The following is a 276180-nucleotide window of genomic DNA, read 5'->3' as shown; positions in this document are numbered from 1 at the left end:
ATGGAGCAGGAGGGAGACTCGGCAGACACGGACCTGGACGAGAGCAGATGGAGATGGAGAGCGGAGTCCAGCTGATCTGTCAAGTGACAGATGGCCTTCACACTGCCCAGGAAGGGTGGCAGGGCAGTGCTGGCAGCCAGCAACTCCAGCCATTCTTCCCTTTTTCTCCTTAATTTGTCTCAGAGGGCTCCTGTATTCCCCTCACCTCAGCTGCACAGAGGTTGTGGTGCTTGTGGAGGGTGAGGGACCACAGGGCTCTTGAATATCCCCTCTCCATCTCCAGGACACGGCAAGACACTCCTGACACAAGAACACAAACTCAGAGAGATGAAACAAGCCCAGAAAATAAATCTATTTTCAACTATATTTTCCTTTTTTTTTTTCTCTTTTCAGCCTTTTTGGGATCTTGCTCACCTTCTCTGGGACAGGAGAATAAGGGAAAATCATGAAAGTTCCCACAAAGTATTTGTCCATGTAAAGGAAGGTGGGAAACAACACAAAAAAAAAAAAAAAAAAAAATTAAGAAAGCAGAAAAGCTTTTTCCCTTCTCTATACACAGTTCAGGAGCACTAGGGAAAAATGAACATTTTTCCTCCCATTCTGTTCCACTGAAAGAGAAGTCCAAGTGCCTCTCAGTGCCACATGCTTGCAATTACATACACAGAAAGTTAAGAAGCAAAACCAAGTGATACTTGGAAAAAACAAATATCCATCAGCTGTGAGCTGGGAGCTGGCCTGAACCAGCCTAAAACCTTCCCTGGCCAGGAGCTGTCTCTGGCAGGGGCCATCCAGGCTCTGTGGCCACCAGGCCCTCACCGGAGCCACTGCTGCCCTCAAATCAATCAGGTTTTGCTGTGAGACAGCTCTGTTTCCAGAAGCTCAGTAATTAAGAGCCTATTTTTAGAGAAATGAGCCACCACATTAATCAATAAGGAGCAGCCAGCTCCTCTAAGGGTGAAGGAGGTTGGAGCTGTCCTGCTCCAGCCTCAGGAGCTTGTCCCCAGTCCCACGATGTGTGACTGACCCCCAGTGCTGCAGGGAGCTCTGCCCCTTGTCCCCACCTCGCTGGGATCCCACAGGCCACCTGGGACCTCTGGCTCCATTGGCCTTCCCAGGGGATGCTCCTGGCAGGAAAAGGCAAAAAATACAGGGGCTCCTCAGGAACATCACCTGGGAGGAGCTTGGGAGGATGCCTCTGGCCAGCTGGATCAGGAGCAGCTGATTCAGTTCTCAGCAGCAGCTCCTGGGGGACAGGAGGGGCACAGCCATCCTCACCACACACTCTTGCTGTCCCTGCCAGGGCTGGCTCCTTCTGCCTCCCACCACCTCCTGCACACCCCTGCTCTGCCCAGGAAGAAGAGCCAAGCATCCCCTTTCTCGGAATGTTTCCCCAGCACGAGGTGTTCAAATCATTTACAAAGGGCTAAAGCAGAGCTGGCTCCCTTCCAGGCACTCTGGCATCCAGGCTCTGTAAACAGCTCACCCGCCAAGGGAGTCAGCTGGGAAAAAAGGCTTTTCATGTCCATTCCCCAGGCCCCGCTTCCACAGAAACCTTCCAGCGTGACCCTTTCTCAGCTGTAAGAGCAGCAAAATTGTTTCAGGTCTTCACTGGCGTTCCTTTTCCCCCCACAAGCACACTTGTGGACATCTCACATGATTCCCTTCTGCCAGTGGATGGAAAAAGAGAAGGACTCTGTGCAGAGGAACGATTAACTGATGTGGTAAGTCTGATGTGTCTTTCCCTGCCTTGGATATTTTCTAGGGTCCCTTTCAGAGGCAATTTTTTTTAATAGCATTGACCTTTATGGAGACAAGAATTCACCTGGGTATTTTCTCATGGCTGCTGAGCTGCACCCAGGAGCTCACAGGAAAAATCAAGAAGACATTTATTTCTTAGGCTGCAAGTGATTCACCAAAAATCATTGGGATGCAAGTGGAAAATGCCAGGGATCAGAACACAGCCCAGCTTTCAAAATCCCAACCATGCTGAGAGAGCAAGGTGTGGGCTGGCCAGGAGATCAGTTGCAAGAGGAGCTACCCAGCGTCTCTTTCTTCTGCAGGGTCTGTGGCAGCTCTCAGCTGGTCTCTCCAGGGCCCCCAACCCAAAGGAATGCCCCAGGAACTGGAGCTGCCACCCTGTGACTCCCCAGGTGACCAGCAAGTTCCCAAACTCCTACTCTGCTCTCATGGAGGCAGGACACCAAGTGCTGCAGCCTCATCTGCCTGTGCCACACTTGGATAGCGACCGCCCCTAATCCTGCTGGAGCAGCTGAACCTCCTGCAGCCTCTGCAGCACCAAGTGCAAGGGGAAGGATGCAGTTCCCTGGTTCCCCAGCTGTGAGAAGGCAGGCTGGATCCTCCATCCTGCTGCCAGAGTGTGGTCCATACTGTGGCACAAGTCAGATTCACGCCCAGGAGGGTGACACTGAGGCTGACAGGGTGCTTGGGCAGAGTCAGAGGCACCAACTCTATCCAAACACACCCACAGGAGCTGGGAGCTCCTGTGCACCCCACAGGGGTTCATCCCCTCAGAATGGGCAGTAGTTGATCTGGAGTTCTCCCTGAAGAGTTGCACAGAGGGAGATGAAGCCTCTTGTGAAGAAAAATAACCCCCTACAAGATGAGAACCCACATGTGGCTGCAATTTGGGAAGCACTGTCCTAAAGTCCACCTTCTCCTGGGTTTTGCTAGTGAATCCACATCAGACTCTGACCCACCCAGCTCCTGCCACCCCAGCACCTGCTGCTCCAAGGGACACCTGTGGCAGAGCCAGATGCCAGGTGAGGACCCACCCTGCTCCCACAGGCTGCAGGTGTCCCTCCTGCATGCTGGTCTGCACTGGGAGTGATTCAGTAGCGCAGGTGCTGGGCACAAGTCAGGCATATGGTCAGTGAGAAACACCCGACAGAGGAGGACCTGAGTCAGCACTCTCCAAGGAAACCTCAGAGGAGCAGTGCTGGAAGCACAGAGTGCCATGGCAGCAGGGCTGGAGGGCTCACAGAGCTGAGGGACAGTGAGGACAGAGCCCCAGCCCCAAGGATGGGGCAGGCTTGCCCCTAGCCTGGCACTGGGCTGGAGGAAGAGGAGGGTGAGGAAGGCTGGTCCCACACCTGGGGAGCAGAGCCAGCAACTTCCAGGATCTGTGTCCTGACCCACTTCTACCACAAGGCAGGAGGAGCAATCATCCCACTGTTCTCCTTCCCAGATGCTGGGAGCGGCTGCTGTTACTCCTTGCCATCTGTGATGTTTGTGGTGTCAGAGGAGCCTCTGCTGAGGGCTGGCCCATGAAATATGCACGGCGTGGCCTCTCCTTCTAAATTGCATCTCCTCCTGTGCCAAGTTCCCTCCTCACCTATTTGTCTCACATTCAAATGTTTCTTCACATTTTACAGCTCCTCAAGCCATCCATAACAGCTTCTCCTGGATTTACTCCCATTGCTGCTGCAGGCGAGAGTGCCCGAGGAAGGACTTGGCCCTGTGTCATCCAGCCATGCTCCCCACGTGGGACAGAGCAGCATAGCTGTGTCTGTGATGTGTGTTCCAGCCATGGGCTGCACTGAGCTTCCCATGCCAGCTGCAGCCACCATGAGCAGGGACCAGCCCCTCCGTGCCAGCAGCACCTGCCTGGGCATGGTGAGGCCAGGGACAGTGGCCTCGAGGGCACAATGTCACAGCCGATGGAGATTGGGACCTGGGGGGTCAGTGCTCTGCAAGGCCACAGTGACCCACGAGGGCTGGGTATGGTCCCCACGGCAGCCTGGAGCATCCCTTGTTGGTCTCCCTCCACTGGCAGGGCTACCAGGGATTTTCTCTGCCTCAGGCGCCACCATGCTGAGAGAAAGCTCATCAGATTTCACTTCCATCAAAAGTGGCTTTTTAACATTTCATCCCTGAGTTTGGGTCTGAAACTAAAGTTTCTTCAGAAACTCAGACCTGTGTGACCGGGGTCACAGGGGTTTGCAGGTGAAGAGAGAGACGAGAATGTTGGTTCTATGATCAGAAGGCTTGATTTATTATTTTATGACATATATATAACATTATGACTATACTAAAAGAATAGAAAGAAAAGTTCTCAGAAGGCTAGCTAAGAATAGAAAAGAAAAGAATGATAACAAAGATCTGTGTCTCTGCAGAGAGCGAGAGCAGCTTTGCCATGAGTGGTCAGTAAATCTAAACATCTACATGAGACCACTCACGGATCCACCTGTTGCATTCCACAGCAGCAGATAATCATTGTTTACATTTGTTGCCGAAACTTCTCAGCTCCAGCAGGAAAAATCCTAAGAAAGGATTTTAATGAAAAGATGTCTGTAACAGACCTGGTTTTGCACCCCGCTGGATGCTGCAGCTCTGCTGGCACAGCAGGCAGCACTTGGAAGCTTTCCCTGCTAAGACCAGGCAAGTGTTTCCCAGGGGTGACTGGTGCCATTAGAGCCTTTGAAGGGAATGTTCTCTGTGGCAATTGGCTGAGAAACAAGGTTTGAACTGCATTCCAAGAGTTCATATGTGCAGTCTCATCACGGCGAGGAACTTTGGGTGAATTGTTATTATCTCTAAATGGCACAAAAGAGTTAACACAGGGAATGTTTTGAAGGAAGTGGATGCTTTTCCAGAGCTTTGTACCTAGCCCCGTCAGGGGCAATGCCACTGCCTGGCTGGCTCTGTGGAAGGACAAAATGTTCCCAAAGAAAACTTTACAAATGAGCTCAGGGAATCCCCGTGGTTTCACTGCCGGTTACAGCAATGTCAGTGTTGGGGAGGGCAGAAAAAAAAACAATTGCAGGAACTAATTTTCCCATCTCCTGCCTGCGCTGAGCATTCCCAGCACAAGATGTCACTGAGGAGCTGGATTTGGACAGCTCTTCATTAGTCCGGACTCATCCTCCGGGAGCCACTGGAAACGGGGCTGGAGAAGAGGGCATGGAGAAGGAACATGGTCACGGGGAGAGGACACGGGCACAGAGAAGGGATGAGAGCACAGAGAAGGGACATGGGCACAGAGAAAGTACGCAGCTGTGCTGCAGCTGTGAAACAATCCTGCGAAAAGGAAGGGAGGTGCCCGATTTCCCGGGCCAAGTCTCGGGCGCGTTCCTGGTCGCGGGGTGTCAGGGATGTGCTCGGTAATCTCCGGAGCTCAGCACTGGGTGTGCCGGGGAGGAACAGCTCAGGCTGCCATGAGCAGGACAGGCACTCGCCTCTGCCTGGGCAGATCACGAGGTGCTGCCAGCCCTCTCTGGTGCTCCGCGGAGCAGGCGAAGCCCAACATCCCCAGCCCATGACGAGGGAGCCAAGTCTGCTGCCTCAAGCAACCCAAGCACCCATGGACCCCACCAAAATGTTCACACACACACATCAGGAGGAGAGGATCAAGTACAGGGGCTTGAAACTTCTCTCCCATAACAGGGCCCGCAGATCTGAAATCCCTTCTCCAAGTGTTTCCAGCTCCACAGGCTGGACGTACCACAGCCTGCCCCAGGGATGGCTACAAGGGAGCAAGCGCCCTTTGATGCATCCTTTGGCCCTCCCTGGGGCTGCCTGAGCAGTCAGTAGCCCCTTGGCCCTGCAGGATTGGCCCCAGTGCTTCCCACAGGTCCCCTTCAGGGCTCCCTTGGGACCTTCATCATTTTCCCCACGGCTCCTCCAAGGGCATAAGGTCCCCTTTGCCCCGCTCCCAGCACTGCTCCGAGCGCAGAGCTCCCTTCAGGCCCGCCCAGGGCTCCCCTCGAGCCTCTCCAGGCCCTTCCTGGGGCTTTCGGGGAGGGAGGTGCCCCCGGGACCGGCTGCTTCAGGGGGATGGGAACGGGGAAAGCACCGGGCAGGGGGCGGCGGGAGCGGGGTGCGCTGGGCACGGTGGCTCCAGTCTGGTGCTGGCCCCGGCGACCGTGCCAGTCCCAGCTCCTATGCCCGACCCGGTACCTATCGCAGTATTGCTCTGGCTCGCAGTTCCGCTCCCAGTGCCAATCTCGGTGCCGGTGCTGGTCCCGGTTCCTGTCCAGGTCCGAGTCCTGCTGCCGCTTCCGGTTTCGGTTTCAGTGCCGGTCTCGGTACCGTTACCGGTCCCGGGACCAGTTCCGCTACCGGTCCCTGTCCTCGTGTCGGTGCCAGTCCCGGGACTGGTTTCGCTACCGGTCGCCGTCCTCGTGTCGGTGCCGGTCCCGGGATCAGTGCCAGCCCCAGCGCCGATCCCGATCCCAGTTCCCATCCCCTTGGCGGTGCTGATGCCCGTCTCGGTGTCAGTGCCATTCCCATTCCCAGTCCCGCTGCCGGGCCCGGTGCCGATCCCCGAATCAGTCGCAGTCCCGGTCGCCGCCCCGGGTGCTCGTGCGGGTGCCGGTGCCGGGGCGCGGGGCCGGTTCCGGTGGCAGCAGAGCGCGGCCAACGGCGGGGCGGAGCGGGGCCGCGGTGCCGGGGCCCCGGGGGCGGTCCCGCTCGGGCCGTACTTAAGGCGGCGGCGGGCGGCGGCCCCGCCGTGCCCATGGCTCTCCCCAGCGCCGCGCGGGTGCTCCGCGCCGCCGTTCGCCGCTGCGATCCCCCGAGCCGCCCTCGCTCCGCGCCCGCCGCCGCCGCCCCCCGCGGCCTCTCCCCGGCGGCGGCGGGCGCGGGACCCCGGCCGGGGCCGCCCCCTCCCCCGCGGGGCGCGGAGCGGGGCCCGTCGCCGCCCGCCGTGGATTTCGGGGACTCGCGCGAGGCGTTCCGCAGCAAGAGCAACGCGGAGCTGCTGCGGGGGCTGCTGGTGCTGGGGCTGTGCGCCGTGGAGCCGCTGGTGCAGCACAACCGGCAGGTGGGTGCAGGAAGGGGTCTGCCTTGGGGGGCCGTTCCGGGACGGGGCTCGTCCCCGTTCGGGGGTCACCGGCTCTGCACCGGCGGGGTTCTCGCTCAGGGGCGCCCGCTCCGGGAGGTGTCCGCCTCCTCTGGAGGGGGTTCTTGCTCGGGAAGCTCCATTTTGGCACTGCGAGTCCCAGGATGGGCAGTGCCCCTTCCGGACGTGTCGGTGCGGGATGGGGGTTCTGTTGCTCCAGGGGTGGCTCCCAATGGGGGGGATCTTTCTCTCCGGGAGAGTGCCTGTTTTGCAGGATGTTGGTGCGTGCCAGGGATACTCGCACTCCGGGGGATGCCGGTCCTGGGCTGGGGACTCTCACCCTAGGGGTGCCCCATTTCGGGACGTGTCATTCCCCTTCCGGAGGGACCCTCGGTCTGAATGCGCGGGTGTTGGAGAGCTCCAGGACCCGGGCCAGCAGGTGCCCGTTTTGGGTCGTGGGGACTTTTCCTACGGGAGTGCCCGTGCGGGTCGGGTGCTGAGGCGCCGCTGTCCCGCAGCTGCTGCAGTTGTGCCAGCGAGTGCTGGGGCAGACGCTGTTCGAGCGGCTGATGAAGATGACGTTCTACGGGCAGTTCGTGGCCGGGGAGGACCAGGAGGCCATCAAGCCGCTGCTCCGGCGGAACCAGGCCTTCGGCGTGGGCGCCGTGCTGGATTACAGCGTGGAGGAGGACCTGGGCGACGGGCGGTGAGTGCGGCGCTGGGGCGCGCCCTGGCCGCGCTGCCATTGGCTGCGTCTGCCCAGCCCCCCGCTCCCATTGGCTGCGGAGCCGTGCGTCACGGCTCGCCCCCCGTGGCACCGCCCACTCAGCACAGGGATGGCAGTGCCCAGACCACGGGGGGACAGTGCCCAGAACACGGGGTGGCAGTGCCCAGAACACGGGGTGGCAGTGCCCCGCACCCAGGGATGGCAGTGCCCAGAACACGGGGTGGCAGTGCCCAGAACGCGGGGGGACAGTGCCCCACACACAGGGATGGCAGTGCCCAGAACACGGGGTGGCAGTGCCCAGAACGCGGGGGGACAGTGCCCAGAACGCGGGGGGACAGTGCCCAGAACACGGGGTGGCAGTGCCCCGCACACAGGGATGGCAGTGCCCAGAACGCGGGGGGACAGTGCCCAGAACACGGGGGGACAGTGCCCCGCACACAGGGAGGACAGTGCCCAGAACGCGGGAGGACAGTGCCCAGAACACGGGGGGACAGTGCCCAGAACACGGGGGGACAGTGCCCCGCACACAGGGATGGCAGTGCCCCGCACACAGGGATGGCAGTGCCCAGAACGCGGGAGGACCGTGCCCAGAACACAGGGTGGCAGTGCCCCACACACAGGGATGGCGGTGCCCAGAACACGGAGTGGCAGTGCCCGGCACACAGGGATGGCGGTGCCCAGAACACGGGGATGGCAGTGCCCAGAACGCGGGGGGTCAGTGCCCAGAACGCGGGGGGACAATGCCCCACACACAGGGATGGCAGTACCCAGAACACAGAGATGACAGTGCCCCACACACAGGGATGGCGATGCCCAGAACGCGGGGATGGCATTGCCCCGCACACAGGATGGCAGTGCCCAGAACGCGGGGGGACAGTGCCCCGCACACAGGGATGGCAGTGCCCTGCACACAGGGATGGCAGTGCCCTGCACACAGGGATGGCAGTGCCCAGAACGCGGGGATGGCAGTGCCCCGCACACAGGGATGGCAGTGCCCAGAACGCGGGGATGGCAGTGCCCCGCACACGGCGGGGGCTGTGTCCTGCAGACTGGGGTGCTGAGCCCCCACTGGGGGGGTTCCCCTGCCCCTCTGCACATACCGGGTGCTGCCCCCCCTGTCTGCTGCACCCCCTCTGTCGCCATCCATTCCCTTGCACACAGCGGGGCGCACCCGTCTCCGGCGGTGCTGTACACCGCGAGCCCTCCTGCACCCCTGAGGCGGTTCCCACCTCTATTTCCATCTCCTATGGGATGCTAACACCCCCTCCCCACCCTCTCCTATTCCATCTTCCCTCTGCCAGCCAGGTCCTATTTTCCCTAGCCCGCTGGGGCGCTGTGTCCGCCCCACACCCCTCTGCACACACACAAACACACAGCGCTGCTGGCACGCCTGAAGTCCCCCTTCCCCCTCCATCGGGATGCTGCCCCCCATTCCTGCCCCCGCCATTCCTCACCATACAATTGTTGCCTCACACATTTTGGTGGACGCGATGACCTTGGAGCTCTTTTGCAATGTTAACAATTCCATGATTTCATGATTTCCACCCTCCACCATTTCCATCCCTCTCAAGCTGGGGTGCTGCCCCCCTTCCTGCACTGACCCCCGGTCCCGGGCAGCCTTCGCTGCCTCCCGCCCTTTGGCGAGAGCTGGCAGCAGCCCAAAGCCGCCGGTAACTTTCCATGATTCGGGCTGCAGCTCCGGTCAGCTGCGCTCTCCGGATCGATGGGCCGCTGGCACGGCCGCGGGGGTGGGCGGTGTCCCCCACCCACAGCAAGGGTGGCCCTTCCGAGGACAGCGCTGAGGATGCGCCGTGCCCCGAGCTGGGGACACGCTCCGGCTGTCGTACGCTTGTCGTGTGGTGTCAAAAGCACAGCGGGAACGGCTTTCAGGATGATTTGCGAGCAGGACGTGAGTCAGGCAGGTGCTGCCGCTGGGCGCCTTATCTCCGCTCCACACCCGGGAGCTGCTTATCGGGGATCCCCGTGTGCGTGCCGGGTGCCGCTGCCCCTCGCTGCCGTTCCTCCCCTGGAGCGAAGGGTCTGTGGGTCCCTGATGGGAGCAGGCACTGGTGAGAGCTGTGCCGGGGCAGGCAGGACTGCAGCCTCCCAGAGTGGGCTGGAAACTTGGGGTTTTTTCTAGAAAAGCTTCAAAACACCCTGCTGCTGCCAGGCAGGAGGGTGGCTGTTTTGAAGGCATGTGACTGTTTTTGAAGGTTAGGTGTTTCTCCCCTGGACACACAACCGTGGTCTGGGCAGTGTTCAGCGTTCCCGTGGGGCTGGGCCAGCAGCACTGGTGCTGCCAGGCTGTCCCTGCTGCCCTCCATGCCTGACTGTGCCTCAGCCAAGGCCTTTCCTGTGGGACACCATGGAAGACTTTCAGGCAAACTGTGCCTGCAGCTGTATCCCTCCTGCTGATGGGTGCCAGTGCTTTGTGAGCTGGCTGGGCTGGGCTGCTCCCCCCCACTGCAGATTTGGGGTTTGCACGTGTGGTACTTCTGGCTAGGTGAGTTGTGTGGGCCGTTCATGTTCAAGAGACTTCCCAAGGCATCCCTGCCCAAGACCCAGAGGGATTTGCCTGGATATCAGGAAAAGGGTCATCACCCAGAGCATGGTCGGGCACTGAACAGGATCTCCAGGGAGTGGTCATGGTCCCAAGGCTGCCACTCGAGGACTGTTTGGACAAGCACGGGGTGAGATTGTTGTCCTCTGCAGAGCTAGGAGTGGAACTTGATGTCCTCATTTGTCCCTTCCACCTCAGGATGTTCTATAATTCTCTGAACAGGGACCAAGCCCAGGATGGAATTGGATGTGTCATGTTGAGTGGTGTCCCTTGCCAGCCATCACTCTGGCTCCTCCCGGGCTCTGTTTGGGGTAAAATCCCAAATTCTCAGTGCTTCTGCCAGGGCTGGTGCTGAGTTGGGCTGCGCGTGGCTGAGAAGGGTGGGCAGCCCTGCGTTCATGGCTGCTGGACCCTGGAGCTGTGTCCTTCCCCTTGGTGAATGCTTTGGGATTGTGCTGCTGCCAGCCAGGAAGCAGAGTTACCAACCACAGCAGTCAGTGGGTGTTTTGGCCTCTTGGTGCCATCTCCCGTTGTTCTTCTGGAGCAAGCCTGACATAATGGCAGGGAAATGCCCTTTCCAGCCCAGGAATGGGCTGTGGCACCTCTTCCCCAGCCCTTCCAGCTGGGAACAGCAATGACACGTGGGCAAGAACCGGCTTATCCTGCCTGCTGCAGGCCCCTGCCTGCCCTGCTCAGGCTGGCATCCAGGGCTCTGCCAGCTTGTCCCAGGAGCCTCAGCCACGTGCTGGAGGCTGCTGCCAGGTCATGGTGACACAGCTGTAAATCAGTGTTCTGCAGGCAGCAGAGGTCTGGGGGCTCCAGCATGGCTACAGCCCTGGGTAGGGGGGAGAGGCAGCACTGGGCAGGGGCTTCTGGTACCTGTGGGGTGAAGCTGCAGCCCCCCCATAGTGAAGGTGGCTGTAGGCTCCTGGCAGCCCTGGGGCCATTGCTGGCACACGGCCATCCCAGGACTGCACTGTGGGTTGGGGTTGTGCTGACACAGGGGAGGGACAGTCCTGCCCCTGGCATTGTCAGATGCTCTTCAGGCTCTGCCACGCAGAGTGTGGATTCGACTTCCTCTAAAATTCCTTGTGTGGATATCTGACACCTGCCCCAGTGTGGGATCACTGTCCCCAGCCTGGGCAATGCTGCTCCCAGAGCTGCTGCCTCCCCTTCTCCTCCTGTTCCCCGTGCTCACTCCCAGAGGCCACCCCTGCCCTGTGCTTCGTCAGCATGTTCCCTGGGATCATGGGGCAGCTTCTGTTTAGCTTCAAGCTCTCCAAGGCCTGTGGTGGTCCTGGTCTGCTGTGTACTGACAACTCCTGCATGGAGCAGGTTGAAGGTCTATTCTGCCAAGAGCTTTGCTTTATTCCTACCTGTGGGATTTTAAGCACCACCCATAGCTCCAAAATGGACTTCATGTAACCATGAGTCTTTTCCTTGGATGTAGTAATTCAAGGACAGCTTCTCCCCGATCCCTCATCCCCTTTGCCAGACCCATTTGTTTGTAATGAGCAAAGCAAACATGTTGTGCTGCTGGCATCCTCCGGGTAACCTGTGGGGCCAGAGGGATTATTTCCAACAGTGGGACCTTTGTGCTGCTCCTGAGCTGCTCTACTTAACCTGGTCCAAAACTTCCTGAAAGCCCCATCTGCTGTGTCAGCTGGATTTCCCTTCCCAGCCATCCAGCAAGTCCTCACAACCTGCTTTAGGCAAGTGTGAGATCCCAGGCCCCAAACTCAACCTTGAGGCTGTTCCTGTCTGGATACAGCCTGCCAGGAGCATCCAGACAGTGCCTGGAGATGGGACCTGCTCTGGGAGACTTATTGTGGGTTTGTAGAAGGGATGGTCAGGTATAAGCTGGGTTCAGTGGCACTTGTGGGTGAGGGAATGGCTTTGTTGGCCAAGATTAATATTACAAAGTGAGCTGATATCCAGGACAAAGTTATTTCTTCAGCTGGAAGCATCTTCCTTTATTTTGCTTGATGCAGAAGAACAAAGCAAGCACCGTGGCCCTGCTTTGAATGCCCCCCTAGAGGATGAAGGAGCAGCTGGTGCAGTCATGCAGCAGAAATGCTGCTGGGAAGGGTGTGTTTATCTTCAGGAACACAAAACAATCCAACTCCAAGGGCGCTGTTTGCTGTTTGAGCTGTGTGCCTGCACTCCAGCCACTTGTCCCCAGTCCCTTGGATGTGGTGCCCGGGGTGTGCTCAGAGCTGTCCCCTGTGCACAGGACCCCTGTGTGCCCTCATGTCACAGCAGTGTTCAGCTGAAGCTGTCCCCTGTGCCATGCCACCAGCTCCAAAGGGAGCTTCCACCTAGCAAGGGCTCTGCTGACAAATCCCATTGCTGAGTGTATGATCTCTCCTCCTTCCTTTCCTCCACCCTCTGTACTCAGGGACAGCAAGCTGCTTTCCCTGCCCTCAGGTGAGTGAAATCAGGGAGCAGAGCCTGCTAGAAATGGTGCCTTGTGCTTCCTATGAGCTCCAGCTGCTCCTGCCCTGGCTCATGCTGGGCTTTGTGGCACTTTGAGTGGTGTGGGGCTGGTGCTGGCTCCAGGGGCCAGAGGGAATGGCTTGTTCCTGGTTGTTATGCTTCCAGCAGCCCCTAATCCCTGTCACAGGATTTTCATATGGGAGAGCGTGCCCTGGGACCCTGCCATGTGCCTCTGTGCTCTCTTGCCCAGCCTGCTGGCTCCAGATAGGTGGCTTTGCTTCTTCCCTCCTTCCCTCCAACTGTGCTTCTTTGCCATGGGGCACAGCCAGCTTGGGGACAGGGATGCCAAGGCAGAGGCCTCCTGCAGGGGATGGTTCTGCTGCCACCCAGGGCTGCTCTCCAGGAGCTGGCCCTGTTCCAGGTCATACCCTGGCTCTGCACCTGGGTTTAGAGTGTCAGCAAAAAGGCTTAGCTACTCAAGCTCAGGAAGGATGTCGTGACTTGGCCATCATCCCCCAGGCTGTCAGAGCCTTGTTATCTCCATGGCAGAGAGTTTGGGCTTGAAATGACATCCGAGGTCAGCTGGAGTTGGAAACGAGGTGTTGTTTGTGAGTTGTTGGCTGAAGCAATGGCACAGAGGAGTGTGGGGCAGCAGGCACCCTCGGCTTGGTATGCTCAGGGTCTGGAGGAGCTCTGTGCTCTGTGGTCTGGCTGCTGGTGCCATCAAGGTGGGAAGGCAGTGGGTTGAGGTTTGGTGTCACCACAGCAAGGACCACGAGCAGGTTGGAGATGGAGCATGCCAGTCCCACCAGACTGACTTATCTTTGCCATGGTGTGGGCTTTTGGAGAGCAGCTCTGAACCTGGGACAGGCCATCCTCACTGTGCTGCCTCAGGGCTCCCAGGTCTTCCCTGGATGGATGGTAAAGCCCCGTTCCCTTCCACACGTGGGTTTTGGGCCTCTGAAGTGCCAGCTGGATCCCATCGGTGATGGGATGGCAAGGGAACAGCAGGGCCAGCAGCAGGATGGCAGCACAGGAGCCTCAGAGCTGTCCTGTCCATCAGCATAGGGCTTCAGGGGGTTGCTGAACTGGCCCTCATCTTTCCTGTTTCTCTTCTTAGCTCCCGCACCTCTGCAGCCGACAAGGAGACGGGAGGTGAGTGACGGGAGATGGCCTGGAGGTCCGGGCATGAGAGGCCTGGTGTTGTGGGGGAAGGACCCAGGTACCATGGCCTCAAAAAATGAGCTGGATGAAGAATAACATGATTCCTGGCCCAGTCGTGCCCTTCAGCAAAGACTCGGCCTCTGCTCAGGCACAGAGCAAGCAGGGCCAAGTCAGTGCTGGGGGCCCTTCTGAGGTCCAAGCCAGAGCCTCTCTCTCTTCACCCACACCAGGAGCTCCTGGGGAGGCTGTAGGAGCTTGATGGGGCATGGCCCATCTCCCTCCTCTCCCACCCCAGGAGCAGAAAAAAGGGAGAAGCAATACCGAGTGCATCTGGGATTTGGGGATCACCGTGGTGGAATCACTGGGGCCCACTCCTATTTCTACGCAGATGAGGCCAAGTGTGACCAGCACATGGAGACTTTCCTCCGCTGCATTGATGCCTCAAGTGCGTGCTCCGCATGTCCTGGACAGCCCCACTGTGCTGGGGACTGCAGGGATCTCTCAGTCCCACCCCCACCACATCTCCCTGCCCAAGGGCTGGCGTTCCGGTTGACGCTGTTGTTGTGGTTCCATCCAGGGGGCTCCTCAGAGGACGGATTCTGTGCCATCAAGATGACAGCGCTGGCCAGACCCCAGTTCCTGGTGAGTGCCAGAGCTGTGGCAGAGTGTGCTGGGGCAGAGCCAGGGTCACAGATGATGCTTCTGCTGGGGCAGGTGCCAGGTGGCATCTCTAGTAAAAGCAGTGAGGAGTGGGCACCAGCAGCCTGTCCCCTGAGAGCCCAAGATCCCTGGAGACCCTGACTCAACTTTTGGGGAGACACAAAGATGTGTCATAGGTGACATAAAGGTGGATATGTGGGGTCTGTGCTGCCCTGCTCTGGGGCCAGCATCTGCCTCGGGCTGGGTATGATCTTGCAAAGTCCTGGCAGGACAGGAGGCTCCAGCCTGGGTGTCTCACCTGGAGCCCTGTCCCCGCAGGTGAGTTTCTCAGAGGTGCTGGTGAAGTGGCGGAGGTTCTTCCACCAAATGGCTGCAGAGGAGGGCCAGGCTGGGCGGGCAGTGCTGGACACAAAGCTGCAGGTGGAGAAGCTGCAGGTGAGGTGGGGGAGGCCTGTGGGAGGAGGCTGTGCTGTAGGGATGCCCTGCTGGAGGTGGCCATGGACACGGAGGTGCCAGAGCAGCCCTGAGCTGTGACACCTCAAGCAGACAGACCCCTGATGCTTCTTTTGGTGGCAGGAGGCACTGGCCAACCTCGGCATTGCAAGCAAGGCAGAGATCCAGCAGTGGTTCACAGGCGAGAACGTGGGCACCAGTGGGTAAGCTGCCTGGGAGCTGGGGGTGCTGCAGCACAGGGACACTGGGGGACTTTGTCCCTGTCCCTGGGCCAGCAGCAAGGGGAGGTCTCCAAAGGCCTGCTGTGGCTCAGCATAGCAATAGAACATAGGGGGAGTTTGGGTGGAGGTGACAAGACAGGACAGGGTGACACATGTGTCCTTCCTGCTGGTGAGGGTTGGGAGCTGATAGAGAGCCCGCTACCTTTGCAAGACACCAGCAAGGACCTGGCTCTCTGTCCCCAGCACTGTGGACCTGCTGGACTGGAACCGCCTGTTGGACAGCCGCACCAAGCTCTCCAAGCCTCTGCTCATCCCCAACAGGAAGGTGGGTGCCCACCTTTGCTACCCCCAGAGCGATCCCACAGGGGCTTTGTGGCAGCAGGGCGAGGGTCTCCTGCTCTTTGCAGTTGGGGCTGGTGGCTGCACAGCTCAGCCATGCTGTGATCACAGTGTGCAGCCACCAGGCTGGCAGGGTGGGCACCCGGTCACGCCCTGCTGGGGCTGGGGCACTGCGGTGGGGCAGCAGCCAGTCCAAGGGACAGGCTCCCTCCAGGGGTGTTTGTGTCCCCCACGGGCAGAGCTGGGCGCAGGCAGGGTGCCACAAATCTGTTCTTGTTTCAGACTGGGCAGCCGGAGCCTCTGCTGTCGCGCTTTGGTGAGGAGGAGGAGCAGCAGCTGAAGAGGGTGCTGCAACGCATGGACGTCCTCGCAAGGGTGAGGGGGCCTTGGGGCTGGGGGAGTCACAGAGGGGGACACATGGAGGAGCAGGCAGCCCTATGAACCAGCCTGCATGTCCTTCACCCCAGAGTGCCATGGAGCAGGGCGTGAGGCTGATGGTGGACGCGGAGCAGAGCTACTTCCAGCCGGCCATCAGCCGCCTGGCGGTGGAGACGCAGCGCCGCTTCAACAGGAGCCAGCCCGTCATCTACAACACCCACCAGTGCTACCTGAGGGTGAGGCCCGCGGGTCCCGGGCGCTGCTCCCGAAACCGTGGCAGTGCAGTGGCACAGCTGCTGAGGCAGTCAGGGGTGGCACTGCAGTAATGACCTTGTGCCATCTCTTCCACTGGCTCGCAGGAGGCTTACAACAACGTGACAGGGGACATGGAGCTGTCCCACCGCGAGGGCTGGCACTTCGGCACCAAGCTGGTGCGTGGTGCCTACATGGAGCAGGAGAGGGAGAGGGCGGCTCAGATGGGCTACGAGGATCCCATCAACCCAACCTATGAGAAGACCAATGAGATGTACCACAGGTAGGGGACAGCCCCAGCCACACTGCTGCCTGTTGCCCCAGTGGAAGAGGCCTCACCAGAGGCCCATCTTGCCTTACAGGTGCCTGGACTATGTCCTGGAGAAGATCAAGCAAAGGTGGAAAGCCAGCGTGATGGTGGCGACTCACAATGAGGACACCGTGAAGTTCACCCTGCACAGGTGGGTGCTGGTGAGGCAGGGACAAGGGGCTCGAGGCATGTGGGAGCCCAGCAGAGATGCAGAGAGATGTGCTGTGGTGTGTCAGGTCCCCCCGGAGCTCACCTGGGGGGATCCTGGCTCCCACGTGGTGCTCAGGGCTTTAGATGGGACTTGGAGCTGAGATACAGCACAGTGGCCCCAGTGGCTGCAGAATTGGTCCCATCACCAATTCAGAGGCTCTCGTAAAAACAAATCCGTCAAGCTCCACATCCCAGCATCCACTGGGATGTGGTCAGTGCCACCCTGTCCCACTTGGAGATGATCCCCAGCCTTCTGGTGGGACACGGTGCCCTGGTGAGCTCTGCTGGGTCTGCTCTCCCCCTATGCTGAGGCTTGTTTTGCAGGATGAAGGAGCTGGGGATCCATCCCTCGGACAAGAAGGTGTGCTTTGGGCAGCTGCTGGGCATGTGTGACCAGATCACCTTCCCCCTGGGTGAGTGATGGGAGTGGGGGGCTTGGCAGAGGTGCTCCAGCCCCACTGAGACCCCTAAAGAGCTGCTGGGAGGGAGGAAGGGAGGAAGGCCTGTCATAGAGCACTGGCTGAGCACAGTGTGTTGCCATGGGGAATGCTGTGACCCCTGGGTGGGGGTTTGGGGAAGATGTAGATGAGGATATGAGTGAAGAGTGACATCTCTCTCCGGAGGTCCATGACCTCTAGTGGCTGTGCAGGGACATTCCCATTTTGGAGTCTGAGCAGAGCCTGGGGTCTCAGGGTAGGGCAGAGACTGGTCCTGGCAGACAGAAGCCCTCTCCTGTACCTCCTCGGCCTGGGGGTGTCCCTTGGCTCCATGGGAGGTGCACACCGAGTCCTGGGCTCCCTGCTAACAGGATGGCACCAGCCTCGTGTGACCCTGTCCTCAGCCACCAGCCCAGGAGCAGAGCAGCACTGCCAGGGGCCTGGGCAGGAGGACACACAGGGGTCCAGGTACCCAGCCCAGGTCAGGGACTGATCCCCCTGCCCACACCAATGTCCAGAACAGAGTCCCAAGGCCAGCAGAGCAGCTGGAGGCAAACTGGGCAGTTGTCCAGCACAGATGCTGCTCTGTCCTGGAGTTCTCTTGGAAGCAGGGCTTGGCCGCCCATCTGCAGCCTCGTCCGGTCATGCTGGAAGAATGTGTTAACTTGATGTTTCTGGTTGAACGCTCCTTGAGCTGGCCCAGCCCCGGCTGCCGACATTCCCAGGGCTCCTGGTGACCTCGGCCCGCTCCCTCTGGCGCTTTCCCAAGCTCCCGGTGCTGAGCCGGGAGGGGTGCGCGGCTGCTGGGAGCCCCTCCAGTGCCACCACGGCCTCCTGCACGGCCTCCAGGCCGGGGGAGGGCAGGCAGGCAAGGGCAGGTGGCTTTCTTTTTTCCCCCCACCTTTTTTTATTTTCCCCTTTGTTTTTATTTCACCCTTTATATCCTCGCCCTTTTTCTTTGACCTTTTTTCCCCTTCTTCTCCCCCTTTTTTCTCCCCCTTCCTGTCCCTTCCTCCCCTTTTCCCCCTTGCCCCCTTTTTCCCCATTTCAAGTATCTTCCTCTTCTTTTCCTCATTCTTTACCTTTTTTTTCCTTTTTGCACATATTTTTTGTCTCTCTGGGCGATTCCCTGAGCCGCAGCCTCTCCCCTCAGGGCAGGCTGGTTTCCCGGTGTACAAGTACGTGCCGTTCGGGCCGGTGAAGGAGGTGCTGCCCTACCTGTCCCGCCGGGCGCAGGAGAACCGGGGCATCATGCAGCGGGCGAACCGCGAGCGGGACCTGCTCTGGAAAGAGGTCAAGCGGCGCCTCCTCTCAGGAAACCCCTTCAGCCCCTGAGCCCAGCCCGGGGCTCCTGCACCTTGGCCCTGAAGCACCGTCACCATCCCCAGCCCGGCTCTGCTGCAGCTCCCCCAGCCCCTTTGCCCAGGAGAGAAGTGTCCTTGTTGCTGTTGAACCACTCGCGCCTTCGGTGGCCTCCGGGATTGCCCCCGCTGGCGCTGCCCCAGGGATGTCCCTGTGCCATCCCACGGCCTCTGGAGCTGTCCCTGGGGGGGCTCTCCTGCCAGCCCACCCTGTGCCTTGATGAACACTGTCCCGATGTTTTTTCCCTGGCAGGATTGCACAGGGTGATTTATCCACTTGCCTTGTGCCCATGGGCTCAGGTCCAGGTGGGCTGGGTGACTTTGGGACAAGCTGGCCTCAGCCAGAAGCTCCTCCAGCCTTTGCCAGGGTTGGAGCTTAGCCTCCACCAGACCTCTGAAGGGGCAGGACCAGCCCCTGTTGCCCGTCCCTGCTACCTGCCTGCTCACTGGCTTTGCACTGACCAGGGCTGGGCAGGTCCAGGCTCTCCTCCAGCCCACTGGGATAACCTGCCTGGGGTTGTCCATCCTCAGGCACACGTCCAGGGGAGCAGGAAGGGTGAGGGGAGTGGGCTGGCCCCATCCCTGAACCGTTCCTGCCCGCAGCCCCTGGTTCTAATGCTGGACCATGGCAGTGGGAGCACCAGGAGTTGGACCACAGCTCGTCTCTGCTGTACACTGGATTTGTAGAGAATGGAAATGATTAAATCACAACTGTTCCTGCTGCCATCTCTTTCTCTCTGCTCGTGGGCAGCCACATGTGCCCAGGCACTGCTGTGGTCTCAAGGGAGGGTTAATGCTGCATGCTTTGGCCTGAGCCAGAGCCTGGGGAAAGGAGAGAGATGAAACTTCTTGGGACAGGGACTGGAGAAGCTTGGGAGCCCCGGGCCATCCCCATACCTGCAGAAGAGAGGGTGGCAGCATGGGAGAGACCTGCTTTTGGGGGACATGCACCCTGCAGGATTTCATGCCTCAAATTAGGAGCAGTTTTTCTCGGGCTCTGCAGGACCACAGGCATCTCTGGGATTCCCTGCATGGAGCTGTGGCAGTGTCTCCTTTATTTGGGGGTCAGCTTCTATACTTGGTGAGCCATCCACGCTAAAGTGGTGATGTTTTGACTTTCCAGAGCTGGTCATCTCCTGCCTTTTCTCTAGTTGAGACTCTTCTGCCTTAAAAAATAAACCTGGAGGGGAGCAGGGAGCTTTGCCTGGAGCAGGAGACCAGAACAGCACTGGTGCAGGCAGCAGCTGGGCTCCTGGAACTTAAAGGAAGCTGGGAGATGTTCTAGATGTTCTGGGCTGCCTTCCAGCCCACACAAGCAGGATGCTGTGACAGTGGCACAGAGTGCCCTGGTGCCCCAGGGGCTGAGCTCTGATGCTGCAGCTGCACCCAGGCCTGGCTGATGCAAAGACCCACAGGCATGTGTTGGAGGGCAGGTGAAGTCCCTCTTGGTCCTCTTTTTTGCAGATAATCCCCTCCCCAGCCCTGTTCCAGGACAGGACAGCTCTGCAGCCTGGGGCAGTGGTGTTGTGTGTGCCTGTTTGTGGGGGCTGTGTAGGGCTGCAACTGCTGCCTCCTGAACACCCAAGGCACAGAATGCCCTTGAAACCCCCAAATCCCCATATCCCCACCACCTTTCACAGAATGTCCTCAGCTGGAAGGGACCCACAAGGATCCAGTTCCTGCCCCTGCCAGACCCAGGGACCCGGCAAGCTCAACTTCTGTCCCTGCCCAGACCCCCAACAACCCCACCCTGTCCATCCCTGGCAGTGCTGCCCAAAGGCTCCTGGAGCTCTGGCAGCCTCGGGGCCGTGCCCATTCCCTGGGCAGCCTGGGCAGTGCCAGCACCCTGTGGGAGAAGAGCCTTTCCCTGATATCCCACCCAACTGTCCCCTGGCACAGCTGTATCCATGCTCAGCCAGAAAATAGCAACAGCCACTTTTATTTCTGGGTGCACTGACCCAACCAACACTCCCATATCCCAGGCGTTCCCCACCCTGCTCAGTTCTGGCTTTTGTTGCTCCTGTTTTCTGCTTGTCCTGGAGGAAGAGGAAGCATGGAAAGGTGCTCTGTGTGTGTGTGTGTGTGTGTAGGACCCTGTGCTGCTGCAGCAGTGGAGAGTTGGAAGGGAAAAGAGCCAAATCCTTGCAGAAAGGCTGAAATCCTGACAGCCTGGGCACAGTGAGGATGGTGACAATACCCCACATTGTAGGTCCCACCTTGCCCTGCTGTGCAGTCCTGCCCATCCAAGCAGCCATGGGGATTTTTGAACCACTGACAGAACAGCATCTTTTTGCTTAGCTTTGTGTTCAGAAATATTATAGTGCTGGGGTTTCTTTCTTCTGGGATGTTTTCCAAAACACAGAAAGACAGGAGACAGGCACCTGGCAGGGTTAGAAATGGGAACTGCAAATAATGGTGTGATGGAAAGCATGGGCCAAGCTCTGTATGGACAGCAGCCTGGCCAGGAGCAGTGGGAGACAAGGGAGGGGTGGGTGCTACCTGTGGGATATGCCGTGCCCAGGCCCTAGCAGCACCAGCCAACCCAGGGCACTGTGAAACCTCCCCTTGCCTCTTGCCCACAGCATCCTCAGCTTCTCCAGCCTCTTATGCCAGCTGGCAGCATCTTCTGAGGGAACAGCTTATCTCCCTGGCTGCGGCCCAGCCCCTGCCCTGCCCTGGGTTACACGGGTAGAAATGGAGCAGCCAAGCTGCATTGCCTGCTGGCCAAGAGAAATACAAGTTAAGTTTATGGAAGCCAAAAAAACATACAAAAGCTGACATATCCTCACACAAAGCACCAGCACAGCAAAGGTGAGAGGCAGTGTGATCTTGCCCTGACTCATTGTGACTGGGACAGCAGAGCACAAGGCCTGCTCAGCACAGTGCAGGGGGATGAAGCTGTGGAAACAGCCTGAGTGAGGCTACAGCTCCAGGTGGACACAAATGCCATGGGGGGCACCACCACCACACCCAGATTTCTGCCTAACTTTGGAGCTGAACCTCCTCATCCCCCTTTCCTCAGCAGAAAGGGATGCCAAGCTCAGCCTGAGTCATCCTAAGGAAGAAGCAATTTGTGCCCCCTATGGTCTTCTCACTCCAGCAGCTGTGAGCAGGGTGGGGCAGGGGGGACAGGGATGTGGAGGCAGGGGGAGATGGGCAAGGGATGCTACTCCCTGGTGCTATTGCCAAGCAGGTGGGATGTGCCAGGGCAAATAGGAGGGGAGAGAGGGGCTGCTACTCTATGGTCACATTCTCACTGGTAGGACCACCAGAGACTTTCCATTGGGAGTCACCTGTCTGAGCAGGAGAGAAGCCTTCACGTGCAGCAGTATTGCCAATACTGAAGATGGAGAGAAGCCACCAAGTGCCTTTGCTCTCTGCTTGATGCAAAGATCCCAAGGTGCTCAGAACTCCCTGATCCTCTCCAGAAGGATGCTGCCCAGCTCTCGCCTACAGGGATGGAGGCTCCCCATCCCCAGGAGGGTGTGTGGTGCTCAGAGGCAGCTCTTTGAGAGATGCACTGTCTGTACACTCCCCCAGCTCTATGCAAGCCATCAGTATTGAGGGGACACATGCAGTTGTCCAGCTGCATTTGCACTACCTTAAGGGAGATGTCCAGAATATCCCCATCCACATTTCCCCCATGCTGTTATCAGGTATCCTGGGAGCTCAAAGGACCTTGAGCTCTCTTGCAAGTGACCATTGAGCTGAAAACCCAGCTGGCACAGGCTGGTGGCCAAGGCAGCCCTGGCCCATTGAGCGCTGCTGCACTGTCAGGCTGAGGAGGTTCATTGACTGCCCCACCCGGGTAGAAATGTGGCACTCGTGCCGGTGCCCAGGGTGTCCCCCCTGATTCCCAGCTGTGTCCTTACAGTGGGTTAACCAACAGCTGCTCTGCAGCCTTTCTGTCGCTGTACACGGTCCTTGGCTCCGCTGCTGCAGGCACCATTTCGCTCCCATGGGTCCTGCATGGCTCCCAACAGACTGGTCCGGGCTGCCAGACACACGGAGATGGCAGAGCGCTGGCATCTGTGCAGGACTGCTGGACACTGGGGCTGTCACACACCTGGGGCTACCAGACCTTTGGGGAAGCCAGATCCTGTGTCTGTCTCCAGCATCCGGAGCTGCTGGATCCCTGGGTCAGGGGGATGCTGAGGGGCGTTCAGGCTCCTGAAGGCTGCCAAACTGCCAGGACAGGCTGACCCTGGGGTCTTGGGGCACCCAGGACTGTTGGGCCCCTGGAGCTACTGGAACCACAGGTCAGACAGATCTCAGGGCTGTTGTGCATCTCGGGCAGCCAGATTCCAGATACCCGGGACTGCCGGACCCCCGGGACAATCAAAACCCGGAGCTCTGGGACACCCACGGCTGTCGAACCCCTGGAGCTGCTGGATCCCGGGAGACCCAGACCCCGGAGACCACCAGACTGTGGAGACTCCCGGGGCTCTGCGGCTTCCAAACCGCCGTGACAGCCGAGCCCCGGTGCTGCCGGTTCGCGGGCCGTCCCCACCCCGAGCCACGGCACCGCCGGGACTCCCGGGAGCTGCAGGACCCCCGGGCCGCGCTGGAAGCCGGGACTCCGCATCCTCCCCGGTTCCAGCGGCGCTGCCCACCCGGCGGAGCCTCTCGGGGCCATCGGGGCGGCGCTGCCCGGGGCCGGGGCGGCGGCGGCGGCGGCCCCCGGAGCCTGGCCCGCCGTCAGGGGAACCAATGCGGAATTTCCTGGCTGGCGGCGGAGCCCCTCCCGCCGCCGCAGAGAGGGGCGCGGGGGAGGCGGCGGCGGAGCGATCGCAGCGCGGCTTCCGCCCGCCGAGCGGCAGCGGGGACCGGCGGCGAGCGGGGGGCAGCGCCCGGCCCTGGCGGGGCTGTGCCGGCTGCGGCTGGGCCCCGGCGCTCCGCCGCTGATGGCGGCCCGCGGGCTGCGGCCGCCCCGCCGCGCCCGGGCCGGGGCCGCGCTGCTGCCGCTGCTGCTGCTGTCGGTGCTGGGGCGCGGAGCCGCCCAGGAGCTGAGCCCCCGCGGCAGGAACGTCTGCAGGGCCGCCGGGTAGGAGCGGGGCCGGGCAGGTGTGCGGGGCGGGACGGGACCCCGGCACCGGGGCCGCGGGACGGGACGGGACGGGCTCGCCGGTCCATCCCCCATCCCGGGCAGCCGCGGCGCTGGGCGCCTTCCAAGACAAAGTCCGTCCTGTGCGCGGCTGAGGCGGGGGGAGCCGGCAGCGGGGAGAGCGTGGGGAGCTGAGCCCGAGCGGGGCGGAGACGTGGGGGCTGCTCCTGATCCCCGGGGGCTGCGGGGAACCGGTCCGGGATGCCCCCGGAGCCAGTCCTGGATGCCCGGGGCCGGTTCTGTTGTAGGGAGCTGGGTTTGGGTGTCTCTGGGGATGGAGTCGTGAGAGGGACAGAGGGCAATCCTGCATCCCTGGGGCAGGGTCTGCGCTGGGGAGCCCGTCCCGGGTGTCTCCGGGGATCGGGTTGCGCTGCTGACCCTGGGCTGGTGGGATGCAGGATGCTCCGGGTATCATGGTGAAGCTGTCCCAGGCTGCTGGGGATTGTGGAGTTGGCAGCCCCAAGACCCTCGTGTTTGGCTTCAGAAAGTGGCTGCTGGCACTCTCTAGCTGTCCCGGGGTCATATTCTGCCTGCCGGGCTGGGGCAGGGTCTCGGCAGATGGCACTGGCTTCTCCCGGCTCCCAGTGTCCCACAGGTCCCTTTGCAGGGCAGCATCACCTCAGCTGGGCTGCTCTGCAGCACTCAGGCTCGGTCTGCCCAGGCTGCCGGGCCGGGCTGGCCCCAGTGAGAGGGGAGAGAGCCCCCAGTCCCTGCCTCCCGCCTGGGAGAGCTGGATCCCCCGTGCTTGATGGGGGGCCCGGGCCATAAATGCACCTTTACATCTCGCCTGTGAGGTCAGACCAGTCCACTAGGAAAACATGTGCTTCAAGTAAGAGGGGCCGCATAATGGCTCCATTCAGCAGGGCCACAGGGCGCTGGTGCCCCCTCCTCAGATTACAGCCGGAGTTTCCTAAGGAGGCATTTCACGAGGCAGAGCAGGCGCAGCTCCCGCCGGTGCTGCTCCTGGGCAGCAGGGAGCCGTCCCTCCTCAGGGAGTGATCTGCACAGCAAAGCGCCACTGCCTCTGGGGTGGCACAGGGAGCTCCAGCGGTGTCCCCACCTTGCTCCTTGTACGCTGCCTCACGTGCTGGGCGTGAGGGGCCTGGCTTCTCCCCACGCACAAGGACCCCTCATCCCCAGGGATGGAGGCGGGGCAGGTGTGGAACCAGCACCATGGGCTCAGCCTCACTCACTGTGCCCCCCGTGGGTGCCATGGCTGTGAAAGAGGCACTGGATGTTGAGTGGGACAGGTTGGTTGTGTCCATCCATCCTCTGGCGGGACTGGGGCCTGCAGGCAGCCTGGGGGCTGGGGTGATGGGACAGAGACAGTCCCTAGGAAGCTCAGATGAAGTTTGCATCATTTTCTATCCCTCACCCTTCTGCAAACCCTTCGTCCCTCTCCACCCACTCACTCAGCACCCCCATCATTGCTGTGTACAGTGGACATGGAGGACTATCCACACATTGCCATCCAAACCCACCCCAGCGGCCCCAAGGCCCTGATGCTGCAGATCCTGAGGCCAGGGGCACTGGGACTGGTGGTGGCTTTGGGAGGAGGTCCCAGTGTCCTCCACCCAAGGCTGTTGGAGCTTGTTGGGCCCTTACCTCTGCAAAGCCCCTCCAGACATGCTGTGGAGATGCCACCGTGGGTTTCAGAGGGCTCAGGATTGTGTGACTTCTTGGGACCTGGATCCCAAGTAGAAATTCAAGGAATAATTTAGGGCAGAAGAAAAGGGCCTATCTGGGGCTCTTTTGTGTTCTAAATTCAACTTATCCTTAAATTTGAAGTTCTTTTATAACTGGTTTCCCATTGGTATGAGCAAAGGTGCCAGTGGTGACAGCCTGGACACTGCTTTGACCCTGTCCTGCTCTCTTGCTAACATTCTCTTCTCCTTTGGTCTTTAATTTTATTTCTCTGCCCAAAGGGTTTCTATTTATGCTCACGATCCTATTCCTGCCTGCCCTGGGTATCTGTCTGTCTGTCTGCACCCTGAGGCTGGTGTCAGGGAGCTGCAGCTGGCATCAGCTGGGGAGTGCCAGTGCCTGGGACCCAGTTATCCCAGGCACACTGTGTGCCAGCTGGGTGGCACAGAGGAAGACGAGCACTGGGGTGATGCTTGGAAGGAGCAGCAGGGCGGGGATGGAGAAGCAGTGGGCATGGGGAGGGTGGCAGTGGTTCTCTGAGCACCAGGATTGTGCTGGGTGTCTGCAGGGCTCCTTTGCAGCTCCATCCATGGGTTGAGCTGGGTGGTCTCACATGGGACCACATGCAGCAGCTCCCAGCTGAGCCCCAGAGTCCTGTTCCTGCTTCCAGGGATGTGAGCCTGCTCCTCATTGTTCAGGGCAGGCTGTGCTGCTCTGATTGAGGAGCCACCCCTCCTGCCTCAGAGGCCTCTCTGTAGGATACTAATCCACAAGAAAAATATTCTGCCTTTGTGAAAAGCCTGGGATCATTAGCTGAGATCCCAGTGGTGCTCAGCATGAGCAGGACATGGCTATGGGGCAGGGGCACCCTGGCATGGAGGGCTTGTCCCTGCAGGTGACAGCTCCAGCTCTGCACGCAGCCCATTCCTCTTCCTCCACATCAGCTGAGGTCTCAAGCCCTAGCCACAGCTCAGAGGCAGCTTTTCATTGTTTTTTTTTCCTCAGCATTTGTAGTGCTTTGAAGGAAAAAAAGTATTTGCAGAATGGATGTTTGCAGTGCCATGTCCGTGTGGGTCAGGAACGAGCTTTTAAACACAACTCTCAGTTTTCCAGTGGTCAGGGGGCATGTGGAAGAAGCCCTTTGTCAAGGAGCTGAGGCCAGGAAACACCTTTCAGTCCCACACCCTGATGAGCATTGGTGACCTGTGGCCAGCACTGCCCCTCTGTGGGTGCCTGTGCTGGGACCAGTCCGTGTACCCCGCTGGGAGCAATGGCTTTCCAGTGCCACGTCCTGGAACCTCTCCTTGCCACAGGACCAAGTTTATTTGTTGTCAAAGCTGCTGATAAATGAGATGGGTGCTGAGCAGGGTGTGGGAGGCCATCAGCAGGCTCAGGCAAGGAGAGATAAGCTATCAGGGAACAGATAAGCCCAAATCCTGTGAGGCGGTGGGCTGGCTCCCAGCTGGGGTGGTTGTGGTGCCGCTCACCTCCTCCAGCTCATGGCAGAAGTTTTCCCCTCCTGCCACCATGTCCCAGTAACTCCCAGCTCCCCACCATCAACTCATCGCAAAGGATATTTTTTGGCACGTTTCAGGTGATGCCCATTTTGGTGGCCAGGCTGAGCTGTTGGAGGCAGGTTTCCAAGGTGGAAGGGTTTCCTCTGGTAAACCTGTGATGATTTCATTCTAAAGCCACCAAACTGAATTTCTAAAGGGTGGACTGGTGAAAGCAAGTCCAGGTGCAACAGTGAGGCTTTGGCCATGCCATGGGAGGGCAAGAGCACCACGGGCCCTTCTCCACCTCTGCCTGAGTATCCCAGCACAGCTGGCAAAGATTTTTGGGAAGCCTTTTGCAGAGAAGGACCTTGACTCCGGCCTGCCCAGTCCTCAGGGAAGCGATTTGATGGTTGGCCCCCTTTGCTATTAACCCCATGCATTAACCCTTTGTGTGCTCGGTGGGAGCAGAGTCCCCCCTCGAGCCCGAGGGTCCCTGGGGGGGTGTTTGTGCCGCTGCCATTGCAGCATCCCGGTGCTGCTTCCACAGGCTGCAGAGATGGAGCTATTTCGGGCGCCGGCTGCAAGGCATTTTTTCCAGGCCTTGAATCATTTTTGTGGTTCTTTTCCGCCTCCTTTCCAGCTTTTTGCCGCCGGCCCCGCCGCGGGGTCCCGGTGGGTGCTGCGGGCGGGCGCGGGGCCGAGGCGCCGCTGGCAGCCCCGGGATGGGATGGGATGGGATGGGATGGGATGGGATGGGATGGGATGGGATGGGATGGGATGGGACGGGACGGGCGCTCTGGCAGCCAGACGGGTCCTGTGACCGCGCTGCGCTCGGCCGAGCGCTGCCTCGCTGTCTCCTCCTCTTCTGCATTTGTTACATATAAAGAGGAAAAGGGGAAAAAAAAAAGGAAAAGAAAAAGCCAGATGCATTCCAGGCCGCAGCGCCAGCCCAGCCCGGGTGAAGTTTCCCTTGACGGCGGCAGCGGCCGGGGCTGTTTGCGACCCTCCGGCATCGCTGCCTCCCTGTGGGTCACCCCAGGGACGAGTGGGTGGCTCCAGGGATGGACAGAGATTTCTGTGGGCTCATGGGGGGGGAGTGCACTCCCCACCCCCAACTGCAGCATCATGAGCCCCCAAACATTTGCCCGGGGGGGTTCTTTGACGAAGTGTGGGTGAGATGTCCCCGCGTGTCCCTTCCCAGCAGAGAGCTGAGCATCCCTGGCCGAGCCTCTGGGTGGGTCTGAGCCCCCATCCTGGTCAAGCTTGTGCCAAAAATGCCCTGCCTGATGATGCTGTGCCTGGCAGTCCCTGGAGGTGATGGCACTCCAGGACTCTCAAGAGCTCAGGGACACATTCCAGCTGCCTGCAGTTGGCCTCCCCTGCTTCTGCACAGGGACACTCCCTGGGAGCTGGCTGCGTTCCAGCCATTCCAGCCAGGTGCTTCCAACCTGCCTTTGGGATTCCATCCCCAGGCCACAAAGCACTGGCCTGAAATTCAAGTCAACTTTTCCCCTGGGACATTTAGAGCCTTCCCTTTTTTCTTTTTTTTTTTCTTTTTTTTCTTTTTTGGGGGGAGGGGGGGTAGGGCCTTTGGATTTTTTTTTATTGTGGAGGTTGCACCCATGACTTTTGCTTTTTCATCACTCATTAATGGGAAAACTGGTCCTTTTCATACTCCTAGCATCACCTTAGTGGCTGGTGGGGCATCCGTGGGATCCCCCAGCAGATCCATTAACTCTCTGTGTGCTGGAGGAGAAGCCAAGAGCTCTTCTTCCTCTTTGGAGGTGCAGAAAATCCCAGCAGGATCGCTTACCATCATGGCTTCAGTGCTCCTGGTGGGTTTTTGGGAAGGGCCAGGACTTTCTGAGGGTTGTAACTATTTGTGATGCTTTTTTCTATCCCTGCAGCTCCTCAGTTCTCGTGTGCTGCCAGGGATGGAGGCAACAAGGGAGCGAGTGTTTAATAGGTAAACACTAGCATTTTGCTTCACTGGGCTCTGCCCATCCTTCACTGAGCCCTCCTGGCCTCACCACGACTGTCAGGAGCCACCTTGACGTGTCCTGTGGCTGGGACTCCCTGTCCTGTCTCCCTGCAGTGCCCCAGGCCAACCCCGTGTGGATGGAATGGGTGCTCAGCCCCAGTGTCAGGGCTCAGAGCTGGGGGGGTTTCTTTCCTCACCAGCCAGCTCTGGGTCTGAGGACTTGGGGGTGCTGCTCGGGGTCCTAAGGGACAGTGAAGTGTCCCCCAGGGTGAAGGTGCAGCTGCAGGGATGGGGCTGAGATTCCTCACAGATGCTGCAGCAGCGTGGGGACCTGAGCCAGAGCCAGCGTGGAGGCGAAGCTGCCCACACCAGGCACGTGGTCTCTGGTGGCCTCACTGGGAAGAGGCTGCTGGGGCTGCCAAACACCCCTGAGCTTGGGCTGGGGCCCTAAAAGGTGTCAGAGCTTTTTACTGGGAGCCACAGTGAGCCCAGCATGGATGCTCAGCATGGAACCCTGGGAGCATCATTCCCTGCATTGCCACCACAGTGGAGGCAGCTGCTCTGGGGCTCCCCCACAGGCTCAGCACACCCCAGGGGAACTGGAGGTTGCACTTTGCAGCTGGGACCAAAGCACTCATAACCAACTAACCCACTGTGCATGAGCCCTGTAACCACTCACTGCATGCGTGGGGAGCAGGATGTGCCTGCTTGGAGGGGAGAAGGACAGGATCTGGAAGGACAGTGGGGGGAGGATTGTGCCACAGTGAGCTGTTCTCATCTCCTGCCCCCAAACCTGCTCTAACCTTTAGACTCACTGCTCCTAACCTGTGTAATCTGTCTATTTTAGGGATTTCTATAATATCCATCACCGTAGGTCTAACAGCTCCCAGGTAAGGTGGCTGGGATGGGTGGTTGTGTCTCCCTGTCCCAGTGCCTAAGGAAGCCTGTCCAGGGCGGTGTGGGATCTGCCTGCACCACATCCTGTGCTTGGCTGGCTCCAGGCATCGGTCTCAGCATGATCCCCTGGGCAGGAGAGCGGCTGGTGGCCTTTGGGGGCAAGTGGCCACATGGGAGAGGCAGTGCTGGGATGACAGTGCCCACAACCCCTCTACTCTGTGTCCCCTTCTCCCCTCCAGCAATGCAGAGCTGAGCTGGGGCAGCACCATTGGATGCAGCCTCTGGCAGGGACGTGGCTTGGCTGGGTGGCAGGAGGCTGGTGGCTAGGATGGGTGGCATCCTCTCTTGGTGGCAGAGGTGGAGCTGAGCTGGGTGACAGGAGGCTGGTGGCATTTTTCTGCAAAGGGGCCCATCCAGCCCAGGCAGCTGCTTGCCAGGATGGCACAGTGCTGCAGCTCAGCAGCACTCAGAGGGTCACTGCACAGCCCTTCTTCTGCTCTGGGGGGGCCTGGGGGCCTTTAGGGCACAAGCACTGGCACTCATGGCTGCCGTCTGTCCATCTGTACAGCCGTGTGCGAGGGGAACTTCACCTGCAAGGAGAACGAGGTGTGCGTCAGGCCCGGCGAGTGCCGCTGCCGCCACGGCTACTTTGGTGCCAACTGCGACACCAGTGAGTACCGGCGGGCGCCTCTGTGTCCTCAGGGGGTTCACCAGGGTGGACCTGGCTCATCCTGGGGTGACTTTCCAGAGCAGATCGTCAGGGATGGAACTGTGAATGCTCCAGCTCTGCCCTGGCTGTGTTTCCCAGGGCATTGTCCTCTTGCCGGGGTCTCCCCTTAGATCCGGTGCGCTGCGGGGAGGAGAGGGAGGACTGTGGTCAAGAGGTGCTGGGGGGACTGAAGGGCTCCACTGGTGCCTGGCATGGGTTTGTCCCAGTGGGCAGTGCTGAGGCTGATGGCTCTCCCCACAGAGTGCCCCCGGCAGTTCTGGGGTCCCGACTGCAAGGAGATGTGCACCTGCCATCCCAATGGGCAGTGCGAGGACGTGACGGGCCAGTGCACCTGCAACCTCAACCGCTGGGGCCCCAAGTGCGAGAACATCTGCCTCTGCAAGCACGGCAAGTGCGACCAGAGGACGGGCAAATGCACCTGCGAGCCCAACTGGTGGGGCCCGCAGTGCTCCAGCTCCTGCTACTGCAGCCACAACTCCCAGTGTGACCAGCAGACAGGCAACTGCCTGTGCCAGCCGGGCTGGTGGGGCCGTGGCTGCAACAACCAGTGCTCCTGCAACAACTCGCCCTGCGAGCAGTTCACGGGGCGCTGCCAGTGCCGGGACAGGACCTTCGGGCCCCGCTGCGACCGCTACTGCCAGTGCTACAAGGGCAAGTGCAACCAGGTGGACGGGACCTGCACCTGCGAGCCGGGCTACCGGGGCAAGTACTGCCGCGAGCCGTGTCCGGCCGGCTTCTACGGCCAGGGCTGCAGGAGGCGGTGAGTGGCCATCGCTGCTGGCTCTGATCCGGCGCCGCTGGGAGGTGGCAGCAGGAGGATTTGGGTGTGCTGGGTGATGGGTTCCCCTCGTTGCAGGTGCGGGCAGTGCAAGAGCCTGCAGCCGTGCACCGTGGCCGATGGGCGCTGCCTGACGTGCGAGGCGGGCTGGAATGGCACCAAGTGTGACCAGCCCTGCTCACCCGGCTTCTACGGAGAGGGCTGCGAGAAGCTCTGTCCCCCCTGCAAGGATGGCCACACCTGCAATCACATCAATGGCAAATGCTCCCACTGCAATCCAGGCTGGATCGGAGACCGGTGAGTGCAGCTGGGTGCAGCACTGGGTTCTGGGAGAGCAGTGCCTGACTTCCCTGATTCTCCCAGGGAACGGGGCCGCTGAAGGGTTTTGCAGCCCTGGAACCGATCCTGGGCACGGTAGTTTGCAGAAGAGAGTAGTTTGCCAGCCTGAGAGCTGAGCCCCACTGACCCATCCAGGGTCCGAGGGGCATAGGCAGGGGTCCCGCAGACTCCCTCCAGTTCCATGGCCGTGTCAGTGGGCTCAGTCCATCCCTGTACCCCTCTCCTGGCTTCAGAAACCACAAGCCACCACGGTGATGTACAGCCCTGTCTCTGTGCATGTGGAGGGATGCTGGAGGTCCCCAAGTGCTCCAGCCTCTTGCCCTCATCCCTCCCAGGTGTGAAACCAAGTGCCGGAACGGGACATATGGGGAGAACTGCGCCTTCGTCTGCAGCGACTGCGTCAATGGCCAGTGCCACTTCGAGACTGGGCAGTGCCTCTGCCACCCCGGCTCCCATGGCACATAGTAAGTGAGGCACTGGTGAGCTTGCCCGGGGGCACCTCATGGCACAGGTGATGCTCGGGCACCCCCTGCCCCCTTGTGCCCTGTGCTGTTGCCAGCTGAGAGGTTTCCTGCAGCAGAAGCGCTCTCGGGCGATGATTGGTGAGCAGAGGGGGAAGGACAAGTCACAGAGCAGCAAGGGGTGTTGTGCTATAGAAAAGGCCTGCTTGGCAAAAACAAATCAACAAAAAGTGGTGGTTTGTTGGGGTTTTTCAAGTCAAGGGTGGAATTTCTATCCAAAAACAGAGAGAAAACCACATCACAGAATTACAAGCAGCCTGACAAGGGATGGCATTCCTGGGGGGCTCCCACTCAAAGCTCTACCCCTGGGTTCCCCAGGCCTTCTCCTTCCCCAGCTCCAGGGGCACAAGGGCCATTGAGGGTCTACTCATCCTCGGGTAGTTTTTCTCAGCATGGGACTGAAATGTTGTGTGAAAAGATGAGGAAAGCATTTTCCACCCAGCTGGGACATGCAGACAGCTCCCCCAGGTCCTGCTGCGTGGTGCTCAGGTTTGCCCAGCAATTAACAGAGGGTGACAGCGAGACTGGGGATTTAGAGCTGGCATCTTGCCCATGCTGGCATTTCACTCAAGGCATAAAAACAGAGAGCATTTGCATTTTGGGGGGTGGTGTGGTGGGGCTTTGCCAGCTGCCTGTGGTTCTGGAACAGTTGCTGGACACTGGCACAGGTTTAGGATGCCCAGCCTGGGCATCATGGCCACCTTTGGTAGCAAAGGCAGAGGTGAGAGGGTCTCAGGGGTATTAGAAATAAGATCCCAATATTACTGGGGGGGTGTGGTGATGCTTTCAGCACAATGCCAGAGGGCAGAGTGAGGATTAACCTGTTCTGAGACCCTGGCACAGCACTGGGAAGATGGGGATGGGGGATGCTCAGGATGCAGCCTTGGTGCTGGAACCCTGAGCTGAGCTGTGCCAAGTGGTGCAGTCAGGAAGGCTCAGGAATGTTCTGGGTGCTCAGGCAAATCCCTGCCACTATATCCAAACCAGTGTTTTTGTCAGCAGGGTACAATTTTGCTAAAAAGGGCATTTCTGCAATGAAGGCACAAGCAACCTCCTTGCCGTACAGCATGTCCTCTCAGCTCTGTGTCAGGAGCACGCTAAAGGAGCAGCTGCTAAAATATTTTTGTGTTCACAAAGTACTTTATCTTCTCTGTCTTTCCCAGAAGTATCAGGACTCTCCTGGAAAAAAATCACCCTCCTCTGCTCTCCCAAAATCCCAGCCTGGGGCCGAGCTGTGGGGCCAAGTGGTGGGGTGAGAGGTTTGGCCTTGCTGAGGGGCTATCCCTGCTTCTGTTCTGCTGCTTTAGCTGCCCTGTGCAGCACAGCAGACACAGGAGCTCAGCACCCATCCTGGCAGGCACATGACAGGCACACAGCAGGCACCAGGCTTGGCCAAGGTGGCACTTTGCAAGTTGTTGGAGTGTGAAATGGGCTGAGCAGCCTCGGGGCATGGTGCCCAGGGCTGGGGGCAGCTGTGTCCCCAGGGGAGTGGGTTTGGGCTGGGGCCCACTGGCTCCATCCAGCTGCAGCCCCTCCAGCTGGGGTGCAGCTGGCAGAGGATTTGGTGCCCAGCAACACTGCCAACATGTCCCAGCTCCAGCTGGGTCCTGCTCTGCGGTGCTTGGCCCATGGCTGGGGAGACAGGTTGGGATGGATCTGCTGACACCATGTTTTCCATGCTCAAGCCCTTGAGACTTGTGGATTGGTGTCCATTTATGCTTGTCCCCCTCATCTCCATCAGGAAGTCATTTTACCAGCAGTGGAGATTTGGCACCAGGCATAACCAAACTGGAAGGGTCTTAGGGCTGCTCTGTTGTTTTTCCTTCTTCGAGGCAAAAAAATGTCAATCTGGGCACTTTCCCAGTTTGTGGCCACTGTGGCTTTGCCTGGCTTGGTGGAGGGTGGGGTTTGGAGTGGCCACATCACCACTGAGCTGAGCTGGAATGCCTGTGAGTGACATCAGGGTGTCTTTAGATGTGACTGCTGGGTTGATGACCTTTCCTAATTACTGTGTCTGATGGTGAAGTGACGTGCAGAGAGCAGTAAGAGTGTCTGAGATCAGCTGGGCCAAATCCCTTGAGCGATGGGGCAAAGCCATTGCATGGGTGATGGGCTCCTGGTCCCTGTGGGTTAAGGGTTCCCCAGGGTGTGGAGAAGCTGTGTCGGAGCAGGCTGGAGGCTGCTCCCTGGGACAGGGAGGGTTTGGGAGAAGCTGGCAGCCAAGGGCTCCCGCTGTTGTGCCCGGGCTGGGGGATGCACTGCTCTCATCCAGCCCTTCCCTCCAGCTGTAACCTGACGTGCCCTCCCGGACGCTACGGAGCCAACTGTGCTGAGGTCTGCAGCTGCCACGACGGTGCCTGCGACCCCCTGACGGGCGCCTGCCACATGGGTGAGTGCCAGCGCTGGGGCTGGGCTGTGCCATGGGCTGGGCTGTGCCACATGGGTGAGTGCCAGCGCTGGGGCTGGGCTGTGCCATGGGCTGGGCTCTGCCATGGGCTGGGCTGTGCCATGGGCTGGGCTGTGCCACATGGGTGAGTGCCAGCGCTGGGGCTGGGCTGTGCCATGGGCTGGGCTGTGCCATGGGCTGGGCTCTGCCACATGGGTGAGTGCCAGCACTGGGGCTGGGCTGTGCCATGGGCTGGGCTGTGCCATGGCCTGGGCTCTGCCACATGGGTGAGTGCCAGCACTGGGGCTGGGCTGTGCCACGGGCTGGGCTGTGCCATGGCCTGGGCTCTGCCACATGGGTGAGTGCCAGGCACTGGGGCTGGGCTGTGCCACGGGCTGGGCTGTGCCATGGCCTGGGCTCTGCCACATGGGTGAGTGCCAGCCCTGGGGCTGGGCTGTGCCACGGGCTGGGCTCTGCCATGGGCTGGGCTCTGCCACATGGGTGAGTGCCAGCCCTGGGGCTGGGCTGTGCCATGGCCTGGGCTCTGCCACATGGGTGAGTGCCAGCACTGGGGCTGGGCTGTGCCATGGGCTGGGCTGTGCCATGGCCTGGGCTCTGCCACATGGGTGAGTGCCAGCACTGGGGCTGGGCTGTGCCACGGGCTGGGCTGTGCCATGGCCTGGGCTCTGCCACATGGGTGAGTGCCAGGCACTGGGGCTGGGCTGTGCCACGGGCTGGGCTGTGCCATGGCCTGGGCTCTGCCACATGGGTGAGTGCCAGCCCTGGGGCTGGGCTGTGCCACGGGCTGGGCTCTGCCATGGGCTGGGCTCTGCCACATGGGTGAGTGCCAGCCCTGGGGCTGGGCTGTGCCATGGCCTGGGCTCTGCCACATGGGTGAGTGCCAGCACTGGGGCTGGGCTGTGCCATGGGCTGGGCTGTGCCATGGCCTGGGCTCTGCCACATGGGTGAGTGCCAGGCACTGGGGCTGGGCTGTGCCACGGGCTGGGCTCTGCCACATGGGTGAGTGCCAGGCACTGGGGCTGGGCTGTGCCACGGGCTGGGCTCTGCCATGGGCTGGGCTGTGCCATGGGCTGGGCTGTGCCACATGGGTGAGTGCCAGCACTGGGGCTGGGCTCTGCCATGGGCTGGGCTGTGCCATGGGCTGGCCCCGAGCTGAGCCACGGGTCTGCCTTGCAGAGGCCAACCAGAGGATGGGGGTGATTGGGGCTGGGGCCCTCCTGGCGCTGCTGCTCATCCTGCTGCTCTCCCTGCTCTGCTGCTGCTGCGTGTGCCGCAAGAAGGACGAGGCCAGCGGGTGAGTGCTGGGGACAGGAGGGACCTCAGCAGGCTGGGAATGCGGAACATCAGTGGGTTCTGGGATTGACAGGGGGATGCAGAGACTGTGCTGGGACAGTGGTTGTGCAGGGAAACTGAGGCAGAACTGTGCTGCTCACATGACACCATGTGGGTACAGGGTCTGAGCAGTCCTGCTGCATCATCAGGCTGATGGAGGGACTCAGGGTGAGCCCTTCCAGGGGAGCACCTTCCTGCTCTTTGTTTCTCTCTCGTGGGCCATCATTTCACGGACACCTGCCCAGTCCCCTCCAGTCACTAGGGTCCTGAGCTGATCTGCAAAGGGGGCCCTGAAACACAGCAAGGGCTACACGACACGGCCAAAACCTTCAGAACAAATCCCTGGGCAAAGGGATGAGGCCTAGGGGACAAGGGGATGCTGACTGTCCCACATGGGGATGGATGATCAGAGCTGGGAGGATGGGTTCCTGCAGCAGGGTTGGGATGCTGACGGCATTTTAGAAGCACCAGGTTAACATCCTACCATAATAATAGGAGTGGGGACAGACCCAAGGCAGGGGGAAAGGTTTGTGCTGCTCAGCAAGAGATGAGAGGACTGTTGGAGCTCCTCCAGATGTAGAGAACACCCCCTTGTGCCACCAGCCACTGCACAGGAATTTTCCAGAAGCTTCCCCTTGCAGCCCTGCAAGCTCAATGCCAGCCAGGCACAGCTGGTTTGGAGAGCCTGCAGGCTGCAAATAATGATCCTGCAGATAAAGCACAAACCCATCAGGTGAGGAATGGCCCAGGGAGAGGGGAAATGGCGCCAGAGTGCCCAGACCTCAGTGTCCCCAGATACTGGGTGACCCGTGGAGCTGTCCCAGCATGGTCCCTTGCAGGTTCCCTTGAGTCAACTCACAAAGTCACTCCCGTGGCTGTGGAAAATTGCTTGAAAACGTGGCCCCAAGAGGCTTCAAAACCATAGAGCAAATAAAGAGAAGCCACATGTTTGGCTTTGGGTTGGGATGATTTTTTTTTTAAGGTTTGGGGTCTTGACCAGACATTGCGGGTATCTTGGGGCTGCACTGCCAATGGCCGTGGTTGGATCCAACCTTCCCACCATTCCCTGGCGCTGCTCGACACCCTGGTGTGATGCAAGCTGGTTCCTGGGGCTGGCAGCAGCCTCTGTGGGTCCTCAACTCCTTCAGCCTGGGCACACCCCTGCTTTTCATCCACCCCATTACAACCCCTGTGCAGTTGCAGCATCCCTGAGCTGCTGCCTGTCTCTGTTGCCCATGAAGGCTGTCCCCACCCCAGGAGGGGAGCTGTGGGAGCTCAGCACATCACTCCGGATGTCCAGAGTTACTGAGACAACCCTTGGGGGGCTCGGAGATCCTGGAATGTTGCCAGGAGTGCTTGGTGGTTGGATTTTGACCCTGCACGGGATGTGCCACCTGTTTGAGGACAAGAGAATCACTTGGGGATGAATGGTGTAAGAATTAAGTATTCACAGGGTGAAAATACAGATTTTAGGATTTTGGTACAGGGGGATTATGGAGACAAGATGGAGGGATCAGGGCGTGTCTTGTCTTTCTTCTTTCTTCTTCTTGTCATCCATTTTCTGTGGTGATGTTGGCACTTTGGGATTGGTCCTTGGTGAAGGTGCACTTGCTAATACAGGTGAAAGGTATTGGGAAATAAAGGTAAATATGATGTACGTAGTTTTTAGTATAAAAAGAGACGACTGCCCAGTGGGAGGTCAGAGTGCCCTTGGCTGCCTTGCTGGTCAGACCTCTGTTGGGCAGAAGGAAAATTCTATAGATAAGAAATAAAAACAATCTGAAGACTGAAAATCTGAAGAGTCTGGACTCCTCCTTTGGAGCGCGGGCCGTCCCAGAGCCATCCTACACGTGTCTGGGCAGAGACAAAAGCCAGAGCAGTCAGGGAGCAGCGCCTCTGACAGTGCCATTGCCTTTTCTGCAGCTCCAGCCAGGACCCAGCAGCAGCCAAGAAGCCTCCAAGGCGTTTGTGTGGGCGGTTCAGCCGGATCGGGATGAAGCTCCCACGCATCCCCCTGCGCCGCCAGAAGCTGCCCAAGGTCATGGGTAAGGCCCTGGGTTTGGGGAAGGTGCAGAGAGCCAGGTTTTACTCCTGTCAGGGCAGCGCGTGTGGCTCAGAGCAGGGTGGTGAGCATGGCAGGGCAGTGGCAGGGACACATGGATCCCTGGGAGCATTTCAGTGCTGGGTGTGAGCTCGCAGGAGCTCAGCCCTTTCTGTCTGCAGCTTCTGGATGTCCAAGCACATTTTGCTTTGTGAGGACGCAAAGGCTGTACCTGGTTCTAGAGCTCTGCTGAGTAGTTTTGGGTTTATTCTTCCAAGGTTCTCCTGCAGAGGAATGGTCCCTGTCATGCAGCAGGATGCCTTGTTAATGCTTTTGATCCTGAAGTAAGCCCAGGAGCCAGAGGAACTGGGCAGATGCCCTCCCTCCTGCCATGTGCAGCAGAGTTGAGGATGGAGGGGCAGAGATTTGAGTTGAGCTTCACACTCTGCCCAGGCACAGAGCTGGCTTGCAGGGAGCTGCTCATACCTGGCAAAGCCCCTGGCCTGGCACTGTCAGGGCTGTTGGGGACCCCCTGCATCCCAGCAGCTGGGGAATGCTGTCCCTTGCACTCTGAACTCTCCTTGCAACTCTTCCTACCATGGGGAGCCGGGGATCTGCTGCAACCCCATTAACTAAACAGTGTGTGAAGGCAGCAATCCCTGCCCTGTGCTGGGTTGGTTTCAACCCCAGCCCCTTCCTGAGCCCAGCCCCTCCCTGGGGCCACGTCCCGGCACCAGTGGCTCAGTCTGAGGCTAAATCCCTCATCCCAGGCAGGACACAGAGGTGACCCCATCCCAGCACACCAGGCACTACTCAGCACCCCAGCTGGGGGGACAACCCACAGCAAAGCCCTACCTGGAGCAGGGTGTGCCAGGGCCCAAGAAACATTCCTGCTGCAAGGATAACAGAGGGTCACAGAGGCTGTGTTTGTGCAAGGGGCCAGGGAAGGGCTTGGGGAGGACAGAGGGTGCCTGTGTGCAGTGAGGGTGAGGGGGGCTGCCTGCAGCGGCTGGCAGCAGTCCAGCTGCTCTGTGTACACGGGGCAGCAGCAGCCCAAGGAAAGGCTGAGGGTGCTCAGGATGGTCTCAGGTCCCAGAGGGCTGGGGCTGTTCCTGGAGTCTGTTCACGGAGCTGAGAGTTGGCATCTCCCTGAAGGGAAAGGCTTTGCTCAGGGCTTGCCTTGTGTTATGTGGCACAGTGGGGTCCATGAGGGCTCCAGCAGGTCCCACAGGCTCTGGGGACCCCGGGGTGACAGTGCTCTGTTGGGTTGCCTGTAGCAGCTGCCCCCCTGATGCCCAGTGACCTCCCTGATGCCCAGTGGCCAGGCTGCCACATCATGGCCACACCTGGTGCTGTGGAAGCCACAACAGCCAGTGGCCACCTGCCGAGGACATTGGTTCCCCATGCTGGTCCTGCCCCAGCAGGGGGGTCCCAGCGTTACTGAAGGACCTCATCCCAAGGGTCAGTGCTGGAGGAGCTCAGGACCTTGTGGGGATGTCACAGTGAAACTGGTGCAGGCAGTGGTCACTCTGGATCTGCCCACAGTGCTGGCCATGTGTTTGCTGACACCAGGTGGGTTTTCTCTTCTGGGCTCAAACACCAGTGAGCACAAGCCTACTCATGGTAGAACATTCCCAGGTGGGACTGCAGGTCTTGAAGCCCCACTAGAGCTCATTGGGTGCCTGGAATCTCAGGATCCTCCCTCAAAACTGCTCCCCAGCCTTGGCACCAGTTTTGGATCCACAGCATCTCCCCAGGGATTACCCCTGAGCTGGCAGCCTGTAGGGCCACCCTGGGCTGGCACCAGCAGCCTTAGGGCCAGCTTTTGGGTACCCCTGTGTGTGGGATTTGCTCAGGTCACCCTGAAGGTGCCAGGGCTAACCTGAGCCCAGCACCCCACCACGTGTCCTCCCCAAGCAGCAAAGCTCAGCCAGCCCCAAGGGTGATGCTGATCATGGGGACCTTGGGATGAGCGGGAGGGGATGGCCAGGAGGACTCTGGGATCCCTCTCTCAGGGTTGTTCTCTGCCTTATCCCAGTCTTGAGACCAGCTGGCCACTGTGCAGGCAGGGCTGGGGTTGTTTCCTGATGCTGTGGCTCCGGGAGATTTTGGGGAGCAGTGACAGGTAGAGATATGTGGGAAGCATCCACATTTCCCTCAGCCCCAACAGCCAGGGAAGAAAAATCCCTGGCAACCATGCTGGAGAGCCCAAGCCTCCCAAAGCTTCCAGGTGCACTACATATCCTTATTTCATAATCTGGCTGTGCCGTGGGTCTCCCTGCAGTCCTGGAGTCGCCTCGTGGCTGTGAGTCCCAGCCCCGGCACGCCTCCTCTCAGGAAGCATCTCCCTTCATCCGCTTCCAGACGGCTGCTTTTAATTTTCTCTTTTTGGTTTTTATTACAAGGAAAGCCATGTTGGAGCTGCCGCCTCCCCCTCTCTGGGCCATTTGCTCTTTAAATATCTCTGCTTGGGTTTTTGTTTCTCCTTGCTCTAAGAAGCCCAGCTGTGCATGGGTGAGCGTGTAGCGCTGCTGTCATTTACACAGCCCCGCATGTCTGAAGCCACATTCCCTAGTAAAGGATGAACATTCCAGTGGGCATCCCAATTACTCTAGAAGTTATTTTATTGTAAATCAGGGATGTGCTGCAGGGTTCAAACAGTCCAGGCAGGCCGTTGCAGCATGACTGGGATGCAATTGGGATGTTCAAAGGTTAAAAATACCTCGCAATAGCCATGTACAGCTGGGAGCCTCTCTGTGCACGGGGTTTTCATGGAATCACAGACTATCCTGAGCTGGGAGGGACCCACGGGGATCATCAGTGCAGCTCCTGGCCCTACACAGACGCCAGCAGTCCCACCCTGTGCCTGAGAGCATTGTCCAAACAGTGCTGGAGCTCTGGCAGCCTTGGGGCTGTGCCCATTCCCTGGGGAGCCTGGGCAGTGCCAGCGCCCTCTGGGACCACCCTTTTGCAACCCTTCATCCAAAGCAAGCCTCTGCTCTGCTTTGGAGGCGGCTTGTCACTGCCCCAGGGGACAAAAGCCAGTGGAAGGCGATGGGGACAAGTGCATCTCCTGCTGCATGGCTCTCTGGGAGGATCGGTCCCTCCTCCCAGCTGGGTGCTGCCTCAGTTCTGTGGGTACCTGAGGAGGCTGCTGAAGCTGTGGGCACCTGGGGAAGCACCTCAGGATGTGTTGGGACATGAGCTTATGCAGAAAAAAACCTTAAAAATATATCAAGCTGAAATAAAGTCACTGCAGCCCAGACAACTCCTAACTGCTCAACTTCTCTGTTTTGTTTTATTAACACAGTTTTTCCTCTGGTGGTTTCTCTCTCCCACTTTGCTTCTCTGTGGGTGGCCCCTTGGCAGAGGGGCAGTGCCAGGGCGTGAAGGGAGGGATGCTCCTACTCAGCTTCAGGAGGGAAGAAGCTGGCAAAGGGATTGAAAAATGGCAGAATAGGGAAAATGCACATCCCTCTGCTGCAGGCTTCCTTTGATCATCCTGAATCCATCCTGAATCCAAAGCACATGAAAAAGGAAAATGCAGACAGTGATGCTGAAGTGGGAATTAGTGGAATTAAAGCCAGCAGCTAATTTTCTCCCTGGGAAGGGGACGGTCACAGTGCCAGGACCCTCTTTGCAGGGTGGCTGTGCTGGGTTGCACAGCTCATGGGTGACCACCAAGACACTCACCAAGTCCTCATGGGACCCAGGGTTTGGGTGGCTTGTCCCTCACCATGTGAATCCTCAATTTGGGCAGCTGGAGACAGAGACAGGTGCAAGTGTGAGGCTTGAACAGACTCTGCTGCCCACAGCACAAGCACGGGGGATACTGGGCACCACCACTGCTGCTTGATGGTTTTTGTGGACACTTGGCTGAGGGACCTGGTGGGACTGTGCAGCAAAAGGTGTCCCCATGCCTTGGAGGCTGTCCCTGTCCCTGTCCCTGCAGGAAGCTGGGCAGTGGGGAGGCTGTGCAGCTTCCACCCTCCTGGCTGGCAGAAGGGACTGGGGGGTTTGGCAGAACTGACACTGACAGCAGTTCCTTGCCCTCGCAGTGGCCCACCATGACCTGGAAAACACCCTGAACTGCAGCTTCATCGAGCCACCCTCAGTGGTGGAGCAGCCTTCCCCATCGTGGTCGTCCCGCGGCTCCTTCTCCTCCTTTGACACCACGGACGAGGGGCCTGTGTACTGTGTGCCCCATGAAGGTGAGCAGGGTGCATGCCCAGGGGACTCCGGGGACAGCACCAGGGGCGTGCTCTGTGGAGAGCTGTCCCTCTTGCATGGTGGGGCCGTGTCACCCTGGCTCCTGGTGCCCCAGGAAGGAGTGCAGGTTCCAGTCATGCCTCCCATGTGGTTTCAGAGCTCCCTCCTCCAGCATTTGCTGCTCCGGGGTTAAGAGCCGGGAGATCTCTGACTGGGAGCCTGACTGGTGGGACACTGTCCTGCGGGAGCATCCCAATCCTTCCCCCCGCAGGCACATCCCACCTGACGCTGCTGTGCTGTCTTCCCGCAGAGAGCATGGGCGACAGCAGGGACAGAGGGACACCCGCCGGCCCCGGAGACAAGCTGGTAGCCCCAATCAGCGGGGAGGAAGCAGGAGAATACACGTTCCTGAAGGAGACGGGCTCTGTCAGAGCCTTCCCGACCGACAGCAGCGAGACCCCCCTGCTCAAGTCCTCGGACAGCGAGCGCTCCTCCTGCGGCTCGGGCTCGGCCGGCGCCGCGCTCTACGCCAGGGTCGCCCGGCTCTCCAAGCAGTCCAGGGAGGAAGAGGATGCCAGCGCGGAGCCCCGCAGCCCCGGGAAGCCGCCGTCCCCGGAAAGGACCAAGCCCCGTCCTCCAGACCCGGCCACAAAGCCCAAAATCTCCTGGATCCACGGCAGGTACGGCTCTGGCCAGTCCAACTCGCTGCCGGCGCCCAGCCAGTCCCCAGGGCAAGTGGCCGCCCGCTCCGGCAGCCCCGAGCAAGGCCAGGGCTTGGCCAAGAGGAAGAGGAGTCCGAGCGAGACGTCGGCCCATGTGCAGGGCAGAGCGGAGGAGAAGGGCGGTGCCCGGAGCAAGGAGAAAGCGCAGAAGCAACCGAAGGAGCCCGGCGTTCCCGAGGGCAAATCCAGCCTCTACGGGGAGCCGCAGTCACCCTCCAAACCCAGGCAGAGGAGCAAAGCCGGCTCCGAGCCGATGGAGAGCATCAACGGGGCGGTGCAGAACGCCTTCCGAAAGATGGGCGCCTTCCAGCCCGAGCGGCGCGCCGGGGACGCCAGGGATGCTCCTTGCAGCCCCGGCACCAGCAAACCCCGCTCCGAGCCGCTGCATCCCCAGCTGGCCTCCGAGCTGGCCGCCCAGCTGAAGGAAAAGACTCAGAGCCTCAACAAGGGGGACGGAGGCGTCCGGGCGAACGGGGTCGGTGCCCAGCGGGAGAAGCCCACCCCTCCGCAGAAAGCCAAGCGCTCGGCGGCCGCCGGCGGCCAGAAGACCAGCAAACCCTTGCTGCCCACCTCTCCCCATCTGCAAAAACTGATCCCTGCGGCCGCCGAGACGGCAGCCGGGGAGCCCAAGTGGATGGAGAAGCCAAGTGCCGGCAGCGGCCAGGATCAGACTCTCCCCACTGAGCAGACAGCCAAGAAAACCCCCATTAAGAAGCCTCCCAGGAAGAAGAGCCGGGAAGCGAGCCTGGAGCCGCCCAGGGCAGCTGCTGTGCCTGCTCAGGCAGTGCAGTGACCGGGAACCGCACGCCGGGCAGAAGGACATTAGCCAGCACAAGCAGCGAACGTGGGAGCCTGGACTGGGCTGGGGGCACTGGAAGAGCCTTGACCCTCCTTTTATCCCCCTCCACCTCACTCATCTCCCTTTTTGCCTTAGTGCCCCCTGCCCCAGGACCCGGTCCCTTACTCTGTGCCCCGCTCCTGCTCTCTGCCCAGGAGCCGCCAGCCCGGGGGGGCTCCGTGTCTGCCGTATCCCCCCCCCTCCCCTTTTTTTGTAGCAGTATTATCGACCGCATAAGCAGCGCTTGTTGTACTAGACGTGCCCACGGTATATTCTGCAGTAACCGAGCCGCTCGCTTCCCGCGCTCCGCCCCGGTCTCTCGGGCTGGCGGAGCACGGGAGAGGGAGGGAGCTGCTGCTTAGTGCCCCGGGCAGTGCCAGAGATGCGCCCCACGGCCATCGCTGGCAGCAGCTCCCCTGCCCCGGCGCCCTCCAGGCACAGCTCTCCACTGCCGGTGCCCGCCGCAGTGGGGTCGAGCTGGTTTCGACCGATGCCACCCTCCCTCCCTCCCTCCCCTCCGCCGCGGCGCTGCTCCTGGCCAGGAGGAAGCACTATTTATGGATGGAGGTGGACGCCCTTGGGGTTCCTGCATCCCATCCAATGGAATTGGAGGGATTCGTTTGGTATGAGAGAGCCTGGCACCTCTGCAGAGCGCTTTCCTAATAAAAATGTATTTCTTCCGTAGCTGGGTGCCATCTGTCCCTGCCCCAGCCTTCCCGTGGGCAGGCAACATGCCTAGCATTGCTTGGGTGCTCCCTGGTCCTGAGTGGGATGCAGGGGGGAGATGGATGACCTTGCAGCAGCACAGGCAGGTGGTAACAAGCAGCAGACAAATGGGAGGCAGGTCCCCGCTGGGGCTGCTGCTACACATGCACATCTGCCATCAGAGATGAGCCCTGAGGACAAGATGAGGAGCTTCCCTTCCCCCAGTATCCAGTGTTATCCCAGTGGCTTGCTGGTCCCGTGGTCAGACACTGCTCAGTGCAGCCTGGCTCAGGCCCTGAGGTTCAAGAGAGCAGAGAGCCCACCCCTGGGTGCTCAGGGTGCTGGGACACAAATGTGGGGGACATGGGAGTAACCCCCTGCCCAGGGTCTGCTAGCTCTGTCAGCATTTGGGGTCTTCACACAGCCCCAGGCAGGATGATGCCAGAGGACAAGGCTGGGTCAAGCCCAGGGGCAAGCCCAGAAGCTGAGGCTTCTCCCACACAGCTTCTGTCCAAGATTCCTAAGCAGGACTCTCTCTGACACTAGAACTGGGGCTGTCAGCTTCCAGGGCAGCTGGGGGCATTGGTGCCCACCACGGAGCCGTCCTGTTCCCACAGTGGAGGTTGATGTCCCAGAAAACCACCAGACCAAAAGGTCAACCACAGCAATCTCAGAGGTGATGGAGGCAGCTGGTGAGCACCAGAATGGGATGAGACCCCATGGAACCAGGACTGCCACCAGCCCAGTAGAGCCCTCAGGAGGGGATGGGGCTCTGGCCCACACCTGGGCATGGCTCAGCATTGTGTAGCTGGAGCCAGCAGAGTACCTGACATGTCTGGAGAAACATCATCACGTAACACAAAGCTGAAGAATGACATCACAGCGTTGTTTCACAGGCTTCTGGTCACCTTTCAAAGTTCCTTCACTTTTCCCCTTTCCTTCAGGTTTTATTTGGGAAGATGAAGGACAGAGGCTGAAACTAGTCCTGGGACATCACACAGTGCAGAAAAAGGAGTGGATGAATGAGCTCAATGTCGCCAGATACAAAACAGAGAAAATCAATAGAAAAATTGAGACACTGAATCCATGAGACCTGGGATGGCACCCAAGCCCCTCCTTCCACCACAGAGGCTGTGGCTGAACAAAGTGAAGAGGCTTCCAAGACACTCAGATTGATAACTACTCATAGGTCAGTAAAAGAAAAGTAAAGGAGTTGAATGCAGGCAATAAAAGTGCACTCTCCTGGAGAGGAATTTTATTCCAAGATTGAACCTGAATCTTCCAAGCTTCAGCTGGTGACTGTTTACCCCATTGCATCATTCAGCACCACCAAGAAGGGTTCAACTTTATCATGAAGCTATGTTAGAGGAAATTTAGGCTGATTAACAGGGACTAACACCCCCAGGCTCCCCAAGGAATGGTCCTGGCCCCAAAGCTGCCAGAGCTCCAGGAGCATTTGGACAGTGCTGCCAGGGATGGACAGGGTGGGATTGTTGGGGGACTGGGCAGGGACAGGGGCTGCACTGGATGGTCTTGGGGGTTCCTTCAGCTCAGGATATTCTGTGATTCTCTGACCTTAGCCACTGACTGTTCTCAGAATCCTTCCCCCAGCCCAGCCCTGCCCCCTCCTCCTGGTGCAATGTGTGCCAGCCCCACGAGCATGTTGATATTCCTTGTCCAGGCCTCTCCAGTTTCTTCACATCCCTCTTGAACAAAGAGACCACATCTGGACACTTCCTTCAGACATCTGCCTGTGCCCTCCCCAACAGCTCCCACTATGGGCTTTGCCTTGCTCTGAGGAAAAACAATAAGCTGATGTCCACCCTGAGGTGCTCTGTTGCTTCCAGGGTTTTTTCAACAGGGTCCTTCCAGCTCAGACAGTTCAGAATCTTCCCGTAATGTCCTGTGATGCCATCCATGGGAAGGACATGGATGAGGCATTGCCACAGCTCGGTATCAGGAAGGGATAATGAATCTCTTTTCCAGGTTCCAGGCATCCTGCAGGCTTTCTTCCCACCACTGCATGTTGGATACCTCTGACTGACAGCTCCTCATGACAGACACCAGTGAGGAGGTCTTGTTCAGGGGTTTACAAATCAGCAGAGGCTGAAAACCATCAAACAATTTTCCTGCAGCTGTAAGTTCCACCAGGAAATGATCCATACTTGCTGTTCTGAGCTGCTTTTTGGGGCTATTTTGGGCAGGCAGAAAACTTTGACCTCAAGGAAAAGCCAGCTGAACCCAGTCATAATGTGGAGAAATCAGGTATTCTGCTTCCCCAGAGACAGAGCAGGATCCACCTTCCCTGACAGACAGGTAGGGCTTTTGGTGACAATGTGGTGGCCATGGCTGAGGAGAAGTTGTGGCAGTGGCTGTGATGGAGCCACCAGCGCCCCATTCCACCAGCATATCATCCATGGGATCAGAGGAGCACAGTGATACTTTCGGCTTATCCTCTCCTCCACCAACACTGCAACACTGATCTGCCTCCCATTTCCTCCTGACTTCCCAAAGCAGAGAAGGAGCTGTTGGGTTGGACAACAGCACATGTTTTTGGCTTGGCCAGCGAGCAGCAATAAAAGCCAGCCTGCTGCCAACAATTCATTTCCTGTTTCAGGCCCTACCAAAAATAAACCCAGAAGGGAAACTCCAATGAGAACGAAGCACACAGGAGACAACCCAGAGCTCTCAAAACTATATAGGAAATTTCTCTCTCAGTGTTCACTAGGAAGGGGGATGGCAGTGTCAGAGGGAATTTCATGCTGGATGGGGGAACGTGAAGGGGTTTGGGCAGCTCTATCAGAATTATAGGAATATCAATATATATGCAGCTGACACTTCCTGTGGCTATGCTATAGGTGGGGAAATGGCCATTTCCTTCTCTGCCTCACAAAGTGGATGCAGGGTCGTGACTGCCTTCCCCAGGACACTTGGCTGCAGGGATGGCCACAGTGGTGATGCTGCAATGTCCCCAGGCTGTGTGGGTGATGTCCTCATGCAGCCACCACCCAGCTGGCACTGGGCTCTCTGCTGCCAGGCTGCATGGGTCACCCCAGGGGACCTCAAAGAGTCACAGTCACTGCAGCACTGCCAGAATCACTTCCCACTCCTCAGCACAGCCATCGGCAGCCTCATCAACATCTCTTGGGGATAGTTGGTGTTTGAGGAGGGCTCTGGTGGTGTTTCAGTGGCAAGAAATAGAAGCCTTTTGCGGGCCATCAGCTGCTGCTGTTGTGCTGTCCTGGTACCCACCAGCTCCTGACCCAAGTAGCACCAAACCTACAGAGCCAAGGACGGGCCCTGTGCTCCTGCAGGATGGCAGCATCAGCATCAGCATCCAGGAGGAAGGAGAAACCTGTGCCCCAGGGGTCTCTGTGAGCATGGCTGGTGGCTCTGGGACCCTGCAGCACCAGCCCTGGCATGGCACAGACACCTTGATCCAGCTCCTGCAGCTTTGCCTTGGGATGGTGGAGCCTCTGGGTGGGTATGTGCAGCCTTTTCCCTCATGGCAAAATGGGGCAGGGGGGTGGGGAGTGCTTTGTCTCTGCACCCCATGCCCAAGATGCCACAAAACACAGGACATGGATAGAAATACATACTCCAGGAGTATATGCACTCACATAAAAATATGTTTATATATTATAAGCATCATTTTTAAGTCAATATATTTTCTATATTTTTTTTATTCCTGGAATGTATAGGAGTGTATATTATATATAATTTTTAAATATATATAAAAATAACATAATATAAAAAAGGTACTTGTATGCACTCCTATACACTCCAGGAGTAAATGTTTTTCTATTTCTATATTTATTTTTGTATATAGACACCTACACTCTCCTAGATACTCCCACAGCACATGGTACATACACTTACACATTTATAACATAGATTTACATACTTCTGTAGTTTTATGCATATGGTAATATATATCTATACACACACAAACACAGTATGTATATATACACAAAAACTTATGTACTTACCTGTTTTGCAAAGCTCCAGGAGCTGAAGGTGCGGACATTGAGGTGAGACTAAGCCTGCCCACAGCACCCAGGTGCCAGCCCCATCCCCGCTGGCATCATGGCAGCGCCACCCAGGCATCTCTCAACACCGTGCCCACAGACCAGGTTTTGTAATGCTGAATCCAACAAGGGCTCTCCTGGGTCCTTCCCTGAGGACCTGGCCTTCAGGGGGCTCCAGCACGGACTTGCAGGGCAGCAGGGCAGCAGGATGTCTGGCAGGGACTTCCCCTCCCAGCGCCATCCGAGCAGCAGCTCCAGGCTCTTCGAGCAGGACCTCTCTGAAGCCATTTTGTCCCCACCGATGGGCACTCAGGGCTGGTCACCTCTGCCCTGTCCTGCACTGCCATGCATTGCATGGGCTTCCAAGTGGGGACGCTCCTTCAGCTCATGGAGAGCTTAGGGGCCCTGCAGCCCTGCCCATTCATCCTGAGGACCTGAGGATGGGGTTCCCATCAAGGTGTGTGCTCAGGTGTGCACAGGAGGTGTGCCCTGCGCAGCCCTGCTGTCCATCCTGAGGATGGGGTTCCCATCAAGGTGTGTGCTCAGGTGTGTACAGGAGGTGTGTCCTGTGCAGCCCTGCTGTCCATCCTGAGGATGGGGTTCCCATCAAGGTGTGTGCTCAGGTGTGTACAGGAGGTGTGTCCTGTGCAGCCCTGCTGTCCATCCTGAGGATGGGGTTCCCATCAAGGTGTGTGCTCAGGTGTGCGCAGGAGGTGTGCCCTGTGCAGCCCTGCCCATCCATCCTGAGGATGGGGTTCCCATCATGGTGAGCACTCAGGTGTGCACAGGAGGTGTGCCCTGTGCAGCCCTGCCCATCCATCCTGAGGATGGTGTTCCCATCAAGGTGTGTGCTCAGGTGTGCACAGGAGGTGTGCCCTGTGCAGCCCTGCTGTCCATCCTGAGGATGGGGTTCCCATCAAGGTGCGCACTCAGGTGTGCGCAGGGAGGGGCTGCACCGGACCCCACTGCAGGCATCGGGGGGATTGTGCTGCACCTCCTGGCCGCACTCTCTGCAAACCCACCTCGGCTCCATTTTAGGCTCTCCCTCACCCATGGACCAGTGGAAGTGTTTCCACGTGATCCAGGACCCCAGTTAATCCCTGGCCGCAATGAGCTGCACAGAGCAAAGGAGCTTCTAACACACAGAGCCATCGCTGGGCAAATCCAAGAGCCTGAGCCTTTATTTCAGCCTCTGCAAGCATCATTTGGGAAAAATCCACATTTTTGCAGGGAAAGCATGAGGGCACTCTATCCAAGTGTTTTGAGCGGGAGAGGAGGAATAATCAGGCAGAAGTCAGGCAGAGGCTCCAGGTACCTGATTCATCCCCAGCCTGTGCTCGCGGCCATCGCTGCTGCCCGTGTTTAGTCTGGGTGGGAGCACAAATCACTGCTCAATGTCATCGCTCTGCCCGGATCTGGATTTCATTAGGAGCCACATGATCGGCCCTGGCTGCTGCTGGGGGCTGGCTGCGCTCCCCCCGAGGAGCTGCACAGGATGCAGGGCGGGGGTCGGGCCGTGGGGCTGAATGGGCTCCTTGTCTGCAGCAGAGAAGCCACAGCCACCTCGCTGGGACGGGTGTTTTGTCCCCCTGAGGGGCTTGGAGACCCCCAAAATATCCTGAGGGGAAGGGAGTGCAGCCTGCAGCTGTCCCTGCTCAGCTGGTGACCGTAGGGGCACAGCAAGGGGGACCCTAGGACCCACGAACTGGGGTCCCTGCCCAAAGTCAGGCTGCAGGCTCAGAAGGACACAGGGCCAACTGGGCAGCCCCAGCCAAGGGATAGAAGGGGCTGGCTCCAGGCTGCTGTAAGCCCTACATACAGTCATATCCTTTACATCTCTTGCATCCCGTGGATACTTTACATCCCACTGCAACTCTTACATCCCGTTGCACTCTCTGAATCCCTTGCAGCTTGCTTGCATGCATTATTGATAGCCTGCTGCAGCCCTTTAAGCATCCTGTACATCCCTTATACCCCTTGCATCCTTTCTGAATTTCTTATGTCCCGCTGCATCCTTTGTGTCCCCTGCAGCCTGCTGTGTCACTTGCATCCTGTACATGCTTTGCACACACCCCTTGCAGCCCATGGCCCCTGCACACAACTCCCAGCCAAGTCCACACACTTCAGTCTCACCCGAGGTCATCCTTGCTTATGAAGCCCTGTGCAGTGACCTGGGAGCTCCTGCCCCAGCCAGCTGGGAGCCTCCCCGGCCGGCCCAGGGGGAGCAGCTCCTGCCCCTTGCCAGGCTCCCCAGGCAGGGTGCTGTCCATGGGGTGATACAGACCTGTCACCTCACCTCAAACAGACCTGACACACTTCTCTCTGCAGGTGGCAAAGACATGAGATGCTCCTGAGCTTCTGAGCCACAACCCACATGAATTTGCCCTGACTGAACATCCATGTCCCATCCCAGGAATGATGTGCGCTCAGGACACGTGGCTGCCAGCATCTCCTCTGAGTCCCTGTGGAGCTTGGCCCAGACAGCCAACGCCTGGACGTGTTTTCTGCCATGTTTCCAGTGATGCACGCTGCCCTCCCAGCCCGGGAGCCCTGGGTGTCCCAGCTGCAGCAGCAGCCAGCGGGCAGGAGAGCGTGCAGGCTTCACCCGGCACCTCCGCGAGCCAGCGACCACCTCGATCCAGGTCTTATTTTAGCTGCAGCTCAGGGGTGAAATTCCCGTGCAGATATTCAGCTCCAGAGGCCAGAGCAGGGGAAACACTTTTACTCTGAAGTGTTTAAATTGGAATAAATCCGGTGAGCCTGAGGCTGAGGCTCTGGCAGTCACAGCCATGCCCTCCCCTTGCCCAGGAGATGAGGTGAGGGCCCACAAAAGGTTAAAGTGGCCTGAAAAAGGAGGGGGCAAGGCTGGGGACAGGTGGCAAAGCCAGGGTGGTGGCTGACCGTGCAGCCAGTGCAGGATGGAGTCTGAGGGCTGCTGCTGGAGTCCCTACCCCAGAGGGCTGCTGCAGCTCTTAGAGGGTCCAAAGAGGAGTTGGAGGAGACTTGAGGAAACCATCCAAGCCAAGCTGGCTGAGAGACAGATCCAGCCTTGAGGAGAGCAGCCCCCCAGACCTGGCCTGCGGGGGGTTGCTGCTTCAGGAAAAGCCTGGCTCCAGCCCTGGCCCGGGCTCCAGCCAGGCACTAACTGCAGGCCCCGTGCCTTGGGCTGTGCTCCTGCCATGGCCAGGCCAGCTCGGGCCACACTCGTGCCATGGCAGCAGAGCCACTGCTGGGGTGCTCGCCAGCTCCCAGCCCAAGGACCAGCTATGCTGACCTGTCCCTGACTCCACAGGAAAGGCAGTAAAGCCATGTTTGGGGCAGAATTTGCAGAGCATTGGCCTCTTTCAGTGAAGCTGGCTGTCCGGTGACACCACGCTCACCGAAGGCTGGGGAGGCCACTCCCAGCTCTGGAGTGGTGACTCAGAGCCATGGTGATGTGGCTGCTCTCCCAGGGACTCCAGGCTAGGACAGACATCTCCTGCAGGAAGGTGTGTGCTCAGGGTGCTCGGGGATTATTCCCCATGGCAATATACCCCCATACACCAGGTTCCACAGACACTCCACTCCTGTTGTATTTCTTGTCCCCCTGCTTCCCCCCCAGCCTCCTCTGCACCACCAGCATGAGGAAAGCCCCACAGCTGGTTTAGGGGCTCAAGAAGCAGCAGGACAAGATCAGCCACAGATTCCTCTGCGCCAAGGCAAGGAACATCTCATTTTCCCAGTACAGAGGTCCTGTGGCCATGAGTACACAATTGTGGCCTCATCCTGCCCAGCAGGGAGAGTCCCACTGGGCTCTTCCCCAGCCACTCTCTCACTCCATGGTGGGGGTGACAGGGTGAGCAAGGACAGACGAGCTTTCTCAGGTCTGCCTGTACCTTCATAGTTCAATCCAGGCTTAGTTAAGGCTCTTCCTGGTCATCACAACCCACCTGCAGGTTGTTTCTGCTCTCAAGCCCCTGGGTCCAGCGGCCGTGTCTTCGTCCTTGGTGCTGGCATGTTCTAGGGAGCTCAGGAAGCACCCGTGTTTCCTCCACCCATGCTGTGTCACCTGAGCTGCTTGTGGCACCACTGCAAACACTGTTAGCTGGTCGGGGACTACGCAACCTCAGCCTGAACGCACCCCCCAAGACCCTCCTGCACATCCCAACCTATCTTGATGTACTCCCTGCCTGGACATACATGGCATGGGACACCCCAGGTCACTGTGGTCTCCAGCCCCAGTCCCCATGTGTGCCACCCACCCACCTCTCCTACATTCCCAGAGCCAGCCTAGGGATGCAGATTGTCCCCAATGGCTGACCCAGCTGCAGTCCAGCTCACTGAGCTCCTTCCTCCAACCCAAACTCCACGTCCCTCTGTCCCCATGGCACTTGTGCAGGTCCCAGCAGAGGACCCTGTCCCAGCTCCATCCCCACAGAGATCCCTGCATCCCCATCAGCATCCTGGCCCAGCAATGACGCCGGTGCAAAGCTCCAGGTACCTCATGGAGCACACACCAGCTCAGATCCCCCCCCACCGGGAGCCCCAGGATGGCTGCGTTTGTGTCGCCAGCCCCGCAGGCTGCAGCAGCAGCGCCCGGAGCTGCCGGGCTAATGAGAAATGCATGGGAGCCACATCTGGTAGCGATTGAGGCGGGAGCAGCGCTGGGAACGGAGGAAGCACAGATTTCCTGCTGCACAAAGGAAGGGAGAGGAATGTCCGCGGCAGAGCAGAGGCCCTGGCCGCCCCTGCCTTCCCCCTCACGGGGGTGCACAGGCACCGATGGTGCCGCTCTCTTGCTGGCACCGCTGAGTGTCCGTGGGCATGTGCCCTGCTCTTCCCCCGGCCAAGCCTCTCTCAGCTCCCCCCTTCCACCCACAGGGATGTGCAGGGATGCACCCACGGCTGCTGCCCACAGCCACGGGCACGGGCACACACTGCCAGGGCTCCTGCACGGCCTCCGGCCTGCTGCTGCTCAGAGTCCCCACAGCCACACAATCCCACGGGCACGGTCTGCCAGGGCTCCTGCACGGCCTCCGGCCTGCTGCTGCTCAGGGTCCCCACAACCACACAATCCCACAGGCACGCACTGCCGGAGCTCCTGCACGGCCTCCGGCCTGCTGCTGCTCAGGTCCCCACAGCCACAAGCATGCACTGCCGGAGCTCTGCACGGCCTACAGCCTGCTGCTGCTCAGGTCCCCACAGCCATGGGCATGCACTGCCAGGGCTCCTGCACGGCCTACAGCCTGCTGCTGCTCAGGGTCCCCACAGCCACACAATCCCACTGGCACACACTGCCAGAGCTCTGCACGGCCTACAGCCTGCTGCTGCTCACGTCCCCACAGCCACGAGCATGGGCATGCACTGCCAGAGCTCCTGCATGGCCTAAGGCCTGCTGCTGCTCAGGGTCCCCACAGCCACAGCCATGGGCATGCACTGCCAGAGCTCTGCACGGCCCCCAGCCTGCTGCTGCTCAGAATTGTCACAGACATCTTTTCATTAAAACCCTTTCGTTAGGATTTTTCCTGCTGAAGCTGAGAAGTTTCAGCAACAAAGTGTAAACAATGGTTATCTGCTGCTGTGGAATGCAGCAGGTGGATCCGTGATTGGTCTCGGGTGGATGTTTGGATTTACTGACCACTCACGGCAGGGCTGGGTCTCACCCTCTGCTGAGACACAGATCTTTGTTATTCATTCCTTTTCTATTCTTAGCTTAGCTAGCCTTCTGAGAACTTTCCTTCTACTCTTTGTAGTATAGTCATAATGTAATATATATCATAAACTAATAAATCAAGCCTTCTGAACATGAGGTCAACATTCTCGTCTCTCTCTTCATCCTGCAACCCTTGCAAGCCCTGTGACACAGGGTCCCCGCAGCCACACACCTCCGGGCTTGAAAGCTCCCGAAACAGCCTCGGGCAGGGAGCAGGAGCCAGTGAAGCCATGAGAGCAGCAAAGTAAAGGCAGAGGCTGCCTTTACTGTGCCATGCCCATGAGGCTGTGACACTGCAGGGGACAAGGCAGGTGGGTTTTACATCCTCACCAGTGCAGGCAGACATGCCAGGGCAGGCAGCTGGTCTGGTCGTGTGTCAGGGGAAACCATCCCTGAGCATCACTGGCTGTCAATGGGATTTTGGGTTGTGCTGCTGGGGGTATTCCCCAGGACAGCAAAACTCTGTGACAGCAGGTGACACGCAGAAGGGGATATTTAGCAAAAGCTGCCATCAAATCTTCACGGAGGAGTATGGCAAAGTGGTTGGCATGCTTTCATCCTGATCCAGGCTCTCGCCCCAGTCCAAGCTGGGCAGCACAGATCTCAGCTCTGTTTAAAGGACCCATTACCCAGCAGCTCAGCAGAGGCTGCAGCAATCAGCCTCTCGCTGCTCCAGCACAGCAAAACCTCCTAGTGGCTCCTGGGGAAATCATTCCATGGAGGTGCTTCTACCAGGCTGGGGAAGGACAGGCAGGGGCAGGCTGGACAGATGGACACAGCATGGTGAACTCCATAAGGTCTAAGTAGCCCAGGCATAGAGATCTGCAGTCAGCCACCCAAAGCCTCTCCAGCTCTTGGGATTTAGGGATCCTTGAATGGAAATTTAAGGCATTGAACTGGGGGAAAGAAAGTAATTTCCATTCAGGGATGTTTTCAGGATACTCCATTTTGCTGGAGATGCTTTGTGTTCTCCCTGCTATTTCCAGTCCCCCTGAGCAGCAGTGCAGCATCTGTAGGCTTTGAAGTCCTATTAAATCCAGTATTTTTAAGGCATTCTTAACCCATTTCAATGAATCTTTCCTCTTACTAATTGAACACAGGAACCTTTTCCTGTGCTCTGCTGCCATGAATGCACAGCTCATCCTTCTTCACCCCTCATGTCCCACACCCCAGCGTGCAGGGGAAGGACCCATCACCACCCCAGCATGCACACTCCATGTGATTTCAGGGACTGGAAGGGATCTGGGCAGCCGTGCAGCCTCATCCTTGCAAAGGCATCCCCAGACATTGCCCAGCATGACCCTGGCACAGTGTCCATAGGGAATGTTCCTCACTTCATAGGTTGGAATTACTTCACAGAGTGCAATCCCACCAGTGCTGGGGATGCACCACATTTTTGGCCCTGGTTGAAGCCACCTTGTCACCCACTTTTGACTCATCCACTCCAAAGAGGACAAATTACGTCTGAAACGCTCCCGATAAAATAATTTAAAACATCTGTAGTTGCTTCCAAGCTGGAGCAGGGGGATAGTCCGAGATTCCTGCCCGTGCATCCCATGGGATGGGCTGGGGTGGAACCGCCTGGAAATCTCCGGCCGGGGCCCGGGGTGGGTCCCGAGGCTGCCAGGAGCGGCAAGGACGGGGATGAGCGGGAATCGCGACAGGGAGCGGCAAGAAAGAGGATGAGCGGGAATCGCGACAGGGAACAGGGGGCGGGGCAATGGGCGTGGCCATAGGGAGGGACTGGCCCGGGATTGGCTGTTTCTGGGGGCGGGGCTTGTGACGGCCGGAGGGGCGAGGCTTGAGCGTCGCGGGGGCGGGGCGGGGCGATGGAGACGTGGGGCGACTCTGCGCATGCGCAAATTGCGGCAGGAGGCAGGGGTCGCGCGGCGCTGCGCAGCCGCAGATCGCAGATCGCAGGAGGGCCGTGAGGGAGCGCGTGCGGGGGAGGGAGCCGGCGGGGCGATGGCGCGGCCCGGCGGGTTCGAGGCGGCCGAACAGCAGCAGCAGCAGCAGGAGGTGCTGTCCCGGCAGCAGGAGCGGCACTACCGGCTGCTGGCCGAGCTGCAGGCGCTTGTCAAGGCGCTGCCCAGGTGAGCGGAGCCCGAGGGGGGCCAGGGGCCGCTGCCGGTGCCGGCGCTGACCCGGTGTGTGCCCGCAGTGCTTGCCAGCAGCGCCTCTCATACACGACGTTGTCCGAGCTGGCGCTGGCGCTGCTGGACGGGACCGTGTTCGAGATCGTGCAGGGGCTGCTGGAGATCCAGCACCTCACCGAGAAGAACCTGTACAGCCAGCGGCGGCAGCTGCACAGCGAGCACCGCGGTACCGGGGCCGCCGTGGGGGGAGTTCCGGGGCACTGGAGAGGGCAGCGCTGGGGCGAGGGCCACAAGGGCGGCCGTGCTGGAGCACTGGAGGGGACAGAGCGGGTGGACAGCTCAGGAGAAATGGGGGTGGCACTCCAGGGAAGTGATGGGGACCCTGCGGGAGGAGACGGGCCTGGGGCATCTCTGGGGTGGGGAGGGGCTTCGGAGGATACTGGCGGTGGGGGGACACCAGGGAGACAGGGTGAGGGGGCAGTGGGGGCTTGGGGATGGCACTGGGGGGGAGGGGTGTGACAGTAAGGGGGCAGGTTATGGGACAGTGGAGGACACTGCGGGTGACACTAGAGGGCACTGGGGGACTGTGATGGGGACATTGGAGGTGATGCTGAGAGGGACAGCTTGGGGGGGTTTTGGGGTGGTTTGTGGCGCCCTGGGGGTGGGTTGTGAGGGCATAAGGGAGCTACAGGGAATGACATTGCACGTTGTGGGGAGGGCACTGGAGGGAGGGAGGGAGGTAGGGGGGGCACTGGGGGCACCTGGCAGCTGTGTGCCCTCCTGAGCCCCCCGTGCCATTGGCAGGGCTGAAGCAGGAGCTGTTCCATCGGCACAAGGAGGCCCAGCAGTGCTGCAGGCCCCACAACCTGCCACTGCTCCGTGCAGCCCAGCAGCGTGAGATGGAGGTGAGAGGGGCTGGGCTGGAGGTGGGGGTGGCAGGAGTGCAGAGCTGTGTCCCTTCCCAGGACTCCCACAGCCCCGTTACTGCAGGAGCTCTGCAGCATCTCCAGAGGGTTTGCCTGTTCCTATCCTGCAGCCTCAGGAGACACCAGCTGTCCTGGCTGGCCTGGAAACTAGCACAGACCTGGTTTCCCCACCTCAGTCTGGAGGCCTGCTCCTCTTGCTCTACCTTTTGTCCCCTCAAGGTAGGGGCGCAGGCTCTTGCCATCCCCGGTGTGATCTGAGCATTGTGGAAGCTCGGGAGCCTGCTCCAAAGGCAATGTTCTCCACAGCACTTTAATGATCCATCATTATCTGATGGCCTGAAGCCTGTATAGGATAGGTGTACCTATCCTATGGGAGTACCACTGATAAGGAGGAAACACCTCCAGTTTCATAATTACAGTAAGAGTTTCTAAGAGCATCCCAAGGCATTTCAAAAAGATTCAGTCCCAGAGGACTTTTCTGTCACCTCTTCGTGATGGATAGAGGCAGTTTTGCAATGTAAGAAAATGGCAAGTAGCTGGTTATGTTAGTCAGTGGGGTTGAAATGTGGGGGTAAGCTACTTTGGTCCACATGAGGTGAATGAGAACAGTTTCCTGCCTTGGCCCAGGGCAGCACCATGTCAGTGCTTGCTGTTGTTGGATTCTTCGGTGTTCCCACATTCCTCATTTCCTGTCAAGGTAACTAAAGCCAGGCTGGACCTCTGGTACCTGTCCTTGTTGCTTCTGTCTCTGAGTAACTTAGACTTCCAGCAGTAATCTCTACTGCCTGTTTTCAACACTTCCAGTATTTCATTAAATTGCCCAAGACTTCTCCTTGTCTTACATGCTGTGCAACTTCCTCCTACCTGCCCTCTACCCTTCTTCTGTTTTCCTCTCCCAGGTGTTAATAGAGTCACTTCTTCCTGTCTTTATCCTCTGACAATTCTGCTGTAGAGCATTTTGAGAACAGACTGATCACCTCTGTTGTATCTGATGTGTGTGTAATTGGAGGTGCCCTCTGTGGTTAAAGGTTTCCATGCCCAGTTCCCATGGGATAACTTGGGATTGGTCTCACAGGACAGGTAATACAGGGTGTATGTTTTAGATGTTTGGCTCCTCAGTGGAACCCATGGCATTTAGAAAAGCTTAGCCCATCATGCAGGGTCCATGGCCGGCAGGGCTGAAGCAAAACTTGTGTGCCTCAGATTTGTCCAAGATGTGACACTTTTCTCTAACCCAGAATTAGATGCCAACACTAAGCAATGTGAGGCACTTAAATCTGGGTGTTTTGTTCAAGTCCAAATAAAGTCAGTTCTCCAGCACAGTAAGTGAAGGAGGCAATGGCCCACTGAGGTGGGTGGCAGGAGGGAAAATCTGGGGAATGAGGCATTTTAATCTGTTGTGTCTCCCACAAAGGGATTGAACCCCTGGACTGAAGAAAGTGTGAGGACAGAGCTTGCTTAGGTTTGTTCCTCAGCATCCTTTGGTGAAGGAGCAGTCATCACTGTGCCTTGGCTTCTGTTGGAGCTGGAGTTGTCTTGAGTTTCTTCCCATTTATTGCCATGAGATCCTGCCCTAAATGTTTTCTCTGGAGCAGCTTTTGTGTAGTCACCTTCTAGGGGATCCAAGTTCTGCATCTGTGAAGGTTTCTCACTGTGATATGCTAATTGTGGGCTCTGCATCCAGGAGATGTTCCAAGAGGTAGCTCCTGCCCCATGTGAGTGATAGCTGCTCTTTGTTAGGTCACACCTTGGTGCAGACACACCTCAGCCCTTCCCCACACTGTTCATGGCCGAGAGTTCTGTCACACAAATTCTGAATTTTCACCAGGAATTGTGGGAGGGTGGAGGTGTTCATCTCCCCTCCAAGGCCATTTTAACCAGCAGCCAGCCACTGGGGTTTGTGACTTCTGCCTTTCTGTGCAGTGGGAATAGTTTTAGCACATGGATGTTTCCAGCTGAACATGTGCCTGAGTTCTCTGTTACAAAGGGGCAGCATTGCATGAATGAAATGATGAAAACTTGTGGCTTTTCACAGAATCACACAAAAAGCTGAGTCAGAAGAAACCTACAAGGACCATCCAGCCCAGCCCCTGTCCCTGCCCAGACCCCCAACAACCCCACCCTGTCCATCCCTGGCAGTGCTGCCCAAAGGCTCCTGGAGCTCTGGCAGCCTCGGGGCCGTGCCCATTCCCTGGGCAGCCTGGGCAGTGCCAGCACCCTCTGGGGGAAGAACCTTGCCCTGATATCCAGCCTGACCCTCCCTGACACAACTTCAAGTCATTCCCGCAGGTCCTGTCACTGGTCACCACAGAGAACTGGTTAGCTTCTGCCCCTCTTCTTTGCCTTTCAAGGAAGTTTTAATTTTCAGTGAGTCTCCCCTCAGTCTCCTCCAGCTGAACAGACCATCTGCTCCTCATATGGTTTCCCCTCAAAGCCCTTCACCGTGTTTGTTGCCTTCCTTTGGATGCTCTCTAATGATTTATTTATTTATTTCCTGCTTCTTGCAGGAAAAGCACAGAATGATGGAATGGTTTGGTTTAGGAGGGACCTTCAAGTTCATCCAGTCCCACATCCTGCCATGGGTGGGGACACCTGGCACTATCCCAGGTTGCTCCAAGCCCCATCCAACCTAGCCATGGACACTGCCAGGGATGGGGCAGCCACAGCTTCTCTGGACAACTTTTGTCATTGTGTCACCATCCTCACACGGAAGAATTCCTCTTAACATCTAGTCTAATTCTGCCCTCTCCATTTGAAGCCATTCCCCCTTGTGTCTCTCCACCCCTTGTCCCAAGTCCCTCTCCATCTCTCTTGGAGCCTCTTTAGGCACTGGAAGGGGCTCAGGGTCACACAGAGGCTTCAGCCCTTGGAGCATCTCCTTGCCCTCCTCTGGACTTGCTCTAGCAGCTCCATGTCCTTGCTGTGCTGGGCCCCCAGAGCTGGAGGCAGCTCTGTAGGGGGGCTCTCACCTGAGCAGAGCAGCAGAATCTGTCCCTTCACTCTGCTGCCCACCCTACAGAAATGAGCCTGTCATTGTTTTTTGATGGGGTTTGATGATTCCTGGTGTTCCCTGTGGCTTGCAAAGGAAGTCTGCTGTTCAGTGCAGCCTGGTGAGGTTGTATCACCTCTGCACACGTGGGACTCTTTACTTGATCTATTCTCTGCTTGTCCCCTGCAGTCCTGCTCTCTGCTTCCACTCCTGATTTCCAGCATGCCTTTGTTTGCTGGGCTCCATTCTTCTCTGGAGGCATCACAGAATGACTCTGCTGGAGCTTGGGCAGATGTTGGTGAGACAGCAGTGGCCATGTCCTCCTGGTTGGAGCTATTCTGGCAAAGTTCTTCTTTAATAATGTTTCCAGTCTGTCAAAATAGAGCCCAGCATTCAGATCCTTTCAGAAATAAATAGGATCTGTATGGGGTTCACAGCTCCAGCACCATATTAGTGTCCAGGGAGCCATCTTGATGAGCTTCAGTGGCCTAGGTTACTCCTCCAAGGATTCCTTCAGCCTCACCTGAGAGGGACACATAGTTCTTGGGCTGAGCTCAGCCATAGGTCAGGTGGTGACTCATCAGAGAAAGTGATTCAGATACTGTGGTGTTTCCTCATGGTCTTTCCTGGCCTCCAGACACTCAGAGAGCAGGCTGTTCCCATGACTTCCCCGCATTTTCTGGAGTGGCACCTTTGCAGGTGGAGGTGTTAAGACCTGGGGCTCTGCTGGTTTCCCATTGCTGTCCTTGGACTCATCAGGAGAGATTCAGGGCCTGGTTGCTCTTGAATTCCAAGTAAAAATTTCAGAGATGAGAAAGAGATGAGAGGAACGCAGATGTTCCATTTTCCCATTGACTTTAATGTTTTTCAGGCTATGGAGCAACAGATCCGAGAGGAGCAGCGAATGATGGATGAGAAGATTGTCTTGGAATTGGACCAGAAAGTAATCGACCAGCAGAGCACCCTGGAGAAGGCCGGGGTGTCGGGCTTCTACATCACCACCAACCCCCAGGTGGGTGTTTGAGCACAGCAGGGGAGCTGTTCTGACCAGAGCTGGGAGGGACAGGACAAGGGGGAATGGCTTCCCATAGCCAGAGGGCAGGCTTAGGTGGGATATTAGGGAGAATTTTTTTTCTGGAAGACTGGTAAGGCACAGGGTGCCCAGAGCAGCTGTGGCTGCCCCTGGATCCCTGGCAGTGTCCAAAGCCAGGCTGGATGGGGCTTGGAGCAGCCTGGGATGGTGGAAGGTGTGCCTGCCCATGGTAGGGGGTGGAAATGGAGGACCTTTAAAAATCTCTTCCAACCTCAACCATTCCGTGATTGTTTAACAGTGCTCTTGGGTTGGTATATTTAATTTTTTTTTAAAAATCTCGCTGTAGATAAATTGGGGATGGGTGTGTCAAACAGAACAATCTGTCCTTTGCCTCCCTACTGGTTGGTGGTGTGTGCTGGACAGAACTTGTACTCAGTTCACAACTAAAGAGCAGAAACCCAGGTACCATTTGGCAGCATTCCCAACATCCTGCAGTACTTTTTTCCATTGTGGGGGACCAAAACACTGTGCCAACAGCCTGAAATCCTGTGAATCTCAAATGGGTCTGAAAAGCACTAAAAGAATTCATTTACTGCATTTATATTCAGCTTAGCTATGAAAACTGACTTCAAGACTGTTTATTAGGCACCTTGTTCATTCTTGCGTGTGACTTGCTGGAGCTGATGATCTCAGGCTGTGATAAAGAATTGTTCCCAGTTTCCCCAGGGCATTTGCTCTCAAATTATCTGAGGAGTCACCTGGGTTTGTGCACATTGTCCTTATTTATTTATTCCTTTATGTCCTTTGTTCCTGCTGCCACAGGAACAAAGAACCTCAAAATTCCCAAGTCTTGTTGTAAAGCCATACAAGTTTGCAGGGAACACAGAGACAGGCTGTTCTTAACTCTGTTTTTTCAGCTGATTAAATGTCACTTTGATAAAAACCTACTGCTGAGAAAACACAGCTTAAATGAAGCCAAACAGGCATTTTCTAACACCCACCCGCATGATTCCTAGTTGTGGAGCCTTGAACAAGCCTCTTATTTTTTCAGTGTTGCTATTCCCTGGTTGTATAATGCAGAGAGCCTGTTCTCTCCCTCCTGCCCTTCCCTTCATGTTGTTTGTGTAAGCAATAAGCCTTATTAGGGTTCCTCTTTGCTGCGTTTGTGTATGTTCACCTTTGGGATAGATGCCAAGACCAATCCGGATCTTGGCTTGTGCCTGTGAGGGCCACCAAGAAATCCCTGCTGGAATCTGTTCACACGGTTCCCATCAGCTGATGTGTTTCCCCCCCAGTCTGTATGAAATGCTTCCTTGTGCAGGGGATATATTCTTACAAAAATAGGTTTTTATTTCCATAGCTCCGTGTCTGCAGGGCTGAGTCACAGACCTACACTCGCAAATTATTGGCTCCACCATGTTGTCTCTGAGCTAGATGTAATTAAAGAACAAGCAGGTGGCAAAGGAACTGTGAGCTGATGTTGATGTCTCCAATAGATTGTGGTCCTGGAAAAGGGAGTTTTCCAGAAACAGGGAATGAAATGCTTGCAGGGAATTTGATGCACCAGCACAGCCCTGTGTTGTGCCTGCCTTGGATCCCACTCAGAGGGTTCCCAAAGCAATCCCTCCTCTTCCTGCCCTTCTATGCTGGGAAGGGGTCAGGAGGTTGGAGATGCTGGGGCGTGTGGGAAGGGGCCTGAAGAACCTTTACTGGGGCTGCTGGCCCTCCTCAGCCTGGCAGCCCTCATAGCCCCTAGCACATTGATCATGTGTGCCTCTCTGGAGAGCCTCTCTGGATCCTTAAGGAATCCTCAAGTGCTGGCATTCTTAAGACAGCCACAGTTTGCAGCAAGTCTGGTAAGATGTCACTGCTCCATGTTTTAGAGAAACACCTGAACAAGATGAAGCATTTGGTTTTTAGCTGCCTGCTTGATTTTTTTGTAATTCCCTAAGAACAAGAAGCTCTTGGGGACATGGGACAGGCCAGTCCTTCCTGCTTCCTGCAGCAGGGAGTGGAATCATCTCTTTGCACAAACATTTTTCTCCCTTTGCAGGAGCTGACTCTACAGATGAATTTGCTGGAGCTGATTCGGAAGCTGCAGCAGAAGGAAGCTGAGGCTGAGAAGACTTTTTCCTGAAAGAGCAAATCTACTGTTCACCTCCCAGAGTTTTTCCTCTGACTTCCCTCTAAACAGACTGTCCATGCATTTGCTTTGTTTTGTGTCAGGAAGAGGCTACAGGAGTAGAAGAAATTGCTGAGACACTTAGATTAGAGCTGGGGTAGGCAGAGCCCAGCACAGGGGATGGTTTGGAGCCTGGGGATGGCTCTCAGGTCCTCAGAGCAGTGTCAGCTGCATCTGGCTCAGCTGGGACAAGATGGAGCATGGTCACCTGCCAGGAATGTCCTCAGTGATGCTGAGGCCATCACTGAGCCAAGGCTGGGCTGAGCACTGAGCACACAGAGCCCCACTGTGTGAGGGTGACCCTGTGTTTAGGTGATATAACTGGGGAGGGGGGAACAATTCCAAGGATGCTTCTGTGTGTTGTTATGGCAGAAACAACCTCTTAGTCGGGCAGACCCTTCCCAGAGTCTCCTCCAGGCTGGTACCAGCATCATCTGTATTAAAGGAGGATTTCAGGCCTCAGCCCAGAGTTACAGGACTGGTGTTTGCAGTGTTCCCATTGACTCAGAAAGCAGAGCTTTTGCTTTCTTCTTTTAAACCAGTTTCCAAATTAAGAAAAATAAAACACTTTTCTTTTGGGGCTGCAGCTTTCTCAATGCCAGTGGTTGTGTTTGTCCTGTCCTCAGTTGGGCTTGTGATGGGTTTGATGGAAGCTGGGGAGGAACCTGGAGTGTTTCTGAGATCTTTCAGGGTGTTGGAAGAGCTTGTGGGTGGCCTTATGGTGGGGAAAGCTGGTGCTAGAGGAGACCAACACAAGATCAGAGCTACAAGGACCAAGGAGGCTTTTGGAAATTCAGGGCTGGGGCTCTCTCCCATTTCCATCACGTGTGGTGTTCCCTCCCCATGGAGATGATGCTGCTGTGATTCAGAGCTGGAGACAAGATCTACTGCTTGTGTGGAGTCTTCACCTCCTGGATGAAAGTGCCCATCTGGAAAGCAGGCTGGTTTGGGACCTGCACCCTGCAAAGTCCCCACAGAGCTCCTGGAACTGTGTTGCCGCTGGAGCCTTAGATGGGAGCTCTGTGCCACACTGCTGAGCAGTGGTGAGGGGCAAGGTGGGCAGCATTCCCCTCTGGAGACACCTTCATCCTCCTGGGAAGACACTGGTGCAGGCTGGCTGAAGTCATCCTCTGTGGTCAGGTTTGTGACCCGAGCAATTGGCAAGGAAATTGCTCCCTGAGGTGAGGCTGGGGAAGGCAGGGGTGAACAGTGGGTTCTGTCGCAGGAAAGGATGCCCAGCTGCTGGGGGTGTCACGTTGCCTCCCAGAAGCTTCCCTGTCCTCTACACACCTCTCTGGAATGGCTGGAGCAGCAGCAGAGTGAGGGTGTGCTTAGAGGAGCTGGGATCGAGGTTCCTGCCCTGTGGGGTGAGGGCTGGACTCCACCTGGGTGCAGAGCCCCTGGGACCCAGGGCTGCTGCTGTCTGCAGGGAGAGCGGGTGCCAGGGGCTGTTCTGGCACTGCCATGGCAACAGCAGCTCTCGGGCTTCCTGCTTCTGCCATCTGTTTGCAGATGGCTCTGCCAGACAGCTGATTGCATCCAAGCTGAAATTTTCCATGCCTGTGCTCAGGTTGGGTTTCAGAAAGGTCAGGGTGGAGAGCTGCAGGGAGTTACACATGGGTAGCTGGTGGGAAAGGTTATCCTGAGGGAGCAAAGCCCCTGGGATGTGATCAGATCAGCAGGATTTCAGGAGAGGAACACTTGCTCAGCCCCTGAAGCTGAACAATACAACATGGAGGATACTGATATTTTTCCAAGCAAGTGTCATTGTGTCACCAGAGGGGGACACCATCCCACAGCATTGCTGTGCCCCAGCCACTGCAATTGTGGTGCTGCCAGTAACACAGGGCAGCCCTGGTGAGAGCAACCCGAGGGGGCTGGAAATTCTGTTGGGCTTTGGCTGGCGCAGCTCCTTGGTTCAGTGACCTGTGCAGCTCCCAAACTCTCAACTGGTGTTCCAGGATCATGTGTTTGGCTTCAGGCATCCACAGACCTGGACCAAAGGTGCCTGCCCAGAGCTCCGTGTATGCCAGAAATTACATGGAGAGGGGATGCAACCCAAGGATCAAGTTCCATGTTCAGGTGCAAGGTGACTGACATGAGAGCTACGGCTCCATGGCAGCCCCATGTTCACCCAGGAGGTGGAAGGTGAGTAATGGGTGGCAGGAAGGGACAAATCCTGTTTATTCTTTCCGTTTCCTATATTTTGGGCTGTTGAGGAGAAGAGCAAGGTCCCCTCCACATAGGAGGTCAATCCAGTGTGATAAAGGTGAGTGTGTTCAGGTGGGAGCCCTCAAGAGTTGCACTGTGGGCTCTGAGTTGTGGGTGCAACTTGAGGGTGACATTTGGGGTGCTGACTGGTGGGTCCATGAAAATGTCAGTTTAAGTGCCCGGGAGCCATCAGAAAACTAGATGAAACATGAGAAGGGGATCAGAGAAGAAAGTTAAAAACATGTTGCTGCTGTGAAGCACCTAAATAAATTCCTTCACCCTGACAAAGGCACGGTAGGGATGGCACAAGCTCTGCAAAGGCCCTGGGGACACCAGGGATCTGGAACACCTTCCAGCTGAGCTGGACTCCTCTGTCTTTGACAAAGGGCACAAGAGGGGGCAGGGTGGAGATAAAAGTATGGGTGACATGGAGAGGGACTTCACTCTAGAAACACAAGAGCAGTAGCATTGCAGGGCACCTGGAACAGGCAGGTTTGGGTGGGATGAGTGACTGCCTGGGAAACTCCTGCCCCAGGGGGCTGCAGAGGCAGAAGGTTTCTGGAGGTTCAAGAGGAGGTGAAGCACTTCTGGAAAAGAAACACCTTTTGACTTAGAGATGGATAGAGGTGATTCCCCTTCACTGCCCTGCAGAGCCAGGTGGAAACACCACAGGCTTTTGCTCAGGATTTGTGCTCCTGGCCGGGCAGGAGGACTGTGAGCTGGAGGGGCCTGTTCAGGAGCTCCTCCTCCCACAGCTTTCTCCACACCTCAGTTTCTTCATGACAAACACCTGAGCAGAGAGGATGTGCCTGCCCTTCAGGTAGCTGCTGCAGAGCAGAGTGAGTAGAGGCAGAGGAGCAGGATCTCAGCCTCTCGCTCCATCCAGAACTGCATCCAGGGGATGGGATTTGGGATAACTGCTCCATTACAGAATCACAGAGTAGTTTGGGTTAGAAGAGACCTTGGATTAGAAGCTCATGAGCAGGAACACCTTCTACTATCCCAGGTTGCTTCAAGCCCTGTCCAGCCTGGCCTTGGGCACTTCCAGGGATCCAGGGACAACCACAGCTGCCCTGGGCACCCTGTGCCAGGGCCTGCCCACCCTCATAGCCAAGAATTCCTTCCTAATAACCCAGGTAATCCTGCCATTTGTCAGTAGGAAGCCATTCCCCCTTGTCACTCCAGGTCCTTGTCCCAAGTCCCTCTCCAGCTCTCTTGAAACCCCTTTAGGCATCCAGGCTGAACACCCTCAGCTCTCCCAGCCTGCCTCCGGAGCAGCCCAGGCTGCAGCCTCTGGAACGTCTGCATGACCACCGTGCATCCCGTTTCTGTGCGGCTCCAGCCGGGGGGTGCCCATCCTGGGCTGGTGGAGACCCCCCCCGTGTCTGCCCCTTCCAGGGCTGGAGCCGCCCCGGTACCGCAGGCTCCGCTCCCCGCTCCGGGAGGAGCCCCGGGCCCGCCCTGCCGCCGCCCTTCCGCCGGGCCCCGGGAGGCGGAGCCGGCGGCGGCGGCGGCGCGGAGCAGGTGAGGCCGGGGCCGGGGCCGGTGCGGGGCCCCCGCCGCCCTCGCAGGTGAGCGACAGCCCCTGGGACCGGGAGCCGGGCTGGGATCGGCGCTGTGCGGAGCGTCCTGGGGGAGCGCGGCCGGGGTCGGGGTCGGGGCTCGGCGCCGCCCGGAGCCGGCATCGTGGCGGGGCTGAACAGGGGCGAGACTGTCGCCTCTCGCCGCCCGGGATTAATCCGGAACCCCTACACACCCTCCTCGGTCTGGGGGTCCCCACCCTTGGCCGCCCCGAACTCCGTGGATGCTCCGTGTCCAGTGGGCACCGAGCTCCGCATCCTCCCAGCTGCGCCTGTTGCGTTCCTTGGGATTGGGGACCCCGGTACTGCCAACGCCTCCGGTCGCGGGGACCTGGATGTGCTGGGCTGGGAGTCTCAGCCAGCACGGATTGTGCACGTTGTCCTCACGGGCCATCATCGGTCCTGTAATTCCACCTTATCGTGGGCTTTCCGCGACCTTTTGGCCTCCGAGATGTGGACCCTGCCGTGGGGCTGCACCAGCCCTCCGTGCAGGACATGTTTTTTTACGTAGGTGTAGGGCTTCTGACACAGGAAGGAGGGCAACTGGGAGGGGAGAGTGTCCCCAGAGTCACCAATCACATGGAGCAGCTGGGAAGCAGCACCTGAATGTCCCTAGTGCTGTGTCCTCCCACTGTCATGATGGCAGTGCCAGTGTGCCTTGTCCCTGGCACTGGATGGTTCTTGGTCTCCCTGGAGACTCCGATGGGAGCTGCTCTGGACTTCTGCTGCAGCCTCTGGGGAAGCAGCAGGATTCTGGGAGCAGGGAGATGCTGCATGCCCCCGTGGTGGGCTTCTGGCACAGCAGGGCGAAGTTCAAGTAGATGTTGGATAAGGTGCAGAGGAGGCAGCAGGGAAGCCTTCATCAGGGCCAGAGCAAACTGGTTTGGGCTTTAATGGGGAGATGCTGCCCTGTGAGTGCTGTGGTTTGCCTGCCACCTGGCACACTGGCACATGTCCCTGTCCTGTGCCACGCCTGGAGGAGGACACATCTCTCTGCTGAGCTCTCTGCTGGCTGAGGAGCCAGGGATGCCTGGAATGTGCCCTGGTGGCTTTTCCACCCTGTCCCCAGCACTCGATACCTCACTACCAAGGGAACGTTCACCTCTCCCTCCCCCTCTAGCAGGTCGCCAGGCAGGATCTCACTGCTGAGGAGCCCTCACTCTGCTGAGGGCAGGGCCCACTGCCTCCACGATGGCGAGATGGCTGCCCCGCTCCACCGACCTGACCCGCTTCTGCCAGAAGCTCAACCGGGTGAAGACCCTGGAGGATGACATGATGGAGACATCCTTTAACAGATGCCTTTCCACCATTGACTTGACGCTGCTGGGCATCGGGGGCATGGTGGGCTCTGGGCTGTATGTCCTCACGGGCACCGTGGCCAAGGAGATCGCCGGCCCCGCCGTCATCGTCTCCTTCATCATCGCCGGCTTTGCCTCACTCCTGGCTGCTCTCTGCTACGCTGAGTTTGGAGCCCGTGTGCCCAAGACAGGCTCTGCCTACATGTTCACCTACGTGTCCGTGGGTGAAATCTGGGCTTTCCTTATTGGCTGGAATGTGCTGCTGGAGTACATGATCGGGGGGGCCGCAGTGGCCAGGGCCTGGAGTGGCTATCTGGACTCCATCTTTAACCACAAGATCAAGAACTTCACTGAGACCCATGTGGGTGCCTGGCAGGTGCCATTCCTGGCCCACTATCCAGACTTCCTGGCAGCTGCCATCCTGCTGGTAGCTACTGCCTTCATCTCCTTTGGGGCCAAAGTGTCCTCCTGGCTCAACCACGTCTTCTCAGCCATCAGCATGGGCGTCATCCTCTTCATCCTCATTATGGGCTTTGTCCTCGCACAGCCCAAGAACTGGAGCACCCAGGAGGGTGGCTTTGCCCCATATGGGCTGTCGGGCATCATGGCTGGCACAGCCACCTGCTTCTATGCCTTTGTGGGCTTTGACGTCATCGCAGCCTCCAGCGAGGAGGCCAGGAACCCGCAGAGGGCTGTCCCCAGGGCCATCGCTTTCTCCTTGGGGCTGGCCACCGGTGCCTATATCCTGGTGTCAGTTGTGCTGACGCTGATGGTGCCCTGGCACACGCTGGACCCTGACTCTGCCCTGGCTGATGCGTTCTACAGGAGGGGCTACGCCTGGGCAGGGTTTCTGGTGGCTGCTGGCTCCATCTGTGGTGAGTACAGGCAGTGGTGGGAGGGAGCTGCCCACCCTCCTGCCTTGGGGGCTGGGAACAATCTCCAGTTTGGGTTTGGGTCTGATGGGGTCTTCCTTCTTCTACTCATCCCTCAGCAATGAACACAGTTCTGTTGAGCAACCTCTTCTCCCTGCCACGCATCGTCTACGCCATGGCCGAGGACGGGCTCTTCTTTCAGGTCTTCTCCCGAGTGCACCCCCGCACACAGGTGCCCGTGGTGGGCATCGTGGTCTTTGGGCTGCTTATGGCCCTGCTGGCCCTTGTCTTTGACCTGGAGGCCCTGGTGCAGTTCCTGTCCATCGGCACTCTGCTGGCCTACACCTTCGTGGCCGCCAGCATCATCGTGCTGCGCTTCCAGCAGCACAAGGAGGATGTCCCCGCCGCGGGGGCCGGCGGCCAGCCCAGCACTGAGCCCCACCAGGGCCCGGCCGCGGGCGAGCTGAAGGAGTACGAGTCCTTCTCCGACAAGCTGCACCTGGTGGACAGGGACAAGGGCAAAGAGCAGCGGGAGCCAGGGCAGCTGAAGGCAGCTTTTGAGCCCTACCTGGAGTTCCTCAGCGACTTCTACCCAGGTGAGGTGGTCACGGTGGCTGTGGTGACCTTGATGGTGTCTGCCATCTGCCTCTGCTCCATCTTAGTGTTTGGCAACACCCACCTCCACCTGCCCACCTGGAGCTACTCCCTGCTGCTGGTCCTCTTCAGTCTGGGCTTCCTGCTCAGCCTCCTCCTCATCTGGGCACACGAGCAGCAGCACAGCACCCAGACCTTCCAGGTATGCCCGGGGCCCAGGCAGGAAATCCCTCTGCAGGGTGAGGGGAGGTGGGAGCAGCTCTGATGGACCCGCAGGGCTCCCAGGCACAGCGCTTTGTTGAAAGCATTACAACTGCTGAAGGAGGTGGAGAGAAGAGAGGAAGAGGATGTTTGTGGACACCCTGTGTGGGGAGTGTTGCTGCCTCTGCTGTTACTCTGTGTGGCCACTGGTCTCCAGGAGAGGACATCCCCAGCAGTTGTGTCCATCCCATGGGATGGATCCCACGGCTTGCTCCTGTCCACCCTGGGCTCCCTTCTCTTCATCCTCACAATTCCTCTGCTCCTCTCCTACCTCAGCTCCTTACTTTGTCTGCCCTTCAGCTATGTGATGGAACCCATTTTCAGCCTCCAAACCACTTCTATGCCTCTTGTGCTCCCCCTCTCCTGTTTTCAGCCCACCTGAGCCCTGATGTAGTCAGTGCAGCTTCACAACACCAGTGGTGATACCACTTCCCTGCCATGCCCCTGCCCTGGCTCCTCTAGCAAGGACCATGTTGGCTCAGGATCACTCCTGGAGCTTGTTTGGTCCTCATGATGATGCCTGTGCCCACCCTGCCAGCCTGGCTCCATTGTTCCTTTTCCTTAAAAAAGCGCCACTTCTAGAAATCCCAAGGTGACAGTCCCTTTGTCCCACACATTTGCCAATGCTGTGTTTTGTCCCTATAATTTTAAAGACTGAGAATGTGGTCCTGCAGGTGTCACCCCCGCCAACTCCTTTTCTCCTGCAGATCCCCCTGGTGCCCCTGTCCCCAGCACTGAGCATCATCCTCAACATCTACCTGATGCTGAAGCTCAGTTACATGACGTGGCTCCGCTTCGCCGTCTGGCTGCTCTTGGGTGAGTGCTCCCATGGCTGCTCCAGGGAGGGGGAACAGGGTTTGTCTTGGCACTCTCCAGCTCCTTTGGCAGTTCCCCGCCCCCATTTATGGGTCTGTAAAGCGTATCCCGCCCCTTTCTGCCTCCAGTTCCCCTTTGGAGACACAAGGCGAGGTCTCCCATCATCTCCTGAGCCTCTCTGTTTCCCAGATTGTTACAGCTTGTTCCTGTTAAAAGTTCAGATCCTCCTTAAAGCCCTGGGCCAGAACCACCCCCTGCTCCTGAGGCAGCTCCCTGGGGCTCAGGAAGTCCTTCCCTTTCCCAGGGACTGAGGGTGCTCCCCTTTCCCGTTGCTCATAACCTTGGGCAGGACACTTTTCCTCCTGCATGCAGCTCAGTTAAGCCCCCGTGGTGCTTTATCTTCTCGCTCTGCTGGGTTACTGGCCACATCCGTGCCACATTCCGCTGTGATGCCAGCAGCCGGGCAGTGCTGGAGCCCCTGCTGTCCCTGTCCCCGCTGCAGGCTTGCTCGTCTACTTTGGCTACGGCATCTGGCACAGCAAGGAGAACCTGCGGGAGCCGCGGGCCCAGCGCGTCAGCGCGCGCTACGTGGTGTTCCCGGGGGGCAGCCTGGAGGAGCGGGTGCAGGCGGTGCAGCCCGGCTGCCAGCCTGCCGCCGGGCTGCCGGACAGCGACACCGACGACGGCAAGAGATGACAGCCCTGCCCGCGGGGGCACCTGGAGACGGGAGCGGCGCAATCTCCTCCCGCAGTCAGGCGAGAGCCCCACGCCCCCGCTCCCGGTCCCTCTGACAGCAGAGCCACTGCGGCTGCCCGGGCCGTGGGGCTTCACCTGGAGAGGATGAGGATGCTCACCCTTCCCCACACGCTTCTGACAGGTTGTGGAGGGGCTGGCTGCCTCCCTCCCCATGCCCTGCACTTGAGAGCTGGGTCTCAGCCCAGTGCCTGGCCTGCTCATGAGGATCTGTGTCCTTGTTCACCTCTCCCCGAGCACCCCCTGGCACTGTGCAGTACATCTCCTGTCTGCCAGCACATCTGTGCAGCTGGGCATGCAGAGGTTCCCCAGGGACCAGGACAGGCAGCCCAGCGCTGCCCATGCTGACCCTCATCTGAGTGCAGCCCCCCTCCTCCTGCACAGTCCCCTTGGGAAGGAGGCAGGGGCCAATCCTGCATCCCCACAGGCACCCCTGCCATCCCTCTGCCCAGGGCTGCTCTCCTCAAAGCTGGGGCTGAGGGAGCTGAGGGGCAGCTGGAGACAGGACATGGAGAAGGGATATGGCCAGAGTGGGTGTCTGGGAAGGCACCCCGGGAAAGCCAGTGGAGGCTGGCACAGCAAAACCCAGCTGCATCTTCCCAGCTGCTGGAATTGACTGTCTGAGGGGTGGGCTGGGGGCCATGCCCACAGGAAGATAATGCTATGGCCAGGCCCTTGCCCCAGTCCTGAGCAGGATATGGGTGCTCAGGACCCCAGGTATATTGCCCTGTCCCTGGAGGTCCCCAGTGGCATCCCTGGGCTGGTCTGCCTGGAGCCAGCTCCCTACTTCTGCACCTCAGCAGCACCACCTGCCCCACCACGGGGACTCAACCCCCCGTGCTGCCCCTTCCAGGCTCTCTAGGGCCTGGAACAGGCTCAGCAGGTGCTTTTTCGATATTGCCCCCTCCCCAGCAATCATCCCCATGCTTTGGGGTCACCCCAGCTGCAAGGATGCCATGGGGGTCCCCAGCAGCCCTGCTGCAGCCACCCCTGGCTGTTTTGCCCATGAGCCCATGGTCAGTCAAGTGTGAGGCTGCCAACTTGACAGGCCTTGCAGCATGGACACCCTGCCCCATCCTCATCCTCTGCATGCTGCGAGGAGCCGGGGACTGTGGGCAAGCTGTTCCACCACTTCTTGCAGGCCAGTCCCTGGGGGACCCTAGAGAGGCTGTGGGGACCCTCAGTAGGCCATGCTGGCTCTGGTGAGCCCCTCTGTCTGCCAGCCCTGCTCTGTGTCCCACCTCGTCCCTGCGCTGCCGCCACCGGTGCTGTGGCCCCGCTTGGCACCTCTGTGTCGTGGCTTGTGAGCAACAGGCTGATTTGGTCACCTCATAAACACTGTTTCCTGCCATGGCTCTGACTGGTTGTGGTCTCTGTGTCCCCAGGACTCAAGGTGGGAAGCACTCCCCAGCTGATGCTCAGGAAAGCCCCCCCAGAAAGCAGGGACAGGGAGGGTGCCCACTGTCCCCTGCTGCCACTGGGGTTCCAGTCATGAGGACAGGCTCCAGCCAGACCCACAGAAACCACGACCCCACGGGGCTGGGGTGGGCTGGGGCTTGATCCTTACAGTTCACAAATACCCTGACACTGACCCAGGTAGGACCGAACCCCACTGTGAGCACTGAGGACAGTGCTGAGTCAGCACCAGGGCAGGGTTACTAAAGCTGCCCAAGGATGTGAGGACTGGTGCAATTCATAGGAATTATTTATAACCCACCGTCACCCCCATCCCACACTGGTGTTCTCTAGGGAAATGTCCTTCCTGAGATAACAGAGTCCTCCTTCATTAAAAAGCAGGTGTTCAACAGGCACCCAGGGAGGCACAGGCTGAACCCTCCTTAGTGACTCAGCTTTAATCCCCGCAATAAAGCCATTGTCAGCAGGACAAAGGCGAGTAAAAAGATCCACAGGGACACAGAAGGAAAAGGGAGCCCAGTGCAGAGCTGGGGAAGGGCAGGAAAGTCCTCACAGAGAGGGATGGGCTGAGGGTGACTTTTATGTTCCCCTGTGGAGGAAAGTCAATGGCAGTCACATCTCTCAGCTCTCCTAGCAGGGGTCTCAATCAGCCTCTTAAGCTGCAAAAGACCAAAGAGTTATTGAATGAGCCTTGTAACCATTGATATTCATTCTGTTTAAATCTATTAATTTCTAAAAATGCACAGAAATCCCCGTTAGGCTGTGGCACACAAAGCACAGGGTCCTCCCCAGCAGAGCAGGAGGTGCCAGGGATGCAGCCAGCAGGGTATTAAAGGATTGGAGTGTAATTCTCTGGCACCTGGAAAGCTGGTGGGGCCTCCCAAGCACACTTGGGGTTTTTTTTTGTAATAGGATTACAAAATTGGTTGTTTCATGTGTCATACACTATCCTACAGTGGTAGCATGCTCTGCACAGAACATGTATTAATTAATTTTTAATTGAATACTCATTAATGTACATAGAAGGGAGATGGCAGCAGCCATTCTACAGGAATTTGTTCCTGAAAATTTTATTAGCAGAGAAAAAAATCCAAACTGATCAGCAAAGAAGGCTTTAAGCAACAGGCTTTAAAATGGCAGCCTGTTGTAAGAGAAAACACTGGCTGCCCAATCCATACTCTCGATTCCAAACAGATGTAAAATGAAACCATTCCCATGTGCAACTCCCAGAACTCTGTTTCATGGAACTCCAGGAGCAGCTACTTGCTGCTTCCCTGTGGCTGACCATACACCTGTTTTCCAGAGCAGTATCCTTCTCCAAATTAGTTTAAAAGTAGAAATAAAGTCCTCTGTTTTCTGGAAGCCATGGCAATGATGTGGTCAGGCTGCAGGAAATCAATCTCTTTCCAGAGCTGCAGGGAGCTATGTGGGTCAGTGCTGGAGTGGCTGGTGCTGGGGCTCTGGGAACTGGGAAGGGCTTTATGGGCCATGGGGCAGGAGCAGCTCTGGCACACGTGCTCTGAGCTGGATTAAGAGGGTTAATGTGAGTCTGGATGATAATCCCCACAGAGAGCATGGGAGTGGACAGGCAGCAGGCAGGGCTGGCTGAGCCTCTCCAGTGATGCTGCTAGACTGGGAGAATAGCTGGCAGGGCAGTGCTGGTTTGTTGTGCCCTGGGAGGACAGTTCCCATAAGGCAGCTGCAGCAGGACAAGGAGAAATACAAATCCAGAGGGGAATAAAATGGGATTTGTACTAGAGAGAAAATCAGTGTTGGGGCTGCCACCTACCCCCTTTAAATGGCAGTGAGTAACCGAGCCTGTGGACTTTAGCCCCAGCTGCATCTCAGGGGTGCTCCAGGGATGGACACACGGACTGAGCCAGTGATGATTTTGGAGGCTTCAGAATCACTGCTGCAGCCCATGCAGCCCCGGGGATGGGACCACTAGAAGCTGCAGAGATCTCTGGGCTGTGGGAGCTCTTGCAGAGATCGCTGGGTTATGGAACCCACATAGATTGCTGGGCTCTTGCTTGGGAAAGCACAGGGGAGCAGGAGTTGCAGGTGCACAGTTTAATAACTGGAATGAGCAGCTGCTTGCAAAGTTGAGCCTTGTCCATGCTGGAGGGAAGAAAAGGGGGAGCCCCAAGCACTGGAAGGGGGTGGTGGGTTGCACCAGGAGAGAGCATCTCCACATCCTAATTAAATTACTTCCCAGCCTCATGTTTCTAAATTATCCCTCCCCCCCCCCGCCCCCCCAGCTCTGAAAGCAGCACAGATGAGCTGCAGGGCTCGGGGAGGCTGGCTGTAAGTAATCCTCTCATTATCCTGCCCTGCTCCCCTCCTCCTCCTGCAGACACAGCCCGAGGATGAGGTAAGCATCACGCAGCATTCCAGGCTGCCAGCAGCGGTGTATCAGCAGGGGAATGGCAGGTGGCAGGGTGGTCTTGTTGTCCCCTTGTCCCTGCACGATGTGCTGGTGGCCAGGCAGAGAGGTGCCCAGGTCATTCCAGAGTGTTTGTGCTGTCTCAGCAGCCCTGCAGCCACAGCTCTTCCTTGTCTCAGCCCTTTCCAAGGAGCTGTGCAAGCGAGGGCACAAACGCCGCGGGCCCATCCCTGGGGCACAGCCTCCATCCAACATCAGATGCATCCGCTGCCTCTGCTTTGGGGGCAAGGCAGGAAACGGCCATTTCCCCACATGTAACACACCACACACACACACAACTGCAGCTGCTGCCCTCGGTCATCTTGGCGGGTTTTCCAACCTTACAGATTCTATAAAAGGAGAATAAATCTTCCCCGCATACACAGGAGGCATGGAATGAAGCAGTGGACTGAAACTGCCATGAGGAAGATTTAGGCAGGAGACCAGAAACGTTTCCTGAGGCAATGACAGCTTGGCCTGAGGTTGTGAAACATCTGTCAGATGCTGGCAGGAAGGAGCTGCAGCGAGTGGCTCCTCTGGAGCCAGGATGGCTGATTTCTCAGTACCTCACGCCTCTCTTGCTAGGCTGGAAGCATTCTAGGGCAGCCAATCCTTGCTGGAACAAGAGCCAATGCACCTCTGGGCATGGCAGCACACTCAATATCCTAAAGGAGATGAAAGGGCTCAAGAAAAATACTTGGAAAACACAAAAACCCCTTTTCTGTGTGGCAGGAGCAGCTGGAGCCATGCCTCCAAAGTTAGTAAGTGCTACAGCAAGAACTTTGGGATCACCTCTGTAACTTACACTAGAGAAGTTCCACATGGAACCAGGCAATGAGCTTCCCTGGAGCAGTAATGCTCATTTTCCAGAAACAGGCAGCTGGAGCAGTCCCAGAGCACTGCAGCAAAACAAGCTGGCAGATCCTTCTGAAAGGTGACAGGGATAGTCAAGGCTTCAAAAGGCCACTGAGCAAAGTGAGAGCTACTCAAGAATTCTGGAAAAATACCACTAGTGGCAATCAGTGTGGATTTGTGTAACCTCTGTGCTCTGACTCAGAGAGGACCTGGAAAGAGGCAGCAGTGCCGGTGCGCTGTAACACCTTCACGAGGCATCCAACTGCTATCTGGCACTTTTGCAAAGAAAACAAAAAGGAACAATATGGAATTGACACTTGGACCAAAAAAAAAAAAAAAAAAGGCTCAGTACTAGAATCATTGAATCCCTTGTGAACAGGGATTCAACAAGTCTTCTGGTGAATTATTCCAAGATTGGTTTCCAAGATAGAGAGAACACAACTGAATTTGAGGGAAGAGGAACAGTGATTCCAGCAGGGGAGATCAGCAGATAAATTTGGAGTAACTGGTATTTCAGTCTAACAGAACTACAGTTCTCAAAGTCCCTACATGTTAATTCCTCACAACCCTTGGCAGCAGCTGCCAAAGCACAGCAAATTCCCACACAATCCCCAGCTCCAGCTCCCTCTTCTCCCGGCAGCCCTCTGAAAGGCAAACCCCCCCGGGAAGGAGGCAGGCCTGTGCTGGTGTCCCTCAGGACAGCGGGAGGCCTGAGGTCCCGTCCCCGTGACGCTGCCCAGTGTAACACTGCTGGCTCACCTGGTGTGTTTCGGTTCCCAAGTGGTTTGCTGATAGGTTTGTTGAGCCTAAATCCACACAGTTCTGACTCCAGTGACAAATTAATGAGTCAAAACATGGGCAAGTGGATCTTCTGCAGCTGGTGAATAAGGACAGACTTGGAGTGTACTGTTTCATAGGATTTTAATCTGCATCTCTTGTTTGGAGAATGCAGGGAGGGCTAGGGGCAAAGGACATAACAGAAGCAATAAATGGTAAAAAATATTTTAAAATATAAGTACTTACACTGATTTAAACCAAGCCCTAAAAAACTTCTGTGTTCAATACACAAAGTTTTCATCTGGAGACTGAGACAGTGTCAGGATGGTTCTGATGTTTTTAGAGACAGTGCAAATTTAAAGACTGCAGCTTGTATTTATAAATTATATTTGCAAATGGTTTGGACAGACAGTTCTGAGACAAAAGCACAGGCTTGATTTATTAGATACATAACTATAAAATGATTTGTACATTTATAGGACAGACCCTGCTAGGTAAATACTATAATTATTTTCAAATAAAGAAGATAAACTTTATAGAATCACAGAATGTTTTAAGTTGAAAAAAACCTCTAAGACCATTAACCCAGCACTGCCAACTCACCACTAACCACCAACATGTGGTCTCTTTCAGCCTCAGAGGCTGGAAGAACTGCTTCTTATTTTGGTGAGTAAAATTTTTCAAGAATAACAACAACATATAGACTACAAAACAATATCTGTATTGATTTATGAATCAGAAATTAAAACCATTCAAAATATTCATTATAGTAATTTTGACTCTAAAAAGGAAAAATCTAGAAACAGAGAAATGAAAACATCTGTGACATGTCCATAGATACTGGATGATTTTCCCCTCTTAATTCCAAGGTCCATGTGCTCCCAGGTCATGAATGACTCCTGAACAGGCACAGGCACAAGGCCAACAGCACATCAGCTTCAGGTGAGCTTTCACAGTTTAACAACAGGAGGGAAAATAATTCCCTGCTCCAAGCCTTTGGCCACAGCAGCTGCCCTTGGCTATGGAAATGGTTCCAGCTGATTCTAAGTTTAATCCAATGTTTTCTGCTACAGCCTTTCCAAAAATCTCCCCTAAGAAAAAATACATGAAACTAAACAGCTTAAGAGTTAAAAGGAAGCTTGGGTTGGTTCATGTACTTCTCTGCAACTGTCTGTATTACCTCTAGGGGATTGAAACATCTTTTTCTACTTCATTTACCACGAGCCCAAAGCAGAAGCTGCCAGACAGTGAAGCATCTCCATTCTTTGACCTCATGTTGCCAAGACAGCAAAGAGGGCCTGGAAGTCCAATCACTGTGACAAAGGCAGGGGCTGGTGCTCACAGGGCAGCTGGGACTGCCCTGCTCCTTCTCCTGCCGGTGGAGCCTGCCAGGGAGCTCCTGGTCCTGGAACCCCTCCCAGAGATGCTGGAAATCCAAATAGGTTTGCTCAGCAAGTGTTCTGTGGGTTTCCAATGGGGCAGGAAGAAAATAAGGGTGTGGGCAAGGACAAATGAAAAGGAAAACATGTCCATGCCCGAGGCCAAGCCAGCTGAGCAGAACTGTTGGACTGTAAAATGACCAGGAGGTGAGGAGGACAGGGGTGGTGACAAGCAGCCACTGCAGCCTTCAAAGGTAAAGGCAAGGAAAGCAAGCAGGAACTTGGAATGAAGGAGGTGGAAGGCTGGGCTGTTCCTGGTGCCCAGAAGTGGGGAGGATTGAGGTTGTTTTCTCTCCTGTGAGCCAAAGAAGGCCACTGAAGACACGAAGGATGTTCAAGGAGGAGGCTGTAGTGGGTGAGATGTGTGAGGACTGAGGATTGTAAAGCAGTGGATGGAGTGGACATTGAATTTTGCACGAAAGACACCCAGGGAAAACATGGATCTGGCACACAGCATTTCAGAAATATTTACAGTTAAACAGAAGCATGGCCATGACCTTGTGATTATACAAAAGATACTACAAAATCAAATTATTTTCTCCATCCACAGACAGTAGAGACAGGAAAATTAACTGTAAGGGACCTCAGAGAACTATTCCAGACAAAATAAACTTAACAAAAAAGTTTATCATGAGAAAAAAAGGTTTATCATCAAAAATGAGTAGGAAAGACTGTACTCTTTTATGGTCCAAACTACACATTTCTAAGATGCTGTGCCTGCTGAAAGCAACTTCAGGTGGGACTACCTGTCATGAATGTACAGAAGGTTTATAATTTCTTCCTAAAAATATTAATTTAAAATTGTGGAGTACTCCAGGGGAGATGACATAAAGAAAAATTCTTTCTGAGATATACTGATCCATTTACACATCCCATCCCACCTACATCCAGGGAAGGAGACGATTCTGGTTCCTGAGCACTTCAAAGCAGTCAGATGGCAAATCCCCTCTGCTGGCCACCATCCATCTCGTGTCGTCAGCCCGGGGCTCTGGTAGGTCCCCAAACCTCCAGCAGGGCAGACTGGAATGGGTCCTTGACGTATCCTTGATGTAAAGCTTGGGCTGCTCCACCATTCAGAGGAATGACATCATTTTCATCAGCTGGAAAGAAAAATTGTCCCTCCCTTGGTCGGGAACTGATCTGTACTGGTTTAGCACAGGCTGGGAGAGCTGGGGGTGCTCACCTGGAGAGGAGAAGGCTCCAGGGAGAGCTCAGAGCCCCTGGCAGGGCCTGAAGGGGCCCCAGGAGAGCTGGAGAGGGACTGGGGACAAGGGATGGAGGGACAGGACACAGGGAATGGCTCCCAGTGCCAGAGGGCAGGGATGGATGGGATATTGGGAATTGGGAATTGTTCCCTGGCAGGGCGGGCAGGCCCTGGCACAGGGTGCCCAGAGCAGCTGGGGCTGCCCCTGGATCCCTGGCAGTGCCCAAGGCCAGGTTGGACATTGGGACACCCTGGGACAGTGGGAGGTGTCCCTGCCATGGCAGTGGTGGCACTGGGTGGGCTTTAGGGCCTCTTCCAGCCCAACCCATTCTGGGATGCTCGTTGTGGGGAGACCCCGCGGCTGGAGGCGGCGGAGGCTCGCCCGGCTGTCTGGCAGGCCCCGCGGCCGCTGTGTCCCTGTCACGGCCGCTGTGTCCCTGTCGCGGCCGCCGTGCCCCGGCCCCGTCCCGGTGTGAGGGCGGCAGGCCCGGCCCAGGGGCTCCCCCGACTGTCCCCGCCGCCATGGCAACGGGGAGGGGCGGGGCTGCGGAAGGGGAGGGGCGAGGCTGCGGGAGGGGCGGGGCTGCGGGAGGGGCGGGGCTGCGGGAGGGGCGAGGCTGCGGGAGGGGCGAGGCTGCGGGGGGGGGGGGCGGGGCTGCGGGGGGGGGGGGCGGGGCTGCGGGAGGGGCGGGGCGGGGCTGCAGTGACTGAGGCCGCTGGCCCCGGGGCTGCCTTTCCGTCCTGGTGCCGCTATCCTCACCGTGCCTGCCTCTGCCCTCAGAGCCGCTATCCTCACCGTGCTCCCCTCTGCCCTCAGTGCCGCTATCCTCACCGTGCTCCCCTCTGCCCTCAGTGCCGCTATCCTCACCGTGCTCCCCTCTGCCCTCAGAGCCGCTATCCTCACCGTGCTCCCCTCTGCCCTCAGAGCCGCTATCCTCACCGTGCCCCCTCTGCCTTTAGTGCCGCTTTCCTCACCGTGCCGCCCTCAGTGCCGCTATCCTCACCGTGCCCCCTCTGCCCTTACTGCCGCTATCCTCATCGTGCCGCCCTCAGTGCCGCTATCCTTACCGTGCCCGCCCTCAGCGCCGCTTTCCTCACCGTGCCGCCCTCAGCGCCGCTATCCTCACCGTGCCGCCCTCAGTGCCCGCTATCCTCACCGTGCCCGCCTTTTCCCCCGGTGCCACCATGCCGGGCCCACCCTGCGGGTCCCTGCTCGACTACAAGACTGCCAAGTTCTCTCTGACACGGAACCGGCGGGTGGGGCTCTTGCACCGGCTGCTGCAGCTGAGCGCGCTCGGCTATCTGCTGGGGTAGGGACCGTGCCCTCGGGCTGGCCGCTCCCCGCTGGGGCAGGGACCTGCTCCCAAGCCCTCAGAGCCCCCCGCACATCCGCAGGTGGGTGCTGCTGCTGCGGAAGGGGTACCAGGAGCGCGACACAGCCCCGCGTGTCGCCGTGGTCACCAAGGTGAAGGGGGCGGCGGTCGCCGAGGCCGCGGGCCGGCGGCTCTGGGACGCTGCAGATCTCACCTGGCCCCCGCAGGTACGGCCGGGCCCCGGGGGGGACAGGGAGGTCACACATACGGTCAGTCATCTCGACAAGGGGATGCCGCGGATACCACAGGTCTCCCAAAGTCCTGGCAAGTCCATTAGTGCCTGTTCTGCTCATGGTGTCGCAGGGCGTCCCCTTGGACCCACCCCGGTGTCAGCCTCCCTTTGACAGCACCTTCTTGCTTCCCAGGGAGAAAATGTGCTTTTCCTGGTGACCCATTTCATCGCCACAGTCCAGCAAGCCCAAGGCACCTGCCCCGAGGTGAGTGAATGGACCTGCCCCAGCCTGGCCCCACGGGGCTGAGATGGAGCCAGTGATTCTGCTGCTCAGCAGAACCCAGTGGAAGACCAGATAAAAGGGAAAATGGATTTATATTCCCACAAAACCCAATTCCCCTCATACTCGGTCATAGCGCTCCCCAGCACATCTGCACTTGCTCTGTCATACCTTCATTAGCCAAGATGTGCATGCACATGCTCTACCAGAACTGTTTCTGTTGGCCAGGACAGGGGACATGGGCCTCTCCAGCTCTGAACTCTTTGTGTGCTGGCACTGTATGACTATTCCAGGCTTTCTGCTGTCCTTGAACAAGAGGATGCCTTGACACACAATCCATGGATACCTGTGTCATGTTTCCTTGATAGCTCCCTGCTGCAGTACTAGTGTCCATCTTAGTGTCCTATTTTTAGGAGGAACAGAGCACGAGGTCTAGATGGTTTTCCAGCTATCCCACACTTAATTGATTATGTTCTCTGGTAGAATTCTTCCCTTTAAGGCTGGAGTCAGGCCAGCTCCTCTGCTGAGCTCTCCCAGGCTGAACCCAGCTCAGCAGATGGGAGCAAATGTCCTTTAAGCTGAACCACTGCTGGCACTTTGTACCCAAGTCAAGCACCAATTGTCCTAATGGTCCTTTCAGCTCCTGCTGTGGCCAAATGCTGCAGAGGAGGAGAAACACTGGGTTTGGGTTGGGGAAAATGGCACCAATGATCCATCTTTAAGATGCTGAGAAATCCTAGGGTCCCAACAGGGAGGAAGACAACTGCTGTAGGGCATTTCGGGGTTCTCCCAGGCAGCCACAGGCACCTCTAGGTGCTGGGTTTGCAGTGTGCAAGCCGAGGACACACAGAGCTGAGGATTTCATTCCATTCCAGAGCTGGGGTGTGTGTGGGTGCCTGTCCCAGCCTACACCCCGTGCTAGTCTCCAAGAGCCCCTCAGTTCCTTCCTGGCACTGGGACTGTAGATGACATTCATATTTGGAAAGCTTTGAATATTTAGCAGTGGCAGCTTTTGGCTTTGCAGGGAGTTTGAGTTGCCTTAATATTCTTGATGACCAGAGTATTTGGTGCTGGCAGATGAATTTGCCTATGGCCAGAGGCAGCATTGAATATGAGCTGAGCTGTTTCAGCAGCTGTACATGCACTGAAGTCTTTGCATCCTTTTATCCCTTTATGTTCCTTTTCAGACTACCAAGTTCCCTCCTTCCCATGCCTTCTCTTCCTCCCATTCCCTAAACACCTGGTGCAATCCCCAGATGTTCTCCTGCCTCCCATAATGATTCCAGATCCCTAGCAGACCCTACCCAGCCCAAAGATACTGCTCCTCTAAGATCATGTTGGTGGGTTTTACACCTGAATGAATGGCTGTGCTGGGGCAGCCCAGGGAAGGCCTGAACAGACCCCCACTTCTGAGCACATAACAGAGGATTTCCCCCCAGCATTTGGGCCTCTGTGCCCTCAGAGCTTGGGGAGTGGGTTTTTGATGAGCTGGTGACTCCTGTTATGGCCTGGGCTAGATGGGGGAGGTGTTAATGGCGTTTCCCCAGCTATGATCATCTTTCTGTGTTTGAATAAGAGGTTTTTACTGCTCCTGACAATCAGGTAGGTCCAGAGTAAGGGTGAAGGTCTCTTGAAAAACTTGTGTCATGCTAGGTTTAGGGTCTACTAAGCTCTTCCCCAGGGAATTCATCATGGTACTTTACAGGTGCTTAACGGGCTCAGTCATTAGGGCCCTCCTGAATCCCTCTGTGCTGGTTCCCAGTTCCATCTGGAAGGTCTGAGGTAGCTCCTGAGGCTTCCTCTGCCACTGAGCAGCAGGACACAAGTACTCTGGAGAGGAGAGACTGATTGCCCTTTGGACATGCCTCTCTTCTGACTGGCTAGAGGCTGGTGGATGTTCCTGTCTGTCTGGGGAGCACTTGGAGAAGCAGGAGCAGCAGTGCAGCAATGCAGGGGAGTGACAGCATGGCCTCAGGCAGCTGCACAGCACAGTGACAGCACCTCTCTCTGTCCCTCCCAGAGTCCCTCTGTCCTCGACGGGATGTGCACAGAAGATGCAGATTGTCCCATGGGAAACCCTGTGGTTCATGGCAATGGTACTGTGTGTTTTGCTAAAGAAATAAAATCCTAGAATGGTTTGGGTTAAAAAGGAACTTAAAGCTCATCCTGTTCCACCCCCTTCCACACCTCCCACTGTCCCAGGCTGCTCCCAGCCCCAGTGTCCAGCCTGGCCTTGGGCACTGCCAGGGATCCAGGGGCAGCCCCAGCTGCCAGGGAACTGTGCCAGGGCCTGCCCACCCTGCCAGGGAACAATTTCTCCCCAATATCCCAACTGAACCTGCCTCTGCCACTGGGACACCCTTCCCTGTGTCCTGTCTCTCCAGGCTCTTGTCCCAAGTCCCCCTCCAGCTCTCTTGAAGGCCCTTTAGGCACTGGAGGGGGCTCTGATATCTCTTCAAAGTCTTCTCCAGGTGATCAACCCCAACTCTCTCAGCCTGTCTTATATTGTCTTGTTTCTAGGGATAAAAACTGGGAAATGTTTGATGTTCAATGCCACCCATTCTACCTGTGAGATCTATGGCTGGTGTCCTGTGGAGAATAGCACCCTGCCCAGGTAATCACACACGAGGAGACAGCAGATATTGGGAGCTTTGGCTCTCTCCCTCTGTGTTACCAGGAGTCTGACCACATATGCCCAAGGACAACCAGGCTCTGAGAGACCTCTGACATTGACTTTCTGGTCAGTTAAACTCAGAGGGCGTCACCCAAGAGCATTTTTTGCACCTGTCCATTGTAGCCAAAATCTTGGGGTTGCAGGAGAGACTGCAGAGCTTGGGAAATAGGGCCTTGGCCACTGTGCAAGACTTGACTTTGTTGGTGGTTGTTTTCTAGGAAACCTCTTCTGGCTGAGGCAGAGAATTTCACTCTTTTTATAAAAAATACTGTCCACTTCACCAAATTTAACTTCTCCAAGTAAGTATAGTACTTCCCATCTGGGCTGAGCATGCAGCCTGGTCCAGCCTTGGCACTGAGCCTGTGATGGGGCTGAGGAGCTGAAGCAGTTGGGGAACCAGTGGCACCCAGGGCAGGTGGTGCTGGGGCAGTCAGGGCAGGACAGGTGTTGAGGTGCACACAGGTCACTTCAGCTGTCCTGGGTGTGCAGCTCTAAGAGCAGTGGGATGGGGACACCTCAGAGAGATGGTGTCCATCTGCCCATGTAGAGCACTGCAGAGAGCTGGACAAGGCCAGCCATTCCCAAGCTCTCATTTGGAAGTGAAACTAATAGTTTTTTCTTTTAGTCCTTGCAAAGTGGTTTCACAGAAGGCAAGTAAAGGGCTGCACTGGCCCCACAGTTCCAGGCACGCAGGCTGTGCTGCCTTACCATGGCAGGAGATATGGCATGAACTGTCCCTCTGTTACCATAGCAGAGACCAGAGCTGGGTGCTGGGAAGAAACAAAGGAGCACAAAGAGGTGGAAGGGAAGGCCATGGCACATGCTATAGAGGATAACTCCATGTGAGATTCCTCTGGGCTGGTTTGTCTCCACCCTCTTCCATCTGAGGCTTTAGGCGAGGCATTGACTGTCCCCCCCGCCGATGCAGGAGCACTGGCAGGCCCAATGCAATGGGAGGGTCCCCTTTGCAGTCCCACAGCTGGGCTCCATGACCTCCCACAGCCCTGCCTCCCCTCTCTCCTGTCTTAGGTGCAACACTTTACAAACCAGTGACCCCACCTATTTCAAGAGCTGCACATATGATCCAGTCTTCAACCCCTCCTGCCCTGTGTTCCGTGTCCGTGACATGGTGGAGGCAGCTGGACAGAACTTTGGAGACCTTGCACTGCTGGTACTTGTTTTTTATACAACTATGGAAGGCAATTCAAAATTCCCCAAGGATGCGAGCATGAAGCAGAGGACTGACCTGTAATGCTAAGGGAATATGTGATCTGGGAATGTCTGAACAGTTAATGACTCATCTAATCTGATTCCATGCTTCTCCTGGAATAAAATGTGTTTTGCAGGGGGGGAGCATCAGAGTTCTTATCGAGTGGAACTGCGACCTGGACCACCCCGCTATCCAGTGCCAACCACAGTATTCCTTCAGCCTGCAGGACATGAGGTACAATTTCAGGTGAGGATGCTGGGACAGTGGCCACACAGGCCTGTGGGATCAGCAAACAACATGGCAGTTGTTTGAGATTTCAGTTCTGATGGATGCTGAAAGGAGCAGCAGGGACAGGCAGTGTGCCTCGGTCAGTTCACAGATGACACTGAGCTGGGTGGGAGTGTGGATCTACTGGAAGGCAGGAAGCCCTGCAGAGGGAATGGACAGGCTGTATCCATGTGCTGAGGCCAGTGGTGTGAGGTTCAACAAGGTCAAATGCCAGATTATGCCATGGAATGTTCTAGGCTGGGACAGAGTGGCTGGAAAAGTGCAGGCAGAAAAGGACCTGAAGATGAATGTGAACCCAGGTGTGCCCAGGTGGGCAGGAAGGCGAAGGGCACCTGATCTGTGCTGGCACTGCTGGGGCACCTCCAGGGCTGGGGCAGCTCTGGGACCCTCCTGACAGGAGAGACCTGGAGGGGCTGGAGCGTGTGCAGGGCAGGGAACGGAGCTGGGAAGGGGCTGGAGCCCCAGGAGAGGCTGAGGGAGCTGGGCAGGGGCTCAGCCTGGAGCAAAGGAGGCTCAGGGGGCCCTTGTGGCTCTGCACAGCTCCTGACAGGAGGGGACAGCCGGGGGGTCGGGCTGTGCTCCCAGGCCCAACAAGGAGCCTTATTGGAGGGAACAGCCTGAAGTTGCACTAAGGGAGTGTTTAGATTGCATGAGGGATTCAAAAGCTCTGTAGATGTGGCACCTGGGGACATGGGTTAGTGCTGGGTTAATTGTTTGGACTTAATGATCTTAGACACCTTTAAGGCATTGGGAAATGGCTGCTCAATACAGGGTTGCTGTGGCAATTCCCAGGCTTTGTAGCTCTTGTGTTTGGAGCGCAGCAGGGCATTACCCGCCTGAGGGCAGGGACCTGTGACTGTCCCCACCTGGGCTGGGCACACTGAGAGCTGCGTGCTCCCAGTGACCCAAACTGGATGCTGAGGGGATGCCGATGGCCCACTGTTGGTGCCAGTGAGTCATCACTGCACGTGTGTGCCCAGTCCCCAGCCTGGAGGACACGCAGGAACCCAGAGGCCCAGCAATCCTTTGGCACTGGCACCCCCTTCCCTCCGTGCCTTTCTGAGCCATCCCACTGTCTCCCACAGAACTGCCTCCTACTACTGGGGCTCACAGCGGCAGCTCCACCGGAACCTGCTGAAGCTCTATGGGATCCGCTTTGACCTCTCCGTGCATGGCCAGGTACCGGCAGCTCCCCACCGCAGGGCTGACTCCTCACACCACGGCTCCCACCCTGCCCCCGTGGTTTCTGCTGCCCTCACTTCTCCCCACCTGGGTGAACTCTTCACTTCTTCCCAGAGTTCTCTAAGCAAGCAGGAGAAAACAGTCTCTCCTGTTTGAAGAAAAACCTTTTGGTAATGCCCTGAGAGGGGGAGTTCCCTCTCTGAGGGTCTGACATGGGGGCCATGGAGTGTTCAGTAGGCAAGGTGAGCTGGGCTTCAGGGTGTCCCTCTGACAGTCTTATGGTGGGAGCACCCTGACAAAGATCAACGTGAACTCTTCTGAACCTGGACAATTAATCCCTTCTTGATTAAAAGTACCCTCGGGGGGAAAAGGTGTGATGTAATTGAGGCTGGATATGCCCCAGCCATATGCACTGAGAGCCCGGAAACGCCCTGTGCCCTGCACTCGTCCTCAGCACTGTGGGCAGGAGGTAAAGGGGGATTCTGCTTCTCTGCCCTGCTCAAGTGCAGTGCTGCACCTGCTCTGGTGTCCCCAACAAAAGGATTTGGAGCTGCTGGAGTGAGCCCAGAGGAGGCCATGGAGCTGCTCCAGGGCTGGAGCCCCTCTGCTTTGCAGCCAGGCTGGGAGAGCTGGGTGTGCTCACCTGGAGAGGAGAAGGCTCCAGAGAGAGCTCAGAGCTCCTTGCAGGGCCTGAAGGGGCTCCAGGAGGGCTGGAGAGGGACTGGGGACAAGGGATGGAGGGACAGGACACAGGGAATGGCTTCTCAGGGTTAGTTGGGATATTGCGAAGAAATCCTTCCCTGTGAGGGTGATGATGCCCTGGCACAGGTTGCCCACAGAAGCTGTGGCTGCCCCTGGATCCCTGGAAATGTCCAAGGCCAGGTAGGATGGGGCTTGGAGTACCCTGGGGTAGTGGAAGGTGTCCCTGCCCATGGCAGGGGGTGGAATGAGATGAGCTTTAAGGTCTCTTCCAACCCAAACTATTCCATGTTTCCAAGATTGTTGATGCTACTCTGTGCAGCATCACTCACAAACTCAGTGCTTAGCTTTCCAAAGAGGGAGCTGTGCTGAGAGCACTTCCCACACTGAGAGATGTCCACAGCTGGTCTTTCATGTTCAGCAGTGCCCTTTGTACCTGAAGAAGGTGAAGCACACAGTGCAGGACAGGGTGTACCACTTCTAGGCTGAGAGAGCAGGTCCAGGAGCTGTGAAGCAGGAGAGAACAGCCAGAAGAGAAACCACCAGACTCATTTGTGAAGGGAGGGATACATCACATCAGGGTTGTGTTTGCTGGGATGTGGTTCCATAGGTGGCAGCTGCAGCAAAGGGAAGTTCCTGCTGTGCCTGCAGGAGCAGGTGGGGTCACAGTAACCTCTGCTGCTTCCAGGTCATCAGGCACCTCAGTCCCTTCTTTGACAACCAAAGGGGGTTGGAGTCAGTACAGCTGCATTTCCTACAAATCAGCACGGGGAAATATCCCTGGATCCTTCCAGCACCTCCTGACTTTGAGCATGCTGCCCTGCAAGGCTCAGCCCACAAGCTTCTCACCCCTCTGACCACTCTTCACCCTGTCTCTTGCCCCTGCACTGTTTCTCACCAGGCTGGGAAGTTCAGCATTGTTCCTACTGCCGTGAGCTGTGGCACCAGCATCGCCTTCTTTGGTGCTGTGAGTACCCCAGATACACTCTTCTCCTTTGGTCCATGCCTTGGGAATTGCCACTTCTCAGTTGTTTCCCTGCCTGCCTGCCTGGCACAAGGCTTCCTTAGTGGCAGCCAGCACAGAGGGGAGATGGTCTGGCAGGGTGTCAGCTCAGGTCTCCCTGTGACCATCAGTAATGACACCACTGCATTGGGATGCTGAGTGCTAGCAGAGTCACGTCTCATGGTGGTCAGGTTTATGTGTGGATCCTGGGACACAGCATCACTGGGATGCTGCTGGCAGGAGAGAGCAGCTCCTCTCTGCTTCTCCTCTGACTGAAGGGATGCAGCCTCCTGTCACTATGGTGAGGCAGCCCCTTGTGGAGCCCTTCTGTGGCTCTTCCCTTTCAGCAGAGTAACAGGGAGGTCCCCCACCTGTGCCCCTTTCCCCCCTGACACGCTCATCCCAGTCCATATGTGACTGTGAAGGTGCTGGAACAGCCCTCCCTGCCCATCCATTGCAGCCTGGGGATCCTGTCTGACCTCCTGTGCAGCTCCTGGGAGCAGGCTGGGTCAGAGAGGGGCCAGTGGAGCTGGCTGGAGGCAGGCCTGGCTCACTGCCCCAGCAAATGCCCTCAGCTGGCTGCAGGGCTCAGGGGGAGCCAGGATGGAAGGCCAGGCATTGCTGTGGGAAGGTTCCCATCTTCAATGTTTGTCTGTCTCCAGGCTACAATGGTCTGTGACCTGGTTCTGCTCTACCTTGATGCAAAGGCTGACCTTTATTGGAAGGAGAAGTTTGAAGAGGTAAGGAGAGGGCCACATGGGAGAGAGGAGGTTTTGAAGTGACTCATTTTGGATTTAATGATTTTCTGCCCTTTGGTTAAAACTCAGTTCCCAAGATCAGGGGAAAACCTGGTGGAGCAGCTCTTAGTTTTCAACTTTTGGTCTTGGTTGCTAGTCTGAACTGGGAGAGGGATCCAGCTGGTGCTGGGAGTCAGGGAAAGTTGCACCATGACCTCAGCTACTGTCAAACCATCCATCAGTGGGCCACCATGGAGACCTTACCTGGAAAACTGACCCAGCTCTGTGCTTTTCACCCTCTTCCAAAGGGAATCTTATGGGACCCCGTGCAGAGAGGTGCCAGCTCCTCAGAGTACATCCTGATCTGTGGTTCATTGACAGGTTCATGTGCTAAGCATGATTACATTGTGGGAATTCACTGCCCTGGTGAATCAGGGAGTCACAGGGAGGCCCCTACAGACCAGAAGAGCTGGCAGCCCTGCCTCAGGTCATTTCCAGCTTTGTCTGGCCAAGTCTTTAGAGCCTCTGAGGGCTGAGATCCCCCATCTCCTGGTGAACTGTCCTGAAGCTGCTCCATCCAATGAGGGGGAAACTTTCCTAATGCCTGATCTGGAATCCAGAGTGGGGTGTGTGGTGAATCTGGTTGCATGGAACCAAGCAGAGTAGCCAAGGGCCACCTGGGCTGCCTCCATGCCTGCTGTATACTGATGTCCCTGTTCATTTTGCAGGCAAGACCCCCTAAAGGTGAGCCTAAGGCCACAGCTTAGGGACGTCGGGAACGCTCCACCACGAACGCCCTTCCCTGCAGAGCCACCTGCAGGTAGATCCGATGGGGACACGGCTGCGGCCCTGGTGGAGGAGGGCAGTGCTGGCCCAGGTGGGCACTGCTGGGGTTGGGGTCTGCCTTCCCTGCAGAAGCACTGGCAGCAGCAGCAGCAGCTCTTGGCTCCTGGAGCACCAAGCCATGCCAGGGGCCGCTCCCAGCGCTGACAGCCGGGGCTGGGCCACAGCTGCCCACGGAGCTCCTCCAGAGGGTGCTGGGGAGCAGCTGCTCCTGCTCGGCACACGAGGCTTAAAGCATTTTGCATTTCTACATGTTCCAGTGATAATGGGCCTTGATTTCCCTTGAAAAACAGGGATGCAATGGAATAAAGCTGTTCTGGAAGTGGGAAGAGGTTTTGCTCTGTCTCTAGCCCCGAGGGACTGAAGGTTGTGGAGTGCTGCTCCTGCACCTCGTGGCACCCTTCCAGCTGGGATGGCTTGGTGTAGGCCACCTGGATCCTCAGAAGCTCCCTGGGAAGCTCAGGGAGGGTTTAGGAGGCACGTTTTAAGTTCCAGCCCTGGGCTGGTACTTCCTAGGGGGGTGCAGTGGCTCCTGCACCCTGATTGCTGCCTCCTATCAGGGCTGATGCTCAGCAAGGACAGGCACAGCCCTGGGGTGAGCCGGAACATTTCAGAGGTGCTGACCCCTGCCTCCGCTTTTCCCAGGCCGTGTTAGCTAGTGCAAGGCAGGGATGAGCTGGGCTGTGCCTGGGTGCTGTTCTGGGGCCTCCACAAAGCTCAGAAACAGTGTCTGTGGGTTTGAGCACTGTTTAATGCTCCTTGCCAGGACCAGCTGTGTGGGGTGGGGGGGTCATGCAGCATCAGCCCATCCCGGCTGCCTGTCCCCCTGTGCCCCCAGGCTCCAGCCGGGCCCTGCCACCCTCCTGGAACTGCCGCAGGTAGAACTGCGCCGCCAGCTGCTTGGTCATAGTCCTCAGCACCAGGAAGGCAGCCACGATCTCGAGGAGGAGGAAGGCCAGGAAAAAGCTGTGCAGGGGCACCTCCAGCGGTAGGTGGATGACCTGCCTGTCTGACAGCAGGAAGAGCAGGAGGGGCAGCTGGATCAGGAAGGAGAGGAGCAGGAACCCAGCCAGCTCAGGCACCTGCAGGATCAGAACCTGCTGAGATAGGGCAAGGAGGCAGTGGTGGCCCGGGGGACCCTCTCTGCCCCTGGAGGCTCCTGCCTTAGCCTCTGCTGGCCTTGGAACCCGGGGACCAGGGATGTCCCTGCTCCATTGAGCTGTGGTCAGATGCTGTCAAACCCCCCCGTGGAGGGACAGAGCAGGAGGGCAAATGGGTCCCCTTCATTCCCTCTCTCCAGGTCATGCCTTTACCCACGATTCTCTTCTAGGACAGCTCCAGGTAGACCTCCAGAGAAAGGACAGTGATGGGCACATGGCTCCTAAGCGAGGGGATATCCAGCTCCCCCAGCTGGGCTGGGCCAGGGCAGGCAGTGCTTACCTTCTCCTGGAGGTTCCCCAGGTAGCCCAGGTAGAGGCGGGAGCCCTCAGCCAGTGAGAGGATGAGGAAGGCTGTGACCAGCAGGAACTGATAGTGCCACGGCAGCAGGTGGTACTGTTATGGGGGCACAGCCTTGTCCAAGTCCAGCTGTCCGTGCCCAGCTTCCCTTTCACGTGCACCCTTCCCTGCTCTCCATGCCCAGCTCCCTGTGCCCTCCTCCCCATACCCAGCTCTCCATGCTCTGCCAGCTCTCACCATGCTGGTGCCCAGCTCTGCCTACTCTTCCCCCCCATATTGACCATTCCTGCCTGGAAAGTTCATGATTTCTATCTCTAGCAGAGATGACCAATCTTTTCTCCTGGGGGTCAGGGCATTTTGGGGATCCATTAATTCTGAAGAGGCTCCTCTGTCTCCTGCCCCCTTTGTCCCCCACCCATGCCTAGGGAGACATGGCAGGAGCAGCTCCCCCCATCCCTGCGTGCCCCATGGGATGGTACCTTCAGGTGCAGCATAATCCCCTCAGCCAGGCACCAGACTGGGAAGTAGTAGACATTGAAGTAGAGCATCACCTGGAGGGGCAGGCTGGACAGCACCTTGTGAGCTAGGCAGGACAGGCAGGGATGGGCAGGCTGCTCACCAGCCCCGGGGTCCCCCTGCCCAGAGGGACCCCCCTCACAGCTTGAGGGGAGCAACAGACCCTGGCTCCCACAAGCAGCTGATTGCAGCAAATGTTCTTAGTTTTGCTCCCCTCCCTGGTGGGTGGGTTCAGGGACCCTTTGGGGCTTTGGTGTGTGCAGAGCAGGGCCATGGGGATGGACAGACAGCCCCTGTTCCCAAGCCCCCCCTGCAGAGCCCCGTGCCCGTACCTGGCTGGGAGCTGGGGGCAGTGCCGCTGTCCCACGTCTTGTTGTTGATGAAGAGGGAGCCACTGAAGGCCACCAGGCCCCGGCGCAGGCTGGGGGGCAGCGGGGTGGGCACAGCCATGGGCTGTGAGCCCTGTGAGCAGCCGAGCCCTGCTCAGCCCAGCCCGGCTCAGCCCGGATTAGCCAGGAGGGAATCAGTGAGGTGACAGGCCAGGCTAATGCGCAGGGCCACGCGGCCATTGGCTCCCTGGGGACAGGGCAGCTGATCTGGAAGGGGGATCTGGGAAAGAATTCCCACCTTGGAACACCAAGCCCGTGCAGGAATCACAAGGTGGAGTTGCCAGGAAATCACAAGTCACAGAGCATCTCCCCTCAGCAGCATCTCCAGGGGGTGACAGCAGCTTGTACCTGTCACTGTGACTTGCAGCAACCGCACCCTCTCGCAGCAAGGCTCTATCAACACAAATATTGCTCAAAGAGCCCTGACAGATGAGGATGCCTCATGAGAGGATGGTACTCTTCACCTGAAATGCTTCTTCAAGGCCTCCAAGTTCATGGAGCAGTTACCCATCACTGTGAGTTCCTCAAGCCCCATCCAGGCTCAGGGGTGCTGGAGGGAAGTGGGGGATGATGTATTAGGGGGTGGCTGAGCCAGAAGTGAATGAGAGGAAAAGGTTCTTCAGGAACTTCAAGTTTGAAATCACAAAATTATTAAGGTGGGAAAACCCCTCTAAGATCATCACGTCAAATTATTATCCCAGCACTGCCAGGGTCACCACTAAACCATGTCCCCAGGTGCTACATCTACACATTTTCTTGAACACTTCCAGGGATGAGGACTCCACTGCTGCCCTGGGAAGCCTGTATAAAAGCTGGACAAACCTTTCCATGAAAAAATATTCTCCAATATCCAACCTGAGCCTGCCCTGGCCCAGCCTGAGGCCGTTCCCTCTGCTCCTGTCCCTGTTCCCTGGAGCACAGCCCGACCCCCCCGGCTGTCCCCTCCTGTCAGGAGCTGTGCAGAGCCACAAGGGCCCCCTGAGCCTCCTTTGCTCCAGGCTGAGCCCCTGCCCAGCCCCCTCAGCCTCTCCTGGGGCTCCAGCCCCTTCCCCAGCACTGTTGCCTTCTCTGGACACACTCTATAAGTGTCAGTCAGTTCTACCCAACAGATCTGGTCTCACCTCATGATCTTCAGCCTCCAACTCACCCCATAAGGTGCATCAGAGAAGCTGCTTCAAATAGTGGGAGCAAGTGCTATAAATGAGGTCCTTAAAGGGCCAGGAACTGTCAAGGAACACAAGAAACCAAAGAAAGAGATGATTCTTTTCCTGGATAAAGCTAAAGTGAAATTGCAGAGCTCACTGCCATATTCTGCCAAAACCAAACTATCGGGGACTGAAAGCATGGTTAGACCAGCATCTGACTAGCTGAAGTTGTAGGATCACAGAATGGTTTGGCTTGGAAGAGACCTGAAAGCTCATCTCATCCCACCCCTGCCATGGGCAGGGACACCTCCCACTGTCCCACGCTGCTCCAAGCCCCAGTGTCCAGCCTGGCCTTGGGCACTGCCAGGGATCCAGGGGCAGCCACAGCTGCTCTGGGCACCCTGTGCCAGGGCCTGCCCACCCTGCCAGGGAACAATTCCCAAGTCCCAATATCCCATCCATCCCTGCCCTCTGGCACTGGCAGCCATTCCCTGTGTCCTGTCCCTCCATCCCTTGTCCCCAGTCCCTCTCCAGCTCTCCTGGAGCCCCTTCAGGCCCTGCAAGGGGCTCTGAGCTCTTCCTGGAGCCTCCTCCTCTCCAGGTGAGCACCCCCAGCTCTCCTGGCTGGGCTCCAGCCTTCAGAGGATCTCTGTGGCCTCCTCTGAACTTGTTCCAGCAGCTCCAGGTCCTTCCTGTGCTGGGACCCTAGAGCTGGATGCATTTCTCCAGATGGGGTCTCACCTGCACGGGGCAGAGGCAAAGCCCTAGCTGTCCCCCAGGCCCTGCCAGCACACAAGTGAGACATGGGCAGGGTGACAGGCACGGCCCCAGAATCTGAGGAGCAGAAGCTGGTGGAGAGCTCAGGATCTGGGGGCATCGGGTCTGTGTGGGCAGGCAAGGTGAGCAACTGAGATTATACCTGGGCAGTCTGGTGGAGGTAATGACACGGGGCATGTGCCCCAGCTGGGCTCTCATTCGTCATGGGAACAGGCAGTTTATTAAGAAGAGATGGAAACTTTCTGTCCTGGCATTAGAGATTGCAAGACAGGCCTGGAAAGGTGGCAGAGAACACAACCCAGGCTTGCCCAGCTCCAGGACAGACTCACCACCAGGCAGCATTTGCCAAGGCACTGGATAAGGAGTCCCAGGTTCAACACCACCCCACACCTGTGCAGAGGAGCAATCCCCATCTGAGCCAGCCCTGTCCATGACCTGACACACGTCCCAAGGAAAGCTACAGTGGTGACTGGGATTTCTTGAGTCATGGGTGATATTACCAGCCCTGGTTGAAACAACTCCTCCGTAAAAAGAAGGGATTGGAACTTGTTACCCCCACTGCAGCTGTGGGCTGGGACAGAAGGTCCTTCCTCAGCCCCTGAATGGTCTTCAGCCCTGTGAACATGGCAGTGATGCCCATTTTATGCAACTCATGCCCAATACTGGATGAGGCCCCATCAGAGGCAAAGGAGGTCAAAAAGCATTTTCCTGAAAAACAAAGTGCTCTGCCACTGTGTCCCCAGTGTAGCAAAGTTGTGCTGGGGGAGTTGCCAGTCTCACCCAGCATGGAGAACTTGAGGAAAACACACAGCTGAAGGGAATGCCACCCTGTGGTGCCCGAGTCCCCTGGCACTCCAGCTGGGTCCCCTGGGGAGCTACCAAAGCTGAGTCCAACTATCCCACCAGCAGGACACAGGATACGGAGCCAGATCTTTATGGGTGGTGGGCAGAGCTGAGGCAGCACCTGGGCAGCTGCCTCCACCTGGGCAGTGCCCCCACCCTAGGCCATCCTGGAACAGCCCTGCCTGGGGCACCAAGATCTGAGCAGCTCCAGCCACCCCTGCCCTTGGAGGAGGACCTGTGGACAGGAATACTGACATTTGTCTTTCGGAGCCTGAGGTGAGATTTGCAAGTTCCCATCGCTTTGTGGATCCAGCAGACACACAATGGTCCCTGTTCATCACAGGATGTGTGCTGGAGAGTGCACATGCTGTTACCACCCCTCCTGGTCATTCCATCTGGGAAAAGCTCTGCAGTGAAACCAGGAGAGACCAACCAGAGATGTGACAGACACTGGGGCATTTCTACCCAGCCAAGATCTGAAATACTGGAAATATAGGTGAGCTGGACACAGGTGGGAAGTCTCCAGAGAATAGGTTGTTGAACAACCTGGCCAACATGCAGAGGTGACCCAAGGTCTTGGAAAGAATCAGAAATGACCCAGACCCCAAGAATAGTATTGCTTTAATTCACAGGGGGTGAATCAAATTAAAAATATAAATCCTCTTGTTTGGGACTCAGGGTAAAACACTGCTGGGGAAGGAGTTGCCCCCAAAACAAAGCACTGGAGTCTCTCCTAGGGGGACTCTCAACCCCCACTCTGCTGGGCTGATGGACTCTGGACTGTGGCTGGCCAGGTCCACTCCTGAGCTGGAGACATGGCTCTTCTTCAGCATGGGGCCAGAAACAGGACAGCAGAGTACGAGCATGGTGGGCTATGCAGGATTGTCTACACTGGACATGTGCCAGAGAATGGACAGCCAGAAATGCTCCCCCAGCTTTTCCTCGAATAACACCTCAGCAACAGCACTGATCCCATGATAGCATTAAGGAGAGATATCTCAAGGCTGGCTGGAAGGGTGGCCACCCAGCCCAGGGCTGCAGCTGAGCCATCACAGCTCTCAGTACCCCTGCAATGCACTCCGGCAATGGGCCCGAGAGCTGCCAGTGCCCCAGCCCAGACCAAGCCCCAGGAGACAGGGAACGAATCCCAGCCCCTTGGCTGCTCCAGTACAGGAGACTCTGGCATGGGGACTGATGAGCTCCAGAGCCCTTAGCATGGACAGAGACCCCTCTACTGGTGGGGCTGCACAGGACCAGCCTGGACAACACAAGCACCAGCTGCACAGAGATCACCCAGTGTAATCTCCTGGCCCACCCAGATGCCCCCGGGGGTGGGTGGGCACAGGGAGAGCTGTGGCAAAAGCGGCAGCCATGCAGGCAAGGAGCGGATGCCAGGCTCCGCAGGGATGCGCGCTGGAGCTCTGCTGGGAGCAAAGAGAACTTGGAAAGGAGCATCATGCATGAAAGCACAGGAGCAACCAAAGGCACTCGTGCTGCTTATGGGAGTGAGGGACATGCGTGGGGCACACCCGCCTGGGGACCCTCAGCCCTATGGCAGCATCCAGAGCCGTATGGCGCCCATGCCCACTGCCAGTGCCAAGCCTCACGCTCTCTGTGGGCTGCTTTTCCAGCATTCCACAGCAACTGCAACAGCAGAGCCCCATCCCCAGCCCAGCAGGCACAGGGGCAGAGGAGCTGTGTGAGATCCTCCTGGAAGACTTAAAGGCAGGTTCATCAAGGTCTCAAAGGGAAATGGCTGAGCCATGGGGTTCCCACCAGGCCATGGAGCTGCTGTCCCATCTCCCCACAGCGAGTGCAGCATCAGGAGAGCTCAGCCATCCGTGGCTTTAGGTGCCCTTCCCTGTTAGCCACGACATGTCTCCAGTTCTAAAAGAGAGAAAAACAACAGCACTGTGAGGGATTTCTCAACGTGCACAGGCAAATGCTCCTGGTGTGCCTTGGCTCTAGTCCAGTACTTGGTGTCCATCCCAGCAATCAGCTGCCTCCTCTGCCCTCACATCTGTCACTAAACTGTCCAAAAAGTCACCTGCATGTCCTCAATTCTGTGTAAAACTGAGTTCAAACATTTTACTTATTTATACTTAAAAGCTGCCCTTCAGCTGGAAGTCCATGGAAAGCTGCCAAACCGCAGCCAAGCAAGGTGCCAGCCAACAGGATCTGTGCCGCATGTGGCTCCTGGCAGCCCCAGCCCTATCACCCAGCATTGCCCCACATGTGAGGGGGATGCAAAATGAGGACACCCGCCCCGTAACCAGTGTCTCCACATGGGAATCAGGGATATGGCCCAGTCACGGGGGTAGCTGTCCCTCCTGCCAGCCCCTCACATCCAGCACACTCAGGACCCCAAACCAAACGTACTTGCCGTGACGAACAAACAGCCTAAAGTTGTGAAAGCAGCAGGAGACAAAGAGAGAGAAGACATTCAGGTTTAATCTGGCTTCCTCGAGCCCCTGAGCCCCACCACAGTCCCAGCAGCTCCTCCCCACCCCCAGGATAGCCACAAGATGCCATCTCCCTCCCAGCCACAAAGTGGGACACCAGCAACCATTTCCCAATGTGCTGGGGTGATGGCACAAGAAATTCTTCCCTTTGAGGGTGGTGAGACCATGGCACAGACTGCCCAGAGAATCTCTGGCCCCATCCTTGGAAGTGTCCAAGGCCAAGGTGGATGGGGCTTGGAGCAATCTGGGATAGTGAGAGGGAAGGGTGCAGGGCGTGGAATTGGATGGGCTTTAAGGTCCCTTCCAACCCAAACTATTCTGTCATTTTATGAACCCTGTCTCAGCTGAGGGGGCCCACAACATGCTCTCCATCCCAGGGATGCCCAGGGAGTCTGAGACACAAAGCTTCCTGGGGGTTGGGAGTGCTCCTCTCCCTGAGCTTTCGAAAATATCTGGTTTTATTCCAGATGTGGAAACACCCCTGGAACAGGGACCCCCATTTCCTCAGCAGCTCTGATTCCCACTCTAAAGGCCTCTTCCCAGCTGTTATCACCTCCCTGGAATTTGCCTTCCAGCACCCACCCTCAGCACAAAGCTATGCTCTTTCCTCTGCATGGTCTAAAAAACACAGTGAAGGGAGAAAAATGTCCTTTGCCTATGAGGTCTCCTCCAAGGAATTGGAGGCTGAGACACCACAGGCCAGCATACTGGCTCCATCAGCTCTTTGGGCTGGGTTGTGCATAGGGGGCTAGGCACAGGCCACACACCCAGTCCCTCTCTGCTGGTCTCCTTGACTGACTGGGTGCCCAGATGCACCCCAACATCCAGCATTGCTTCCTTGATGATGTGCCAGTGCCCAAAGGCAGAGAGTATTCCCATCCCATCCTGTCTGTGCAAGGATTTGGGTCCTGGTGTTTAAGACAAACCCCATGTGTGGAGGATGCCAGACCTGGAGGCAGCTGGGAGGTAGCACAGGGGGGGTTGGAGGAAGCAGAACAGGAAGGGAGATGCAAGAGGGGCATGGAGACGGATCAGTGTGAAAGGCTCAGCTCTGCCCAGCACCCCATGGCCGTGCTTAGCCTCTGCCCTGGCACTGCCACTTCCCACTGCCTGTCTACTTACTCCACATCACGCTTCCGGATGGTCCTGCCCGCAGCCAGGACCTCGGCCACCTTGGACACGATTGGGTCGTAGTTCATGCTGGCCACAGCCACCACCTCGTCACTCCTGGCGCCGGGCAGAGCAGAGCAGTTAGGGCAGCCTGGATGGGCACAGTCCCACCACCCAAAACCCACCACGATGGAGAGAAGAGGGAGGCAAAGAGGAGCACCCGCTCCAGAGCCAGGCCTGACCCCAAGGTATGAGCACCACAGGGACTGGAAAAAGGTGGCTGGAACAAGGATCAGGAGAGGGTATAGAGTGGCACAGCAGGCCCCACTGGTCCTACCAATGTTGACAATGATGTCATGAGCATCACCAGGGTGCCTGGGTGATGGACACAACTCTGCCACTCTGGCATCTGTGGGAAATCACCACCAAAGGTAGATCTGATGGTGGATAAAAACCTGGACAACATGAAGGATGCCCAGCTGTGATCCCTGCGCTGCTGCCCTGTGCTGAGGGAGTGGAGAGGCAGGTGGTCAGGATTTCCCTGTGGAACAGTCAGTTGGGATGCTCCAATCCCCTTCCTGACCCCTACCTGTGAACAGGGAGAGTGCCCCGCTCGGAGCTGCTCCACAGGCACTGGCACAGCTGGGCTGCCCAAGCCCTGGGTCCCACAGCCCCAGCAAGGACATCCCCCTGTATACGGGATGTCCAGGTTGGCTGACTGTTCCCCTAGCAGGATCCCAATGCAGCCTCAAAGGCTGAGAGGAAAACAAATGAAGGAGAAGGAAGAGGATGTAAAACTGCTGGAGGAGCTTTGGCTAAAGGTCACAGGCAAATAAGAAGGGCGGTTCTTATGTGGAGTTTGCCGAGGTCAATCCAAGTGTAAACCTTCAAAGCCTGACCATGAAGAGATAACTGAATGCACAATGTGAGATCAGGGAAGACGTGTGGGTAAGATCTTAAACTCTGGTGATATTGTTGAATAAACTGAAAAATAGAAGCACCCACTAAACCAAGATCTTGAATCCACTGCCAAAGAGCTCTGGAATCAACAGAGCAAAGATCAGCTCGGGTGGGGAGGGATATATGCCTAATTTCCAGGACAAGGAGAGCAAAAGCCATGTTTCAGAGGACACTTCAGCCCTGTGCAGCCACAAAAGTTAATGCTATCTCTCACATCTGTCTACAAAGCCATGGGGCAGCTCCATCACAGACTGTTTCAAAAAACTCCCATTCCTAAATAAGCTCATAGCAAATAAAGGAGAGCAGTTTCCTGAGCAGAGCTGGGAAACACCAAGTGGTTGGAGAGACCTACCCATCAAAACCAGGGGGAGATGTGCTGTTCCAAGCAATGAATAACCAAGGTGTGCAAGGGAACCAGAAGATGTACTACCACCAGCTGCCCACTGGCTCACCCCCAAGCCCCACAGGGGCCAGCCAGGAAGGTGGATGCAGCCCAGACATTTCTGTCAGCAGGACACAGGGTAGCTGCTCCTTTTGCAAAACAGTTCATGGTGAGCTGGAGCACCCTGCATCAGCAGCAGCTTTTGAACGCTTTGTAAGACAGATGGGGGAAGCCTGGAAGAATCCCTATTTTTCAAAAGGTTTTCAAAGGTAACAAGAATTCCCATCCTAAACCTGGGATTTGTAGCAATCAGAAATCTTTGTGAAGACATAGGGAAGAGGGAAGCACAGTGAATGTATCTACTTGGTCTTCCCTTCTTCTGCAGCGTCGAAGGTAACAGAGGTGGGGAACCGTGAAGAAGACAACCACAGCAATTCCAGCAATTCCCTGGTCTCCAAGATCTTAGGGGCAGGAGGACATCAGTCTGTTGTCAAGGCAGTGTGCCACGGGGACATCTGCAGAGTGCTGTCCCCTACACCTCCCAGCACAGGGCCTTTTATTGGCCTCTACACAGCTCTGAGAAAAGTGCTTTCCTCCTCAAACTCTGGGGCAGAAGAAGCCTTATTGTGAAAGCCAATACTGAGGACAAGCTGTAGGAGCGGGAACCACCAGTGGTTCCTGCAACAACTAAGGAGGACCAGGGGGAGAAGAGCTCAAACACGGGGTGGGCACAGCAGAAGGAAGCAGGAGGAAATGGTCAGCTTGGGACTGTCCTCTGTCCAAGAGCATTAGCACCAACTAGAAGAACCACCACCAAAAAAGAAAAGAGAAAGAAATGCTCCAGCAGCCTCTCACAGACAGAGAGCCAAGCAGGGGGGGGCACACTGGCTGACCCCCAGCAGCCAGTGCTTCCCAGTACCTCCGGCTCTCAGCATGGAATGCCGTCCTGGTACCCACACGCCAGCTCCGGGAGACCCTCCTGGGTGGCAGAACAACACAGCCTCAGCAGGGACCTCCAGGTCTGCCCAGCAAGCCCAGGTCCCCTGGCAGCCCCTGTCCCTTGCAGCCACCATGGCACACAGAGCAGGGATTATGCACCTTGTTCAGGGCATTCCCTCTGAACAGCCTCCTCAGATGTTTCATTAAAGCAACCTGATGTTTCCTTTCAAATTAAGGTTGGCATGAAGAGGTAAAAGGCTCTCATGTGGAAAGGCTGCAGGAGGGGAACATCCCCACAGCAGCTCTCCCCAGCACAGGTGGTGCCTTGGCACGAACCCGCCCCTTTAGGCAATTTTGACCAAGGTTCCAGCACACTCTGAGCTGTATCCAGTGTGCAAAGGTCCCTGGGTGCCAGCTGGAGCCCCATCCCTGCAGCAGGTGTTTACCCAAGGTGTGCAGGTACCAGGGAGAGGAGGGTGAGCACTGGGGATCCTCAGGGTGATGCAGTGAGCCCCACACCAAGCCCAATGCACACATCCAACCACCAGGCTCCTTTCTGAGCGACACGGGCAAGTGGGCCACCCTCAGGGAGGGACAAGGCATGAGGTACATTGGAGATGGGACAGAGGGACAGGGAGATGATGTCAGCAGAGCCAGAGCTGGCTCCTGTCCTGAGCTCCCTCCTGATCCCTGCCTGGATGCTGCTGCCAAGTGTTTGACAGCTGAGCTGGGCAGCTCTTTGCTTCCCTGGTTTCCCTCTCCCTATCCTTAATATCAGAAAGCACTTAGAGAAACCCCTCTGGCTCCAGCATGAGGATGTTCTGTGGCCACTGGTTTCAGACTGGGATGGACAAAGGAAACAGAAGAATAAACAGCAGCAAATATTTTTGGGATAAATTCATGGTGCAGTGACTTTCCAGTCTAAACAGCCAGCATGGCTCCAGAACAGCTGAGGCAACACATCCCAGCTGCCAACACATCTCAAGAATGCGCTCCCAGGGAGGGTCCCAACGTGGGGGGGAGCTGGGTTTCACTACAGATATAACAAAGCTCCCAAGTTCCTTGAAACCTTCACAGCTTGTGATAGACAGAAGAGTTTTTTGAGCTCAATTTGTCAAACCAGAAGCAGAAACAGTGATGCTTGAGCACTCTGTCCAGCACTGGTCACAAATCATTAAGATGGTGATTAGATGGGAAGGAAATATTTGATAGGAATTGCCAGTAGAAGCTGTCATCTGCTCTCAGAGATTATGAGAGCAAAGGGCAGAGACACCAGGCCCAAAGACCAGTTTAACTTGTTGTACAATCAGAACATCATTTCTCCAGGGTCTTGTATAAGTGTTCCACAAACTCATTGTGCAGAGGTGAACAAAACTGACTGACAGAAGCTCTGGCAAAACTATTTTTCAGCCTAGCAATCTCAGATGAATGTCTGTGTAGGAATATGGACAAGAAAAACACTTACTTGGTATAAAATGCCACAAACTTCAGTTCATCTAGATCTCCCTGAATGACAACGTCATCGAATCCTTCCCCATGACCTGGAAGGCAAAGAAGAAGTGAAATCAGCAGCAATTCCTCCAGATCCAGCTCTAAGACAGGGTGTTTCATTCCAGCACTACATGGAGAATGTCCTGCAGTGACCAAGAGACCAGCACCAGGAGATGCAGGTACCAAAAACCACAGAATCACAGGAGAGTTTTGGGTTGGAAGAGGCCTTGAAAAACACCTTGTTCCCACCCTCTACATGGGCAGGGACACCTTCCACTGTCCCAGGTTGCTCCAAGCTCTGTCCAACCTGGCCTTAAACACTTCCACAGATGGGGCAGTCACAGCTTCTCTGGGCAACGTGTGCCAGGGCTTCATCACCCTCACAGGGAAGAATTACTTCCCAATATCTAATTTAAGTGAATCCTCCATGCTGTTTAGAGAAGTGCACTTCATGGCAGATGGGTTTCAGAGGAGACTCTGAACCTCTTCAGAAGCCAGGCAGGGAAGCAGCCCTGTGGCAGAGGTCGGTGGGGAGGGTTCACAGTGAAGGAGGTGACCGTGGCTTCTCTGTCCCAGGGCATCTCGAGCAGCACAAACCCTCAGCAGCCCCAGGGAGCCCCTTACCCGCGTATCGGATGCTCTTGCCGAACATGGCTGTCCACAGGTACGGGACAGTGCTGATCTCCGTGCCGTGGGCCAGCATGTTCAGCGCGGCGATGCGGCCTGCAAGAGAGCACAGGATGGGGGAGCTGCCACCCCAGGGCAAGCTCCAGGCTCTGCACTCAGGCCACAGCACCAACACCAGCAGTCACAGAGTACAGGGAGACAAAAAGATGCTGCTGAGAAAACCCACACAGCAACCAAGACAAAGCAGGAAGCACACAAGGATGGGCTCAGACTCCTTCCCATGGTGCATCTCCTCCTTGCCACCTCCACTGCCATGAGCCACGTACCCATGAGACTCTTTCCCCCCAGCTTGTGCAATAGTGACAGGGTTGAGAGTGTGCTGAGCTCCTACCCAGATGGGGATGGGACGGACAAACCCTTGGAGGGCAGGGAGACCGCTGGGGTACGGTCCTTGCTGCAGAAGCATATCTGGACATGGGAGAGGTGTCCAAAGGCTGACTTTGGAACTGTGGTTCTGAAACCTCTCTGTGAGACTGTGGCCATGAGGGCAGTCCATCACACCAGGGGTTCCAGGCTGACGAGAGGCGAGAAGGGCTGGAGCTCTGCTGAGCACTCCCAGGCCAGCCTGGCAGCGTGGGAAGCCCAGCTGGGAACCCGAGCCCAGCCTGGCATTAGGATGTGAGCTCCCAAGTGTCCTGGGGCAAGGAATAGAGCAGGCTCCTGCAGCAGTGCCAGGGAGCAAAGGGAATATGGGAAAGAAAGCCTGTCCCTGGGCTCCTCTGTGCTGGCAATGAGGCGTTGTTAGGCAAAGCTTGGCAAGAATGCTGACACATGAAGGCATAAGATACACACGCTTCAAAATGTGCAATACAACCACCCAGTCTCTCTGCTGGCCGTTGTCTCATTCTTGCCCTGGAGGGTTTGGAAATTTCCTGAGAATCTGGAAAAGGCTCTTTTCTGCAAAGTACCTACCATGCATGTGGGCCATCTGCCAGTGGGGGACATTCACCTTCTTGTTATTCCTCAAGGCCAATGGAAATGTGACAGCATCTCCAGCAGCAAAGACCCCTGGGATGTTGGTCTGCATCATCTGCAGGGGAGAACAGAGGTGGCATTAGTGGGGTTGGCACCCCACAGAAACTCCACAGCTGGAGTGGTCCAGAGCTGCCACAGTCCCTCAGAACACAGGGAAAATCTCTGCTTGGCTGTGGGACCCCCATGGGAGATTTCACTCAGCCTTCTTCGCTTTAAAATGAGAACGCACATGCAGGGACCTACAGTATCCCTCAGCCAGTGGGTTATCCAATAAAAAGACACATGGACTGGTGTCCTGGAGCCTCTCTCAGAGGTCTGGGGCTCGTTGGTGTTGGCTGATAGAGCACAGCTAATTGCAGGGATGAGCACTGCATGGCACTGAGCCCCAGGCTCCCAACATGCTCCTTTGCCCAAGGCACCAACACCCACCAGCTCCAACATTGCTCCTCCCATCATAGTCCCTGGTGGTGGGGAGAAAGGATGAGATCCTTTAGGATCCTTGAAAAGATGTATCTATCTCATTTTTTTCCCCTCTAAATATCCATACCACTCCAGGACAGCTCAGAGCCAGACCCAAGCCAGAGCATCAAGGTCTGGGGTTTGCATAGCCCCTTGCACAGGGGGTTCCCAGGCACTCCTGGTGATGCTTCCAGAATTTCACCATCTCACAGAATATCCTGAGATGAAGGCAACCACCAGGGTCATTGAGTTCAATTCCTGGCCCAGCACAGGCGAACCCAAAGAATTAAAAAATTCCAATTCTGCCAATCTTGGCAGATAAAAAGCCATGAAAAGCCCCTGTGGCAGCAATTTGGAGCCCCAGGGAAGCTCAAGATCAAAAGAGCTGACCCAGCTCCTCCTGCCCTCCCTCGCACAGGGGCTGCCCCTGGGCTCACCTTGTTGACCACGATGAAGCCCTTGGAGTCGATGTTGATGCCGCTCTGCTTGAGGAAGCCTGTCGCTGGGACTGCACCTGGGGGAGCCAAAGGCTGCGGCTGCAGTGTCCAGTGCTCCACAGCCCTGGGGGCTGATCCTGAGGCCTTTCCTCATGCCAGGACTGGGGGCTGCCCCCAGGGACAGGCAGCAGCTGCTCTGGGAGTGCGGAGCAGGGCCAGGCACCCTACAGGGCCCCCACTGCCTCTGGCCCCTCAGGATCCCTGTCCTGCCCAAGCCATCACTGTAGCCTGTCCACCGCCCTTTTCTAGTGCTAAGAGATGATTTTCAATTTCATTCTCTTTTATAGATAGTTTGAAAAAAATTGTATTTAAAAGGGAACCTTTCAGCTTCCAGCCAGGGCTCTACAGCCTCCCCCCAGTCTGTGCATTTCCTTCACCTTCCTTCTCCTTTTTTAATTTTTCTTTTTTTTATCTCTAACCTCTTCACAAATCAGAGTAGTCAATAAAACAACAAAACCAGAATTAAATTAATTCTGTGATTCTTCCAGTCCACAGCATTTTGAAGAGGGAAGGAAAGGGAATTTCCCCACCACCACCACGAAGTGTAAAGGAGAAATATATCATAATCTTTGGGATATTTTCTTTTATTTTATAGTATAGGATACATTTTTGATTGCTGTCAGCAGCAATTAAAAAAACACATTAAAAATTCATTTTGGGGAAGATTTAATAAAAAACAGTTTGAGAGGGTGAAACTGCTTTAAATGTTTTTGGTTTTTTTCTAGAAAAAAAAATGGATTACTTCTGAAATATATTTTCAGTTGCATTTTGAAATGCCTTTTTTAGACATGCAGACTCATGTGTGGTAGTGCAGCAGGGCTAGCAGAACACTGCCAGCCCCCCATGCCACCCAGCCCCAGTGATCTTCTGCTGCCACATCCCCTGCAATTCTTTCCTGCCCTCCCTCCGTGCTCTGCCCCACACAGCCCTTACCAACGCCCACGACACAGACGTCGGCACGCAGCACCTTGCCACTCTTCAGCACAACCTCCTTCAGCTGCAGGAGACACAAGGGGCAGGGGGCACATCAGAGCTATTTTAGGGACAAAACCCCTCTGTAGCAGCAGGAAGCCAAGCTGGCAGCTCACCTCATTTGTGAAATGCAAATTGACCATAATTCCTTAGAAAAGCAGCAGGAGGTGAGTGGGATCAATGGGGTCACCCCACACACCACACTGGCATACAATTGCTCCTGGGGGCCAAATCCAGGAACATGAATTTCAGGGGATAGGAAAGAGGGGAGAGCAGAACCCCACCAGGGAAGGGAATGGCAGCTCTGGGGGATGCCACAGCAGTGCCCCCAGGGAGCCCCTGCCCACCACTTACCTTCCCCTCCTGCTCCCGCAGCTCCGACACCTCTGTCTGCATGTAGAACTTCACCCTGTTGTTCTCAAACATCTGGACGGGGGACAAGGGACAGAGCAGGGGACATCAGGGCCCTGAACCACCCTGGTCCCGATGTCCTGCTGCCCCCTACACTGCCTTGCCCACCCTGCAGGCTTGTCTCAACCTGCACTGCTAAGGAGGTCAGCATCCCCACATTCCCAACGTGGCTCTAGAGGTGTTCCATAGCACATGGACCATGACAGGGAAAACAACAGTCCATTCTCACTGACTGCTGCCATCACAGCTTTGTCAATAAATGTGAAGTAAATTAATTAGTGCAATAAGTGAAACAAGCCAAATCTGCTCTGTTACCAACCCCCGCCAGATGGGAAAGCAAGGTCACCTTCATGACAGCACGGCCAACCCTCTCCCCAAAGAACTTCTTGAAGGGGACGTGCTCCAGCTCCACCAGGGACACCGAGTGGGCCCTGTCTGCGAGGTAGGCAGCCACCTCCATCCCTGGGGAAGAGAAGCAGGTCCAAAGAGCCATGTTAGCCCAGGCAGCACTGCCCTGTGTCCCTGGCTGCAGACGAGGAGCAGCCTCACCCGCTCCAAATGGGGAGGCTGGAGCTGCACTCCTGGGAGAACTGGGGAGCCACCAGGCCTGATCACACCAGGGCTCACACCAATTCAGGTGTTCTTGGGTGCAGGTTTTAAAGACCAAAGGGAGGAACTAGCCAGGAAATTCCAAAGTGCCCTGGGCAAAACATGGAACAAGGACCTCAGCCAAGGGAAACCTTCCTCCTACGGCTGGGACAACCTCAGCTATGGCCTGAAAACTGCTCTTGGGAGTAGCTGTTTTCTCCCATCAGAATGGTAGAATATTGGTGCTGGGAATTGCGTGGGAACCTCCACCAAGACATCTTCTGTCTGTGGGGGTTTTTTGGAAATGAATCTTTTTGATGACCTGCAGTTTGCAATTGGCCCCCCATACCGCATGCTTTTCTGTAGATCATATTGATTCAACCATGAAAACAAGTTTATCTTTTATGAAGGAAGAAAAACAAATCATTAATATCTTATAATAAATTTCTTGACTAATAACCATTTATGTTTAAGGCTTGCAGGACCCACTCTTATTTTGTTAGGACCCACAATAATTTTGTTGGAACCATATCAAGCAAAAAGAAGAATCATCACAGAAACAAGACTTTTCCTGTGCATTTTAAAAATTTACCACACTACTGAAATATGAAAGAGAAAAATCCCACAGGCTCCCATCCACCAACAAGCCTCTCCTGACTGAAGCCAACTCTAGACATACCAGATTTGGACCCACATGAGCACCAGTACTTGTCTTGCCATGTACTTTTCAGACTGGGACAGCAATAGCTATGCCCATGCCAGCTCAGTCTCTTTGAAAAATCAGTTTCTCTGGCATGGAAATGTCCTTACACCCACCTGGGGCTGGAGGTTGGACTACCCCAGATCCAATTTCATGGGAGTGTTACCTCTACCTGGGCAGTGACAAACTGGGCAAAGGACTTTCCCCATCTGCAGGCAGAGGTGGAGAGCTGGGACAGGGCCACGGGCCAGGCCAGCACTCACCCAGGAAGGATGCTCCCACGATCACAACATTCTTGCTCGTGGCCAGCTTCACCATACGATTGGCATCTTCAGGCGTCCGGATGTTGAAAACGTTTTCCATCTCCTTACCTTTGCAGCTGAGAGTTTTGGGCCTGGAAAACACTGAGGGTGATACAGCTGCTTTTCTCAACTCTGTGTGGTTCAGTGCCCAGTCAGGACTGCAGACACTCCTCCCGGGGCTCCAAGAACATTCCCAAATTTCCTTTTTTCACCTTTCTCTGGGCTGGAGACATTACATGGAAAAACCCAGATGCTGGTGGCCAGTGGTGGAGCAGGGGATGCTGAGCAGCCACCCCAGACCCCATCATGGACTGGTGTACCCACAGGTCCAGGGGAGCTCCTGGCTGGGGTAGTGCAGCCAGCACAGGATAGGCATTGCTTTACAAGCCTGTGCTCAATTATTGGCATGTCACAAATTTTTTAGAAGCTTAATGGGACACAGAAAACTCACTCTGGCCTCCAGTAGTACTTTGGAGCCAGATATTGACAGTTTGATAAGGCTCTGCAGATGTAGGCTACACTCTCCATTCCCAAGGGCACACTGCTGATGCTGTAGCAGCTTAACTGTGCCCTCCCCAGGCACTTACTGTAGCCCATATATTTTTAAATATCTGGCCCCTGCATAACCGACTCACATCTGGAAACAGCACAGAATCACCTATATAATTTAGGTACCCTAAAAAAGCCAGTGTACCTGGAGCTTGTGCATGAGGATTTTGAAATTATTGCCAAAGGTTTAATCCTCTTCTGAACCTAATTGGGTGGCTGGTGCACATGGCATTTGGCTGTGATCCTGTACACCCTAGCACCAGCTATTCACACCTTGTGGCACTGGCTATGACGGGTGGCACTTTGGTTTCCAACGTGAGTCCCTGTTTTGGCTGATCTACAGCATTCCTTCCCCAGATGGTAAATTATGCATGGGCTGTATTTCTCCTACTTCATTTTATGGCTTGATGTAAGGAACACAAGGAAGGAGAGTTAGGATGCCTCATTTTCAGCTTAAACTGCCGATTTTGACAAACCTCCAATCAAAAACAAACTGACCCACTACTTCCAGGGCACAAGTGCCAACAGCAATCCAGAGTGATGCTCAGCATGCCAGCACATCAATACCACCTTTCCCTATGGCTGGACCAGGTCCAGTCCTGAAAATTCCTATTCTGGGGTCAAGGCTCCCAAAGGGTCTGTTAGAATGGGGCAACAGCAACACCTAATTAAGGCTGCAATTGCAAAGTGTTAAACCTTAATTGCCGAAAAAGATCTTAAAGGTTGGCAGAAAATGAAAGATGGAAATTCAGAGGGATGAATTATCTGGTTGTCAGGGTTGAGTGTTATCAAGGAGTGAAAAGAAAAGCAATGTGGCAAAAATGCTCTCTAAAAGAATTAGGATACTTCCACTTTGGAGCTTTTGTTAAAGAAAATATGTTCAAGGTCCTGGTACCACCCCTGGAAGGATCCAAGGCCAGGTTAGATGGGGCTCGGGGCAACTTGGTCTAGTGGAAAGTGTTCCCTGTCCACAGCAGGGGTGCATCTGGATGAATTTTAAGATCTCTTCCAATACAAACCATCCTGTGATTCTGTGATTCTATAATACATGATGTACATATGTATTAAATATATAGATGATGATATATAGATGTGGATACATACACACATTTCCAATATCTTTTGTGTTCCTTGACTTTTCCATACTCAAACAAATCCAGTGTTTAAATTCACCTGCCACATTTCATCCCTTATCCCCAGGTCCTCACATTCTCAGATAAAACAGTTTCTCTTGATCTTTCAGATGTTTGTCTGAAGCTTACGTGTTTCCCGTTGCTATCAGCAGCTTGTTGTACTCCATCTTAAACCCATCCTTGAACACAGCTATCTTGCTCTTGACATCCACAGCCGCCACCTAAAAACATTCCTAAATAACGTTAAGGGAAGAAATCCCAGATTTTCACCGAGGTCCCAGCCCAATCAACTTGTCTGCCAGGTTTTAGTCCTCCATGTCAGTTTTAGTTAGTTAGTTGGTTGCTTTTAGTTAGTCTGTTAGTTTCTGCCCCACCATGTCCACAGCTTGGCCAACCCACACCTTAAATATTCCTAATTGCATTCTCACAAATCCTTGAAGGTCTCCCAATATAAACAAAATAATGGGGAGAAATATTTAAGCCATCATTGCCTGCACTGTTTGAAGGCTGATTATCCTTATCAGACAGCACCTGGCTCCCCAGATCCACATGAGGAATGGCAGGTAACACATCATGGTCACCACAGAGAGCCACATCATGGTCACACCCAGAGTGCCCTTCCTCCCACAGGAGCATTGTGTTTTGAACACAGGAGCTGTGTTTTGAACAAGCACAGGCAACCTGCACTACTGGGCAAAAAGAGGGGGATTTTGGGAGACCCAACATTCATACAGTTGCATCCAGTGAGCCAAGAACAGAGACAGTGGCCACATTCCCTAAATACAGCCCTTGCATACTAGCACTTTCCTTCAGGCACACACAGGACTCTCCTTACCTGCATTTCAGTCAGGACTTCAATGTCATAGGTGCAGAAGAACTCCTTGGGGCGCAGGGCAATCTGCTCAGGGTGGGAATCCATTGACTGCAAAAAAAGCCATTTTTCTGTCAGCTGCTGTGGATTGAACAGGTGGGTAGAGAAATGGCTGCTACCAGCACAGGTCAGCACTTGCTGCATGGGTTAAGGGAATGGTTCTACAGGGCTGGAATGAAAGCCTGTTCAAGTAGGAGTTGTCACAAGAGGCTGGCCTGGGCTCTGGTGCCTTCTCTGCTGGTTTGGCGTGGGGCTGGTGCTGAGCAGCGATGGCAAGATTACAGCAAGTGCTTCAGAGTGTCAGCAGACATAACTGCAACCCCTCCCAGTACACACAGGTTCACAGGAGCAAGAGAAAAGATTCATTTTACAACACAGGTGGTGAGGCCCCGGAACAGGTTGCTCAGGGAAGCTGTGGCTGCCACATCCCTGAAAGTGCTGGACTGGTCTGGTAACAGGAGTAAAAACCACAGCAGGGGGAGTGGCACAGGATGACCTTTAGAAGCCCCTTCCAACTCAAACCATTCTATGAGTATTTGGAAAACAGCCAGCTACTTAGGCAAATGGAAGCTAGAAGAGCAGTAAGAACAAGCAGCATTAACACACAAGGATTCACTTTCAAAAGCACCCAAGTTATGCTGCACAAGTTCCATCCAACGCTGAAGCAAGGGGGTGGGGCCCATATCTGCACATCTTGAGCTGCAAGACAAAGGTTCATGCTTTTCCCAGCCCTCCCTGGTCACTGCAGTGAGATGTACATCTTTACAGACAGTGTTGAGCCTGAGCTCATCTCTCCTCCTGACTCAGTGGACACAAGCTCAGACTCAGGCTGAGAACAAGCTGAGCATCGAGGCAGGGGCAGGGTCATACAGGTTTTACTGCAAATTCTTTGAATACTCCACATTTACAGAGAGAAACACCTGACCCCTCTGTGACAGTGTGCAGGAAGGGCAAAGCACAACAGTCCACAACCACCGTGCCTTTTGCTGCTGCTTGGTGCTCTGGGGACAGTAACAGAGATGTGGCAACACACTGGTCATGGTCCAAAGGACACAAAGGGAAACAGCTCAGCAGGACCTGGGGATACACTGATAACAGGCATTCGGCAGGGCAGAGGAAGGGCACTGCTGCAGTTTCAGGGAGCAAGAGCTCTGCTGCTTACAGAGCTAGCAGTGGTACTCCTCCAGTAGCTTGTACAGGTGTAGTCCCACACACAATAGGATTAAGAAAAATTCCATTTTTCCTACCCTCTTCCCAAAAATTCTGCCTTCTCTTCCATGGGCTTTGTGTACCTTTCAAAAGCAACTACTGCCAGAGGTGTTCAGTGGAGGATTTAACAAAGCATGTACAACATCTCTGCCATGTGGAATGTTCTTACTATTTAACAGCAAGAAGAAGAGCCAGTCTAAGACTCAACCATGGGGATGAGTGTGTGGAAGAGCTGTCTGGCTGGGAGAGGGACTCTCAGATTCTCCCAGCTGCTCAGCACAACCCCTGTGATGCCTGGATGCAGGTCACAGGCAGCTGCTCTTCACCCCAGGCAGGACTCACAGAAGCACAGAAATGGCCTGAATGCTCCCAAAAAGTCATGTGCATGTTTTCCTGTCTTTGAAAATCCCTTTTTTTGGGTGCTGGAAGATGGTATGATTGTAATAGTCCCCATGGGTAAGCATTCCTGCCACGAGGATGAACACACAGTTCACCTTATGTTATCTTCAGGCTCCGAGGTCAAATGCTGCTGTCTAACTTGAGCTGCTGCCTGACATCAAAGAAGGCTCAGGAATCAGCAGCAAAACAATCTGATTAAAGACCATCCTGTGTCTATAAACTGGAATGCAAAATGTGATGTGTGTCAGAAAAAACAACCTTTGCACTTTCATCAAGTTATCAAGCTGTGATGACAGCTGAGAATCATCATAATTATGGCACAGAGCATCCCTGGGCAGCAAGAAACAGACACTAATAAAAACTCTGGTGGACAACACCATTTTCCCACATGCTCCATTTCATTGCCTTAAATATTTTTCATCCAGAAACACTTTAAGAAGACCCATCCAGGTACAAGCTGGCTAAGAGAGCTACCACTTCATCCATGGAAGAATCATGGAATGGTTTGGGTTGCAAGGGACTAAAGGCTCATCTCATTTTAATTTGCAAGGATATCTTCCACTAGATCAGATTGCTCCAAGCTCCAATGTCCAGCATGGCCTTGAACACTTCTAGGGATCCAGAGGCAGCCACAGCTGCTCTGGGCAACCTGTGCCAGGGCCTGCCCACCCACACAAGGAAGAATACCTTTGTTTTTCTGCTGGAGTAATCTTAATTCAGCTTGAACAACTCCTTTTTTGTGTTTCATATTTCAGTCATAAAGAGGGAAGAAAATTCAAGGGAAAGAGAGACTAATAAAGAGACTAATAAAACAGAACCTTGCTGCTGCAATGAATAATAGTGGGGAAAGGCCCGAGAGCAAATTTTAAAATTGGGGAGCAAATTTTATAACTGGGGAACTGTGGCATATCCAGAGTGATACAAACCTTACTGAGCTTTGGTCTGTCATAGGGCAAGTGTCTGTCCATGGTGCACATCACAATCCGGTCAGAGAAACCCTCCTGGCGCAAGGTCTCTGCACAGACCAGCCCAGCAGCCCCTGAGGGAGAAGGAGAGCAGTGACAGCTGTGTGTGTGGCCCTGGGACGTGTCTGCTGCCACACACGCTGGGGCTGACTCCCAAACCCAAAACCACAACCTCCACCAGCCCTGGCCTCACCTCACAGCAGCCCTAACCCTAACGCTAGCCCTAACCCTAACCCTGACCCTGACCATGACACTAACTCTAAACCTAACCCCAACCCAAAACCGAACTCTAAACTTAACCCTAACCCTAACCCTAACCACAAACCCAAACCTAACCCAAACCCAAACCCTAACCCTAACCCTAACCCCAACCCTAACCCTAATCCTAACCCTAACCTCACAGCCTCTCCTAACTCAAACAGCTCTCACGGGAGGCCAGTTGGAGCAGATGCATGAGGCAGCAGAAGGGACGCTCTGTCTATGGACCATGACATTAATCCTCTTGTCTGTCCCTAAACTGTCACAAGCACACAAAGAGCACACCTGAGGAGTTTTGCTAAAGCCTACAAACTCTGACAAACTCCAAGCCATAAGCAGCCACTTAGAACCTTAGACCTCTCTAGTCAGAGAAGGGTCTGCACACCTTGCTCCTGGTAAATTTATGGCCAAGCACAGAGAGTAGGAAGTCCTCCCCCATCCATGGACAAGGTGTTGGTTGTGTGACTCACTGCAGACCATTCTCCATCTTTAAGGGGTTTTTTGTTTCAATCACAGAAAAAAAACTCATTAAATCAAACAAAAACTGCCTTGGGACATCTGTCCCACTGCAGCCAGGCAGTCTGGCTGGCACATCCCTTCTTCCCTGGTGAGAACTGGTGAGACTGGAGAGCTCAGGTGAGAAGTCCAGAGTCTCTTCTCAGCCAAGGAAACCTCACTTCATGACAAGTGTTTTTAGGGGCACAAATTCTGTAACACCACCGAGAGAAGATGGACCTGGACCATATGGTTTGGTCCATCAACAAGACACTCCCACTGATGGAGCTGGGAGACAGTGGAAGAAGAGACAGGCAGGTGGACATCCTGTGGATGCTGCCAGGAGCATCCTGAGCCAGAGCTGATGCTGTGCTGATGTCAGGATGACCCTCACATGAGCAAGGGACTGCAGTCAATTGCTCTCAGCTCTGCTGGGCACAGCTGGACTGGAGTCTTTCCCCAACACTTTCCCACAAATACAGCTTTGAAATCTCCTTTGGTGTCCACCAGAATAGACTCTGTCTTTAATAGACCTATAAATTTATCTCGTAAAGCCTGAGAAAGTTTCCTTAGCCATGGCAGATGTTGTCTGTGGAGTGACCTTGCTGAGGATTGTGATAACTGTCCAGACCTGCCTCACACCAGGACATTCCAGCTGACCTCAGGGAGCAGTATGTCCCACCCTGGCATTCAGTCAACAATCAGCAAGGGCACAAAGAAAGGAAAAATGTCACCCAGCAACATGGGAAAAGCCAGTCAAGCTGGTTTTCCCCTCTGCTCAGACTGTGAGATGCACCTTAGGTGATCCCAATTTGATGATCCAATATCCAGCTTGGATCTGGTGACCTCGAGACTCAAGTGAGAACAACCCATGTGCCAGGAGCAGATGTTTCCTCCCAGACCCAGGAACAGAAGCTCCTGTCCTCCTCCCACCCTCCATTTCACCCCAACACAGCCCAGCCTTGGCACCCAACCCATTCCAAAACTTGGCAGAGACACTTCACCTCATCCAACACAGAAATGGATCTGGGGGAAGGGAAGGGAAGGGAAGGGAAGGGAAGGGAAGGGAAGGGAAGGGAAGGGAAGGGAAGGGAAGGGAAGGGAAGGGAAGGGAAGGGAAGGGAAGGGAAGGGAAGGGAAGGGAAGGGAAGGGAAGGGAAGGGAAGGGAAGGGAAGGGAAGGGAAGGGAAGGGAAGGGAAGGGAAGGGAAGGGAAGGGAAGGGAAGGGAAGGGAAGGGAAGGGAAGGGAAGGGAAGGGAAGGGAAGGGAAGGGAAGGGAAGGGAAGGGAAGGGAAGGGAAGGGAAGGGAAGGGAAGGGAAGGGAAAACTTGGCAGCTTTGCTGGTTTTGGCAATCCATTTTTGGGATCTGACATTTGCTGGCAAGGTGGAAGAACTTTTATCTTCAGAGAAGCATCTTGAGGTGAGAACTTTGGAGGTGCAATGGGATGAGGTGGTGATGTGCAAGGTCCAAGAGAAAAAGGTGTATCAACACCACAGGGACCTGAAAGACTTTACACTCATCATCTGTGGAAATCAGGGGTTGCTAATGTAACTGGGAAGGGAGTAGCAGGAAGAGAATTCAAGGTTCACTCCAAAGCATGGCAATGGGGAACTGTAAAGCTCCACAGACTGGACCACAGGACATCTTTGGACCACTAGCATGTAGTACAAAAAAGTTCAGAATGACCTTCTGGTGTGACCCTTTGCACAGGGAGGAATGCAAGAGGGGTGATGGTTAGAGGGTGCAGGGGACACAGACACCCCCTCCATGGATCCCTGCCTGGGAGGGCACACACAGTGACCCCAGCATGTCACCCTTACCTGCACCAATGATCAGCACATTGGTGCTGCTCAGGTTGTAGTTGCTCAAGGAGATGCACTTTGCCATCATCTTTGTCCTCCTCTGTGTCTGAAGAGCCTGTGTCACCACCAAAAGAAAAGAAGAAAAGCAATTATCTTTATTCAGAGCTACCCTGGGCAGGCAGGCAGGGATGGGGACAACCACAGCAGTGTCATAAACCAGCTTGGATAGGAAGGGAACAACAACGCCCTTGCACTGAACCTCCAAACCCCTGCTCATGCAAATACCACTCCAATGTCCAGTGCACTGCCCCTTACAAGGTACAAAAGTAAAACAAATCCATCATCTTCTGCAAAGGCATGCACCTACTCAGAGCTGGGGTGGTGGTGGGGCAATAGAAAAAGCAGGTGTCCTTGTGCAATTCTGCACCAAAGGTGAGGCAAAAATGAAGAAACTCTGTCAGCAATTTTATCCTGAACCTGAGCAGAGCTTGTGCACCTGATATCCAAAGCTGATGGACTTGTTCAACCCACCAGAGCACAGGCATGGACCTGTGCCGGGGCAGCCCTGCTGCACAGACCCCTGTTCCCAGGCATTAGGGGCCAAAATCTGCTCCTGATGGAGCAAAGAGACTCAGTTTCCCCTCATCACACCCCCAAATCAGCTGGAGTGCTGCCGTTCAGGTGACATCTCTGGATCTAACCCAAGTGCTCTAAGGGCCCATTGGGGCTCTGAGCCACTGGATTTGCACACGTGGACATACAACCATGCATCAAAAGAAGGCCTTTCATGGAAAGAAAGATGGTAGTGGCCTGAATGGGCTTCATTCTGCATTCCATCAGGGCGGGAGAGCCCTTCCTACCCCTGCATCAGGTTCCTCTCCAGCAGGAGCTGAGGTGTGGGCTCAGGAGGAAGCACAAGTGGTCTCTTCCATTACCATGCCAAAAGGCTGGAAGGTGGAAGAGGCCTCTCCCCATGGGCCTGCTAAATTAAAAATTGCTCTGAGCTTAAGGAAACACAGGAAAAGTGCAGGACAAACACCTGTAAGGCCTGAGAGTGTGGAGAGCCCAGGCCAGGTGTCCAGCAGCTGCAGGGAGGCTGGGTGCAAGGAGGACCCAACATCTCTCCATAAATTGGATACTCACACATTACTCTGTCCAGGCCAGAGGATCAAAGAGAAGCATCGCCCCCACCACCACCCATGCACATACAGCAAAAAATGAAAGCATTTGCCTTGATTTTTGGATGCCAGTGGCCCCTCACCTGCTTGCTTGCTCGGATGTATACCTTCTCCTTCTCAATCTTCACCTGAGGGTGACAGAACAGTGCTGGTTTGCAGAGCAGCAAGGGTTCCCTCAGGGCAACAGCTAAGGAGCAGGGGTGACGGCACGAGTGTGGAGAGCTTTGTGGACACACGAGGTCACCTGCAGGAGCAGCTCAGGCCATGGCAGGGCTCATCCCAGCTCGAGGCTGTGGGATCTCCTGCCTCGGATCAACCCCACACCGACGCTCCGTGTGCAACCTGATCCCTGCCCAAATCCTACACATGGTTTCTCATTGCCACCCCACTCCTGCTCCAGAGACCTCCCAGACTGGGGACTCCCAGGTTCCCAGGAGGTACCTGATGCCTATGGGTGGGTGCAAGGGAGCTTCAGGGGGGAGGGAGCTGCTCTCCACTGATGACACCAGCACATCCTTGGAAAATATTTGCTCCGTGCCATACAGAACGTTGCTTATCCCAATTAAAAGAGTCATTTTGTGGGTGACACGGAACTGAGTGGTGTGGTTGATGCTCTAGAGGGAAGGGATCCATGCACAGGAATGTGGCCAGGCTGGAGAAGTGACCACATGGGAATCTTATAAGGTTTCAATAAGGGCAAATGCAAGCTGCTGCAGCTAGATGTGAGCAATCTGCCTTACCTGTCCAGGCTGAGGGATGCAGGAATCGAGAGCAGCCCTGAGGCAGACTGTGATTGTTCACATGGAGAAGAGAAGGCTCCAGGGAGAGCTCAGAGCCCCTTGCAGGGCCTAAAGGGGCTCCAAGGGAGCAGGAGAAGGACTTTGGACAAGGGGCTGCAGTGACAGCACAAGGGGGAATGGCTCCCACTGCCAGAGGGCAGGGATGGATGGGATATTGGGAATTAGGAATTGTTCTCTGTGAAGGTGGGGAAGCCCTGGCACAGGGTGCCCAGAGCAGCTGTGGCTGCCCCACTCCTGGAGGTGTTGCAGACCAGGCTGTAGAGGGCTTGGAGCAGCCTGGGACAGTGCAAGGTGTTCGAGGGGTGGAATGAGGTAAGCCTTAAGGTCCCTTCCAACCCAGACCATTCCATGATTCTATGGTTTCCTCTGCTGCAAGGACAAGGATCTCACCTGGAACCTGGGTAAACTATCCAAGCCAGGGAAGTCCTCAATGTCACCCGTGCCGATGTTGAAGCAAGCTCCATGCCAGGGACAGCGGACTCTTCCTTTGGACAAAACCCCTGCAGGGAAGAGGGCAGAGCAGGGTTGGTGCTGCCCTGCAGCTGCCTCCCCTCCTGTGAGATGCACCTCTCCTACAGGACACGTGGCAACTGATGTGAAACTGGATGGGCAACAGTGGAGTTTTCTCAGCATGCACACTGGTCATGTTTGGGACCAGCTGGGATCCTCTATGAGCAATTCCTTCTAAAATGCCCTGGAAGGCAGGGCCCTCCAGTAGCTCTGGGCGCAGTTCCAAATCTGTTTGCTCTGGGATATAACTTCACTTTCCAGCCAGGATGGGGCTGCCATCCCCACAGTCTCATGGTCATTCTTAAAAGCCCCACTATTACCCAGAACGAGTGGTGCCTCAAGCAGAGCATCATTGATTTAGAGTGCACATGTTTCAGAGCAGACCCTGGCACAGCAAGGCATCTGCACACACTGGGAAGCACAGGCATGCCCAAAGCCATGTGCACATTTCTCTAGGTGTTGCTTCAGAGGCTGCTTCCTTGGATTTCAGCTTTCCCTGCTACAGTGCCAGGGCAGGGAATAGGACACCATGCAGCCATGGACTGGTCTTGAGCTTGTGTCTCTGCTTGCTGAGGCACGGCAGTGACACATCTCATCAGCACCAAGGGTGGGGCACAGGGGCAGCCCCCCTGCAGCTGCAGCAGATCCCCAGAGGGATCCCTGTGTGACAGCCAGTCTGAGGAATGCACCACAGGTCTCTGAAAGGGCAGTGAGCTCTCACCTCCAGGGCAGCGTGGGGCTCCTCTGCCCTGCCCAGCAAGAGGCCCATCCCAGGCTGCTACATCCAGCACATCCAGAAGACACTCAGTGCATTCCCCAGGATCACAGCTCCAGCAAAACGCCCTCCCACCCCCAGTTTTGGTGATGTATGTCAGCACACAGACTGCTGCCATTGCTTAGGCTCGGGGCAGAGACCTGTCTGAAGCCTGTGCTGAGAAAGTGCCAGGATGCATATTTTTAGATGCCAAGATGGGAAACCACTCTACTTCATCCCACTTCAGTCAATAACATGAGCAACACTCTTTTTGCTACTGAAAGGATCCCATCAGCCCAAAGAGTGTCCTCTTTCCCCTTAACGAGAAGAAGCCCCAGCCCTGTGATCAGCAGTGGCAGCTGCAAACCAGAGCTGGCAAAGTGCTCTGGGGAGTTCTGTGCAACTGCAGCTTGCAGCTTGCTCTCATGCCTTCCCCAGCCAGAAGATGCCCCGGTGATGCTGAGAGTGCAGTGCAGCGCTGCTGCATGCTGGGCAGCACATCAGGGGGCTGTCCTTTGTCCTGTGATGCCCTTGGCTGCTCTCCAGGACATGAAGCAGACTGACCTTTGACCAGCGGAGCCCCATAGTGGGGACACTTGTGTCCCACGGCGTGGAACTCCCCACTCTCCTTGATGAGCAGAGCCTTCCCGCAGCCCAGGTCCACTTCCCGCATCCTGGACAGGAGGAATATGGAAACAGATGGCACAGCATCCACCTCACAGCAGATGCCACCGCTCCACCCTACAATCCAGCCCCAGTCCCACCAGGCTCCCCTCCTCCTTCAACCTGCTCATTACTGGCTTCAGGTGATTACAGATGTAGGTCATTCCTTGTCACCAAGCCAGCTTTGAAGGTGGCTCTGCTGTCCCAGACTGGGGCACATCCAAGCTGGGCCATTCAGTGGCAGCATCTAATTTATCCATCATTGTGCCAAGAGGCAGCTCAAAACACCTCCCCAGCTGCTGGGGGAGCTGGCAGTGGGAGCAAGAAACCAAACTTGTTTTACTGGGACATCAGCTCCCCTCCTGGCCCCAGCAGCTCAGCAGGCCCCTGCCAGGCTTGTGTCAGTTTTTCAAACCAAACACAACATCTTCCAGAGCTGAAAACACGGAGAGGTGACTCTGAACTTTGGGGTCTACCTCCCACACCTCAGGGTTTTTGCTCTGGTCCTGGCCAGTCCCAGGGTCACTTTTCCTGGTAAATCCCTCAGGACAGCAGGCTCCTCTGTGTGACCTTCTTGATGTTCTCCTCAGCTGCTTTTGCAGAGTGGAGCTCACACAGTGACCTCCCAGCAGCACCAGGCTCCTGGCCCCAGCTCTGCTGGGTTCAGCTCTGCTCTGCAGAGGAGCCAGCAAACCCTCAAGCCATTCCTATGGAGGGGTTCAGGCTCTCTTTGAAACCTCACAGTTGCTCACAGAACAAGGAGGAACATTCTTAAACAAAAGGGGATCAGTTTAGACTACATATAAGAAAGAAGTTTTTATAATGTGAGTAGCAGGATGCTCTGCCTGGAATAGGGTAAGACAAATCAAACAACATCCAGTTTTGCAAAGCCGTGAGTGGTGAACTGAGAGGGGGTGTCACACTGCTTTTGGTCTTGAATTATGCTAAATCCAGTCTGACTTATCAACCCCAAAGTTAATCATTCCGATAGCAAGAGGAAGATGGGGCGGATATCGTGAATTATCCTTACCTAAAAATGCTAAGCTGAAAAAGCTGGCCTGCAGATACCTGACTGACAATCACTTTTTACTCTAAAAGTCCTGCCCCTTACAAATAGCAGGTTCTTCTAACATATCCCTTCTTGGAGTGCGTGTGGAGATTACTCCCTGGGGTGGGGACACCCTTCAAGGTCACTTCTCAAGAGTGAGCAAAGGAGATTTGCCCACACTTGGTCAGGGTGAGTGACATCAATCTCTATTTCATAATCATGGGCTTTTCCAGCTTTAATAAAATTACTTTCATATACTCTGTTCTACTCTACTATTAGTTTTAGCTTTTATCATGTATAGTACATAATTCTGATTAAGATATTTTTGTCTAATTGTTTATCATAATAAATAATTTCTTTTTATACAAATATATCTGGTTTGCCATCCCTATCCCTGCAGAACAAAGTTGTACAAAGGTTCAGTCACACCTTTGTAATTCCTTAGACTTAAACTGTTGGCAATGAGGATTGGGATTGGATCCAGCCACACCAAGGCTTCTCTTAGAGAAGGAGTTTGGAAAGGCAGGGAGTCCTTTCTGCACCTCATGACTCAACAACAGCTTCTCTCACAAACTTTGTCTGAAATTCCCACTCCACCCATGACAAATTGACATAGCAGGAGGAAAAATAATTTTGGGAAAGAGACAAAAGGCTTAACAGAATACTTATGGCAGCAGAGGACACACATTGACACTGATAATCCTTGGTCAGTGAACAATTGGTATGAGTGGGAAAGGATACAAGAGAATTAAATTAAAAAGGGATCACTGGACGACAAAAAAGGAAGAGGTATCATGTGTCATGTAGTGAGATTATGCTTAAAGGCTGCATGGCAATGGAGAGAACAAATCATAAAAGAAACTAATAATCTGAAAGAGGAAATAAAAGACAGGAAACATGTATACAACTGTCTTTACAGTTATCAAAATGACCAATTAAAGAAACAGCTAAAAGAATTCAAGGAAAAGACAAAAGCCTTGGAAGAAAAATTAGAACTGATATTATAAAAAGCCCCCAGTGCTGAAAAAATGTGAAAATTATTAGTATCACCTGAGGATTGGGATGGTGATTTTTGGGAAAGCCCTGATGAAAATGCTGATGAGGGAGAATGGAGCTCTGATGAAATACTTGAATGTTCACCTCCTAGAGAGGAAGAAGTTCCAGATTTTAAAATGGAACACATAATTAAGACCAAAGTGTACAAACAACCCCAAGGAGGTCAGAGGAGGAACAAGGACAGAACTTATGGCCTGGGACCCCCTGCAACTAGCAAATCTACAGGAAAAATATGGGGAAAAAACAGGGGAGTCAGAAACCAAGTATTTGTGGAGAGTGAGTCTCTGGGGAATCTAGAATATTGCTGAATGGAACTCAAGCTAAGGGATACTGGGGAACCTTATTAAATCTTGGACTTGAGCTTGCCAATCAACCCTATTCAATAACCAGTGAGGCTGCATATTGGGCAGGAGCAATAAATGTTATGAGAAGATACAGCTTCCATACCCACATGGTCATCTAATGAAATCTCTGCTGCTGTTACAAAGGCAGCTTTTATGTGAAAACAGAAACACCCCAATCTCCACAGAGGTGGCTCCTAATTAAGACTTCTATTGAGAGGTGCCCCTGCAATGATAAAAATTTATTTAGTGGGGTGATTAAATGAAATTAGAACAGATGTAATGCATAATGAAGGCGATTATCCCACATGGGCTAAATTCTTGTATGGTTTGGGAACCAGACGAGGAAATAAATTTGGATATGTCCAGAATGCTGGGTGAAGACTTTTAAACATACCCTACTTGAGAGAAACAAAAGATCAAAACTCTGCTTACTTCTGAGAAGAGCAAGAAGAGGTGTGGATGGCAGTGATCTTAGGAGTCCCCTGCGATGCCCTCAGGGGACAGTCCAATGCAGGATAGCAGATTTAGTCAAAGTGGTGAAGGATGGGGAGAACACAAGTAATGGAAAGCCTCCACAGGAAACCCCCCTCAGTCCTTCTGAGTTAACAGAAACACAAAAGGAAAAAAATACCTCTGGGTGGACTTTGGGCCTTCTCACCCAGCTCATTATGACCTATCAATGATCTGATAAGGATGGGCCCCATATCTACTTACCAGTAGGACCTAGAAAACAATATTTGAATTTTTTAATTACTACAGGAGCCCAAATATCTTCAATCACCCCCATAGATGCTGAAAAAATAAATTTAAGCTTTAAAAAAGGAGAGTCCATCTAACAGGATTCAAAGGACGAAGTATTATATATTCCACTGGCAAAGTCTGTTTATGGCTAGCTGGGGTAAAACAAATGACCTCACACACATTTGCAATCACAAATCATGAAGAAAGCATTTTAGGATATGGTGCTCTCAAAAGAAATTTGGCAATTGTACAACAGAAATGTATGGTCATCCTGACCCACAAAAACTGAGTATAATAAATTTTGTGGAAAAAATAGAAAATGAATCTATTAAAAATTTAGAACAAAGGGGTATTATATTTAGGACACATACCCCCTATAATTCTCCTGTTTGGCCAGTGAGGAAACCAGACATGAGTTGGCGCTTAATGATTGATTATCAGTGGCTGAATGCCAACATGGGAAGACTCATCCCAAACACTGCCAGTCTCAGTGCCACCCTGCAAGCACCTGCACACAAATGGACAGCAGTTCTAGATGTAAAAGACATGTTCTTCATTGTTATAAACAAAATTCTGCCAATTTTTCTGTAGAAAAAAAAGGTTACAAAAACCAGTCAGACCAGTGTTCCTGCCACCTGTTTGTTATGATAATTACAAATCGTTGTCATTAATGGTTCTTTTTTGTACCAGTAAAGGCCCTGGCTAGGGCTAAGTTAATGGTTCTTCTCCCAAGACAGTGAAGACAGAAGACGAGACATGGGAGGGGGGCATGCAAAATAACCTCAGAACCAGCATGCCATGAGAAGCTACTACTCCAAACCTGCTGAAAAGACCCCCGAAACAACGAGCCAATATAGAGTTAAGAAACTGGAGTGATGTCTGGACGTAAGGAGCAGATTGCTGGGCCTGCAGAGATGCTGGGGGCCTTCGTTGACCGGGATCCAGAGAGAGGGGAGGCTGCAGACATCAGCATCTGGGACACCCCGCCCAAAAGGCTCCCACAAGTATGGGACCCCCAGCTCTGTCCCTAGTGGACAAAGCTGTGCATATCCTCCTCCTCCTCCTCCTCCTGACCACTTTTAATAAAGGCATTAAAAGGAGAAAAAGTCTCCTGCCCTGTTTATTTCATTCATGGTTCCATTTCAGGATACTGGAGAAATCATATTCCTGGATTTTCTACAGAGAAGACCATTGTATGCATTAATGAGCAAAAGCAAGACTTAGGGGTTGCTTGATAGTCAGAAAAGGCCTTCAAACGCTAATAGAAGAGTTTAAATATAATCATCACTTGGAGCAGTTCATTCCAATGATCCTACAAGAGCTGAATGGGGTTTTGCTGAACATGGGACTTACTGTAACATGTTCCACCAAGACCCACACAGAGCTAAACAACCATTAGGGCTCAGTTCTGCAGCATTAAAAGATCTTGAGAAGAGATATACTCTGACTGGGAAAAGGGATTGCTATCTCTGAGCTCTTAAACAAGTAGAAAAAATTCAACAGCACCAATCTCTGCAAACCTAAAAACCCTTTAATCTGTTAGCCAGTATTAAGAAGGGCTATGCTCCACGAGGTGGGATTGCACAAAGACCGAGAGTGCACAAATGCTGTGTACATGTCTCAGGAGTCACAGGTCTAATGGATATAACTGAAGGGCCAACAAAACCTGCAAAATTACAGACAGCCATGATCCTAGATATGCTGGCTTTACAACACCTACTAAAGCCTAGTGCTATACTTGGTGATCCTGCAGTTACATCATACTCTGAAGTTAAAGATGTCTGGTTCACCAATGCCTCAGCCAAACACTTTGATGGTAAATGGAAGTAGAGGGCAGTTATGAGGGAACATCATGAACCTGTGCTAGGAGAGGGTCAGGCTGGATATCAGGGCAAGGTTCTTCCCCCAGAGGGTGCTGGCACTGCCCAGGCTGCCCAGGGAATGGGCACGGCCCCGAGGCTGCCAGAGCTCCAGGAGCCTTTGGGCAGCACTGCCAGGGATGGACAGGGTGGGGTTGTTGGGGTGTCCTGTGCACGGCTGTGAGATGGACTGGATGATCCTTCTGATACCCTGTCAACTCAGGATATTCAGTGATTCTATGGATGGGGTTTGAGCAATCTTGTCTAGTGGAAGGTGCCCCTGCCCACGGCAGAGGGTTGGACCAGATGGCCTTTAACAGTCCCTTCCAACCCCAACCATTCTGATTCAATGATTCCATGGTGCAGTACCCTGGATTAAAGCATGATTAGCACAGCAGGAATTGTTTACAACATGGAGCTTGGCAGTTTTTCACCTCACTGGGCCACATAGCTCTCCTTGACCAACTAAACCAGGCTGAGATTCAGCCCCATCCTGGCCAAAAGCATCTCTTTGTTGATCATGCACCTTGTTTGCAAGCCAGAAAGAGCTACTGAGCACACCCCTCTGCTGAATGAGTGATTGATGATGCCACTAGCACTGAAAAGCAGCATTTTAGAAAATCCTTTCTACCACCTCTGGGGTTGTCCAAGAGAGGCTCCATAGCCTTCTGTCCCAGCAGGGATAAACTGAGCAATACACACCTCTACAACATCCACATGCAGGCGAATTTGTCCACAGCATCTCCCAGGGATGTAGGGATGTTGTGCCTCCTCCATGGTGCCCAGAAACTCTGCCTCTGCTGCTGCAGCCTGGCTGGGCACAGGCTCTGCACTGCAGCTTCAACTCGTGCTTGTATTTGCCAGAGTTGCCATGCCCTGCAGACTGTGTTGGTGGCCATGTCTCACTGGTCAGTGGCACTACCTACAGGAGCATGAGTCTTTCAGCCATCCATCATTCCCAGGAAGCTGCTCATTGATGCTCTCTGCAGGCTGGAGACTGGGGTGGAGAAGGCTCCATCACTGAGGCCTCCACTGCTCCACCTGCCCAGACCTTGGCCAGAGACATTTCCACAGCTTTGCAGAGCAGTGCCCAAGTGTTGCTCAGCGACGCTGATGTTGCTCTGCACTGAGCAGATCTTTAGTCTCTGCCCTCTCTGTGTGCCTCCACCAGCTCTGCCAGACCTTCCTCTCAGCACATCCTGTCTCTTCTCACCTCCCAGATGCTCCCTTTCCAACCAATAGTCCCAACACACTCTGTGCAATCCACAGTCTGTCTGAGGCACTGAACCTCTTTCCAATGCAACTATCAGCAGCTGCTTCCCAGAGCAGAGTCTTCCAACTAGCCATGGAGGAAAGGAAGAGCTGAGGACACAGCCCTCCTTTTGTACAGCGCTGGACAGGGAGCACAGAGCTGCTGCTCCCTGGAGACTTCCCCTCTTCCAGCCAGAAAGCCTATCCCTACACAGCTTGATGTTTATCTGGAAATCCTGGTTGCTACCACTGCACGAAGAGGACCATCCCTACAGCTATCCCAGCACGTTGCCTTTGGGGCGCCAAACACATCACTGTGGCCATAGCAAACCCCACTTGCTCAAGGAAGCCACTGGCCATGTGTGATCCCAGAATGCTATTCATGCACACCAGGTTCCAGGGTCCCAGAAGAATAGGACAGACTTTGTGTGCTCATTCCTTCGCAGATAACATCCCAACTCAATCCCATTATTTGCCCCCAGGCTACACAGACACTTGCCCCATTCTGCTTTGAAGCCACGGAGATCAGAACAGGGCTCAGCTCACCAACACTGCTGTTCTACCCTTAAACCCAGACAAGCCAGACTTTGGGCAAGTGCTTCACCTGCATCAACTGTCCAATGACAAATGCTCAATTCCCTAATTTCCTTGTCACCTTGGGTGAAAACCAGCAGAGTTCACCACTTCTGCCCTTTGCCCCATTAATTTGGCCACCTGGCTCCTCAGAGATGCAGCTCTGCTCCCTTCCCGAGCAGGACGCTCGGCTCTCAGAGCTCTTCCCTCTGCTCAAGGGGAAGAGAGCAGTACAAGTCCTGCTGCATTCCTCAGCTGATAAAGCCTGTTCAATGGCAACCATAACTGCCCGGGAAGATACGATAAGCTAAAGAATTTACAGTTTACCCAAGGAGCTGTGTGAACTGAGAGAGTCAAAAACAAGACCTGGTGTCTTCAAGCCAGCACACAGGCACCTGCAAGGCTCCCATCCTGAGTAATCCAGAGAATGATTTACACAACCCTGCACCCTGCTGAACTGTTTACTCAGTTGGGAATTTGTCCTGTTGTCCCATCCCTCTCCCCACTCTAGAAGCACAGCTAAATCTCAGCTCTGGCCTGGAAAGGACCTTTGCTTGAGAGCTGTGAGAGCATTGGGGGGCTGTTTTCTGCCCCTCCACTTAGCCTGCTGGGAGGCTGGATGGGTACAGTAACACCAGTTTATCCTCCAGTATCTTTCTGCATCTCAGTTCTGCTGAGACTGTCCTGGTAGCAGAAAGACACAAAGGCTGGGCAGAAAGCATTCACTGTGCTTGCAGACCCCACTAATGGAAGGCAGTGGTGCCTGCAGCCTCATGCCAGCACCCTGCTGGCATGATGCCATGCCCATGCACACCCTTGCCCAGCACACTCCTTGGGAGAATCATCCCAGAAAATCACTCTGGGTACCAGCACAAGGGGACTCCTTCAGCTTGGCTAATTGCCTACATGAGCTGTGGGACCCTCTCACAGGACTCCTATCTTGACCTGGACCCGGTCTACTAGAGAACACCTTATTCTCAACCCAAAATATCTGGTGTTGGCACATCTGCTGTCATGCTCATAGCATGCTGCAGCAGCTGATGCATATGGGACTGGCTTCTGGACCCGTGACAGCTCCTAGCCCTGGCTTTAGCTGAGCAGCAAAAGCTCCCTGCTATGGCCACCTGCAGCCAAGTATGTTCTCACAGGCTGCAGCCAGCTCTTCTTCACCTCCCTGCAGCCAGAAGAGCCTTTTCATCTATCATACTCCCTGCTCCCCACTCAACCTAGATATTCACAGAATCACAGGGTGGTTTGTGTGGGAAAGAACCTTAAAGACCCTCTCATTCTCTGCCATGGCAGGGGCACCTTCCATAGACCAGGTAAGGCTGCATCTTGACCCTGGAACAGAACCCTACCTGTGCAACCAGTATTTCCCAAGACTGTTTCCCCCTTTTTCTTCACTCCACCATCAAGGCAATTCCGGTTGCTGTCTGTGCTCTGCCCTGCTCCCCTCCAGCCCTGCTGCCACTGCTCACCTGCACAGGTGGCAGTAGGTCACCCACATGTCAAATCTCTTTGAGGGATACATTGTACTTCTCTGTCCCTCTGCATCACCCACCTAAAGCACCCACATCCTTGAGCAAAAACAATCCCATAGATGGGTTTGTCTTTGCTTGAGGTAGAATGGATCCAAACTTACTTCCTTAACACATTCTTCCTTCACATGCACCACAGGGACTTTATGCCCTTCTACAGTACATAGAGGTTTTCACTGCACAGGGCCAGCTTGATTGGTGGACCCGCTGGCATTAACTGCAATGTGGCCTTCACTAAACATAGACCCCAGTGTTTGAAGGTCCCACTACCCACCGATTTCAATGTAGTTTTTAACAATGCATTGCACCATTCCACTTTCCCAGGGGCTGGTGCATGACAGGGAATATGGTCTACCTGCTCAATACCTTGTGTTTGTAAGGTATAACACCTTGGTCAGTTTTGATAAGCCCAGTTCCTCCGAACCTTTAACAGGTGTTAAAGAGCCCAGGTGTTTATAGGGATATTTTTGAAATTAGTCCCCTTGTCTGACTCAATTCTTTCAGTGCTGCTGTGTTGCCACAGGATTTGTTTCTCAAGGGTCCAAATGGTGTTCCAGGCAGTGGTGTAAAGCATGGGGTATGTCTCCAGCCACCCAGTCATGCCTCCTACCATTGTCAGCACATACTGCTTGCCTTGGCAGTGAGCTTGCAGCAGGGTGATACAATCAATCTGCCAGGCCTCCCCATACTTACATCAACCACCACCTGCCCAACCACAGGAGCTTTACCCACTTGGCCTTCTTGACCACAGCGCACTTTTCACAATCATGGATTACCCAGGATATAGTGTCCTTAGTTAAGTCCACCCCTTAATCATAAGGCTATGTTGCATCTCTTCCTTGATGGCCTGAGGTATTATGGGCCTACTGAGCCAGAAATTATTCACCCTTATGATGCTAGGCCAGACGTACCTGAGACACTTTAATCTTGGCAGCTCAACCCACCTGTCCATTGTTGGGACACTCCTCAGTGCTGGACTCTCATGGACATGTGCATGCACATGACGGACTTTGACAGCCAACTCCTTTGCCCAGGCACCGATGTCTCACCACAATTCAGCAGCCCAGAAGGGTTGCTCTCTGCGCTGCTAGTTTGTCTTTTTCCATCGTTCCAGCCAGCCCCACAGAGCATTTGCTACTATGCCCAAGTCATTGTAGAGGTAGTGTTGGCCATTTCTCTCACTGAGCAATATCTAAAGCAAGCTGAAAAGCTTACAACTTGATCCACCCTGTCCCTTCTGCCACGTGCCGTGGAGGGCCCCATACAGCACCTTCCCGTGTTCCATGCATCCCTGCAATAGGGCAGGAACTGTCAGTGAAGACAGCACACTGCTTTTCATTTTCAGGTAGCTGATTATACGGGTGGGCCCTCCTCAGCACGTCACCTTCTCCTCCTCCTCTTCTGATGACAGTGAAATTTTCACCTTAGGGCCAGTTTGTGATGATTTCCAAGATCCCAGGACTACTGGGGTTTCCCATCCGAGACCACTGTTGATCAGACCAATCTACTTACTCCAGGTCACATCAATGTACGATGTATGGCAGAGACTTTCTCTTTGAACACCCAGCCCAGCACTGATAGTTGGGGTGCCAGAAGAAGCTGTGCTTCTGTGCTAATCACTTCTGAAGCAGATCAAACCTCTTAACAAACTGCAAGTATCTATTTTTCATTTGGGGTGTAACAGGCCTCAGATCCTCTGCATACTTGACTCCAGAACCACAGGGATTGTCCTCAAGTCTCCCCAGGTACCTTCTGCCAGGGGCTCCAGAAGGACCATTCTTCCTGGCTGTGGTGTGGAGCACATTTTTGTCACCCTGTCCTGTCCTGACTGGCTTAAGGACTACTGAATCAACAATCTCCTGTTTAATTTGTTTCAAGGCTCCTTGTTCTTCAAGACCCCCCCCCTTTAAATAATTATTCTCCTGTATCACATGATAGAGAGGGCTGACAATCTGACTGTACTCTGGAATATGCATCCTTCAAAAACCCATAGCTCCTGGGAAAGCCTGTGTCTTCTTGTTGGCTGGTGGCGACAAAGCTGGTGTTTTTTAGGCTACACTCATTGGAATCTGACATCTTTGAGAGAATACCTTTCCCTCACACTTGACAGGAGCCACCTCCAGAGGTGATAGTTTCCGTCTTCTTCCCAATTCCCTTGCGTCTTGGTTTGAAATACAGGTCTGCTAAGGAAGGCAGGAGCCTCCACTGAAATAGAATATATGACCCCCTTCCCTCCAAATTATTAAGGGGCTTTTGGGCCAAGATTTGGGAAAAGGAATAGCAGCTCTTTCCTAGTATGCATCCCAAGGCAAACAGACAGCAACTGCGGCATTCCCAACACCCAGAGGCAGAGACTCAGTCCCGCCATTTCCCCTCTGGTGCCGTTCCGGGCGCAGCCGCCAGGGGCGCTGCTGGCTCCGGGCAGGGCGGGGGCGATGATTCCCCCGCGCCTGCAGGGGGCGCTGTGGCCGGGCCGGGCCGGGAGGGGCCGGGCAAAGGGGCGGCCGCTGCCGGGCCCGGCAGGACTGTGGGACGAGCGAGCTGAAGGGCAGGAGGGAGCGAAAACATCCGCAGGGAGCAGACGGCGTGTACTGAACCCCACAGCTGTGGCTGGAACAGTGGGGCGTCCCGGCAGGGCGGGGGTGCAGGGCTACAGTGCACTGAAAACTCGGAGCAGTGGCAAAAGAATGGTGAGAGTGGGGCCGTGGCAGCCCGGCTCTCAAGCAGATGGTGAAAGCCCTTTTTTAGTGAGGTAGGTGTTAATGTTATTAAGTCCCGGTTTAGTGCCTGCTATCCCAAGCAAAAGGCTAACCCCACAGTAGAAGAAGCAGGACTGGGTTGGGCTCCAGCAGTGGCAGTGAATTTCTTCCCACAAACAGCAGCTCCAACCTCTCCAAGCAGAGAGAGAGATGGAGAGAGAACTAGCAGCTGCCCCGTCTCTTAGAGCTTTTACAGCTCCATCTTTTACCAGCCCAATTTTCTTGGTATCTCTGCCCCTGTGAGAGACACCTCAGATAAGAGGTGAGGAGCCAGATGCCCTCCTCCCTGAGCCTGGTCACTTCTTTTATCCAGTCATTCTTGTTTCCTGTCAATTTATGGGACTAAATTCTGTGGGGGGGAAAAAAAACTCAAAAAACATCCCAACATCCTAACCCCCAACACCTTGTCAGTGCCTACATCCCAGGACAGGGATCCCAGTTCCTTGGTTTCACTACTACCTAGTTCCGTATCATGGGCCGCGATATCCCAGCAGCACCGGAGCAGTCATGTCGCCAGGGGCTCTCCTGACTCCTGATATCCTGTCTTTATGGATATCCCACAACTCACATGGGGACAGGGATCCTGTCTTTATGGATATCCCACAACTCACACGGGGACAGGGATCCTGTCTTTACGGATATCCCACAACTCACACGGGGACAGGGATCCTGTCTTTTTGGATATTGCACAACTCACACAGGGTCAGGGATTGGGTGATTGTCTCTGGCCCTGCCTCCTCCCCTGTTGTGAAGGCCCTGCTTCCTCTTCATCACTCACTAAGCAGACAGATTCTGCCTTGGATGTCTTCTTCCATGTAAGGCCAAGTGCTCCCAGCGTGGGCTGTCCCTGTGCTTCAGCTGCAGTTGGAGTAGCCATGGTGCCTCTTGCTCTTCCTTGCTCCTTTTCTCCCTGAGACTGCTGTCTAGTATGGAGCACTGTGATAAACAGTAGCCAGGGCCCAACACATTGCATAACTTTGCACCTCTCTGGAATTGCCACAGCATTTTTCTTTCAAACGTTCTCCCACTTTATTGGGATCTTGTAATTGTTCAGGGCTGAACTTCCAAACCACTGGAGCAAAACAGTCCTGTTTCTGCCACATTACATGCCACTCTTGACTATCCACCCCTGGGGCAGATCTCTAAATGACCTTCCTAAAATTCTCTTTTGTAACTCTAAACATGGTGTGGACTGCGCTAAGGAGACCTGGAAGACTTAGCAACAAGAACAGGCTTTCCTTAACATACAAGGGAAATTCAAAACCCTCAAAAGCTGTTGTCACAGGCTTGAAGGAAGAAAAGGTGGTGAAACCTGGGAAAAATCTTTGTCTCCTGTAGGCCCCAGAGTCTGGGTATGATTATTAATGGAGTCTCAGAGGCAGCACCCAAGGACAAGGCAGGAGGTCAACTCTGAATACACATCCCAAACAGCCCTCATTGTCCTTCATGTTATCATGTCATAAACCAATATCCCACAGAATGATCCTGATCCCTCGCCCTGCTCCCAAAAGGAGCACTGTGCTGGGCACAGAGAGTATATATGAAAATACAGACAGGGTGAGGTACCATGCCCACGCGAACAGACCAAGCAATGCTGCAGCCAGCTGCTCTGCCCCTAATACAACAAATGCTTAGATCAAATTTTGTTTCCAACCCTCTCTGGGCAGATCTGTTGATACCTCAAGCCTTCCCATCCCATGCTGGGTATTAAATAAGGCTGCTGTGGTTTAGGAATGGAATTCCCCAATTTAGTGCTCCCATCAAAACCACGCTGCTGCTTACCCTCCCTCCCCCCTGCCCTACCTGTGGGTGGCTGGAGGAGAATGGGAGTCACAAAAGGGAAAGATAACAAGGCTGAGATAACAATTTACTGGGATCAGCAATGAGAGAAGAAAACCAACAGCAACAGCCAGAATATTAATAACACAAGTGTACAAAAGAGAGAGCTAGTCACATGCCAAATTGCTCGTCCAGAGCTCAGAGCTCACCATCCCACTTCCCATTCCTTCCAATGCCTTGGAACCAGCATTACCCCAGCATCCTGGGCACCACATTGTCCCCCAGAGTTACTCAACCAGAAGGAACCACTTCTTCCCACAAGAGACTCTATTCCCCTGCCCCAGCAATCAGATGAGATTGTATAGCATAACCTCTGGGTCCTGCCCATGCACCTCCTGGCTACTGCAAAAATTAACCTTGTCCTGGCTGGAACCAGGATACAAGCCAAGCAACCTCAACTGCTCCACATCATGTGAAGATTTAATCCACAGAGTCCAGAAAAGACTCCAGCAGAGTCCAGTGCATCCTTCTGCAGAATGGTATAATACATTACTTCCCACTGCAATGAAGAAAACCCAATTTACTCCTGGATGAACTTAGCTAAGAAAATGAATTTATGGCCCATGAAACCTCTTAAGTTTAGCACAAAGTACATGGATTGTTCTTGGATACTATCACAGGCAATACTTCAATTTAAAGCAAACAGCTGCCAGACTCCTGCTGTGTCCCACACACCTTACATTGCTCCCTCACTGCAACAAAAGCCATTCCAAACTATTTTCTTTTACACACTGATGGGGCCTTCTGAGATGTCAACGGAACCAACACTTCTACCCCAGAAAAGAGGCACCTGTAAAGCACAGTGACTGGGACAGGCACTCTTTAGATTTCAGAATATTAAATCAGGGTGCCCAGGTGAAGTGTGTTGTTATTTGCAAAAGATCTGAAAATCTGCATCCTTAGTGAAAGAGCAAATTGATGAGCTCAGCTGAAAGAGCCAGGCACTGCAGACAGGATGGAGCACATGACCTGCCCCATCAGCTGCACCCATGTGCTTCTCCAGCTGTTTTGTAAAGTCACTGAGGCTATAAATTTATTTTAAAATGTCTAGGTTGGTTAATACAAATTGAGAAGAGCCTTCTGAGAAATTCTGCTACAGAACATCGCCTCTTTCTGAGCCAAGTCCCAGTGCAGATCATGCAGGGAACAGAAGACCTTCTGGTAAAAACAGTTGTCACTTGTCCATGATGTAATTTTTAAGATTAAAAAAGGCTTACTAAGTTAAATTGTCATCTCCAACAACCCTAAAGAACAAGACAGAGCATTCAGATTAGGTTAGAAGGTTTCTCAAGTTTTATCTGCAAAATCTTTGGGCACTTACTGTCCATTCTCCAGGTCCTTTACGTGGCACACAGATGCTTCTACCACATCCTTGGGGTTGTGGTAGGGGTTGCTGGCAATTGGATGCTCCTCAAGGTGGTAGTGCCGGGCAGTCCCGTTGACTTTGTAGATCAGAGGGCTGGCTTTCCCATTGGGTGACATCTCCTCCTTGCTTCTCTCCTTCTCAGGTATCACAACTTCAATTTTCACTTCAACTGCAGGAATAACCCAAAACCTTTGTTAAAATGAAGCCAGGGGTTTTGCTGCTGTTTGCTGCTCTATCACTCCTTCTTTCCCTGAACTTGGAAACAGACATCAAAACAGGTATTTTTTGCTGGCTTGACTTGGAAGATAAAACATTTAACATCAACCTTGCCTTGATTACCTGTGCCCATTATTCCTCCGTTCTTTCTGCATTGGACACATTGCATTCATAAAGTACATATTCTTGAAAGCAGACATGCTTATTATTGAAAGCAAAACAACCTCTCAGTTACAGTTCTTGTCCTGTTTAGTGGAAAACAGTTTCAGGCAGCTCCATATGAAGCATGCCAAGGTCTCTGGGGCTCAGACAGACTTCAAAAACCCCTTTAGTTCTTTGTAGGTAATGTTAACTGAAAGAGAAAGCCAACACTGCATGGTGCATAAAGCTGCTTCATTAGATAGAGACCAATTAATAAGGAACTAGAAATATCCAAAATTATTTCCACATGAGGTTTTGAGTGTGGAGTGACTTCAACAGTAGGTGAGAGAAGCAAGCATGGTCCATTTTTCTCATGTGTGCACCAGTGAACAGGTCTGACAATAAATCATCCCTGTCCTGGAAACCAGAAGACCCAGGGACACATGGGAGCAGGGACTGTAGGGAGCAAAGGCACTCTCCTCGGCCACCCAGGTGAGGACATGCAGAGCAGCTGTGGCTGCCCCTGGATCCCTGGCAGTGTCCAAGGCCAGGCTGGACGGGGGCTTGGAACAACCTGGGACAGTGGAAGGTGTCCTTATGACAGGGGTGGAACGGGATGAGCTTTGAAACCTCCTCCAGCCCAAATCATTCTGTCATTCTGTGTTAATATGGGCTCCCTGAAGGCAGTGCTCACCCATCCCCTGCCACAGGCCCACCCAGCTACACCCCTGTGTCCCACTCCATGCCTGGGCTGGGCAAGCTGGTCACAGCAACATCAGAAGCCACTGATAAGCTATCACATCACAAAGCAGAAAATATCACTTTATCTCCAAGGGACTTCATCAAACTAAAGCCATTAATATAATAATAAATGCCTGGGAGTTGTATAGCAAACCAGGGGAATGTGCCAGAGACTGGTGAAGTGACTCAAGTCCATGGGAAAACATTGAGCTTCCCCCATCTTATAAATGTCATGAACAGGAAAATCTGTTGTAGAAGATAAAAGTTGAAGTTCCCAAACTAAACAGGTGAGGAAAGGCAGAGGAAGGGTAAAAACAAGTCCTTCAGCAAGGCTTGTGAATGACAAGGATGCTGGGTCTTCCCAGCCTGATCTGTTGTCCCAAAACTTTTATTGCAAGAATATTGAGAGAACAATGGAAGAACAAGTCAGGGAGAAGGTTGTTCATTTTGGAAGGGGAAAAACAGGTGACCATGGCCATTCAGGCCCTGGCGGCAGGCAGCTGTCTCAGGAGTCCTGCACATTTCTGCTGTTTGTGCCTGCTCAGCAAGGCAAGGGATGCATGGCTTTTTGCCAAAGTGCCAAATCCTTGTGCTCACCTGGACAGGATTCAACAAGGGTAGAGACAGATAGATCCAGGAAAGTGATTTTCTGTGTATGAATGCTGAACCAACAGAAAACATCACCTTCTGCTGTGCTCTTGCAGCTACAGGAGTTAATGCAAATGAATAGGCCCTGCACCATAAATTAAAAACCCCACATTTCTATGAGCAAGTCTGTTCCTGGAGCTCTAGAGAAGCAGCCAGGCTGCTGCAGACACCCAGTGAAGAGGCTGCTCCCCATAAGCACCTCTTTCCTAGGGCATTGGAAAAAGCAGACATGGATTTTCCAGGACAGAGTTTGAAAATATAATGAATACCCATTTATGCCAGTCCCAGTGAAACACTTTTGGCCCAAGAAACGGGAAGCTGATGTCATTCAGTCAATCTGCACAAAATGTGTCAGTGCATCCTTGCAGCCAGACTGCGGAGCCAGACCATGTCGAAGGATGAGACAAAGGTTGGGCAAAGCTGGTGGCTCTGAGCCCTAATGGTGAGGGGGACATGGATATCAGTGAATTCATCTGCAGGGAACAACTCCATCTCTCACTTGGCTGATGCCCCAGGACTTTGTTTTCCAGAGCACATTTGGGTCAGGTGAGCACATGGAGTGCCCACTGACTCACAGGCAAATGAACCTGCAGGGATAAAGATGGAAATGTAGCTCTGAGCTGTCCCCTTCTTCCTCAGCTAGAAAAACATATGCAGGAAGCAGCAAGTCTCTGGCACTCAGCCATCCCCACCTGGCACCCACCAACATTGCTGGACAAATGTCCAGAGGAAAAGAAAAAGACTTTTAAAATCTTCCCTCTCCTATTTCGGACCCCACACTTCACTGCTTGCCTCTATGAGGGCATATCCCACTTGCCTCTCAGGAACCCTCTTTACCCCATCTACCCCTCCTTCTCATGCCTCTCAGCCCCTCATGGAGTGTCCCTCTGGCCTGAAACCTGCATTCCTGAGGGATGATCCCTCCAGGAATCCAGGGCTAAGCAGCACCTGAGCTGATCCAGCAAACTGGTTCAGTTCCCATCAGGGAAAATGACATTTAAATGAAATATTTATAAACCCAAGTTTAATACCAAATCCGATTGGTAAGGGGCTGGGGCCAGTGTGTTCCAGCTCTCATATCCTATAGCTGCTAGAAGAGGGTCTAGACGGCAAACTGTTTGGAAAGTTTTAGGCACGTTACTACAAATCTAGACAGTAGGCAACTCCTCAGGAATATAGGTAGAAATATGGATATAAATATGGATGTTGTTACACAGGTATGGACATAAGGTATAGATATAGATGATATAGATAAAAATATAAACAGAGATGTAGAGATGTATAGGTATAGATATAGATGACAGAAAGAGACAGAAGTGTGCCTGCTTGCCCTGTGCCACCAACATCACTTAGACACACACATATGTGTGTGTAGGTGTTTGTATAAGTTCATGCACATTTTTAAGATATCTCTATAGATACACACTTACATAGATGAAGAACCAGAAGGCCAGGGCTGGAAATAGTTTATAAGAATATAGAAAAAAAAGCAGAGAAACTAGCTGAGCATTAGCAAGTGCTCATATCACATATCTACATATACCCCAGCACTGCAAGCTCTCACTACTCGAAAATCCTGAGTCAGCTTCTCAGAGTCATAGAATCATTTAAAACACAGGTTCTTGACAAGACTATAAATGCTGATAGATTTTTTTTCTCCCAGGTTTTCAGCCTCAGGTTGAGCACTGCTGGCATTCTTCACATACAATCAGGAACCATGTCCCAACACCATTTATCACTGTTGGCTCTGGTGTTGTTTTTTTCTCTTGTGGCCACCATGTTCTTGTGCTTTGCCTTGGTGTCATTCACCCAAGCAGTCAAAGCTTAATATCCCATTACATCTCCTGTAAATTTATTCCTTCTCCATCACTATTCACAGCCTGGTGGGACTAGTCAAAATCTCTGCTTGCTCTTGGAGAGGTACTTTAGATGTGAGACTGGAACTGTTGACATTGATCCCAAAGCAGGGTGGTGGCAGGTGGCTGGGCTGCAGTGCAGGGTCACAGGCATTATTTTTTAAAAATTAGGGCAATTGGATGGCCCAATACTTCTTTATCACAGGACTGGGTTCCCAGTATGGCTCAGAGCCCTTCTGGAGGCTAAATTTAAATTATGGATATTGGGATATTGAAAGGTTGTACCTCCAGGTACCCAATACTGAAAATACTAGAAACCAGGAAAATACTGAGCTAATATGGGAAGAGAGAATTGACAGAGAGAATTGAGCCAAGAGCTGACTTGAGCCAAGGGGAGTCTGAATAAGATGAAGATGTCTAGCTATAAAGGATGGAGGAGCTGAGCTGGCAAGGGGAGAGCAGTGTGTCTGCCTTCCCCAGCCCTAAAACCCTGCAGTGCCCCAGGGTGTGCCACTTCAGGGCTGCAGGCACAGGGCACAGGAGCACTGAGGGCAGGGAACAACCTGCTGCTGGCTGTATGGTGCCAACAGCTTTGGGAGCACTGGAAACCAGAAATGCATCAAGGGATGATGCTGGAGGGACCAGCAGGCACCGCTAAAAATCTCAGTTTACCCCAGCAGGGTTTATTTTCCCAAAGCCAGCAAGAGTAATCCAGCACCATGGGACGTGCTTAGGGCTCACTGTGCCCTGCCAGAGCTGCACTCTCCAGGTATCCCCTGGGCTTGCCCACCCCACGTCAACTGCAAGCCCCAATGACTGTGACTTCAGGGGGTCTCAAAGAGATTCCAAACCATTTCTATGGAGCACTTCTCCCCTTCTTCCAAGGCCAGGCTGGACAGAGCTTGGAACAACATGGTCTTGTGGAAGATGTCCCTGACCACAGCAAGGGGTTGAAACTACTTGGTCTCTACAGACCCATCCAGCCCAAACCCTTCCATGATTCCATCATTCTGTTAAAAATGACAGAGCCAATGACAAAACCACCATGTGAAATGTGCTTGGCTCTGCTCTCCCAGATGCTCTGTCAGCAAATGCTACAGTCCAAAAGCAGGAGGTGGGACTTACCAAGCAAGGCTGGGGACAAGCTCAGAGCCAAGCTCAGATCACACAGCCAATGGCACCCGGTCCAGACCCTCCAGCAGTGTGAAGCAGTGTGCAGGGAGCACACTCCCTCTAAATGCATCCTCCATGCAAGGGTGAAGCCCACCCCAAGATACCCCATGTGCTGTGAAGCGACTGCCCTGCTATCAAACACTGAGCCCAGCAGAAGAAGAATCAAAATTTATAGATTTTGAAGCCACTCTCCTAATACCCAGGGCAGAGACAGAGCTGCTGCAGCTCACACAGAGCTGGCACATGATGGTTCCTGACACTCATTATCCTGATCTGGCTGTGCTGTGGGAGCGGGTGCTGGGACACCGTGCAGGCTGCCAGCTGGGCAGCTCATCCCCAATGCATCACACACCCGAGACAAACCCGAGGAGAGAGTTATGCAGAGACTGAGAACTGAGCCTTCAGAAGAGGATCTGGCATCACGGGACTGCAGCACTGGAGATAACAGCAGATTGCTTCACTGTTTGAATACGAGCTCTTAATTAAACACTGAAATATCCGGACAGGGATGGGTGCTGCAGCCGGAACCCCCACCTCATGGCTGGCCGACAGTACAGTCAGCACAGCTATTTAGAGACTCCACTCCCCAGAGCTCTTGTATCACTCATCTGCCCATCAAAAGGTGATATGTGCACAGTGCCAAGGTTATCTCAAGGGTTCTCAGGACGACTGAGGGTCTCTTGTAATGAAGGAGGTGGAGCAGATAAAGATCTCATGTACACCTTGAAAAAGTGCCTGAATCAATTCTGTTCATTTCAGGCTGCATCCGAAATATTCCCTTGATGTGGAAACAGTACTGATGGAGCAAATAGCTCTATTCTGACCCTGCTTCTTATTCAGAAAAGGAATTGTAAAGTCCAGTACTCAGCTCTTATACTGTACAATTCCCATATGAAACATCAGTGAAACCCTTTGCTAGAACAATCAGTATCCTCAAATGCCTCTATTTAGCTCCTTGCATTTGCAGGTTTGATAAGCCTGGATGAAGTCCTGCAGCCAGTGGTGAGCGATCCGGGGGCTGTGGAAGGCTTGTGCAAAGCCTTTGAAGATGCTAATCCAAACCAGAGCTGAGGGATGGAGGGGCATTGCAGGGTGCCATTTTCAGGCATCTGGCCCAGCTATGCAAATACAGCTCTCTTCTTAGCTGCAAAAATCGGCAGCTAAGGAAAACTGAGCATTGGTGTTCCAACACTGGTCCAAGATTATACAGTTTTGCTGATATGATACAAAATTAAGTGGAGCTCATAGCAGAGTTTGTCACAAATTTAGTCAACAAAAGCATTTATTCCTGGATGTGTTTTTACCCCTCAAACATTTTAAAGAAACATATAAACAGGGCTTTCACGGAGAAGACTTACAGGTCAGAGTGTCCAGTGCCATATTACCTTGGTGGTGCCCCATAATCACAGTACAGGTCAAGGGCAGAAAGGCACCTTTATTTTCTCATTGTGCCTTGCATAAAGGCAGGGATGTCACTCCATGAATGTTTGGTGAGGCACAACTTCTGTTGCCCTTCTGACCCATTTAGTCCTTCAACCTGCAATCCCTCCTGCCTCAGACAGTGAAGACAACTTGCCAAGGAAAGGTCTCCAAAAGACGTCTTTCCACTCACAAAGGCTACACAGGGATGCTGACTGGTCTGATAGATCATCACCATTCTCTGATTCCCCTTGCCCTGGGACACAAGCAAGTAACAAGGACAAGGTCACCGTAAGCTCTCTGTGAGGTGGCCAAAACAAGCTGCAGGATGGGAGCTGGGAGCACTCCTCCATGACAGCTTCAGGAACACTGACAGGACCAACCATCACTGACAGGACCAACCATCACTCCCTGGGGTCCTGTGCCAGGGCCATGTAGGTGCTGCCAGGGTGTGAGTATGGGTGATCACACCGTGCCTGCTCAGCACAAGGCTGAGCATTGACACTTCCACACCAGGCCCCCCTCAACCAGCCAGTTTGCCTGAGCAGGTGGCACCACCCCGGCCCCTCACACATCCACCCAACCTTCCCCAAACCTTGGAGAGCAGGGAGCCCAGCCAGCCCCGCCAAGGAAGGAATGTGCCAGGTAAGGGGAGAATCCCTGATGTCCAGGTGTCTACAGCTGCTTTCCCCACCGAAAGCAGTACAGATGAACAAGCTTCACCAAGAAAATAAAATCCCAAAAGCAGAGCAGCTCCAGGACCTGGTCTGCTCCTTCCCAAGTCATCCCCTTCCCGCAGGGAAAGAAATAAGAGCTGGCCAGTGTGCCAGAGTGACAAAACCGTGGCAGAAGGAAGGTGCTGGAGCCCCATGTGTCTATGCTGGGATAGCTGTCACCCAAACCTACACGGGGGCATGACGGGGGCAACTCTGCTCCAGATCTGGCAGAAAGGTAGAAGCAGGTGGGTGGTCAAGAGCAAGGCAGTGTGACCAGGCAGAGATGCCTCCCTCGTGGCATGGGGTGAGCTCCCATCCCACCCACCTACCAGGCCCCTGGCACTGCTGCAACCCCCCACAGCTCCCTGCCCGGCAGTGAGAGCACTGAGGAATTTGGGGGCATTAAGAGAGCGGTAATCCTCCCTGCAGGAGCCGAGCATTAACATTCCCCCGGCCAGCGTCCACCGCTGACCTACTTCTCGCACGGGGCCGGCGGGCTGGGGGCCCGGGGGCAGTCACCTGGTTTGGGCTTGGAGAAGCATCCTCCCATGGTGCCGGGCGGGACGGGCAGCGGGGCCGGGGCCGGGCAGGTCAGCGAGGCCGCGGGCACATCCTCGCATGGTACAGGAGGTTCCCGGCTCCCGCGGCGATCCCCACCTGCGTCGGGCAGAAAAGCTCCGTGAGAGCGGGCACGGCCGGAGGGCGGGGGCGGCCGACCGGGAACCGAACCCGTGACAGCTCGGCCGCCCGTGCCCGCACTGCCGCGGCACCGCGGATGGACGGACACGCTGTGTGTCCCGAGGGACACGGGGACAGCGACTGCTGGGGTCACCGTGCTGGGACACACCGCTAAACTCAGCTATGAAGTTTATAAATTCAGTCATCAAAGTTAATTACGAAAACCCCCATATCATTTATGGCCAGACTTTAATAACTTCCCAAAGACCTGCCTTTGGGAACTAAAGCTCTAAGAGCACAGGTCGCAGCACAAATACAATGACTGAACCATAAATACATTTAGTTGGGGGTTTTGTGTTATTATTAGGAGATTGAAAAAAAGAAGTCTATTCTATTGCACAGACCTGCAAGTTCCCCTATGCCAATTATGCTCATTCCTGCAGAAATGCCATTGACTTAGGAACAATTAATTATTTAGAGAAAGGGCTTTTGCTATCACACCATTTGCATCAACCTCCTTTTCTTTCCACTATTGATTTATTTTTTTTTTTAATTCTTAAAGTCAAGTTGTGTTTCTCTTATAAGCTTTGACTTGAGGTGCTCTCAGATCTGGTACAGACTAAGAATTTAGATAAACCTTTCCAATTCCATTCCATGACTGAAAACAGCAAAGAGTCATCCAACACACTGGCAATAAAATAGTATGTTTAATTTGTTTTATTCAGTCCTGAATTTAACTGATTTCCTATGGGTTTGCCGTATATTTTTCAAAAAGCCCTCTGATCTGGGCAGGAAGATAAATACAATTTCTGGATTATATTTTGAGACAGGCAAAGTAGGTTTTTCTGTATCTTATAAAATGCCTCGAGATCTTTACAATAAGAAGAAATTAGAGACCAAGCACCTTCTCTCCTTAGCTTAAACATCAACTCAAAATATCAGGATGTATCCCTCTGTTTTCAGCTATATCCCTCCAAAATACAACTTCCAACTCTCCTTCCGTGCATAGCATCACCTCTGCTAAGCCCCAGCTGCGTTGCAGAAGCAGCTTCAGAGCCTGGATTATGATGAATAAGCCATCCAAGCTATAGAGGAACACAAGCCTGATGCTTTGCCCATGGTGCAAAGCAGGCATGTGCTATTTGATACTCAGCAAAGAGGGATTATTAAATATAGAGGGAAGAGCTCTTCTTCCAAGAGCATCCCAGGAAAGTAGCATGACAATGTTTATACAAGAGCAAATGCAAAAAAAAGTTACCATGTCAGAAGGTGCATAAATGCAGAGGAAGATTTGGGAGCAGTGGGGGAAAACAGAGTGGGGATGTCACATGCAGTAGCTGCTGTAGAGCCCTTTGCCAGAACGAGCAGAAAGAAAGGGAAAATGGTTTTGTACCAGGCAAACCGAGTCTTGGGTCACTGATGTATCAGTGATGCAGGGCAACAATTTAGTGCATATAACAAAATACTGGCACTGGTACCTCAGGAGCAAACCAAGTCCCACTAACCCAGATCAGCTCTTTGCAGTGGACTTCCTGCAGCAGAAGTGGACACTGTGGGTGACCCAAGACAGGATCATGGCCCAGGCAAGCAGTGCCCTGGCACCACTGCAGCATTCCCTTGGGATGCTGCACATATAGGGGACCACAGCAGGGACCCCTGGACAGGTGGTGAGTTGAAGGGTAGCTCCCAAATATGCTTCACCAGAGAATCACTCCCACTTCTCCAGCCCTCTCAGAGATGCTGATGTGGGACTGGTTTCCAGCTGGTCTGACTGGTTTTAACAAGGACTTGGGGGGACATCAGAGTTCCTGAATGTCAGAATGTCACCCATTCATCCAAGATGCCTTTGCTTTGTTTGGACCTTAAAGATGGCAATCTGCAGCCATCCCCTCAAGCCCACTTCACATCTCCTAATTTCTCCCCTGATGGTCCCTCCAGTCTTTCCAAAGCACTGAGACATCTGCACCTCCCAAAGCAGGTTAGAGGGAAGTGTTTGCTATCAGAGGTGCCCCTTCCCCACTCCTAGAGCTCCCCAGGCAAAACCAAAATGGTTCTTGGTAGGATTTCAGCTGATGACATCAGAGGAGAAGCCACCTGGCTGCTCCCAGCCTCAGTCCCAGCATGCACATGGAGATGCTTCAGCATCACCCGAGACTCAGATGGTTGCAGAAAGGCACCAGTCTCCCCTGTCAGACCAACTCAGGGCACACAACAGGGCCATGTCACTCTTAGTGGCATCCAGAGGCATCGACCCAGAGCTGCATCCTGCAGTATTTGTGGCCAAAGCCATAAGCTCTGTTAGGAGAAGGAAATAAGCCCATATACAACACAAGGTAGCTGAATGCAGGATCACCTGTAAAACCTTGCTAGGTCCTGAAGGGTGACAGCCTGACCTAAACAAGGTGTCCATGCTCAGTAAGCGAGTTCATCATCTGTTCCCTGAACAAAACCACACTCTGTGGCACACAGCTGAACAGGAACACCTTCAGCATCTGCTCAGAAATGGCAAGAAGGAGTGGGCTACCAAAATACGAGGTAACTGTTGTGGTGCTGAGGAACATACAGGTCCCATCCCTAAAAACTCTAGTGTGATTGAGGAACCGGCCCCTCCACCAGGCTGTCTACAGAACTCCATCATCCACAGAGAGCACTGCCTGAGCACACAACCAGGGACACCAGCCTGGTCCCCAACAGGAAAAACTGGGAAAGTTATCTAACAGGAGAAACATGGGAAACAGTCTAGGGCTACTGACCATGAGCACTTCCCCTGCAAGGCAGCAAAATACGCAAAATACGGCAACATCAAGCTTCAGTACAAGTCAGGGATATCAGACCAGACAGCCCACCTGGTTCAGCCCAGTGTCCACTGCCCAAGCATGGCCAACAGCACCCATCTGCCACAAGCAGGCAGGAGCAGGCAGGAAGGCAGGGACACTCCAGCCCACACTTCCCGCTGGGCTCAGAGTAGAATTCAGAGCCTGCACCACTTCTGAGCAGTGCAGTGCTGGCAGAGCTATTATTAGCACTGTGCTTCTGCTCTCTGCAGTGCCCCAGGCTCCTGTTTTAATCCAGTGCTCTGCTGTGACTCCAAAATCCTTTCCAAGACCTAATGTGGCAACTATATAACTATATAGGCGTATTAGTACACCATAGGTATAAAAAATGTTTTTTCCCCTGAGCATCAGTTTGTGTTTATTGCCCCGGTATAATTTCCTTACCTGGCACCCAGGTCCCTCCCATCCAGCTGCAGCATCTGTCAGCATCTGTCCTGCTGCTGCGAGTAATCCTGCATTGCCTGCCTAGAAATCTGGCAGAGATATGAGCACGAGGCCATGCCCTGTGACATGGACATTTCCCAGAGATGTCAGTCCCAGCTCGCTCCAGCTGGAGACCTCTGTGGAGCACTGAGCAGAGACACACCTGTGCCACTGCTGGCCGAGTCCCTCAGCCACGATTCCTCTGCTGTGTGAGGGGGGCCTGTGCACATGGACACCAGCTGCACCTGTGCCCTCTCCAGGCTCCTCCAGACCCACTCACCTTTTTGTAGACATCACCCTGACTCCCATTTCCTTGGCCACACCAGCCCTGGGTGCCACCAGAGGAAGAAGAGGTGAGAGGATTGCTTCCCATTCCCTTCCCAATTGCCCAGCACAAGTCACCTCACCAGGTCCCCTGGACACATAGAGGGGGTTTCTCCACCTCTCAAGGCAGCTTTGTCCCCTCCCCATCCCTCTGTCCCCTCCTCTCAAGCCCTGGACCCAAGTTTCCTCCCCTCAGTAATGTGGGACCTCCCAGTGTCATCAAGAAGACGACTGATGTGATCTCCTGGCACCAGGGGCTAGCAGGGGCTGCCACAGAAGGCAGGGGCTTGGTGACAACTCACCACATGCTCTCAGAGAAGGGACCCTGCCCTGGGGCTGAAGCACGGAGGAGACAAAGATGCTAGAGCAGCTCCTGAGGATCCTGGATTTGTCTGCCAGAATAAGAAACGTCTCTGTCCCTGGGTCTCACAGTCCCAGATCCTGCAGGCTTTGCACAGCCCTGGTCCTCCCACAGCTGCATCTCCTCCGCTGCCCTGTCCTCCTCTTGGGACGGACCCAAGCTAGCCCTAGGTCTGCTGGGACACAGTTCAGGTTCCCAAAGCTCAGGAACATGCCTGTCATTCCAAGGAAACTAGACAACAATGGGTGCTCCCATCCTACCATCACCCACATCCAACCTCTGTTCTCCCAGGGAGCTAAGGATCCCGTGCTCAGCCAGCCTTCCTCCTCTCTTGATGTCCAGGCACTACTGCTTGGACTGGCTTCCTCCCACAGCTGGAAATGCCTGAATGATCTCTGCCATGAGTCCAGCAAGCAGACTCCAAGGACTTTTGTCCTCACACAGGTGAGCTCTCTGCTTCCTTTGCAGTGCTCTGCAGCAGGATCTGGAGGAAAGCTGGGGGCAAGCTGGCAGAGCATCCACAAGACCTTTGAGGAGGTTTCTGAAGAGCTACTGGAATTCAGTGAACAAGTGGGACATCTGGGACCTGCTCCGTTCCCCAGGAGATGACTTCTGTCTCTTCACTGACATCACCAGTCTGCAGGAGAGGGGCTACAGGTCCATGGAAAGCCAAGGTCCACACAAGTGAGGATGAGGAAGGTCTCTAATCAGACACACACCAGGATCTCAAAGCAGAGGTCAGCAAGAGGTATGTCCCAACGACATTCTGTCAGGATGAGGAGGACAGCTTCCCCAAGGTCAAGGGAGAACTCCTCAGTACTGGAGAACTAAAGAAAACCACAAAGGAACGCAGGCACTGTGAGCCCTGGGGTGGCTGTTTCTCAAAGGGAGTGGGATCAAAGGGCCAATCAAAGAGACATTACACCTCTCAGCAGCTTTCAGTGCAGGGAGCATTAACATGGCAGTTGTGGTCATGACTAGGCTGGTATTCATCTCCCATCAGCATAGCACCTCTTGCTTTGCACCTTCTGCCCATGACCATGGGAGGATTTAGGCTGGAAGAGGTCTCTAGTGGACATCTGACCCAATTCCAGCTGTGAGCAGGGTGACACACTAGCCTGGACTGAACCCTAATTCTGCCTTAAGCTTTGGAGAATGGACCCAACACGAGTCATGACAGGACCCACTAACATCTGGAGGTCCTCAAGGGTATAAGACCTTTTTAGATGGGTATCAGTGGGAAAGATTCAATGGTATACAAGGAACAAGAAAATCCATTCCTGGCATCTGGAGACCACCACAGACCATCCACACATTTGCCAGATGCAGCACTCATTAAAAATGGGAACAAAAGGAGATATTGAAAGATTTCACTCCCTCAACACTTTGGAGCACTAATGGTCTCCTGATGGGACTGGAAATTAATTTTTACTCCCAAGATACCTCACTTCTGGAGTATTTTGTGGTACTGAGCCCCCCTGAGGTGCCTCCAGTAGAGGAAGGAAAGGGGTTAGGCAGCTGTGCTGTGCCCTGAGCGATGACAGCTGCACAGGTCAGGCACAGGGGTCGCTCACATGCTCAGGTAACAGCTCATTGCCAGTTTGGGATCAGGAAAGGTCTCCCTTGGAGTTTGGCACAAGTGCCAGGGAGCTTTGGCCTTCCTCTATAGCTCTAAACATTGCACTTTGCCAGGCTCCTCGGGGCTGTTTCTGGCCAGGGATTCCCTGCTGTGGCAGGGCCAGGAGTCCAGCTGTGTGTGTGATCTCTCCACCTCTCTTCCCCATGGCAGCTTTGTTTTCCTGGCTTTCAGTCACTTTTAGCATAGGTCTTCTAAGGCAATGTCCAACAGCTCTGCACTGAACAGGAGCTACTGGTTTTTAACTGCTCCTGCATACCAAAAAAAAAATTTCTTTTTATTGAATCTGGGCTCTGTTGTCTGCAAACATTTGCTTATTTCTGCCCTGAGAACTTTGTCCTTCAGGAGCTTTATCAGTTCCCACAGACAATTTTTGGACTCAGGACGATGTTACAGCTAATTGAAGAGCTCAGCGCTTTCTTGTTGAGACATCCTTCATGGATGTCTCTAAAGGGTCCAGGTCAAGTAATTTCTTTTCTGCTCTGTTTAAGGACTGAGCTCAACATCTGGAAAACTTGCTTGTCTGCTCTGCAGAGTGAAGGGTACCGTGTGCCCATTCCAGCCATTCACATCCAGCTCTGCAAGCTGGTTCCACATTCCCCAAGCAGGAACACAAGAGAAGGGGGCAGCTGGAGTCTCAGAGCATCTGGTGTTACCATCCATGCTTGCAGGGAAGAGCTGGCTCTGACTCTGGTCCCTGCTGTGGGAAAAAACAAGCCGCGATCCCAAACCACACTCTGTCCACTACAGTGCTGCCAATTCTCCATACATGCAAAATATTGTCTTTAACACAAGGCCAGCAGGAGCCGTGGAGCAGTCCCAGCAGCAGACCTGTTTTGGTCACACCCTACAAGCAAAGGGCAGCACAGATCCCACCACAGCCTCTCCAGCCTATCCCACAAAGCGTAGTCTGTCCCATGTCCTCTGGTCCCTGGACACAAGGACTCTGGTCCACCTGGTCCTGACCATCAGCAGGACCCAGAGCATTCTTTCCCATCTACCTCCTCACCACACACAATGGCACCCAACAGGGACCCCATCCCTCAGCCCCACTTCCCCTCTGTGGCTCCATCCCAGGCACACACACCCACCCTGAGCCACCACACACCCGGCACATCACCAGCCCCCTCACACCAGACTCAAGTCATGGTGTGCTCTTACAAGGACTGCCCATTTCTCTTACTTTTCTGGGGATTTGCTCTAGTTTGACTCCCACAGTGTGTAGTCAAAACTAGGCCACCACCCCACCAGGTTCCTCCATACCTGTGCCAGTATTAGAAAGACTTTGGGGTACTCATCAAGGACAGGGGATGTGGAGTCACACTTTAGGGTGACTCCACATCCCCCTGTCCTTGATGAGTACACCCAGACTGTCCTTCCCCATCATATCCTGAAGGCCCACTCTTGTTTCACATTAGTGCCACCATGCACAGTCTCAGGCTCGCTCCTCCTCCATCTGTGTTCAGTGGTGCAACTCCAGCCACCAGTGATGCTTTCCACCTCCAACTCCTCAGCCAGTTTCAGCTGCTTTGTGGGCAGAGGACATTAATAAAAATATATAACATGGATCCCAAGAGTCTTGCAGTTCACCAAGCAGTACACCTGCCTCTGCTCCAGTATCCTCCTGGCCCTAGTGATCCTGCCAGCTTCAGCCCAGAGGTGCACCAGCACTCTCCCACAGCTCACCTCCATCCCTTCCCAAAATCAGCCAGTCTCCACTGGCATGGCAGAGTTCCAGTCCATCTCTACAAAGCCTGTCAGAGCAGGAGCCAGCACAGACCCCACAGTGAACACACCACATTCCTCATGGTGCACAGTGCGGGTGAAACAGTATTTGGGCTCCAGCTCTTGTCCAAGCACAGCCACACTACCAGTGTTCCACAGCCCACAGGCACCTTCCTGCCATCCTCACCACCCTGCAGAGATCAACTCCCCCAAAAACCACAGCAGCCACCGGCACAAAGTCCTACTGACACCCTGAGTTGCCTGCAGCTCCCCTCTCTGCTCACCCTGGGGTCCACCCTCCACCTGCTGCAACACCCTGGGTGCCACAGCCCATGACCTCAATGAGGAGCCCCCATGTTTCCCAGCAAGGTCTGGCTCAGCAAAATCAAACTGCCCTGTCTCCAGGGCAAGCCAGACTCTGCTGCCAAAACAAGCAGCTCTCTCCACAGGACACAGGACTCTGAACACAGCCCAGCATGGCTGGAGCACTGGGGAGCCCAAGGCTCTACCCCCACCCCGTGGACCATGCTGTGCACTCTGTGTTATCAACACCACCTGCAGAAACCCTGCTCTGACCCCAGGGAGGGGCACAGGGCTTGCCTGCCAAGAGAAAGGCAGACAGTGGGAAGAGAATCAAGTCACACAGAAGACAGCATGACAGGGGATGATGTTTTTAGGGCAGGGAGAGCTTGTATTTTTAAAATATTATGAGGATGAAAACAGATGGTCTCCATCCTGAAGTTACCATTTTTGTCAGGAATGATGCTACAAAGGATGAAAAGAGAGTCCCACAACCCCTAGCTGTGGTTCCCAGACCAGCAGATCAGCCTTCCAGAATGGGATGCCCAACTGGGGGACCACTCCTGTGTTCATGTCACTGATTCTTGTCCCTCCACCTCGAAGATGCTGCACACAGGACATGGTAACACTCTGCAGATATGCAATGCACTGCTGCCCACCCTCTGCCCATGGAGCAGATGAGCCAAAATCAAAGGGGCTGGCACATAGGAACCCCATTTTCTTGTCTCCCTGGTACCCCAACCTCCCCTCTATAGCTTTTCACCCCATTCTTCCCTCTTGATAGCTCTCCAGCTAGCTTCCCCTTCTCTCGGGCCAACTCTCCCATTTTCACTTTCCTGCCATTTCCATACCCATCCCAGTCCTGCTGCTTGGCTTCTGCTCCAGGGTCCCCCAGCGGCTGATTCGCAGTAACTCCGACATCCCCAGAGCAGCACTGGACCCCTCCTTCACATCCTGCTCTGTCCTCCCCCGTTTGCCCAGCCCCTCAGTACAGTCCTCCTGCCAAAGCTTTACCTCTCCAGCCACTTCCTGGTGGGGTCCAAGATTTGCCTTACACGCACCTGGAGAAAGCAGCTTTGCCAGGTGATTTCCTTTCAGATGGTCTCAAGAAACAGAAGCAGAAGTCACGCTGCAAAAGGGTGAGACCAGCCCAGGGCCCAGCGATGGGCAGCGCAGGCAGGGAGGGACGTGGGCAGGAGTGACTGCCCCGAGCTCTTCGCTTTGTCACTAGGAGTTTGTGTCTGCAGCAGCACACGGAGCCACAAAGCTGCCGTTTCATGCACCCGTGGCTCCCGAAGAAGTGCAGCGGGAACGCCGTGTCAGAGCACAGCCAAGGCAGGATTGTGTTCCTGGCTGCTGCTTCAGCAATTTACTGGCTGCAGGTTAAAGGCTCATTCGGCAGCACTATCATTGCCACCCTTCCGCACTCCTCTGTGAGCTAGACTGGAAATCATTAATCATGGGATTTGGTTCAGATCGTAAAGATCTGCCAATAAAAATCATAAATGTTGGAAATTCTCCACGGATAAAGAGTGATTGATGCAAAAATCAAATCATTTCACAACACGAGAGACCTTTAATTCTCATTTGCTCCACCGCGGGCAGCCGAGCCCCTGCTGTGCTGCCACTGCCAGGTCCCCATTGCACAAAAGCAATGTGCGTTCCTCACAGGAGCTGGAGCAGGGCAGAAGGAGTTTATCCCGGCAATGTTTTCCACAACTAACAGCTACAGTATAACACCACAGTCCAGCTCCATTCATCACACTCAGATGTTCCCTCTCAAAGGAGACCATGCAGTTCATGGAACCATAGAATGTCATGAGTTGGAAGAAACACACAAGGATCATGGAATGGCTTGGGTTAAAAGGGACCTTAAAGCTCATCTCCTTCCACACCCCTCTGCACAGGCAGGGACACCTTCCACTATCCCAGCTTGCTCCAAGCCCTGTCCAGCCTGGCCTTGGACACTGCCAGGGATGGAGCAGCCACAGCTTCTCTGGGCAACCTCTGCCATTGCCTCACCATCCTCACAGTGGAGAATTTCTTCCTAATATTTAATCTTACCTACCTTTCTTCAGCTTAAAGACATTCACCCCTGTCCAGGCAAGATCATGGTCCCCCCTGGTCAGGAGGAAACAAACTTGGAGAACAAGCTGGCGGGAGGACATGACACAGGGACCTAAACCCCGTTCAGGACAAACGCAGCTTTTCTCCGCGACCCATTTTTATGCCGCTTTGATTTCTTGGGCATTCGCTGCATCTCAGAAGAGATGCGGAGGCATGCGGCGCTCTCGCACCGCCTGCCCCCGGCTCCGACCCCGGCCCTGCCGGCAGCTCGGGCTGTAGAGGAGCCCCCGGGCCGGCGCCGCGCCCCGGCAATCCCGATCCCCGCGGTGCCCCCGCTCCTGCGGGCAGCGGCGGCCGCACCGACCGCTGCCCCCGGCCGAGGCGCGGCGCGGTCCCGGACAGCGGCCCCGCACCGGGAGCTCCCCTCGCCTCGCATCTCCCCGGGACGCGTCCCCGCCGCCCCCCGCGCTTACCTGGGCAGCAGCGGCGGTGCCAGCGCGGCGGGAGGAGCGCGGCCGGTGCGGGGCGGGGCAGCAGCGGGGCCCGCCCCCGCCGCGGGTGCGGAGCGGGAGGTGCCGCCGTTCCTGCCCGCTCTGGGCACACGCGTGGGGGAGCTCCCCGCCGTTCCTGCCCGCTCTCGCACACGCGTGGGGGAGCTCCCCGCCGTTCCTGCCCGCTCTGGGCACACGCGTGGGGGAGCTCCCCGCCGTTCCTGCCCGCTCTGGGCACACGCGTGACAGGAGCTCCCCGCCGTTCCTGCCCGCTCTGGGCACACGCGTGGGGGAGCTCCCCGCCGTTCCTGCCCGCTCTGGGCACACGCGTGGGGGAGCTCCCCGCCGTTCCTGCCCGCTCTGGGCACACGCGTGGGGGAGCTCCCCGCCGTTCCTGCCCGCTCTGGGCACACGCGTGGGGGAGCTCCCCGCCGTTCCTGCCCGCTCTGGGCACACGCGTGGGGGAGCTCCCCGCCGTTCCTGCCCGCTCTGGGCACACGCGTGACAGGAGCTCCCCGCCGTTCCTGCCCGCTCTGGGCACACGCGTGGGGGAGCTCCCCGCCGGCCCTGCCCGCTCTCGGCACACGCGTGACAGGAGCTCCCCGCCGTTCCTGCCCGCTCTGGGCACACGCGTGACAGGAGCTCCCCGCCGTTCCTGCCCGCTCTGGGCACACGCGTGGGGGAGCTCCCCGCCGTTCCTGCCCGCTCTCGCACACGCGTGACAGGAGCTCCCCGCCGTTCCTGCCCGCTCTCGCACACGTGTGACAGGAGCTCCCCGCCGGCCCTGCCCGCTCTCGGCACACGCGTGACAGGAGCTCCCCGCCGTTCCTGCCCGCTCTCGGCACACGCGTGACAGGAGCTCCCCGCCGTTCCTGCCCGCTCTGGGCACACGCGTGACGGGCGGTCCCCGCCGTTCCTGCCCGCTCTGGGCACACGCGTGGCGGGCGGTCCCCGCTGCCCCCGGGCAGTTGGTTCTGCTTGGTCACACGCGGCTGCCACTGCCGGGGCTATTCCGGCCCACCTGAAACCCCGGCCCGGCCCTTCCCAGGTCACTTGCTTTTACATTTTCGTTCTGGATTCACGTCTCTGCCCCCCGCCCCGCCCCTCCAAGACAACGATCTGCACCACTCTCCGCTTCCTCCTGCCTGGGACCTTTCTTCTCTCCAGAAAACTCTTTCCCTCCCCATCATGTCATCTAACAGTGTCAGCATCTCTCTGTGCCTTTTTCTATCACATACCCCAAATTTGTTATTTATTTTCAGTGGATGACTTTTGAGATCACCCTGGGTACAAAGGAAAGTTTTCTCCCCCACCTCTAGACAGTTTTGTCTCGGGTCGCTGCTCTCTTACCCCGCAAATATACAACTCCCAAGGCTTTCCAGGCAGATCACTGTGCTTCAATATCCAGCTTCAGTTCCCTGCTCTGAGTGGGATGAGTGGCATAACTGGGCTGTTCATCTGCAGTTCTCACTGCTGGTAAAAAAAAAAAAACAAAAAACTACCCAAGGATGGAGCATTCCAGTGTAGAAGCTCCAGGGACCCATGTGCTTCCAGAACCTTGGGAGATCGACAATGGGTCCTCATGGAACTGCCTCGATTCCAAGACAGGAGCAATGCTCCCCTGTCCAGTGTCTGCAGGCAGCTGAGGAGCATCCCTGCCGTTGGTGCTGTGCCTCCCTGGGCATGATGCAGAGCTCCATGGGATGGGGGATTGCTGGCAGCAGGGACCCCTAGCACACCTTTGTCACCTTTCCTGGAGCGCAGGATTTTTGACCTGTGGTGTGAAAAACTGTTCCTACGCAGGCAAACAGCAAGGACTGAGCCTTGGAAGGAGTAAATGGGTTTGCAGGGAATTATCCTGACGGCAAGCTCTATCACAAACTGTGGGCAGCCATGCTTTATGATGAAGGAGAGTTCATTTAAATTGGATGTTGGAAAGAAATTCTTCCCTGTGAGGGTGGTGGGGCACTGGCACAGGTTGCCCAGAGAAGCCATGGTTGCCCCATCTCTGGAAGTGTCCAAGGCCAGGTAGGACAGGGCTTGGAGTAACACGGGATAGTGGAAGGTGTCTCTGCCAATGGCAGGGATGTGGGCTAGATGACCTTTAAAAATCCCTCCCGACCCAAACCAGTCTGTGATTCTATGTTTAGCTGGCGCCACAAGTGGAAACATTTGGGGTTGTTTCGCTGCACCTTACACATCCAAGGATGTCACGTCAGGGATGGGACTGTGAGACATGAGCAGTACTGTGGGGCTGCGCTGCCCAGGAACAGCAAGAGATGCAGTTCTGCCTGCTGCGGGGTGACAGGGCAGGAGCTCAGAGGGATGGATGTCTAGAGGTCCTTCCTTCCCCAAAAACCTCACAGAGCTACTGGGCAGTGCATGCCTCCATGACTCTTGTTTCTCGGCCTCCTGGCACTGGCTCCATCACCCTGACTCCACTCCCTCACTGAGCACTGCCTGCACTGCAGCGTTGGTCACTGAAATGTCACGAGTAGGTCGTGCCCCACTAGTCCCTGCCCAGCTCCTGAGCTGACCCAGGTACCCTGTGGTGCTTGGGGCATTGTTCAGCCGTGCTGCTGCTGGTGGCAATGGGTGCTCTGGGGCCCAGCTTGCGGGTCTGCCCCAAGTGGGACAGCGGTGCCTCGCTGCAGGGCTGACAGGGCTGTGCCAGCAGTGCCAGGCAGCTGCCCACGGTGCTGCAAACCTGCAGCTCTCTGCCTTCTCTGCAGTTCTCAAGGAGATGACAACCTGCAGCCCTTCACCTCCCAGCACCCCAGAATTAACAGCCCATCGTGCCACTGCAGCAGGGACAAGGGCAGGGGGTGTCCTGTGCAGCCTGGGGCAGGCGGAGCCCTGGGAGGCCAGGGAGATGCAGGGAACAGGGTGATGGGCAGGTGCTGGGGTGACCCATAACCCAGTGGTGGAGTCTCCAGCTTCCCCAGACCTGCTTTCCAGGCTGGATTGAAGCCTCGGCTTCAATGTTTCCTTACAAGAAAACTTCTGCCCTTGACTGCACATGCCTGCCCTGCATTCCCCTGGGAAGGAAGTCCTGCAAGAGGAGTCGGGTAGGGCAAAAGCGGAAAGGGAACAAGGGAGAGAGGCTGTGCAAATGGAGCAGTGCAGGGGAGGGAGCAGGTGCAGGCAGGGCCGTGGGCAGGAGAAGGAGTGCTCAGCTGGCACATGAAGGCATTTTGAGTGAGGATCAGCCCTGATGTCACCTGGCACTTTCAGTTTCTTAGGAAGCGACAGAGCCAGAGCCTTGGATCTTCTGGGATAGCTGGGACAGATGCCATGGCACTTTAGCAGACCACGGCTGGCAGCCCCAGCAAGTTCTGTGTTTTCATCAGGGCTTTGCAGAGTGGAACGTCTGCAGTGTTGGTGTCTCCGTGCAGGAGCTCCGGGCACCGGGCTCCTTCCAGGCCCCTGAACAGGAATGCTGCACTGCAATAGTGCAGGTGGACAGCAACCTGACACTGCAGCACTGTGAAATCACCTCCAGCTGCTTTTTGTGCAGTATACCAACATGTAAGTGCAGGGTGGGCTGGGGGAAGTGAGTGCAGATTTGTCCAAAGGGACGAGGGAGAGTAGGTGCAGATCGGGGTGGTGCCTGGAGAGTCACCCTGGCCAGGAGAACGGGTAGGAGGGAAGGACCCAGGTGGCTGTGGCTATGTGTGCCCCAGGGAGGTGTGAGAAGATAAGGAATCACCAGGTCAGGTCATGGCCTGGTCCTCACTGACAGCCTGGTGAGCAGGGCTGCTGGAGCTGCAGGGGCACGGGGAGGATGTGGAAGTCACAGCACACATGAGAGTATACAAGGGGACTCGTGCAGCTAAGGGGGTCAGGAAGGCTGGGTGAAGATTACTGGAGGATGGCTTCTCCTCACAAATATGAGGCATAAAGGACAATGTCTCGCTGTTGTTCAGGACACAGACTGAGGAGACAGTGAGCAGCCTTCACACACCTCTGACAGACGCTTCTCGAGGAGCAGAGAGTGAAGATCTCCCCTGAAGCGAAGGTGCCTGAGGAAGGAGCGCTGCAGGGCTGGGGGCAGGCAGGACGGCAGCACGTGGGTCACTGTGGATGGGGGTCCAGCACTGCCACAGCAGCAGCACAGCAGCTGGCAGGAGCTGCCCTCGATCCCAGGAGAGGGACAGACCCTGGTGGTGGGCCAGGCAGGCTCCGTGCCCATGCTAGCCTGGTTCCATCCTGCAGGAGCAAGGAGCAGGATGGAACCACACTCAGTGCTGGGGATGCTGCTCATGTTCTCAGGCTTCCCCTCCTGCCCCCAGCAGAACAGGCCTTTGTTGGTCCTGGCAAGGCACTGACACAGCCACACACAGAGCAGGCAACCTGGCACTGATTCTGGCTGTCACCTGCAGGGCCAGATGTGCCTTAAGAACCTGTTACTCACAGCAATGCTCTCTCTCCAGATGAGTCTCATCACTTTCACTGCACTAACTCAGCACACATTGCACCATTTTTTAAGTTCCTGGAAAGGCAAATTCTACTTGCTCGCATCCCTAATTTGTTCTCGCTAAACATTTCAACTGCCTGTGGCCACTTTCCTCCCTGCTGCTACACCCAGGCAGAGTGGAATCAACACAGGCTTTACTCAAATAAAAAAAAAAAGTGAGCAACCAACAACATTTTGGGAAACGGTTCTCTTGGGAAACAGAAACTTCCCCATCTGGAACTTCCAATAGCAAAATATAACCTAAAAATCAGTGGGTGAAACACAGCTTGGAGCTCCAAGCATGGCCATCCCAGCAGCTCTCCTGCCTAGGGGATGCAGGGATGAACCAATGCCTTCCCTCTAGTAGCACCGGCCCAAGTGCATCATATGCCTGCATACAGAGATCTGTATTAAAGAGATGGTGAGCCTCAAGCATGGCTAGTGCTTGTTCCAGGTCTCAGGGTACAGGAAGTGCCAGTCAATGATTTTTTCACTGATGTCAATGATGTTCACAAGGCTCTGATCTTCAATGCCAAGCTGTGTAGTGCTTCCCTGTAAATCCCAGCACACCCCTGCAAGCAGCACCCAGTGCAAAACACCCCACTCAGACCAAACTGGCTACATGTGTGTTGCAGGATCTTCCAGAAGCATATCTTCCAGAGATAACCTAACACTTTCCAGGTACCTCACCTGATAAGAGCTATCAGTCCAAGCAGGAGCCCCTTCCAGAAGCTAGCCACCCCTCCCGCCTGCAGAGCCCTCTCCCTGGTGCAGGTGACCCCAGTGCCCCATCGCAGGCCTCAGTTTTGGGCAGAGCTCAGCAGGGACCGTCATCTACAGATACACCTGAAACAAGCACCTGAGCAAGGCTGACCAGGTGCCAACCAGGTCCCTCTTCCACTCGGAAGTGCAGTCTGGGGCTGTGCAGATGGTGCATCTCCTCCGCTTCATCCACCTCGTAGGTACAGCAGCCACAGGGACCTGGGAGTCCCAGTCCACCATCCTTCAGCCTGCCAACCTCCCAGGACCTCTCCAGCTCCTTGGAGGCCTCTCTCCAGACAGGTCCAAATTCTCCCTTTCCTCCAAAGTCCCCCGCTTTTCCCTGTGTTCCTCTGCTTTTCTTTAGCATCCTTCATCCTTCTCTCACTTCCTAAGCTCCAGCTCCACACCACCAGCCTCTCCTTGCCCCAACACTTCTCCCACCTACCACAGTGACCTCTGGACACTCACAGCCCAGCAAGTCAGACCTGCCTTGCTGGGAGAGTTTCCAGCCCTTTTCACCTCTGACAGCTGCAGGTGGCAATGGCTGTGCCCCCTCTGCTCCACCAGGCCAGCAGCTGGCCAGCTGTGCCCACCCACCACCTGAGCCACTCTGGGGTGGGATGCAAGTGGTCAGAGCTGGCCTGTTATATCTGATTATATTAGCCTGCCAGGTTAATAGCAAGGTGTGTTCCAGAGATAACCCAGGAGACTGGTCATCAGCAGAGCCTCTGGCCCACTCATCCCTAAGGCTCTCATCTCTGGATTTGATCAAACACTGGGCGACTCACACAGTGCCCACCTGCATCTCAGTCTGTAGTGTGTGAGCTTTGCAAGCAGGACACTGCATGGTGAAGTCTGGTAATTTTCGTGGTCCCGTGTTGCCACCTTCAGATCTGCCAGTTTCTGAGCCCTCAGGAAGGCTGCCAAAGGCCTGCAATGCCCTCTGGACCCCAAAGCCCAGGACACACATGGCACCTAAAGCAGAACATTTAATTGTGTGTGGACATGTTCCCTTTCTGCTGCTAAAGCCTCAAAGAGAAGGGGCAGCCTGATAGAAACTTATAAAAACCTTGTTGCCTGTTTATCTTGCAGAAGATAAACTCCAGCCCATATTCCATAGACCACTTTAAATCTGGGAAGATGAGCCTGGAGAGACTGTCCTGACTGACAGCTTGCTTTGTGGTCCTGGAAGATCCACCTTCTCACTGCCCAGAGTGCTTTGGAGAAGGTTGTGTTCAACCTTAAATTCACTCCCCATGAGTGAATGGTGGTGGTGCAATGCCAGCTCTTCAACTCTACCTGATCCCAGGTGACAACTCAGTGGCAATAAGTTAAGAGAGAGCCCCGGCACAGGGTGCCAAGAGAAGTTGTGTCTGACCCATCCCTGGGAGTGTCCCCAGGCCAGGTCAGCCGGGACTTGGAGCAACCTGGTCTACTGGAACATGTCACTGCTGATGGCAGGGCTGTGGACTGGGTGACCTTTAAAAGTCCTTTCCAACTCAAACCATTCAAACAAATGAAACAAATCACTCACATGTGATTCTGTGATTTCTTTTGCTGCTGAAGGGCAGTCAGGTTTACCAGCACCCAAATCCTGACCTTTTAACGCAGAATCCACAGTGCAGAGCAGCAAGAAGTCCTCTGAACCATCCAGTCTCAGCCCTGCCCTGCATGGCTGACTCATATGCCAGAAGAGGACAACCAGTGTCACACCTGGTGAGAAGTTACTAGAAGAAGAGACCTTGGTTCACAATCCAGTGCTGATGCCTCAGACCTGTCTGTCCCCATGGCAGAGCCTCTAAACAGGCAACCTGACTCCACAGGACCCAGGTAACAGGCTCACAAAAAACAGCAGACACACAGGTCCCTGCATCTTCAAGGAAAGTCTGAGTCAATAGCAGCTGCTGCACATTCAGAAGAAAACCAGCAGGATATTTTTAAATCCCATTTTTCACATCCATAAAGTCAGTTCCTTTTTGGACCATTAGAATGCCATCACTGATGCTGCTGGACATGCCAGTCAGGGCAGGACAGTCTGTTCTGGCAGCAGGGATCTACAAAGAGATTTTTTGGGTCAAGCTCAGGTATAATTTCGACTTTCCTAAGAGGAGATGGCAAGTTTGGGAAACTCAAAGGTGCTTCAGGGAAGTGGTGACATGCTCCTCACCTCTCCGTGGATTTGTGGGTTGAAATGAGGCCTCTGCCTCACTATGTATATTTTATCTTTTCCTTCTCTGAAACACATGGAGAGCACATTGCTGCATGTTCTGGTTCCAGCCATGACAGGGTTAATTTTTGCAGTAGGCACAAGGGGCCAGGCCAGGATGGGAGTTATTCTGTACCACCTCAGATTATGCACAGGGTGGGGAAGGGGTCTCTTCTGGCGGCTAGTGTGGAGCCTGTGATCAGGGTAACATCAGATTCCACATGGTGAGCACTCACATGTGAATTGTTCCCATCTTGTACACTCGGTTATTAGTTCTGTTTCTGTTACTGTTCTGTTTCTTATTTCATTGCTGTTTCCAGTAAATTATTCTTATCTCAGCCTGTGATTTTTTACCTTTTGTGCCTTCAATTCTCCTCTCCAGCCACCCGCAGGGTGGTGCATAATTTGGAATGTTTCACTTCAAACACTAAATTGGGAAATACCTTTCTTAAACTGTAACACTGTGGAAACAGACTATGAGTGTGTCTCTGCTCCTGGCAGGGTTGAAGATCCTCAGTGCAACCAGGATGTGTTATTAAAAGGAGAAAGATGGGAACAGAGAGGACACAGAGCTGACTGCGAGATGACAAGGGAGGCAGTGAAGGTGGTAAGAAAGATGTGTACTAATGTCTTTACAAACAATTCGATAGGTGAAAGTATTGGTGTTAATGTCTTTGACTTCAAGTTGCAGGTTTGTTACAGAACCCAGAGCTGGGCTAGGGTTAGGTTCGACTCCTGAAATAGACAAATGAGTCTGTACGAGCCGGAGCTGCTGAACTTTGGGGGAAAATGACAGGTTCAAGGGGGGATATGTGGTAGGGAGTTCAGGAAGGCTGTACCCTCCTAGTACCTCAGCCAATGGGGAAGGGAAGAGGGCAACATGCAGCCAAGAGTTTAGGGTAAAAAGAGGCTGCATCCTCCAAAACATGGAGAGATAAAACCCCTGGGCATGTACCCCAGTTGCCCCTCTCCCTTTATTCAAATAAAGTTGCATAACTTCTCTGTCTCCTTTATGAACACTGGCTTCTCATAGCATGATTTTCCATACAAGATGGGGGACTCATCCGGGGTCCTTTCACTGTCTGGGCCTGGCACACAGGAAGAGGAGTTGGAGGCGTGCCTTGCCCAGTTTTTGGGGGACCAAATCCCTCCAGCACTGGCCAGCAGCGGGCAATTGATGGGGTACCTGAGACTGTTCAGGTGACAGACAAGAGGCAGACCAGGGGGACCAAGAAGAGTCCACAGGAAAAGACCACTGGAGATCTCACCAGTGAGTACAGTGGGACCCTCAGGGTGTAAAACATGGCAGGATGTCCAGAGAGGGCAGTAAAGGAAAATCAAGAAAAGGGATGATGATCCCAAAATACCTCCAAAGGGTCCTTTGGGAGAATGTTGAGATGGTTTGCACATTCTGTTCTCCCAGAGGTAGTTAAGGACATGGACTACCTGAGGGGACAACAAGAGGAGTTGAAAAGGGGTCTCAGCACCTGGGAATGGATGCCCAGAGAGAGCAGTAAGGGAAAATTGAGAGAGGGTCTCAGCAGTTGCCACACCCAGAAGGGGCAATAAGGGAAGTCGAGAAGGACTCTCTGCAACAGGAGTCTGATGGTGTTGGTTTGAGAAAGGATTGTTCGAAGGGGAGTGGGGAAGAATGTGGTTAATGCAAACAGCAGAGGGACACTGTGATAAGGAAAGAGAAACAGTGAAGATTAGGATGTTCTCCACCATATCTTCAAAACATGCAGTCTAATACAGGGCCAAAGCCTTTTGTATTCCCAGCTTCCAGAATAGAGAAAACAGGGAGATATTGTTCCTATGCCTGCACCCCTCCCCAGGTCATTATGGAGCCAGAGTGGAGGATGTGTGTTTTCCCACTTACTACTCAGGACCTGAGGGGGTTTCTCTATGGCGAGGAGTGCTGAGAGCAGGTGTCAGACTGCAGGAGCAGGGCCATGGGCTGGGCACCTGTGCAGGAGGTTTGGGACAAGCCGAGGTTGCGGGGCTCAGCGCTGGGCAGTGTCTGATGCCACACGCCACGGGCAGGGCCCCGTGAGGCTGCGGGATGTTTCACCTGCCCTCCCTGTGGCACCATCCTCTGTGCCCATCCACCGGCACCTTGTGCTTCACAGAGCTTGTGGTGCTGAGAGAGCTGCTCGGAGACCTGGATGAGCATGCTGGGGGATGTGTCTGGACACTGCGGCAGGACAGGCACTGGTTTTGGTATATGGCCTAAGATACAGTCTATCATCAAATCCTGGCCTGATATAAGAAGGGATTTTGTTTGGGTCACCGGGGAGGTGAGAGATTTGCAGAGAGTTCAGTGGCTTTGGGAACATGAGAGCCCACAAACAGTGAGAGCACTGGCTGGAGAGATGACAGCGTGGGCCCTTGCAAGAATTGGTTAGGAAGGCACATCAGGTACATGTAAGAAGGGGTGAGGAGAAGGTAAAGGTACAGGCAAGAATAATGGCACAGTTTTTAATCAATGTGCCATTTGTAAAAAAAAAATAAATAGAACTTTAGAAATTGATTGTTAAGGGTGTCAGGATTTCTATTGTACTGGGGGCTCACCACACTGGAGCCCTTGATAACATGCAAGGTGGGTCTGAACCAAAAAGTGTGTTTCCTAGTAGACTTGGGAGTCTCTCTGTTTACTTTGAATTTTATGTCAAAGGGGGTTCTTTTAATAATTCAGGGAGTAAGTGGGAAATAGAGCCAGTGCACTTTATTCAACCCTTATTGGTGAATATGTGAGATGGGTTTGAAAAGTGTGAATTTCTGTTTGTTCCTAGCTGTGATTGTGTTTTGCTAGGAGGGGATTTAATGACTGAGTTGGAGGTGTGAGTTAGTGTTGTGAGGGGTGATGGGGAAACTGGTGCCATTGTGCTGATAAAGCTTATGCTAAAGTGAACCCAGAAGTGTTGGCAGTCCCAGGGCAATATGGAAAACTGCCTCTCCAAATTACTCTGAAGCAACCAGGATAAGTGGTATTGAATACCCTCTTTCAAGGTCACAGCCTGTTATTGAGTCCCTGTTAAAGCGGGGCCTTTTGGAGACATGTTTGTCTCCCTATAACACTCCTATCTTCCTGAAAGGAATGAGGGACTTGTCTTCATAAACAAACTGTGAGTTTGCTGGTAGAGAAAACTAGCACTGAGAGATAAAAGAAACAATGGGAAGGATTCCACCGATTGATGAACGGAATGAGAGAGGTTTGTCTTTACCAATAAACTGTAGGTCTGCTGATAAATAAAATTGGATACTGAGAGAAGAAAGAAACAATGAGAAGAACCATAAATTCCATAAGAACTCCACTGAGTGACACAAGGAAAAGACAAAGTGGGGGGAGATACATTAGAAGGGGTTCTTAGGTGTTTTGGGAAGTGTGTACCTCTCAAGTACCTCAGCCAGGGGGTGGTGGTATGCCAGCTAGCAGGGTGGCCAGAGGTGTTTCTAGCCACTTCAGCTATTGGATCTGACAGATCTAACTGATTGTTTATTTGATCACTTAACAAATTATTTCTGAATATGGGATTGTGAAGGCAGTGGACTTGGACAGGGCAACTCATTTTACTGAGGGAACCTTCAGAGGATTATGGCTGCTTTGAGAATTCAGTGGGACCTCCATACCCCTTGGCCCCCTCGGAATTCAGGTCAAATAGAAAGAATGAAGGTGTCACCAAAACTGTGGTGAAAACAAAAAACTTTCCAACAACCATTTTTAGTGTTAGAGAATCAAGGCATTGCTTTATTCTGGCCAGAATATGCAATAGAAATTTCACCCACACAAGATTGCAGAGAAAATCATTCTATGACACATAAATTTTACGAGATTTCCCCCCTATTTTATATAGTTACACCTCACAGAAATTCACTGGTTCAACGTGCATTGGTCCCAAGTTAGGCAGTTCTTAGTATGGGGTTTCCTATTTATGGATTTCTTCACCTCCAAGGCTAATTTGGTCCTCATTTCTTGGTTCTCTTATCAGTCTTTTCCAGACCAGGTGTCTCCAACCACGCCAGGGGGCAGTGTCTGGGGTTGAAGGCTGCCTATCTGCCAGTATCTGTGTTTCCTGGCTATTCCCAATCTATGTGGGTGTTAAATTCATCAGTTTTCACCCGGTGAAACATAGTCATTTGAAAAGAAACTTCACTTCCTTTTTCCTCTAGACAAAGGCGAACTAACATGACTAAAGTTACATAAAAAAATGTTAAACCTTGTATAATTTCCAACACTGTCTCCTTTATGTACACTGGCTTTTCATAGCATGATTTGCTATACAAAGGGGACACACTAATCCATGGCCTATCCAGAAACCAGTTGGGGTTGGCCCTTCCCGAAGGATCAGCCTGGGCTTTGCCACTGCTGCACGTGTGAGCTGGGACGACACCAGGCACGAGGAGGAGTGTGGGGATGGGGCTGGGGTGTGGTGTGGGTCCTGTGCAAGGTGCTGATGACAGCAGCACCTTGTAGGTGTGTGCACCTTGATCTGTATGCCCGGTGCCTGTGAGTCCTGGGTGTCCTGTGTTCGCATCCATGTGTGTGTCTCTGGGACCTGTGTATTTCTTGAAGTCCAAAACTGGGCAAGAAAATAAAACTCTATAGTCAGAAGGCTAGAGAGCAGGTGTTTGCTTATTCAGCACTGGGAGCGAGGGGGATCTCTCTGCCGAAAACTCAATCTTCTGTAGGCTTCAGTTACATTTTAGAAGTCCTTCCCTACAATGTCACGATTACAACATATCATTACCATACTCACATTTGCATAAAGCTGTGTCGTGGTTTTACAAGAGTTTGTTGCTTTACCAACAAAGAACTTTGTCAGTTCTTCTGTGGTGGTCATCAGTCTTCTGGTGGTCTTTTGATGAAGATTTCTGTAGTCTTCACATTTGCACTTTCTACCTCTATCTTCAGCACATGCCTTGGCGCTTGTTTTACAGTCTAACTTGGTTTTAGCTAATTTCGCAGTTTGCAAGTTCCCTTAGAACTTGCTATCTGCTCTTGATGGCGTTTGTTAACTTACTTGCCCCATTGTCTTGCTTTTCTTCGCTATCCTGCTTGTTTTACCTGCACATATTGTTACAATATTACTTGTGGTTAACCTTTGTTAGATACCACTTAGGACTCACTCTGGGACCTGTGCTTAGGTTCGCTGCTACCTGAACCCGCAACGGGGAAAGAGGCAGCCACATCCGGGCTCTGGGCGGGACCCGGCTCCGGGGCTGCAGCAGCCGGGCAGGGGTTCCCCGCGGCCAGACCGCGGCCCAGCCCCGGCCCGAGCCCGAGGCCCCGGCCCCGGCCCGAGCCCGCGGCGCAGGGGGGTGGGGGGGGCGCGCCGGGGGCGGGACGAGGGGGGAGAGCTCCGCCTGTCATTGGTGGGATCCATCCGCGGGGGAGGCGGGGCCGCGTTCTGATTGGTGCTCTCGCTGCGGGGCGCGGTAAGGGAGTTCGCTCTCGCGAGATTGTGGCGTAGCGCGGGAAATTTCTCCCGTGGCGCCGCTGAGGTGCGGCCCGGGCCGGCCGGGATGGGGCTGCGGGACGGCGCCGAGGCCGAGCCGGCGCGGCGGGGGCGGCGGCCAGGCGGGCCCCGGGAGCCGGCGGACGGCGCCGGGCCCGGCCGTGACGATGCTTCCGCGCTGTCTGCACTCAAGCGCCTGGAGCGGGCGCAGCGCACGGACCGGCTGGACGCGCTGTTCGGCTTCGAGCGGCCCGCAGAGCCCGGTGAGCGGACTGGCTGGCTCATCAACATGCACCCGGTACGGGCGGGCGCGGCGGGAGGCTAGCAGGCAACAGACGGGGCACGGGGTGTTCCGTGGGGAGACCCCCGATAGGGTCTGGGGAGGGGTTTCCCAGAGATACCTCAGCCGTGCCAGGCATGGGAGTCCCACGGAGTTATGGCCGGTAGGGCTGGGGTCCTTTGGGGAGACCCCCGATACAGCCGGGGTGGGGAGGGAGTGTCCCACGGAGAGACCACAGGTAGGGAGCGGGGGAGGGAGTCCCCTGGGGAGATCCATGGTAGGGCCCCGGAGGCGATTCCGACAGACAGACCGCAGCCGTACTCGGGGGAAAAGACCCAATGTCCCTGCTGGGCCTCCCATGTTTCCCTGGCACTACCGGGAGGGAAGTCCCGCACGGAGACTCCCGGTGAGGCCGGGGGGAGAGTCCCGTGGGGGGGTCCCGGGGTAGTCTCATGGAGGGACCTTGCTGAGTCTTGGTGCTCTCATGGGCAGACGGAGGTGCTGGACGAGGACCGGCAGTCAGTGAGCGCTGTGGACTACTACTTCATCCAGGAGGATGGGAGCCGCTTCAAGGTGGGTGCCGGGGGCGGGGACCAAGTGGATACAGTGTCCCAGGAGAGAACCTGTCACCATTGTCTGTCTGCTGCTTCCTAGGTGGCCCTACCCTACAAGCCCTACTTCTACATTGCTACCCAGAAGGTGAGGAGGGACAGGGCTGAGCTCCCCAGGAAAGGAGACAGCATCTTGGGGAGCTCAGGACCTCCTGGGCAGCCTGCTTTGGGATGCTCTCCTCCCAAGGACAGAGATGCACTACTCAACCCCAGGGTCTTTTGACAGGGCTGTGAGCGGGAAGTGTCCTCATTCCTCTCCAAGAAGTTCCAAGGAAAGATTGCAAAGCTGGAAACTGTCCCCAAAGAGGACTTGGACTTGGTCTGTATCCATCTGTGGCTTTTTTTTTTTGGACCTTGCACCAGTCTAGTGATGTAGGAAGGCATGAGCAGGGAGTGAAAGCAGCGTGCTTGACTTAAATCTCCTGATGCTGCGGCATCTCAGAAACGTGTTTACTATGGCTAATTGCTTATTAGCAGTAATTACATTCCTCTCCTTGAACATATCAGTTATTTCAGACAGTGCGTTCAGGACATTAATTTCTAGAATTAAAGTGGTTGGAGCAAGGAGGATACTGCAGGAGGGGGATTTTTCCCTGGGTAAATCCCACTTGTGGGTGCCTGCACAAGCAGCAGGGCTGGCTGGGCTCTTGCTGTGCTGCTCTTGTGCTCTTGACACACCCACGAGAATCTCTCCTCAGTGCTTTACTGTCCCACCCATCAGCATCTCCTTTTTGCCCAATCCTTCCACCTGCATCAGTCTTGTTGGCCTTCCACCCTTCTCTCTTGGTACCTATCCCTGAGCTGCTGTTCTCTTGCTGCTTTGCAGCCAAACCACTTGGTAGGCCTGAAGAGGAACTACATCAAGCTGTCCTTCAACACTGTGGAGGACTTGTTGAAGGTGCGGAAGGAAATCTCTCCTGCCGTGAGGAAAAACAGGGAGCAGGACCAGGCGAGTGACGTCTACACAACCATGCTGTCGAGGTGGGATCTCCCCCCGGGGGATTCAGTCAGTCTCTCGTGTTAATAATTCATAGAACTATGGAGTAATTTGGGTTGGAAGGGACCTCTAAAGGCAGTCTAGTCCACATGCAATGAGCAGGGACACCTTCCTCTAGACCAGGCCGCCAGTGCTGGGACAGCACTTCTACAGAATCACAGACTGGTTTGGGTTGGAAGGGATCTTAAAGATAATCTCATCCACCCTCCTGTCAAGGGCAGGGACACCTTCCACTAGACCAGATTGCTCCAAACCCTGTCCAGCCTGGCCTTGGTCACTTCCAGGCATGGGGCAGCCACAGCTGCTCTGGGCAATTTGTGCCAGTGCTTCATCACCCTCTTAATAATTAGACCCTCTTGAGTATTTCCCAACTCTCTTCAGAGTTGTTATCTTGCCTAGATGTGGCTCCTGCTATGCCTTTTGACCACCCATCTTCGGGGTGGTTCTTCCAGCTCTGTGCTGCATATTAAGAGGCCCCAGAGCTGATGGGGTGGGGTTTAGTGGTATCTCTGGTTGCCTGTTGTATAGTTTGCCTGTTCCCTGTGAAAGGGTACAGAGAGGCAATGGGCAACCTTACTTCTAATTGTGACCAAGACGGAAATAATCCAACATTTTCTATTTCTCTCCTGTCCCTGACTTCTGCTGCCAGTGTCACCAGTGCCAGTGGGTGTCCTTGGCAGACTGACACCAGGGGAGGGACTATGCTAGATCTGTGGCTTACAAGAAGAGATGGGCTGGTGGGAGATGTGGTGGTTGAAGGCCGTTTGGGGCACAGTGATCATGAAATTACAGAGTTCTCAATATTTGGTGAAATAAGGAGGAACATCAATAAAATGTTCACAGTGGACTTCTGGAGTGCCGACTTTGGCCTATTTAGGAGACTTATTCAGAGAGTTCCTTGGGAAGCAAGAGGAGTCCAGGAGGGGTGGGTGTCCCTCAAAATAGAGATCTTGAGGGCACAGAACAGACTGTCCCTGTGCCCTGAAAGATGAGTCGACAAGGCAAACATTCAGCCTGGATGGGCAAGGAGGTTTTGAAGGAACTTAGAAATAAAAAGAGCACGTATCATCTGTGGAAGAAGTGTCTGGTATCTCAGGAAATATTTATGAGGCTTGCTAGGGCATGTAGGAAAAGATTAGCGAGGCCAAAGCTCAGTTATAACTTAATTGGGCAACTTTTGTGAAGGATAATAAAAAATGTTTTTACAAATATATTAATGGCAAAAGGAAGGGTAAGACCAACCTTGGCTCTCTACTAGATGTGGAGGGAATTTAGTCTCTGCCAATGGGGAGAAGGCAAAGGTCTTTAAAGCCTTCTTTGTCACAGTCTTTAGTGAGAAGATGGCTTGTCCTCAGGACAGCTGTGCTCTGGCCTGGTAGATGGTGCCAGGGAGCAGAGTGATCCCCCTGTTATCCAGGAGGAGGCTGTCAGAGAACTGCTGAGCCACTTGGATGTTCATGAATCTATGGGCCCAGAGGGGATCCACCCCAGGGTGATGAGAAGCTGGCAGAAGAGCTTGCCAATCTGCTCTCCATCATTTGCCAGCAGTCCTGGCTCACTGGTGAGGTTCCAGATGACTGGAAACTGCCCAGTGTGACACCCATTCACAACAAGGGTGGGAAGGAGGATCCTGGTGATTCTAGGCCAGTCAGTGTAACCTTGGTACCTGGTAAGGTAATGGAACAGTTTAGACTGAGTGTCATCACCCAGCACTTAGAGCATGGCCAGGCCATGAGACCCAGCCAGCAGGGTCTAGGAGGGTTGGGTCATGTTTGGCCAACCTGGTCTCCTTTTATGTTTGGCCAACCTGGTCTCCTTTTATGGTCTCCAGGTGACCCCCCTGGTGGGTGAGGGACAGGCTGTTGATGTGTCTGTTTGGGCTCCAGCCAGGCCTTTGGCACTGTCTCCCACAGCACACTCCTGGAGAAGCTGCAGCCCAGGGCTGGGACAGGAGCACTCTGTGCTGGGCTCAGACCTGGCTGGATGGCCCAGAGAGTGGTGGTGAGCAGTGCTGCATCCAGCTGGCAGCCAGGCACCAGGGGTGTCCCCAGGGCTCTGAGCTGGGGCCAGCTCTGTTCAATCTTTTTATTGACCACATGGATGAAGGGATTGAGTCTTTCATTAGTAAATCTGCAGATGTCACTAAGCTGGGAGCATGGGTCCATCTCTTGGAAGGCAGGAGGGCTCTGCAGGGAGAGATGGAATGGTTGGAGGGATGGGCAGAGTCCAATAAGATGAAGTTTAATGAGTCCAAGTGCCCAGTCCTGCCTTTTGGCCACAATAACCCCTGCAGCGTTCCAGGCTGGGGACAGAGAGGCAGGACAGGGCCCAGGCACAAAGGGCCCTGGGGGTGCTGGTGACAGCCGGCTGAACGGGAGCCAGCAGAGTGCCCTGGGGGCCGAGAAGGCCAAAGGCTCTGGCCTGTGTCGGGAATGGTGTCAGGAGCAGGGAGCTCATTCTGCCCCTGCCCTGGGCACTGCTGAGGCTGCACCTCGAGTGCTGGGCCCAGTGCTGGGCCCTCAGCTTGGGAAGGACGTGGAGATGCTGGAGCGCGTCCAGAGGAGGCAACGAGGCTGGAGAGGGGCTGGGAACACAAACCCTGTGAGGAACAACTGAGGGAGCTGGGATTGTTTAGCCTGGAGAAAAGGAGACGCAGGTGACCTTATCACTCTCTACAGCTCCCTGAAAGGTGGCTGTAGTCAGGTGGGGTTGGTCTCTTTCTCCAGGCAACAGCTGACAAAATGAGAGGACACAGCCTCAAGCGAAATTTAGGTTGGATGTTAGGAAAAGGTTTTTTACTGGAAGAGTGATAAAGTACTATAATAATCTGCCCAGGGAGGTGGTGGAGTCACCATCTCTGCATGTGTTTAAAAAAAGATTGGATGTGACACTCAGTGCCAGGGTTTAGTTGAAGTGTTAGGGCTGGGTTTGACTCGATGATCTTAAAGGTCTCTTCCAACCCAGTGATTCTGTGTGACACATGGATAAGGCAGCTGCTCCCCTCTGCTCTTGCAGTGCTCTGAGTGGGGGCAGTCTAAGCACAGATGAGGAGGGAGCCTCAAAAAAAGTTGCCAACCAGATGGACAACATCGTGGATATGCGGGAGTATGATGTGCCTTACCACGTTCGCCTTTCCATTGATCTGAAGATCCATGTGGTGAGCTTTGCTTTCCCAGTCACACTCCTAAAGCACAGAAAAGTTTTTTCTCTTCAAACCTTTACAAAAGTATTGATGACAATGAGTTCTTGTCTAGAGCTCAGTTCTGTTCTCCTGGGCTTCATATTTAATGGCACGCAGAAAAGCTACCTGATTAATGCGTGGCAGTAGTTCAAACTTTTCTTCTGGGCTGCCTGTGATTGCCACAGTTCCATCCCCAGCAGCTGGATGGAGTGACATGGGGATGTAGCCCTGCCATAAGGCACTCCCCAGCCTCGTCTCTCCACAGGCTCACTGGTACAACGTGCGGTACCGGGGCAGCACCTACCCGCCCGAAATCACCCGCCGAGATGACCTTGTGGAGCGGCCGGTGAGCACTGGGCAGCTGCTCTTTGTGGAGATGTTCTGCCCCAACAGACCGATGTCTGATGTGCTGCCAGTGTAAAACCATGGCGGCAGGGGAAACACTGGGCTTGGGTAGTCATTTTTGGGTTTATAAAGCACTAAAACGATAAACAAGGATGTTCTGGTTCACTTACTGTACCAACACTGGGTTTTATGGGAAACACCCTTTCAGTCAGCTCTGAAATATTTTCTAATGGATTTGGTCCTACCCAGGATCCTGTTGTTCTTGCCTTTGATATTGAAACAACTAAACTCCCTTTGAAGTTTCCTGATGCAGACACAGACCAGATCATGATGATCTCCTACATGATTGATGGGCAGGTAAGGATACTAGGGTGGTTTCCTTCAGGCTTGGGCAGCAAAGCCAGGAAGCAGCCCAGCATTACCCTCTAATCCTGCTGTCTCCAGGCTTGCCATGCTGCCAGCTGCATGATGTGTGCCTGTGGGAGTGACATTGATGTCTGGGTGATGTTTCATGGAACCCAGCCCAGGTTGTTGGTGCTTCTCTGCAGGACAGAGACAACACTGGTGTTCTGTGTTGTCTCTCCATGGCCTCCTTTCTGATGGTCAATGACGCTTCAATGGATGACTCCCAAAATGTTGTTCCCCCTTGACAGAAGCTCTGGCTTTCAAGAGAAAATCATCCCATTGTTTGGGCAGCATTTTTGAGTTGTCTGTGACTTCAGTCCTCCTGACTGCCTCCTTGTCACCTCCTCAGGGCTACCTGATCACAAACAGGGAGATTGTCTCAGAGAACATTGAAGACTTTGAGTTTACTCCCAAGCCGGAGTACGAGGGTCCATTTTGTGTCTTTAACGAACCAGATGAGGTAAGTCCGTTCTGTTCTGCAGAGTTTTACCTGCCTGGAGCTTTTCTTGGCCAGAGGGCTCATTCCCTGGCAGATTGCCTCCCTGGGGAACCCAGTAAGTCCAGCAGGGCTGTTTGTGCTTTTGTTTCATGGGAGTAAGGGTGAGAGATCAGTTTTGGGCTAGGTGCAGAGGAAAGAGGAAGTGTGGAACAAACTGTGGTATCCACCACCTCCCTGTAGAGGAGATGAAGTTCCTTAAATTACACATCTTTTCCGTTTCATCTCAGGCTCATTTAATCCGGAGATGGTTTGAACATGTCCAGGAGACCAAACCCACCATCATTGTCACATACAATGGAGACTTCTTTGACTGGTAAGATCAGGGATGATGACTAAACTGGCAAGGTGTCACCTGAGCTAGAGGGCAAGGTCAGGTTCCGTACTCAACATCCTTCCATAGCTCAGACAGTGTGGGGAGGTCATGTGGCCAGATATGGGGCAGCCATGTCCTGCACCTCACCAAATCCTGTGGTCATTGACTTGGCAGTAGGACTTTCTGAAGAGTCCCATCCACTTTGCCTGAGCTACTTTTAAACCCTTGGCAATGTGGGAATGTCAGCATATGGATGAATTCAGTCATGGGAGAGCAGGGAGTGGGTCAAAAGAGACCTGGAGGATATTGGAAGAAGTGTGCAGATGAGCCTGGGGAAGCAGGAGGAGAGGGACTACAGACCTCTGCCTTCAGATGCAGGATACAAGCAAGCAGGTTTGCCTCTTGAACCACAAAATGGTTTGGGTTGGAAGAGACTTTAAAAATCATCTTGTTCCAACCTCACTGCCATGGCCAGGCACACCTTCCACTAGACCAGGTTGTTTCAAGTCCTGCCTGGAAGTCTGTAAACAGATAAATCACAAGGAAAAATAATTTGGTAGTTTGTAACAAAGTGATTATGGAACCGTTGTTAGAGATGCAGGAAAATGGCTGTTCTGCTCCTTCTCTTCATGCTGCCTCTTTCCTCAGGCCCTTTGTGGAAGCAAGAGCAGCAGCTCATGGAATTAATATGTATCAGGAAATTGGGTTTCAGAAGGACAGCCAGGGAGAGTACAAAGCATCCCAGTGCATCCACATGGACTGTCTGAGGTACTGAATGCAGCCCCTCTACACATAGCTGTGTCTTTTTCTCTTCAGTTCAGATAAAATACCTATGGTTGTATTTGAATAGTGTTCTCATGTTCTGTCTGTTGGAAGCTTTGTGTATCACCTTCTTCAGCTGTGTAATAATGCATTCCTGTGTTGTCTTTTTCCCCTTGGTGTGCTGCATTCCAAAGGAGCTGCCAAGTCTTCCCCTGAAGGGTTCCCAGACTGCTCTTGCCCTGTAGCCTTGGGCGTTTGATTGCTGAGTTGGGAGGAGAGAGAAAGGGAGAGGGAGTGGGTCAAGTTTGGCCATTGGAGCAGGGAAAGGGACTATAGCCTCACCTACCAGCCTCCTGACATAGTGGGAAGAGGAAAGGAGACATGGGAGAGACAGAACTGTAGGGTTTTATGTTGGTTTTCCCCCCTGGAGAGTCTGGGCTCTGGAGCACAGCTGGATGTTCTTGCAGGTGGGGTCTTCTTCAGCGGTGAAACTTCTATCTTAAAGCCACTGAGGGAGCTGGAAGGTGGAAATTATGAGCAGTGATGGGGAGATGGACACTGGGGGCTGTTCTGGTTGGGCTAGCTAAAGTTGGACAGCCTTGTCCAACTGCATCCACTCTTCTTGGATGCTGGGCTGTCCTTGGTGAGAGACATGGTAGTCGAGGTCCCCTTCACAATCTTGACCCTGTTTTGAAGGTCAGGCCTGGTTTCTCTGCACAAACTGATATTTTCCTGATTCTGTACAGGTGGGTGAAGAGAGACAGTTACCTCCCAGTGGGAAGTCACAACCTGAAAGCAGCAGCTAAAGCAAAACTGGGTTATGATCCAGTGGAGCTGGACCCTGAGGAGATGTGCCGGATGGCCATGGAGGAGCCTCAGGTATTCTCTCCTTGTGCTCTATGGGAAAACAAGCTGCACTGTGACTGAGTCTATAAGTTAGAGTGGATTTTGAGAAATTAACTGAATCTGTCTCCCCAGATTTCCCATGCCTTAGAGCTCACAGGGAGAAGGAACAGGATTCCCCTGAAGTGATTCTGGCCCTGGCATTGCACTGTGCATTCTCTGTATTTATTTACATTAGTGTGGGGTGAAAAGCATCAGTGAAATCAGAAACACCATGAGGAACTGAGACCTGCTGGAGGAATAGGAGAGGGTTAGTGCTCCAGGTGTCATGGCAGGAGGTTCTGCTGAGCCCTGTAGCAGCTTCCTGAGACCCATAGAGTCCCAAAGGCTATGGAGAAATACGCCTTTTCCTTCTTGCTAATAGGAGAATGTCCAGCAGGAAGCAATGAAAGATCATTGTCATTGAACCACTCTCACATGGGATTGGGATTCATTTGCTTCTCTTGTTCCTTGACAGACCCTGGCCACCTACTCAGTGTCTGATGCCGTTGCTACTTACTACATGTACATGAAGTACGTGCATCCCTTCATTTTTGCCTTGTGTACCATCATTCCCATGGAGCCTGATGAGGTGAGTGCTTTCCCAAAATTATCTCTTTTCTGGGTGAAGTACCATGATTCCCACTCTGCAGGGATGCTCTGGCCACAGCTCTGATTCCCACTGCTTAGATACTCTGCATGTGTGGCAGGGAGGAAGGGAGGGTGAATTTAGAGGCTGCTCCTTTCTCCTACAGCCGTAGGGTGTTTGGAGACAGGTTCCTATAAGAAGACACCTGACATTCGGCAGTGCAGGGCTGGAGCTAGAAAGCCAGAAAGTATGGCTGATGCTCCATGCTCAGCCAAGTTCACTTGTCAGTGAACTTGTTCAACTTGGCTGTTGTCAGCTGCAGGGAGGATGATGAAGGAAGCTGTCAAGCATGTAGAAGATGTCAGTCTGTTCCCACCTGGTTGAGCTGACAAAGGCACTTGATGGAGTGGTGCTGTAGATGTGTCACCAGCTGAAGCTGTCCAGCTTGTTGTGTGACAGTCCAGTCTTGCCAGTGCTGGGACAGCACTTCTACAGAATCACAGACTGTTTGGGGTGGAAGGGATCTTAAAGATAATCTCATCCACCCTCCTGTCAAGGGCAGGGACATCTTCCACTAGGCCAGATTGCTCCAAACCCTGTCCAGCCTGGCCTTGGACACTTCCAGGCATGGGGCAGCCACAGTTCTCTGGGAAACCTGTGCCAGTCCAGTGCCTCACCACACTCACAGGGAAGCAGTTCCTCCTGATATTTGAATCTACTGTTTTTGAATTTGAATCCAGATTTGGTTTCTCATGTGCAGGTGTTAAGAAAAGGATCTGGGACACTGTGCGAGGCACTGCTGATGGTTCAGGCCTATCATGCCAACATCATCTTCCCCAACAAGCAGGAGCAGGAATTCAACAAGCTTACAGAAGATGGACATGTGCTGGACTCAGAGACCTATGTGGGAGGCCATGTGGAAGCACTGGAATCGGGGGTGTTCCGCAGTGACATTCCCTGCCGCTTCAAAATGGTAACGGGCCAGCAGCCAGCCCCTGGCCTCGTGGAGGGATAGCATTTCCACTGGTGTTGGCAGCTCCAGTGTATCCCTGCTGGGCTTCCAGGGCAGCATCTAGAATCACAGAAATCAGTAAGGTTGGAAAAGCCTTTTAATGCTGCCAAGTCCAACTGTTAACCCAACACTGCCAAGGCCACCACTGTCCCCAAGTGCCACATCTGCATGTCTTCTGAGCACTTTCAGGGATAGTGATTTTGCCACTGACCTCAACAGCCCATTCCAATGCTTGACAACCTCCAGGAGACCCTTGCCACCTGAAGCTGGGCTGGGATGGGGTGGGAGGAGATCTCTAAGTGGCCATCTGTGCTTCAGTGGGAGAGCAAGCAATCCAGTGCTTGTTGACAGCAGGGGATGGTAGTGAAGTAGGGTTTTGGGTTTGTTTTTCAGCCAGTGTTTCTTGGAGGTTAGGCCTCTGTCACTTGGGGTCCTGTCCTCTCTTAAACTGAACTGAATGCTTTTGAACCCTTTCTGAGGGCTTTTTACCTGTTTCTGCTACCTTTATCAACTCCCCCAGTGCCTCAACACATCCCTTACGGCTTAGAGGTCCACAAGCAAAGCAGGGACAGGGATATGGGGCAGAAGCTGCTGGCCTGCAGCCAGGGACAGTTGCCTACAGCCTCACTGCCATCTCCATGTCCCTGTAGAATCCTGCTGCCTTTGACTTCCTGGTGCAGCATGTGGAGAAGACTTTGCAGCATGCCATTGAGGAGGAGGAGGGTATTCCCTTGGATCAGGTCACCAACTTCCAGGAGGTACAGCACCCGCAGCATGGCTGAGTTGGGCAGGAAACTGGGACTGCAGCTCTAAAATGCTTGTTTGGGTTTGGTTTATGTTCTACAAAGAAAGACCTAAGAAGACCATCTACAGGTTGAGTCCTGCATCCCAGCCTGGAGATCAGGGTCTCTGCCCTATCTGAAGAATGCAGCTCCTGCTTTTCCCTTCATGGGTTCAACCAGGAGCAAAGCTCTGAGAGAGCTGGGAAGGAATTTAGAGACAAGGCAGACCCCCTCAGATATCCCAAATGCTCTTGTTCCCCACTTCTTATCAGCTACAAAAGTGCAGGTTGCCTCTCTCCAAATCCAAGTCTGGAGTTTCTTGGTGGGCAGCATTAGACTGGGGACCTCTGGTCTTTTGCTGTTGTCTCCATTAACCCATTTGCACTGAAAAGGTCCTCAATCAAGTCATATTTAGGAAGCAGCTGCTCCCACTTCCCAGGTATCCCTATGGAATAGCTTATTCTGGATATCGAAATCAAAACCTAAAGCAGTGTTGAGGAGACCCTGCTCTGCTCCTTTGGTCCTTTAGATCCATCCCCAGAGCCTGTGGCGAGTGAGACTGTGAAAAACCAAATGCAAAAAGTATTTGATTCATTAACTCCTTCCTGCCCTAGTTTCAGTTCTCTTTACCTCACCACAGGTTTGTGATGAAATCAAGGCCAAGTTGAATTCCCTGAAGGATGTTCCCAACAGAATTGAGTGTCCTCTTATCTATCATCTGGATGTGGGGGCCATGTACCCCAACATCATTCTGACCAACAGGTTGCAGGTGGGTAACATGAGTCTTGTGTCTCCTAATCTGATTTCCAGATGACCTTGATGGTCCCTCTGGATCCCCTTAAAAGCAGGGGCTGAACTTTCTGCGCAGGGTAGGGGAAGCAGATGAGGCTGGGTATGAAATTTGGTCAAGCTGCCATGGAATTGTAGAATCACAGAATTATTTTGGTTGGAAAAACCCTCTAAGACCATTGAGTCTAACCACTCTGCCAGCATTGCCAAAGCCACCACTAACCCATGTCCCCAAGTGGCACATTCACATGGCTTTTAAATACTTTCAGGAGAATGCCACTCTGAGCAGCCTGTGCCACTGTCTGGTCACCCTTTTAGTGAAGGATTTTTCCCTAATATCCAACCTAAACATCTTCTGGCACAACTTAAGGCTGTTTCCTCACTTGCTCCCTGGGAGCAGAGCCTGATGCCCACCTGGCTCCACCCTCCTGTCAGGGAGTTGTAGGAGCAAGAATGTCCTCCCTGAGCCTACTTTTCTCCAGGCTGAGCCCTCAGCTTCCTCATCTGCTCCTCACCAGACTTGTGCTCACCCCCTTCCCTGGCTCTGTTGTCCTTCTCTGGATGGCTAGGTCTTGAGAGACTCAGCTGCAGCTTTAGCTAGAACTCTTCCCAGAAACCTAGCTGTTGTTTTGAGGAGCTTGTGCTCCTGAAAGGCTCTGGAAAGGGGATCTCACTGACTACTATCTCTGATGTTCACACCTGTCCTCTCCTGCCACTCAGCACCTGTTCTGGCATGAGTTGTGGTTTGGGGACTTGTCCCCTCTAACACCTGTGTGTCTGTTACTGCATCCAGCCCTCTGCCATGGTGGATGAGGCCACATGTGCTGCCTGTGACTTCAACAAGCCAGGTGCCAACTGTCAGCGCCGGATGACGTGGCAGTGGAGAGGAGAGTTCAGTAAGTACAGCCCACAGAGAAGGAGCCAAATTCCTGCTTCTCCTCTGAGAGACTGATCACTGCCCTCCTCTGCAGTGCCTGCCAGCCGCAGTGAGTACCACCGCATCCAGCAGCAGCTGGAGTCAGAGAAGTTCCCTCCCTTGTTCCCTGATGGACCACCCCGTGCCTTCCACGAGCTTTCCCAGGAAGAACAAGCCAAATATGAGAAAAAGCGCCTAGCAGGTAAAAAAATCAAGGTGATGATCCTGGCAGTGTTTTACACCGTGGACCATGAGCGGTATTCAGCAGTAGTGACCCCTCCTAGGCTGTGGGGTGAAGTCAGGCTGGTCTCAGAACTTCTCCAGGATCCCAACAGACTCATGCATGCTTCCTACAAGGAGCCAGGCACTGATACCTCTGTCAGTGTTTCCCTTTCTCTTGGAGAGCCATGGATTTTAGCTGAAATGTGAATGGCTCCATTTTTTTGTCAGGCTGCTAAATAAAGCCAGTTAATAAAAGAGAAACATCACATTATCCTATCACCTGGAGGGAAGCTGTCCAGCAGAACCACCCAACTGGCTGGGGGCAGAGCCTGGGTTGTAGCTGGGCCATATGATTAGTTTGTTTTCCCCCGGCCCTCCACCTCCATAAAGAGGTGCTGCATCTTTCCTTACTGGGATCTTCCTCTCCCTTTGCAGTAGGGCTGTCCCCCACTCACGCATGCCTTATGCTTAGCTGCCTCCCTATCCCTACTCTGTTCATCCCTCTGTAGCAGGGCAGCCATCCCTGACAACCTCCCTCTGCCTCCTGCCTTGACCAGATTACTGCCGCAAGGCGTACAAGAAGATCCATGTCACCAAGGTGGAGGAGCGAGTCACCACCATCTGCCAACGAGAAAACTCTTTCTACGTGGACACCGTGCGAGCGTTCCGGGACCGCCGATATGAGTTCAAGGGGCTGCACAAGGTACCGAGCTTGGGTGCTGCTCAAATTGTCTTGCCAAGCCTGGGGACCTCTTGTGCCTTGCTGAAAACCTCAAAGGATTACTCTGTTGGCTTCCCACTGATAGAGGGCAGGGTTGTGTTGGTTATTGGGAAGAAAATCTTCCCTGTGAGAGAGATAAGGTGCTGGCACAGGTTGACCAGAGAAGCTGTGGCTGGCCCATCCCTCCCAGTGTCCAAAGCCAGTTGGGTTAGATGGGACTTACAGCAACCTAGTCTAGTAAAAAGGTGTTCCTGCCCAAGGCAGGGAGTGGGATGAGATAAGCTTTAAGGTGCCTTCCACCCAAACTATTCTAGGAGGCCCAGGGGCTCTATGTCTGGCAGAGTTAATTAAAGAGCCTGTTGCTTTGCAGTTCCTCCCTGCTGCCTCTTTTGCTATGATTCCCAGGGCTGACAGAGAGGCTGTTCCTACACTGGTGGTTCTGCTGTTATCCGGGTGTGATGGATTCCATCAGGCAGTGTATTGAGTTCTTCCCTGCACACATATGGTGCAGCACAGCTGGTGCTGCTTGAATTCAGATCAATGATGGGAGCTGCAAGTCTCATCTGACAACTGACAAAGTGCCTCTGGCCAACCCCTCCTGTGCTGCAAAATAAAATGGGATGTTTGACTCATGATGCTGATCTTTGGCAAAGATATTCCTGTGGAGCTGCAATGCTCTGCTGGGACTGAGTGGAAACCAGTTGGGTGCCACCAGCAGTGATATGTGGAATTGTCCTGACTCTGCCCTTGGCATGCAGGTGTGGAAGAAGAAGCTGTCTGCAGCAGTGGAGACCGGAGATGCCTCTGAAGTGAAACGCTGCAAGAACATGGAGATCCTCTATGACTCCCTTCAGCTGGCCCACAAGTGCATCCTCAACTCCTTCTATGGATATGTCATGCGGAAAGGGTAAGTCTCCCCAGAGCCATCCAGGATCCTCTAGAGAGGACCCTTGGAAACCAGGATTGTCCTGCTGAGGTAGTCACTTCCTGAAGCACCAAGATGAGAGTAGGTCCTGCCTGTAACACTCTTCTCTTGCTTCTACCCACTACTCCTCATCCTGGAGACTCTTACCAGACATTAAATGATGGAAATCTTGTCAGTAAGTGGGTTCTCAGCTTTTCTGGAGCATGAGAAGTAGAGAATTTCATAGGAGAACAATGTTGTGTTTCTTGCCCTTCTTCCCCTAGAGATCCTCCTGCCCCTCCATAGCTGGGTTTTGGAGGGGATATGTCATTGTTTTAACTGTGACTTCTCTGTTCACAGAGCTCGCTGGTACTCCATGGAAATGGCTGGCATTGTCTGCTTCACAGGGGCAAATATCATCACCCAGGCCAGAGAGCTGATCGAGCAGATTGGGTAAGTGTGTGCTGAGCTGAAGAAGGTCCACCTGCATCTAGGACAGATGTGGGAGCATGTTAAACACTCGAGTTTTCAGAGAGATGGAACACATTTCCTGTGAGGAAGAAGGGCTGAGAAAGCTGGGGGTTTTCATCCTGGTGAAGAGAAGGCTCCGGGGAGAACTTAGAGCCCCTTTAAGTGCTTAAAGAGATTCCAAGAAAGATGCAGGCAGATTTTGGGCAACAGCCAGGAGTGGTGGAACAAGAGGGAGTGACTTCCCACTGGCAGAGGGCAGGGTTAGATGGCATATTGGAAAGAAATTCTCTGCACAAGTTGCCTGGAGAAGCTGTAGATGCCCCTGGATCACTGGAAGTGTTTCAAGGTTGGACAGGGCTTGGAGTAACCTGGTCTAGGCAAAGTTGTCCCTGCCCATGACAGAGTTGTTGGAATGTGATGAGTTTTAAGGTTCCTTCCAACATCAAGTGATCTGTGATTCTCTCATTCTATGAGCATTCAGATTCCTGACACTGCTGTTGTATTTAAAGGTTCCCTTTGCAGAAGGGAGCAGTGGATGGAACAGGCTGCTGCCTAGTAGGGGACACAGAACTGATCCTCACCTCTCATCCACTCTGCTCCTGACAGTGGCCTTCCTTCCTTCCTTCTTTCCTTCTTCCTTTCTTCCCTAGGAGACCTCTAGAACTGGATACCGATGGGATTTGGTGTGTCCTTCCCAACAGTTTCCCAGAGAACTTTGTCATCAAGTCAACCAATATCAAGAAGCCAAAAGTAACCATCTCTTACCCAGGTGCCATGCTGAACATCCTGGTGAAAGTGAGTCTGGCACCTGTCCAGGCCAGCTCTGCAGCCTGGGAAAAGGAGATGGAGAGCTGATGAGTTGGGAGAGCCCCTCTTCCATGTCCACTCCCTATGTAGTGGGTGAGATGTTGGGGGTGATGGCCCTGGAGAGCATCTGAGTGGAGAAAGAGGCTCAATATCCTCCTCAGAGAGGGGGTCTGTGAGAGGCCAGGTTAGGTGCATGCTTACTTGTGCTGGTAGGGAGTCCAGCACAAGGTCTAAACCAATGCTCTGCTTACTCCAGGCTCTATAAGAGAAGGAAATATCATTTTAGGGTACAAAGCCTTTTTCTTCAACAGGCAGGAAAGGTGCTTTGACTTTTGAGTCCTAAATTGTGCTATAGCTCCCAGAGGGGTGCTCAGGTGTCCCTTTGGGCAGGGTGTGTCCCAGGGGCATCCCCTGGTGTGACCTGGCAGCTGTAGATTGAAACTGTTCTCCTGGGGCTGTGCCACAGGAAGGCTTCACAAATGACCAGTACCAGGAGCTGCAGGATCCAGCCTCACTCACCTATGTCACGCGCTCAGAGAACAGCATCTTTTTTGAAGTGGATGGTCCATACCTGGCCATGATCCTTCCAGCCTCCAAAGAGGAAGGCAAGAAGCTGAAGAAAAGGTGAGATTTCAAAGCTTGAAATATTGTCTCTTCCCCTGAGTTGAAAGACTAAGGATCTTGTTGCCTTTGTACATGTGGGGCATGTTGGTCCTTGCCTCCAGAGCCAGCAGCATTTGAGTCACTGGCTTTAAATGACAAGTTCCTTATGTCAGATCATTGAATGCAGCTACTATGGCAGTAAATTTTAGCAGATAACAGGAAAATTACATTTCTCCAGCCTAGTGACCAGACATCTGCCTGTTTGGCTCTGAGGTGTGCAGGAGAACATTGACTTTGCTTCTGAGGATTTCTAATACTGCTTCTATTCAATCCAATCTGTTTAAACTTAGCACTTCCTGCCTTCCTATTTTTCAAGTGTTAACAGACTTCCAGTAACACTTCTCCTATGTATTTGCCCTTCCCTCTCCATCTGTAAGTAGGACTGGTTCTGCCATTACTGTCACATTATGGGATAGTTGTACCCAAACTTCACTGATTTCTCAACGACCACCTCCTAACCAAGAATGTGAGCTAGAGCACTAACATCCATTATTTTGGGTGGCAGCCCACAGACCTGGATCTGACTCCAAAACATGCTGTTGCTGTCCCCAGCACTCTCTGTCCTCATAATTCTGAACATTTTGTGCTTAATCCCTGACAGGACAAGGTTCAGCACACACCATTCCCTACCAGTGCCCCTCTCCAGGCATTCAGACCCTTTTGCAAGAGTGAAAGTGTTGCTCAGCTCTCAGTGGGCTGTGTTTGTACAACTCTCCCCAGGAGTTCTGGATTCCTATAGTTTAGGGGTCTAAGAAAGGGCATTTATTACCTGGTCACTCTCCAAGCACAACAGCCTGGAGATGGCTACAGGCACCGTGGTCAGTGGAGGAAGGAAAGGTTGTGCTGTTGGGAATGTGGGTAGGTGGGAGAAGGGCTGGCCAAGCAGGTTTGAGTATTCCCTCTTCTCACTGGTTATTCCCACAATGGTGCTTTGGGGTTTTTTTGAGACGTACCGATAATTTTCAGGGCTGTAAAAGACAAAGCAATGCAAGAAAAGAAAAGGCAAGAGGGAGGAATGTTCCCTTAAGTGTGTCGTGGCTGCATCCAGTTTTCTCTCAACCTCTCTGCCAGCATTGGAGTTGCCAGTTTCCTGCTTTCTAAATCTCTTCTTAATATCTTCATTTCCCCTCTTGGGCTCTCATCTCCTTCCCTTACTTACACAAGATTTAAGGTCACTCCTCACCCTCAGTGCTGCATCAAGGTTTGGCGTGCTCAGCACAAGAAATGATGGAGCTGCTGCATTGAGTCCAGAGGAGGCCATGGAGATGCTCCAAGGGCTGCAGCCCCTCTGCTCTGGAGCCAGGCTGGGACAGCTGGGGTGTTTACATGGGGAAGGCTGCAGGGAGAGCTCAGAGCCCCTCCCAGGGCCTAAAGGGGCTCCGAGAGCTGCAGGGGGACTCTGGACAAGGGCTGAGAGGGAAAGGACAAGGGGGAATGGCTTCCCACTGCCAGAGAGCAGGGTTAGATGAGATATTGGGAAGGTATTCTTGTCTGTGAGGGTGGTGCAACACTGGCACAGGATGCCCTGAGAAGCTTTGGCAGCTCCACAGTGTTCCAGGCCAGCCTGGACAGGGCTTGGAACCACCTGGCCTAGTGGAAGGTGTCCTGCCCATGGCAGGAGCATGGGATTGGATAATCTTTGAGATCACTTCCCCTGTGGTTCGATGAGTCAGTGTGGATGATCTGGGGCAAGAGCTGAGGTCCTTTTCTAGACCAAGGTTGCTAGAGAAGCTGTAGATACTTGAGATTATCCAGGTGCAGCTGTGGCTCCTTTGAACATGCTGGATAGTGGCACAAAGGCATGGGGAGAAGCAGCCTGGCAGGAGGGACACGGGTGGCACCCTGAGGGATGTGTCCCTTGGTGCAGGACAGGTTTATTCACACTCTCTCCCAGGTACGCCGTGTTCAATGAGGATGGGTCCCTGGCTGAGCTGAAGGGGTTTGAGGTGAAACGCCGGGGAGAACTGCAGCTGGTGAAGATATTCCAGTCATCTGTGTTCGAAGCCTTTCTGAAAGGCAGCACCCTGGAGGAGGTCTATGCTTCTGTGGCCAAGGTGGCCGATTACTGGCTGGATGTGCTCTACAGCAAGGTAGGCACAGCTCAGCAAGTCTGCTCTCCAAGGTGGAGCCTGGGAAGGAGCATCTGAGCTGCTCAGGCACTGTGGGAGGGTGGACTTTGTTTGCACAGTCAGGGGTCTCTTGTGCCACTTTAACACTCAGTCACTTCATAGATGACACTGAGCTGGGTGGGAGTGTGGATCTACTGGAAGGCAGGAAGCCCTGCAGAGGGAATGGACAGGCTGGATATCCATGTGCCAAACCCAGTAGTGTGAGGTTCAACAAGGCCAAGTGCCAGGTCCTGCACAGGGGTCACAACAACCCCGTGGAATGCTCCATGCTGGGGGCATCGGGTCTGGAAAGGCACCTGACAGGAAAAGATCTGGGGATGCTGATCAACAGTGACTAAACACATGCCCAGGTAGACAAGAAGGGCAATGGCACCTGGCCTGTACCAGCCATAGCGTGGCAAACAGGACCAGGGCAGTAACCATCCCCCTCTGCTGGACACTGCTGAGGCACCTTGAACCCCTCATGACAAGAAAGACATTGAGGGGCTGGAGCATGTCCAGAGAAGGGAAAAGAGCTGGGGAAGTGGCTGGAATGCAAGGCTAATGAGGAGCTGTTGTGGGGGCTCAGCCTGGAGAAGAGGAGTTTCAGGGGGGACATTCTTACTCTAAAACTCCCTGACAAATAGGACGGAACCACATGGGACATACAACTCCCACAATCCATGTACAACTCCCAGCATGGGAGCTGGGCACTTTTCTCAGGCAGCAAATGACAGGATTAGAGGAAACAGCCTCAAATTGCAGCAGGGGAGGTTTAGGTTGAGTAATAGAGAAAATTTCATCTCCAAAAGGATTGTACAGCTCTGACACAGGCTGCCCATGGCAGTAGTGGAATCCCTATCCCTGAAGGAATGTATAAGCTGTGTGGATGTGACGCTAGTGTACATGGTTAGTGGTGGCTTTGGTACTGCTGGGGGAATGATTTGGTGATACTAGAGGGCTTTTCAACTCAAATTATTCTGTGAGATAAGAGGGTGGGAGGGAACAAGAGTCTAACTGGGTCCTTTTCATGACCTGCTGGTCCAGGGGCATGATGTTCATCATAAATTCTCATCAGGTTGAACAAAGACACTGGTCACATGTCAGGAACTCTTTGTTTTATTGTACAGTCGCTGTAACTCCAGCAACCAGCCCACTGCATAATCTCAAAAGGTGTTAGTCAACAAACCAATTCTTACAATAGACTTCCACAAGAGTGGAAGCAAACAAGCCCTTAATTTTGTATGCAACACTTCAAGAAGCTCTCAACTCCCACCACAAGCTCCTCAAAATGCACTGGCTCACAAGTCCCAATCGACCACCAGTATTCAATGGTACTGGCTAACAAGCTGCAACACACCATCACACAAAGGTGCTGGTGCATGAGCCACAACACCACTACTCAAAGGTCCTGGCTAACAAGCCACAACACACCTTTATAAAAGCTCCCACTCCCACAACAGGGTTCAATACCAAGTATGAAGTAGAATATGATGGCCGTTTGCTCAGGCAAAGCAAGTGAAGAAAACAATATCACCAGTCCTTAGATCTGTGTTGGTCTTGCTTTGGTCATGCCATATGGATGGTCGAGAGCTGGGGTAAACAATGAGACAAAGAAAGTGGTAGAGAAAGAGAGGAGAAAAAGAAGAGAGGGGACCTCTTTGCTCCCTTTCATGTACAGCAAGCCCTTATGGATGTGTGTTGGACAGGGGACTAAGCCTGAGTCTTAAGGCATAGCAGGGAATTGGGTCAGAACAGCACTGCCACACCTCTGTGGGACACTCTCTTCTAATCACACCTTTCCTGTAGCAAAACTCAGAATGTTTGAGACAAAACATGTTTAGTTCTGATCCTCTACAGTCCTTCGTTTTGTGATGCTGTTTTACAACAAATTCTTGGTGAGCCTAACTTTGTATGCACAACACAAAGCTGTACTGCCACAGCTGGGCTGATGCAATTGATGCCAACCTGAAACCCACACACCCTCTTTTCTATAGATCCCACTGGCAGCTGCACTGGGAAGCAATCCCCAGGCTCCCAGTAAAGAGACACATCAGCTGTGTGTGGTGTTCCCTCTTTCTAACAGCAGCAAAGTTTGATCATTAGTTCTTGCTAACTTTGGGCTTTTCCCTGGCCTTCAGGCTGCCAACATGCCTGATTCAGAGCTATTTGAGCTCATCTCAGAGAACCGCTCCATGTCACGCAAACTGGAGGACTACGGGGAGCAGAAGTCCACCTCCATCAGCACTGCCAAGCGCCTGGCAGAGTTTTTGGGGGACCAGATGGTGAAGGATGCAGGGCTGAGCTGCCGTTTCATCATTTCCAAGAAACCAGAAGGGTCTCCTGTAACCGAGAGGTAACCCCACCTGGAGGGGCCAGGACTTCTGGCAGTGTGTGAGAAACCAAGAGGGGATGCACAGGCAGCAAGAAAGGAGGGAGGTAGAATACATGGCCAGGTGATCACCTGAATCTGGCACAGGCCATGAGCAGGGCAGTGGGTAACACTGGACAGCCCAGTGGCCTTGCAGGAGTTTAGGAGAAGCCTGGAGGATCTCCACAGGCTGGAAGAATTGATTGTGGGGTGCTGGGACATTGATTGCTTGCCTTCTCCAGGGCCATCCCCCTTGCCATCTTCCAAGCTGAGCCCAGTGTGCGCAAGCACTACCTCCGGAAATGGCTGAAGAGCCCCTCGCTGCAGGACTTCAGCATCCGCGCGGTGAGTGAGGCATCCCTGCGGGTGACACCACATCTGGGACACGGGCTCGTCCTGTTGGAGACACAACCTGGGTGGTGGCCTCTTGTGCTCACAAAGCAGGGGCCTGGGGTGAGGGTGCTACTGGGATGTTTGATCCTGTGTCTGGGGGCTTTCTTTTCTGCCCAAGCTCTGCCCTCTTTCCAGATCCTGGACTGGGACTACTACATCGAGAGGCTGGGCAGCACCATCCAGAAAATCATCACCATTCCTGCAGCCCTGCAGCAGGTACAGGGCTGTGAGGGGGTGGACGGGAGGATTTCTGCAGGGGACTCAGTGTGATTTGGAGCTATTCTGCAGGTAAAGAACCCAGTGCCACGGGTCCGACACCCAGACTGGCTTCACAAGAAGCTCCTGGAGAAGAATGATGTGTACAAACAGAAAAAAATCAATGAGCTTTTTGTTTCAAAAGGCAAGAAACAGGTAAAGATGGGGAGGGAAAGGTGCTGGCAGTGCCACTGGGGCTTTTCTCTTGCAGCCCCTATACTCCTGTTCTCCTTGCTCTCTCAGATTCTTGCCAACCCGCCTGTGGAGGGGACACCCAGCTCACAGGTCAGTGATATAGAGGACTTTGGGGCTGTCAAGATCCCTCTGCCACTGGTTCCCATTGCAAATAAGCGGAAGCGCATCCCTGCAGCAGAGGAAAGCCAAGAGATGTCCCAGGACCTGGAGCTGTCCCAGTCCTGGCGAGAGATCCTGGGCCCACCTCCATCCCTTGGCACCACCAAAGTAGGTGAAGCAAATTCTGCAGGGGATGCCCCAGGATTGTACTCATCCATCGAAGCTTGGATGCTTCCAGGAGCAAGCTGTGGATTTCACAGCTGCACTCTGAGAACCCACACTCTGAACACACATGGTTCTGGGATACAAAGAGAAATACAACCAGGACACAGAAAAGCAATCACTGATAGAGAAAAGGGGGTGGTGGCTTCACAGCTGGGGCAAAACATGATGTGAGACTGGAGGCTGGAGGGCTAGTCTGTATGGTGTGATGTTGTGGGGCTGGGACGCTTTTGCTGATTTCTTTCTTGCGGTCCCCCCACTCAGGAGGAGCGTCTGGTCTGGCTGCGCTTCCACCAGAAGAAGTGGGAGCTGCAGGCTCGGCAGCGGCAGGAGCGGAGGAAGAGGCGGCGGCTGGAGGGTGGCGGGGCGGCGGGCGGCGGCGCGGTCCGCGATGCCTTGTCCAAAGGGCTGGGCAGTTACCTGCGCCGCACAGCGCGCAGCATCCTGGACTTGCCCTGGCAGGTCGTGCAGGTACTGGGGAGGGGACCTGCCACAGGGCAGCCTGGAGCACAAGCCTCACATTTACACTCTGTGGTCAAACGGTGAAGTTCAGGAGCCCTGACCTACCCCATGTAAATGTTAGCCCTGGGGAGCCCAGGAGGGACTGCAGAGCCTCAGACTCACACACATCTGGATGGAAACAGGTGTCGACAGAGTCATTCTTGGTGACTCTGAGATGCATGGGTAGATCTGCTGGTGGGGCAGCTCTAGTTCAGCCTGCGGGCAGCACTGTGTAGTCACAGAATGGCAAAAACGTCAGCTGAGGCTGGGGCAGCTTTCCTGTGCCTCTGGTCCCACATCCTGCTCAGTCAGGGTCACCCAGAGCTGAGGTCTCAGGAACATGTCCTGGAATATCTCCAAGGATGGAGAGCACCACTTCCATCCATAGGCAACCAGGACCAGGTTCACCTTCTCAGGGAAGAAGTTTCTGACATGCAGAGGAACCCTCCTGCATTCTGCTTTGTGCCTATGATGTTTAGTCCTTCCACTGGGTACCACTGGGAAGAGTCAGGTTCTGTCCTCTCTGCACTTCCCATTGGGTATATATATGTGGATGAGATCCCTCTGAGCTTTTTCTGCTCTGAGATAGACAGTCCCAGTTCTGCCAATCTTCCCTGATATGAAAGATGCTGCAATCCCTTCTTCCTCCTTGTGGCTCTTCATTCTTTTCCTTATGTCTATGTCCTGTGTTAAGGAGCCCAGCACTGGACATGAGATTCCAGTGGTACCTAGAAGCCGACAATGTACAAATGAAGAGGTGGGGTAGTGTCAACCAGGTGTTTTTACAAACCTTTGTTATGTGTGGCCACCTAAGCCCAGCCCCTGTCACCCACTTCATCCTCCAGAAAGGTGTCAGAGCTGCAGGTCCAGGACTTCAAGTGATTTGGATGACAATCCCTGGAGCTGGTTGGCCAGCCAGAGGCAGAGTTTCCTTCATGGTGCCCTGGGACAGTAGCAGGACACAGGGACTCCAGAGCTGAAAGTGATGACTCTCTAAGCCCCCACTTTGGTTGTAGCCACCAACTGACCATATAGATCCCTCCAGAGTGCTCTGCAGTGTAGATGTAAGCACTGATGGCATGTTGGATCTCCTGCTAGCACTGACCTCGTGCCCCATGTCCTGCAGATTGCTGAGACCAGCCAGCCTGGGCTGTTTCGGCTGTGGGCGGTGATAGGGAGCGACCTGCACTGCATCAAGCTGAGCATCCCCCGTGTCTTCTATGTCAACCAGCGCGTCCCAAAGCCTGAGGAGGGAACAGCCTACAGGAAGGTGAGGACCTACCCCTTCTGGAAGGGGAAACAGCTGCTTTCACTGAGGTAAGGCAATTCACCTCCCCTGTAAGCAGGAGTTACAAGCATCTGCCACGCAACACCTCCTACCCCATGGATATCCCTCATCCAGGCCCTAGTCCCTCTGCTAATCCCAGTCCGCCTGGAAATCAAGTTCTCTATTAAAGGAATTTGTAATGTGCATGAGCATAACCCACTGATTTCCTTAGGGGAGGGCACCAGGAGCTGGCCTGGCTCAGAGTCTGGCTCCTGGCAGTGGTGCCATGTGGTGGGATGTGTCCCAGTTATCCCGTCCCTTACCTTGGCAGGTAAACAGAATCCTGCCCCGCTCCAACTTAGTTTACAACCTGTATGAATACTCTGTTCCTGAAGACATGTACCAAGAGCACATCAACGAAATCAATGCAGACCTCTCTGCTCCGGACATCGAGGGAGTGTATGAGACACAGGTAACTCCTTCAGGTGCTCGTCTTTAAGGGTTCCTGAGCAGTAGCTTGTTAGTCTGAGTTCCAGTGGTGAGACACCAAAAATCCAAGATCCTGGACATTGTCCAGGAAACTGGGAATTATGCTCATATGGACGGAAGTGCTGGGCATCAGCTCATGGGTTACAGTATGTTGAGAAAGGGACTTCAGTTTATTTGGAGTTAGGAAACTTTGGGGAAAGAAATTGAGAGCTTCCTCTAAACTAATCCTGACCTAGCCTGCTGGTATTGTAACCAGGAAAGAGAAAGGGCATTTGGAGTAAAGCGGGGGAAAAACCCAACATATGTGGAGTGATACATAGGTCTGAGTGTCATGTCCTCTAAAACAAAGTTGTAAAAGCTTTAGATATAAGAACAGCATATAACTAGAAAATTTGGGAAGAGCAAGAAAAACCTAAATGAAATTCTGTATAAAGCAATGAGGCAAAAATTCAACTTGCCAATGCTGAGAATGAAGGTGGGAACCTGGGATGCTTGCCTCCAGTGAGGATGCTGGTTTGTCCAGCAGATCAAAACTTGATGACAGGAATTTAACGAAGAAGATACTGTAGTGAAAAGACCTGACCTGTATGGAAGTGGCAGAATAGACCACACCATTGTAAGAGTGGAGTTAACGAAAGCATGAATGCTGGTGAATTTGATACTGAAATGCACCGTAGGATTGTTATGGATGAAAAGTCCTGAGTAGGACAAGCTTTGCTGTGAGCAGAGGTGCCACTGGCCATGAAATGCTTTCTGAGGTGCAGGAGGCTGCAAGGGCAAAAAGATCATCACAGAGTTGGGAGACTTGCTACTCGAGTTACTGGTGTAACTTATGAAGCATTCCAGTGGGACATAGTTGAAGAAAACTTTTTTATTCACCTCAAGTTTCTACTTTTGAAAAATTTGAAGAAAAGTCTCTCAAGGCAAGGCACAACACTTAATGATTACGTGGAGGCTGTGAAATCCTGTGGTGATGTAAAAGGTTGAACCATATATGCCATCATCAATTGAAAATGGTCCTCGCCAAACCCTACTGAGGTTAGGTAAGCAGCAGGCAAAACGTCCTTCAGTTTACTTGTCTGAAGTGACTGGCTTGTACCCAAATTCTTTATATCTATAGACCTTCCTCTAGAAAAACCTGAGTCTTCTCCACTCTAGTAGAGTTTAATAAGTGGGAAGAGAAAAAACCAAGAATTTTAGAGAAAATTAAATGAGCAGCTGAAGTAAAACGAAGGACATGGAGAAGTTTTAAAGATATGAAGGGATTTAGATAGTCATGGGGTACCAGCATCTGTCATCTGAGGGGAGGTTGAGTGAGTTGGACTGTGCAGCCCAGAAGAGGCTCAGGGGACCTGCTTGATGGGAAGAGTGGAGAAGAGGCTCTGCTCTGGCACCCAGGAAAGAATGGGCAACAGTGGACACAACCTAAAACATGTAAATTCAGTGTAAATGTCAGAAAAAACTTCTGCACATATCATTGAGCAGGTTGCCCAAGGGGTTGTGGAGTTTCCATCCTCAGAGACATAGTTAACCCAGCTGGACACTGGCCTGGGCAAGGAAAGCTCTGTCTTGATCTTTAAACATCTGCAGTGCAGTTCTGATCATTATCCCAAAAACCACAGCAGGACTAACAGAGGGATGCAAGGGAGGGAACAGTTTGCCCTCAGGGATGGAACTTAGATGGGAATGCTTCATCTTGCTGAAGAGATGTGAGGGGCCTCTACAACTAAAACTAGCTCAAGGGAAGAGCAATTAGGCAACAAATGTTTGTTACTTCTCACTAGTTTGGGACCAGGTTCCTCAGCAAGCCATTCAAGAGTCTCCAACAGCAGTGGACTTGACAGCTACGGGGTTAATAAAACAGGATGGCTCTGTGGTGAATCTCCCACCATGCTCCATTATCTGGAGGTTCAAATGGAGCCCCTGCCTCAGAGTGAGAGACCACAAGTTGCAGAGCAGCAAGATTGCCCAAATACTGCTCCACACGTCCTCCAAAGTACCTTGATGGTAGGGTCTGGGCGTAGATAGGTAGATGTGGATTTCGAGATACCTGTTCTGTAGCTTTATCAAGGCTGATAGTACCAAACTCATGCCAAGGCACCTCAGATATGTGCTACCTGTGGCTTTTAATCTGGGTTGTTCTAGGTCTGCAACCCCCAAGAAGAGCTTAGTAGCAGTTGTTCCATCACATCTCTCCCCATCATTCCAGGTGCCACTGCTGTTCCGTGCCCTGATCCACCTGGGCTGTGTGTGCATGGTCAGCAGGCAGCTCGTCCGGCACCTGGCAGGGCGAGAGGCTGAAACCTTCAACATTGAGCACCTGGAGATGCGCTCACTGGCTCAGTTCACTTACCTGGAGCCAGGTGAGGCATCCTGGAGAGGGGCTCCTGGGGCACCTGGCACCCATGGGCACCACTGATGCTCTGTGCTCTGTGTCCCCAGGAAGCATTCGCCACATCTACCTGTACCACAGCGCCCAGGGCAGCAAGGCAATCCTGGGTCTCTTCATCCCCTCCCAGCGCAAGGCTGCTGTCTTTGTGCTTGACAAGGTAAGGAGGGCTGTGGAAAATGGAAAACTGGGGGTGCTGATGGCTAGACATGCCCTGGCCATATGCCCTGGTAGCCCCGAAAGCCCCCATGTCCTGAACTGATCCCCACAGCAGGGAAGGGAGAGATTCTGCCCCTCTGCCTTGCTCAGGTGAGACCCCCACATGTGGAGCTGCTGAAGTAAGTTCAGAGGAGGCCACAGAGATGCTCTGATGAAGGCTGGAGCGCTTCTGCTTTGTAGACAGGCTGGGAGAGCTGGAGGTGTTGAACCAGGAGAAGAGAAGGCTCCAGGGAGACCTTAGAGCCCCCTCCAGTGCCTAAAGAGAGCTGGAAAGGAACTTTGGACAAGGGACAAGGGGGAATGGCTTCCCACTACCAGAGAGCAAGGTTAGGTAGAATACTGGGAGGAAATTGTTCCCTGTAAATGTTCTAGGCCAGGTTGGATGGGGCCTGGAGCAACCTGGTCTAGTTGACCTCAGGTTGCACTAGGGGAGGTTTAGGATGAATATTAGGAAAAACTTCACCAAAAGAGTTGTCAAGCCCTGGCATAGCTGCCCAGGACAGTGGTGGAGTCACCATTCCTGGAGGGATTTAAAAGATGTGAGGATGTGGCACTTGGAGACATGGTTTAGTAGTGGCCTTTGGCAGTGTTGGGTGAACAGCTGAGCTTGATCATAAAGGTATTTTCCAACCTCAACAATTCTGAGATTATGTATTATCTGTGGCAGGGGGTTGGACTAGACAACATTTAAAGGTCCCTTCCACCCCAAACCTGGTAGGGCCAGGCAGCAGGAGGTTTCTTCGTGTATCACACATCCCTGCCAAGTTTTAGAAGGCCCCTGCCACTGCACATCCCAGGGTTGCTCTCCCCCTGCTCTGACCTGGTCTCTCTTCCACCCAGGTACGCAGCAACCAGATGCCAAACCTCACCACCCTGTTCTCAGTGGAGCGTGCAGCTCTGCTGGAAAAGGTGGGCAAGGAGCTGTTGCCCCCAGACAAACACACCTTCGAGGTGCGCGCTGAGACCGACCCCAAGGCCATCTACAGAGGCGTCCAGCGGCTGCTCTTGGGCTACAAGGTGAGATGAAGGTGTGGGGAAGGTTTCATTGGGACTGTTTGGACTAAGGGAAGGATGCTGTGGAAGGCACTGGTACAGCAGTTCCAAGAACACCTGCTTGTAACTGCTGGACCCACAGTCATGAAGTGGCTGCTTGTTTTGCTTGTGTGGGGCTTATCTGGGGCAGTGTCAGCAGCAAGGGCACCTCAGGATCTCACTCCATCCCTGCACTCAGCTGGAGAGCTAGTGTTGTTGAAGGTGGGTGCGTGCTTCAGGAATGCTGGGGTGTGCTGTCCCAGAACCGTGGGGACCTGCTGTGGGGATGGGGCACCTGACACCACCTGACACTTCCTGCTGAGCAGGTGAGAGGTGCACCAGGACATGTCTCTTTCTTCTTGCTGCAGGACGAGCGCCGGGGCCCCACATTGGTGGCTGTGCAGTCCAACTGGGACCTGAAGCAGCTGGCAAGTGGGATCCCCATCATGGAGGAGTTCCCCTTGGTCCCCATCCGGCTGGTAGACGACATCAGCTACTCCGTCCTGGACTGGCAGCGCCATGCCGCCCGCCGCATGATTCGCCACTACCTCAACCTGGACACCTGCCTCTCCCAGGCTTTTGAGATGAGCAGGTACCCAAGGTGGCCATGTTCCCCTGAGGCTGCCATGCCCTCAGTGGGACCACAGGAGTTGCCTCACCCCTTGAGGGGACTGTCAGGGTCCCTGTTTTCCCTGCAGCCATGCTCACGCCAATGACCGCTGATGTCTCTGTGCCTCAGGTACTACCACATCCCCATTGGAAACCTCCCTGATGACATCTCCACCTTCGGCTCCGACCTGTTCTTCTCACGCCACCTTCGTCGTCACAACCACCTGCTGTGGCTGTCCCCCACGGCCCGCCCCGACCTGGGGGGGAAGGAGGCCGATGACAACCGCCTGGTCATGGAGTTTGATGAGAGAGCCTCAGTCGAGATCAACAACCCTGGCTGCTACTCCACAGGTGAAGAGGGAGGAAAGTGGGAGCACTGAATGGGGCAGAGCTGGATCCTGCTCTGTGAGTCCTGCAGAGGTGTGGATGCAGTCCCCAAAGAGTCTCTATGGTGACAGTTGTAACCAGCAGCTTTTGGGTTTCAGCATCTGTATGGGTAAGGAGGATGCTATGGGCATGCCCTGGAGCAGGGAAGGCTCACCTGAAACATGTGAAGGCATCAAAATGGGGATTCTTTACCAATGACCACTGACAGCAGCACTTGGCAGACCACCTGCAATGTTGTCAGCCCAAGGATAGCTCACTTGGTCATCACTGGTGATGCTGGGACAGACCTCTCTTAGGCAGCTTGAGTTCTTCTAAGGTCCACTGTTGCAGCCTCCAGGAAAACTGGTGGTCCCCAGAGGGTCAGTAGATCTGAGTCTTGTTGAAAGACAAGGCTCAATCAACACCTATGAAGGTCCAGTCATGCCTGTGAAAGCATCTGCCCTCTGAGTGCGGTAGCACCTCTAGATCACCCTGTACCTGTGAAAAGCACTTCTGGCAGCAGCAGGAGGGTGTTCCTGGTCCTTTCCCTGCCTCCCTGCTGACATCTGTGTCTGCTCTTAGTGTGTCTGGAGCTGGACATCCAGAGCCTGGCTGTGAACACCGTGTTGCAGTCTCACCACGTGAATGACATGGAAGGAGGCTCCAGCATGAGCATTAGCTTCGATGTGATTCAGCAGGCATCCCTGGAGGACATGGTCACAGGGAACCAAGCTGCCAACATCCCAGCCAGCTATGATGAAACTGCCCTCTGCTCCAACACTTTCAGGTGTGGCTTGAGAAACAGCAGGAAGTAGAGAGGTAGTCTCCACCCTGGCAGGTCCCCTCAGGGTCCTACTTCACTCCCTCCTGGCTTTAGCCTTTCCCCAGCAGTAGGGCTGGTAGGGTGGTCTAAGTATAAGTCCAGGCCTCCAGTGCATGGCAGGCATCTTCTCCAGCACATTGAAAGATCCTCAGAGCTGCCTGGTGCCTCAGCCAGCAGATGCATGGGGATGTTGCTTTCTCCTTTGTTCATGCTCCACCAGGTTATAGAGGCATATACGTGCTGAGGGCTGAAGAAGGGAGTTCCTGTTCTAAATCCTCTAGTGTGTCCCTAAACATGTCCCTGTCAGGAAGGGGGAAGTGTTGCTGGTTGCTGGTGGGGTGATGCCAGTCTCTGCTCGTTGGCAGGATTTTGAAGAGCATGGTGGTGAGCTGGGTGAAGGAGATTACGCAGTACCACAATGTCTATGCAGACAACCAGGTCATTCACTTTTACCGCTGGCTCCGCTCTCCTTCCTCCCTGCTTTATGACCCAGCGCTGCACCGCACGCTGCACAACATGATGAAGAAGCTTTTCCTACAGTAAGTGAGGTCAAGTGTGCCAGTCTGGTGGATGGGGAATGGAGAGGCGTGATGTTAGTGACCAGGATCACCCACAGTGATCCTCCAGAAAGGTGGGCAGTAGGAGGGACCTCTCATCCTCTTTGGGTGACTTCCCTTGCCCGGTGCTGCTGCATGTTGACTCTAGGCTGAGGAATCAACACGTGCTCTTTGGGTCACATATGCCCCTCATGCATTGCTTTCCTGCCCACTGATGCCACCCTGTGCCCTGTTGCAGGCTGGTGGCTGAGTTCAAGCGCCTGGGCTCCTCTGTGGTCTACGGCAACTTCAACCGCATCGTCCTGTGCACCAAGAAGCGGCACATTGAGGATGCCATCAGCTACATGGAGTATATCATCAACAGGTGAGGTGCACCTGGAGGTGGGGCTGGGACAGGGCTCAAGACCAGGGAGGAGGATGCTGATTTTTTGTCTTCTAATGCGCCTCAAAACTGAATTTATTTTTTTGGCAAAGCTACGGAAGGTACAAGGCTTCCCAGTTCTCTTGCTGTCATGCCTGGAGTAGTGATCTGTCCCTAGCTGCCCTCTATGGGCAGTATTCCAAGTATACTCATAGGATTCAATCCTGAAGAGACTTCAAGGAGAGCCTGAGATGCCCAGCAACTTGTCCCCTGGCTGGCTGTCCACATCCCAGCTGTGGTATAGGCACCTTGACACAAGAACAAAGAGCCAAGTGTCCTTGGGCATGGCTTCCCCTGGGATCCCTAGCAGGGGCCCAGTGGAAAAGGGGACACTCCTCTCTCCTGGCCAGCACCACGTCCCCACAGTGTCCCATGAAGTAGAGATGGTGCTGACACAGTAACTGACTGCAGTTTCCTCCCTCCAGCATCCACTCCAAGGAGATCTTCCACTCTTTGACCATCTCATTCTCCCGGTGCTGGGAGTTCCTGCTCTGGATGGACCCAGCAAATTATGGAGGTATCAAGGGAAAAGTGGATTCTCGCATCCACTATGGGGAGGTAAGAGATGGGAAGCACCCTGTCCCTTGGGAGCAGAGTAGGGAGGTGTTGGCTGGGCATGAGAGACTGCTATGCATGTCTATGACCCCCAGAAGGACACCAGGAAGACATTGGAGGAGGAGGAGGAGGAGAGTGAGGAAGAGGAGGAGGAGGAGGAGGCGAGGGAAGAAGAGGAGGAGAAAGGGGAGCCAGATGTGGAGGAGCTGCTGGAGAATAACTGGAACATTGCACAGTTCCTGCCCCAGGCCGGCTCCTGCCAGAGCTACTTCTTGATGATCATATCAGGTGAGCAGCATGGGGTCATTGTGCCCCTCCAGTGCCAATTCTGGATAGGAGCTGGAGCCTTGCCTATGTCTTCCCAGCCTACATCGTGGCTGTATACCACAGCATGAAGGAAGAATTGCGGCGTAACACCCCTGGGAGCACCCCCATCAAGAGGAGGAGCACCAGCCAGGTGTCCCAGGAGGCTCTGGGGGAGCTGAGGGCCATGCCTGGTGAGTGCCAAGCCCCAGGGCGGCCCTGCTGCAGGTAGAGACACCCACCTCGCTTGCCCTATGTGCCACCAATCAGTTCAAACACTCTCTGCTTTACCCCTCTAGGCATGATCACCTTCTCACAAGATTACGTGGCCAATGAGCTCACCCAAAGCTTCTTCACCATCACCCAGAAGATCCAGAAGAAGATGGCTGGTTCCCAAAATGCCACAGAGCCCTCAGACATGTTCCCAGTCCTGCCGGGCTCCTACCTGCCACTCAACAACCCAGCTCTGGAGTTCATCAAATATGTCTGCAAGGTCAGTAGGGGTGGGCCAGGCTCCTTGGCTGAAGGATTGGGGTCTGAACTGAAATTCTGGTCCTTGTCCATTGCTGCAGCTTCTCCCAGGATGGATCTTTTTACTGGGTCACAAGGGTCACAAGGATCTGAGCTGTCCTTAGAACAGTGTCTGCTGCTAGGCTCATCTGGCTTTTACCCTTGCAGGTCCTCTCCCTGGATGCTAATATAACCAACCAGGTGAACAAACTACGCCGGGACCTGCTGCGCCTCATCGAGGTGGGCGAGTTCTCAGAAGCAGCCCAGTTTCAGGACCCTTGCCGCTCCTATGTGCTTCCTGAAGTCATCTGCAGGAACTGCAACTTCTGCAGGGATTTGGACCTGTGCAAGGACCCTGCCCCTTCCCAGGTGCAGCCTCTCTCCTAGGGACAAAAGAGGCCTCAGTACAGCGATGCTGGAGGCCAGCCGATTATCTTACCCACTTTATCTCCCCTTTGTTTTGCAGCTCTGCCTGCTCTCCATGATCATCCTCTCCTAAAGCAAATTTTCTGTTCATCTTTTCTAGCTGCATGTGATGGATCTGAGCATGCTTGGGCTTTGGCTTATGTTCTGTCCTCTCCAGAAACAAGTTCCACCATCCCAGTGCATGGGACTTGCGGTGCTTACGCCCCTCTTTTTGCCCCTAGGACAGGCTGGTGGTGCCTGGCTGGCTCTGCCCCAGCTGCCATGTGCAGTATGATACTGATGCCATTGAGATGGCGCTGGTGGAAGCCCTGCAGAAGAAACTGATGGCCTTTGTGCTGCAGGACCTGGTAAGCACAGGGATCCCCCACTCTGCCTATTTCACTGGTTGTCTGTGCCTGGACACATTCACTTTGCCACTGGCAGAGAAGCTTGGCCTCATCTCTTGACCCACCTGAACCTCCTTGGCCTTCAGGTGTGCAGAAAGTGTCGTGGTGTGAAGGAGACACACATGCCTGTGTACTGCAGCTGTGCTGGAGACTTCGCCCTCACCATCTCCTCCCAGGTACTTCAACACCTGCCGAGCCCAGCAGCTCAGTGAGGGGCCCTAAGGTGCCCTGTGCCCCCTCTGCCTCTGCTCTAACTGCACATCCTGCAGCACCTGCTGAGCTGCTCTCTGGCCAGCCCTGCCCAGCCACTCCATCAGAGCCCTCAGAGCCCCTGGCTGCCCAGGATCCTGGGTAGCCTCCTTCCCTCCCTGTTCTTCTCTCCCCAGGTCTTCATGGACCATGTCAGTGTCTTCCAGAACATTGCCCGGCACTATGGCATGGCCTACTTGCTGGAAACCATTGAGTGGCTGCTGCACACCAACCTCCAGCTCCAGCAATGAGGGCTGGGCTGCTCTTCCTGCCTACTCCATGCTCTCACATCCATGGAGAGTGGTACTGGGCCCCCTTGGCCATGGGCCAGACCACAAAGACACTGCACACCCCTCCTGCAGGGAGGGAAGAGGAGGAGAGCCATGCTTGGCACTGGGTTGTCTTTGCCCAGAGCTGCCTGGTGGGGGATTTGGGAGTTTCCAGTGGCTAGAACTGGGTTCCACAGGTCTGTGCTGGCCCCAGGTGTAGTTTTAATTTTCAGTTTCTGTAAATAAATGGGTGGTAGAAGGCAGGTGTCATTTTTAGGGAGGGAGGAATCAGGGGCTGTGGGTGCCAGTGGCTGTGGCACCACCCATAGCCTGGGTCATACTGGTGGCTGTGGTACCAGTGGCTTCACCCCATCCTCAGCCCAGCCCTTGCCAGCCTGAGGCAGGCAATGCCCACAGGTGCTGCCCACACCTGCCAGCAGGTCCTGCCTGTGGGCAGCTGGCTGCGCTGGGGTGACTTCCCTGTGCCAATGCGCTTGGGCATGCTTGGCCCGGGCACTTGTCAGCTCTCATTAAGGTGTTAATGGGTCTGTCTGGTGAGGTGGGGGACCTGAGAGCCTATACACATCCCTGCAGGACCAGCAGCCCATGGCTGGAGGCTGTACATCCCTGCCATGGCAGGGCAGGGCTGGAGGATGGAGACACAGCCACCAGCTCTGAGCCCCTGTCCCTCCATTTCACTGCAGTGAGTGGCCCAGGCAAGGTTTATTGACAGCCTGTTCAGTAAAGGCAGGGCAACCCTGATGATGGGGAGAAGGTGATGCATCTGACTCCACTGATATCAGAAGGCTAATTAATTACTTTACTATACTATATTATTCTATATTACATTAATCTAAACTGAATCTGCACAAAGCACTCAACTGCCCAGAATGTTGTGACTGTCAGCTGACAGTCTGACACACACACGGATTCAATGGGTCAATGAATCAAAACACTCACCCCAGAATCTAATTACCAATTCTCTTCAAGTAAACAGTCTTCCACAATGCCTTCCACTTGTGAACAACAAGAGGCGCAGCAATTGAGGTAAGATCTGTTTTTTCTCTCTCTGAGGTTCAGAGAATGTGAATCCCAGAAAATATCCGTGGGAAGTTGTGCCTTGCTTTTCTCTGTGAAGCGAAATGCGGCTACAAGCTTGGGGCTGGCAGTGGTGGCAGGGGGGGCTGTAGGACATGTGCCACTCTTCCATGTGTGCTGCTCCTCAGGGAGGCAGCAGGTCCCTCAGAACTGGGAGCTACTGATGGTTTCAGGCAGAGCGTGCATTATCCACCCTGCCACCGTGACCTTTCTGCTCTGGTGGTGCCTGCAATGGCATGGCATGAGGCTGGAGCAGCCCCAGAGTCATTCCCCCACTGAGGAACCATCTAAGGAGGAGACCAATGGGCATTGTGATGGTGGGACAGGGCCGTCACCTGTAGCTGTAGTCAGGGAAGCCAAAGTGCTTTTCAGGGTGGATAGAGGAAGAGCGTGGGCTGCACTGAGTGGTCAGACAGGTCCAGTTTGCACTTATGGCTGATGGTCACGCTGACCCCACACAGCAGCAGAGACCATTAGCCCTCACATGCTATGGGCACGGCATCCCAAAGGGCATGCGCTCACCAGAGCCATGGCATCTCAATGGGCACAGGACCACTGCAGCCATGGGATCCTTGTGGGCATGACACCAGGAGCTTTTGGGCATCTCAATACAAGAAGATATAAATCTCTTAGAGAGCATCCAATGAGGGCTGTGAGGATGGTGGAGTGTCTAGATGTGAAGTCATACTTCACAGCTGAGGGCACTTGGTTTATTCAGACCTCACCAGGGGGGCTGCAGCTCCTCTTGAGAGGCAGGCACTGATCTCTGGTCCGTGAGCAGGGATAGAGCTCCAGAAGTGTTTGGACAACAAACACACACAGGGTGGGATTGTTGGGCTGTCTGGGCAAGGCCAGAAGTAGGACTTGATGAATCTTGTGAGTTCTTTCCAACTCAGGATATTCCATGCTTCTATGAAAAGAGGTGACCGGGTGCCGAGGAATAGCTCTGGAGCCCTTGGAGGATCCCAAAAAGGGGAAGAGCTTTGGGCTGGGCAGACCTGGAGTAGCACTGTGGTTGCACTGGGCTCGGTTCTCCTGATGCGAGGCAGGCAGGGGGATGCTTTGCGGGACGGTGTGCTCCTCTGTCCCCTCCCGTCACCCGGCTCACCCTGGGGGCCGTCCCGGGGTGACACCGCCGTGCTCCTGCTGCGCCTGATGTCCGCCTCATGTCCGCCTGATGTCCGCGTCCCCCGCAGTCGCTCCTCTCCTCCGGCTCCCGGGGCCCTCGGCGGGGCAGCGAGGGAGGGGCCTGAGCGGGGCCGGGGCTGCAGGAGCCGCCCCGCCCGCAGGGGGCGCTGCACGACCGGCTGGAGCCGAGCGGCTCGGCTGGGTTCGGCCGGGCCGGGCTGGGTTCGGCTGGGTTCGGCCGGGCTGGGTTCGGCTGGGTTCGGCCGGGCTGGGTTCGGCTGGGCCGGGCTGGGTTCGGCCGGGCTGGGCTGGGCCGGGCCGGGTTAGGCTGGGCCGGGCCGGGTTAGGCTGGGCCGGGCCGGGTTAGGCTGGGCTGGGTTCGGCCGGGCTGGGCCGGGCTGGGCTGGGCCAGGTTCGGCCGGGCTGGGTTCGGCTGGGCCGGGCCGGGCTGGGTTCGGCTGGGCTGGGCTGGCCAGAGTTCGAATAGATTTTTGCTTCTACTTATTAAAGCCCTGATGTCCTGGGTACTGCAAGGAAGCAACTGGAGATGTTTTATCTCTTCTGGAGGGAACTATCCTGGATGACCCCAAGACTCCTCCCAGTCACCTGGTGCTTTTGGATCTGTAATTTCGAGACCTGATATCCCGGGTAGCAGACTCAGACTACTCCAGGGAAGCTGCCTGAGATGTTTTGCTCTTTGGTAGAAAGTCTCTGTTCGAGGATCCAGCTGAGACTCCTCCCAAGCATCTTATAGAGTCTTTTCACTAATTACTGATAAATCCTGACATCCTGAGTAGTAGTCCAAGACTCCTACAAGTAAACAACCTGAGATGATTTTTCTGTTTTTGAACAAAAGTGTATCTGCTGGAATCTCCCTGCAGCTTCTCCCAGGCATCTCCCAATCTTTTCATCTGTACTATAGGCATTTGATATCCCAGGCACCAGCCGCAGACTCCTCCAGGGAAGCCGCCCAAGATGATTTTTCTCTTTGTGGAAATTGCATCTTCTAGGTTCCACATTAGGCGCCTGCCATGCATCTTCTGGAGTCTTTCTGTCTTTTATTTCAGCGCCTGAAATCCTGTGAAAAACGCCAATCACTTATTAAAAAATTTTAAAAGTTTAATAAAATGGCTATAAAATAGTAATACAAATTAGAACAATAAGAATTTGGAATCAGAGCTAGGACAATAAAGGACAATAAAAGCAAAGAACACAAAAGTTCAGATGCTTTCCTTAAAAAAAGCATGGCTTGCTAACAAAGGAATAACTCTTAAAAGTAATAGCCTTTTGCATATTCATATGTCTCATACATGATGCAGAAATTCTTTTCAAACAAAGGGTGTTCTCTGGTTATTGTCAAGTTCTCCTCCTTAATCCTGTTGGCACCTCAGAGATGAAAAGGAGGTGGAAGAAAGTTTGTCTTTTCTGATAACAAGGCAATATTTATTTTCTTAGAGCTTGTTGCTGTTATCTCTGTGCGAAGAATTTCTTTATTATCTCATCTCTTTTTTGAGCTAGTTAAAGAGTATCTTACATAGCATAGTTTCTGTTTTAACATTATGTTATAACCTAAAACTGTATTTAACACACTACATAAAAGAATTAGTACAGCATAATTTTCTAACATAACACATATAATATTCATTTTAATATTTGCGGAAAGCCAAGCATTTTTCACAATCCCAAATAGCAGCCCCAGATTTCTCCAGGGAAGGGATCCAAGATGATTCTTTTCTGTTCATGGGACCTACATCCTCAACGACCCACCCCAGACTCCTCCCAGGCATCTCCTGCAGGCTTTACACAGCTGCTTTAGTCTCCTCAGAACCCAGGAGCAGCTCAAGGCTCCTCCAAGAAAAGCAGCCTGGGATCCACCTGAGATTCCTCCCACTTCTTACAGTGCCCTGTGGTCGTGGGTAGCAGCCCCAGACTCCTCCCAGGGAGGCCTCCAAGATAATCTTTCTCTTCTGGAGGACTCTGCATCAGACAGATGCAAAATACAGCACCATGGATCATTGCAGAACTGTTGATTGTGCATAGGTCGAAGGCCCCAGAAATTAGTCTGGGAGCATTTCAAGGATCTTGGATAGTTTATGACTTCTTCTAAGACATAAAAGCCTCCTCTTCCATCAGAAGGGATGAACACTCTCAGGCTGTGGTGTGAATGTCCTGCTGTTTTTCCAGGGCTGGGGGGTTTTACTGGATAAAAAAAGCAGTATCCCACCTCCCTTCCCTGGCTCAAATCCCACCTTGCATCCCTCTCCCCCTGGGCTGTTCCCTTGTCAGCAAAGTGCTCAGGAGGATCTCTCTGCTCCACAGCCTTCCCAGCCACCAAAGGAAGGAGTCCACTAGATCCCCCTTTTCATCCTTTTTGCAGAAGGATGAAAATGGAATTCAGACATCACATTTGCCAGCCCCCTGGTGAGCCAGGACTGCTGATAGATGATAAAAAAGACCACTTACTTAAAGGACAAGATGCTTTCTTAAAGTTAAAAGAATACCTGTGCCAGTTAAAATATATTTTTCTTTAGATTTAATTAAATAATTTTACTTTATCCCCTAAAATTATTTTCCACAATGGATGCTCAACTTGCAAGTGTTGCCCATAATTCTGTAAAGGCATTTTCCAGACTGAGAAATCCAAATATCTGGTGTGCATGCTGTGGCTTCAGCCAGCACAGTCCTTCTCCTCTGCTGCCCTCACAATGACACCATCACACAGCCACTACCTGCAGGTCTCTCTTAATGATTCATCAGTCACTTTTCCTCTTTTCCTACCTGTCTCATTGCAGCCAGATTTTCTCTGCTGATTCTTATCTATAATTCAACTCATCTGCCTGTCCATTCTCCCATGTTCATGTACCCCCATTTTTGTTTGTATCTCTTCATTGCGTGTCCATCTGTGTCAGGCTGATTTACAGGTACTTTAGGGTTGGATGAAAACATTGAATTTTGGTGGCTTTTTTAAACATGGCATAGCTTTTGATACTTTTTGATTTCTCCTGATGCTGCGTCATGGTTTAGAAATGGTATTCTCCAAGGCAGTACTCCCACTAAAACCATGTGCCCCTCCCCTCTCCAACTGGAGGTACAAAAGGTAAAGATACCAGGTTGAGATAAGAACAATTCACTGGAAACAGCAAGGAGATAAGAAAACGAACTATAGCAGCAACACTGCTAATAACGAAAGGTATAAGAAATTAAATTATTACTGGGGAAAATTCCCCACTAATAGATACAACAGATGTTTTCTCAATTGGAAGCAAGCCCTTCTCAGAAGACAGTGCCTTTCCCCTGCACCCAGCAATGACATGAGGTGGTATAAAATAACATCAGGGTTCTGGACATGTCTGCTCCTTGCTAGTGCAAAAATGGCCCCTGTCCTGGCCAGAACCAGGGCACCTTGCATGCAGGTGAGCTTACAGGAAAGGCACTGGACAGAAGTAAACCCCTCACGGGACCTTCCCAGGCTGTATTCTGTTGTGCTCTGGCAGGGGTCAGTGACAGAGGAGATCTCACCAGATACAGCTTAGTCCTTGTTGCCTGAGCAGGAAAACAAGTGGCTCCAGGCTGCCCAGAAGCTACTTTGCCTCGGGGACTGTTGTGCTACCCCATGTGGGACAGTGTCGGATTCCCCTGCGGAGGCAGAGATGGATCACACTCATTTGATGCAGAACAATTTAACTTCTCAGGCCTAAACTGACAAAGAAATTAAACAGTTTCCTCTTGTGCTCATTAAAGCCATGATTCCTGGAGCCCTTCCTGGAGGACAGCCTCACCTACCATCCGGGCTCTGGCTCTATGGAGAATTTCAGGCAAGAATGAGCTCACCACAGTTTCTGGAGCTCTTGGGGGTAAATCATACACCATGTAGAGGATGAGGTGGTGTAAGAATGTTTTAACAACGTCTGCGGAGAGCTGATGGTGATAAAGCTGTTCCAGGATACCAAGGTGTCTCTGCAGACAGGTTAGAATAGAAAATCAGAGGCACAGACTTCTGGATGATAGAATGGAGGCAGACAGGGACAGGCCAGGGACAGGTGCCAGTCCCACCCGAAAGGGTGACTCTTTCTACCACCCATCAACCGGAGGGTCCCTCTGGTTGGCAGGACGTGGTGGGCACATGGAGGGCACTGACCCACCAAAGGAGAGCAGTACTAAGGCTGTGACACATGGAAGCAGCCCTTCCTCTGGAGGTGCCAGCAGCAGAAGCTCTTGGGGCTGTGAACAGGTCAGGCCTCCTCATGTGTTGCACGCCAACAGCCTCCTCTCTTAGGACAGCACTCCCAGAAACTCTGCTCTACCTGTGCTACATGCAGAGTTATAGGGATGCAGTAGGACCTAGAGACCATGACAACCCTCAGAGGGCCCCTTCACTGACTCAAAGAATAAAACAGTATCTCTCAGTCCTAAGGGCATCACCTTGCAGGTTACCAGAAGTCTGGCCCAAAGAGAAGGTTCCCACCTACTTTGTGTGAAAACTAATCCAGACCCAGAGCAATTCCCCACTCACCAGATTGCACAACTGGTGGGGTGCTGCTCAACTGAAAATCCCTGACACTGGACCCTTTGATCCTGAACCTTTACTCACCAGATGCTTTCCTGGCCAGCAAACACCTTTTCTCCAGCTTCTGTCTCCCCTATAAGTTTTCCAGAAATGGAACAGTGTTTTCAAGCCATGGAAACCACCATGTTGCTGTAAGATCAGTCAGCATCAGGTTTTGATGGCTAAATCTTCAGCCTGTCTCATGCCTGAGGTCTGTGTAACAGCCTTTCATCAAGCTGTTTCCACACTGAAATCTACTCAAAGTCATGACAAAATCAACACTGAAAATCAACCCTGAAAACGAATAGTTTCAAGCTTTGGTTACTGCCTAGAAACAAACACTTAAACAAATAAGCCAAAATCTCTTTTCTTGATCACCAGGATGGTGCTTCTTTATTTGCATTGCTTGCTTCTCATAGGGTTGAAGGAATCATCATGTACAGCTGTAGAAAGATCAGGAGAAACAAAAAGCAGAATACTTCCAAAAGCAGCACATGCTGATGTTAGCCAGATGAGCAGCAGAAGTTCCCAGCATGTCAAATGCAGCTTCTCAGTATACCCAGATAACAGAACAGGGAAGGATGGGGGTGGGGAATAAACAGTCTGGTCTCAGACTGGAAGAAATCCTCAAGCCATTAAGTGCTGAGGTTGGGAAGGTGAAGAACTGGGCAGGAATTGTAACACACGCAGACGAGAAGGGGAAGAACAGCAAAGCCAGTCTGTCTCAGAGACGGGAGGCAAGAACCTCTGGGAGAGGTGCCTCTACCTGAGAGGCGCCAGAAAGGAGACTCAAAACCTGAACATGACTGCCAGCCTAGGAAGAGCCCAGGAAGTGTGGTAGTGATGGAAAGCCTGGCATTCCTCACCTTGGGTGTCATCACAGGGCATCTGGAAGCCTCACAGACAAGGCGAATGCTGGCATCATGGGGTCTGGCTGTTGGACCATTTCCTGAGACTAGGGATTTCACACATCAAAGTGAAAATAACCACTACAACTGTCTAGAGGTGGAAAATTTACACAGTTCCCACCCCTGGCCCCTCTGCCACAGTCATCACACAGCAACTGGCCACGTCCAGCCCTCTGGTGTTCAGGACATGCCTTTGTTACACTTCCAGAACACAATAAATGTGTGCCAGCAGCACAGCCTCAAGGGTATCTTTGCAAATAAACAAAGCTATCTTTCCAGAAGCCATTTGTGCTGCCAGAATGGCAGTGAGCTGTAATGACCACAACACACACCCAGACGGGCAAGGAATCTGAATCCTTTATTCAAAGAAATGAGCTGGCTTTATACACTTTTTCAAGGCACAGTGTTTCCTTACACGGTAATTTTCACTATGTGACCTATCCCATGTTGCCACATCAGCAAGAAGGATATTTTCTAAATATCCTTCTATGGGGTGATCCTGTGCTGTTCACCTGTCAGCTTCCAGCAGGCTCCTCTCTGCCGGACTCTGCCATGTGGCACCTCCTCCTCCTAAGGTGAGGCAGAGAAAAGCCTCTCTGCGCTGCCATGTGCTTCTGCAGGCACGTCCCACAGCTGAACTCCATCCCATCTCTTCCCACTGTGAGCCCCTGTTAACACTGGAAGTTCAGGAAAGCTCTTTCTCCCTTTCCAAGTGGACCAACTGTGCTGTTTCTTTTGCTTCTGCCTCAGGCTGCAAATACAATTGTCTCTTCAGGCTGTGAGACAAAATGATGGAAGCAGGTACCATACTGTAGCCTTGCATGTCCTCCTCTTGAAAAACAGAGACTGCTGTTAGTTAAAGGAAAAAGAAGAGTGGAGAAACAAAAATTATTATTATTACTATTGTTATTGTTATTGTTATTGTTATTATTTTAAGTAGCAATTGTAAAGGTCTGTCCTTCCATCATTCTCACCTTCAGAAGCTTCCAAATTTTTAACCGCTAATCTCATTTCCCTCTTCTTTCTTTTCTCCTTCTTTTTATTTCCTGCTGACTTGTAATATTACCCCTTGGCCCCACTAGTAAGGTGCTGGGAGGGAAATGACTGAGAGGTATCTTCTCCATGATAGATTTATTCCTTCAGCAAGAGCTGTCTTTGGACCAGGGCTGTTACAACCTATCCCCAAAGGCAATGGTAACCCAGGTTCTCGTTACTAGATTCTTTGGAGCAGATCAGAGTGAAATGACACTGAATGACTGGTGTCTGTGTAAATATACACAAGTAGGGTTTATTGTAGAAAAATGTGATTGCACAGTGTTATGGATGAGTAATGAGATAGTTGGCTCTCACAACTAAGGGGTGAACATTACAGGTATGTTAAGAGAAGTTTTACAGATGTATAATTATGTTTCTGCAATGTGCTCCCCCAGTATTGTTATCACAGAACAGCCTGGGTATTCCAAACACTTGGGAGGGTGGGCTTGTTACTATGGTAACACCTGACCTCCAATCAGAATGTAGGAAAGTGATCTCCACCACTGGACAGCAAGGAAGGAGTTGACTGACAAGGCTCTAGGAGAGGCTAGAGGTATAAAAGGCAGAGCATCCATTCTGAAGATGAGCCACGTGGCTGGTAGTCATGGTGGAGCTCCTGGTGCTGTAATTTTTCCTTATTTGGTCCTTTTGTTGTATTTTTTTGCTAAAGTTTAATAAATCTAAAATTTTAGGAAGTGAGCTGTTGTTTCTCACAGTACAGGCAAGTAGGTATGCAGTCGTTTTTGTTGTTATCTACAGTAATCTGACAAGAGTAGGAAGATCTCATACCCAAAGGCCTCAAGACAGACTTGGTCTTTTCAGATCAGAGACTGGCCATTACACATCCAAAAGCTCTCCTCCTCCATTTTAACAAAGCACCCTAGCATCTCCACAAATGGAAGAATATTTTGAGTCATCATCCCTTCACAGTTCAGTCTTTCACAAGGAGCCTCCTGGTATCTGGGATGCAGGATGACAGAGGAACGTTCTGCTCAATCCTGGACTTGTCTGTACTCCCAATGCCCTTTCAAACCACAGTGCTTTTGATTAGTCCCCAGACCACCTGATGCTGCCTCCCTCCCCACCAACCCTTACCCTGGGGCTCTGAGCATTATCTGCAGAGGAGAAACCCCCACTAGCAGTCCAGAAGGAGCCCCAAGCCTCTGGCCATCCCAGCACCCACCTGGGACACAGCAGGAAGCTGGGCATGCTTATAAGGTAGATTTTCCACCTCTGACAGCAATGCTAATTAGTTTCTTGAATGTCCCTTCTTCTTTGTACCTTAACTAGCCACCTTTGGAGTCCTGCTTGTGTCAAAAAGGCAGGGCAAGACAGAAGAGCAAGATGGAAGAGGTGGCACCAGCTCTCTAACCAAAGGGCAGGTGGCCCATCTCCAAGGCAGTTCAGCACATGTTACAGTGAATTTGGGGCAAAGGGACACTCTGGCTTCCAAGCAAACAGTCACATCCAGTGCTGGCAGGTTCTCTGGCACAACTTCCTTAGCAGGGATGGAACTGGAGGTGGCTATAGGCGAGCTTAGGCTCTGCTGCGGGCTTGGTGGGCAGGAGACTGGTGCCCAGGGTGGGGTGGCAGTCCTGAATATCCATGTCCTTCCAGCAGGTAGAGGGCTGCCACTGGTTTGGGGGTGACCCCCAGGCAGGTGTATTTGTGCCTCAAGCTGATCAAGAGTAGGGCCAGCACGGGACCCAGTCCCTGCTGTGGGCCCTGTTACATGGTCAGGGAATAGTCTCTGCAGGGTCCATGAGGAGAGCTGTCCCATGGTGCTGCCAGGGCTCTCCTGGCCCAGCCAGAGCTGCATCTGGGAGAATGCCCGTGGAGGGGATGCCCAGCCAGCTGGCATCCCCACAGGCATGGGATATGATCCCACATCAGGCAGGGATGTGACTGTGTCAGGATCGTCCTAATCAGAGACTCTGCGTCAGAGCCCCTGGCTCTGCTCCTGCTCAGCAGCACAGGGCCACAGAACTCGCACTGCTGAACCTGGGACCTGCTCCTGGGGGCACTGGGGACTTGTCCAGCTGCAGGTGGGGAAGGAGGATGAGTTGGGCTGGGATGAGACATAGCACAGAGCACCCTGGGTGTCCCAGGTCTGCAGTCCTTTTTTCCTGAGGGGCAGCATTTCCTGGTGGATGCTGGAGGCCAGGATTGTGCTGCAGAGATGGCATCACAGGTGTGAAGGAGACCTCAAACCTGCCAAAGGAAGGCTGGGGCTCGATCTTGACAGGAAATACGGGTGCTAATGTCTTGAAAACGACTTGATGGGTGAGGGTCTTTTAAGGAGAAATAGTGTTAATGTCTCTACATCAAGCTGCAAGTCTGTTGCAGAACTCAGACATTTGAACTTCCAAACTTTGGGGGAAAATGTCAATACATACTCAAGGAGGGATATGTGGTAGGCAGCTCAGGAAGGCTGTACCTTCCTAGGTCCTCAGCCAATGGGGAAGGGAAGAGGGTTACATGCGGCCAAGAGTTTAGAATAAAAGGAGGCAGCATCCTCCTAAACCAGGAAACTGCACAGGGTTATGTCCCAGTGGACTCTCTTTACTCGAATAAAGTTGCAGGACTCCTCTACGGACAATGGCTTTTCATAGTGTGGCTTTTCTGCACAATCCTCAGCTGCCAGAGCATCTCCTTCTTTTCTCTTTCTGCCCCACACAGCTCCCTGCTCCACCTGTGTTCTGGGCCAGCTGGGGCTGCCTCCCTCTGCGCCAGCTCCCCACAGACACCTGCACTGGCTGCTGCTGCTGCTGCTCCTCCCTTTCGGGTTCTAGAACACTTTGGGTTCCAGTGGGAGCCCAGAGCTTCAGAGAAGCTGGCCTTTAACTTGTGACAAGTCTTGCCACAGCATACAAAGCATCTCAAGTCGACGCTAACTTTGGTGCCTAATGACAGTCCCCTGATGGTGGCCCTGGTAGCTCATCCTTTCCTCTCCCAAACTGCAGTGATGCCAGCTTTCCTGTTCTTGGTTTAGTTATCCTTCTTTCAAAGATTCCCAGAGATTTTTTTCATTCGTCCACTATGCACACAGTGATTCCTGGAGAGCTGCAGAAATGCAAGAGCAGCAGCAGTAGTCTCCTCTGGGGATTTTAGAGGGAACAGCCTCTCAGACAGCTGTTCTGAGCCTTCCTGCAGCCAGGTTTTACTCCTAAAAATGACACAACTGAAAAGCTCCAATGATCAGTGACCTAGCTGAGCAGTGATCAAAAAAAGCAACACTCTTTATCCCACTGAAGCCTAATAGTGATGTTTGTTGGAAAAATAGCATCCCAATAAGTTCTCTTGTGCCAAACACAAAATTTCTGGTACTGAAAAAGAAGCTTCTGATTAACCAAATAAAAATGTAAACAAGCAATGAGAGTGGACACTGCTCTGCCTTCTTGGGGCAGGAAGCCAGAATGTCCCTCTGTTCTGTAAAGGACATCCTTCTCACTAAAATGAAGAGCTCTGGAATGCACCACAAGGCAGTCAGTGCTCACCAGGCTCTGACAGCAGTTCAGCCTGGGCAGCTCAGCTCAGATGAGTGCTTGCACTACTTCAGTGCTCCCAAGAAGCATCTGGACCCCATTTGCCCCTCAGGAAATGTATATAGATCCCAAACAGCATCCTTATTTTGGGGAAAAAAATATGTTGAGCTTCAGGCAATGGGAGGCAATGGGATACAGGCAATGGGAAGTTGTTAAGCTTCTGGAAAAACAACTTGCATTTTATTATCCAAAAGCACTCTAGAGTGCAAGCAGAGACAGGAGGCAAAGTGAATGTCGAGTCCCATAAACCCTGCTCCATCCCGAGAGAACTTCTGTGGTGCTATGTCCAGGCTGGCACTCCAGGTAAACACATAAAGAACATCACTGACACACAGAAGTAAATCAAGTGCAGGCAACCAGGATTGCTGGGGCTGGAAGTAAGGGATGCATGAGGGGAGGAGGAACTCCGTTTGTTCATTCTGGAGTATCAAAGGCATTGAGGATCCTAGTTGCTACATTCAGAAGCATCTGCCTAATGAGAAGATGCCAAGGGGACGGTGCTGGGTCCTTAGAGGTGCATGGTGATAGGACAAGTGTTGATGGGCACACAATAGAACATAGGGAATTCCAGCTGGGTACACAAGAGAAAAAAACTACCATGAGATGGCTGAGGTGCTGGAACAGGGCCCAGAGAGTCTGTGGGATCTCCATCCCTGGAGACACTAGAAGCTCAACTAGAGGAGAACCTGAGCAACCACTCCTAATGGAATCTGTTTGGAGTGGGAGGCTGCTCTGGAGACCTCTGAAGGTCCTTTGCCATCTACATTATTCTGTGATACACCGAGCAGCAGTGATAGCACAGATTTGGCAAGAAAACTTGCAATAGACACCAGTAAAACCAAGTGGGTGACCACAGCCCTGCCCACAGCTGATACCAGGTGAAACATCCCATAAGAAAGGGAGAGGAGGACAGAGGGTTGGTGTGCTAGAAGGCAACTGACAAACCCAGCCCACTCTCCAGATTTTTTATTGTACTCCATACCTTTGTGTGGGAGAAGAGGTTTATTTAGGTGTGTTTGGAAGATAACTTGTAGGAGTATACTAAGTGCACAGAGCAGATGTCTTCACTCCAACTCACCCTGAGCAGTTCTGGCAAAGTGCAGACAGTCTGTCCATTGTCCCCAGGCTGCTGGGGGCAGGCTGTGGAGTCCCCTCACGGCCTCCTTCCACAGTCCATCCAGCTTTTCCAACTGCTGGGCCTTATCCGGCAGGATAATGCACTTGGTGAGGCAATTGGAGAACAAAGGACAAGCAGGAAGTGTATTGCTGGAAGGTTCAAAGCAGTGGCAGTGAAAAACTGTCCAGCTTGCAGAGATTTTAGTGCACATAGGCACAGATTTGCTCATCTCTCTGCAACTCTGACAATCCACCAGGTAGGGTCTGTGTTTCCAAACAGCTTCTTCACAAAGTAAGTGGATTAGCTTGGAAGGGACCTCTGGAGGTCTTTGCTCCAAGCCCCGTTTCTCAAAGCAGGGCCTTCAGCTCTGACGCGACAGCACGGCTGGGTGCCATTCCCTGGCAGAACGCAGAGCTGTGGGCTCCCACCCAGCGGACAGGCCGCGCCGCCAGGAGCTCCCGCACCCCGCAGGCACAGGGAGCCAGCTCCGTCCGGGCCGCGCTCCCCTCCGCACCCCGCAGGCACAGGGAGCCAGCTCCGCCCGGGCCGCGCTTTACTCCGCACCCCGCAGGCACAGGGAGCCAGCTCCGCCCGGGCCGCGCTTTACTCCGCACCCCGCAGGCACAGGGAGCCAGCTCCGCCCGGGCCGCGCTCCGCTCCCGCTCCCTCAGCAGCGCCGGCGGCTGCAGGAGCCTCCCGGCCCGCAGGGGGCGCTGCACGACGGCATCGAGCGGCTCCAGCGGCTGGGCCGGGCCCAGCTCGGGCAGTGGCTCATCGCCATTTCGTGGTCAGGAGGGAGCCTTGTCGCGGCGGGAGGGAGTGCTGTCCCCTGGACAGACTGGCACAGGTGCCCGGGGGCTTTTCGCTTCTCCCGCAGCTCTGAGCACGACCGCGCGACAGCGGGCCTTGGAGCCACTTTGGCGATGGATTCCCCGCTGTGGCAGGGCCGGGAGTCCAGCTGTGGCTTCCATCCCTCCGTCTCTCCTCCCTGTGCCAGGTTGGCCAGTGAACTCCAGTTCCGAGAATCTCCATGAATGAGGTCACCTGGGGGATTTCTGTCCTGTGCAGAATGTGGCTGACATGGTCCCGTCTGGAGGGACGCTCTGCCAGGAAGGAGTCACCACTTTCTGCCAGGACATGCCTGCAATGAAAGCGCAGCACTCTCTGCCAGAGCTTGTGGTTTGTGCCTCAGTCACCACCTCGGGTCCTCAGTTTGAGGACCTGATAGGTTACATCATCACGAACTGGAATGTGAGTGGAATCAAATCTGCTTACAGCTTCTCCTGTGTTCTGCAACAGAACTCAGAAAGCCTATGTCCCTGCATAACCCTGAAGTACATCTTTGCAGGTGGAGGTGCATGGCAATGCATGAGGGACTCCTCCTGTGTTTTAATTTGTGCTTTCCAAGAAAAACGGCCAGTTCTGCTTTGACCATAATGTGAATCCAAAAGAAATTGATGAAAATCTGCCCTTTTCCCTTCCTGGAGAACCTCTGGCCACAGGGCACAGGAAAGGTGACTATCAGCCTCAAGAATGCATCATGAGGTAACTGTGCATGTGGTGTGGCCATATGGTAGAGGCAGTCTGAAGCTTGAGAGCCTGTGAAGCTGTTCTGGCGCTCCAAAATGACTGACATGGACACAAGGATGAATTAAAGCAAAGTTGTAGGTGCTATGAGTATCCAAAACCAAAAACATGTAGCCTCCTGACCAGCACTGCTCCTTCTTCAGGGATGCTCCAGGGACAGCTTTCTGGAAGAGCAGCTGGATTTGCTATTTAACTTGGTGGTTTTCTAGACCAGATCCACTCCCCAGTCTGCTGGGCTCCCTGGGCTCCTGCTGCTCACAAAACTTTGGTGCTTCTGCAGAGTCACCATTCCTGATGGCTGTACTGGACCAGGCATAGGCATGTTTTGTCTCAATCATTCTGATTTACAACAGGAAAGATATGACTGTAGGAGAGAGTCCCATGGAGGTTGGGCAGTGCATTCTTAGCCAGTTTCCTTCTCCCCCCTGGGTTTCATGCTCAGTTCCCTCCTCCAACGCACTTCCTGCAGGAGGGCTGAAATGGCTGGCTGTGCATGCATGAACAAAACAGCACAAAGAGTCAAGTTTACAAAAAGCTTTCTACCAGGTTAACTAGAAAATAAAGTGGATTAGGCCTACTCATTCTCTTTCCCTCCTTTTCTTTTTCACTTTCTTTGTCTCACAACCCCAGCTCTGGACCACCCATGCAGCAAGACCAAGATGGGATCTGCATACTGATTATAATCTTTGTTCTCTTTCTCCCTCTTCTGTGTTTATTCCTCTCCTGGGCAAAGCACACTTACCATATTCCACCCCATACTCTGCACTGGACTTTGTTGTGCAAGTGGGAAGTTTATGGAAACGTGTTGTGTGACTTGTTAGGCAGCACCCTGTGGGAGTGTGTTATAAGAATTTACAGGCTTGTTGGCCAAGACCTTTTGAGTCTAAGCAGTGGGCTGGTTGCCAGAGTTACGGTGACTGTACAATGAAACATAGGAGTTCCTGACATGTGACCAGTGGCTTTGTTCAACCTGGTAAGAATTTGTGCTGAACATCATTCCCCTGACCAGTGGGTCATGACAACAGCAGCACAGGCCCAGGCTACCATCTTTGGCCAGGGGACAAGGAAGTTCCCAAGTCCCAGTTGCCTTTGCAGAATCCCTTGTGTCAGCAGCATGCCATGTCTCCAGGACTCACTCCATGAATTGCTGCTCTGTGTAACTACCCTTCTTTGTTACCACTGACAACCTTTAACAGCCTGGGACACAGCTGGCCTCATCCTGCTGCTGGCTGACATCTGCAGAGGCTCTGTGGTGTGACTCTTCCTGAGGCTGGCCCTCCATAGAAATTGCTGTAATTCTTACCTTGTGTCTAGGCTGGACTACAAATGACAGCCAGGACAGCAATTTCATTGAACTAAGCCAGGAGAAGCCCAGACTCAGTTGCACCAGACTCAGCTCCAGTGGGAAGGAGAAATTCACTGGGGCCCAAGGCCATCTGACATTAGCTGCTTCCTTTACCAAAACCAGGGAAACTGGCTTTACTGGGAGATGTGGGGAGTTCAAGGAGGAATCATCAAGTTTTTAAGCTTGAGATGCACTCATACCCCTTTGCTGAGCCATACAGTGATGTGGGCATGGTGTGGAGGCTGCAGGCCAAGGGGCACAGGCTGCAGCCCTGCCAGTCCCCATGGGGTGGTCAGGGCGGAGCTGGCTGTGTGCCACCCTGCTCTGCCACCTGGGAGTAACAAGCACACAGGAGCTGTGGCTTGTTCACCTGACTTTGCAGTAAATGATTCACCCAGTGCCGTACACACTTCTGCTGCAGGCGCCCAAACCTTCCCAGCATTTGTCACAGGTAGAGCTCAGTCACATCTGTTGCACACCATGGGAAGGAAATCAGAAGCATGTGGGAATTTTTTCTCTTGTCAAGCTGCTTTGGTCCCTTCATCTCATTTCCAAAGAGATGATAATACCAGCCCACAGTTTTCCTTGGACATTGAAAGAAAAGTAACTGGGCTTTCCAGAAATGCCTCAACCCCATGAACTTTCCTCTCCCCAGCGTGCTAGCCCCCAGCTCCTGCCAAGCCCCCACCCATGCTGGGAAAGGAGTCCCTGCTCTGAGTTGCTGCCCCTCCTGCTCTTGGTAAGCCCAGCTCCTGCTGATTCATCACGTATGTGACCTTCACCTGGAGTGCACTGATATGCACCAGTCAGGTACTACTCCTTGCAGAGCTGCTTCCTCCTGGGTAGTTCCCATAATTTAAAGGGACATGTTCACCAGGGCAGTAAAACCAGGTGCACTGATCACAATGGCATGGGGAAATGCCTAGGGACTAAGGGAAAACAGAAAATGGTAGTCATTTTCTCCTGCCATCAGTAGGAGGAAAGTACCATCCTCTCACAAGGAACCTCTGTGCCTTGTGGTAGTTTTGGGGTGGTTTTCTTTGTGTTCCTTAAGTCTTGGAGAAAATACTCTCCTTGTATTTTCCTATAGGACAAGGCTAGTTATTTCCTGCTGGAAGCAAGGTGCAACTCCTTGCTGAGGGTGGAGGTTTTCTAGTCCCTGGCTCAATCAGGGTCACCCAGACAAGGCTGCCCAGGGCCTTCAGAATGCTCTATGACTCTTGGAAAAAACCTTGAGGAGGCTGCAGCTGTGGCTGAGGACCCAGAGCAGGAGATGGCTCCTGTGAGCTGCAGGACCCACAGATGTGCAGAGCCTGACCACCTCCATTGTCCCTACGGCCCAGCCTCATACTGAAAATAGCTGATGGAGCCAGCTCTGCTTCTGCAATGAGAATCTGGCAAGAGAAAAGTCTTCCCCTGTAGTCCCTTTCCCCTATAAAATTAGACTATATCCTAGAGGGATGTCTCTTTCCTTGAAGAAATCTGGGCAGATGCTACATGATGACAACCAGCACAGCCTTCACAGAGGCTGGGGCCAGGCACTGGGTAGCCTGTGCACCCATGGGCACCAGTGCCACCCCAGCCTGAACCGGTGCTCTCCCTAGAGCCAGGACTGCTGGGTGCAGGTGAGTTAAGCCCACCATCCTGGCCTCTGGCCCCACAGGGTAGCCAGGGAGCAGGCAAATGCCACAAAAGCAGCAAAAGTGCCTTACTCCCACCACATCCCAGTGTTGCCATCTCCATCAGGTTGATGGAAAGCCTGAGTAGCCTGATGCAGCAGGCTGGGGCACTTCTGGCTGCTGTGTGATGAGGGTCCCAAGTCACACCAGTGGGAGAGGGTAGCATCGTGTGGTGTCTTGGTGCCACAAGGGGATGGGATCCAGATGGGACCAAGATGTCACATGGGACCACAGCTTGACCCAGGCTCTCCTAGGCAGACAGGTGGTGGCTGTGTTGGCTGCCAGCCTGGGGAGTGCCCACCAACCAGCATGGTGTGGAGGGACATGTGGATGCATGCCAGAGTCCCCAGGAGCCTTCAAGGGTCTCCCTGGGTCTGCAAAATACTTGAACTGATAATCTCAAGTCAGGCGTGGAATAACTCCTTTGCTCATTCCAACTTGAATTCTGTCTTCCAACCTTCACAAGACATTTTTTCTCATGAAGTTGTTTCCCTGTCCTGCCTTTCATGTCCTGCCTGTCCTGCCATGGATGCCCTGGATGCTCTATTGCTCCCTTCCACAAAGCTGTAAGTTCCAGCTTAGATCAGTAAAAAGCAGATAGGCTTGTATCCAGTGCTGCAGCAATTCCTTTTCCAGAAGGCAGAGCTGTGCATCTCCTCCAAGGGTGCCTGTCCCCAGGTGACACGAGCAGGCCAGCAGCATGCATGATGCACACACAATGGGGAGCCAGTGCTGCTGCTGGCTGGGGCGAAGGGCAAGGCTGGACATGGGGACATCTGGGGGTGTGTCAGCACTGAGATACGGGTGAGGCTCCAGGTCTGGCAGCCACTCACACAGTCTGTTCATCCAGCCCCTGCCTGCAGCATGTCTCTATAGGAGGCATCACCCCAATGCCCATGCTGGCCTGAGGAGTGCAAAAGGAGAAGAAATTAGTCCAGCCATGACTCAGCGTTCAGGGCAGATGAAGCCTGATTCCTCCTCTTCTTCAGCCCAAGTAAGCCTAGCTCCAGTCCTGACCAGCTCAGCAGCCTTTACTAGCCTCACTCCAGCATGGGATCTTTCTTGGACTGGGAAGCCCCAAATGGAACATAGCGTGCAGAACAAGGGGGGAAAGAATTGCTTCACCAGCCCATTTCTGCACTCTTGCTGACCCAGGCTAGGACCCCCTCCCTGCATGGACCATGACTGCTGGCATCTTCACCAGAGCTCAGTTCTCCCCCGCTGCAGGCTCAGCCCCGAGTCCTTGGGAGCTGAGCCGCACGCTGGCCTTGTCTACAGCCTTGAGCCACGTCAGTGGGGCTGGGTGCAGGCTTGGCAGTGCTGCCTGTTGAGCTGGGCAGCCCAGGGCTCAGCCCCATGTCCTCACTGCCCAGCCAGACACCAGCCTTGTGCCAGCAGCTGGCAGCAGGGCAGTAGCTGCATGATTACACAGTGGGGAGGTCTGCTGCAGGGCCAGCCCTGTAAGCCACTAGTTGCTTGGGCGTTGAAGGCCAGAGCATTAGGCGTCCCTCCTTATCCCCTGTTATCTTCCAGACAAACCCAAACTGGGTTTTCTGTCTCTCACACAGTCATTCACTTGTCAGCCAAGGCTGTCCTGTGCTGCCCCATGGATCCCTCCCTGTGGGGCCCCACAGGGCTGACAACACAGCCCGGGCACAGGGCAGCCCCGGGGTGCTGGGCATGAGGGGTCACAAAGCATGCACAGGGGGCACTGGGACAGGAACACAGCGCAGTGTGGCAGAGCCCATGGCAGGAGGACTCTGTGGATCCCTATGGGTGGAAAGCTGGTTCTCCCACATCTGGGGTACTCCCGAGCAGAGCCCTTCTCCAGCCTTGGCATGCCAGTTCTGCCAGCCCTCATCCAGCTTCATGAACACAGCTCCCAGGACATGTGACATGTGGGGTGATGTCATGGGTGGCACACAGCAGCCCTATCATAGCCATGGGGTGGACTGTGCTCTTTCTGCAGTGCATTGCTGTCAGGGAAATCCTGATAAGGTGAGATAAGCCCACACTGCCAAGCACCATCCATCAGGCCCCAGTGTCTCCTAGTTAGGGTTAGGGCACATGGGGATCCACAGACCACCTCCCCTGCCCCCCCCAGAAACCCAGCAGGGCAGAGCATCAGCCTGGACACAGACATGACTCCAGACTAGCCATGGAAGAAAAAAACACACCAGAGGAACCTTCCCTTCCCTTCCCTTCCCTTCCCTTCCCTTCCCTTCCCTTCCCTTCCCTTCCCTTCCCTTCCCTTCCCTTCCCTTCCCTTCCCTTCCCTTCCCTTCCCTTCCCTTCCCTTCCCTTCCCTTCCCTTCCCTTCCCTTCCCGCCGAGAGGTGCATCTGGACTGCAGTGGGCCAATTCTCCATAGCGGGGCCAGCATCCTTTTGGGATGCAGCAGTGATGCAGCAGGATTCCCAGACACACTAGCCACCCTAAACAACACTTCCCTGGGGCACTGGGGCTCTGGGATAGGTGGAGGGATAAGCTCTGCCCCACAGTCCAGCTACCCTCCCAAGGTATTTCCAGGGTAGAGAGATCCTGATTCACAGGGGGATATTGTACCAGCATAAATTGTGCCACCAGCTGGAAAGCAGCACCGCAGGGATCCTTGGGATCCTGCTGGGCACCAGCTGAGCAGAAGGCAGGAATGTGTCCTCATGGCACGAGGCAAAGGCAGGCAGGGAGCGCCAATGGGGAGGCTGTGCTGCTCCAGCTGGGATAACCTGGGTGAGGCACAGCCATGCTGGGGTGAGTCCAGCAAAGTGCCGTGATGGTGGTGGAGCGACTGGAGCACCTGTACTGTGTGGAGTGGCTGCAGGAGCAGGGTCTGCTGAGGCTGGAGCAGAGGAATTTTCAGGGATCCTGCTAATACACAGGCAGGGAGGGTGCAAGGAGATGAGAGTTCGTCTCTTCCCAGTGATGTCCAGTACTGGAAGAAAATGCAATAAGCACAAACTAGGACATGGCAGGTTCCTTTGAATATCAAGAAACATCTTTGTACTGTGAGAGTCACGCCTCAGTACAGGTCACAGGAGGAGTTGCCCTGGGGGCTGTGGTGGCTCTGTCTCAGGGATCCTCAGCTCTCAAACAGGCGTGATCCTGGGCCACGGGCAGCTTCTGCAGGGGCTGGACAGGACAGTGCTCTGTGTCCTGACTGCACACAGTGGACACTTGAGCAGGGACATGGCTACAGGCTGTGCAGGGCACACACATGGTTGGGCAGGCACGGCACATGGGCATACACTCACACACGAGTGTACACGTGTGCTCAAGGTGAGCGTGCAGGCACCTGTGCACATCTGCACACACACCTGCATCCAGGCTCGTGCACGTGAGAGCACACCCGTGAGTGCCCAGGGAGAGAGCGCGTGCGGCAGGCTGCGTGTAGCAGGGGGTGCCCGGGATGGGGGCTGCGCCGGACGGGGCGGTGCCCGGTATCAGGAGCCAGGGTCGGGGGCCCCGGCTGCGCCCCGGGATGGGGGGTGCCCGGGATGGGGGCTGCGCCGGACGGGGCGGTGCCCGGGGTGAGGAGCCAGGGTCGGGGGCCCCGGCTGCGTCCCGGGATGGGGGGTGCCCGGGATGGGGGCTGCGCCGGACGGGGGCGGTGCCCGGTATCAGGAGCCAGGGTCGGGGGCCCGGCTGCGTCCCGCCGCTCTGCCCGGGGCGGGGCGGGGCCTGCGCGGCGCGGGCCAATCAGCGACGTGCTCGCAGTCGGGCGCGGCGTTAAAGCCGGGCGCGGTGGGGGGGCGGAGTGGCGCTCGGCATGTGGGGGCGCGCGGTTGTGGCCTGCGCGGCACTGTGCGCATGCGCGCGCGCTTGGCTCGGCGGGTCGGTGTGCGCGCGGGAGGCGGTGGGCACGGGCGGCGCGCGGTACGTGGCGTTCCTGAGCGCCGGCTCCGCCGCCGGACCCGCGCTGGTCGAGAGCGTCTGGGCTGCCCCCGGCCGCCTCCGCGCCTGCTGGGCCCGCCGCGATCCGCGCCTCGCCCGCGCCTTCCGTGCCGCCTGCCTGCAACACCCGCCTGCCGCGCCCGGGGCTGCGCTGCGCGGGGCCCTGTCCGCGCTGTGGCGGCGTCGTGCCGCCTGCACCGACCCCGTGCCGCCGGGACCGCAACGCCGCCGCCGCCGGGGCTGGACGCTGCCAGGAACGCTGTGGTGCGGCGCGGGGAACTCGGCGGGGAACTGGAGCGAGCTGGGTACGGAGCGGCGGGAGGCGGCGGGAGCACCCGTTCTCCCTCCGGCTCATCGGCGCCTCCGCAGGGCTCTTCCGCGGCCCCGACCGGTGCTGTCGGGAGCATGACCAGTGCTGGGCGCAGATCACGGCGCTGCAGTTCAATTACGGCATCCGCAACTATCGCCTGCACACCGTGTCCCACTGCGATTGCGACACCAGGTGAGCTCAGGGCGTGAGGAAACGGGGAGCTTGCGGGCCCGCCTTCCTCACCGGTCCCTGCCCCCAGGTTCCGGCAGTGCCTGCTCGCCATCAACGACACCGTTTCCAACATCATCGGCGTCACATTTTTCAACCTGTTGGAGGTGCCGTGCTTTGTGCTGGAAGAGAGCGAGGAGTGCATCCAGTGGCACTGGTGGGGCAGGTGAGTTCCCGGGGGTGCCCCGGCCCTCAGCGTTTCCTGCCCAGCTGTCTACTCGGGCACTGACTCGGTTGGTGTGCAGGACCTCACAACACGTGCTGTCCCCAGGTGTGAGCGTTATGGAGTAGTGCCTCTGGCCAGGATGGTGCAGCAGAATCAGTACCACCCCAGTCTACCAGCAGAGGAGAGGGGCAGCCCCACTGTGCAGCCCCCGGGCAAGGGAAGGAATTTCTCTAGAACAGGGCGTAAGCGGTTTCGACAGGAACTGAGGGCAAAGTCTGGGCGCCGCCAGGCACGGAGACCTGAGACAGCCCAGCAGCCACAGGGCCCAGGTACCCCTGCGTCGGCCAGGGACAAGGCTGAGCTCACAACCAGGCACCCAGCAGTGCGGTGGGGGCTAGAGCCTGGCCGTGCAACAGCATCCACAGTGTCAGGACAGGATTTGCTTGGACCAGAGCAAGGAGCTGGAATCTCAGCACATCCTCTGTGTGGCAGCCTTGGACCCAGCCCAGCCACAGCGCAGTGTGGAGTCACCCCCGTACCAGCTGTGAAGGGGCGCAGGCAGCAGGGTGAGCTGGTACTGTGGGCAGCACGTGCACACCGCAGCTGGGGTGGCCCAAGGCCTCAGGCTGGTGGGGTCATGTGCTGGGGGTGCCCATTACCTCCCCACTGTCCTCAGGCCCGGGCAGGGGGTGCAGGTGCAGCAAGCACCTGCGTAAGTGTGAGCACCAGATTGCACCCCATGAGGTGAGGTACCAGCTGCACAACACGGACAGCCGGACACTCTTCCACTGCAACTGCACGCGCAGGTGTGAGTCCAGGAGGAAAAGGCCACTGTGTGCATACAGTTGGGGATCAGAGGAGGTGGGATGCTTGCCCTGGCCAGCACCTGGTGACATGTGCCCTTCTGTGCCTGCAGGCTGGCACGGTGCCTCCACAGGGCAAGGGACTGCAGCAACATGGACGTGGCTGTCCTGGCTGACCGCATCACCATGGACTGCTTTGTGCTAGAGCTGCCTGCTGCCTGCAGCCCAGGCAGGGGGTCACAGCACAGGTAAGTGGGGAAGAGGCCAGGGCCTGGGTGGGGCAGGAAACCAGTAGTGCAAGCATTGGCCCCTGCTACGCTGTGCCACTACTAAGCTGCAGGGCAGGAGCAGTGGGTGGTGGTGCTGCAGGGTTAGAGTGATGCTCACAGCTTTGCTTTTCCAGCAGCTGTACCATGATGACCAGGGCTGTGCTTGTACCGGCGCAGCAGCTCAAAAAGATTCTAAGACGCTGGGGCCCTCTGCGTGTGAGCTCCAAGGCCAAGCATCTACACTGGAAGACACATGCCAGGGGAGGTACCCTCTGTGAGCAGTGCCAGCATCTGGTTGTAGAGCAGACACGAGCTTAGCCCCACACAGTGCTTTGATGACACCCAAGCAGCGCTGCCTTGGGGCAGAAAATGTGCTGTGCAGCAGCTGGGACCTGCTTGGGGTCTGGTCCTCAAGTCAAAGGATGGCACTGAGCATGGCTGTTGGCATGACAGCATGGAGCTGGGGACCACAGCCAGAGCAGGCAGAGGGACTGACAAGCCTCTCAAGGAGTATCATTATCATCCATGAGTATCAAAAGCAAGGGGAAAGAAATAGGAGGGCTCAGCAAAGAGGAAACTCATTGTCCTTCCCTGGTGTGCTCTGGGGCAGGGAGGATGGCAGGGCACCCCAACCCTAGATTGGTGACCCTTCAACTGGGGGGCCTGAGCAGTGAGGTGTAATCCTGACCCTCTTGCAGGGTAGGAGGGTTGAGGTCAGTACCTGAATGCAGCAGAAAAAATAAAGGGTGGGTGGTCAGAGCATGGTATATGGTACAAGAGTTGAGCCTGCTGTCCCCTCTTGACACTGTGGCCCCCACCCCAGGGGTGATCCTGCCCCCAGCAGTGAGCACAGTGCAGCTGGGGTGGGCAGGATCATTTATTTTGTCACTTGCACTATGTTCAGGCTGAGGCACAGTAGTAGAGCAGGGAAGGAGGGAGCAAGCTTTGATCTCCGATCTCCAGGCTACCCTGTGGTGGTCCTTGCTCTGTGCCTATCACCATTCTTGCCAGAGCCCTGCCCTGGCCTTTTGTGCCACCTGAGGTGTAAGGCCAGCACTCCTCCCATGGGACAAGAGTCCTGCACTTGGAAGTTCGTGAGAGGTTCCCCAAACCACATTAAACCAACTTTGCCCACCCTCCCCTGTGTGGTCACCTCACAGCCCAGGGCAGGAGCTTGGGCTGTGGGGGGCAGCAAGGAGGGGGCCTCTACCTGCCAGGCACACAACAGGGGTGAGGAGTCACTGCAATAAATAAGGGAGGGAGTGTCTCAGCAGGGAAGTGGCAGAGGAAAGCACACAGCAAGCGCGCTATGGGGAGGAGGAAGGGAGCCACTGCATCAGCGGCCCATGGCACAGCTATGTCTGTCCAGTTCCTGGGGGCTGTGCCCCTCCTTTGGGGAGGGGCCACAGCCTGGGGGGCTGGTGGTGCTCATTCTCCGGCAGGGATAATAGCCCTGGTCTGCGCTCTCCTGCCGCCGGCCCAGGGCCTGGTCAATCATCTCCAGGCGCAGTGCAGGCAGCAGGCCCAGGTTCCGGGGGTCAGCCCTGCTCAGGGAGCCATCAGCAGAGACACGCCGGAGGCCACTTTGCTCCTGCACAGTCTGGTAGAATGAGCTGCTGTCTGGGCTCTCAGCTGCCTGTCCCAGCTCCTTGCTTTTAACTTCATGGTGCCCCAGCTCTTCATGGGGCAGATGGATGGTGGGGATATTCCTGGGGACGCTGCAACGGCTCTGGGGTGAGGGACTGCGGCTTGTACCCCTGTCCCGGCTTGATGGCCGCAGGATGAGGCCCTGGAACTTGGCCAGGCTGGGGCTTCGGCTCCGGTGACGTTTCATCTTGCCCGGGCTGGGACTACGGGATTTGGGAGCCAGGAGGACAAGTGTACTGTCATCCTCTTCTGAGCTGCTGCCTGAGCTGTCTGTAGAGCTGCTGCCCTCCTCTGACCTGGGTAGGGAAATCTGCACCCCTGCATCAGCACTGCTAGCTGACCCTCACAGGGGACTGTTGGGTACCACATCAGCTGGCCTCCCCCATCCAGAGACACCCCCCTCTGCCCTATCCATCCCCCCTCACCTCTTGGCTGTGCTCACCTGGAAGGGCTCAGTCACACCAGCGATGCTACTGGAGGTGTTGCTGTAGTATCCAAGGATGTACTCTCCATTCCCCTTGGGCAGTGCTTCCTCAGAGAACATCACCTGCAGCCCAGAGACACCTGATGGCCACCAGGATTGGCACAAGGGTGCCCCCCCCCCGCTACCTCCAACCCCAGCCAAAAGCACAAATCTCTGCTGCCAATACCATGAGCCTGCCCCATACTCAGCAAAAAGCAATAACAAGGTGCCTGCCTCCCCCATCCAGGGGCACAAAGGGGTGATTATCCCTCTAGTGTGGGGCAGAAGTGCCAGCAAGACAGCAGGGCTGGCCCCAGCTCACCTGTGCACACAGCTGCTTCTCCAGGCAGCGCTCCCCATCATCACTCCTGGCCCAGACATAGGACACGTAGTCTTTAGGGTGCCGAAACCCCACCTGTGCACAATACATGGGACAATACAAGTGAGTGGGACAATGTGAGCCCCACTCAGCACAGTCACTCTTCAGTCTCCTGTTGCTCAGCTGGCTCTGCTCACAGAGGGTGACCCAAAGCTGCCTTGCACTCCCCTGCAGGTGTGCCCTGGGGTGCTGTGGGGCCCACAGAGCAGGGGAAGGAGGAACTGCTGGACCAGAGCCTCCTGAAGCAGGACCACATCATGATGCCAGGGGAAGGGAGGGCACAGCTCCATGCCCTCACCATGTTCACCAGTGGGGGGTAACTCAGAAGGGACCCCACAGTGCTGTGCAGTGCTCCCCACTCCCTCCAGCCCCAGCAGCCCCCAAGCCCCTACCCGGTAGAGTCCTATCCAGTCCCAGGAGCTCCGGTGGAAGCCAACAGCCATCTTGTACCTGACAACTGCTTGCTCAGGCCTGCTCCACTCATCAGCCACATAAATCTCAACCAGGGGCTTGTCCACCTTGGAAGCAAACTGCCAGAGAAAGGGCAAAGCAAACAGCTGCCTCTGCTGCCCAGGGACCCCATGCACATACCCACAGCAGCCCTCAGTAAAAGGCAAGGTAGCTGAGCTCGCCAAACCAGAGTAAGCTCCCCACACAAGGCTGGACATTCCACCCCTGCAGCTCCTGCCTGTGTTCCCAGCAGCCCTGGACAGTGCTCACCTGCACGGCAAAGATGGCAGCTACTGGCTTGTGGTCGCTGACGGTGTATTCCATGTGACTGCAGTAGCACAGCTGGCTCACTGACAGCACACCCTGGCTGGGCCGGTGCCCACCTGTGCCCAACCCCTTGCTGGGAGGTTTTATCTTCCACAGGATGCGGTCAGTCCAGGCAGGTTTTCGCTTCTTGGCACTGCAGGGCACAGAAGAGCATCTCTTGCCTGGCAGGGGCAGCGGGCTCTGATGCAAACTGCCTTCCCCTGGCACTATGGCACATGTGGGCAGAGGATGTGGCTCACCCTGGCACTCAGCACAGCTGCTGGGACAGACCTGTGCTGGCAGCAGCACTGCCGTCACATCATAGTCCAGCCTGTGCCCACCCCAGCACGGCTGCTCTCCCCACCCACCCACACCAGCACCTACACTGGCTCTGAGCCCCAGAGCTCCTGCATCTCTCAGCCCCACCTCATGCCCTGCTCTCCTACCTGCTGTCATACTTGTTGGTGCCCACATCAAACTTGAAAGTGGGTGGGAAGTTCAGGGGTCCCTCCTGGAAGCCTCTGAGAACAGGCCACGTACTTTTGGCAATGTTCAGCTGTGGGGAAGAGAGCACATCAAGGAGCACAGCAACCCCCACAGCCAGACCCCTCCACAAATCCTGACATAATCTCCCCACCCTCGCACACTGTGAAATCCCAGTCCCATTCCTGCCAGCTCCCACAGCTCTCAGGGTTTGTCTATGCCAGCAGCTAGCCTGTAGACTCAATGCCTCAGCTCTCCTTCACACATTCATGAGGGAAGTGTGCCCAGCTCCATCCAGACTGACCTGGGATTCTGCTGTCCCTTCCTCCCCCAGAGACATGAGAGCCAGGGCTCTTTGTGTCCTACGGGTTGCAAGAGGACATGCCCTGACCAACAGCCACATGGGCAGTTTTGGGGAGAGTCGATCACTGCTAGGGTTCCAGTGTAGGCTGGCAGCACACCCATCCCTCACCTGATCCTTCTCCCAAAGCTGGCTCAGGACATTGCTGTCAATGGCATACTTCACAAAACAGATGTCCAGGCTCTCAATGCGGAAATTGAGGTCCCCAAACCAGAACACGAGGCTGTGGATGGCAGCAAGGGCAACGGGCTGAAAGGGCTGAGGCTACCAGAGCCAGGGACAGCAGGGGTAAGATGTCCCCAGCCTGGGGGCAGCCTTAGCCCACAGCACAGGTGCTCTTGGGAACACTGGCACAAGTCACTGCTCAGCCAGCAGCCTGGCCAGCTGCCAGGATTCTGTAGGTAGGACCAAGTACCATTAGCCAAATGGGCCAGACTTCCCCAAACTGAAACCAAGGGTGGAAGTTTCCACATGAGGCACCCATTGGATTCAGATCACAAAGCCAGGACACAGGGACAGAGCTAGGCCCTCTGACTGGTCCCAAACCCCAAGAGTGCTAGTAAGGCAGGAATTGTATCAGCCCTGAATGTGGTGAGACCAAGACCCCTGTATAAACACCTACCCCACCAAGCTGAGTCCATGCTAGGCCAGCTCTGCAGGCAAGACCTAATCTCCAAGCTGTGCTGGGATGCAGGGGAGACCCCACACCCTACATGGAGGTGGTCAAGGACTGGGACTGGCACTAGAGCCCAGACTGGGAAGCAAAGTGGTGGGGTACGCACTCATGGTCCAGGATGCCGTTGGCCACGGGCCCCTCAAACTGCTGCATGTGCAGTATGGTGGCAAAGTCCTCCTTGCGCTGCTCCGCCTTTTCCAGGTGTGCTGGCAGGTGGCAGTTCAGGAAGCAGACCATGTGGCCGAAGATGGAGAGACGAACACTGACCCCACCCTTGTTGCCCTGCACCAAGAGGATCCCATGACTCCTTGGGAAGCCAGCCCCTTGCAATCTCCCCCCAGGGCCATACTCACCCAGTATCCCCCCAGCCCTGTCCTGGTGCAGTCTGTCTGGATGTCCTGAAGGAAGGGCAGGTGGTAGTACTTGGCAAACACCAGCAGGATCACACCTTGCATCCTCACTGTGCTGACCTGGAATTGGAGCAAGGGCTGGAATAGGATGGTAGCCTGGGGACAAGGGGACAACTCCCCTCACTCCAGGCCATGAGGCAGTACCTCCACCCTTTGTGTGCCCCTCCATCCTACAGGTGACTAACAGCACATTTGGTTCAGAGATCTGTGCATACCCTCCTGAGCACTGACTGCCAAAGCTGAATCTCAGTGATGCTGGGCTTACATATGTTCTGAGGCAAATGTCTTGGGGAACTGAGCCTGTCTGGGGGAGCTGAACCTGCCCTGAGTCTTGCAGACTGTTGCCAGCAGCACCAGCCAGTTCCCACATTTACCTCCTCACCCTGGTTCAATGCAGGGGGCAACGTAAAGCCACCCCAAAGCACCAGAGGGGAAGCATAAGCACAGGAAAGGCAGCTGGGTGGCACAAGCCAAACAACTTGCTGGGTGAGATGCAGCAGCAGTCCCTGCAGCCTGGATGGTTGTAGGCTGTCCCTCCAGCCAGCTCTCCCCCTGCACCTCCCTCCCAGCTTTCTATTCCTGTGTCCCACCTGCCTGGCAGGCAGAGAGAACACCAGCAGCCAGCTCCTTCAGGACTCCTTACCAGGATGAAGTGGAAGGGGCTTAGTACATCCATGAAGAGTTCACTCCACTGATCTGTGAAGAGGGCATCCTTCAAGCGTTTGTTTATCTTTGAGTTTACCTCCTGCAGCCTGAGAGGAAATGTACAGATCCTTCAGCCACACCAGGAAACCAACTGTGTCCCAGTTAGTGAGAACTTGGGAGAGGTGCCAAAGCACAATGCTGGGCAGCAGGACAGGGTGGGAAGGGCAGTTCAAGGGAAGACACTGATTTTGGAGTGCAAACCAGCCACGTCCTTGCTCCAGTGATTCTGGGCCATGTGGTGGCAGGAGGCACAAGTGGCCCTGAATCCAGGAGGCTTTGGTCTTTCTAAAGCAGAAGCAGTTAAGCTGCACAGGGTTGAGCAGAAGCCTTAAAGCCCATCTCGGTGTGCAGGAGGGGCTTATGGGGCCTTTCAGTCTTTACAGAGAAGTCATGTCCCAACAGCACAAGGTGTCCAGATGTATTTGAGCTGCATAGCTCAGAGCAGCAGCAACCAGAAAGCTAATAGTGCTCCTCCTAGCTGAGCAATTAATTGAAGAGAAGGAAAAATGTCCACAGAGAACAGCACAATCAGGAAATGTCTTGCCTAAAAAAATCGAGCGCTTAGAGCACAAAGACACAAGTCAGAGGAAGGACACAGCTAGGCAGAGATGCCAGGAAGTGAGCAGTAGCAGGACACTCTGCCCTGGCCAGAACATGGTCCCAGCAGGTCCCTAACTATCAGCTACACCCCTCACCCCATCCATCCAGCTCAGGTTGACCTCTGCCACCCACACAGACCCATTCCACTGGCCTGTAAGGCTGAGGGGACTGAGAGGCTGGCTCCAACACAACGAGCTGGCTCCAACATAGCTCCAGCAGTGTCAGCCTTTACATCACTCTGCCCCTGCAGCTGGGAGCTCAGGGGCAGTCCTGGAGGCAGATCCAGCTTTAAGACCTCATACCTATAGGCAGAGGCTGCTTCCTGCACCCTGTGCAAAGACAGCACATCCCTGGCCGTAGTAGGAATTCATACACCACTGCAGTCCTCAAGGGACAGCCACCCTCACTTCACCAGCCTCAGCACAGTGCTGTGGTACTGCCCTGTCAGCAGATCTGTGTACCAGGGGCATGGAGCCAATCCAGCCTCAGGAGAACAGATCTATGCCCTTGATGCCTGCATACCACATGCAAAAGCACAGAGGAGGAGAATGCTCCCAGAGGACTTGGCAAGGTGAGTCAAATGCCTTGACAGACCTGACCCAAGGACTGTCACAACTCACAGCAAGAGCAGGGCTAACTTGGTCCAGCATAGCCAACCTCAGGCTTGATGAGTGTTCAAGTCTAATCAGTACTCAAGGGTTTCACTTCTTCTCAGCACTCCCATCTTACCAGGAGCTGATTCTCCATCATTTTTTCTGACATGCTATCATTTGTGATGCACACCCCTCCCTGCTCCCCATGCCCCAAGGGAGGCTGGGGCTGCAGCTCTTCCATTCCTTGTCCCCCAGGGCTTTGGGGATTCCTTGAAAAGGGAATTCGCCAGAGGGGGAAGGGGAAGGAAAAGGAGGAGCTGCACCTCATCTTCTTACCCAATGGCGATCATGTCCACATCGTTTGTCTCGCCCGTGTTGAGGTGCAGCAGGGATGTCACATCATTTGGGGGCATGGCCGTACCTACGTTCCAGGTGACCACTGTGATGCTTGGGAGGACAAAGGAAGAACAGGCTAACATGAAGGCTCGGACGGGTTCCTTGTAACCCTGTTCAGCCCCCAGATCCACCAAAGAAGCTTTTTGCTGGCAACAGAAGTAGCCAGGGCTGAAGCTTAGTCATGGCATATATACAAGGTCCTTAATTCCTGTATGAGAGAGACAGATCCTTCCCTCCAAGATCCCCCATGATCTGCACCTGAAATTCTAGAAACCAACACAAAGAGCCCTCGTCTTCATCACCACTAGTGGACACAGGCAGACTGCGAGACAGTGTCTCTGGAAACCCCCCCCCTTCCCCAGGAAGGCTCAGGCTCCTGGGGAAAGGACCCGGATCTCAGTTCCCAGCCCCTGCCAGCCACAAAGGCCAGGGCAGCGCATGTGACAGCAGTGCTGCAACCCCGCAGCGGTGTCCTTCACCAACGCAAAGCGACATCCGTCACAACACATTAATGCCCTTGCTCAACGGGCACCAGCAAAGGGCCCGCAGGCTCTTTTGGTAGTGACAGGAGCCTCAGTCACTGGGGAGACGATTCAATAGGGAAGGACAGCAGCGCCACGCTAGCCCTGGTGCTCGGGGACAGCGGGGGCAGGTAGCACTCACTCCACAGTCAGTGTCTCTGTCACGACATCCCGCACGAACAGTGCGCGCCAGACACGCTACCCGCCGGGAGCTTGCCTGCAGCCCCGCACCCCATCCTGCTGAATCCGCCACAGTGGGCAGAAGGGGCACAGCGGGTGCTGCTCCCACGGCACTGCGAGCCCCGTCCCCGCGAGCGTCCCGCGGCCCCACTCACCGGAACGCGCCGTCCTCGGGGGATCGTCCCGGGCAGTCCGGCAGCAGATCGCAGACGTCGCTGGGGCCGAGACGACCGAGGGGCCGGGAGACGACGGGCAGCTCTCCCGGCTCCGCTCGGGGCCTCAGGCCCGCCCACCCGCCGGCAAGGAACTCGCTGGAGACGGCCTTGGGCAGCGTGGGGGCGCGGGGCACGGCGGGGCCCGCCCAGGCCGCGATGTGGTCGCTGGACTCCGCTTTGGGCAGCATCTCCCGCCGCTCCGGCGGGGCTGGCGCGGGGAAGGTGACCCGGCCGGGAGCTGCCGGGGACGGGGGGCCGCCCGGGCCGGGGGACAGCAGGGTCGGCAGCGGGAGACCCTCAGGCGGGGTATGGGCCTGAGGCCGCTCCTCGGTTCCTGCGCGCCGCGGGCAGCCGTTCCCGAAGCCGTGCCCGTCCGGTCGGGAGCTCCTACGGCCGCCCGGGACGCCGCCGCCGAGGAAAGGCGCCGCCGAAACCCCAGCGTCGGGCGGGAGCCGAACCGCGCTCCCAGGGCCGCGCGGGGGGCCGGGTCGAGACCCCGCGCCGGAGGCCGAGCCCCGGTCGGCGCTGCCGCGCCGGGCCGGGTCCATCGGCAGGAGGAGACCGGAGCGGCCCCGGCCCGGCCTCGACCCGGCCCCGCGCACCTTTCGGCCCCGCCTCGTGACGTAGCCGCACAGTGACGTCACGCCCGCCACCTGCGCGGCGCCTCAAAGGCGCAGGAGCGGCTCCGCCCCTCGCGCACCTGCCGCCCCGCCCTGCTCACATGACGGCCCGTGCCTCACCCCGTGCGCCGCTCGAAAGCCTTTCCTGCGTGTGCCCGCCCCTGCACACCCGTCCCTGCGTGTGCACACCTGTTCTCGTGCACGAACACCTGTCCTTGCACACCCGTCCCTGCGTGTGCACACCTGTTCTCGTGCATGAACACGTGTCCTTGCCCACCCGTCCCTGCGTGTGCACACCTGTTCTCGTGCACGAACACCTGCCCCTGCACACCCGTCCCTGCGTGTGCACACCTGTTCTCGTGCACGAACACCTGCCCCTGCACACCCGTCCCTGCGTGTGCACACCTGTTCTTGTGCACGAACACTTGTCCTTGCACACCTGTCCTTGCAAGTGCACATCTGTCCTTGCTCATGCACATCTGCCCCTGCAAATGAATGCCTGCCCTGCTGCATTACTGTGTATATGACTTTTCACCACTGAAGCCGTTCTGTCAGCTTGTGCCAGATATATTTGTGGTCTGCTGCAGAGTGTTTGCATTGTTGGTGAGCACACACACCCTCGGGCAGTTGTGTGTGAGCGTGTGAGTGTGTTTGTGTGTGTTGTTGTGTCTGGCCATGTGTGTATTTACACATGGGCTGTGTGTGCTGCATGTGCATCTCTGTGTGTGTACTGGTCTGTGTGTGCAGCTGTGTGTGTAGCTGGGGATGTGTGTGCCTGTTTGTGCAGCTGTGTGTATGTGGCTTTGCATGTAGGTGCTGCTGTACCTGTGTGTGGCAGTGCCCATGTGCTCCAGTGAAGAAGCACTTTGTACAGGCAGGTCTGAACACCTGCACTTGGGGTGCACACATACACAGGAGTCTGGGTGACAGGTTTATCCTTATCCTGTGCCTGCTACAGTGTCTGGGCAAGGCTGGAGCTTGAGGAGGAGAAAGACCCAGGTGAATTAAGGAGTGAGGCTGAGGAGGATACTGGCCAGAGAGTATAAGATCCTTGGATTGCCATGGGATTCAGTCAGGAGCCAAAGGAACTGTGGGAAGTCCCTGCCATCGTGCAGGGGCACTTGCAAATAATTTGTGATCAGTAGTGCCAACTGGGAAAGGACTGAGGAGAGTCGATATCACTGCTCTGCACTGGACACAGCCCTCGAGGGGTGGCCTCATAGGAGCCTCTTTGACCTCCTGTGGCCTGCTGACAGCACCCCAATGCAGCTCAGGATGTCATTCACCTGCTTTGCCCCAAGGACATGGTGAGCTCATGGTCAGTGAGTGTCAGGATGTGCAGGGTTGTCGGGGTGGGGTGTGTGTGTGTGTTGGTGTGTGCTGTTGGTATGTATGTGTTGCTGCTGTGTGGTGCTGTCGTTGGTATGTGTTGTTTCTGTGTCGGTCAGTGCAATGCTGTGTTCTGTGTGTATGAGCAGTTGTTTGTGTTGCTCTGTGTGTTGGTGCTGTTGGCGTGTATTGCTCTGTGTGTTGGTGTTGTTGGTCTCTGTGTGTTGATCTGTGCTCTACTGGTGTGTGTTGCTGTGTGTGTGTGGTGCCATTGGTCTGTGTGGTGCCAGCCTGTGCAGATTGTGTGTGTGTTGGTGTCGTTGGTCTCCATGTGTCAATCTGTGCTGCTGTGTGTGCGGTGCTGTTGGTCTCTGTGTGTCTGTCTGTGCACGGTCGCTGTGTGTTGCTGTGTGTGTGATGCTGTTGGTCTGTGTGGTGCCCATCTGTGCACAGTTGGTGTGGTGGGTTTCAGGGCTGGCTAAATGCCAGGGCACTTATTAGAATATCCTTATTAATTTCCTGCTGTGACATAGGATTAGGAGGAAGGCAAAGCAGACTTAAACTTGAAAAGGGTATAAAGAAAAGTTTATAATAGTAACTAAAAGAAAGAATAATAAGAATTATAATAAAATTTTTAGAACACTTCTCCCCGCATAACCTTTTCTTTCTCTCTAACAATGTACAGAAACAATTCAGTCAGTTTATTACTTTTAGAATAGTCTTTCTTCAGTTTACTTAGGGAGAGAAGTCTCTCATTAATATATGAAGACTGGTCTATAAGAAAACAGTTCTCTCCTGACTTTAAATTTCTATGAATAGTAGCCACCAGGAAAATCTGCAATTGTGAAGTCCTCATTTTTTACAGCTTCTCCCACAGCTGTGTTTATGGGCCATGTCAACTTATGGGGTACTGTATTAAAGATGAGCTGCTTAAGAGCAAAAGTTCTCTTCATCTGTCATTGAAATCATACTTTCTGGGAATAGAGGTCTTCTTTTCTCCCTGGGGGCACAGGGTCTTCATCACTCTTTTCTCTCTCTCTGTATAAACTTCTTATGGGATCACAGCTAGTTTAACATCTGCTTACTTTAGCACAGAGGCCTTTGCTAGGTATCTACCATTTGAACGATTCATCTCCCGACCGGACTTTTCAATGCATTACAGGGAAAAAGAGCCTGATGTATTAATTATATTTTTCTCCATATCTTTATAAGAGTATTTTCAGCTTAAAACTACAGGCATCTCTTTATCCCTCCCATCTGGGACTTGACTTCTTCACTGACCTCAGTGACTTCATGCTATTCTGCTACATGTTTGCACTCTGTCCTTTTCTCTCACTCGAGGGAGGATTGAAGCACTGAAAGAGTTAATATCTCACCCGGGGCTTGCAGACGGTGACATGGCTCTGGCCAGGCTCTGTAGCTTGCAGCGGGAGCTGCGGCTGGGCTTGGGGGGAACGCAGTTAGGATCTGGGCAGCCAGGCCAGGACACAGCAGCAGCACACCGGGGGCTGATGGCTTCTCCTCCCCCTGCCCACTGGCTGCAGGTGAACCTCAATGGCAGCAGAATCTCGGCCGAGCCAGCCCAGCCCCGGCTGCTCCTGGGGCCCAGCGGGCCCGCTTGGCCTGGGCTGGTGGGAGGGCAGGACTCGGTAGCAGCAAGATGTCAGCAGCCGCAGCCGCAGCTCGGCCTCGGGCCTGCGGCCTCCCCTCTCCCTGCCCAGCAGCAATGGGGCCCGGTGGGCGCCCTGGGAAGGGGCTCAGGCCCGTGGCAGGGACTGCCTGCCCGGCCAGCCTGACACAGGCCCAGCCCAGCCTGACACGGGCCCGGCCCAGCCTGACACGGGCCCGGCCCGGCCTGACACGGGTCCGGCCTGCCTGACACGGGCCCGGCCCAGCCTGACACGGGTCCGGCCTGCCTGACACGGGCCCGGCCCAGCCTGACACGGGTCCGGCCTGCCTGACACGGGCCCGGCCCAGCCTGACACGGGTCCGGCCTGCCTGACATGGGCCTGCCCGGCCTGCCTGACGCAGGCCCAGCCCGGCCTCCTCACCTGCTCTCAGGCCAGAAGGGAAACAGACCCTCCTGGGCTTTTTTGTCTTTAACAGGTGTCTTCACATAGGCGTGTCCAGTTTCCTTAGTGGTTTAACAAATTGTCAGTTTTCAAACCTAATTACTGATTGAACTTTTTGTCAGACACAGGGGAAACTGCTAACAGCCTCTTTTAGAAAGTCGCTTCCATGACTGCCTCCAATATAAAACTATGACAGTTGGTCTGTGTGTTGCTGTGTGTGTTGCCGTCTGTGTATCGCTGTGTGTGTGTGTTGCTGTGTGTGTGCCGCTGTGTGTTGCTCTGTGCGTGTGCGTTGCGGTGTGTCGCTGTCTGTGTGTCGCTGTGTGTGTGTGTGTGTGTTGCCCTGTGTGTGTGTGTGTGTGTTGCTGTGTGTTGCTGTGTGTCGCTGTGTGTCGCTGTCTGTGTGTTGCTCTGTGTGCGTCGCTGTGTGTTGTCCTGTGTGTGTGTGTTGCTGTGTGTTGCTGTGTGTCGCTGTCTGTGTGTCGCTGTCTGTGTGTTGCTCTGTGTGTGTCGCTGTGTGTTGCCCTATGTGTGTGTTGCTGTGTGTCGCTGTCTGTGTGTTGCTGTGTGTTGCCCTGTGTGCGTGTGTGTCGCTGTGTGTCGCTGTGTGTGCGTGTCGCTGTCTGTGCGTTGCTCTGTGTGTGTCGCTGGTGTCGCTGTCGGTCTGTGCACGCTGAGCGCTCGCGGCTCTTACGCGCCATTCACACGGTGCGCACGCGTGTGCGCGCGTGACTGCGTTCGTGTGCGCGCGTGTTTTGCGCGCATGCACGGCGCCGTGCGCGTGCCCGTGGCGCGCCGGACGTGGCAGCGGCGGGAGCGATGCGGGCGGTGCTGCCGGGGCCGGGGCCGGGGCTGTGGCTGCTGCTGGCGGCGGCGCTGGCGGCGGGCAGCGGCTCGGAGCGCCCCCGGCTCCGCGAGACCGTGCTGCAGGACCTGGCCCGCGGCAAGGTGGAGGTGAGTGCGGGTGGGGGCCGCGGGACTCGCCGGGGCCGAGCCGGTGCCCGCCGGCTGCCTGACGAGGTGTCCTCTCCCGCAGACCTGTGGCGGGTGACGGCTGAATCGCCTCAGGGAGGTACGTACTGGGGCCGGGCCGGGCCGTGGCGGGGAGTCGGGGCTTCCCGACGCTGAGCCGGGCCCGACTGGCCATTCTCCGCAGGTGAAGGCGTTCGTCACCCAGGACATCCCGTTCTAGTACCTGCGGGAGCGGCTGCAGCGCTGGGGTCCGGACGGGATGGGATGGGATGGGATGGGATGCAAGGGAATGAAGTATGGGAGAGGACGGGCTGAGGGACAGGATGGGGTTTTGTGAGGAATGAAGGACAGGGCTTGGGGAGGAGTGGAGAATGGTAGCTGGGGAATGTGATAAAGCATAGGATGGTATTACATGGGAAAGAGGATGGGATGATGGACAAAACAGATGGGATGGAAGGCAATAGGATATGAGAGAAGATGGGTTGGGATGGATGATGGTACAGGATAGACAGGAATGGGATGTGATGACAGACGACAGAAGGGGATGTGATGAAGGATGGGATGGGACAAGGATTGCATGGGCCTGATCAGTGCTGCCCATTCCTTGACACATCGCCCAGCCATAACCTGGAGATGAAACACCTGCCTGGTGCTGACCCTGAGCTTGTGCTCCTCAGCCTCCGGTATGAGGAGCTAGAGGTGAGTGGGCAGTGCGGCACCTGCTGCCACAGGGCCTGGGGTGCTCGGTGCCCCACAGGTGCCAGGCTACAGCTCCTGTCTGGGTGCAGAGAATTCCCCTGAGCGACATGACCCGGGAAGAGATCAACCAGCTGGTGCAGGAGTTGGGCTTCTACCGCAAGGAGACGCCTGATGCCCCCGTGCCAGAGGAGTTCCAGTTTGCCCCTGCCAAGTCTCTGCCAATACTGCTGCCCCTCCATGCACCCACTGCTGATGGCAAGACCCCACCCAAACATGACAAGGAAGAACACCCAGACCTCTAGCAAGGAATGGCACCCTTAGGACAGGGTCCTGCAGCCAGTCCCCAGGGCAGGGAATGAGGGCGTTATGGCAGCTGGACACGGTGTCACAGGGTGGCAAAGGTTTTCCCCCCCACTCTTGCTTGTGTGCTGGTTGATGCCCTCCTGTCCTTGGAGCTCATTATCCTTGGTGGAGGAGGAGCAGCATTTCTTACAGTCTCTTGCTGTGCCCAGACGTTTAGCTGCTCCCAGCACTGGGCAGCAGTATCCTGCCTGCATGGGACAGGATGAAACCCTCAGCAGAAAGCACCAGGTGCTAAGGGTAGATGTGCTGAGTCCCAAAGGTGGGAGAGCTGTCCCAAGAAGGGGGCTTTACCCCCCAGCAGGCTTTATATCATATCCAGCTCCTAGTAAAGCTTTTATTTGCAGTCATCTGCATTGTATCTGTATGTTGTGTGCATCCCAAACTGCTCTGTTCCAAGGACAGCTGGGTGCCCCAGAGCTTCTCACAGAGGCAGAAGATGGCACAATCATAATCACCACTGGTGGGCCACCTACCAACCTACAGACCAACTGTGCTGTTCCCGTGTTACCCCTCCCCAGCCTGATAGAGGGGTGAGGGTGGTGGGCACCATGGCATGGGATGAGCTGTTCTCACAGGGTGCAGAGGGATGGGCATGAGCCCATGAGTGAGTCCTGCAGTGTTGAACCAAAGCCCCATGGCTGCACTGGCCCAGTTGGAGACATCTGGCCCTCACCTAGGGAAGGAAGTGGGGCACAGCTGCACTTGACCATAGTCTTGCTGGCCACGTGGGAGTTTTTCTCTGTGCCAAGCCTGGGGCAATAGGGGGCAGTGAACCCTGGTCAGGGTGGCTCAGCTATGGACATCATCAATAAGGTGAGGAGCAGTACATGCCCCAGTGTCCCTCTGGGCTGGGTAAGCAGTTGAGTTGTGGGTAGAGGGGCCTGCAGCAGCTGGGCTGCCAGCGTTCCCCAAGCACTGTGGTGTGCAGTATGCCACTGGCAGAAGGACCTGAACCAGAGGCATTGCCCTAGATAAACCTTTATTATCTGGCTGGTGTTGGTACACGTGTCAGCGCAGGTGTAGAGATGTGACAAAAGGGCGAGCAGCGCTGAGCACATGGGTGGCCTGAGCTGGAGAGGAGAGTGGGGGCGGTTGTCCCAGCTTGCACGTTCGCCTTGCACTCCCCTGGGACCCCTTGCTGCTACTCCCTCCCCAGCACACAGGTGCCCCTAATGTGGAAGTGCCTCAGGTGCACATGGAGGTGGGAAGCAGGGAGTTGGCACGGTTGTGGAGCTGTCCCCAGGGAGGTGACACCAAGCAGGGCCTGCAGTGGGCAGAGAGGCTTCCTTGCAGGGGACCAAGGGAACTGCTGGCAGATGCTGCCTGCAGGATATACCATGACCCTGGTTGAACTGCACAGCCCTGCTCAGCCACAGACCCATGAGGTGGCCTGAGTCTGAGGGCACAGCTGTGCCCGTGCCACCCCAGGGACATAGGGATGGTGCCTGCAGAGCAAATAATTCCTGGAGAACAAATAACTTAAAAGGCTGGAGTATGGGGGGCAAGCCAATGTGGGAGCATCCCCAGCAGTGCCCACCTGGCTCTGCCCACAGGGTCAGCCCACAGCTGGCCGAGGCAGAAGCAGCTCTGCCAAGGCAGAGGTGTGGGGGTGCCCTGGTGGAAGAGTTCTCCTGTCCCCAGTGCCAGACCCATGGCCCCCCAGACCCTCCCAGGCAAGCAGCTCCCTTGCCCACAGGCAGCTCTGGGGTGAGGGCAGCAGTGGGGTGGAAAGGGCAGGCTCTAGCACTCCTTCTGCCGCATGCGCAACTCGTGGCGACGCAGGTGGTTATAGAGGGACTGCACGTAGGTGAAGACGCACTTGGCGTCAGGCTTCTTCCCCATGATCATCATGTCTTCAACCTCCACCAGCGGCACGCAGTCCACCAGCGTCCTGCAGAGATGAAGCCTTCAGCATGGCCTCAAGCAGGCTGCCACGTGTGGGGCTGGGATGGGCACCCCACACTGCTCAGGGCCTGCTGGTGTGGGCACTGCTGCCCTCAGACCTGCTGAGCTTCTTTTGCACGCCCCCACCCCACCCTGGTACCACAGTCCTGCTCCTGACACTGGGAAAAGCATGTGCTGTCTGCCCTGGGAGGTGCCTGCCCCAGGGCAGGGGCGGCCCAATTGTCTGTTCCCCAGATGCTCTCCATCCCACTTCTTGGTGCTGGCAGTCATCCCCTGCTAAAGCTGTGCCACCCTCCTCCTCTTGCTCCTCCAGCTGATGCTGATGTTCTCTAGAGAGAGCCCAGCCTGGCTGCAGGTGTCTGCTGTGCCCTTCCCTCAAACACTACCAAGTGATTCAGGGAAAGCAGGGGGGGTGGTCTTGGTTATGTGCTGCCCCTTACTCCTGCCTCACATCCTGGCCCTGCTGTTTTGCCTTCCCCTAAGCCCTGCCAACCTGGCTCCCTCCCCTGCCCTGGACTGGAACCCAGGGGCTACCTGCACCAAGCCCAGCACACCCTGCTGCTGGAGTGGGCGCTGCCCTGCCTCAGCTCACTCAGCCCTCGCCTATTTCCTTCTCTCCCTGCCCCACCACAGTGCAGGGGTCCATGCAGGACCTGGCTCCAGGAGCTACCAGTCTTATGGCACCCTCGAAGATCAGTTGTGGTTGTGTTCCCATCCCCATAGAAACTTTGGGGCTCTGCCCCTGCCCTTTTGGTGGGGTGGCCTACTCTGTCTTGCCACCCATCCAGTTCCCTGGGCTATGTCTCTGCCCAGGTTGGGGCTCCTTGGGCGCTTGAAGGGACTGACCACACAATTATGAGTCCTGATGACAACCAGGAAGGGCTGGATCCAGGATCCCCCTCCAACCATGGAGGGGATCTGGCAACCTCTTGTCTGCTCCTTTCTACAGGGAGAGAAGGGGTGGGGGGCACAGAAGCAACCCTACCACTTCTGCCAACCCTCCTGGCCCTGCCCAGGCCCCACACCCCTACCAGGCATTGTTTCCCCTTCAGGCTGCTGCTGCTGCTGGAGCAAGGGCTGCATTGGCACTGGGGGCGGTGCTGACACAAACTGGCAGCACCTGCTGCTGCCATGGCCAGTTCAGTTGCTTTGGCCTGGGCCACTCAAGTTTCTGCCCCCATGGCTCTGGGTGCACAAGGATGTCCCAAGGCAGGGATCTGCCCCCAAGGAGGATCTGAACCCTAAGCTTGCCACCCACCACAACACCCTCAACCCCCAAGCCCTGAACCTCCCCTCTCCCCTCCTGCAGTAGCCCCACTGCACACGTTGGCGCCCTAGAAGAGTCACACCCCAAGGAGTGACCCCAGCCAGTGCCAGCCCCTGGGGAGCACCAGGGCCCAGGAGAGCCCCCCACCCTGAGTCCCATGGCCCCAGCCATTGCATTAGGTCTCTGCTGCCTGCTCAGTGGGCTCCAAGCCCACAGCCTGGCTGGCACCAGCCCCACCTCATGATTTGGCCACTGTGAGAGTGGGAGGGAAAATGCTCGGAGCCTTTGGAAAGCCCTTGCCACTGCCAGCCTGGCTCAGGGTAGTGGTGGAGCAATGGCAGTGCACAGAGAGTGACTCTGCCCTTATAAAGCCATTGTTTGGGCCCTGGTGTGCCAGCACTGTGCAGAGTCAGGGGAGCCAGAGCTCTAGCGCCAGCCAGGATGCCCTGAGACAGGCACAAACACTGCAGGACCTGAGCCTTGAGTCACACTTTCCAGACTCCTGCTTCTGCCCATATATGAGCAGGCAGCCTCTTGGAGCTGGGCATGCACCCTGAGGCAGGGGAATGAGGCAGCAAGTGGAAGCAGTGATGCTGCAGCATCCTGAGGGGCCACCCACACTCAGCACCATTCAGAACACCTTGGGTGGCATCCCCAGCAGCTGACCCCTGGGTGAGGCTCAGCCATGGGGGCATGGCTCTGTTCTAACTACTGCCCTCCCCACAGCTGGAGAGCAAACAGCACTCCAGGGTCAAACAGTCCCCCCTGCCCAAACCCCCACAGGTGCTATTCCAGAAGGCTGAAGCCCAGCCAGCTGTCCCTGCCAACCTCCTGCTGGGCCCTGTCTGGCACCGCCAGGACTTGCCCCTCACCCATCAGCATCCCCCAGCCTCATCCACAGCCGAGGCAGTCAGTTCCCTGCCGAGCCCTGGTGGTGGTGGGCACATGGGCAGGTACTTGGAGGGGAAGGTTCTCACCATCAGTCCTGGGGGGGGCTGACAATGGGCTACGACTTTTTGGTTTTTACCAGCCCCTTCTGGACCAGGCAGCGATAGAATTCCTGAATGTATGTGTACACACACTTCCAATCTGGCTCGCGCATCCGGACCATGTCCTCCACGTCCAGCAACTGTGGACAGTCCGCGTGCTTCCTGGGTGCGGGGAGAGAGAGGGGCAAGCCAGTGACCGCAGCCCAGTCAGGGAGGGGAGGAAGAGAAAACAAGAGACACAGATCAGTGCAGTTCCCATCCCACTGGCAGCTGCTCCGCTCTGGCATGCTCTGGGGATGCACGATGCAGGGGCAGGAGGGCTCCAGGCACCCCATGCCAAGGCCATTCAGTGATATTGGGGGGGGCACAAGCAAGGGGGAAAGGGGCAGGTGAGTGGCGTGGAGAGGCGTGAAGTCCAGAGGGAAAGACAGACGGAAGAGAAGGAGGAGTAGGAGGACGAGTGAGGTGTTCTGGTGCGCCAGGTGCTCGGGGTGCGGGTTCCAGAGTGGAGCGGCGCTCTATACAGCTCCTGTATAGAACCGCTGGGAGGATGGCGGGGGGCAAGCCCAGCCCTCCTGCCCAGCTCCACTTGGAACCGCGCGGCACAGCCCTGGTGCAGGAAGCTCAGGAAAGGACGCTCACAAGAGCTGGAGGAGGAGGAAGGACGAGAGGCCACCTGGCTTCCAGGCCGGAGAGATCGATGGCTCTCTCAAGTCCGCGCACCAGTTTCCCAATTAAGGCAAAAAATCCATTAACAGGAGCGCCAAGAGCCAGGCCCACAGCCCCCTTCTCGCTCCACCACAGCACCACGGCACCCTGGGAGCTTGTGGGAATCCCCATCTCACCCTGCCACCCTGGACATCAGCAGGATGGGACCCCCCACCCCCAGCCCTGCCCCCTGGCAGGGTGCTGGAGAAGAGTGGGTGGGTGGGAGAGAGACAGAAGGAAGGAGAGAGGGGCTGGCTGCCAGCCCTCCAGCTAGGTGCACTCCCATCTCTCAGCACCCAGGAAAACCAGAAGCAAAAAGGGACAGGAAGAAAACTGGAGAAGGTGCAATGGTGTTTGAGGCCCTATAACTGTGAAAGGAGGAACCTGGCTTAGGCCAACCCTGCTCCCCCCACAGACTGCAGTCCCACACCTGGTCCCCCAGGATGGAAAGTACTGCTGGAAGCCAGGTGGGCTCATGGGGCTGCTGCTCTGCCTTTGGGTGCTCTGCTCCACATTCAGGAAACCAGACCCCTATACCCACCCTTGCCACACTAGACTGGGCTGCACTGGCCTCCTGTGACTCTGCCCATACCAGCTTCTGTTTGCCCCCACAGCACCTAACCTTGTTGCATTGCATGGGGGGAGTGACACCTATAGGCACCCACCTCCAGCACCATCAACTCCATGTGTCCCCCCTCGCCCCAGCAGCGAGCAGCAGAGCCACCCCAAGCTGCTCCAAGCCATCCCAAGTCTATATGATGGCAAGAGAGGTACGTACTCTGCAGAAGAGAAGGCCACCTCGAAGTTTTGGCGGCGGTTCTGGGGCGTCAGCTTACTGTAGTCAAATGCATCAGGGAAGAAATTGTGGACCAAGGCACAGAAGGCCATGCCATCACTCCAGCTGGATGAGAAGTTCTGGATGTCCACATGCTGAGAGAGCAACAAAGTTACCAAGGGACAGAGTGACTGGCCGTGGGACAGGAAGAGGGGGTGGCACCCACCTCATAGCCCCGGGTCTTGGCTCTGCACCAGTCCAGCAACATCTGCTTGATACTGTTGGCGTTAGGCACGCCACAGCTGGAGGAGCGCTGCACAGCGGTCTGTGATGCTGCAGGGTTTGAACTGTGGCAGGAGACATGGGGTGTTATCCATAGCTGTAGGTGTTGTTATTTGTGCAGCAGTTACTGCCCTGGCCAGCCTGCCCCAGGCCCAGCCTCACCTCCCACCCTCCTTCTGCAGCTTCTCCATCATGGCCTTGCGTGCCTGAGAGGCTGATGTCTTGGGCAGGCTCTGAGCCTTCATCAGTTCCTTCTTCTTCTCCGCCTGACGCCGCTCCAGCGCTGCCAGGCTGCTCTGCCGAGAAGCGCTCTCATCTTCACGGTCAAAAATGCTGGGAGAGAGACAGGCAATGCTAAAGGGGCTCTGGGCAACCCAGAGGAGGGCAAACAGTGGTCTCAGCCCATGGCCAGCCCTGGAACTCTGGAGACCTCCATGTCTTTGGGATAGAAGAGAGGTGGCTTAAGGTCCTCAGCTGGCAGATCTATCTCTGTGCCCAAGGAAGGACCCATGAGAACCTCTGAACACAGTGGATGTACCTCAAGGACCAGGAGGCTTTGGAGTCCCATTTGCGTGAGGACACTGCAAGCTGGGCAGAGGATTTGTGCAAGCAGATAAGTGACAGGGACCATGTGGGGCTGTCCCCACAGGCACCTCTGCTCACCTGCCTGTCTTTTTGGATGAGGAGCTGTAGGATGATTTAGTTTGAACGAAAGTGCTGTTGCCATCTGCAGAGAGAAAGAAAGGAAAAAGGCCCTGGGCAGGAGCTGAGGGCAGCTATGCCAGGAAGGCAGAACTCTGCCTGCACCAGGGCACTGACGGCTCAGCAGCAGCGATGCCCCAGGGTTACACCCTGAGGATGCTATGCGGAAAGGGCAGGAAAAACTCTTACTGTCTGATCTCTTCACATAACTTGACTCCATGGTTGTAGTACGGGAGGTCTTGCTGCCATCACCTGCAGGGACAAAGCAACGGGAACTGCTGGGCTGGGAAGAGCAGCACCCACAGACACTTGGTGCTGCCAAGCATTCACACCCACTCACTGCAATAGGGAGAAGTCCCGGGTGGTAGAGCCATGGGCATAGCAGGCAGAGGGAGGACAGAGGGCATGTGCCCCCCAGGCAGAGAACAAAGAGGCAAGCGCAAAGCAACAGGGAGCTGGGGCATCCCTCAGCCCCTGCAGCCACTCAGCCTGAGCCATCCAGGGACTGGGAGAGCAGGGATATAGGAGACAAGACACAGGCCAAAGGTGCAGATGAGGCCCTGCCATCCTGACAGGGTTGGGGATTCAGAGTAAAGTCACCAGAGCAAAACCCTAATTATCCCCAGGCAGACTCTGGGCAAGCCAGAGACAGCTCTGAAACACTGTCCTGCTCCCAGGACAGTCTAGCCAGACTCGGGACAGGCAGCGAACGGCAAAGGAGCTGTGGTGGCAGAGCACTGGGAAGGATTCTGCAAGGCCCCCAAGGGCTGGCACACCCCACTCCTGGCCCAGCTCATACTGGACTGTATAAGACGCTCAGTCTTGGTGACGGTGCTGCATGCCGAGCCGTCGGCTGACTGAGTGCTCTGCGTGGTGGTGGTCTCTGTGGCATGGCCAGCCCTTCCTGTCACAGATTGGCTCCTAGCCTCCTGCAGCCGCTGGTCCCGCTCCTTCTCCCGCTGGTCTGCAAACATGAGTGGGAGATGGCATCAGCAGGGAAGTGGGGTGGTGCGCATGGTTCCTGCCACACCAGGAGTCCTGCAGCTGCTGCTGGCCACAACTGGTTTGTGGGAAGGATGATGTCCTTGACATCACAAAGCCAAGGGGGCAGCAGAGGAACCAGCACACACTGGTTCCTACTGCTTCCCCGCAGCTGGGCAGCCACACTTGAGCACCCTATATTTGCCACCACCACCATTCTGATTCCAGCAGGGATCACCATCCCCGAGTACCTCGCTTGCGCTGGCGCAGCTCCCGCATGGCATTTCGAATCAACCGTCGTTCCTCAAAGTCTGTTGTCTGATCCAGCTGCAGGAGGGGGAAGTCATCATTAGTGTTCTGCCATCAGCTTGAGGTCCCTTTACCTTCTTGCAGGAGCCCAAACCAGAGGAAGAAGTACCATCTTATCCAGAATATCCTCATCCTCAATCTTGCTCAGCTCCTCGACATTCAGCTTGCTCCTTCTCTCCACCTCCCTCACTTGCACCTTCTCCATGCCGTTGGGCAGCTCTGGTTCTCGCCTCGCTGCCTGCTGCTGCTCCACCACCTCTGGCTCCATCTGCAAGAACATCACAATGCAGCTGAGCCCCCTGCCGGCTTGGCCACACCCCCACCTCTTCTCAGGGTCCAGGCCCTCATCACCCTGACACCTGCCCAGTGCTACAGGCAGTGAGAACCCTAGAGAGGATGTGCCTAAGTGCTCTCAGCTTGTGGATGCTGCAAGCATCTGCAGCGCCCAAGGCAGGCAGGGGAACATGGCAATCTGCCGCACCCAATGGCCCAGGAAGACCCAGCAGTCCCTCTCTTCCTTCCAGTCTGGCTGCCATAATATCTCCAAATCCTCTCTGCTCCCTGGTAGGAGGTGGCTGGGTCCCCCAGCGAGCAGGAGTTGCCCACAGCTCTGGGCCGGGCAGTGGCTGTTACCCAGCCGTGGGCAAGGTGTCGGCAAGGCCAGTGCACACCATTAGCAGCACGGGGATTTTCACGGAATTAAGGGACTTAGTGTAGAGAAGAGCTTGTGCAGCAGGTCAAGAGCCTTCCTCTGCATCCCTGCCAGGATCTAGGCCAGTTTGGCCCCTGCCCGAGCACAGCCAAGTCCCTTTCAGCACAACCCCCCAGCAATGCATAGCAGGCAGTGGGCCAGGCCCAGAATAGGGCACAGGGCACCAGAGATGACAGACTGCGGCCAGAGCAGTCATGCACACACCTGGTCCCATCCTGCATCCTGTGACCTGGTAAACCGATCCGTGGCAAAGCCATCAGCCGGAGTTAACACTGGCCACATGCACCCATGCCACCACCTGTGCCTGGTGCTGTGGTGGAGGCAAGACTGCTGCCTGGGGCCTCCCACCTGGCACACTGGGAATGCGAAACAGGTGGGTGCACAGCCCCACCACAGTGAGCCCAAGGAGTGGCAGATCCCCACAGTGCCGTGTCCCCGTGCACCACTGCCACAGTCACGCCTTGTGCCAGGGCTACAAATACCCCCAGGAGCCCTGGGAGCTGGTGACCCCCTCCCTTCCCCCTGTCATGGGGCAGGGCTGCCCACACTCACGCTGCTGTTGCTTCGGGAGAGATGCACGGTTGATTGCTGGCGCGTACTGGAGAAAGTGGGTGGATGGGCCACAGGGACACTGGGCTCCTCAGTGCCCTCAAAGTGAGCGCAAGGGTCCTGTGCTTCCAGAAAGAGGGTGCTGATGTCCTGCCTGGGGGGCACCTGCAGCCCTGGTGCCAGCAGATCGAGGTGGCGGCCCAGGCGCCCCAGCTCTGCCCGTAACTCCAGGTGCTCCTGTTCCAATGTCTGCAGTGCCTGTGCCAGCACCTGCACTTGCTGCAGAGCCCGCTCCAGCTGCCCCTCTGCTGCCCCCCGGAACGCCACCAGCTCCTGCTGCAGCTCTGCCAGCTCTGCCACCCCAGCCTGCGCCAGTCCCTCCAAGCTGAGCCCTGGCATGATTGCGGTGCAGGCGCTGTGGCGAGCCCCGCTCAGCTGTCCTGCTGCCCTTTATAGGGGCCCAGGCACCCCCCCGGCTGGAGGCTGGCCCACTCCCTGCCTGTGGGCTATTCTGGTCCCAGCAGCCGGGGGTCCCGTGCAGGGGTGCTGAGCCAGGCGCCACACTTGGCAGCACATCCGGCTGTGGGACCAGGTGGCTCAGCAAGGGGAGCCCTGCAAGAGGCCCCCCCACCCCTGGAGGCTTCCAGGGCCAGATACCAGCCTAGGGGCTGGTGGGGACCAGCCCTGACCACAGCAGTGCTGGGTGAATGAAAAAGCCAACCACTGCTATGTTCTTCTGCCCAAGAGCCTTCCCACTCTGGGCCAGCATCACCCACAGCACAACATCTCCAGCCCCAGGCTGGCATTGGTGCAAGGGCCTTGGTCACAGCACGGATTTTAGGTCTTCATACCCCTGTGCTCCCCAATGCCTGGCCCGGGAGAGTGGGTCCCTGCACAGGTACAGGCAGCACCCCACCAACGAGAAGACATGCCACCGTGGCTACTGCCCCCAGGTCCCTACAGCCTGCTGGTCCTCCAACCAATGCCTACATGGCAGGGCTGCCAGCACCACTGCCTCATCCTCCTCCTCACTGCCCACCGGGAGCACACCTGGAAGCTGCATCTCCTGCCATGGCAGCCAATGGGTCTCAGGTCCCCCACCTCATCAGACAGACCCATTAACACCTTAATGAGAGCTGACAAGTGCCCGGGCAAAGCATGCCCAAGCGCATTAGCACAGGGAAGTCACCCCAGCGCAGCCAGCTGCCCACAGGCAGGACCTGCTGGCAGGTGTGGGCAGCACCTGTGGGCATTCCCTGCCTCATGCTGGCAAGGGCTGGGCTGAGGATGGGGTGAAGCCAGTGGTACCACAGCCACTGGCAGTGACACAGGCCACCCACAGGGCTGTTCCTGCAGAGGCAGCCAGGCGTGCGCAGGGCCATGAGTGAAACAGAGCCACGTTTGACAATCTGGCTCCTGCCAAGGCGGCACACAGACGCCTTGCATTACCCTAGATGGGCAGGAGCAGATTAAAGCACTTGAAGGGCTGTCTCCTGTGTGCACCCAGCCCCAGGATGGCCACAGCCTCACAGGCTGCCCTCCCTGCAAAGATACTGCAGAAGGGTTGTTTTTTCAGGTTTTTTTTCCTTCAGTTGCACCCAAGAATCCCTCCCCGGCAGGCTGGGGCTTTGGGCACTCTCCACTCAGGATGGCATAGCAGAAACATGAAAGACCCCAACCCACAGCTCCAGAGTGCTTTAGAGACCTTTGAGGAGTAGGCCCCCTCCAAGGCAGGCTCCCCAGACACATGGCCAAGGCCCATCCCCACGAGGAAAAACAGAGGGGTGGTTGGCAATGGGTTTTTCCTTGAGCTGCTGCCACCCTTAAAGGTGTTTAAAACAAAGCGAGACCCACAAAAGATTCCTTGTCCCCCTCTGCACACCTCCCCAGGTGTGAGTACATGGTGGCACAGTCCAGAGTGCAGGGGGCTCATTTAGGGCTGTGCAACCACACACAAAGTCCAGGGTCTCTTGATGAAAAAAACCCTATCAAAACAAAAGCACCAACCAAAACCAGACAGAGCCTCTGCGGCACACTGCCTACACTAACTCCTTGGTCCCTGGTCCCCATGCCCTGGAGCTGCCACGTAATGGCCAGGTGTAGCACAGCCCCACAGACCCCGGGGCACTCACCTTGGTGACATTGCTGCTGACACTGCTGATGTTGCAGATGGTGCTGACGCTGCTGGGGATGGTGGTGATACGGATGGGGGCATTCCGCAGATCAAGAGTCACCTCTGCAAGGGGAGCAAGAGGCATGTGGGGTCTGAACCAGCCCACAGGCTCAGCCCCACAGCTGGGGAGTGGCTCTGGCTGGGCTATCTGCCTGCCTCGCACATCTTGCCCTAGCAGTGAGCACTGAGCTCTGGCATAGGGAAAGGGCTTTGGGGGGCGAGCAAGAGATGGGGCACTTGAGACCCCTCACTGCCCTAGCTTATCATCCTCCCCAAAGAAGGGCACTTTCTGCAGTGTCTCAGCTGGAGCCAAGACCCCCTGATGAGAGGGATGGCCACAGGAGCATCCTGAGCCAGTCACATCTGCAGGCAAGCAGGGTTGGGGCAGGGCTGGAACAGACACGGTGCAGCCGTGGGATGGGGCAGAGCAGGATGGCGTGGGCTCCCCTGAACCAGCAGGTCAGCGGGGAGAGGATGGGGCAGGGCTGCGAGGGCAGGGCAGGGATTGGAGAATGACCCCAAACACGGTAAGACGGTAGGGCTGGGGACAGGCTGCAGGGCCAGATGGTCTCCCCAAACTGAGATGCTCCAAGCACGATGAGAGTGCATGCCAAAGGATGAGGGCTACCAGGCATGCTTTGTTCTTCTGGCAGCACTCAAATGCCCCTGCTGCCACCCTGCCACCGATCAGCACCCACCTGGCCTGGCTCAGCCTGCCCGCCTCCACCTGCCCATTTGTGCCCACCAAATGTCAGTGCCCGACGGCCCACTGGCATCCACCTACTCCACTGCCCAGCTGTGCACACTGTCGTATTAGGAGCACAGTCCTGTAGTGCTTACAGCCCAGTAGATATCCATTCCCCTCCGGTGCCCACCTTCCCGAGAGATCCACATCTTTTTCAGTCCCACCTCCCTGCATGACATCCATGCCGATCACCCCTACAGCGTCAAGCCTTATGACAGATGCCATCTGCCCACCGGACTGTCCTGCACACCCCGTACCCCACCAGTGCCCACCTGCCCGCTGGCTGCCGGGGGTGGCGGTGATGCGGGGCGCCAGGGGCTGCACGCGCCCGTCCTTGATCTCGATGGTGAAGAAGGTCTTCATGGCGTCGAGGCGGGAGCCGGCGGGGCGCGGGGCCGGGCGCTGCTCTGCGCCGCCGCTGCCCCGCGCGTTTTGAGCGGGCGCCGGCGGGGCCGTGCGGGGCCCCCGCTGCCATTGGGCGGCCCCGGCCCCGGCCCCGGCCCGCCCCCCCGCGCCGCCCGCCCCCGCCGGCCCGAACCGCTGCGCGCGCTCCCGCACCGAGCCGGCGGCGGGAGAGGGCGGGGGTCCCGCGGGGCGCGGCGCTGCGGGGACGGGCGCGGGGTCACCGCACTGCGGCCGCCGGCGCGCGTCCCCGCCGGCCGGGCCTCGCACCGTGCACGCAGCGCCCCGCGGTGCCCCCTGCGATACGCGCTGACCCCCATCCTGGCGTGCCCCCTGCCATGCATGCTGGCCCCGCCCCGGGATGCCACACTGCGCATGCAGCCCCCCCGAGGTTGCCCACACGGCGCACAATGCCCCCGGAGTGCCCGACCGTGCATGCAATCCCTCACGTGCTCACGGGAGGTACTGCTGTCCCCCAGAGATCCCATCAAAAGCCAGCATTTCCCAGGGTGGCTGCAGCCCCTCAAAGCCTCTGCTCCCTCCCCCCACTGCACATGGATAGGAGGGAGGGATTCTGGGCAGGAAGCAAAAGGGGCAGGTAGGCAGCCAGCAGCATCCTGCGGCATCCTGGCACTGCGGAGCTCCACACCTGCCCAGGCTCCAGCAGGGACATCCCACCGCTGTGAAGCAGAGAATGGAGGCAGCCATCACTAGGATCTTACCCATGGGGCCAGCCAGGGAGGAGGGCACCAGCTCCCACCGGTGAGTATTCGGGCGAGCCGGGGTCCCCATGACCTCCTGGGTGGGCACTGATGCTTGGAAAGAGACAGGCCAGGGAAGGAATGACACAGAGGAGGCAGAAGATGAGCACAGCACAGGTGCTACTGGCATCGCCCCACCGCAGCACAGCACCCCTGCAGTCTCCCTCCCCATCACTCCACACTCCCCAGAGCTTATGCCAAAATCCACCAGCACTTGTGGGCTGCCTTGCACCCTGGGCATGGGCTCTGTCCTGCAATGCAAAACCACACTGCAGAGGGGAGGCTCTGCGCCCAGCAGTGCAGTGGGGGTCCCTGGGATCTGTGGTGAAAGGTTGGGATCACCCCTGTCCTCACCAGGCCCTGGCATATCGTTGCCTCTGGAGAGACTTTGAAGGGGCTAGGTGGGTCAGCCTTCAAGGGTGCAGGCAGAGCTCTCTGCCCTTGGACGGGAGTCATTGATGCCCATGGAGGGAGGGGGCTCAGCCTCTCCTCAGAATCCAGGTTTGAGCCCGCTATGAGGCAAGGGAGGGGGGCGCAGACCTTGCACACTTGCCTCTATCCCAGGGCTGTGCCGTCTGCAACCTATCACCCCTAGCATCTTCCCAGGGCTTCTTCCTTCCCAGGAGCCAGCAGCCTTCAGGGGCTCCTCAGAAGGACAGCAACCTCTGCCTGTCAGGGCAGCACCCCTGACCCTGGAAGCAGAGAGCTGCTTTTTGGTTTTTTCCCCATTTCCTCTTGGCACAGCCATGGGGATGGTTTTCCCAGCAGTAGGAAGAGGGCAACTGCTGCCACTGGAATCCCTCAGGGCTGTGGGGAGGCCCTGCAGGGTGCTGGGCCCAAGGTGGGGGTGGTCAGAGCCAGCCGTGCACAGCTCCGAGCCTTATTGGGACAAAGAATGCAAAAGGCCAGGGTTTGCTACTGGCACTGATTCCCTTTCATGGCCCTGCAGTAACCCGGCCAGAGTGAGAGCCCCAGTAAACAGCCCGCCTGGCACCCAGTTCCCTGGCTGGGGTGGGCATTGCCACCACTTGGCTAGGCAGCAATTGGCCCCCAGCTAGGGGTGGCCTTTGGCCTGGCTGTGTCCTGCACTCACATTCCTGGCTGTGGGCTGGAGTCATGTCCCCAGGGCTGCCTGGGATGTACATGCTGCGGGACAGGGGAGTGGGGAGCCTTGGGGTGGCACTGCCCAGCTCTCATGTCACCCCCCTCAAGGCTACACTTACCCATTGATGGCCTCTCATGTCTCCCACCTGGTCCCAGCACCTGGCAGTGTACCCCAACATGAAGCTGTGGGAGCAGAGGGGGAGAGCACTCAGCTGGGGGTTACATGCAGTCCACCCCAAGAAGTTGGCTTCACCCTACAGAGTGCCAGCCCAGGGCAAGGAGGGCAGTGGCAGCTGCCACCAGTTTTGTACCTGGCTGCCAGCACTGGGCTGGCCCGGGATGAATTGCTCCCCTCTGGGGCTTTGTGCCACACTGGGCTCTGGGGCGCTGGCAGGGCTGCCCAGGTTCCCTTCCTTCCAGGCTGCCTGGGGCTGATCCTGCTGCAGGTCCTCACCATCATCCTCAGGCTCTGGACTGGGCTCTGGGGCTGGCTGCAGCTCCAGGAGCACGAGGTTCCCCGAAACCACAGCTGCGAGTGAGAAGAGACTCTGCTCAGGTAGCCTGCAGCTGCCTGCAATGCATCCTGCAGCTCCTGCAGGCACCCGGCTGCCCTGCCCACCACTGTGAGATAGTATGCCCTCCATCGTCCTGCAGCTGGCCCCAGGCATGCAACCCAGACAGGATTTTGCCATGGACATTTGTGAGGACTCACCCTGAGCACCAGGTTTCTGGGGGTCTCCTGCTTGCTGGCTGCACAGCTCCTGCATCCCAGCTGGGACATGCTCCTGCTCCACCACATCCTCTTGCTTGCGGGCCTGGGGGGAGTAGAACCAGCCCTGCTCCAGTCTCCCACTGGGCCACCATGGCCCATTCCAGCCAGGGATGCATAGATTGTGGAATCTTCCCATGCTATCCAGGTCGCTGCCTGCATGCTGCTGGGAATTGACAAGCCAGTCCCTGCACAGGGGTCACAACAAGAGGCTCACAGGGGGACAAGTGTCCCCACACCCTGCTACATCCTGTGGGCAGGGAGAGAGACAGTGTCTAGTGAAGGGGGACCCCAAACCTGCCCCATGCCTCCAGTCCAGGCACTCCAGGGCTCCGTGATGCAGGGAACATCCAGTTTTACAATACCCCGTCCCTCTCCATAGCACCTGCAGCTCTGCTTTGCAAATGATGAAATATTCCAAACATAGGACTACACACAGGTGACAGATCTGTCTCTGACATAAGTCTGAGCAGGGTTGGGGTGTCCTGGTGTCAGCTGGAGAACAAGGTGCCAGTCCTGGCTGTGCCAGTCCTGGCTGTGCCAGTGCCTCTAGCAGCACCATGACTCTAGGGCAGGGGGAGATGAAGAGGGGCCTGTACCCTGAGGGGGCACAGGAGAGCCAGGTCCCAAACCCAGGAATGGAAATGGCCACATAGAAATCAGCCAGATCAAGTGGAACAGCCCTCTCAGCTGCTCAGTGATGTCCCAGCCCAGCCAGGGCTTGGGGGCAGCATGGCAGCACATCCAGATGAGGAGGCAGACAGTGCTGAAAGGTGGCACAAGGCTACATGCCTTTGGCAGTCTCCTGCTACAACCCTGGGACAGGCGGAGGAAGAAGCAGGGCTGGACAGAGGCAGATGGAAGAACCCACACCTTCTTACCTGGCTGCGGGTACACCCATTGCTTCTCCTCTTCCCACCCTTGCAGGGCAACCCCACAGGGTTGGATGCAGAGATCTCTTACCACCACAGAGTCTCTGCAGTGTCATCCCTGCTGCACTGAAAACCCCAGTTTGTGCTCATTCCTTGCAGCTCTGCCCACCAGTTTATCCCTCCCCCATCCAGAAAGCTACCAGCAGCTTCAGTCCAGAATGAGCCCTGGCCCCTCGAAGGCTAGGAGGAACAGCCATCATGAGAAGGGGACAGGGAATCGAGGTTTCTACCCATGCAGGAAAACTGCTGCAGGAGAGATGAATAGCAGTTGCTTCCAAAGAGCCCCATCCCCAAGAACTGGAGCAGAGATGGGGGCACCACATGCACCAGGGGCTCCCAGATCCCCACCGGGTAGCATCCTTGGGAGAAGACCTAGCCCCAGCTCACCACTGCTGGGGCCATGCTGGCACAGCCCAGCCATGTTTTCCCTGTCCCCAAAGACCCCAGCCTGTCTCAATCCCTTTGGTCAGGCAACCACAGCTTGCCCAGGGCTTTGTGCTTCAGAGAGGCTGGCACAGGAATCCCAGTAAAAGGTGAAATCTTGAACAGTCCCACCCCCTGCAGTGCTCTACACACTCACCACTGAGCCTTTGGGCTGCTGGGCAGGGGCCTGCTTCACAGCCTCCCCATACCCACTCTCCTCTGGCCTGGCCAGTGGTGGCTCTGCATCGTCCTGCTGGCTGCTCTCCCCACTCTTGTCTGCGCCTGGAGGCTTGGTGCTGTCCTCACCACAGCTTTTTTCACTCCCAGTAAAGGCTGGTGTTTCAGCATTGTCCCTCTGGAAAATTTTCATTTCCCCAGGCACAGTTGGGTGCTTGGTGACATCCCTTCGGCTGCTCTGCACATTCCCAGCCAGGGCTGCAGCTGGGTGGGAGCAAAGATGGTGTTCAGGAAGGAGCTGCCCACATCTCACACCTTCCAGGGCTTTCCCCCCAAGAACATGGGAATGGTGCCTCACCTTCAATCTCCTCAGCCCGCAGCTTACGGATGGCGGCTCGGATCAGCTTGCGTTCCTCATACTCACCCGCTGCCCGCAGCTGCGAGGGAAGGACCCAGAAAAGCCCCGGCACAGGGTGACCCATGGTCAGCCCCAGCACAAGTTCCATCCCAGCAAACAGTCTGCCCCAGCACATGGTCGCTCACCAGTTTTGTCAGTTCCTCCACGCTGGTGATGGCTTCGAGCTGCTCAGACAAGGCAGCCAGGGCTGCCTGCTGCTCCTCTTCCAGGCGCCGGAACCTGAGCAGGATGAGAGGAGTGGCCATCTGGGAGCTGTCACGGGTGCTTGAGAGCAAAGTCCCCTTGTGGGCAGTTGGCAGATCCAGGCAACAGGCCCCACCATGCACCAAGCTGCTCTGTGCCGCGCTGCTCCCACCCTCATGTTCACTCAAATCTGTCCCAGCCATAGCGGGGCCAGGTACCGCAACTCCCATCTCCCAGGGCAGAGGCACGGAATGACCCCAGCCCACAACAGGACTCACTGTGGCCAATTCTCCTTGTTGTCCTGTCGGTGGCTGCTGCGTTCTGGGCGGAAGCGCTTGGATGCCAACGTCTCCTCGTCTCGCTCCAACTCCTGCCGCTGCAGCTCCCGGATAGCCGAGCGGATGCGGCGCCGCTCAGCCAGGTCTAGTGTGGCCTCCAGCTGGGTGCACAGGGCAGAGCTCAGCACTGGCTCTGTCTGCTGAGTCCCCATCTCAGCCCTGGTGCCGCCCTCTCCCATACTGCCATGAGTTGCCCATGCTCTGGACAAAGGCACTGTCTGTGTGTGGCACCCACATGCCCAGCGCACGCTGCCCGGCACTGCCAGGCCCTGCAGGAAGTGGGCACGGCCCCCCCGGGACAGGATGCTGGAACCAGCCATAGTGAAGAGGGGCTGTCACTGTGGCACCGAGGCCTCCGGGCATGTAAAGGTAAAAGAGACAAGCATGGGAAATGAACACCCTACTGTTCATTTCTGTCCTACTGCCTGCAAGGGCTGGTGCCCTGCAGCTCTGTCCCTCCCAGTAGCACCAGCTCTGGAATGAGTCCTCCTACCCATGCCAGTCCCTCCAGCAGCAAAGGGACAGGAGAGCCCATTCTCTTCTCATCCCCTGTTCCCCAGGAGGTGCTGGTTGAAAGGACCCCAGCATCCCACCAAGGAGTCATCTTGTCCACCTCGCAGCCCTCCCCATCCTCATTGACTGCTAGCACATAGCAGGTGGCTCTTGGAACCAAATCCATGAGTGGGATCTGTTCTAAATGCAAGTCCAACCCTTTATGTGTGGGAAGCACAGCCACAACTCACCCACAAATGCCCCTCATGAACATCTCACAGGCACTCCAGGTGCTCCTCAGCTCACCAAAGGCCAGCACCTGGCATGGGCATGCAGAGCTGCTCCCCCTCTTCCAGATCAGGTCAGCCCCATTACCAGCTCCAATTTTTCCAGAGTGCTATGAACACACCTCCTGATGTTCAAGGGGCAGAAGGCAGCCAGATATGCAGTGAGAGGCCAGTCAGGGCAGGCATGGCCCCACTACCCTTACACTGTCCTGCTGTAGGACATCAACACCACCCTGACATCAGGAACCCAGGAGGTGATTTCCCATGGAGCTCATTAAAATAAACCAAATGACCAACACCAGCTGCTGTCAGCATCAAGCTCCTCATGCTTGATGGCTATGGCTATGCCACAGGACAAGTGCATCAGTCCCTTCCCTTCCTATCCCATGGGCCACTGACAGGCCACCCATGCAGGCTCTCCGGGTTCCGCTGCAGCAGGGATCAGGGTTAGTCCCTTGACTGGACCTGAACTGAGCCACACTGGGGGCCCCACACCACTACCTGTATGCAGACTTCTCTGCAGAGAAGCTATCTCTCCAGAGAAGCTATCGCCCTTTGCCCTCTCTGCTTGGAGTTTGGTGATATGGCAGGGTATTCCCCATCTTCGTGAAGCCAGCAAGCACAGAGCAGGCACGGAGATGTCATGTGCCATCCCAGCAGCAGCCAAAACTGTTGTACTCCAACCCTTGCCAGCCACAAAGCCCAATAGGGAGCATTATCCTTCCCCAATTGGGAAGATACTGGTGGCCAGGACTACCAAGCCCTAGGGCAAACCAACTCTAAAAATACACATAACCTCTGGGGGAGCTGCCTGGAGCCAGGGTGCTCTTTCCTTCCCACCCCAGCAGCCCCCACCACACTAGCAGGCAGCACCATCCCTTCCAGCAACCTGGCTAGACCTGGGGCCTGCAGCCCACTCTGGGCTTTTATCCAGAGCAGGCACCTCTGCCACCACAAGGCCAGGGAAGCAGCTGGGAAGAGCAGGAGCCACGGCACTGCCAGAGCAGTGGAGAGTGTTGGAGAGGAAACCAGCGCCTCCATCCTCATGGGCCTCTCAATTCCCATCTGCCCTAGATGGCTGCTGGCATCCCAAGGATGCCACTACAGTGGTGACAACTACCACCAGGACAAAGGCATGGTCCAGCAGCAATGATGGCCAGCCAGGAAGCCTGGCCCCCTGCAAACAGGGCAGCATAGATGGGCTGGGAAGTGGTGGAATTTGGTTCAGCTCAAAATGAGGAGCTGAAGGCAGAGCTTTGTGGTAAGGACAAGCTCTCCCTGCAGCCATCCAAAGGCTTTGAGAACAGGAAAACAGTCCTCAGCTGCATATTGGATGGCCAAGGCCTTGGCTGTTCCCTAAATAAGCTGCTGGCAGTGAGTGGCTTGGCCCCAGCAGCTGGGTCGGGGCAGCTGGTTGGGGGAGAGAGGAGAAGGGGCATGTACACAGCAGCTGCAAAAGTCGTGAGTGCCAGGAAAGGAAAGGAGGACACAATGCGGCACCAGCCCTGCAGACACTGGTGCAGGAAACATGCTGGCACCAGTGTGTGCTGAGTGACACCCACTTGCCAGCTCTGGGGTCTGCCCTACCCAGGAAGCTCAAGCTGGGACCTGACATGCGCTCAGGTCCTGGAAGGCTTCTCCCCACAGGAGAAATGGCAGGGCAGGAGAAAATGCCTTATTCCAAGCCCACGTCAGCAGGGAGCTAGAATGAGGCAAATGAGCAGCTTTGGAAGCGCCGTAGCCAGTAGCAAGGGAAAGCATGACAGAAACCACAACAGCTGTGAAGGACCAAGGGGCCCAACCCTGCCAGCACAGGAAGACTCAGGGATCGGCACATGCCGGGGCCCCATGGGCCCTGCCCAGCTGGCAGCAAATTAATGGTTCCAAGCAAACACCCTCCTCGGCACACAGAGTGCCTTTGCACTGTGCACTGGCACAGCACCCATAGGCTGCTTCCCCACTGGTGCCCAACACAGCAGTGCTCAGAGCCCTGGTGCAGTGGGCAGCTCCCCCAGGAGGGCTGCAATTAGCCTGGGATCCATCCAGCTCTTTGGAGTGCTGCAGTATACAGCAATTTGGAGGCTGGAGCCTGGCCACAGGGAAACCAACTGCTTTGCGACATCTGATGAGCCTGGCACATTGAGCACCTCCTATGGCCCAAAGCTTCACTGTCACCTTTAGAAAGAGCCATGGGGAGCATGGCTGCCCCCTGGGCAGAGCAAAGCAGGAAGGACACTGGATGACAGGGATACGGCAGGGATGCAGTGCTTCTCAGAGCCATTGAAGATTTGCCAAAGGCTACTGGGTATAAGAAGAAGGGGATCTCATGGCAGCAACTTTCCTAGCTCAAGCCTGCCTTGCCTCTGTCTCCAAAGGTATTTATATCCTCCTTAGTCAACCAGACTAAGAGTTGGAGAGGCTGGGAGAGGGAAGCATTCCCCAGCCCAAAGCTGGCAGACCTCAGCCTGGAGGTCAGTACAGCTGTGAGCACTCAAACAATCTCTTGCTTCTGGACATCCACCTAAGGGCCACCCTGCAGTAGCACTCACCCCATCCCCCACTACTCCCTCCTCCAGCTTCTCCAAGACCTTGGTCACTTTTATGCTGCACCATTGGTTCATCACAACCGGCCTCCCTGGGACTGGGATACTAGTGGGCAGCTGGGGAGGGAATCATGCGGATGCCTATGGCAGGAGTTGCAGGGCAGGGGCTTCCTGGCTGCTCCCAGCCCAGCCAGCACAGGAGTGAGGGGGCTGCACGGACCTCCTCAAGTCCCCCAGCCTCCTTCTTTCAGTTTCCCTGGGGACATTAGATGTTGCTGCCTAGGTGTCACTTGAGACAAATAAGGAGAAGCAAGGCAGAGTGGAGAGCTGGGGAGAGCAGAGAAGACGGGAGGAAGCTGTGGGAGAGGCAGTTTTCCCTTATATGGACTAATTCTCTTCCAGCTGAGGGGAGCCAAAAACCTAACCAGAAGAAAAATAATTCCTTCCCTGCCTCACACCAGCTCAGATGAGGCTTTCCCCAGCTTGTGCCACACAGCACAGGGAAATGTGGGTCACAAGCACAGTGCTCTGGGAAGGCGAAGCCTCAGCATGTCAAAGAAAAAGCATTCATAGAAGCAGTGCTTGCTGCAGGATGAGATCCACTTCCCTGGTCTGGCCAGACACCAGGAACCCACTGTTCCTGAGGCTCCATCTCAGATCAGAGACTTTGGCTGGGACATGGCAGAGCTGGAGCACTGGCAAGATGGGAAGACACCCTGACCATCCATCCCCATGCCTCTGGATAGATGGTCCATTGGCCCTGGCATCACCCCACGAAAAGCAAGTGGGGTCCTCAGATCGAACCACGGGCAGGTCTGCGTGTCGTCACTCCGAGCTGGCTGAGGGCTGCAGGACAGAAGGCTCAGCCGGGGGCAGCCCTCGTGCGGACCCACTGCACAGCCCTCACTTCCCGCCGGCTTCCCGACTCTTTCCTGTTCCAACAGAGCTGCCTTCCTGGCTGACTCAGCGTCCTGCTGTGACTATTCCCCATCGCTGGCCCGGGCCACCCCGGCTCAACCCCCGGGGCAGCAAGCACAGCCTTAGCCCCGGGCCGGGGGTCCCCAGGGTTGCCCAAAGCCGGGCATTTGTAGGGGCTTCCCGGGACACCAGACCCGGCTGAGTATCCCGAGTCCCGTCTTCGGGACACGGAGGCCCTCGTCCTCCAGAGCCCACCGGCCGCGGCAGCGCACGACCGCAGCTCTCGCTCCTGGGGCAGCGCTCCGGCCGGTGCCCCAGGAGCCGCCGCGCAGGAGCGGATGGGATGCAAAGCCATTCAGGCAGAGCCCGGGAAGTGCGCCTGGCACAGCGCCCGCTCCCCGGCAGCGCGGGAGCCCGCAAGGAGACAGCGGGGAGCAGGGAACTGCGCCAGCATCGGGGAACGATTCCCCGGGATCCGCCGGCCGAGAAGATGGAGCCGGGACAGGCGGTTACGGCCAGGTTGCGAGCAAAGAGCCAAAAGCGGCCAGAGCAGCGGGGCCAGAGTCTTCGGAATCACCAGAGCTAGTGCTGGAGCTCCCCCCGGCCCAGAGCTCGACCCAGGCCAGTGCGGGTCCCTCCAGGTGCTGCCGCCTGGGACCAGCGATGGGTCTCCAGCGCAACATCCGCTCCCAGACATGGCTCCAGAGTCCCCCGGCCGAGCAACAGACCCGAGGCCCGCCCGATCTCATTCTGCCCGCGCCTGAGACAGCGGCCCCGGGCCCGGGGGGCGCTTCAAGGAACCTCCAGGCACGACCTACCCCCGGAACCGCCGCGGGCGCGCACCGTATCCCGAGACCCAGAGCAGTCTGGGGACTCACCAGCTTCCGCAGCGCTCCCTCGTCCATCCCGAGGAGATTCTCCTGAGACATCCTGCCCGTTGGGCCCGGGCTGCTGCGGCCGGGACCCGGTGGCGGCCGAGACAACAAAGCGCGGCCGGGGCGGCGCGGCCCTGCGCTGGGTTCCACTGCGCTCCCGCCCCGCCCCGCTCCCCCCCTTCCCCGACTCCGCTCCGCTCCCGTTCGTGCTCCCAATAGCGCCGCAGGGCCACCGCTTCCCGCCGCCCCGCCTCGCCCCGCCGCCGCCAGCCCGGCCCCGCGCCGCCCCGCCGGACCTACGGGTCCTGTATCCCGGTGCCCAGCCCTGTTCTGGCACCGTGAAACAGCAGCCGTGCCGTACCGTGCTGCGCCGCACTCCCGTCCCGGACCCCACGCCGGTGCCGGTGTGGCAGAACTCGGGCCTGGCCACCTTGGGGTAGCGCCCCAGGGTGTATCGCTGCCTGCAGAGTGTCCCGAGCCCAGCCGGGCCGCGGGGACTCCCCACCCGCAGGAGCTACTGCGCCTCTCGGCTTGCGGGATGCGGGGCAGAGAGCCACCAGCACCTCCTGCCCAGAGGCCCTCCCCACCGGGCCCGGAAGATCACACCGTGGGATGCCCCTGCATGATCTGGGGAGCTGTTTGAGCTGCTCCCTGACACCGCTGCAGGATTAATGCTCAGGGCACCCCCAAAAACTTGTGAAGGCTCCCTGAGGATATGTTGTGCCCCTCATATGGTCCTATTGCTTGCTCCAACTCAGAAGCTGCTTGTGGTGTCCTTGTCCCTACATCCTGTTCCAGGTCCTAGAAGGCAGTGCCAGGACAGCCAAGCCCTGGTGTCTCACTGTCGAGAGGTTCCCCTGGAGACCCCAAGGTCCTTATCTGCAGTTCAAGTGCAGCCCTGCTCTGTAGAGGACAAACTTGTTGGGGCTCAATCTTGTTTCTGGGCAAAGGCCAGAAGTATTCCCTGGAGAGGACTAAGTACCTGACATAACCCAGAGGTATTGTGGGCTCTGCAAAGCAGGCAGTGGCCATCTGCCTCTAGCTCCTAGGTGAGGGGGAGAGGTGCTGCTCCCTGCCTTGTCCAGCAACCCAGAGACTCAGGGGCTTCTCCAGAGAAGGTCATAGAGATAAGTTCACTGCTTTTCTGGGAGTTCCCAGCAAACTGGGAAGATGGATGGGGTGGAGCAGGACCACAGCATCATTTGACACAGGGAAGAACCCACCATGGTAGGCCAGAAAGCTGGGGTGTGGTAGAGGTAGCCAGAAAGTCCAGCAGTTTCCCTACTGGGAGTGCTGGTTCAGATGTCTCACTTCAGGCCTGTTTGCCTGGGTGGGTCTCCAGCTGCACTGGCATCCCAGAGCCCTCTGCTGCCCTAGGTTCCTCAGCAGCTCTCCACTCTCCAGGCCTGAGCAGCACTGGGCTCCACTGGAGCATGACACCCCTTGCCCAAGCAACTACACTAAAGCCAACCCCTCCAAGCACTGTGGCATCTAACATAGCATCACCCTCTGCCAGTCTTAGCAGCAACATCATCTTCACTTGCTGGATGATCCCTGCCATGTCTGCCACAGAGCTGCCACACAGGGGTCTGGGGTCTGCCGTGCCCTCAATCTCTGCTGTCACACAGCCCCTCAGGGACCAGGCACCAGCACACTCAGGGGTCTGTCTGCATCACTTGCAGCTATGCTGTCGCGTGGGAGCAGGCACTGCCACATACCAAGCTCCTGGCCTTCAGGAAGCACAGCTGGCAGCAGCTCATCTGCCCTTGAAGTATGGGGGGAACCCCACTGCCAACCTTAAGCTGTTGAAGTTACACCAGGTTTGTTCCACAGCCCCTCTGCCAGCAGCAGCACTGAGTAGGGCAATGAATACTGATGCGTGGCTGGCAGCATGGACAGGAACCTCCCTTCTCTGCTGTATGCTGGCATTGCCAGATGGATCTGTGCGTGATCTTCCCATATGGAGCATCTGGAAGCAGAAGCATGCTGGGCTTTGTGGATGAAGTAGCCTTGCGTGCACAGCTCTCAGCATGTGCAGCGGCACTTATCCTGCCTGTGTTCCCATCGGTCTGCACCACTCCTGGCTCCATCTCCCCAGGTAGTGATCCTGTCACATCCTCAATGACCCACTGCCACATCACCAGGATCACCACCCACCACACAGCATATGCAGGGCTCCCCGGGGGTGAGCCAGCCAAGCACAGACTCCAAGCAGACCTCCTTATTCCATGAAGTGGAGCGAGGAGATATCTACAAACCCCTTGGAGAGCCCAGGGCTCCAGCTCCAGGCCTGGCTCTGGGAGGGCTGTGGGGAGACTGCCCTGTGTTGGTGCAGGGCATGTGAGGGACTGATCTCACCAGTCTGCAGCAATCACAGCATGCTGTTGTGTATTCTGTGCTGACAAAGGTGGTCATATTACCCAGCAGATGGGATGAACCTGCATCAAGGGGCAGAGGCCTGGGTGGGTGCACGGGTTCTGGGGGCTCCCTCAGCCAGGGGACAAGTGCAGCAAAGGGAGGAGAGGCAAGAATCCTTTGGGTTCCCTTTGGGGATGCTAAACATAATGTTAAATAGCAGTGATGGAATTTTATTGTGCAAGCACATGTTTGGAACTGGTCTGGGCACCTGCCTGACTCAGAGATGGGACAATGCAAAGGTAGGGACGTGACTGTAGTGCCAGGCAGGGAGAATTCAATTCAATTCAATTCAATTCAATTCAATTCAATTCAATTCAATTCAATTCAATTCAATTCAATTCAATTCAATTCAATTCAATTCAATTCAATCTCATTTGGGGCATAGCCCTTCCTCTGGACACAGGAGCCCAGTGTAGGGCCAGCATTACCCTTCTGTTCTGGTAGCACAGACCCTCTGGTAGTGCAGGGCCACACAGTCTGCAGTGGGCAGAGGAGGGTCCTGGAATCCATCTCTTCTTCCTCCTGAAGCTTTCCTGGTTTCATACCTCCTCTCCTGGGAACTTCTGACATGCACAGACCTTTGTCCATCCCACTGTCCACACCCCCAGTATTTTGTGACTGCTCCCAAAATCACAAATTGGCTTGACTTGGTTGACCTCAGTCCCAGAGGAAGCCAGGGAGGGGACACCTGTCACCCCAGGTGGATGTTTGGGCCAGGCACCCACTCCTGGCTGACCAAAGCAGCAGGATGAGCTGAGGAAGAGGGGGATGGGGGGAGAAGGAGGAGGAAAAAGGGGAGGAGGACAGTTCTTGGCTGCTGTTTGCCCATAGTTGTTTGCCCATGGCATGCACATGTGAACCCTGATGCTGCCACTCCTCTGTGTGCTGACAATAGGGCAGCTCCCACAGGACACCATGCTATTATCGACAATGACATCATGGTGGTTGAATTCTGGAGCTCTCAGAACTTCTTCCCAGGGCCTCCCATGGCAGAGTACCCCCGTGGTTCCCAGCTCCCCTGGGCAGGAGAAAAGCTCCTCCCTCTGCTTGGGGCTGCAGGAGAAATTGGGCTTTCCCTGCCTCCTCTTCCTCCTCTCCTGAGAACTGCAGCCGTGGGTGTGATGATGTGCCAAGATCCTCCTTAACAGTAGGTCCCTGGGAACTATGCAGTGTGTTTAATTCACAGGCTGGCATGAAGAGAGGCCAGAGGAGCAGACCTGGGGTGGATGTAGTGCTGTGCCCTCAGAGACATGGCAGAACCTGGGCATAGGCACATCCCAGAGATGGGTCAGGACAATGGATGGGTTAAGGGCTGCCCTTGGTGTGGAGGCTGGGCAGCACAGAGTGGCCAGGATGATGCACAGGAAGGTGTCCTGGGGCACACAGTGCAGCTGGAGGGCAGTAGCAGCAGGAGGGCAGCAGTATGGCAGCTCTGCTGCAGCCAGACCAGCCACAGGGACCACCTGCCTGCACAAAACTGGTGCCACTTGCTTAGGACAGGGTACTCATGCCTAAACATGTCCCCATTTCTCAGGCATGATTCACATCCTGCTAGGAGCCAGGGCAGGATCAGGTGTGATGGATCCCTCACATCCTGCTGCTGGCAGGGGCACTGGGCAACCTCCTACCTGCCTGGGGGTGCTGTTTCATCTGGGATAGGAAGGAGCCATGTGACAAGACAGGTCCCACTTTTGGGGTGCTACATTGCCCAAGGAGGACCAGTGCTGCCACATACAGAGGGCTCCAGTTGTCCCACTTGGCTGGCTGGTATGGGGACCAGCATATGGAAAGCACACACCACTTCCCCATGAGCTAGAAGCAATTTGCCCCAGGTGTGGGTCTTGGGGGCTGGATCTCTGTTGTGCCTCTTTACCTGCATAGAGGAAGAGTCTATCCCTCTGTCTGCAGGCTCTTGCCTGTTGCCTGGTGCAGGTACAGGAGTAATGCTGGCGAGTACTCTGGGGCTATCTGCTCAGGACATGTACCTGCGCTCCTGGTGGAGCCTCTACAGAGGGTAGATCCACACATGAGGTGCTGGGTTAGCGTCCTTCCTCTCCATGCCCACCCCAGTCCAGTTCAATTTGTGCTGTGGGGGGTTGCAGCACTGGGGCTCTGAGCTCCTGCCCCACCACAGCCTTGGCTTGTAGGAGTTAAATGCTAGAAAAATGAATCCATTTCCCTCCACTGACCTTTGGCCCCTGTCCTGCACAGAATCCCCCAAGGATCCTGAGAAGCGAGCACAGTCTGTCCCATTCCCTGCCCTGCCACAGGAGTCAGTGGGTCTATCCTTCAGCACCACATCCATCACAGGAGCCTGGTTCTGCTTCTGCTGCAGTGCCTCTGACACAGCCTGCTCCTACCTGGGCACCTCTTGGCCATGAGTCTACTTTGCCTGTGCCCAGGAAGGAGGGGAGAGAGAAACACTCTCAGTACCCAGCACTACAGGAGCCCAGGAGCCCAGGGCACTGCATAGCACCCCACAGTGCAGGATGCAGCCACAAGCCATGTCCACCAGAAGCAGAGGGAGCCCTCAGGCAGAGGCTGCCATGGAACTAGCATCTGCTCAAGACATGACTCCCCAAGCTGCAGCCTGTTCCCTGGCAGTGGGCCCAGACAACTAGAGTGCTTGAAAACTGTCAGGGCCTTGGTGTCAGCATCTCGAGCTACCACAGGGCTGCCAGCTTGCAAAGAAGAGTGGGAATCTCTCTTCCCGTCTGTATGCTGGCATTTCCAGATGGATCTGTGCATGGCAACATGTGTACCCAGGCTGAATGCAATGGTCCCTGTCCTGCTGCACAGCCGCTGCTGCCAGGGCCTGTAGAGGCACTCTGTGGCATCTGAACTTCCCATGGAGCTGTGCCCCTGATTAGATGGCACTGGTAGGCTGCAGAGTTTCCCCTCCAGCCAGCCCAGACCTCCAAATGTCCCTTGTCTGACCGTCCTTCCTTCCAAGGGGTTGTATCCCTCCTGCCATGCTGACCCACAGGACTCTCATCCTGCTTTTCTCTGCTCCTTGAGCAGTGGTAAGAAGTAAGGTCCCAGGGGGACCTCAGCTCCTGGCCACATCAGAAGCTCCACCTGAAGCTGGAGAGAAATATCTTTGTGCTATCAGAACTGAGGGAGGCTCCAGCTCAGCTGCAGCTCTGGGATCTCACATGAAGCCCTGGCACTGGGGGAGGTTGCTTCAGTATTTCCACAGACAAGACATTCCTGAGAGGTGACCTGACAGCAAGCTTCCCTCCTGCCTTTCCAATTTCTCTGTCATACTGAATGAATGCAGCTCTTTTTTTTTCCTTTTTGAGACACCTTAAAAGCCCATAAATCAAATGTTGAGATCTGCTGTGGCCAAGAAAGGAAGCATTTGGAAAAAGAACAGGGGTTCAGGAAAGATGCCACTCCTGGTCACTTAGCCCTAAAACCAGGATCCAGACATCTCCAAATACTTCTCAGCCTGAAGAAAAGAAGGCTCTAGGGAGACCTTCCAGTACTTAGTGGGGGCAGGTAGTGATAGGATAAGAGGGAATAGTTTAAAACTGACAAAGGAAAGATTTAGGTAAGATATTAGGAAGAAATTTTTCCCCGTGAGGATGGTAAAGCACTGGCACATTGCCTAGAGAAGCTGTGGCTGCCCCATCTCTTTAAGTGTTCTGGGCCAGGTTGGACAGGTCTTGGAGCAACCTGGGATAATGGAAGGTGTTCCTGCCCATGGCAGGGGAATGAAATGAAATGAGCTTTGAGGTCCCTTCCAGTCTGAAGTGTTTTGTGAAACACACCAACCCTTTCATGGCTTTCTCTGAAGACTAGAGCAGCCATCTGCATCTCCAAGAATCCTGCCTGTCAGTTAGGGGTTTTGACCACCAATACACTGGGAAGAAATAAAGGAATTGTTTTCCAGATTGCCCTAAAAAGTGGCTTTATTTACAAACTGTATGTCAACACCAAGATGACTCTTCTTGCAGGGATGGGTTTGGGGAAGGTCCCCCAAATCACTGGGAGTAGAGACCAGAATAGCGCTACTGCGCCACAAGCAAGTGCCATTTGCCATAAGCAAGGCCAAACAGACTTGGGTAGAGGTGGCCAAACCCCCTGGACTGCCCAAGTCTTCTCTGCAGCCTTGTGCCAAGGCAAACAGAGTGTTTGTCCTGGAGCTGTGACACTGCCTGCATGGAGGGAGACAGAGCCCCAAGTGCAGGGTTCAGCATGGCCCACACTCACAGACTGGCTGCAGGCAGCCCTGGCTAGAGACACAATTTCACCTCCAGGGCTGAGGAGCTGGGGACAAATCTGCCTCAGCACTCAGAAGTTGCTCTCTTGTGGTCACTGGCAGCGTGGAAACTGTATCACAGACACCAGTGCTATATGACCCCAAGAAACCTGAAAGCTGTAATGTTTTGGAGCACCTGTACATAACCAGACCTGATATTTGCTAATGAGCCACATCACACACAAGTCAGTTGGGTGTGCTGCTCCCAATGGGTCATGTCCTACCAACAGGTGGAGGGCCTGGCTGTCTGTCACACCTCTGGGCTTTCTGCTGCCTGATGGCTGCCCTATGCTCCAGGACAACCATGTCCTTATGGATCAAGAGGATGAGGTTTCATCTGCTACTCTCTGGTGACACGTCTATTTGCCTCTGCACTTGTCTCAGGCAGGGGCCCTTCTGTCTCATTTACCATTTACTTGAAATAGTAAACTATTTCAAGACCAGACTCTTTTCTGAACATATTTTCTCCTTAGAGACACTTGATTCTCCCCGGGACAGTCACAAGGAATTAAGAAGACTTGGAAAAATATTCCTGAGTATATTCTCCAGGGCTGCTCCTCCCCAGGACCATCCTTCTCCTTTCCTGCAGCTCCATGCCATGTCCTCTTGCACTACCTGAATTTTGTGGGCTCATCATGAGTAGATATTTCTTGGCAATGCTGCACCTTCTGTGTGCAAAACATGAGAAGTTTTCCTAGCTGTAATAAATCTCACTACTTACTGTTCTTTTCCATTATTTTTATAGTGGTTTGTAGACTTTTCTCTGATGCATAGCTGGCTGCACTACCAACATCCTTTTTTGGTTCCCTCCCTGCTTTGCACAAACTCAGATATGAAAGCTGTAGACTGGAGACCATCTGTGTAGGGAGCAATACTCTCATGCCAGGGCTTTGCTTCTTCTTGTCTTCTTGTCTAGATGGCTTATGTAAGAAAGAACTAAACAGACACCTGGTTGGGGGTTTTCCCTGCCCAGCTGTGATTCTGCCAACACCTGCGTTGGACTCCTAATCCTTGCTGCTATGCCTAATATATACAACAGGCAGGGTGAGCTGTTGCATTAAAATGCCCTATCCATACACAATGAGATTCACAGAGCTTTTCACAGAATCACAAAATAGTCTGAGATGGAAGGGACCCAGAAGGATCATCAAGTCCAACTCTTAAGTGAATGGCCCAAAGGAGGATCAAACTCACAGCCTTGGAGTTACTAGCACCACGCTAGTAACTGACCAACTGAGATTGCTAGTACTGCATTCAGCATTTCACATGTGATCGCCAATTAACTTTGGAGATAGAAGATTAATTTATCCACTGGAAAGCCACTATGAACAAGTATGCAGCAAAAACTCCCACCAGCATCCCACGATGCTCTGCTGGCTCCCCATGAAGCGCTTTCCCATCCTTCCCTTTTCTGGAGGTCATTCTCCTAAGTCCCAACTTCAGTCACTGAACTACAGTCAACTGCAGCTCCATCATGTATGGCAGTTACAAACCAGCACTTTGCTCTTTTTGACTCATTTGCAGCTGTCAGGTGCATCCCAATCCAGCTACCTCCTTCCATGATATTCCTCTCCCTCCTCAGTGGTATGATGGCACACAGAGAAATCTTAAAATAACCTTTCACAAAAATTCTGCCATTCCTCACAAGTTGTGCCCACATTTCAATGTCTCTTATGCTGTGTTTGGTCCCTCAAGAAGCTGCTCTGCCCGCCACCCAAACCATTCCCCCATTCCCACTCCAGCAGCTGTGATGCAGGACACAAAATCCAGCTGTCACAAAGCAAAGCTTCTCCCAATCACCTCACAGCATTTATGTTTTATATTTAATGCCACACATTTTAACATTCTGCATATCAGTAGGTGGTGTTACAAGTCTCCTCTTCTCCCAGTACCTGTTAAAATGTTCCTGGCCCCAGGTACACATGGTAAAGTGAACCAGTAGAATAATGAAGGATACCATCAACATCCACCAAGATCATAAAATGGATCAAAGTCTCCATCTGATGTTACAAAAATTCCTCACAATTCTTAAGATGCTCCTACAGTGGACTTCTCAAACCACCCCATGGAAACACAGCAGGTACTGCCAGACTGGTCACTGAGGAAACACCACAGAACACACACTGTAACTGCCAAACTTCCCACCGAAAGCAAAAAGAGCAGGCAGCTTGTCCCACCAACTACCATGTGTGACAGACACCATTGCTCCAGGTTCCCTTGAACCCACATCCTATGCCTAGTCTTGTGGCTCAGCCTCAGTGGCAGCAGGAGCATCCAGCTGGTCCAAAACCCATCAGCTACACCTCAACGAGGCTGGGGTGGTGGGCTCCCAGCTGAATGTGCTTCCCTGTGCTGGGCAAAACTTGCACCAACATGCTGTATGCTGTTACTTCTTCTCTTGAATCCTTTGGCCTCCAGTCCTCTAATTTTTCTCCATGTTTCAGGGAAGCACTTGCTCAAGAGACACCCAGCACCTATCAGTTACTGGCATCCCAAAAGGAAGTTGAGCTTCACATGTCTGCATACCTGGAAGCTGGTGCCTGCTTGTTCCAACAGCTACAGCCCAGCAGCCTGACCTCAGCTCTGCCACAAATCTGGGAGAGGGGGAGTGTGGCCAACCACTTGTGTGCTCTGATGGCAGTCATGCCAAGGTGCATCCCTCAGTGCAGGCTCACACTCCTCTCTGCCTGGTGCATCTCCAGACCATGAATCCAGCAGACACTTGTGAACACTGCAGAGCCCTGGGTGCAGGGCAGGGTGTTTCTCCACAGCAGGGACCATGTGGTGTGCCTAAAACCCTTTCCAAACTATGAAACTGGGCAGCACCTTTGCCATCCAGTGGGAAAGCAAGTCCCTCAACAAGCAAAGGCATTGGAGAACCTCAGGGAGGAGCAGGCAGGGACAAATTCCAGTTGTGGCACTTGACCCACACTGTCTGCTCTTCATGCTGTGAGCTCCAGGGATCTCACATGCTCTGAGATCCCACGGCCTCTCTTTCAAGGGCTCCCCATTGCTGGCAAGTGACCCCTTCCCTGCACAGCTGATGCAGGGAGGCAGGGAGGCTTGGTTTCTGCCCCCTAATTCTCCCATCCTCTTCCGATGTGCGTTCTTTCATACTCCTCATTTGAAGTGCATAAGTCAGATGGAAAACTCTTCCCAGGTTTAACTAAGGATAAATTATTTTCTCCCCCTTGCTATGACAGTGGCTGGATTAAGACCTTAGCTATATGTGAACAGTGGAAGGAAGCCCACATCATGGCCAGAACCTGAGCCACATAATCAGCCAAGGATTAAATCTCTTTGGGGCAGGGAAAGGAAATACTATCTTAGAGCAAAATATTTAGATTCTGTGGAATATTGGCTAATTACAATATTTCTCTTCAAACAGAACATTTATTGGAACACTGAAACAAATATTTGAGAACACTACCAAAGCCTTGAGTAATTCGTGAGCAAAAGTGTTCCCTCATTTTTCAGGCAGCTTCCCCATTTACTGTTTGGAGTTGGGATGACTTCAGGTGGGACTGAGGTGCACTGACAGATCTGGTGGCATGCATCCCTGTGGCCTGGAAATGCTGAATCCCTCCTGGCAAGGGTCACCTCCCAGTTTGAACCAAATGGCTGGGTGTGCTGGAGTGCGAGACGGGCTGTCAGCTTCCAAGACCCTGCCAAGCAGCTTGGGAAAGGACCTGCAGAGCTCTTCCCCTGTCTTTCAGTCCTGTCTGCAGAGCTGAAGAGGGATGTGGACACAAATGAGATTTCTTAAATGGCCTTTTCTGAGATTCTGATAAAGTGAGCTGCTAATGTAAGTCACACTCACAGCTGCCATGTCAGGAGACTTGTTCAGTGATGCTGGGGGTCACATTCCACTACCATGGCTGCAGAAGCAAGGCAAACCCACCCGCAGAACCCTAGCAGATTTGGTGTAACGCTCCCAAGCCCACCCTGGCCCCAAACAGCTCCATCACATGCTTTGCCTTCTATTTTGCCCCCATTTCCCCCTACCATGTGAACAACCTAGCCCAATTCTTCCTCTCTCACACTCAATTTCTGCTGATTTTGCATCCTTGTTCAGTGATTGTAGCCTTGGTGAGTGATCCCAGTCAGGCAGCACTGCTGATACTCACCCCTTTGTCTGGCTATTTCTTGCTTTTTGCTCAGCCTTTGGAAAGGGCTGGCATCTCTTTGGCCTAGCAGTCACCTCTCCATTTAACCTCAGCCCAGAGCCAGACACTTCCTTTAAATTTTGCACTACTGTCATTAATACTGGTATTTTCCTACATTTCAGCCAGTGCCACCTGATGCAACACCAAAAGTGACTTTCAACACAGGCTGGAGTCTCTTCATTGGCTTTCACATACCCATTATCCCACATGCCAGTAGGAGACAAGCCACCATGACACTCCTGTGAGCCTATGGATACTCTGCTCTTCCTTACATTAGGTGGGGCAGGGTTAGGGAAGGAGTTTGGGAGAGGCACACAGGCAAAACCACTTTCACAAAACAAAATCCATTGTCTTTTCAAAATATTATGCAGATGATGTATTATGCAGATCACCAATGCAGGACAAAGAAGTGCGGCTTAGGATGTATTGAACAAGCAAGATGATATCACACATCCTCCAAAGGAATGGGATTACAGGATTGATGAGGACTGGTGAAACCATCATGAGATGATTCAACTGTGCTGATAAAACATTTCCTGACTTTGTTTCTCTTAAAGAAAATAACTAGGTTTGGATGGAAGATCTGAGTAACAAGAAATAACTTCAGGGTGAAGTTGCTGAAAAAATGATACTGCCTCACAGATTCTTTTTTCGCCTCCCAAGAACTTCCCAGCTTCCTGATAGTCCTAGCTCAGGCTAGGGACAGTCTCCAGAGCTGCGTACTGACAGAGTGCTGACATCTTTTTCCTACAGTACTTCTGCTCCTCACACCATCTCTTGACTGCCACACTGACCAGCTTCCCCCAAACCCTGACATTCCAGGGAATATATTACACATCTGTGAAGTTCCCCTCATTCTCTCCCACCAAGGCAGTCAGCTCTTCATGTTGATGTCAGATTCCTATAAGGCAGAAGGGCAGCCCAGGGCTCTCATGCACCTAGCACTTGTCTAGAGCTAAAGCTAGGAGAGATGAATGCCTTCAGAGATGACAGAAGACATTTGATCCATGGTGGCATTCCCAGCAAATGCCAGAGGAGCAGTTATCTAGTCATCACTGAGAGATGCTTTGATGGAAATTACTGGCTAAGCCCTGCTCTCTCTGTAGCACTCTCCATGTATGTTCTGATGTGGTGATTCTTCTGTTCATCTCTTCATTGGTACCACAGCTCAATCTACTAGGATGCTGCTTCCATGAGACACCCAAGATTTTCCCATAAGCTTTTCATTATAAGAGTATGTTTTTGGTTGCTTTCAAGTTGCCATACTGAAATTACCTGAACTACCCATGTCAGGCACACATCCATCAGCCTGAGTTAAACAGACACTGAGTTGGACCAAACCCACTAGAAACACAGTCCACGTATTTCAAATAATGAGACAGGAAAAACTATTTATTCATAAAAGGAATTGTACTAGTTAGCTACCTTGTTAAGAAGCCTGCACACCTTCTTATGTTGGTTGAAGCCACTAAAAACATCATTGTTCCAGCTCAGAGCAGAAAGCCTCTGGCCTTGGGTCCTTTGCAGCATCCCTGTGGACCCTTGTGGATCTTGACCAAAATATTAATTTCTGACAGTGAGTTCATGCCATACATAACTCTTTCAAGTTTGTGGGGCAAAGTCTTGTAAGACACCACGATCGCTCCTTTTCTGCCATCTTCTTGTAGGCTCTTCTGCCTGTCTTTCCTGCCAAGGCACAGGGTGTTTTCTGCAGTAGGACTGAGGCGGTGACATGATGCTGTAACAGCTGTGACATTTTTTTCATGTTATTAATTCATTAATCAAACCTGGGCTCAGGACACTGGGAGCCTGACTGGCAGCAGAGAATCCTCTCTGTTCACCATTCTGCTGACAATTCACTCCAAGATGTCTCCCTGTTCTTAATCACCCTTTCTACTCTTCTGCAAGCTCATTTACAAAGTAATTCCTGAAAACCAGTGTCTCACCGAGAATGGTACCTAGACTGAAATAACAAATTTAAATCCATGAAGTGACATTTCCTCAAAACAAAGCATTGAGAAATTGACACCTGGCACTACAGAAAAGGTCTCTGAACTGCTATGCCAGTACCTTCCACATGTAGGTGCTCATCTTTGAACATCTTGCTCTGCATGTCTTGTAAGGACTGATACACAGATGGTTCACAAAACTACTGCAGAATTTAGGCTTCCCAACATAGGAGAAAAAGACACTTCCATGAAGAGAGGTCCAACTTCATGATACTTACGTTTAGTCAGCAAATTGCTCTGCTACTTGATGCAAATGATGGAGAAGCTGGGCAGATGTGCCTATGAACACAAGAAACAGGGCTGCTTCAGGTCATACAGGGAATAACTCCTTACTAGGAGAAGCCAGGAAGAAAACACTTCCTTCTAAAAGTTTGACTTCAGGGTTGTGTTCCTGGATTGTATTGAATTGACATGGAGATACAACTCATGCTCAAGAAAAGGAATGCTTCTGATGCTTTTTGACATAGCTCTTCTCTGTGAGTGAGACTGGCATGCTCTGTCTAAAGGAGAACACCTCACATGTTTAGGAGGCAGCAGCATTCTGTACTCACAGCAGAAGTTCCCATTCTGTACTGGGAGACAATGAGAACTCATCACACGGCAGAGGCAGCATATGGCATGACATGAAAGAATGAACCAAAAAGCTGTGAGGCAACATGACTTCAAGCCCACTAAAGGAAGCTGCTTTGAAATTCTTTCTACAAACTCAGGGCAATGGAAAAGAGGTCCATGCCAATCTGGTTACTGGGGCTTGCAACTGCACCCAATCTTCTGAGAAGAACCAAGGTGAATGCTTGGTAGAACAGCACTGACCTAGAACTTCAGCAGCTTCCGTCATGAAGTAGACAGAGGACCTTGCATCCAAAGGCAATGCCATTTTTTCCTTCCAGAAAACAACAGTTAAAGGCAGGATCAGTAAACACCTGAGGATTACTGGTGATGTGTCAGATTTATGTTTCACTGCCTGTTTATTTCATTCTGACAACTGAAAACCTAATTTCTACAATGCAAAGTTTTACATTTCTTCATGTACATAAAGACCGAATAAAGCTACAAACAGTTAACTTGGGAGACCTCACAGGTGTGTGAAAAAGACACTTTGCTGCACTCATGGCACTTGTCTGGTGCAGAATCTAGTACTTACCACTATGACGACTCCTGCATTAAGTATTGGCTTAGCAGGCTAGTATCTTGACAAATAGGGAGAAAAAGAACAATTGTTGACTCAAGGCCCACACAGATGTAGAAGCAGTTACCTTCAACTTGCAGAACAATGGCCACATAAATAAACTCTTCAATGACCTCAGTCTATGGCCTGGACTTCAGTGGAAAGAGGCTTAACAAAATGCTGTGCCAGATTAAGGACCCAGCAAACACTATGTGGGACTGCATGGGAACTTACACCACAGCCTAGAAACACAGATTTTGAACAGTGTGGAATCAAAAGACTAGTTTTACAAGGAGACTTGGGGATTATCTCAGAGTAAGAAACTTAGCCTTAGGGTTAAAGAAGAGCAGTACACTTTGCCCCAAGCTCCACTTGTACAGGCTGCACAAACCACCAACCCACAGGTCATTTATGAGGAAAGTTATGTGTACCAGAGCAAACTGCTGCCTTCTACTACACTGGAGACTTCAAAAATGAGGGGGTACTGCCTATGACACCTGAGCAGCCAGATTTATTTTGCTCATTACTGTAAGATGCAGAGATCTTGGGACTGAAAGCAGAGATTCCACAGATCCTGGAAGAGAAATTCAGGGAAATGGTGCTGGTAGCAGAAGAAAAAAAAAAAAAAAAGAGGCTGCCTGTCATAACCAGTATAACTGAAAGATCTAGAACTATTTAAACAAAGTTTAGGGAGAGAGTTTCCAAGGAAAAACAGCTGCCCCAAAAGACGGCAAAGGTGAATTTCCAGTGGGAAGACTTTCATCTCTAAAGTACTGAGAAATTCAGCAGTTTGCAGCAGTGGGACACAGGCCAAATGGACGGAGAGGTTCCTATCAAAGCATGGCTCTGCCATGGCCAAGGCAGAGCTGTGATGTAATCTAAATGCTGCTTTGCAAAAGGTGAATTCATTCCATTACACCTTGGGCCAATGTCTGGCAGGTGAGAGAGCCAGCAAATGAAGGTATAAATCTTTCAAGACTTGGGCAAGAGAGACCAAAGAGCAGAAGTCAGGAACATGTCTGAAACCTACTGCAGAACAGCTAGGGAAAGTGTAAAAATTAAATTCTGACTTAACCTTTGTCAAATTGAGCACCACCAAATGGTGAGATCGTAATGAGCAATTTCCTGCCTGGGCTGACCAAATGAAATAGAACTGCATTGTACGGATCTTCTACCAAGGGCCAGATCCACAGAACAGTCAGATCCCATAGGAAAAGCAGGAAGGTGGTCAGCTGCTCTGTCCACACTGCTGCAGTACTCAGATAATGTTGTCAATCTCTCCAACACCAGGAAAGAAACATTGGCTGCTCCCTGAAGGTAAGATGATGAGACAAAGTTCCTGATAGGCACAGAGATACTCAGATTACCTAACAGGACAAGGTTGATATGATGCATAAGTTCAGGCTCATGCTCCTCAGGAACACATATTTGGGTAATTACCTCGCCCTTACACTGACAGGATTTATATTGCTTTTGAATATCTGCTGCTGACATTGATTACAATGTAACAAAATAAATCCTGAGCACAACAGATGATGCTACAATCTACAGTAGAGTCATTGATTGTCATAAACCCAATATACCAAAACATAGTTCTCAACAGCAATTTTCCTAATTCTTTAATGCAGTTCAGTGTCCTGCTGTGCAAAGCTTTTGAGAGCTAAGGTCTAAAAGGGCCACTGCACACACATGCACAGTGATTTTTTGACACCTTCACAAGGCGTTTTCTCTAACACACAGAAAAATCCCTGCCAGGAGGAACGATACAACTTGCTGGCCTGAACAGGCCAAACTGAGCGTAAACAGAACTAAATGCTGTTCTAGGAAGTGAAGTTCTCAGGCCAAAGCCGCAGACTTGTCAGCTCAGGCTCATACACAACTGGGAATGGGGGTCAAACAACTCAAATATGAAACTCAGGTTTTAGCCATTTACCAATTATGAGTAACATTTACATTTAAGTTTTCACCACATGTGTTGGATACCACAGAATCATGGAATGCCTTGGGATGGAAAGAATCTTAAAACTCATCTTGTTATACCCCCTGCCATGGGCAGGAACATCTTCCACTAGGCCACGTTGCTTCAAAAGCCCTGTCCAACCTGGTCTTTCACACTTTGAGAGATGGAGCAGCAACAGCTTCTATGGGCACCCTGTGCCAGGGCCTCACCACTCTCCCATGGAAGTTCTTCTCATTATTCCAATAACCTTGCCCTCTGACAGTGGGAAGCCATTAGCCCTTGTCCAAAGTCCCTCTCCAGCTCCCTTGGAGCCCGCTGAGGTACTGAAAGACTGCAGTAAGATCACCCTGGATGCTTCTCTTCCCCAGGCTGAATAATTCCACTCCCATAGCCTTCTTTTTTTTCCTCTAATGAATAAGATTCTATTGGAAAATTTAAAGTGCTTCTCTTTTTTTTAACAAAATCTTTACCTTTTCCCTTTGGTGCCCTATAAATAAAGTATCAAATAATGTTTATCCTTTTTAAATCTGCTATCTTACATGTTTCATTCTTGCTGGACATTCTTCAAGAAGAAATATACCACAATAATTTCTGCACAGACTGAATTCCTTCAGATTTTAAATTCCTTCCTGGATATTAAATTCAGATTCCTAGTATCCAAGACACAGCCATGCTGTTTCAGAGTCCATTTCAGAAAAATGATTGGAGTTGTTTTTCCATTGGACAAGTCAGATGCTCAGACAAGTATTCCTAGTCTTCAGGGATCCTGCGTTCAGGTTGTATTTCGTGGGGATGGGGGCAATGATGGGTGCAGAAGAGAGGTAGGACAGCCCCTGAGCTCAATTCTTTCACATTTCAAGATGAACCAAAAGCACAGAATTGAAGCAAGAATATTTATGATTTTATATACCCTTTACATTAATGTATTTTGGTAAGTATGAGCACTCTCAGGAGCTTCTCCTCGGCGACTTCGTAGTGCCTTCACCAGCGCAGCAGGACTGGCACCCGCCGAAATCCGCGCGGAACCGTCATAAGAGATCAGCGGCGGGATCCTTCCATTCAGATGGGTCCTGGAGCCACTCCCGCCGTTTGGGACCGGCGGGCCTCACCCGCTCCAACCTGGCACCCAGCAGTTACCGCCAGCTGGCGCCCTCCGCGCAGGCCGCCGGCACCGCGGCGATCTAGCCCCCCCGCTCCGGCGACCTCGGCAAAGGCCGGAGGGAGCTACCGCGCCCAGGCCACCTCACCGCGCAGCGGGGCCCCGCCACAGCCGCGGCCCCGCCACAGCCGCGGCCCCGCCACAGCCGCGGCCCCGCCACAGCCGCGGCCCCGCCACAGCCGCGGCCCCGCCACAGCCGCGGCCTCGCCACAGCCGCGGCCCCGCCACAGCCGCGGCCCCGCCACAGCCGCGGCCCCGCCACAGCCGCGGCCCCGCCACAGCCGCGGCCCCGCCACAGCCGCGGCCCCGCCACAGCCGCGGCCCCGCCCTAGGAGGCCGCGGCGGCCGCTCCCGCGGCGCTGAGGCGCTCGGCTGCCGCCTTGAACGGAGCCTGAGGGAAAAAACGGATCCCGCGCGCCGCGCGCACCCACCTCACCGCTCCCACCCG

General features: G+C 54.7%; 12 protein-coding genes and 1 long non-coding RNA gene across 25 annotated transcripts; 9 read left to right on the top strand and 4 right to left on the bottom strand.

The window, feature by feature from the left end:
• The first annotated feature begins 6629 nt into the window (after nt 1-6629).
• Nucleotides 6630-19033, top strand: PRODH (proline dehydrogenase 1). 5 transcript variants are annotated; one of them, XM_063173408.1, is made up of 14 exons: nt 6630-6781; nt 7318-7505; nt 13643-13677; nt 13982-14131; nt 14264-14328; nt 14665-14781; nt 14923-15002; nt 15264-15345; nt 15642-15734; nt 15827-15973; nt 16097-16272; nt 16352-16450; nt 16834-16922; nt 18100-19033. In XM_063173408.1, exons 2-14 carry the CDS (start codon nt 7369-7371, stop codon nt 18279-18281), a joined length of 1452 nt encoding a protein of 483 aa, XP_063029478.1. In that variant the 5' UTR covers nt 6630-6781; nt 7318-7368; the 3' UTR covers nt 18282-19033. The 5 variants fall into 5 exon arrangements, with proteins under 5 accessions (XP_063029478.1, XP_063029474.1, XP_063029475.1 ...); XM_063173404.1 differs by lacking the exon at nt 6630-6781 and adding an exon at nt 7081-7238 and having other exon boundaries at nt 14075-14131; XM_063173405.1 differs by lacking the exon at nt 6630-6781 and adding an exon at nt 7082-7238 and having other exon boundaries at nt 13917-14131.
• Nucleotides 18598-44030, top strand: SCARF2 (scavenger receptor class F member 2). The gene is given in 13 exon segments (XM_063173465.1): nt 18598-18613; nt 22908-23186; nt 23189-23351; nt 28459-28517; nt 29998-30099; nt 30400-30919; nt 31016-31234; nt 31612-31740; nt 34083-34186; nt 35381-35498; nt 37460-37581; nt 41636-41788; nt 42097-44030. Coding segments are annotated over 13 exon segments (3189 nt in total). The 3' UTR covers nt 43302-44030.
• An 11674-nt stretch (nt 44031-55704) lies between these two features.
• LOC134427358 (protein DGCR6) lies at nt 55705-63593 on the top strand. Its single transcript, XM_063173121.1, has 5 exons — nt 55705-55864; nt 55933-56093; nt 56672-56772; nt 60654-60794; nt 62869-63593. Exons 1-5 carry the CDS (start codon nt 55737-55739, stop codon nt 62950-62952), a joined length of 615 nt encoding a protein of 204 aa, XP_063029191.1. The 5' UTR covers nt 55705-55736; the 3' UTR covers nt 62953-63593.
• A 3114-nt stretch (nt 63594-66707) lies between these two features.
• On the top strand, nt 66708-72733 carry SLC7A4 (solute carrier family 7 member 4). 3 transcript variants are annotated; one of them, XM_063173090.1, is made up of 5 exons: nt 66708-66732; nt 67909-68961; nt 69078-69754; nt 70521-70629; nt 71132-72733. In XM_063173090.1, the coding sequence occupies exons 2-5, from the start codon at nt 67980-67982 to the stop codon at nt 71323-71325; spliced, it is 1962 nt and encodes a 653-aa protein (XP_063029160.1). In that variant the 5' UTR covers nt 66708-66732; nt 67909-67979; the 3' UTR covers nt 71326-72733. The 3 variants fall into 3 exon arrangements, with proteins under 3 accessions (XP_063029160.1, XP_063029157.1, XP_063029158.1); XM_063173087.1 differs by having other exon boundaries at nt 66710-66779; XM_063173088.1 differs by having other exon boundaries at nt 66721-66779; nt 67912-68961.
• Nucleotides 72734-80607: 7874 nt separating this feature from the next.
• Nucleotides 80608-90285, top strand: P2RX6 (purinergic receptor P2X 6). Of its 2 annotated transcripts, none has more exons than XM_063173433.1 (12): nt 80608-80805; nt 80891-81035; nt 81234-81305; nt 83341-83416; nt 83841-83934; nt 84213-84293; nt 85024-85165; nt 85341-85450; nt 86578-86671; nt 88275-88340; nt 89039-89116; nt 89842-90285. In XM_063173433.1, the coding sequence occupies exons 1-12, from the start codon at nt 80681-80683 to the stop codon at nt 89878-89880; spliced, it is 1122 nt and encodes a 373-aa protein (XP_063029503.1). In that variant the 5' UTR covers nt 80608-80680; the 3' UTR covers nt 89881-90285. The 2 variants fall into 2 exon arrangements, with proteins under 2 accessions (XP_063029503.1, XP_063029504.1); XM_063173434.1 differs by lacking the exon at nt 89842-90285 and adding an exon at nt 89495-89827.
• A 471-nt stretch (nt 90286-90756) lies between these two features.
• Nucleotides 90757-92380, bottom strand: LOC134427473 (transmembrane protein 17B-like). Its single transcript, XM_063173334.1, has 4 exons — nt 92263-92380; nt 91894-91997; nt 91397-91510; nt 90757-91038 (listed from the first exon to the last, which is right to left on the bottom strand). Exons 1-4 carry the CDS (start codon nt 92378-92380, stop codon nt 90757-90759), a joined length of 618 nt encoding a protein of 205 aa, XP_063029404.1.
• Nucleotides 92381-95688: 3308 nt separating this feature from the next.
• On the bottom strand, nt 95689-151780 carry AIFM3 (apoptosis inducing factor mitochondria associated 3). 5 transcript variants are annotated; one of them, XM_063173431.1, is made up of 21 exons: nt 151713-151780; nt 141411-141548; nt 133937-134150; nt 119509-119618; nt 118071-118180; nt 116964-117008; nt 115721-115817; nt 113107-113219; nt 110537-110623; nt 109831-109922; nt 107981-108111; nt 106776-106891; nt 106373-106444; nt 105980-106043; nt 104987-105063; nt 104028-104145; nt 103053-103151; nt 102403-102478; nt 98669-98773; nt 97464-97484; nt 95689-96971 (listed from the first exon to the last, which is right to left on the bottom strand). In XM_063173431.1, exons 2-21 carry the CDS (start codon nt 141439-141441, stop codon nt 96932-96934), a joined length of 1818 nt encoding a protein of 605 aa, XP_063029501.1. In that variant the 5' UTR covers nt 141442-141548; nt 151713-151780; the 3' UTR covers nt 95689-96931. The 5 variants fall into 5 exon arrangements, with proteins under 5 accessions (XP_063029501.1, XP_063029502.1, XP_063029498.1 ...); XM_063173432.1 differs by lacking the exon at nt 97464-97484; XM_063173428.1 differs by lacking the exons at nt 141411-141548; nt 151713-151780 and adding an exon at nt 151241-151403.
• A 12897-nt stretch (nt 151781-164677) lies between these two features.
• POLE (DNA polymerase epsilon, catalytic subunit) lies at nt 164678-198034 on the top strand. The gene is made up of 48 exons (XM_063173091.1): nt 164678-164908; nt 165383-165463; nt 165545-165589; nt 165728-165820; nt 166328-166482; nt 169514-169655; nt 169945-170025; nt 170274-170381; nt 170779-170889; nt 171156-171241; nt 171890-172009; nt 172750-172882; nt 173364-173477; nt 174235-174447; nt 175137-175244; nt 175909-176037; nt 176851-176953; nt 177029-177175; nt 177753-177898; nt 178675-178823; nt 179181-179273; nt 179942-180086; nt 180565-180722; nt 182656-182851; nt 185011-185225; nt 185483-185585; nt 185769-185849; nt 185922-186044; nt 186132-186350; nt 186669-186875; nt 188032-188175; nt 188504-188644; nt 190871-191024; nt 191104-191210; nt 192110-192286; nt 192670-192893; nt 193041-193261; nt 193859-194063; nt 194465-194638; nt 194895-195020; nt 195503-195635; nt 195728-195920; nt 195998-196129; nt 196235-196428; nt 196614-196814; nt 197093-197218; nt 197344-197433; nt 197644-198034. Exons 1-48 carry the CDS (start codon nt 164678-164680, stop codon nt 197755-197757), a joined length of 6891 nt encoding a protein of 2296 aa, XP_063029161.1. The 3' UTR covers nt 197758-198034.
• Nucleotides 198035-219528: 21494 nt separating this feature from the next.
• Nucleotides 219529-222196, top strand: PLA2G3 (phospholipase A2 group III). Its single transcript, XM_063173549.1, has 7 exons — nt 219529-219958; nt 220023-220155; nt 220223-220357; nt 220463-220923; nt 221034-221163; nt 221274-221408; nt 221567-222196. The coding sequence occupies exons 1-7, from the start codon at nt 219529-219531 to the stop codon at nt 221745-221747; spliced, it is 1605 nt and encodes a 534-aa protein (XP_063029619.1). The 3' UTR covers nt 221748-222196.
• Nucleotides 222197-222288: 92 nt separating this feature from the next.
• On the bottom strand, nt 222289-230362 carry INPP5J (inositol polyphosphate-5-phosphatase J). Of its 2 annotated transcripts, none has more exons than XM_063173547.1 (12): nt 229755-230362; nt 228839-228949; nt 227248-227356; nt 226548-226664; nt 226301-226476; nt 225630-225741; nt 225121-225230; nt 224639-224828; nt 224311-224448; nt 223862-223954; nt 223519-223623; nt 222289-223386 (listed from the first exon to the last, which is right to left on the bottom strand). In XM_063173547.1, exons 1-12 carry the CDS (start codon nt 230360-230362, stop codon nt 222766-222768), a joined length of 2490 nt encoding a protein of 829 aa, XP_063029617.1. In that variant the 3' UTR covers nt 222289-222765. The 2 variants fall into 2 exon arrangements, with proteins under 2 accessions (XP_063029617.1, XP_063029618.1); XM_063173548.1 differs by having other exon boundaries at nt 222977-223279.
• A 4236-nt stretch (nt 230363-234598) lies between these two features.
• Nucleotides 234599-236216, top strand: SELENOM (selenoprotein M). The gene is given in 6 exon segments (XM_063173425.1): nt 234599-234644; nt 234647-234789; nt 234872-234907; nt 234992-235026; nt 235428-235506; nt 235596-236216. Coding segments are annotated over 6 exon segments (552 nt in total). The 3' UTR covers nt 235809-236216.
• Nucleotides 236217-236831: 615 nt separating this feature from the next.
• On the bottom strand, nt 236832-258723 carry SMTN (smoothelin). Its single transcript, XM_063173424.1, has 21 exons — nt 258592-258723; nt 253414-253574; nt 253078-253171; nt 252893-252971; nt 252515-252798; nt 250946-251048; nt 250545-250762; nt 250353-250416; nt 249091-249183; nt 248239-248568; nt 247181-247284; nt 245052-245168; nt 243897-244055; nt 243730-243805; nt 243297-243461; nt 242687-242749; nt 242459-242522; nt 241958-242128; nt 241740-241860; nt 241517-241668; nt 236832-237760 (listed from the first exon to the last, which is right to left on the bottom strand). Exons 1-21 carry the CDS (start codon nt 258640-258642, stop codon nt 237610-237612), a joined length of 2820 nt encoding a protein of 939 aa, XP_063029494.1. The 5' UTR covers nt 258643-258723; the 3' UTR covers nt 236832-237609.
• LOC134427522 (uncharacterized) lies at nt 248731-254553 on the top strand. Its single transcript, XR_010030196.1, has 2 exons — nt 248731-249130; nt 252908-254553. It is a non-coding gene; the product is annotated as an uncharacterized LOC134427522 (long non-coding RNA).
• Nucleotides 258724-276180: the final 17457 nt, after the last annotated feature.

This window comes from Melospiza melodia, chromosome 20, assembly GCF_035770615.1.
Source record: "Melospiza melodia melodia isolate bMelMel2 chromosome 20, bMelMel2.pri, whole genome shotgun sequence".
In the NCBI taxonomy this organism is placed as follows: Eukaryota; Metazoa; Chordata; class Aves; order Passeriformes; family Passerellidae; genus Melospiza; species Melospiza melodia.
This window is presented reverse-complemented; position numbering and strand designations above follow the sequence as displayed.

What these genes read in the sequence shown, in the direction of transcription:
- PLA2G3 (XM_063173549.1), top strand. Translation starts at nt 219,529, where the DNA reads ATGTGGGGGCGCGCGGTTGTGGCCTGCGCGGCACTGTGCGCATGCGCG. An exon ending in GGGGAACTGGAGCGAGCTGG is followed by an intron (nt 219,959 to 220,022) that starts GTACGGAGCGGC and finishes GCGCCTCCGCAG; the next exon opens with GGCTCTTCCGCGGCCCCGAC. An exon ending in CACTGCAACTGCACGCGCAG is followed by an intron (nt 221,164 to 221,273) that starts GTGTGAGTCCAG and finishes CTGTGCCTGCAG; the next exon opens with GCTGGCACGGTGCCTCCACA.
- P2RX6 (XM_063173434.1), top strand. Translation starts at nt 80,681, where the DNA reads ATGCCGGGCCCACCCTGCGGGTCCCTGCTCGACTACAAGACTGCCAAG. An exon ending in GCGCTCGGCTATCTGCTGGG is followed by an intron (nt 80,806 to 80,890) that starts GTAGGGACCGTG and finishes GCACATCCGCAG; the next exon opens with GTGGGTGCTGCTGCTGCGGA. An exon ending in ATCTCACCTGGCCCCCGCAG is followed by an intron (nt 81,036 to 81,233) that starts GTACGGCCGGGC and finishes CTTGCTTCCCAG; the next exon opens with GGAGAAAATGTGCTTTTCCT.
- LOC134427358 (XM_063173121.1), top strand. Translation starts at nt 55,737, where the DNA reads ATGGCGCGGCCCGGCGGGTTCGAGGCGGCCGAACAGCAGCAGCAGCAG. An exon ending in CTTGTCAAGGCGCTGCCCAG is followed by an intron (nt 55,865 to 55,932) that starts GTGAGCGGAGCC and finishes GTGTGCCCGCAG; the next exon opens with TGCTTGCCAGCAGCGCCTCT. An exon ending in ACATCACCACCAACCCCCAG is followed by an intron (nt 60,795 to 62,868) that starts GTGGGTGTTTGA and finishes CTCCCTTTGCAG; the next exon opens with GAGCTGACTCTACAGATGAA.
- SMTN (XM_063173424.1), bottom strand. Translation starts at nt 258,642, where the DNA reads ATGTCTCAGGAGAATCTCCTCGGGATGGACGAGGGAGCGCTGCGGAAG. An exon ending in AACAAGGAGAATTGGCCACA is followed by an intron (nt 253,172 to 253,413) that starts GTGAGTCCTGTT and finishes CATCCTGCTCAG; the next exon opens with GTTCCGGCGCCTGGAAGAGG. An exon ending in GCTGCGCCAGCGCAAGCGAG is followed by an intron (nt 243,462 to 243,729) that starts GTACTCGGGGAT and finishes TCATGTTTGCAG; the next exon opens with ACCAGCGGGAGAAGGAGCGG.
- PRODH (XM_063173405.1), top strand. Translation starts at nt 7,199, where the DNA reads ATGCGCGGGTGTTGGAGAGCTCCAGGACCCGGGCCAGCAG. An exon ending in GAGAACGTGGGCACCAGTGG is followed by an intron (nt 15,003 to 15,263) that starts GTAAGCTGCCTG and finishes CTCTGTCCCCAG; the next exon opens with CACTGTGGACCTGCTGGACT. An exon ending in CCCACCAGTGCTACCTGAGG is followed by an intron (nt 15,974 to 16,096) that starts GTGAGGCCCGCG and finishes ACTGGCTCGCAG; the next exon opens with GAGGCTTACAACAACGTGAC.
- SLC7A4 (XM_063173090.1), top strand. Translation starts at nt 67,980, where the DNA reads ATGGCGAGATGGCTGCCCCGCTCCACCGACCTGACCCGCTTCTGCCAG. An exon ending in ACAGCACCCAGACCTTCCAG is followed by an intron (nt 69,755 to 70,520) that starts GTATGCCCGGGG and finishes TTTCTCCTGCAG; the next exon opens with ATCCCCCTGGTGCCCCTGTC. An exon ending in CGCCGTCTGGCTGCTCTTGG is followed by an intron (nt 70,630 to 71,131) that starts GTGAGTGCTCCC and finishes TCCCCGCTGCAG; the next exon opens with GCTTGCTCGTCTACTTTGGC.
- POLE (XM_063173091.1), top strand. Translation starts at nt 164,678, where the DNA reads ATGGGGCTGCGGGACGGCGCCGAGGCCGAGCCGGCGCGGCGGGGGCGG. An exon ending in CCTACATGATTGATGGGCAG is followed by an intron (nt 170,382 to 170,778) that starts GTAAGGATACTA and finishes TCACCTCCTCAG; the next exon opens with GGCTACCTGATCACAAACAG. An exon ending in TTCCCATGGAGCCTGATGAG is followed by an intron (nt 173,478 to 174,234) that starts GTGAGTGCTTTC and finishes TCTCATGTGCAG; the next exon opens with GTGTTAAGAAAAGGATCTGG.
- LOC134427473 (XM_063173334.1), bottom strand. Translation starts at nt 92,380, where the DNA reads ATGGCTGTGCCCACCCCGCTGCCCCCCAGCCTGCGCCGGGGCCTGGTG. An exon ending in TGCCCCCAGCTCCCAGCCAG is followed by an intron (nt 91,998 to 92,262) that starts GTACGGGCACGG and finishes TGTCCTGCCTAG; the next exon opens with CTCACAAGGTGCTGTCCAGC. An exon ending in GGATTATGCTGCACCTGAAG is followed by an intron (nt 91,511 to 91,893) that starts GTACCATCCCAT and finishes CCCCCATAACAG; the next exon opens with TACCACCTGCTGCCGTGGCA.
- INPP5J (XM_063173547.1), bottom strand. Translation starts at nt 230,362, where the DNA reads ATGGACCCGGCCCGGCGCGGCAGCGCCGACCGGGGCTCGGCCTCCGGC. An exon ending in CCCGAGGACGGCGCGTTCCG is followed by an intron (nt 228,950 to 229,754) that starts GTGAGTGGGGCC and finishes TGTCCTCCCAAG; the next exon opens with CATCACAGTGGTCACCTGGA. An exon ending in CAGGGCTGGGGGGATACTGG is followed by an intron (nt 226,477 to 226,547) that starts GTGAGTATGGCC and finishes CTCTTGGTGCAG; the next exon opens with GGCAACAAGGGTGGGGTCAG.
- AIFM3 (XM_063173428.1), bottom strand. Translation starts at nt 151,340, where the DNA reads ATGTCCTCCCGCCAGCTTGTTCTCCAAGTTTGTTTCCTCCTGACCAGG. An exon ending in TGCGGGAGCAGGAGGGGAAG is followed by an intron (nt 106,044 to 106,372) that starts GTAAGTGGTGGG and finishes TGTCTCCTGCAG; the next exon opens with CTGAAGGAGGTTGTGCTGAA. An exon ending in CGTCTGTGTCGTGGGCGTTG is followed by an intron (nt 105,064 to 105,979) that starts GTAAGGGCTGTG and finishes TGGCTCCCCCAG; the next exon opens with GTGCAGTCCCAGCGACAGGC.